Source organism: Odocoileus virginianus, chromosome 12, assembly GCF_023699985.2.
Source record: "Odocoileus virginianus isolate 20LAN1187 ecotype Illinois chromosome 12, Ovbor_1.2, whole genome shotgun sequence".
Classification (NCBI taxonomy): domain Eukaryota; kingdom Metazoa; phylum Chordata; class Mammalia; order Artiodactyla; family Cervidae; genus Odocoileus; species Odocoileus virginianus.
In genome coordinates this window covers 43,245,968-43,534,325 of record NC_069685.1, presented here as the reverse complement: position 1 = coordinate 43,534,325, position 288,358 = coordinate 43,245,968, and the positions used below count along the sequence as shown (strand labels likewise).

Here is a 288,358-nt window from a genome sequence, read left to right as displayed (position 1 = left end):
TGCCCCTGAAGAATTGGGGTGGTTAACACTCCATCCTGTCTCCTGCCCTTGAGTGCCCCCTCTCTCCTATTTCCATTAACACTCCTCACCTTTGTAGAGAGTTCCTTTGTTACAACATCCTCCAAAGAGCCATCTGAACCAAAGAAATTCTTTTTCTTGCTGGGACCCTAACTGATACAGAGATTATATTTAATATTTTTTCCCCCAGCCCAAGCCATAAAGATGGTCCTTACAAAATAGAGAAATGTCAGTGCTTTGGGTTAAGCTCACCACTCTAGCAATACTGCTAAATCAGAATGAGCTCTATCAAAGGGGAACTTGGCTAAGACAGTGTCTGTGTGAGCCGCAGCCAGCTCCCTTTCTAGTCATGCTTCTGGCCTGGCTACGGGCAGATGTGGGAGGCCACACCTAGGAAATCAGCACGAGTAGGGGGCTGGCAAACCCCAGCCATAGTGCCAGCTACCCCTGGCAAGGCACAGTGTCCCAGCACAGAAGGTGAGAGCTTAACAGTTGCCCATAAATATACAGTATTTGTAAACCCAGGCGCTAGTGGTAAAGAACCCACCTGCCAATGCCGCAGACATATTAGATCCTTGGGTGGGGAAGATCCCCTGGAGAAGGGAATGGCATCTCACCCTAGTATTTTTGCCTGGAAAATCCCATGAACAGAAGAGCCTGGCTGGCTACAGTCCACGGGGTTGCAAAGTGTTGGACACAACTGAAGCAACTTAATAGGCACGCATGCATTAAGGCACTGGATGAGTAATTACATTGTTGAGAAGGAGGGAGGAAGCGGCCATCTCCTTGCAAAGTGTGGCTGACAGAGTGGCAGTAGAGAACCGAGGATTTGGTTCTAAAGGGTCCTGCTAGGAGACTGACACAGGCCAGGGTCGCAGCATCCACCCCAAGACAAAAAGCTTCCTCGGCATGGCGTTGACCCAGACGGTTCAAGGCGACGGGCTTCATAGCTCAGGTGATATGGCGTGTGTGTGTGTTTGTATGAGGGAGGAGGGATACGCATTTAGCAAAGACCTCTAGTATTCAGGAAAGGACAGAATTGGTTTGCAGGCCAGTCCTGGGTGGTGGCTCAACCCAGGCCCCTCTGGATCGGCAGCCCAGCCCCTCTCCCTTTCCCCCCATCACACGCTTGTTCTCCTCTTCACTAGTTTTTATTACTACCTAGGCCTTCCTGTCGGAGAAGGCAATGGCACCCCACTCCGGTACTCTTGCCTGGAAAATCCCATGGACGGAGGAGCCTGGTGGGCTGCAGTCCGTGATGTTGCTAAGAGTCGGACAGGACTGAGCAACTTCACTTTCACTTTTCACTTTCATGCATTGGAGGAGGAAATGGCAACCCACTCCAGTGTTCCTGCCTGGAGAATCCCAGGGACAGGGGAGCCTGGTGGACTGCCGTCTATGGGATCGCACAGAGTCGGACACGACTGAAGCGACAGCAGCAGCAGCAGTAGGCCTCCCTGTCCCCAATCCCTCCCAGCATCAGGGTCTTTCCGACTTGATGGACATGAGTTTGAGTAATCTCCAGGAGTTGGTGATGGACAGGGAGGCCTGGCATGCTGCGATTCATGGGGTCGCAGAGTCAGACACGACTGAGCGACTGAACTGAACTGAACTGAGGTCTCCCTGTTTTCCTCTCTTTTGGTGTCCTGAGCTCTTTGCAACACAATGCGGGTACAGATCACCATCTGCCCCACGCCCCCCCCTCCCCAAATCAGGAGTTCCCCAAGAAGGGATGCCCTTTGGTTTTCAGAATCTGCCTGTGGGTTCCAATGTGTTGTGTTATGATATCAACAATTTTTTATTGTTTTTCTTCTTGTGTTTTTATATTATAAATTTAAAAGGCAGTATATCTTTTACACTGGGAATTTGCAGTGTAAGAGGCATAATGCACTTTTATTTTTTACTTCTGTTGGCTTGTACTGTATATAGTCTGCGTGCTTCTTGTGATGAAAATAAACTCTTTATAAATTTTTTGTGTGTTGGGGTACAGTTGAATAACAATGCTGTGTTAGTTTCCGGTGCACAGCAAAGTAATTCAGCTATACATATACATGGAATTCAGAAAAAATTTTTCCATTTAGGTTAACACAGAATATTGAGTAGAGTTCCCTGTGCTATACAGTAGGTCCTTGATGGTTATCCATTTGAAATATAGCAGTGTGTTCATGTCATTCCCTATCTATCCCTCCTCCCACTCATCCCCTCTGACAACCAGAATTTCATTCTTTAAGTCTGTGAGTCTGTTTCTGCTTTGTAAATAAATTCATTTGTATCATTTTCTTTAGATTCCACATATAAGTGATATCGTATAACATTTGTCTTTCTCTGTCTGAGTTACTTCACTTAGTATGATAATCTCCATGTCTACCCATACTGCTGCAATTGACATTATTTCATTCTTTTCTGTGGCTGAGTAATATTCCATTGTATCTATGTACCACATCTTCTTTATCCAGTTATCCGTCGATGGACATTTAGGTTGCTTCCATTTCTTGGCTATTGCAAGCAGTGCTGCAATGAATATTGGGGTACATGTGTGCTTTCAAATAATGTTTTCTTCTGGATATACGCCCAGAAGTGGAATGCTGGATCCTTTAGTAGCTCTATATGTAGTTTTTTCAGGAACCCCCATACTGTTTTCTATAGTGGCTGTACCAATTTACATTCCCCACATAACATAGAAGAGTTCTAAAAAAGGGGGAGTCTTAAAGGAGAGATATTTTAGTTAAGTCAGCTAGCATTTTCACTCTCTTTCCAAGCTGTTTTAGTTCTTTGCTGTCTCTCCCAGCCTGGACACTATCTTCCCCACCACTCCTTGTGGTTTGTTTGCCTAGCTGGTGTCCTGTCTGAGAGACCAACCCCACAAACTGTCCCTGGATCGTCACTTTCTGCCATGCTCCATGGGACTGGAGAAGAGGTAGAGTCACATGACCCTAGTTGTGAGGCTTGGCTGTCAGGGATAGGAATACACCCATCTGGGAGAGATGGATTCATTTCTGGAGAAAGAGGGTCTTGTATTTATATTCTTCCCCATGGAAGTTAGGCAAGGAAATAACCTGGGCCAAACCAACAGACTGACGGATACTACCTCTCCCAGAAAAGACATTTCAAAAATACGCAGATGAGTATGAGAACCTCTAGAAAGAGGGCTTTTTTACGTGATGATAGTTTGATACTAGCCAGATAGTTTTTTAAAATGGTAGATAAATAATTCATATGTAAGCAGTTTGCTCCTTTTTTAATTGAAACGTATTTATTTATTTTAATTGGAGGCTAATTAAATGTTATTATGGCACTGAATCATATACATTACCACATGTAAAATAGATAGCCAGTTTGCTCTAATATGTCACTTTTTCCATTTAAAATGTACTGTGACAGTCTCACATGCCATTAAGAATTCTTTTGTGACTTACAGATAATTATTGCACAGCATATTATTCAATGTCTGTTATTGTAACAAAAAGCGAGGTCTGGCTCTCATTGTTCAAAAGTCAATAAAGAGACAAGACGGAGAGAAAGTAAAGTTTGCTTAATTTTGAATGTTGACAATCGGCTGAGAGGGCGGATGTCTGTCCAAAGACTGACACTCCCCACGACAATCAGTGGGCAAGAGCTTTTATAGGCAGAGTGAGGGGGCTACATGCAGAAACAGCACAGTCAGCTCTGACAGTCATCTTGAAATTGGTCATCAGTGGTCTGACCAGAGTCATCTTGATTGTCTTAAGTACAGTTAGTCTTCAGTTCCAGGGTCAGCTTGTTCCCATTTCCTTGAGGCCAGTTCTTGGAACTGCAGCAGCTAATGTCATGGCTACAGTCTGGTCATCACACAATTAACTTCTTCCACCTGGTGAGCGTTCTAGTATCTGTAAGACCACTTACAGGACATGGCTCAGAAAATTATCTATAGCCCTAGACAAGGAACATCAAACCTGGGTCTCCCGCCTTGCAGGTAGACTACCACCTGAATCACCAAGGAAACCCTAAATGTTCTTGACTTTGCTTAATGACTTAATTATTATTCCGTCTCCTTCGACTGTTTTCCTTTGTTTTTGCATGTTCTCACTTTTCTGATTAAGCTTATTTGGGGCTAAAGTTTTTCCACAGATAAAAGGCAGGTGGAGAATATGGGCAGCAGGAATCATGAAGCATAGTGTCCTGCTTCATTATCATTATTCAGCCAATCACCTATTATTGGACATCTGATGTGTTTGCAGCTTTTCAATATTATGAGTAGTGCTGTAATGAATATCCTTGCCTAAATGTCTTTGGGCTTACCTTTGACTATTTCCCAAAGCCAGGTTCCTCATGGTGGGATTTATATGTTAAAGGTTTACATATTTTAAATTTTGATATACTTTGTTAAAATACCCTCTTGAAAGATTGCTAATGTAGATCTCACTAATAGGCTATTATCTTTCTAGATTTTGCAATGTGATGAGTGGGTTTGCCCAGTGGCTAAGTGGTAAATAATCGGCCTGCAATGTAGGAGACACAGGAGATTCAAGTTCAGTCCCCTGGAGGAGGGCATGGCAACCCACTTCAGTGTTCTTGCCTGGAGAATCCCATGGACAGAGGAGCCTGGTGGGCTACAGTCCATGGGGTCACAAAGTGTTGGACACGACTGAAGTGATAAGGGAATGTGAGGAGTATAAATTGAAATGTCTATGTTTTTGCCTTTGATTACTAGTGAAATTTGCTGTGTTTTAAATTATTAGGCATTTGAGTGAATATCTATTCTTTACCCAGCTTTTCCATTGGACACATCAGCCATACTTTATTGATTAATAAAGAAGTCTCTATATTTTCAAAATTTTAAACCTTAATCAGAAATAATTTCCCCTGTTTGTCAACTGCATTTTCAGTTTGCTCTCAAAATTCTTTAATTTTATGGAAAGATTTAAGTGTTTCTGTGAACATGTATATCTGTTTTTTTCTTGATGTCCTTTGAGGGGTTTGCCTTTTTTATCCTTAGAAAATTATTCTTCCCTATGGAAACACAGACATATCCATGTAATATTTTGTCTTATTGTTTCCTTGGTTTCATTTTTTACATTTAAATAGTGAGATCATCTAAAGTATATTCAGAGACAGTTACAAATTAAGAATTTCAATGAATTAATTTTGTTCTAAATGGTTATCTAATTGTACCAAAATAAACCACTAAATAATTCACTCCTTACCTCTGATTTGAAATGCTACCTTCATTCTTGTTTGGTCTTGATCTTGCCCTTGACTTTGTATCCTGTTCTAATAACTGTTCATAACCTTGTCAGTCCCCTTCTATCTTAGCTACTAAAATATTAAAATAAATAAATAAACAAACATTCTGTATCCCTATCTATCTATATAATCAATAACATAAGCCCTTCCTTGTCATTCTTTTGCAAAGTACACTTAACACAGTATTGGTCTGGGTACAATCAGGAGACAGAAACTGCACCGTGATTTAAACATGGAAAGTTTAATATGAACAATCAGGTAATTATGATAAAAGAGTGACTGCAAAATACAGAACACCTTAGCACGGCAAGAGAAAGGATGAGGAAGGTCACATCAGCGGGCTCCTCCCTCGCTTGGGCTCACACCTCACTGGAGAGGGTGGAGATGGGGATCTTTGGATGACAAAGAGGTTGTCTGGTTCACAGAAATTGCCAGGCCGGAGGCAGAGATGAGTCCCAGCTGATGCCAGGTGCGTGACAGAGAGATGCCGGTCCAGGCAGGAGCCTGGAGCCCACAGCGTCCATGCCAAGGGCCTGAGGGAGTTGATTGTCAGGTTGATGAGGAACCCTGTGCTCTGGGTGCATGGCTAAAGCAGAATGTGAATATCTCTAGTACATATTTTTTTTTTCCATTTATTTTTATTAGTTGGAGGCTAATTACATCATTGCAGTGGTTTTTGTCATACATTGAAATGAATCAGCCATGGATTTACATGTATTCCCCGTCCCAGTCCCCCTCCCACCTCTCTCTCCACCCTATCCCTCTGGGTCTTCCCAGTGCACCAAGTCCGAGCACTTGTCTCATGCATCCAACCTGGGCTGGTGATCTGTTTCACCCTAGATAATATACATGTTTCAATGCTGTTCTCTTGAAACATCCCACCCTCGCCTCCTCCCAGAGTCCACAAGTCTGTTCTATACATCTGAGTCTCTTTTTCTGTTTTGCATATAGGGTTATCGTTACCATCTTTCTAAATTCCATATATATGTGTTAGTATACTGTAATGGTCTTTATCTTTCTGGCTTACTTCACTCTGTATAATGGGCTCCAGTTTCATCCATCTCAGAACTGATTCAAATGAATTCTTTTTAATGGCTGAGTAATATTCCATGGTGTATATGTACCACAGCTTCCTCATCCATTCGTCTGCTGATGGGCATCTAGGTTGCTTCCATGTCCTGGCTATTATAAACAGTGCTGTGATGAACATTGGGGTGCACGTGTCTCTTTCAGATCTGGTTTCCTAGGTGTGTACGCCCAGAAGTGGGATTGCTGGGTCATATGGCAGTTCTATTTCCAGCTTTTTAAGAAATCTCCACACTGTTTTCCATAGCGGCTGTACTAGTTTGCATTCCCACCAACAGTGTAAGAGGGTTCCCTTTTCTCCACACCCTCTCCAGCATTTATTGCTTGTAGACTTTTGGATAGCAGCCATCTTGTAATATGTTATTCTTTCATATGGAGGTTAGACTCATTTTTATATAGTCCCTAAATGTATCCCATTGGAATTATATTAAATATTTTCATTATTTTAGAGAAATTGATGTCCTTATAATCCTCAATATTCTTGTCCAGGAATATATGTTTCTTTCTGTTATTTTTATAGCCATCAGCAATAATGTAGGATTTCTTCTTATATATTGTTAATTCCTTTAGTCTCTTCCTTTTTGCTATTTATATCTCATTTCTATTTCTTGTCTTCTTGCATTAACTAAAACACTATCAAACATGAATGTGTGTTTAGTTGCTCTGTTGTGTCCAACTCTTTGTGACCCTTTGGACTATAGCCCACCACGCTCCTCTGTCCATGGAATTCTCAAGGCAAGAGTACTGTTGTGGGTTTCCATTTTCTTCTCCAGGGGATCTTCCTGACCCAGGGATCAAACCTGTATCTCTTATATCTCCTAAATTGGCAAGTGGATTCTCTCCAACTAAGCCACTGTGAAGCTCTTATCAAATATGAATGTTAAAATCGCTCAGTCATGTCCGATTCTCGGTGACCCCATGGACTACACAGTCTATGGAATTCTCCAGGCCAGAATACTGGTGTGGGTAGCCTTTCCCTTCTCCAGGAGATCTTCCCAACCCAGGGATCAAACCCAGGTCTCCTGCATTGCAGGCGGATTCTTTACCAGCTGAACCACAAGGAAAGCTCCAAATATATTTAAAATCTTTGATTTTTGTCCTCATGGGAATGTCTTCACTTAAGTTTAAGGCGAATATTCATTATCATGTCAAGGCTGTATCTTGCTGTTTCTAGTTTTCTTTGTGTTCTAGAAAGTGCCTCTCTAGCATTTATCAAACTTCTTCACACATTTCATGTGATGAATTACATTAATAAGCTTCTAAATAGTAGGCTATCCTCATAATATCAAAATAAGCCATAATTGGCCACGGTGCATTATCTTTCAGCCTAATACTGAATTTGATTGTCTAGTATTTTGTTTGGGATTTAGAGATCTACTGTAAAGGGGAATAATGTCTATTTTCTTTCTTGAACTGCTAGGTTTGAGAATCGGGTTTAGCCTGGTTAGTTATAAACACACACACACACACACACACAACTAGGAAGGATTCCATCTTTTCAGGGGTGTATAAATAAATGAATTTTCAAGTTTTAGAAAGTTGAACTCTATAGTCTTTCTTTTTATTCCTTCTTCCCAATCTCTCTGCCTGCCATGCTTCTGGCCCCTATCACTATGGATTCCTAATCGGTATCCCTCAGCCTCCAGCCTCCACTCCTGCAAAACTCATGGTAGGTGTTATGATTCAAAACCTGACCCCAGACCCAAAGTGCACAAGGATTCTGTGTCCAATAGCAAGTTTCAGCTGCCTGACCACAAACCCTGGCCCTATCACTTGCTGTGTGACCAACAGCAAGTTACATAACCTCTCTATGCCTGTCTGTGCCTATTTCCTGATTTGTAAAAGAGAATAGTAGCAACTCCCTGTGTTCATTTCCTGGGGGTTTCTAGGAGAGAGATGAGCATGGAAGTCTTGAGTAAGCACTACTGCTATTGGACAGTGTTGCTTGTTGACTCTAGATTTTAAAATTGAGCTTGTATTTTGTATATCTTTGTTTTTCCCATTTCACTTTTCTGGGAATTTATTTTTATCCTATTTTACAAAAGTGGCAGTCTGTTACACATTGGAAGGAAATGCCACCACGCAATGGTTCTCCCCTACTAAGAGTGTGGGAACACTGCTCTAAAAAGCCCTGGCATTTCATCTCTCCAGAAACTCCAGAGTCTTGTTTGATCACACTTGACCAGCAGGGCAGTGCTCACAACAGGTGTGAAGCAGGTCACCTGGAAAGGATCATTTTAGGTATCCTAACATCCCCAGCACCCAACTGGGGCTTAGAAAGTTGCATAAACTCCATGAGGTCTCAGATCTGCTAAGCAGCAAAGGCAATTCAAACGTGGAGCTCTCAATCCTGAAACACACATTCCTCCCATGTGACTGGTAAACTTGGCGGGGGTGGTGGGGGAGTGGCAGGAAATGGGGTGGGGATGGAGATGATCGGGTCTTGATGACTGATGAGCAGACTCCTCTCTCTCCATTGTCAGCCTTCTCTTCCGGGTGCAATTAGATTCTCTGAACTCACAAGTGTCTTTTTTTTTTTTTTTAAGCAAAACCAGGGCACCGTCTATCTCAAATATTAAGTAAAGAATCAAGAGACATTGAGCTGTTCTAACAGCTCATAGCCAAAGTACCAGAATATAGGTAGTTAGAAATAGCAACCTTTCAAACTTAATCCAGGATGCCAGTCATCTTTTCATTTGGGGGGGTGGGGGGGAGACAATATGTAGCTCCAAGATGCAGTGTTTCAGATGCTCTGAAGGATCCTGAACTGAAGACAATATTTTCTCCAACACGAGCCTGTCTGTGGATTAAAGGCAAGCATTTCAAAAATTATTCTGTAGCTTAAGAAAACATACTTCAACAATTACTGTTTCCTTTTCCATGTAACCAAATTCACTGTACATTACAACTTTAAAGCTGAGATCTAAGGTTTTGATCAGCCCTTTAATCCTGCCTGTGGCTTCGGGTCCTTCCTGCTCTTTATGAGAAGGGCTCCAGGCCAGCAGCTGCCTGTGAACTTAAAAAAAAAAAAAAAGGAAAAAAGGGAAAGAACTTAGCTGACTGGGAACAAAGTTCTAAGGCATTAAAAAGGTTAAGCCATGGCGTTTAAAAATCTGACACTTGAAGAAGATGTAACTTAATGACACGGCTCCACCTTTGTGCTCTTTAGAGAGCTTTAGGTCAAATAAAATTACTAAAGGGAGAAGTGACATTGAATCTTTCTTGTCTAGTAAGTTGAAAACTTACCAGGAGCCCCTAACTTCATGTTTTCGAAATTGAACCTGCTTTTGTCTTTATTGGGTGTGCCGCGTTCTGGATTTACCCAACTTTCTTTCTTTTTTTTTTTCATTCATTGGTCTTCCTCTGAGTCAGCTTAGTTTCACTGTCCTGTACATTAAGACGATGTCATCAGCAGGATAAGGGGGTGACAGGGAAGGTCCAACAAGGTTGCTGAAATTGTGGTTCATGATTCAATGCAGATTCTTCAGAAAACATGGATTCATGGGCAAGCATTTGGATTATGACTCAAAACTTACTAGTACGTGACCTCGAGAAGTTGCTTCATCTCTCTGGTCTCTCCACGCTACTGTCCGTAAACTGGTCCAGGAACATTCACCTTACAGGATGACTAGGAGAATGAAGTGAGAAGAGAAAAGCTCAGTGCCTTTTAACACATAGCCATCAGATTATGCTTATTACACGTATTGTACAGACCATGCTTCCACGCTTCAATGTGCTGTTGCCAACTTTACTGTCACTCAAGCAAAAGGTCACCTTAGAAGTTCCATAGAAAAGAAGACTTACAGAGTTAGACCCTCTTAGAACAAAGAAAATCCTCTGGTTCTACACTTGCCCTTCAAAATTTCCATTAGGGAGCAAGGAGGCTTCAGTTTCTATTGTATCTGCTGAAAGAGGAAGTTCAGGGTCAAGGGTGTCCTGAGAAGTCTCCCCCTTCCTTTTTCCTTATTCCCCTTCCATTTTCACGCCATTTGCATTCATCAGAAATGCTTGTTTCTTGTTCAAGATCTTTGAGAACAGATTTAACACAACATCTGAGACGCTGCCGTCTCCCAATGAAAAGCAAGTGAGTAATAGGATTATGGTTCTGAAACATAACTCCTGACATCCTCATGCCAGGCTGGCCCTGTTATATGTTCCAGCTTTTCTTAAATAGGTCCAGGCTGTGTCAAACCCCAGCAGCATGTGAAGATCCCCAAATGAAGGTCAACCCCACCCTGAGCAGCTCGGGAAGGTCTTCCGTTCCCGTGCCTTCAGCTCCAGCGAGCAGAAAGCCATCACACCCTACAAATCGCACGAAGAGGAGGAGTTCAGACTCTTTCAAAAGTCTGTTTCTATTTATTTGAGCCAACGCCTCCTGGTAAAGCTGAATAAGCCAGATACTCGCTGCATTCTGCTAGGACAGATGTAACTTAAAATAGAAAAAAAGAAAAGGCAGACTTTTCCTCTCACCCTCTCCTGCCCTGTAAGTTCTTCCTCTGCAAATCCACCGACGGCCCATCTCCCCAGAGCTCCCAACTACACGCGTTAACAGCTGTCTACCCGAGCAATTCCGGTCTCCCCAGGCATCTCTTTTCCTGTTTATACTTGTACATCAAATGTGCCTCTGGAAAATTCCCTGATTTCTTTTGTCCTGTTTTCTTTGTTCTGTTTCCATTTGGAAATGACATGTAAGGGAAATGGCTTATTTCAACAACTGGAGATGATGGGAAAAGGCATCAAATAGGCAAGAGAAAACACACACACACACACACACACACACACACGCTCTGAGAAAGCAAATCTCCAAGCTGTGTGGACATCTTTGGGAGAAATTTGGTACAAAATGGGATAGCAGAAGCTTCTCTGGAAATTTCAACTTCAAAACTACGTTGCTTCTTCAGACAAACAAGGTCCAACTGTAGAGCCCAGGGAACTATATTCAATAACCTATAATGGAAAAGAATATGAAAAAGAATATATACTGGGGGATTGGGATTGACATATATCCACCACTACGTACAGATAACTAATGAGAACCTACTGCATAGCACAGGGGACAGAAAAGAAGGTACAATCTGTTTATAGGACACGGAACAAGTAAACTTTAAAAATGCATTCCAGTATACAGTAGATGCAGACAAATACTCCACTTATACGAGGTACCTAGGACAGTCAGAAAGTACTTTGGTAGATGCCAGGGGCTGTGGGTGGGGTGGGCTAGGGTGGGGGGATGGAGACTTAATGTTTAGCGTGGATAGAGTTTCAGTTCAGGAAAGTGAGAAATTCCGGAAATGGATGATGGTGAGAGTTGCACAAGAGTGTGAATGGACTTAGTACCACTGAACTGTACACTTACATATGGTTAAAAGAGTATGTTTTATATTAGGTGACTTTTACCACAATAAAAAAAACATAAAAAGGAAGAATATTTATGTATTAAATGGCAACCCACTCCAGTATTCTTGCCTGGAGAATCCCATGGACAGAGGAGCCTGACAGGCTACAGTCCACAGGATCACAAGAGTTGCACATGACTTAGCGACTAAACCACCTCCATATGCATATAACTGAATCACTTTGCTGTACATTGTAAATCAACTATACTTCAATAAATAATAATAACCATCAGTATTTAACCTTTAAGATCTTAATGTAACAATGTTTTATCCTTATAAAAAGGTACCATTTACACTAACTACTTGTTTCTGATTATTGCCGTGTGTGCATTCTCAGTCGCTCGGTTGTATCTGACTCTTTGTGATCCCCGAAGCTGGCCTGAGTCCTCTATCCACGGGATTTCCCATGCAAGAATACTGGAGTGGGTTGCCATTTCCTACTCCAGTGATTATCATCAGGTGCAGTTAAAAACCAGCCTGGTGGTTGCATCCAAACATTCCCTTGACGTCTGGTCTCTCTTTGGAAGCAGCCAGTTCCCACAAGAAGACCCATGGTCCCATCATGCAGACAGCAGTGATGCTAGATGAATAGCTTGGTGAATTGAGGTAGTAGTTTGTCCTCATCAGTCACCCCAAGTGAGCACAACACTAAAACAGGAAGGGCTTGCTTTCTATGCATGGAGGCAGCCCCACTGCGTCTGAACACATGGTCATCCCTAATCCCAAGGAAAGTGGGGAGCCATCACCATTTGTCCCAGCATTGTGACAAATGAAATCCCTAAGAAGACCATTTGCAGACATTTATTTTAACTGGTAACATTTAACGGATTATGGAGAAGCCAGGAGAAGATGACCTCAAACAATTCCAAACTAAACATAATCCATATTGTGAATGGAACTTTGAGGTGTGGGGAGGGGCGTTTAAAATCCTTAATATTTCATGAAAGTGATACTGGTGTTTACAGGTTTGGTTTTGATTAAACTCCCAAGCCCTGCACATCTCTCCTCCTTCTCCCATGGCAGGCCATTTAAATAATACTGTAAAAAAGGCTTTGATAATCTTTTTGTTTATCTTTGCGACAAAACTGAGCTCAGATGATTCACAAATCATATTTCTGTAGCTTTAACCCCCTGACCCCCAGGAGAGCTCGGCAGGCTACTATATAATAAAATTCCCCACTGTGGGGGAAGAGCCCAGGGCAAGCTCAGTGCTAATCATGAGAGAGCATGCCTTGCATAACTATGCTCTGTTTTGATGAAATATTCATCTATATTGATATTGAAGTTATAAAAATTAGGGTTGAAAAGTTCCATAACCCCTTTGCAAGCTCAGTCCTGACATGTTAAATGTCATGCTTTCAAAGGGTCGCCGAGATCATGATTTGCTGGGATCTGTTTCTGACCTTGATAATGAAAACTAAATCACGGTTGAAATGTTTTGATCCTCTAGGGTAACGTCAATTGTAGATGTTGTCTGATTTTTTTTTTAACAGAAATAAACTGTTGGGTTTTTTTTTTTATCACTTTGAAAGCAATGTATGTCCACACAAACTCAAATAGTTCAAAAATATGTACAGTAGAAAATAGAAATAGTGCATATTACCAGTATCCAGAGCATCTATCCGTCCAGATCTGTAGAATCATCTGTGGACTCAAACACACACACACACACACACACACACACACACACACACTCACAGGATATAGCTCTAAGTATATGGAGAGAAAGAGATAGAATGAGATTCAGGAGAGTAAAGGAGAGGAAGAAAGAGATACTAGAGAAGGATTGTCTTATACAGAAGTAGCTTTTACCAGTAAGTGAATTGTATACCTTTTTTTGGATGCCAATAAACATAGGCCTGCACATAAATTTTAACAGCTCTGTAAATTACTACCATCCATGGCTTAATTCATTCAAACATCCTCCACCAACGGACATTTCTGTTGTTTCTACAGAGCCAGTATTTCAACAACATTTGTTCTTTGTGGTTTTTAGGTAGAAGTTGACTCACACTGAGTTCTTCTTGGAGGTAATGAAAAGAAGTCAGATTTGAGTAGAATGATCAATTATTTCATGCTTAGCTCTTATCAGCTTAGGGTGTAAGAATCATTCCCTTAATTTATTATATCAAATCTCCTCAAGGAACAAAAGGGATTGGCATGGAAAAGAAATGAACCTGATCTAAAAGAGAAGAGTAATGAGGTCAGATTTGGAAAGCCCTCTAAGATCCTAACAGAAGTTGAATATATAAGTATGGTAAATACAGAATGTACATCTATGAAATTGGTATATTTTGCTTGTGTTCATAATGTTGTCAACCACCTTCTTCATTATGGTCTCATATCCCTCAAAAGTGTTTCATTTTTTTTAATAGCTCAGTTGGTAAAGAATCCGCCTGCAATGAAGGAGACCTGGGTTTGATCCCTGGTTGAAAAGATCCCCTGGAGAAGGGAAAGGCTACCCACTCCAGTATTATGGCCTGGAGAATTCCATGGACTGTATAGTCCATGGGGTCACAGAGTCAGACAGGACTGAGTGACTTTCACTTTCACTTCTTTCAAACCCACATCAAGTAACAGTCAAGGAACACACAAGTAACATTAATTACTTTATGTGAATTTACACATTGTCATTTCTGTGTATTAATAGACTCATACAGAACATAACACTCATCAACTATTACATTGAGATTTGTGTCAGCATGGTTGCAATGTCTTGATGCTCTGTGCACTGAAATATGTGTATTTATTTAAGCAGAGAAATACAAACACATGTACAGGCTTTTTTGCTTAAAAGGATGGATCACTTAGCAATTAAGAGCATGCGCTTTAGGCTCAAAGGGACCTGGACTCAAAAATCTCCTATGGACAAACTGTTTTTTCATCTGAAAAGTAGAGATAATAACAGGGCTTAGCTGGCCAGGGGTGTGGTGAGAAGTAAACAAATCCTATTCCTAAGCCACTTAGCAAGTGCCTGATACAAAACAAATGTTCAATAAAAAATTCTACATTATCAGAACAGTGATGATGCAAACAATGAAGGCATAGTTTAAGTGGAAGTTAATGATATATGTTGGACACGCTGAAGAATTTTCAGGTGAGCAATGACATAGTCCATCTTGTATGACCTAAATGAACTAAATACTGGAATGACACATCATCATTCTTTTAGATGGAAAAACTAAATTTTATAAAGATGTCAGTTTCCTCTAAATAAATACATCAGTTTCATACATCACCAATCACAACAGGACTTTTCCTAGAGCTTAATGCTGGTAATGGCATCTTCACTAGTTATGACTGTCTTTTAATGGGAATTTTGGATCTACCAGATACGGTGCCAAACATTTGTCTACATTATCTCATTTTATCTCCATAATAGCTTAGTTGGGGTCCCCTATCATTTGCACATTTAAAGTGTAAAATCCAGTGGCTTTTAGTATCTTCAGAGCTCTGAGGTCACCACAGTTTTAGAACATTTTCATTACCCACCCCCAAAGGGAACCCTGCGTACATTAACAGTCACTTCTAATTTTACCTCAATTTATTTTCCTACACAATAAATAATCTAATTTCTATCACTATAGATTCACATATTCTGGACATTCCCATACATCTGCTAAGTCACGTCGGTCATGTCCGACTCTGTGCTACCCCATAGACGGCAGCCCACCAGGCTCCCCCGTCCCTGGGATTCTCCAGGCAAGAATATTGGAGTGGGTTGCTATTTCCTTCTCCAATGCATAAAAGTGAAAAGTGAAAGTGAAGTCGCTCAGTTGTATCCGACTGTTAGCGACCCCATGGACTGCAGCCCACCAGGCTCCTCTGTCCCTGGGATTTTCCAGGCAAGACTACTGGAGTGGGGTTTCCTATACATAGAGTCCTATAATTTTTTGGTCCTTTGTCTTCCTTCATTTAGCATCATGTTTTTGAGGTACACCCAACGAAGTAGCATGTGTCAGCACTTCAACCCTTATATTTCCAGTTAATATTCCATCGTATAGAGAGACCACATTTTGTTTATCCATGCATTGATTGATAAATATTTGAGTTGTTTCCATGTTTTTAGCTTTGTAAATAATGTTGTTATAAGTATTCCCATACATGTTTTTGTGTGGGTATGTTCTAATTTCTCTTGGGTGTAAATCTAAGTGTAGAATTGCGAGGTCATGGGTACCTCCATGTTTAACCCATTGAAGAAATTTTAGACTATTTTCCAAATCAGCTGCACCATTTACATTCCTGTCAGCAGTGTGTGAGGGGGCCTATTTCTTCACATCCTTCTGAACACTTGTCTTTTCATTATAATTCCCCAGTGAGTGTGAAGTGGTATCCGCAGTGAGTGTGAAATGGTATCTATCTCCTGTGGATGTGATTTGAATTTTCTTGATGTCTAATAATATTTAGTATCTTTTCATATGCTTTTTGGATCTTTCTAAATTTTATTTCTCTATGTCTTCTTTGTCCATTTCTAATAAGGCTATTTGACTTTTTATTATTGGGTTATCAGAGCTCTTTATATATTCTAGATACCATTCCCTAATCAAAAATATGATTTATGCATATTTTACCTTGCTCTGTGATTTGTCTTTTCACTTTCTTGATAGTTTCCTTTGAAGCTCATTTTTAAAAAAATTGATGAAGTTCAATTTACCTCTTTTAAATTGTGTTTGTATTTTGGGTGTCATAGTTAAGAAACCATGGCTTACTCGAAAGTAAGGAAGATTTACTTCTATGTTTTTTTTCTGAGATTTTTATAGTTTTAGATCTTACATTTAGATCTTTAATCCATTTTGAGTTAATTTTTGTAAGCTATGTAAGATACGGGTTTAATTTCATTTGTTTGCATGTGGATGTTCATTTATCCTAACACCATTTGTCAAAGAGATATTCTTTCCTTATTGAATTATTGTGCCAAACTTCTGAAAAATTAGTTGACTATATAGGTAAGGGTTTATTACTGCATTTTCAGTTCTATTTCACTGATCAATGTCTATCATAACACCAGTACCACAATATCTTGATTACTATAGCTTTGTTCAGTTCAGTTCAGTTCAGTTGCTCAGTCATGTCCTACTCTTTGTGACCCCATGAACTGCAGCATCCCAGGCCTCCCTGTCCATCACCAACTCCCAGAATCCACCCAAGCTCATGTCCATTGAGTCGGTGATGCCATCCAACCATCTCATCCTCTGTCGTCCCCTTCTCCTCCTACCCTCCATCTTTCGCAGCATCAGGCTCTTTCCAAATGAGTCAGCTCTTCACATCAGGTGGCCAAAGTATTGGAGTTTCAGCTCAACATCAGTCCTTCCAATGAACACCCAGGACTGAGCTCCTTTAGGATGGACTGGTTGGATCTCCTTGCAGTCCAAGGGACTCTCAAGAGTCTTCTCCAACACCACAGTTTAAAAGCATCAATTCTTCGGCACTCAACTTTCTTTATAACTCTCACATCCATACATGACCACTGGAAAAACCATATCTTTGACTAGACAGATCTTTGTTGGCAAAGTAATGTCTCTGCTTTTTAATAGGCTGTCTAGGTTGGTCATAACTTTCCTTCCAAGGAGTAAGTGTCTTTTAATTTCATGGCTGCAATCATCATCTGCAGTGATTTTGGAGCCCCCCAAAATAGTCTCTCACTGTTTCCCCTTCTATTTGCCATGAAGTGATGGGACCAGATGCCATGATCTTAGTTTTCTGAATGTTGAGCTTTAAGCCAACTTTTTCACTCTCCTCTTTCACTTTCATCAAGAGGCTCTTTAGTTCTTCTTCACTTTCTGCCATAAGGGTGGTGTCATCTGAATATCTGAGGTTATTGATATTTCTCCCGGCAATCTTGATTCCAGCTTGTGCTTCCTCCAGCCCAGCATTTCTCATAATGTACTCTGCATGTAAGTTAAATAAGTAGGGTGACAATACGTATTGTCAGCCTTGATGTATTCCTTTTCCTATTTGGAACCAGTCTGTTGTTTCATGTCCAGTTCTAACTGTTGCTTCCTGACCTGCAGGATTTCTCAAGGGGCAGGTCACGTGGTAGTAAAATTCAAAATCAAGAATTATAAGTCCATCAACTTTTTTCCTCATTTTCAAAATTGTTCTGCCTATTTGGGAGTCTCTTGTTTTTTCATGTATGTTTAAGAACTATCTGGTCAACTTTTGCAAAGAAGCTAGTTGGAATTTTAATAGGGATAGTATTAAATGTCTAAATCAGTCAGGGGGTATTTTCATCTTAACAATATAAGTTTTCTGAACCATGAACATTGCATACAATTCCTTTTTCTTAGTTCTTCTTTCAAATATGAAAATATTTAATATTTTTAAGTAGTCAAAGTGAAGTGAAAGAAAATAGTGAAAGTGTTACTTGGTGAGTTGTGTCCAACTCTTTGTGACCCCATTGACTGTAGCCCACCAACCTCCTCTGTCCATGGGATTTCCCAGGCAAGAATATTGGAGGAGGAACCATTCCCTTCTCCAGGGAATCTTCCCCACCAAGGGGTCGAACCTGGATTTCCTGCATTGCAGGCAGATTCTTTACCATCTGAGCCGCTAGGGAAGCCCCAAAGTATGTATTTTATACTTCTTCTGTTAGGTAATTCCTAATTATTTTATTCTTTTTGATGCTATATAGACAGAATTGCTTTTTAATTTTATTTATGGTTATTCATTGCTGGTATATAGCAATACAACTAATTTTTGTATATTGATATTGTATCCCATTTATCCCTATAGTGAACTTTTTTATTAATTCTAATAGTTTTTGCTGGATTCCTTAGGATTTTCTATATACAAGATTGCAGCATCTGCAAATAGAGGAAGTCTGATTACTTTCTTTCCAATTTGAATGCCTTTCCCCGCCATTTTCTTGCCTAATTATCCTGACTAGAACTTCTAATACAATGTTGAATAGAAGTGGTGAGAGCAGACATTCCTATCTTATTCCTGATCCTAGGAGGAAAGTAGCCTTTTACTTTATATATATTAACTGTGGTTTTTTCTTGGAATCCCTTTATCAGATTGAAGAAGGTCCTTTCCATTGCTAGTCTATCAAATGTTCTATCATGAAAGAATGCTGAATTCTGTCAAATCCTTTTTCTGCATATATTAAAATAACCATGTGGTTTTGGTCCTTTAATCTATGGATATGGTATGTTACATTAATTGATTTGTGGATGTTAAATCTACCTTGCATCCCTGGGATAAATCCCACTTGGTCATGGTGTATAATCTTTTTTATATGCCCTGGATTCAGTTTGCTAGTATTAGGGATTTTTGTACCTATTTCATAAAGTATATTGGTCTGTATTTTTCTTGTGATAGCTTTGACTGATTTTGCTAGCTTTGTAAAAAACAAAACAAAACAGAATCCCCAAAACTTTGGCAAATGTGCTTTCCTATTTTTTTCAACTTTGTGAATAATTTATATTAATTCTTTAAATATGTGGTTAAACTCACCAGTAAGGAAAATAAAGCAAGAGAGCAAAATGCTTCATCAGATATCAAAATACACTAAAAAAAGATCAATAAAAATTAAAACAGTTTAGCACTGACACAGTTTTATATATAGCTTATTAGAAGAGATTCAGTGATCTGGAATACACACATACACGTATATATTCATATATGATTATAGTGTTGGAATAGATATTGTTCTTGGCTTAACCAGCATCCAATACTCTCTTCTTACTGCCAAATAGAACCTGACTTTGTTCAACACTGTATGCACCTCCACACCTCCCCCATTCAGCTAGGGACGTCAGGCTGGCCTGATCTTAGGGATACATCACATTCTAGCTAACAATCAGTTCATTAAAGGGCATGTCACACATTTCTGGCCAATGAGAGGTGAAGGAAGCTGCCACTACCTCTGAACCAGTGGGTCTTCAAGGCTGAACAACCACAGCTGTCTCAAGACCTCCTCCAATTATCATCTTGGAATTTCCCTTAACTACTATTCTGTAATCGTTAAAGCACTTTCTCAGTTTATTCCTTTATTGATTTAGTGAAACACATTCTGCAGTCGCTTCCTGAGAAAAGGGAGTAAATGATTCATTCTCTATATTGCTCAAATATCTTCCTTTCACCCTTTGACTTGATCAATGGAGAGAGTAAGCAGAACATTTTCGGTTGGAAACCACCTTCCTTTAAGATGTTGAAGATACTCTTCCCTGACTTCTAGCTTTCAGTGTTGAGGTTGAATCGTCTGATGTTGCTTTGATAAGCAGTCCTGGAGACATGACTCTTTTTCTGCCTTGTAGTTACTTTCCTTTTTGTCCCTGATGTTATTGACTTTTGCATCTTACTACTTGGGAGATTTAACATCTTACTGGCCATTTTAATGCTCATTTCTGATGTGTTTATTCATATTCTTTTCTTGCTCATCTATGGACCAGGTTGTTGCTCCAAAACATCATTTGTTCTTGTATTTTATTCATGATACATTTTGCTGAACAAAAATCTTAGATTTTTAAATATCTTTTTATATATATACGCACATATATATACTGTGTATATATATATATATAGTGCTGTGCTTAGTCGCTCAGTGGTGTCTCTTTGCAGCCCCATGGACTATAGCCTGTCAAGCTCCTCTGTCCATTGGGATTCTCCAGGCAAGAACACTGGAGTGTGTTGCCTTGTTCTTCTCCTGGGGAATCTTCCCAACCCAGGGATCAAACCCAGGTCTCCTGTTTTCAGGCAAATTCTTTACCGTCTGAGCCACCAGGGAAGCCCATATATATGGCCCTTTATATATATATATATAAATATGTATATACCTACATATATATATATTTACTATATATATATGGTAAGTATATATACATTAGGTAGGTAGAAAAGTAATTTTGATTTTACATATACATATATATACACTTTTATATATATATATACTTTTATATATGGTAAGTATATATATATTAGGTAGGTAGAAAAGTAATTTTGATTTTGCATGGTTGAATGTTGGTGTTTGATAATGGAATACAGTCTTAGATAAATGTGTTTAGTTATACATCATTTTAATGTTCATTTCTTGCTTTATTTTTTTTACTAATGACTTCTTACTTGCTGTTCATTTTATATTTATTTTAGACTAGGAAAATGATGTTAGACAAAAGGAAAATACAAGTGATTTTCTTATTTGAGTTGAAAATGGGTCATAAAGCACTGGAGACAACTCGCAATATCAACAACGCATTTGGTTCAGGAACTGCTAACAAATACACAGTGCATTGGTGGTTCGAGAAGTTTTGCAAAGGAGACGAGAACCTTGAAGATGGGGAGTCTAGGGAGTGGCCATTGGAACTAGGCCACGACCAGTTGGGAGGATCATCAAAGCTGATCCTTTTATAACTACACTAAAAGTTGCCAAAGAATTCAACATGGACCATTCTTTGGTCATCTGGCATTGGAAGCAAATTGGAAAAGTGAAAAAGCTTGATAAGTAGGTGCCTCCTGAGCTGACTACAAACCAAAAATATCATCATTTTAAAGTGTTGTCTTTTCTTATTCTATGCAACAACAACGAACTATTTCTTGACTGAACTGTGACATGCGACGAAAAGTGGATTTTATGCGACAACCGTTGACAACCAGCTCACTGATTGAACCGAGAGGCTCTAAAGCACTTCCCAAAGCCAAACCTGCACCAAAAAATGTCATGGTCACTGTTTGGTGATCTGCTGTCAGCCTGATCCACTACACCCTTCTGGATCCTGTTCTTCTTATCTGAGAAGAACACTCGGCAAATTGATGAGATGCACCAAAAACTGCAATGCCTGCAGCCAGCATTGGTCAACAGAATGGGCCCAATTCTCCATGGCAAAGCCTGACCACAAGTCACACAACCAACACTTCAAAAGTTGAGCGAATTAGGCTATGAAGCTTTGCCTTACCTGACTCCTACCAACTGACTCCCACGTCTTCAAGCATCTTGACAATTTTTTGCAGAGAAAATGCTTCCATAACCAGCGAGAGGCAGAAAATGCTTTCCAAGCATTTGTCAAATCCTCAAGCACGGATTTTTAACCTACATGAATAAACCAACTTATTTTTCATTGACAAAAATGTGTTGAATGTAATGGTTCCTTTTGATTAATAAAGATATGTTTGGAGCCTAGTTATAATAATTTAAAATTCATGGTCCTAAACCACAATTATGTTTGCACCAACCTAATATTTCCTGGGTTTTCTAAGTTATAAAGACCTCCTCAACCCTTAGGCTGCAACTTAGAGTCTCCCAAATTTTCTTCAAATATTTGTGTCTATTTTTTGCATGTAAATCTTTAATTCATCAGGAATTTGAATATGTGTACATTGTAAGTTAAATATGCAATGAGATATTACATTGATTGTGCCACTCATTTATTTAAAAATCTTTTTTCTTATTCAACTGAAAAATCACCTTTGCTCTATCAGATTTCATTTACACTGAGATCTATTTCTTATTGAACATTCTTCCCCAACGGTCTATTTGTCAATTCCAACGTCAATACCATTTTGTTTGGAATCAAGTTTTCATACTTGGTAAGAAAAGCCTGTCTTGTTATTATTTTCCTTTAAGACGGCTGTTGTAATTTATCCTCTGATATAAATAATATGATCATTTAAAAAATCTCCCCAATAAAAGATTTAATTGGAATACTTTCAATTTATGAATTAATTTAGAAGAAATGACATTTAAAATTGTTTTTGGGATTTCCCTGCTGGTCCAGTGGTTAAGAATCCACCTTCTGATGCAGGGGACATGGGTTCTGACCCTAGTCCGGGAAGATCCCACATATCACAGGGCAACGAAGCTCATGTGCCAAAACTAGAGAAGTCTGCACTGCAACTAATGAACTTGTACAATCTAGACCCCGTGCTCTGCAACAAGAGAAACCTATGCTGCAACTAGAGAGAAGCCCCCACATGCCACAGCTAGAGAAAAAGCCCATGTGCTGCAAAGGAGGAGCCCACACGTCACAACGAAGACCCAGTGCAGCCAGAATAGTCTTTCCATCCTAGAATGTGGTATGGCCTCCCATTTATTTAGGTCTTATTTTATGTCCTTCAATGTGATTTTACAGTTTCTGCGTGTAAGTCCTATGTGCCCAGTCCCCAGTTAGTAACTCAGTCATGTCAGATTCTTTATGACCCCATGAACTGCAACCTGTCAGTTCCTTTGTTCATGAAATTCTCCAGGCAGGAAAACTGGAGTGCATAGCCATTCTCTTCTCTAGGGGATCTTCCTGACCCAGGAATTGAACCTGCATCTCCTACATCACAGGCAGATTCTTTATCATCTGAGCCACCAGGGAAGGCCCTACACTTTTTGCTAAATGATAATACCCAGTGGTAGAGAGGATGCAGTGTGGAGAAGGCAATAGTACCCCACTCCAGTACTCTTGCCTGGAAAATCCCATGGACAGAGGAGCCTGGTAGGCTGCAGTCCATGTGGTTGCTAAGAGTCAGACATGACTGAGAGACTTCACTTTCACTTTTCCCTTTTATTCATTAGAGTAGGAAATGGCAACCCACTCCAGTGTTCTTGCCTGGAGAATCCCAGGGACGGCAGAGCCTGGTGGGCTGCCATCTCTGGGGTCGCACAGAGTCAGACACGACTGAAGCGACTTAGCAGCAGCAGCAGAGAGGAACAGTGAAACTTTTATCTACTTGGCTGGCAGCAACAGAAAGTAGCCCAATCAACACTTTATAAAGAGCAAGTTTACAATATACAAAGGGTCCCCAAAAGTGAACATTTCCCTGGGAGAGAATACATGCATTACAGAATTTATCCTCAATACATTTCCAGGAGAAAGAAAAAGCTATAGGTGAGGTGTGGCATTGTTTACAATGTCGAAAACTTAGAAACAGTATAAAAATGAATTCAAAAGGAGACAGTTTTTCAATTTATGCAAACTCACTTAATAGCATAAGTCCTTAAAGTGGCATATGAAATGTATATAACACGATTGCTACATAATAAGAGGGAAAATGGGATAGAAAATTGAATGCATAGGGACTTCCCTGGTGGTCTAGTGATTAAGACTTTGTCTTCCAACGCAGGGGGTGGGGGTTTGATCCCTGGTTGGGGAGCTAAGATGCCACATGCCGTGCAGACAAGGGACCAAAACATAAAACAGAAGCAACATAGTGACAAATTCAATAAAGACTTTGAAAATGGTCCACATCAAAAAAAAAAATCTTTAAAAAATTGAATGTATATATGAATGTACAGGCTACAACTGAAAGAATATGCTTAGTCACTTCAGTCGTATCTGACTCTGCAACACTATGGATCGTAGCCCGCCAGGCTCTTCTGTCCATGAGAGTCTCCAGGCAAAAATACTGAAGTGGGTTACCATTCACTTCTCCAGGGCATCTTCCTGACCCAGAGATCGATATGTATATAAATATAGGGGAAAGAACAGATGACAATAAACCAAAATGTTACAAAGCAATATCGGTTTCTTGAGATGATAGACGAGCTTTTTCTTCTGTTTCCCACACTTTGTAAAATTTCATTATTTATTTTGACAAAGAGTTGGACATGACTGAGCAACTAACACAGCTATTAAAAAAAAAACATTAAATGTTACTAATAAGGATTAGGGCTTCCCAGATAGCTCTGTGGTAAAGAACCCACCTTCCTTACCAGTGAAGGGAATATGGGTTCAATCCCTGAGTCAGGAAGATCCCCTGGAGAAGAAAATGGCAACCCACTCCAATATTCTTGCCTGGAGAATTCCATGGACAGAAGAGTCTGGCAGGCTACAGTCCATGGGGTTGCAGAAGAGTCAGATACGACTTAGTGACTAAACAACAACAATAATCAGGATTAAATGGAAGAGCAATAGGCTTGATTTCGCAGGGATGAAAGAATTTTGGAATATTTTCTTTAAAAAGCGATTTGACTAACTTTAAATATATGTAGCAACAAGGATAAACTGCTAATGATGAGTTTACAAACAGAGGCTCACCTTAAACAGATAAAAGTAATGTACTATTAACAGTTTATATGCAATATATTATGCACTTTGAGAACAGCTTTCTCTCTTAAGTAGGTTAAATCTGTCTCTGCAATCTTGCTTGCACCATTGTTTTACATCTGACCCCCTCCTTAAAGTACAAAGATAAACTTAAACCCAATTAAGACTGCATTATCCCTGGTTCTTGTTAACAAAATTTAACATAGCAAAAATTTCTCATGCATCATCACTTATCAAATGATTAAAGTTTTGTGTTCATTAAAACAAAACCAAAGTAACTGTAACTTTGTCTACCTTCAACACAGGTTCACAGACCCCCATTCTCAGTCCTAAACTAAGATTTATTGTGCACCTACTCTATATGAGGAATAGTTTTAGGTATTTTATGTATTTCATTTAATTTTCTTGACAATCCTATGAGGCTGGAATTTTGGGTTCCTATATAATAATGAGACACTGGGTATTAGAGAGCTGTGACTTGCTCAAGGTCACATACCCATAGATGTGTATTCCATCATTTACTCATTCAACAAATGTTAACTGAGCCACTGTTTTTTTTTGTTTTTTTTTTTTTGAGTATAGTTGATTTACAATGTGTTAATTTCAGCAAAGTTAGTTTCACACAGCAAAGTGATTCAGTTATGAGTGAATGTTAGTCACTCAGTCGTGTCTTTTGTGACCTCCATGGACTGTAGCCCGCTAGGCTCCTCTGCCCACGGAATTCTCCAGGCAAGAATATTGGAGTGAGCAGGCATTCCCTTCTCCAGGGGATCTTTCCAACCCAGGGATCAAACCTACATCCCCTGCATGTGTGTGTGTGAGTGTGTGTGTGTATACACGTTCTTTTTCAGATTAATCTCCATTATAGATTATTACAAATATTCAATATTTCCCCACACTATACAGTAGGTCCTTGTTTATCTATTTTATGTATACTAGTCTACATCTGTTAATCCCAAACTCTTATTAATTTATCCCTCTCCCCTTTCCCTGTAGTAACCATGACTTTTTCAAGGCTATGGTTTCTCCAGTGGTCATGTATGGATGTGAGAGTTGGACTGTAAAGAAAGCTGAGCACCAAAGAATTGATGCTTTTGAACTGTGGTGTTGGAGAAGACTCTTGAGAGTCCCTTGGATTGCAAGGAGATATCCAACCAGTCCATTCTAAAGGAGCTCAGTCCTGGGTGTTCATTGGAAGGACTGATGTTGAAGCTGAAACTCCAATACTTTGGCCACCTGATGCGAAGAGCTGACTCGTTGGAAAAGACCCTGATGCTGGGAAAGATTGAAGGCTGGAGGAGAAGGGGACAACGGAGGATGAGATGGTTGGATGGCATCATCGACTCGATGGACATGGGTTTGGGTGGACTCTGGGAGTTAGTGATGGATAGGGAGGCCTGGCATGCTGCGGTTCATGTGGTCGCAAAGAGTCGGACACGACTGAGCGACTGAACTGAACTGTGATTCTACTTCTGTCTTGTAAATAAGTTAATTTGTATTGTTGGCTTAGATTCCATATAAAAGTACTAATCATGATATTTGTCTTTCTCTGTCTAATGTATTTCACTTAGTCTGATAACCTCTAAGTCGATCCATGTTCCTGCAAATGACATTATTTCATTCTTTTTTATTGAGCAATTGTTAATATTTTTGTGAGGTTCTAACAGTGGCAGCAAGAAGTGGGCGCATATGAGGGCTTAGCTACTCCCATAATCTATCAGCTATGACTAGGTCAATCCAAGTACGTATAAGACTTAGTCACAGCAGTGTGCTTGCCATGCCAACAGGCTTCCAGACATGGACCCCAGGCCCCTTCCCCTCCATGAGTTCCACCACCTCTTCTAAACAGAAATTCTATCGACATCACTGGTATAGATAAGTGCTTAGGCTGCAAAAATACCTAGTGTGGTCAGCCTAGTCCATAGCCAGAGTCTAGAATTCACTAGAGTCCAAAACATTCTGATAATATATAGGAAATTGCATGCACATTCATGTATATATACATATGTGTTTCTAAAACTGAGTTCACAACTTCTAGATTTCCAAAGGTTGTGAACTCCTGATCTCACACACTTACTCCTTGGTCTGTCTAATGCTAAAGTCCAAGCTCTGCTCACCAAATTGTACAAACTGTCTCAAAGTTACATTTTCAGAGTAATACTCTATGATTCTTCTGACTAATTTAGGAAGAAAATCCTCATCACGTACAGTTCTTTACAATAGACCAGTGAAACCTCATGTCATGTAGCTCAATCTAATTGATCCTGATTTTTGTAGCAAACAAAACAGCAAGTGTTTGGCTTTTGCTCTTTGAATTAAAGAACTGAAGTGAAGATGGATGAAATTTCAAAGGTGCCAATACATAAATAATTAATAGTACAGGTGGGGTTGGCCCATTCATGACCTAACTCATTTCTGCCTCTGCTATGGGTCAATTCATATGCTTGACTAGTATTTATACTGGTTAAAATCCCAGAGTAACTATATTGAAGTTTCTAAAACTGAAGTTTCTACCAACCAATTTAATTCTGTATATGTGATTTTATTACTGTCATTCAAAACAATCTGAACTGTTTCTTGAATATTTTTTCAACGTACAATTCTCTATAATATGTAGCCTCCATGTACTACAGACGCTGGAATGTTGTGACAATTTGTACCAATGTACAAAATAACCTGGATATCAGTAGAGATGGAGGTTCATTTCTGTTCAGAATAGAGGCTAATAAATGATGAGTAAATAGAACAAGAACATATATTTTAGGGTATTTCTTTACATCAAAATAGTTACCCTTGTAGTTTACCAAGGTAGTAGCATATTTGTCAAAACAGGAGTTTCCCCAAGTAAATTGTGAATTTTATTTCTGCTTCAAAACTCATTCAAAATCATAACTTGGATCCTCAAACTCGATCTTTTCTACTAACATCAGAATCAGTTAGAAAGCCTCCTAAAATTTGAGATCACTATAATCTCCAGGCAAAGTTCAATTCTGTGGAATCTTTGTTCAGGTTTGGAGCCAGGAGTCTGTACATGTAAGCTTCTCAGGAGGTTCCGATTCACACCTTGGGGTGGAAACATCTTGATGTAAGGTGTCTTGGGCTGTAAGAACAACCTGAACTTCCTGATTCAACTGGCTTAAGGCCCGAAGAAGAGTTCCCCCCGGGTTACCTTGCTTAGAGTCACAGCAGGTCTGGACATCACCTACTTCAATGTCCCAAGGCAGGATAGATCAACTCTTCATTTTTTTTTCTTTATTTTAGTGACCCCAGCCAACAGCCTCTCGTGGGTATTTGGCCAGAACTGACTCACATGCCAACATCTAGAAGCATCCACTGGCAAAGATTTTGGGACCATCACAAATAGTTAAGACTAATTTAAAGTGAACCCTAAGTTCCTGGGGGAGGGTTTATGGGTTATGAGGGTAACAATGTGGGCCCCTGGGGTCCCTGAAGTGAAGTCACTCAGTCGTGTCTGACTCTTTGCAACCTCATGGACTGTAGCCTACCAGGCTCCTCCATCCATGGAATTTTCCAGGGAAGAGTGCTAGAATCGGTTGCCATTTCCTTCTCCAGGGGATCTTCCCAGCCCGGGGATAGAACCCAGGTCTCCTGCATTGCAGGCAGACGCTTTACTGTCTGAGCCACCAATTGCATTTCATCTAAGTCAGGAGCAACACAGCCAGTGGTTACTGCCACTTCCCAGCAAAACAGCACAGTACAAAACAAAAATGCACAGCTATTAGCAAAAGATAGAAGAAAAAAAAAGTTCAGAGAGTAGGATCCACTATTTGAAGGAGAATTAAACACACACGTGAGAGAATGAAAAAGCCGATCATAAGTGACTTAACACTCTTTGCCTGATTTCTGAAAGGCACACAAGCATGGAAATGAGTGAACTGTTGTTTTTAATTTAAAAAGCTATTTATTTATTTGGCTATGTTGGGTCTTAGCTGTGGCAGGAACCGATCTTTGTGCTGTGCATAAGTGCAAGGGCTCTGTAGTTGCCCAGCAGCATGTGGGATCTTAGTTTCCCCACCAGAGATCAAAGCCGCATCCCCCACATTGCAGAGCAGATTCTTAACCACTGGGCCACCAGGAAAGCCCCTGAGTAAAGTGTTTGCGCTGCATACCAAGTTGTTTCAGTCATGTTCAGCTCTTTGTGACCTCATGGACTATAGCCCACCAGGCTCCTCTGTCCAGGATTTTCCCAGCAAAAATACTGGAGTGGGTTGCCATGCCCTTCTCCAAGGGATCTTCCTGACCCAGGGATCGAACCCACATCTCGTGTCTCCTGCACTGGCAGGCAGGTTCTTTACCACTAGCACTGTCATAAGCTGAAGACTGTCAGCTGGTTTATTTATTCAAGAAACATTTCCTGAGTTCCTACTCACATGAGAACAGTGCCATGTGAAGCTGAGTGAGATGGAGATTTTGTTCTTCATGAGCTTTCAAAATAACGAAGGAAACTAACATCCATGCATTTCACTGATGGTAGTGAGTGTCATCCTGCATACACCACAGAGAGGAAGGGTTTCGAAAGGAGGATGCTAATCCACAGGGAGAAAAATTAAGGAAATAAAACGTGGGGGGCTGCCTGAGAGCTGTTTTGAAGCTCATTGCTACGGGAACTCAGAGCTGGGTTGTGAGAAACAAGTAGGGAGAGACAGGGCTGCACAAGTTGTAGAGGGTAGGCACTCCAGGTTGCAGACATGGACCTCAACTTACCACCCAGCAGGCTCCAAGCAGTTTTGATCATGCACCCATAACAGCAAAACTTGGAACATGTATGTTCAATACTTGTGTATTTATTTATAATATGCCACTATACATACAGTAAGTCTCCTACAGATGAACGAGTTCTGTTCCAAGAGCACATCCATAAATCTACTTTGTAAGTCCAACAAAGTTAGCCTAGGTATCCAACTCACACAATTGGCTATATAATGCTGTACTGTAATAGGTCTATAATACTTTTCACACAAATAATGCATAAAAACAAACACAAAAAATAAACAGAACATTTTTTAGTCTTACTGTATAGGACCTTGAAAAGTACATTAGGACAGTAGGACAGCTGGCATCCAGAGGCTGGCATCCAGTGAACAAGTAAGAAGAGTTACTGACCAGAGGAGGGAGAGGGGGTGGGAGATACTATAGCTGAAGGATTGTCAGCAACCACAGATGGAGGGTGAGCTTCAATCTCACTCACTCATATCCTGGACTTGAAATAAAGATACTGCACTACTGTACTCTATATGGAACTTGTACAGTAAAGTATACAAAAGCATAACCACTTATAGAGGATGCACGCATGTGACAATGTACGCCAGACACATGAATTGACTTAAATGATTGGACCTGTGAATGCACGTGAGCATCTTTGAAAGCTCAAAACTCCAAAGTTTGTGTACACGGGACTTGCTGTATTTACCATGTGCTGTGCTGTGCTTTTCTCATGATGTCCTCTGCATATAAGTTATACAAGCAGGGTGACAATATACAGCCTTGACGTACTCCTTTTCCTATTTGGAAATAGTCTGTTGTTTCATGTCCTGTTCTAACTGTTGCTTCCTGATCTGCTTACAGATTTCTCGAGAGGCAGGTAAGGTGGTCTGGTATTCCCATTTCTTTGAGAATTTTCCACAGTTGTTGTGATCCACACAGTCAAAGGCTTTGGCATAGTCAATAAAGCAGAAATCGATGTTTTTCTGGAACTCTCTTGTTTTTTCAATGATCCAGTGGATGTTGGCAATTTGATCTCTGGTTCCTCTGCCTTTTCTAAAACCAGCTTGAACTTCTGGAAGTTGACAGTTCACGAACTGTTGAAACCTGGCTTGGAGAATTTTGAGCATTACTTTACTAGCATGTGAGACGAGTGCAAGTGTGCAGTAGTTTGAGCATTCTTTGGCACTGCCTTTCTTTGGGATTGGAATGAAAACTGCAGAGTACATCATGCATTATATTGCAGAGTACATCATGAGAAATGCTGGGTTGGATGAATCACAAGCTGGAATCAAGATTGCTAGGAGAAATATCAATAACCTTAGACACCACCTTAATGGAAGAAAGTGAAGAAGAACTAAAGAGCCTCTTGATGAAAGTGGAAGAGGAGAGTGAAAAAGTTGGCTTAAAGCTCAACATTCAGAAAACTAAGATCATGGCATCTTGTCCCATCACTTCATGGCAAATAGATGGGGAAACAGTGAAAATTTTAATTTGAGGGGCTCCAAAATCACTGCACATGGTGACTATAGCCATGAAATTAAAAGGTACTTGCTCCTTGGAAGGAAACTTATGGCCAACCTAGACAGCATAGTGAAAAGCAGAGACATTACTTTGCCAACAAAAGTCCATCTAGTCAAGGCTATGGTTTTTCCAGTAGTCATGTCTGGATGTGAGAGTTGGACTATAAAGAAAGTTGACTGCCGAAGAATTGATGCTTTTGAACTGTGGTGTTGGAGAAGACTCTTGAGAGTCTCTTGGACTGCAAGGTGATCCGACCAGTCCATCCTAAAAGAAATCAGTCCTGAATATTCATTGGAAGGACTGATGTTGAAGCTGAAACTCCAACACTTTGGCCACCTGATTTGAAGCACTCTCATTTGAAAAGACCCTGATGCTGGGAAAGATTGAAGGCGAGAGGAGAAGGGGACAACAGAGGATGAGATGGTTGGATGGCATCACCGCCTCAATGGATGTGAGTTTGAGTAAACTCCAGGAGTTGGTGATGGACAGGGAGGCCTGGCGTGCTGCGTTCCATGGGGTCATGAAGAGTCAGACACGACTGAGCGACTGAACTGAACTGAACTGTGCTGTGCTTAGTCGCTCAGTCATGCCCGACTCTTTGTGACCCCATGGGGTGTAGCCCGCCAGGCTCCTCTGTCCATGGGAATTCTCCAAGCAAGAATACTGGAGTGGGTTGCCATGCCCTCTTCCAGGGGATCTTCCCAACCTAGGCATCGAACCCCGGTCTCCCACATTGCAGGCAGATTCTTTACCATCTGAGCCACCAGGGACACCCAGGAATACTAGAGTAGGTAGCCTATCCCTTCTCCAGGGGATCTTCCCGACCCAGGAATCGAACCAGAATTTCCTGCATTGCAGGTGGATTCTTTACCAGCTGAGCTACCAGGGAAACCTGGTATTTACCATATACCACTGCACATGATAAAACACACTACAAAATGAAAATTAAAAATAAAAATTTGGGTGCAGAATACTCCAAAACGAAGATCTTTCATTTTAAACATGAAGTGTTTATCTACTAAAAGCGCTTTATCCCTGAAATAATTATTAATAATAATAATATTTCTTAGGAGAGCAATGTGACTGTCAGATCTAAACAATTCAGCGTTTAGGAGTGCAAAGAGCCTGCACCATGAATACAGATGTCAGCTCTATGACACTTGTTGTTTGCTTATGTTTGCATTTTTCGTTGTTTTTTTTTCTCTCCCACCCATAGTTTCTATAATCTTTTCAAGCTGCTTTTGTATTTCATGAGGTTTGGTCCGGAGAGAGTTAGATCTTGTTACATGGATCACTGTGCACCGGGCCACATGCAAGCTGCAGCCCATCACAACAGTCTGACAACAGGTGGGAGGTAGGACGTCCCTTACCCTCTGTACATGGGCATCTCATATAGACACAGACACCCGGAAGGCACCCAGTGTCATCTACATCTTTAATATTATTAAAGGCTAATTTCTCTTATTTAAAAAAGAAACTAATTATGAGTAGAAGCTCTTTCCTTACCTCCTACAACTGTCCTATACAGCTTGCTTACAAGACCACTGCCAAAGCAATTGAAGACAGGATTTGTTTAGGGAGAGTACTGCTTTGAGAAGCTACCAATATAAAGCTTGGGAGCCAAACATAAGCTCAACACAAACTTAAGGCCCTTTAAGCTGAAAAGACCATTTAACATCATGGTACCGCAAAAGACAGAGGAAGGTGGTAAGCTTAACATCTTAGCCCAGTGGTTAGTACAATGTTTCTTACACTATCTGGTGAATTTGAATCAACTGGCATTATGGTTAAACATAAATTTCTAGCCCCACTCCCAGAGTTCCTGATTCAATGGATCTAGAGTGAGATCCAAGAAGTTGCATTTCCAATGGTTTTACAGTGAAGTTGATGCTGTTGACCTGGAGACCACACTTTGAGAACCTTGATCCATTGACCTTTAGGAGATGGGCAGAAGAAACTCTCCTGAATCATATGTAGAAGGGCCAACCAGCATAGAGGAAGTAAACCCAGATCACAGGAAGCAAGACGGGATGTTGTTGGGGTTGATGGAACCAGCATCACTCTAAATAGGTACCAAGAAGACAGGTAGGTCTAACAGGTGTCCACTGGATTTGGAGACAAGGAAGGTTCTAGGCTCATGGAGGTCTCTTAGAGCAGCCATTGCTAACCTTTTTGGCACCTGGGAATGGTTTTGTGGAAGACAATATTTCCATGGACTGGCATGGTGCTGGGGGGTGGGATGATTTCTGGATGGTTCAAGGCCATTACATTTATTCTGCACTTTAGCCCATCTATTATTATTAATACATTGTGATAATATGGTAATGGGAGTGATGGGGAGAAGCTGTAAACACAGATGAAGCTTCACTCGCTTGCCCACTGCTCACCTCCTGCTATGCAACCCAGTTTCTAACAGGCCACAGACCAGTATTGGTCTATGGTCAGTGGTTGGGGACCATTGTTTTAGAGAATTAAAATCCCACTGTGGGAGGGTAAGAAGTGGACGGGAGGTGAGGGGGCAAAAACGAACAGTAACCCATTCTTTCAAAGAGATGCACTTGGAAGGGGAAAGACAAAAGAGCAGTGATAGTGATTTCTTTTGTTTTGCTTTGCTTTATAAGATGAAGAAGATTAGACACCGTGGACATGCCACATGGCGAGGACAAAGCCCTGGTAGAGAGGAGAGTGGAGGATAAAAGCAAGGACTTGTGATAGAAATCTTTGAGGAAGTGGGAAGAGGGGTCCAAAGCACTGGTGAAGGGGTTCAGCTGAATGAAGCTGATGGAAGTGTGGCCTGCAGACGTTCATGGATATGACCTCACCTTCCTAGGGGCAGCAGAAAGGCCAGTGGGGTAAGGACTACACAGGGGGTTGGTGGAAACTGTGGAGATTCAAGATGGCCTGGAGAGGTGAGGCAGGTGCAATTAACCAAGAGGAGGAGTACGTGATGGGCAGAAATGGTGCCCAGCTGAAATCCCTGCTGTTGGTAGAAGGACCACAGAGCAGAGAAGCTGGAGACACGGAGGTAATGGGGGAGAAGTGATTGCCCCAGAGGCTGGCAAAAGTTGGAGCAAAGGGAGGGATTGTAGACTGAATCCATTAATTTGTTATTTAGTCAACGAAGTTTCTTACAAAGCTTGTTGAGGGCTAAGCGCCATTGTGTAAAGTGGGAATACCCACGTGAATGTTGGACTTCCCTGGTGGCTCAGATGGTAAAGACTGCCTGCAATTTAAGATACCCAAGTTCTATCCCTGGGCCGGGAAGATCCCCTGGAGAAGGAAGTGGCAACTCACTCCAATATTCTTGCCTGGAGAATCCCATGAACAGAGGAGACTGGTGGGCTACAGTCCATGGGGTTGCGAAGAGTCAGACATGATTAAGCAACTAATACTTTCGCTTATTTTCACATGTGGATGCAACACATTCCCTGACCTCATGGAGATTATATTCTATCAGGCTGGATGATAATAAATAAGCTTGTAATGCCAGGTAACGGAAATGACCTTGATAACTGATAGAACGGGTGTGAGGTGTAAAATGTGTTCATGCGTGCTAAGTTACTTCAGTCGTGTCTGACTCTGTGCGACCCTATGGACAGTAGCCCAACAGGCTCTTCTGTCCATGGGATTCTCCAAGGAGGAATAGTTCAGTGGGTTGCTATGTCCTCTTCAAGAGGATCTTCCCAACCCAGGGATCAAACCAGTGTCTCTTACATCTCTGCACTGGCAGGCAGACTTTTTACCAGTAGTGCCACCTGGAAAGGCCCATAGGAAGTAGAATACTGTGCCCTAAAAATGCATGGCCACCAGGAACCTCAGATTGTGACTCTACTTGCAAATAAGATCTCTAATTAATTCATTAAGCACCCCGAGATGAAATCATCCTGAATTTAGGGTGAGCTCTAAATCCAGTGACCTGTGTCCTCATAACAAGAGAAGAGGACACAGGGAGACACCCATGGAAGTCAAATGAAGATGGGGGCAGAGATTGAAGCAAGGCAGCCAGAAGCCAGGGGACACCTGGAGCCACCAGAGGCTGGCAGAGGCAAAGATGGATTTTCCCCTATGAGCCTTTGGAGAGCATGCCCCTTCTGACCGTGATTTCAGACTTAAGGCCTCCAGAACTGTGAACCAATAAATTTCTGTGGTTTTAAGCTACCAAGTCTGTGATAATTTGTTACGAAGCCCTAGCATCTATATAGCAGGGTAAAGATTGAGTGATAGGCGGCAGGTAGAAGGCTCTTTTAGATGGACTCCCAGGGAAAGGGCCCTGGGAAGAGGCTACATTTGTATGGAAAGCAGTGATGGTCTAGTGGAAGAAGCTTCCAAATTGAGAAACAGGATGTGCAAAGGCCCTGTGGTAGCAGATGATGGGCTAGTCTGGAGAGTGACCATGTGGGGAGGGGAATTCTGTGAATAGGAGCTTAGGGAAGGGCCTTCTGAAGATGGGACATGTAAACAAGATCTGGATGGGAGAAGAAACCTGGAGGCAGGTGCCCTCATAGAGGGAAGAGCCAGGTTAGAGCCTCAAGCAGGACTGAGCTTGGCATGTGTATGACCCCAAAGACCAATGCGGTGGGGTGCCATTGACTGCAGAGATGGATGGGGGGTGGCGCTACTGGTACTGATTCTGACGGAGAAACTTGCTGGAGTTCAAAGCTTTTTTTTTTTTTTTTTTAACTATTCAAAGGAACTGAAAACAAAGATGAGACCACCAAAGGGGACAGTTTCAGCACCAACACTTCTCAGCTTTAAGTGGCACCAGAATCATATGGACAGAGCGTTAATGTAGAACCTTGTGCACTGCCCCAAGAGATCCGGGGTTTGGCGGGTCTGTGCAGGGCCTGAAAATGTGTGTTTTGTACAAACTCGCAGGTGGGGCTGCTGCTGCAGGGCCATCGGCGGCACTGTGAGAAGTGCTGGTCCAGATCAATGCCTCCTTTTCTGGAGAAGAGAAAACTCCAGAGAGCACAAGTGGTGACCACAGCCGCTCCTTGGAACAGAATTGGACCAGTTTTGTAGACCCAGGTCAGTGCTCTCTTTCCCTTGCCCTCAAACATCCTGCCTGTGGCCAGACTGTGATATTTGGAGCTCAATGAAAAATTTGTACTTAGGGGACTTCCCTGGTGGTCCAGTGGTTAAGAATTCACCTTGCGATGCAGGTGACGCAGGTTTGATCCCAGGTTGGAGAGCCAAGATCCCACATGCCTCCGAGCAACTAAGCCCATACGCCGCAACTACTGAAGCCCGCGTGCCACAACTACAGAATTCGTGCACTGCTTTGTGATTTGAATCAGTTCTAATGAGGTGGATGAAATGGGAGCCTATTATACAGAATGAAGTAAGTCAGAAAGAAAAACACCAATATACTATATTAACACATATATATGGAATTTAGAAAGATGGTAATGATGACCCTGTATGTAAGACAGCAAAAGAGACACAGATGTAAAGAACAGACTTTTGGACTCTGTGGGAGAAGGTGAGGGTGGGATGATTTGAGAGAAAAGCATTGAAACATGTATATTACCACATATGAAATAGATGATCAGTCCAAGTTCAACATATGAAACAGGGCACTCAAAGTTGGTACACTGGAACAACCTAGAGGGATGGGATGGGGAAGGAGGTGGGGAGGTTCAGGATGGGGGACATAGGTACACCCATGGCTGGTTCATGTCAATGTTTGGCAAAAACCACTACAATATTGAAAAGTAATCAGCCTCCAATTAAAATAAATAAATAATTTTTAAAAAGAGCCTGTATGTTGCAACTAAGACCCAACATGGATAAATAAATAATTTTTCAAAGTTGTGCTTAGATAAACTCGATCCTCACCCATTGCTCTTCCCTTTCAATAAACATTCCCAGGTATTCAGTGTGTGTGTGTGTGTGTGTGTGTGTGTGTGTGTGTGTGTGTCTGTGGGTATCTTGGGACACACATCCACCTTTCCATTCTGCACCTCTGGTTAGATCAGGTATTTAAGAAGATGAGGAGAAACTGGATAGCTCTGTAGTAAAACAGAAATAGAAAGCCAAGGTAAATATGAAGCATGTGATAACTGATTTAGGAAATTTCAGTTAAGGAATACATGGTAACTTACTCTGCATTTTTTTTCTTTTTCAAAGGCTTCATCCATCGCTTTACCTACAAAACCTGGATTTAAAAAAGATTTTAAAGAGGTTTTGTAATCTTGGAATGAAAGGAACTAGGTCAAAATGTGCTCTGATTATTTGGTTTTCAGCTTTAAAATTTTCAGAAGCTGATGGGTTACACAGTGTGATCAAAACTCCTCCACGAGGGATTCCAAACTCTCGATGATTGGGCAATGATTGGGCAATGAAATCTTGATGATTTCCTTTCCAGCCAGCAGCTCCTGCCACCACCTACTAAGACTATGTTACCTAAACTAGTTTTAGGTTAGTTTTGTACCTAAACTAACTTGAGATTTTTTTTTCTTCATTGTGTTTCCTTTCACTGGAAAGCTCTTCAGAGCAACTGTCATGAACTCAATGGCCATGGACTGAACAGAAATCCACAAACGTTCCTGTTTCTCTGTAAAAACATTAAACCCATCCTTTGGTGGATGAACGGATAAAAAAAAAAAAAAGGTAGTCTGTCTGTACCATAGAATACTATTCAACCATTAAAAGGAAGTAAGCTCTGACACATGCTTGCTTGAAAACATGATGCTGAGTGAAAGAAGCCAGACACAAAAGACCACATATGATTCCAGTTACATGGAATGAATGAACTAGATAAATCCATTGAGACAGAAAATAGATTTGTGCCGGTCAGGGGGTGGGAAGGTGGAGAGGAAGAATAGGGACTAATTGCTTAATAGGAACAGGGCATAATTTTGGGGTGATGAAAATGTTCCAGAACTAGTTAGAGGAGGCAGTTTCCCAGTATTGTGAATGTACATAATGCCACTCAATTCTTTGCTGTGAAATGGTTAACTTTATGTTATGCGTATTTCCTTTCAGTGAAACAAAACAAGCAACCACGGTGAATCTGGGACCTCATTCTGCTTGGTAAGGACAGCCTGGGACCCAGAAGTCACTGACCTTTTCAGGTATGGTGTTTATGCTCCTGTTTGCCAAAGCATCGGCGTCTCTTCCTATTTGGTTATCGGCCCACTTCTGCAGCCTAGCAGGCCTGGGCTTAGTATCAGCAATAAGAGGACAGAGTATATTGTATTGGTAGCAGTTAGCAGGGTGCATTGAGCAGTGAGGATGTTCGGTTTTTATTGTCACTCAACGTCTAGATGGTCTGTCCCTTCAGCGTTATCACCTGTCACTCCTCTACGTGTCCCATCACTCCCGCTGGACCAACTGCAATTCCCTGCCCAGGCCCTGTCCATGTTTTGCCTATGGTTCCCTGCAAACTCCTTTCAAGGCTGTTTAACAGCATAATTTCCCTGAGGCATCTCCCAAACCACCCTCCTTCCAACACTCAGATCACTTTCCCCACTCTCTTCACTTTCAGTGTTGGTTTGCCCCCCCTTGACCCAGTTCCTGGAAGGAGAATGTACATCCACTTGGTTTCCAGTTTCTGGAGTCAGGTGCATATATCATTGCTCCCCAAAACTGATGCCAGTTGGGCCCTGATCCTTTGGTCAATTCAGGAATTTAAAACACTGTTTCCCCGACCTCTCTCTCTTAGTAGCTTTTCTTTCCAAATTTTAGGTACGATTTGTGAGATGTGATGTTTGAGACATCAGAAGAAAAACGGGCTTTGCCCCCATCCCACTGTATCACAACTTTTTTAGAAACTAATTACATTGCACATGCCAAGACTCTTGGTGATATTTCAGGCAAGCACTGTATCTTCAGAAGTTCTAAGAAGGGACTTCCCTGGTGGCACAGTGGTTTAAAAAAACCCACCTTCCAATGCAGGGAATGTGAGTTCAATCCCTGGTCAGGGAACTAAGATTCCACATGCTGTGGAGCAACTAAGTCCACAGGTTGCAACTACTTAAGTGGGTACCCTCTTGAATCCATGCTACACAACCAGGGAGTCCCTGCACCACCACAAAGATCCCATGTGCTGCAACTATGACCCAATGCAGCCAAGTAAATATAAACAAATAAGAATAGTTTAAAAGCTGTTAAAAAAAAAAAAAGAAGTTTCAAGGCATGCCAGGCATATAGAGACTTACACACTCTAATGTTAGTTTGTGGTATTTTTCTACCCTACCTTGAGTTGATGCTCTAAAGATAGATTTCTTGTTCTATTGCCCCATCTGCTGGCAAAACTTCACAGAACAGCTTTCTACTAACATTTTAAGTCTTTCCTAGGAAAGTTCAAGTTCATATTGTATCCAAATTGAGCCATAAAAAAATAAAAGTGAAAACCTTTAAAGGCTTCCCCCCCACAAACTACTTCTCGCTTCAAGTGCATTTCTCATGAATTCGTTAACTGTGGGAGATGTCAATATCACAGATTTTGTTTCAAATTTTTCAAACTTCCCTGAGCATAAGAATCACCTGGTGTCACTTGTTGAAAGAAAAATTCCTTGCTTCCAGCCCAGGAAGCAAGATTTCTGGGCTCTTGACTCTACAGAATCAAGATTACCTGGGAATGTGTGTTTTCAGAACCACCACCACCACCACCACCCCCCACTGAATTTCTACAATTAAGCTACCATGAGAAACACTGAAAGCCTGTTCCTTTTAGCTCACAGATGAAGCTGTGGGGCTGTGGACTTGGGGAGGTGGCCTGGGGAGACTGCAGCTCTCTCCAACCCCCACCCCGACTCTGAATGAAGTATACACTCCTAAAAAGGAATAAGAAAATGTTTGTTGTACAAACGTCCCATTAAAGCCAGCCCCTAGAAGCACTTGCTTTTGCTGTTGTTCAGTCGCTAAGTCATGTCCACCTCTTTGCGACCCCTTGGACTGCAGCACGCCAGGCTTCCCTGTCCTTCACTATCTCCCAGAGTTTGCTCAAACTCCTGTCCATTGACTCAGTGATGCCATCCAACCATCTAATCCTCTGTTGCCTCCTTCTCCTCCTGCCCTCAATCTTTCAAGGGTCTTTTCCAATGAGTCGGGTCTTCGAATCAGGTAGCCAAAGTATTGGAACTTCAGCATCAGTCCTTCCACTGAATATTCAGGGTTGATTTCCTTAAAGATGGACTGGTTTGATCTTGCTGTCCAAGGGACTCTCATGAGTCCACCTACACCCCACTGTAAAGAAGTTACTGAATTGTTACTGGACTTAATTAGTCACATGGTCACCATCCGTCCCACTTTCCAGCCTGACAAATAATTCCGTTCTATTTTACAATATTCAGTTTTAACTGTTTTGGTTTTGTTCAGTGAGGAAATGGAACTTCTATTGAGGGCATGGAGCTCACTGCCTCTGCTATCAATGCAGACGCTGGACCAGTTATATGAACATGTTCTGCAATTTGTCAGACATGTAAATTAGTGGGTCCCACCTATGAACCTATAGATCCGGAAGCTCTAGTGGTGGGAGCCGTGCGATCTGTGGTTTAACCAGACGTCCAGGTGACCCTGATGCAGGATAAATTTGAGAACCACTCTCCTCCATGGGAACACGCATGCACTCAGCACCTAGTCTGTTTATCTGGAAAGTTATATGTGTAGGTACACAGCCAGCCACCTGGCGTTCCAGCTTGAGAATGCAGTTTTATCTCTTCGGAGGCAAAATTCAAATTTCATTTGTTTATTTGATAAATGAAATAGCTTATTTTAAGAGACCAGCCCAAGAGTAAATTTCTTTTTTTTTTAACAGCAGGGAGCTCAAAACACACCTGGTCACAATTTCAGTTTCTCAATGGTATGTTGAGTGCACAGCCTGGCTCCACGAGCAGGAACAAATCAAGACCACTGCAATCTTTGCCAACTGCTCATCACAGGTGTTCCAGGTACAACTCAGGCAAGGTGTGGGCGGGGTCTGATGAGGCATGGGCGGGGTCTGGGTGGGGCTTGTCTGGCCCAGCCTCCCTCTGCACCCCTCCAAAACTGCCATTCCCCAGCAGCCAATCAGCACCTAGCACGGGCCACTGCCCGCCACGGCCGTTAGCTGGGTGCCACGTGCAGAGCAGTTTACTCCTTGAAGTCAGTGTCCATCCGCCCTGAAAAAAAGAGGACCCTTCTATTTCCACTGGCCCCCCCAGGCCCTTCAATCGCCCAGAGTGGACAGCTAGGTAAGAGCGAACCCAGCGGCTCTGCGGGGTCGAGAGGCACAAGAATCCATTTGGGCCGGCATCGTGGCTCAAAGTCCCAAGTCCCGGCGCGGAGGAATCTGGTGTGAGAAAACCGTTGGCTGCGCCGCGTAACTGTTAGTGTGGTCCGGACGTCCGCTAGCTTGGGGACGTTGTGGGTGCGTAGGTGTGGACCAGCGCCGGCACGGTTGTTATCCTCGGGCTCCGGCCTGCGGGCCTGGTGAGGCTGCGGCCCTGCGGCGGGGCGTCCTCCACCGCGGTCGTTTAGCCTGTGCTGAGTGCTGTGTCGCTCTGCAGTCAGTGGGCACGGGTGGGGGCGGGGAAGCGAGCGGGATCGGGAGGACTGGGGACCGCGGCGGGCAGCCTTGGGGCGTGAGAGGATACGCTGCATGTTTGGGGTGGACACTGGTGTCTTTGCCCTTGGGGTGGATGTCCACTTGACCTGGATGTCCTCTGTAGCTGGTGTGGTGCCTTTGAGCCCCAGCTGGGTTTCTCACCTCCAGGTTATGGATGGGAGTGGCTTGTGGTCCAGCCTGGGGGATGTTGAAGTGGGGAGTACACAGCTGAGTCCAGCTCGTATGCATTGCACCCGGGTATGGGGTCGACCCGCGGGGTCTGTCTTTGACGCTGTGGGTAGCGCGCTCCAGGGCCCTCGGGCTCAGTGATCATCAGAACCACTTGCAGCCTGGTGAACAGGGCTTCTCTCTTGGGGCTGGGAGTGGGACCCCCATTCCACTTTGCATTTCAATCGGCTGCTAGGTGTTGCAAGTCCAGGAGCACGCTCTGAGAACTACTGCAGTAATTTTTTAAAAAATCACTTATTGGGGTGGTAGTTCAGCTAATTACTAGGTTTTTACAACATATGCACACAGACACTGCTAGGTTGCCAAGTGTTGGGCTTCAGTACAAAGGACTAGACTGTCTAGCCTTGTCTAGAGGAGCTCTTGAAATGTGTGTGTGAGAGGGAGGAGGAACTGCTTACCCATGAGATGTGGTAGTTGCTGTAATATACATGCAAATAGCTTGGTACAGGAGGGTGGACGAGATGGCCTTTGGGCTGATCCTTAAAGGATAAGCTGAATTCTTCCATTTCAGAGAGGAGAGTAAGGTGCTTTAGCTAAGGATGTGTGTGCCCTGGGACAGAGTGCATCAAGGAATTTAAAAAAGCTGGTGCGTGGAGGAAAGTAGTGTTTGCTGGAGTCTAAAGCAGAGATCTCCAGATTTGATTCAGTTGACCATCAGTAAGAGACTTGGGCATATACGCCTGTGTGTTCTGTGCATGAGTTATGTATGTATGTGTACATGCTTAGCTGCTCAATCATGTCAGACTCTGAGACCCCATGGACTGTAGCCCACCAGGTTCTTTTGCCCTAGGAATTATCCTGGTAGAATACTGAAGTAGGTTGCCATTTCCTCCTCCAGGGGATTTTCCTGACTCAGGGATCAAACCCACGTCTCCTGGGGCTCTTGCATTGGCAGGTGAATTCTTCACCACTGAGCCACCTGGGAAGGCCCAAGTTATGTATGTATAGCAATTGTTATAAGATACATATTGTAAATTCAGAATACTTTATAATGGCATTAAAAATTAGTTCTAATATGCTTTTTTCTCAGCAGATTATATTGTGTAACCTGCTTTGGAAATTGCTGATTAGATCATTAAAGTTTTTACAGGTAGGTGAGCTAATGTATTTTTAGTCCTTTAGTGTATGATAAAGTCTTTAAAAGTGTAGTGTCATTAGGTTTGTCTTTCTAGGAAGATTGCTATGGAACAAAAATGTTTAGAGGCTGAGAAAACTCAGAAAAGGCTTATCCTCACTTAAAGCAGAATGATTTAATTGTAAATAATCTGCCCTTCTTTAGAACCTTAGGTAGTCTCTCTGAATTGAATGTCAAATCCAAGCTCATTACCCTTCAGTCACAATGGGCGTCTTTTAGTCCTGCAGATGAGCCAAGCTCTCAACACATAGTCACGAGCTGTTCACTCTTGTCTGAAGAGTGGTCCCACCTAACCTTCCAATTCCTAGTCCTCCTGCATCTCACTTTAAATGTTAGCTTTGTCGCTGACAGACCTCTTCAGTATGTAAATTAGTTCCTTTCCTCTTTGTAAGAACATTCTTCTTTGTTCCTCGTTAAACTTAAATATTTGTAGTTATGAGTCTGCTGATTCCACAAGGGCTCACATGTGTTGAATGCTCATGGTATGCCAGCACTTTGTGCTCTGTGTGTATTCGCATTGAGTTGTTCTCAGTTGATCTGTGTGGTATAGGTTGTTATTGACTATTTTACAAGTAAAGACGTGAGGCACAGGTTATGTGATTTGCTCAAGGTCACTTATGTGAAGAAGAGCCAGTCTGGCTCTGATAATAACCTGATGATACTGCTTTCTCCCCTATAGTTGGGGGTGACTGGGTGGAGAACCTTTTATACATGATAATATATTTGATGCCTGACAGATCCTGGCTTACATTTGGTGCTCATTTACAGGGTGCCATTGAGAAAAACGTGGGGAATTGTTGATCATGTGTGGTAGGAGCAGTAGAGGAGTAGTTTGGAGATGAATGACTGTTTCCTTAGAGACAGAGTGGACGCCACTCATCAAGAATGAAACTATGGGACATAAATGATGTGGTTTAAAAAAAAAAGATTAAGCTGCATAAAACTGTGGGATGATCCAGGAAGATACAGTAGTGTATGGATAAGATTTACTTAAAGGGCCTGGCATAACGCTTACCGTAAGAGCCCTCTTTCGTAGGTTACATATCTAGATGTGAAAGAACTATTCACCAATATCTTAAGTCTTTTTATAATTAATTCAGTTGAAAGATGACATACTGCATGAAAATAAGTCTACTTCAGTGCTGCCGCCTAGCACAGGAGCCCTTAAGTTCACTGAAGATGGGGATATTGCCTTAAGAGGATAGGAAACTATGTGATTACCCAGGAGCTTATTTTAGAATCTTAACCAAATCAGTTTAAAGATAGCGTTGTAGAAACACTCAAATATAATTGCAAACATTGAGTATTGTCTTCATGATTATTTCCTCTTAAGAAAAAGGAAAATGACTGGGCGAGCCAGAGCGAGAGCAAGAGGAAGGGCTCGTGGTCAGGAGATGGTGCAGCATGTGGGCGCCTCTACGGTGAGTATGGCACTCTTGTCTCACTGCAGGGAGAGTCCTTGAGAAACAAACTGGCTAAGCCTTCATCAGCTTAGGCTGTCAAATTAAATTTAAAAACTGTGTCTTGTGAAGGAGGTAGGAACTGAACAAGGAAAATCGTGTTCTATGTCGTGTTCTAGGGTATTGGAAGCTGGTTCTTAACTTCACTTGGTAACCCTTCTTGAAGAAATTTCTTCATAAGAATAAGATATTTGATTACTAAATTTAGATCAGTTTGGTTGAATGCCTTAGATTTGTTTGACTAGTTATTTCCTCTGATGTCTTTGACCTCTTGACACAAAAAGAATGCTTTATTTGCATGTAACTGCAGAGTCAGCAGCCTGGTTACCTTCAGCCTCGACCTCAGCAGCCGCCTGCAGAGGGGGAATTAGTTGGCCGTGGACGACTAAGAGGAACAGTAGGAGCAACAGCGAAGTCACAAGGTGAAGGGAGAGGGAGAGGGCTTCTGGTGTGTGTGTCCCTGCGCTTAGCAGTAGATGTGGAGCAGTTACCAAAACTCTGCTTAAAGGAAAAGGAGTCCCAGCCTCTCCCTCAGACTGTGCAGCCTGCCACTGATTGCAGTGTTTCAGGATTGCTCATCTTGGAAACAAAAAGAGCAAACACTAGAGCCCCACACGAGCTTTCACAAAGCAGCTAAATTCTAAACTGATTATAAATGTGCTTATTATGCATTAATCAATTTAGAACTTTCTCTTGGCTTCTTTAGTGGTTTTATCAAAGCTGTACCTACTTTAGTGTTTGTAACTTTGACTTATAAAATATATTTTCACATGTGTGGTATTGGTTCATCCTGTTTCTCAGATGGAGAAACTGAGGTCAAAGTTGTGACAGCCAGTAGAGTCAGAACGCCTGTTCTGATTCCAAAATTGTGCTTTTTCCCTGCATTGTTGCAAAAACTAATTTTTTGGATGCTTGGTATAAGATTCTAATACAGTTACTAAGTTTGGTTTTAGAATTGGAAAAAAAACAGACTCATATATATATGTAGAGAGTTAATGTAGTAACAATGGCTTTTAAAACCCTGGAATTGGCACGGGAAATGGGCAATAAAAGTGTTGATGCAAATGGAAAACTTGAGAACAAAGCTGGTTCCTTGCTTTATGCCTTGTACCACAATATGACCAAATATTTAGTCATCACAGATGAAATCCATGAAATTTAGAAAACATGAATAAATCTAAGATGAACTTGAAGTACGAATTGAACTATGACAGATACTGTCAGTGTCAAGAGACAACTTGGAAACTTACTGAAATTAGAGAACAGCTCATCTTTCTGATACACAGAGCAGTCTTAGGAATCTGTGATGGGAAAGTGGACAAAGGAAAGGGCAAATCATTGAAAAGTGCAAAGGGCAGTGAAAATGCTAAGCCTTACCATTAAGTTTAAATTAAACTGGAGCATTTTTTAATCTAGTTATCCTCTATTTTATTTTTTGCCAGTTTTGGCAATTTTAAAACTGGAACTGTGTTCCATGTAGGATTGTATTCACTTTTAGATGGCGTTTGTAATGTGTAGCAGCGTGACACTTTTAGTAGCAGTTATGTTTGTGGTAATTTATCCAGACACTGAATAAGTACATGATGGTATAAGACTGTTAACTATATATAAGACCCCAAAACTGGAAAAACCTATTCGGTAAGGGTAAAACCTGCTGTACTTTAATAACAATGGAGTACCATTTAGCCATTTTCAAGAATGTAAAAACTTGACCGAAATGAAAAATGAAAACAAGTTGTAAAACAACTTTGTATTTTTAGTAAATATGTGGTCAGTTGCTAAGTCGTGCCTGACTCTTTCTGACCCCATGGACTAAAGCCCACAGGCTCTTCTGTCGACAGGATTTTTCAGGCAAGAATACTGGAGTGGGTTGCTGTTCCAGGGACTGAACCCGCTTTTCCTGCATTTCCTGCATTCCAGGCAGATTCTTTATCACTGAGCCATTGGGGAAACCTCAGTGGGCTACATGATGTTTTAATTTTTAAGGTCCTTGATTACAATTCATTCATGGGAATTAATCTCCGACTCAATGGACATGGGTTTGGGTGGACTCCAGGAGTTGGTGGTGGACAGGGAGGACTGGCGTGCTGCGGTTCATGGGGTCGCAAAGAGTCGGACACGACTGAGCGACTGAACTGAACTGATTGAATCACTTTCCCTGAATGTCTCAATCTTTTTTTAAAAAATTACCCATTTAATCCAAAAAGTGAACAGAGATATATTCAGTTCTATTAGAATAAATATATCACATTATAAATGTTTCTGATAATAGAAACATAAGGTTGCATGAGTTTCAAATATATAAGCCGAGTAAGAATTCTGTATCCAGCATCATAGCAGGATATATATCCTCCAACTAAATACCTTTAATGTGCTATATTTTTAAAATACCTTTTAAAATTGTCTGATCTGGCAAGATAATTGGAAAATCTTCAGAGGCCAGAAATGACAAGAATAAATCCAGAGTGGGAATCAAGTGCTGAAACCAGTGACTCCATAAGAAACCTCCAGGTCACTTGCTTTTATTATATTTTCCCTAAACATTCATTCTCTGTATTGATTTTCACTAATATATTTTTTTTAACAATGACTCATGAATTCCATGAAACTCAGTTCCCTACCTATATAAAGGTATATACTTTTAAAGATAAGGGCCATTGTGAGGATTCAGTGATACTCAGGGTAATGCAAAGCCCTGTTTTACCATCTTTCCCTGCTCTTGTAAGTATTACATCTGAAAAATGCTTCTCACAGTAAGCGTTCAAGTCGCCACTGTGTTTTAGAAATTAAAATGACAGCCTTAACAGATTTATCACTAATGAGACATTAAGACCTTGAGTTTTCACTCTGTAAAGTAGGATATGGTGACATGGGAGGACTCTTAAATAGACCAATAGCATGTCCTGATTTGTGTTTTTAATAAATCATTCTAGCAGCTGCATGGAAGGGAAGCAAAGTTTCCAGTTGTATCCCTTTTAAAAAATATTTATTTATGTAATTAGAGGCTAATTACAATATTGTGGTGGTTTTTACCATACACTGACATGAATCAGCCACAGGTGTGCATGTGTCCCCCTGTCCAAAACCCCTTCCCACCCTCTTCACATCCCATCATGGTGCACCAACTTGGAGTGCCCTGATGCGTGCCAACTTTGCATGCATCGAACTTGGACTGGTCATCTGTTTCATATATGGTAATATACATGTTTCAATATTATTTTCTCAAATCATCCTACCTCACCTTCTCCCACAGAGTCCAAAAGTCTGTTCTTTACATCTCTCTCTTTTGCTGTCTTGCATATAGGGTTGTTGTTACCATCTTCCTAAATTCCATATATGTGTGTTAATATACTGTGTTGGTGTTTTTCTTTCTGACTTACTTCACTGTGTAATAGGCTCCAGTTTCATCCACCTCGTTAGAACTTACTCAGATATATTCTTTTTTTATGGCTGAGTAATATTCCATTGTGTATATGTACCACAGCTTTCTTATCTATTCATCTGCTGATGGACATCTAGGTTGCTTCCATGTCCTAGCTATTGTAAACAGTGCTGCAATGAACATTAAAGTACACATGTCTCTTTCAGTTCTGGTTTCCTTGGTGTGTATGCCCAGCAGTGGGATTGCTGGGTTGTATGGCAGTTCTATTTCCAGTTTTTTAAGGAATCTCCACACTGTTCTCCATAGTGACTGTACTAGTTTGCATTCCTACCAACAGTGTAAGAGGGTTCCCTTTTCGCCACCCTCTCCAGCATTTATTGTTTGTAGACTTTTTGATAGCAGCCATTCTGACTGGCGTGAGATGGTACCTCATTGTGGTTTTGATTTGCATTTCTCTGATAATGAGTGATGTTGAGCATCTTTTCATGTGTTTGTTAGCCATCTGTCTTGTTTGGAGAAATGTCTATTTGGTTCTTTGGCCCATTTTATGATTGGCTCATTTGTTTTTCTGGTATTTTGCTACATAAACTGCTTGTATATTTTGGAGATTAATTCTTTGTCAGTTGTTTCGTTTCCTATTATTTTCTTCCATTCTGAAGGCTGCCTTTTCACCTTGCTTGTAGTTTCTTTCATTGTGAAAAAGCTTTTAATTTACTTAGTTCCCACTTGTTTATTTTTGCTTTTATTTCCATTACTCTGGGAGGTGGGTCATAGAGGATCCTGCTGTGGTTTATGTCAGAGAGTGTTCTGCCTCTGTTTTCCTCTAGTCTTATAGTTTCTGGTCTTACATTTAGATCTTTAATCCATTTTGAGTTTATTTTTTGTCTATGGTGTTAGAAAGTGTTCCAGTTTCATTCTTTTACAGGTGGTTGACCAGTTTTCCCAGCACCAGTTGTTGAAGAGATAGTCTTTTTTCCATAGTGTATTTTTGCCTCCTTTGTCAAAGATAAGATGTCATAGGTGTGTGGGTTCACCTCTGGACTTTGTTTTGTTCCACTGATCTGTGTTTCTGTCTTTGTGCCAGTACCACACTGTCTCGGTGGCTGCAGCTGTGCAGTGTGCTCCGAAGGCAGGCAGGTTGATTCCTCCGTTCATTCTTCTTTGTCCAGTTGTATCCCTTTTAACACATCTTTTAGATTGACAGTTAATCAGAGTTTGACTAAAGTATTAATGGTGGCAGTACTATATGTGCAGAGGGGAGCAGACTTCATTATTGTTTATTTTCAGAAACTTGCAGTTAGGCTTTCATTTCCATAACTAACATTTTTCAAGAGAAACTGAAAATTTTCAGAGAAGAATTCAAATTAAGCATTTATGACCAGTTGTTGCTATCAGATTAGATTCAGTATACCTGATCTTTGTTAGTGTGGACACCTTAAGCTGAAAGTCTTTAGTATAAAAAGTTCACCAGGGGTTTATTCAGTGGCTGAGTCATGTCTGACTTCTGCAACCCCAGGAAGTGTAGCCTGCCAGCTTCCTCTGTCCGTATACTCTCCCAGGCAAGAATATTGGAGTGGGTTGCCATTTCCTTCTCCAGCGGATCTTGCCGATGTGTCTCCTGCATTGGCGGGTGGATTCTTTACCACTGAACCACCAGGGAAGCCGCCAGATACTGAAAGATTTTAAAATGTAGAGACACAGACAGACACTAGGGGGGGGTACGGGGGGTGGGGCTGGGGGTGGGATAAGCTGTGAGATTGAGGTTGGTATGTATGTCCTACTGTGTACAGAGTAGGTAATGGGAAATGAGAACATGCCATAGAGCACGGGGGACTCAGTGCTCCGTGGGGACAAGGTGGGGATGTGTGTGCACGCAGAGCTGATTCACTTTTCTCTACGGCAGAAACTAGCTCAGCGTTGTAAAGCAACTCAATTCCAATTAAAAAAAACTAAGATAAAAAAGGCTTAAAAGTAGAGCCCCTGAAAATCTTGAGGCACAAGAACCAGCATATTTAGCAGTACTTTTAAAGTGCTTTATAAATGAAGTTCTTACTTAAAACTTAACCACATTCCAGTAAAAATTTGTTATAATCAATTTTTCAGGTGTGGAAATTGAAGCTCATATTAAAATAACTTGTTTACAAGATATATCAGGAGCCAATATATTTTGTGTAAGCTACATTACTTCTCTTTGAGAAGCTGACAATTCTAAGCTGATTTTAGCATTTGTGATTAGAAGAGAACTGGTCTCTCTTATCTTTTTATTCTCCCAAGTCCGTGACTTCTGTCACTAAGACTTATGTTTTGCTCAGAATGTCTGCTTGGGCTCCCTCTTGCCATCACATCCAGATTTCAGGCAAGACTGGCAGCTAGGGGCGTGGAGAATATAAAAGCCAGCTATTAATACCCTTAAGGTGCTTTACCAGAAGTTTCATTCACTAATTTCTGCAAAAGTGTCTTAGGCCATCCTTACATGCAAGGAAGGTAGAAATTTTAGTCTATTAGGTATGTGTGTGCACTCAGTCACTCAATTGTGTCCAACTCTTTGTGACCACATGTACTGTAGCCTACCAGGCTCCTCTGTCCACAGAGTTTCCCAGGCAAGAGTACTGGAGAGGTTGCCATTTCCTACTTCAGGGAATCTTTGCAACTTAGGGATCAAACCCTTGCCTCCTGCATTGGCAGGCAGATTCTTCACCACTCTGCCACCTGGGAATCCCTATTAGGTGTGTTACTTCCTAAATAAGCTTTTAAAATAAGAATGAAATCTTGTTTATTGTGTAGTCAGTAGTCTCTGCTACACAAGGTAGCATGCATGTTAACTGAAAGCTAGAATTTAACACTTGTCTGTATAGCTTTTATTTGTTCTTTGGTCCACATCATACTAGTTATATGAGGTGTACTTCATTATATATTTTATATAAATTAAAAGACTTAATAATTTGGATATTTTAACCACAGTTTTTGCAAGTAACTATGTACTGATAGTTAACCTACCCCAGTAGATGTATATCATGGTCACAGGATATGCACAGGCTTATCCCATCCACTCTGCTGGTTTTTAAGGGAATTGGTGAGGAAATCGCATTTTAAACTTCAACATTTTCTAATTCAGGTAGCACATTTAAATTTTATAAACTGCTAATTCTTACAGCTATAATTACATCATAAAAGTTGTGAAAAATACTGATACTAAGGCCCTTAGGTGGTATTATACCTACAGACAGAAAAGTAATTACCCAATCAGCAAATGTATTTTCCTAAGTTCTTGGATCAGTGCAGTCATCTTGATCTTGTAAAGGTATATATGTCCTGTGAGGGAGCTGAGTTTGCCTTGGGTGGTGACAAGAATGGCTTCATGGAAGAGGTTCTAGCTGAGAAGTTACTCTTTGGTTGGCAGACACCTAAAACATCCTGACAGGATTGTTACACACTATCTTTAGCACCACAGGGGCCTTTGGGTTTCATGCCTTAGTGTACTTTGGGAATTGCATTTGTCCTGCTGCGTATTACTTAGATGTATTTTTTTCTTTGTTATTCTTTTTTTTCTTTTTTAAAAAAAGAACTCCAGATATCTGCTGGATTCCAGGAGTTATCATTAGCAGAGAGAGGAGGTCGTCGTAGAGACTTTCATGATCTTGGTGTGAATACAAGACAGAACCTAGATCATGTGAAAGAATCAAAAACAGGTAGGTTAATCATTAAGAATAAGTTTCATGAGATTACTTTTCAAGTACACAGGACAGTAAATTGAAGCACTTTCACTTAAGTGTTTATTTGTAGGATGAATTACTCTGCTGATTCAGCATGTTTGTTCAAAGACTTTGCATGGGTGCTTTTTCCATTTTCCTCTCCTTTTTGGTTTTGAAATAGGTCATAGATGTTTTCAGCTGCACTGCAATGTTTTGATACATATCACATAGATCACTTTTCTCTTTTAAAGCTTTTTGCTATAAAGATTTCATTGGTTCAGTTGTCAATTACTTTAGGGACAATTCTTTTCTGAATGGGTGCTTCTAGTAATTTATGTAATTAGAATAGTAATCCCCAAAGTCAGATGTCTGAGAACTTGTGTTGTCTGCTGCTCTTAGCCCTTTTCTTACAGAACTGCATTTCCTTGGCATGACAGTGAAGATTTCAAGGAAGCATAAACTTGATATATCATTAATTGAATGTGACTTGACTTTTACAGGTTCTTCAGGTATTATCGTAAGGCTGAGCACTAACCATTTCCGATTGACATCCCGTCCCCAGTGGGCCTTGTATCAGTATCACATTGACTATAACCCGTTGATGGAAGCCCGAAGACTCCGCTCAGCTCTTCTTTTTCAACATGAGGATTTAATTGGAAGGTGTCATGCTTTTGATGGAACGATACTATTTTTACCTAAAAGACTACAGCACAAGGTTATTTCAGTTGTTGGAATGGGGAGAGGGAAATGGGGATTTCCACCTCAAAGCCAAACTGCAACATTCTAGGGCAGCTTTAGAGAAACCCCAGTGGCTCCTGTCTGTTAGGATTTATAATGCCCCCAAAGGGTGTTTTGGCATTATTGTATCATTCTCAGATCTACCTGAGTGACTTAATCATTATAATCAAGCAGTAATAAGGCACTTAAAATCATTTTCTCATACCTGTCATTTCTCATTAGGTCATTTCTCATAGCCATTCTTTTTTTTTTTTTTTAACTTTTCTAAATTTTCATGAGCTTGATCTTGATGGCTCAGATTGTTGCCTTATTCAACAGGCTTATGTGATTGGGCTTATTTTAACAAAAGTTTGGTTTTCCACCACTCTGGCTTCAGGTTACTGAAGTTTTTAGTCAGACTCGAAATGGAGAGCATGTGAGGATAACAATCACCCTGACAAATGAACTCCCACCTACGTCACCAACTTGTTTGCAGTTCTATAATATTATTTTCAGGAGGTATGTTAGTGTTTTTAACATTTTAATAAGAAATTTTAAACATAGAAGTTGAAAGGCATGTACAGTAAGTACTTGTATACTCAGTACCTAGATTTGACAGTGATCGGTTAAGATCATTGGGTTACTCTTGAGTTTTAATCATTTTTAGGTGTGATATACTGATATAAATCTCATTTATTTGCTTTAAGCAAGTGTCATGTCTTTCACTTCCTTATTTGTGTTGAGATTAGATCTCTTAAATAATATTTGAGCTTATATTAAGAACACACAGTCTCTCAGAGGTCTGTCACTAACCTTACATTCCTTCTCTCCCACAGTGGGTACCAGTTCAGAAAACAGGGCAGGATTTAGGTCTATTCAGATTTACTTCTTCCATCATAGGACATATACTGCACACTCTATAATTTGCTTTCGGTGTGGATACTCTTTTTTTTTTTTCCAAATCCAAAATTAGGACACATGTTTTATGAAGACTGACCTCTATCCCCCTGCTGAGTGGGAAGCAATCTGGATGAGACTGAAATTGGTATGAGAATAGTGAGACATAATACTGGGGTTTGTAATTTACCCTTTTAAAGTGGTCATAAGAAAAAAAAAGTGGTCATAAGAAATCTGCTACTGATTGATTCATCTTGGTAGATGTTTACTTGAGTTAAGGTAATAGAAGATTGACTTTTTTTGTAAATGATGGGTTGGCAAACTTTTTTTTTTTTTCCCGCAAAGGGCCAGATAGTAAACATTTTAGGTTTTGCAGGCCATATTATCTGTATCTCAACCATTCTACTTTGCTGTTGAAGCAGAAAAGCAGTCACTGAGCATATATTATCGTGGCTGTGTTCAGTGATGGACACTTTACTGATGGACACTGAAACCTGAATTTCGTATAATTCATGCATCTTTATGCATTATTATAGTTTTGATTTTTTTCTAGACCTTTAAAAGCTGTTTAAAAAAAATAGCTCTTAGGCCATACAAAAACCAGCAGGTAGGCTGGATTTAGCCCACCTACAAGCCATAGTTTGCCAACCTCTGTTGTAAGCAGTATGCCATTCGAATTGTAGTATGGGATATTTATCAGTAGTCATTATTCTGACTTTTCAAATTCTAGGCTTTTGAAGATCATGAATTTGCAACAAATTGGACGGAATTACTATAACCCAAGTGATCCAATTGATATCCCAAATCATAGGTTTGTATAAATTGGGAAGTTTCTATTTCGTAGGTTTAATCACAGGCTTTGAAAGTGATGCTCTATTTTGAAATGATCAGATTTCCTATGGCTGTTAGTGGTACCCATCATATTAAATGAACATTTATCTTGGTTTGAACAATAAAGGAGACATCCCAGAATACCTGGAGCTTTAAAGATCATATGATATTTACTTGTCACAGGGAAAAAGCATAGAGTTTTCCAACACAAAGTTTATATTTGCTCTTCAGTTGCTCAGTCATGTCTGACTCTTTGCAACCCCATAGACTGCAGCATGCCAGGCTTCCTTGTCCATCACCAGCTCCTGGAGCTTACTCAAACTCATGTCCATTGAGTTGGTGATGCCATCCAACCATCTCATTCTCTGTTGTCCCCTTCTCCTCCTGCCTTCAATCTTTCCCAGCATCATGGTCTTTTCCAGTGAATCAGCTCTTCACATCAGGTGGCCAAAGTTTTGGAGCTTCAGTTTCAGCATCAGTCCTTACAATGAATATTCAGGGCTGATTTCATTTAGGGTTGACTGGTTTGATCTCCTTGCTGTCCAAGGGACTCTCAAGAGTCTTCTCCAACACCATAGTTCAAAAGCATCAGTTTTTCAGCGCTCAGCTTTCTTTATGGTCCATCTGTCACATCTCTACATGCTTACACATCCATGCATATACATATTGGCTCTTGGGCAACAAAAGCTCATCACCTAATGATTGCTTCAAAAGTCACTGCAGTGTATCAGGATATACACTCAAATGGTTTAGGTTTATTTATAATAACTGTAGATATTTTCAATTAGATTTTTCAAGTTTTTAGACCAATATAAAAATTTAGTAAAGTTAGTGTATTAATTTAAAATGGAAATTATAATGTTATTATGAAATAACATTCATTGTTGGAGATCTTAAAAAAGATCAGTATTTATCTGGAAAAGATAAACTATAAAGGATAAAAATAAGTAAATTTGCTGAAAGACTTGTCCTCTTGGCCTAGCTAGCACAGGTGAAAGCAGCTGGTTACGCCCAGCACACTGGGCCGGTCGTGGGCGTTGCTCCGTGGCCTTCGCTCTCTTTGACAGGTTGGTGATTTGGCCTGGCTTCACCACTTCCATTCTTCAGTATGAAAACAACATCATGCTCTGCACTGATGTCAGTCACAAAGTCCTCCGAAGTGAAACCGTTTTAGATTTCATGTTCAACTTGTTTCATCAAACCGAAGAGCACAAATTTCAAGAACAAGTGTCTAAGGAACTGATTGGTTTAATTGTTCTCACCAAGTAAGACTTTTAAGAATGCAAAATAATTTTACAAGTCTTAAGATGTTTCGGCTTTCTAGTCCTAAAATGTTAGTTGGAAAGTAGGGTTTAAGATTGAGAGGTGAGGGTAGCACAGAAATGGGAGGGAAACTTAACAACCTCTCTTAAGACTTAAAAGTTTTGGGGGAATATACTCATATGAAAAGGAGAAATACCAATTCTTTCTGTCCTTTTTGGTTATAATTTTATTTTCTAATATTAATCCCCATCCTTCTAGCATCAGTTCAGCTCAGTTTCTCAGTCGTGTCCAACTCTGTAACCCCATGGACAGCAGCACACCAGGCTTCACAGAAATTTTTTTCCCTGTTTCTGTACTATCGCACATTACCAAATGATTGAAATTTTATTTTTTAGAAAGTGTATGTTGTCTAGTTTTTTTCTTTTTAATAACATTTCTACGTGTTTTAATCAAATATTGACAAATCTCAACTGGTCATAGGTATAACAACAAAACATACAGAGTAGATGATATTGACTGGGACCAGAATCCAAAGAGTACGTTTAAGAAAGCAGATGGCTCTGAAGTCAGCTTCTTAGAGTACTACAGGAAGGTAAGACATTAATATTGATTTTTATCTTTTTAATGTGAATTGCTTAGACCTTAGGAGAAATCTGAAATACCGTCAGTAAAATTTTCTAATAGCTAATGAATTCTCTAATACATATGGAACAAGTGGCTCTTAAAGCTGTATAGAAATACATTTATCAAGCCAGTCACAGCATAGTTAGCTCATTAGCAAGTGAGATGTGCTCTTTCCTGGTTCTTTTTCTGAAGTGGATTCAAGATTACATTTGAACTTAATCATGTAGAGGACAAATAAGATAATAGATGATAAAAAATACAGCTTACCATACTGTCTCATTCTGTAACCAGCACTTTTTCAAAAACTTCATCTGGCAATGGCAGCTCAAGATCTTTGAACCCTTATTATCAGTTGTGATAAATCTGCAAATGGGTTAACTCTTAACCTTTGTCTAACATGTTGACAGAATTCAGACAGACTTGTTTCATGGAGGTTAGATAGTAAGTTCAGTGGTTGATCTTCCATCATCAGTTTGTAAAAGATGATTCTAGCTTTTGGCACAGTGATCACTAAATTGAAAAAGACACCAGAGACAAATAATATTAAGTTTGTACAAAAGTAATTGTGGTTTAGGACCATGAATTTCAAGTCATCATCAGTTCAGTTCAGTTGTGTCCAACTCTCTGTGACCCAGTTGACTGCCGCACGCCAGGCTTTCCTGTCCATCACCAACTCCTGGAGCTTGCTGAAACTCATGTCCATCAAGTCAGTGATGCCATTCAACCATCTCATCCTCTGTTGTCCCCTTTTCATCATGCCTTCAATCTTTCCCAGCAACAGGGTCTTTTCCAGTGAGTCAGTTCTTTGCATCAGGTGGCCAGAGTACTGGAACTTCAACATTAGTCCTTCCAATGAATGTTCAGGGCTGATTTCTTTTAGGATTGACTGGTTTGATCTCCTTGTTGTCCAAGGGACTCTCAAGAGACTTTTCCGATAGCACAGTTCAAAAGCATCAATTATTTGGCACTCAACTTTGTTTATGGTCCATCTCTCACATCCATACATGACTATTGGAAAAACCATAGCTTTGACTGAACAGACCTGTGTCAGTAAAGTAATGTCTCTGCTTTTTAATATGCTGTCTAAATTTGTTATAGCTTTTCTTCCAAGGAGCAAGTGCCTTTTAATTTCATGGCTGCAGTCACCATCTGCAGTGATTTTGGAGCCCAAGAAAATAAAGTCTGTCAGTGTTTCCATTGTTTCCCCATCTCTTTGCAATGAAGTGATGGAACTGGATGCCATGATCTTAGTTTTCTGAATGTTGAGTTTTAAGCCAACTTTTTCACTCTCCTCTTTCACTTTCATCAAGAGGCTCTTTAGTTTCCTCTTTGCTTTCTGACATAAGGGTGGTGCCATCTGCATATCTGAGCTTATTGGTACTTCTTGTGGCAATCTTGATTCCAGCTTATGCTTCATCTAGCCCAGCATTTTACATGATGTACTCTGCATATAAGTTAAATAAGCATGGTGAGAAGATACAGCCTTGACATACTTCTTTCCCAATTTGGAACCAGTCTGTTGTTCTATGTCCAGTTCTAACCGTTGCTTCTTGACCTGCATACAGATTTCTCAGGAGGCAGGTCAGGTGGTCTGGTATTCCCATCTCTTGAAGAATTTTCTAGTTTGTGAGCCACACAAAGGCTTTAGTGCCAGTGAAGTGGAAGTAGATGTTTTTCTGGAATTCTCTTGCTTTTTCTATGATCCAGTGGATGCTGTCAGTTTGATCTCTGGTTCCTCTACCTTTTCTAAATCCAACTTGTACATCTGAAAGTTCTTGGTTCACATACTGTTGAAACCTGACTTGTAGAATTTTGAGCATTACTTTGCTAGTGTGGAAGATGAGTGCAATTTTGTGGTAGTTTGAACATTCTTTGGCGTAGCCTTTCTTTGGGATTGAAATGAAAACCGACCTTCTCCAGTCCTGTGGCCACTGCTGAATTTTCCAAATTTGCTGGCATTTTGAGTGCAGCATTTCAACAGTATCATCTTTTAGGATTTGAAATAGCTCAGCTGGAATTCCATCACCTCCACTAGCTTTGTTCAAAGTGATGCTTCCTCAGGCCCATTTGACTTTGGACTCCAGGATATCTTGCTCTCAGTGAGTGATCACACCATCGTGGTTATCTGAGTCATTAAGATCTTTTTTGTATAGTTCTCTGTGTATTCTTGCCACCTCTTCTTAATATCTTCTGCTTCTGTTAGGTCCATACCGTTTTTGTCCTTTATTTTGCTCATCTTTGTATGAAATGTTCCCTTGGTATCTCTAAGTTTCTTGAAGAGATCTCTAGTCTTTAATAACTAGGCTCCAACACATCTGTATTAACCAAAATAGGGAGCATTCCAATCAGCACATTTTTGCCAATGAGAAATAAGTTTGTTTATTCCTATAGTGTAAAAATCTGTGCTTCAGGATTAGATGAACTCTTGGAAAGTATTTTCTGCCTTCTGCTTGTTGTGGAAGCATTTTGCCTATAGAAAGTTGTCAAGATGCTTGAAAAAGTGGTAGTCAGTTGGCACGAGGTCAGGTGAATATAGAGGATGAGGCAAAACCTTGTAGCCCAGTTGTTTCACCTTTTGAAGCATGGATTATATGATGTGAGGTTAGGCATTGTCGTGGAGAAGCGGGCCCGTTCTGTTGACTAACACTGGCTGCAGACTTGCAGTTTTCGGTGCATCTCAGCAATTTGCTGAGCGTACCTTTCATATGTAATGTTTCCACTGGGATTCAGAAAGCTGTAGTGGATCAAACGAGCATCAGATGACCAGAAAAAAGGTGTTTTTTGGCGCAAGTTTGTCTTTGGGAGGTGCTTTGGAGCTGCCTCTCGGTCTCAGCACTGAGCTGGTTGTCGCCAGTTGTATAAAATCCACTTTCGATATTGTTGCATAGAATGATAGAAGACAATTCAAAACTACTCTTTTGTTTGCAGCCAGCTTGTGAGGCACCTGTTTATGGAGCTTTTCCACCTTTCCAGTTTGCTTCCAATGTAGAATACCATAGAATGGTCGACGTTGAGTTCTTCAGCAGCGTCTGGTATGACTGTGAGAGGATCAGGTTCAGTGATGCTCTCAGTTGGTCATTGTCAGTTTCCGATGCCGGCCACTACTCTCATCTTCAAGTCTCTTGTGTCTTTTGTACAGCTTCTGCAGTGTACACTTATCAACAGTTCCTGGGCCAAATGTATTGTTAATGTTGTAACTTGTCTCTGCTGCTTTATGATCCATTTTGAACTAAAAAAATTTTACTTGAATTTGCTTTTTGTTTAACATTTCTATAGTCTAAATATAAGCAGCAAGTGATAAGTCATTATCAAAAAAACATAAAGCAAGAAATGTACATTAAAATGATGTATAACTGCATTTATTTAAGAACGTATTCCAATATCAAATGGCAAAGTTCAACAGTGTAAAACTGCAACTACTTTTGCACCAACCTAATAGTAAGAGAGAACAGCCACTGACTAGAAGAAAATAAAATGTTTCTATAGGAAGGCATCAGACATTGTTGTAGTGGTCAGAGATGAGCAGATCTGCCTCCTAAATCCTTAGAAGTCACTTCCCATTTGATGTGCTGTCAGAAGTGCAGGAAAACACATCAATTAAAATTTAAAGCTTGTCTTTGAAGTGCTAAAATTTATATAACTTTTTTTCTACTTTCTGTAGATTATTTCTTTTTTCTAAAAAGTAGAATAAATGAACTATTATGTATATATATGTATATTTTATGTCAAAAGTATTCATCTGACTGGTGATCTTTGAAATGTCTTTTTGCTGAAAAATCTGTTGCTGCGTGATCTTCAGCTGCTCTCCTGTGAATGAGAAGATCAGATGCCACTTCTGGAGGGAAATGATGCCCTAAGAAGTTGCATTAAGAACTGGTCTTACTCTGACAAAATGAAAACAGGCCAAGGGTCATCTCAGCTTGGTTTCCCTGCTGCTGTATTTAACCTCTGAAAATCCCCTGTGGACTCGAACCATGTTTGACTTAGATTTCTTCTGAGTGTCAGAGGTTACTGTGACAAACGAGTGCTGGCATTTTTCTGTAGTTCATTTGAATAATCACGATCAGGGATGGGAAGAGTTGGTATACATCAGCAGCAAATACAGAGAGGACACAGTTGAAAGTTGATTTAAACCTGAAGCAAGATCAAGGAAAATTCTCCCCTTCTCTGACTAGTACTGAATCTTACATGCCTGCTTGTTCTTCCACAAGTGACCTTTTAATGTTGACATACTTCAGGGTTCTGCGTCAGGTCCCCAGTTGCTATATAGTTACTCTTCAGGTGATCTCCAGTCTGTGCAAAGACTTCAGATATAATAAGTTAACAGTTGGGTGGACTTGAAATATGTGAAAGAAATACGGCATTCTTAAAACGTCTTAGTGGAAATTCAGTTTTAGTAATAAGTGATGGCTTAAATATTATATGTTGAAGAGATTATCTAGGAAATACTCAGGGTGGGAGAAAAGGGCCTTTGAAAGGGAAGATCATGGTCAGTAACTTCAAAAATCTAATATTAAACAGAAATGAAAGTGCTAGTTCTTCAGATGTAGGGGAAAGTGTTAAAAGAACTGACAGGCTTTCTCTTATGCACTAAGAATATAGAAGAGGGAAATCCCACAGCTCTGTAATTAAGAATTATGCATTTTAAGGCCCTTTGGTGAAACAGAGAAATAGGAATACTTCTGAAATCACTACCACCTTTCTACCTGTATGTATACCCAAGTGAATGATGTGTAAGCAGGGTGACTGTTAATAGACCCCTAATAAAAATAGTATGATATAATAAGTAGTACAGATAAGTGAAGCAGAGCATGTTCCACTTAGAATTTCTTTTTTCTCGGATGATTGGTAAAGAGTTGAGTGTAGGACAGAGTCAGTGGAAGCTAAAATTCCTGGTCTCTTACTTCATGATGGTAGGTGGCCAGTACCTTGATTGTATGACAGGAAGAAGGAGTGGGCAGGTGCAGTAGTCTTCTGCAGAGAGCAATACTCCTGAAGTGGCTCTGATGGTACTGCTGTCTTGTATGCTTAATGCAGATGTGATGTTGAGAATAAAGTTAGAGCTAAATTATCCAGGACAGCGATGCTAGGAGAGGATACAGGAAATGATAGAGAGGTCTTCAGGAGACAGGGACAGAAGTGCTCTCTAGTGAAGGGAACGCAGGAGGTCTGCTGTGGTCTAGAATTGTAGGGCTGACCTGCCTCACACCTGTTAGATCCTAGACATCAACATATTTGCTCTCTTTACGTATTATAAATCTGATCTTAGCGATTATATATGGGCAATCTGAAGATGGGGAACCTTAATACTGCTCAGTTGAAATTCAACTGCAAAGTAAACTTTCAACTTTGCCTAATTAACACTGTTCCACAGAGTGCACACATTTTCCCTCCCCCCTTAATTCTTAAAGTGAGAGTTCTTTCATGAGCTCATCCTTACTATGAGTAGTTTTAGAGGAATTATGCTGTGGTGAAGATCTGGAGTTACACAGACTACTGTTTCTGAACCAAGAAGTCAAAAAATGAAGTAAATAAAAATGTGACAAAAAGTCAAAACTTCGAGCCTTACCATCCTTGACCATTTACGTTTTTAGGAGAAAAGATGAGTCTATAGATCACAACCTATTTTAGTAGGACCAGAAAAACAGTATGTTTTCTTGGAAACAAATACCCGCCTTGCTATTAGCATATATGTTAGTTTTAAAAAATGAAACTTTTTTGTCCATTAACATGTTACTAAAGGCATTTACTGTGAACAGCGATATCTTTCTTCCCTTAAATAGCAATATAACCAGGAAATCACTGACCTGAAGCAGCCGGTTTTGGTCAGTCAGCCTAAGAGGAGGAGAGGCCCTGGCGGCATCCTGCCAGGCCCGGCCATGCTCATCCCAGAGCTCTGCTACCTCACAGGTACGCTGCGCTGTCTGCGGCGGGGAGGCCGCCGCGCAGTCCCCTTCTGTTCCGGAAGCCTCGAACGTTCCTGACCGCACCCACCCCCCCCCCACCCCGCCCTTGAAACTGGTTTGGCTCCTGGGAATTCTTTGACTCACCGCCACCCTACATTCCATATAGTTAGACACGACTCTTGTTTCTTTAACTGCATAGTTTTATTCTGTTTAAAGGTTTAACTGATAAAATGCGTAATGATTTTAATGTGATGAAAGACCTGGCTGTTCATACAAGACTAACTCCAGAGCAAAGGCAGCGTGAAGTCGGAAGACTAATTGATTATATTCATAAGTAAGTCATCTATGTTTTACTGGGGTATGTTTTCAGTTCTTTATTTTATGTGGGTTTGGAGGAGTGACTTTCTGGGGGGAATGACAGAAAGTAATTTTGTTTTTATTTGTATTCGCAGTATTCAGGGTGGGTTCTTTGTGTTTCTAAGTGAGGCTACTATTTGTCAGGGAATAATTAGCTCAGTTAGTGAAGAATCACCTACGGTGCAGGGGATCTGGGTTCGATTTCCGGGTCGGAAAGATCTGCTGGAGAAGGGATAGGCTACCCACTCCAGTATTCTTGGGCTTCCCTTGCGGCTCAGCTGGTAAAGAATCTGCCTGCAATGCGAGAGACCTGGGTTCAGTCCGTGGTTTGGGAAGAGCCCTTGGAGAAGGGAAAGGCTATGCACCCCAGTATTCTGGCCTGGAGAATTCCATGGACTGTACATGGGGTTGCAAAGAGTTGGACATGACTGAGTGACTTTCACGTTAAGTTAAACCTTGTAGCCCATGGTATTTATAATTTTAAGTAGAAAGTGAAATGGTTACAGCACTGTGTTTACTTTGAGGAGGAGATAGTTTGGGCATCAGAATTTTAAATTGAAGGATGTTGTGAAGGGAAGCATAGAAAACATTAAAAAAGAAAAACATTATATTTCTGTGTTTCCTAGCATTCTCACCAGCATTTCAACCCTGAAAGAAACATTGACATGTGTTACAGGTTGCAGTGGGTCTCTTATTTGCTTGTGTATATTAGTTTTTGCTGTTTCCTTACATTTAGTGATAAGCAAATATGTTAAATTTGCAGAGATGATAATGTGCAGAGGGAGCTTCGAGACTGGGGTTTGAGCTTTGACTCCAACTTACTGTCCTTCTCAGGAAGAATTTTGCAAGCAGAAAAGATTCATCAAGGAGGAAAAACAGTAAGGCAGTTCTTAAAAGTTGTCAGTGAAATCAGGTTTGGTTCAGAGTCACAATAAAGCAAGCACGAATAACCTAATTCCATGCCAGTGTAGTCCTTTCCTCTTTTCCCTGACCCACATCCTCTCTTTGTCGACTGATGTGAATACAGGAGGAGGAAATGTGGGAACACTCAAGAAGGCGAAGCCTGTAGCTTGTCTTCAAAACCATCTGTGAGACTGAGGTAAAAGGTGGCTTAATTTTTTAAATAACCTGAATTTTTTAAATTGAGGTATAGTAGAAGTCTCTTAAGTATCTAATTGGATTGATATTTTGTCTGCCACTACAGTGAACTTTTACATGGAAAACTCCCAGTTTATTTAGCTTCATTTTTGCCTGGACCATTTGTTCGCTAGGGATATATGTATTTGTGCACACACACACATATATGGATGTATGTATTTTTATATATATATATATGAAATATTGTGATAGCTTTTATCTCTTATCTCCAGAAAAGGAAAGCAAGTATTCTAAAATATGTTTTTGTGTAATTGAAACACTACAAGTACCAAAATTTTAAAAATCCTTTTATAGAAAGCTGTGCTCTTCTGTTTTTGAAATGTTCTAATCATGTAGCTTAATATTTTAATTACTATTGCTTTGTTATCCTTTTTAGTAAATATATATTCTTGTATAAGAGTTGCTTGGGAGGGAGGTAGGACATGTAAAAAGCAGGCTTTTTCCTCTGTGATAGATATAGGGCACTGTACTTTGAGTTATGTGTTAGCTTTCTGCCCTACTGTTAGATGTTTTCATAGCTTGCCTTCAGTATCTGACACCTCAGTCATAAAGTCACTTAACTTTCAAGGCCTGGTTTTTTTATATCTATATCACAAGGTAAATAGCACCTATCCTTGTAAGATTTTATAAAAGACTTAAAAAAGAGCTACAGCTTAAGATACTGTTACAGGCAGGTGAGCACTTGAGTGGCAGCTGTTAATATGAATATATTTTAAATAAAATTGCTGTAATCCTTTGAATACATTTTTCTTTTTCCTCACTTAGAGCATTTTGTCTATGACTGCAGTTCAAATTTAAAAGCAGTACTTTGAGATTTAGACTGTGCCGTAGAAGAATTATTGAAGAATTTTTGGCTTTATCCCTGAGAACTTACAATGGAATTTACAATGTCTCTGAACTTTCTTCTAGTTTGATTACAATCCACAGTTTGCAGATTGGTCAAAAGAAACAAGAGGTGCACCGTTAATTAGCGTTAAGCCACTAGATAACTGGTTGTTGATCTATACTCGAAGAAATTATGAAGCAGCCAATTCGTTGATACAAAATCTATTTAAAGTTACACCAGCCATGGGCATACAAATGAAAAAAGCAATAATGTAAGTTTATCAAGTCATTTCTACTCTGAAAATTGACTCATAGTCATTTGGAAGGTGGGAACTCAAACTGTTAAAAACTATTAAAAACATTAGATTATCTTAATTTAAAGATCTGATAAAGTTCCTTGTAGGGTGGATACAGAAATGTGTTCGAATCAGTAAGAATTGAGTGGGACAAAAAATGGACTATTTCTCAAACAATTGCTGTTGGGTGTGTTAGAAATCCTTTTGACTGCATGGCTACTCCTGGTGTTATATTTCATATTTTACCCAGAAGTGTTGCTTGTGTTATAATCTGTGGGAACCTTTTAACACGTAGTACATTTTTGTGGTTAACTTTTTCTGAATGTTGAATTACGTATTTCCATTCTAGGATTGAAGTGGATGATAGAACTGAAGCCTATTTAAGAGTCTTACAGCAAAAGGTTACATCCGATACCCAAATAGTAAGTAGCTAGTTGATATGTAGGCAGTGGACCTGGAATCAGTTGTTGTAAATGGAGCATTGGTAAACCTTTGAACTTGAATTCAGTGTTAAAAATGTTATACTTAGGTTCCCAAACCAGTCACAAAATACATATTTTACCTTCCTAAGATAGCTCAGTCAATGCTGCCTTTAGTTGTGTGCCTAGGAGCTTATGCACTGCAAATGGTAAGGAAGGGATGGAAGAAAACAAAGCCATCTTAAATTTACCCAGACTCGATGCTCTAATTCTGGAAAATTTCAGGGAGGAAGTGGGGAGGAGAAAAGGCACAAGAGCAGGAGTGAGTATTTGTTCAGCACATGTGGTACAATTAGTATATTTGTAGTTACACTACGTATAATCAATAAGGCAGCAAAGACACATTTAATGAAAAACAATATACCTGTATTGCGTTAGGCCTAAGAAATGAGTTTGTTTCTTCTAATGGATTCCTTTTAGTCCTTTGTCTCATACTTAAATGCCACAGGCAGAGTGCTATTAGGTTATCTTGAAATATAGAGACACCAAGAGTAGGGAAATTATTTTCTTGGGGGCTATGGCAAGAAAAATAAGAATCTGGGAATATAAATTGGGGAATACAGCAGTAAGTTAGAGTTGGATTCAGCTCCAGAACTTAAATCCTCAGAATTTGGGCAAATGTAGGGGGCTTAGTTGGTTGGTTAATTTTGTAGCTTTTTAATAATGTAATTGACATTTAACATTGTGTGAGTTTAAAGTGCACAGTGTGATGATTTGATATATTGTGAATTGATGACCACAGCAGCGTAAGTTAATATCGCCGTCATCTCACGTAATTGCAATTCTTCTTTGTATATGTGGTGATAACCTTTAAGATCCACTCTGTTAGCAGCTTTCAAGTATATAATGTATGTATAACTGTAATCACCATGCTACACACTAGATTCTCAAAACCTTTTAACTGGAAATGTGTATCCTTTGACTAACCCCCATTTGGGACAGGAGTCTATTTAGATCAGTCGCTTCAGTTTCCCCAGAATTGCCCATGAACTTCTAGGAAATTTCATAGCTTGATCATATTCCCAAGGCAGAGCCTTGAGAGTTTAAAAGCCATGATTCTAGGTAGGGCATGAGTAAATGAAAATTGTAAGCATTTTAGAAAAGCTTTTTTTTTTGTCCACCTGTAAGTTATCACTAACTTATTTTGCCCTATTCCCTACTTGTAAATTATTCCAAGCTGGTAATAGACCGTATTTAACTAACTTCTCAAGTTTTAATGATCCTCAGTTTTGAACTGTTTGCTTAACTTGGTTTCATTCTTAGTATATATTACTTAGTTGAACGTAGTGAGCATTATGGGCATCCCTGATGGCTCAGCGGTAAGGAACCTCCCGCAGTGCAGGAGACACAAGAGGCACGGGAAGATGCCCTGGAGGAGGAAATGGCAACCCACTCCAGTGTATCCTTGCCTGAAAAGTTCCATGGACGGAGGATCCTGACAGGCTCCAATCCAAAGGGTTGCAAAGAGTTGGACACGACTGAGCACACAGTTACTCTCAATGAGCATTGTATAAATGTTAATGTCATACTTACTAGCTCCGTGGCGGAGATGGATAGTAAAGTATTAATATCAGTAAAAAACGATTATGTGTCTATGAATCACAGGTGGGTTTAGTTTCCGCTCTTCTTCTTTGAATTATCAGTTTCCTAATTCTTTATAAGGAAGACATTTTGTTTGCTTTTAGGTTGTTTGTCTGTTATCAAGTAATCGGAAAGACAAGTATGATGCTATTAAAAAATACTTATGTACAGATTGCCCTACTCCAAGTCAGTGTGTGGTGGCCCGGACCTTAGGCAAACAACAGACTGTCATGGCTATTGCTACAAAGATTGCGCTGCAGATGAACTGCAAGATGGGAGGAGAGCTTTGGCGGATTGATATGCCTGTACGTTTGATTTAATTGGTAGATGTAAGTTTTGTTATTTTAAAAAATGTATTTCTATTATATTGGCGTTCCATTGTATCTAAAATTACGATGTTCTTGTTAAAGCTGAAGCTGGCGATGATAGTTGGCATTGATTGTTACCATGATACCACAGCTGGACGGAGGTCAATTGCAGGATTTGTGGCAAGCATCAATGAAGGGATGACTCGGTAAGTGGGCTTTGATAGCGGTAGATTAAGTGCTGAACATAGGCAAGCAGGACATGAGTGTAGGGGCCAGAGTGTGGGGAGTACTGGAATTGTGTTAATTCTTTAACTTGGTTTCTTTTACGTTAGATCCAATAAAATCGTTAGGAAAGAAACCAGTTATTAGCTACTCTAACCATTTTTAATGTCCTTCACTGGTCCTTAATCTGTAGTGGTCAGGCTACATTCTAGGTTACTTCATTATTTGTATTTGGTGAGAGAATGCATCTCTTTAAATGTGACAGTCTCTAAAAGCTTCTTTAATAAATTTATTCCTTTGAATGTAATTTCAAGTTTCCATGTTAACTTTATTTCGGAAAACCCACTCAAGTTTACCCAGTCACTTGTATATCAACATAGTGAAATTATTTTTCAGTGCTTTTCTTAGAACTAATAGAATTGCCAAGAATAGGAAGAATGAAAATTGAAGCATTGATGTGTTGGCATTACTGATACTTGGGCGTATTTCAAGGTATTTTATCTTTAAGAAGAGTGTCTTTTACCAGGAGTATAGTAGTAATAGTATGCTTCTGTGTATTTTGAGGTATAAACCTAGGAGGCATATCTGGCTATTACAACTTAAATTTTATTTCCGCCTCAGTGATGGAATTATGGGATTGATTTATAATGAAAAAAGAAAAACTTTGTCTATGAGGGATTTCCTGTATCTTGTTAACCTCTGTTTAAGATTTCACCAAGGAAGTTAAAGATAATAAATTGCATAGATAGAGAAAAATTCAAAAGTGAAAAAGTTCTGTATGGTTGTATTCTCACCTCAGTCATTTTTTCTCTGAATAGCTGGTTCTCTCGCTGTGTGTTTCAAGATAGAGGACAAGAACTAGTAGATGGGCTTAAGGTCTGCTTGCAAGGTAAGTCACCTGTTATGTTTCAGTCTGGCCTCCAAACTCCAGTCTTCAAGAAGTTATCTTAAAGCTGTGCTTCTGGGAAAACAAAGACCAAAAAAAAAAAACCTGTGCCTGGAGTTTGGTAGAAGCACATATTTTTTATTCTGTGTTAATGTATTTAAAACTTTTCTGGTTTTCTTTCAGCTGCTCTAAGGGCTTGGAATAGCTGCAATGAATACATGCCTAGTCGAATTATTGTGTATCGGGATGGTGTAGGAGATGGTCAGCTTAAAACATTGGTGAACTATGAAGTTCCACAGTTTTTGGATTGCCTGAAATCTGTTGGTAGAGGTTACAAGTAAGCATATGACATGTAAAGCGTTTCCTTTTTATATAATTGCATTTTGTATCTTTGAAAATAATGTCACAAGGTGGAAAAGAAAGTGAGAACCTAAGCTTATAGGTGCAGTAGGACTTGAGATAATGGAAGGGATTGGGGGGTGGGTGTCTCATGGAGACTTGTTTTGTAGAGGAGAGGCTAGAAATGTAGAGTGGACGTTGTTTCAAGGAATGACACATGGAAACACCTTCACTGACCAGTCGCTGCCACTTTTCTCTCCTACAGCCTTGAAGTGTGAGGGTCTGATTATCCCAATACAGCCATAGGCGTCCACAGCATTGGTTGAAATAAATCTTCCAGATAGTCTTAATGTATTTTTTCTCTACCTCCTTGTACAACAAACACTTGTTTAATTTCTTTGAACTCAGCTGGACTGGTTTTTGGTGGGTAGATGATTGGCATGTGTTTGGTGTCCTAGGAGGACACCGCTACCCTCTGTCTTTTGAGGCGGTCTGCACAGCTGAGGGGAGCTGTACTCACAACTGAATGCTACTCTGGCTCTCCTTTGAGAGACCTATATTGGTTTTTGCTTTGCTCTCCTACCAAGGTCTTCTGTTGGTTCTCTCTGGCAGTAAATTGCATGCCATCTCAAGACAGCTGTTCTAATAAGTTACATTGTTTAATTTTTTGCTGTTTTCTTTCTCCTATTGTAAGCAAGTTGAGATCAGGGACTGTTGTATTAAGGACTTAGTGCATAATATATTTTGTGGAGTTTATTTTTAAAGATGCTTATAATATCCAGGAGGTATGTTTGTATGTCCTTGCACAGGCATATTTTTTCAGTTGCTAGATCATGTCCAATGCTTCGTGACCCCATGGACTGCAGCACACCAGGCTTCCCTGTCTTTGACTATATCCTAGAGTTTACTCAAACTCATGTCGGTTGAGTTGATGATGCCATCCAACCATCTCATTCTCTGTCACCCCATTCTTTTCTTGCCCTCAGTCTTTCCCAGCATCAGGGTTATTTCTAATAAGTTGGCTCTTCGAATCAGATGGGTGGAGTATTGGAGCTTCAACTTCAGCACCAGTCCTTCCAGTGAATATTCAGGGTTGATTTCCTTGGATTGACTGATTTGATCTCCTTGCTGTCCACGGGACTCTCAAGAATCTTCTCCAGCACCACTGTTTGAAAGCATCAATTCTTTGGCACTCAGCCTTTATGATCCAACTCTCACATCCGAACATGACTACTGGAAAAACCATAGCTTTGAATATATGGACCTTTGTCAGCAAAGAAATGTCTCTGCTTTTTAATATGCTTTCTAGGTTTGTCATAGCTTTTCTTCCAAGGAGCAAGCGACTTAGTTTTGTGACTGCAGTCACCATCCACAGTGATTTTGGAGCCCAAGAAAACAAAATCTGACACTATTTCCACTTTCTCCCCATCTTTTTGCCATGAAGTGATGGGAGTAGATTCTATGATCTTTATTTTTTGAATGTTGATTTTTAAACCAGATTTTTCACTCTCCTCTTTCACCTTCATCTAAAGGCTTTTCAGTTCCTCTTCACTTTCTACCTCAAAGTGGTATCATCTGCATATCTGAGGTTCTTTGTATTTCTCCTGGCAATCTAAATTCCAGCTCAGGAGTCATCCAGCCCAGTATTTCTCATGATATACTCTGCATATAAGTTAAATAAGCAGGGTGAACAACATACAGCCTTAATGTACTCTTTCTCAATTTGGAACCAGTCTGTTTTTCCATGTCCAGTTCTAACTGTTGCTTTTTGACCTGCATACAGGTTTCTCAGGAGGTAGGTAAGGTGGTCTGGTATTCCCATATCTTTAAGACTATTCCACAGTTTGTTTTTATCCACACAGTCAAAGGTTTTAGTGTAGTCAGTGAAGCAGAAGTAGATTTTTTTTTTTTAATTCCCTTGCTTTTTCTTTGAGCCAGAGGATCTCTGGATCCAGTTTGATCTCTGGTTCCTCTACCTTTTCTAAATCCAGCTTGTACATCTTAAAGTTCTCAGTTCATGTAGTTGAAGCCTAGCTTGAAGGATTTTGAGCATAATCTTGCTAATGTGAAATGACTTCAGTTGTATAGTAATTTGAATATTCTTTGTCATTGCCTTTCTTTGGGATTGGAATGAAAACTGACCTTTTCCAGTCCCGTGGTCACTGCTGAGTTTTTCAAATTTGCTGGCATATTGAGTGGAGCACTTTCACAGCATCATCTTGTAGGACTGCAGTAGGTCTGGAATTCCATCACCTCCATGAGCTTTGTTCACAGTAATGCTTCCTAAGGCCCACTTTACTTCACACTCCAAGATGTCTGGCTCTAGGTGAGTGGCTCCACCTTCGTGGTTATCAGGGTCATTAAGAGCTTTTTGTACAGCTCTTCTGTGTATTCTTGTCACCTCTTCTTAATATCTGCTTCTGCTTCATGCATATTTAAAGACTGATTATTTTTGCAAACCTTTTCAGCAGCATTTGTTATCATTGTAGAAAATGAGGATCTTGAAAGTCATTTGACAGTATCTGGGCTCCATGTGATTTATGTGGCCCATGGGATGAGCATTAAGGACTTATTTCTAGCTAAATTGAGGGGTACTTCCAAGTCTTTTTTGGCCAAGTTCTGAAAGAACCCCTCTGAGTGTTAAACGTTTCTTAAAATATGATCATTATGCCAGTAAGTTCTCAGAGCAAGTCAGGGATGTTTTTATCTCTTTTGAAGTAATTGAGTTTCAGATTAAAATGCCAGTAGCATTTTAAAATATTTTGTAAATGAACATTAATATTCTTTCCTATCCTCTTAAAATTCTTAATGCTTATATTTTTATTGGTATTTTGTTCTGCTTTGTAAAGTTTTGTAAGTCTTAATTTGTTTTTTTCCTTAGAGAAAGGAAAGTTGCAGGGAAGGAGGATTTAAATTGATTGCTTGTGCTGGTGCATAACAGACCATTGCATGCAGTAGATTTCACATCGTGAATTGTGCTGTTATTTGGGGGTTGCAGAAATTAGTGATCAAGGCAATATGTCCTCAAATCAGTTAGGTTGATCCCAGCTTCGCCTTCATCTGTGAAACGGGATGCAGCTCGCCAAGGCTGCTGAAGGAGATGTCCGAATGCTCAGTGTACCTCGTACAGTACCCAGTAGGCTCTCGATGTATAGTAGGCGCTTCATCTAAAAAAGTTTAGAGTTGCATATGGAGTAAAATAATATCCGAGAATTACCCCTTACTTTTAAGAAACACAATTTGGACTTTAATATTTGCTGTTATCTTTACAACCTCAATATATGTTTTTGAGTTGAAATGTTGATAATTAGCTTTTTATAAAGGTGTGTCATGGATTAGCTGATTTCGGATGTTTGGTTAAGAACAAATCAAAAAGTCATTTCGACATTCTTGTGACTTTCTATCACCACATTTGCTAAATCATTTCTTGAGATGTCCCAGGACTAAAATCTTTGTCCTTTCGTTCCTGAGACTGTGGCTTTGTAATATGCAGATCTCTTGTTGCTGGGCAGCAGTGGCTCTACATGGGGAAATAGTGATATTTCTAAAAATGTCCTCCATTTACTGAAATAAAATCATCTTCCTATCCCTTGTATATTTGCTTACTGCTACCATGAAGCAGCTGGTTAGGTTTAGCAATGAGTGGAAGTTCCCAACTGGAATCTTGTGGACCATCAGTCTAGACAGTATACTGTGAACTACCTACCTGAGTCAAACATTACCAGGCAGGTCCATACTGTATGTGAGGTCCTCTGCTTTTGTTTTTAGAATAAAGTATATTTGTGCTCTTAAGGAACTAATGTTGTAGCTAGAAAAAGAGCAGAGGAAAGTTGAGGTATTGAAAATCATAATTTGTCAAATGCTTATTATAGCACTAAGTGCTTAATATGTTCTAGTGCATTTATTCCCAAGTGCACATGTGTATACAGTGTGATTATATCAGACAGTGAATTTGAAATGAACCTTTAAGAGATGGTTGGAAAGGGTGTTCAAGCTCAATACAACCTGCCAGTTAAAGGGCTGTCCTCAGGAGAGCCAAGAAGCTTGTTAGAGGCAGTGAATCTAATGTGACACAAAGCTGAAACCTCACTAGGGGAGAGGAGTATTTAGTCTCGACATAGGAAAGAAGCCACCTGAATGGGGTTGGGAAGGGAGAGAGTGACAGAGAATGTTCTTGTATTGCTAAGGATAAGCTGAGGAGTGATTGAGTGTGACAGACAGACACAGAGATTCCCTGATACATTGTCAACTAGTCATTTTGAAAAGCAGATTAGATTTTGAGACTACTCAAATTAGCTTACTTGTCAAAGATTTTACTTTCCACGGGCTTCCCAGGTGGTGCTTGCTAGTGGTAAAGAATCTCCCTGCCACTGCAGGAGACACAAGAAACATGGGTTTGATCCCTGGGTGGGGAGGGTCCCCTGGAGTAGGAAATGGCAACCCACTCCAGCATTCTTACCTGGAGAATCCCATGGACAGAGGAGCCTGGCAGACTGCAGTCCATGGGCCTCAGAGTCAGACACGATGGAGCACACTTAGTTTCCATGTAGTATGAAGTGTCCGCTGAAAAGGGTCTCAGACTGTGAACTTTAAAGACGTGCTGGGTTTTAACATCTTGGTGTGCTCAGTATGTTATATGCTCAGTTTAATGATTAAAAAGCTACATAACCTTGCCATTTTATTTTCTACTCACAGTTTATTCCTGGTCCTAACTCCAGGTCCTTACAAGTTGTGGAATCTTCCTTCACAACTTGGACAAATAATATACCCAAGAGGGAGATGCATTTCTTTTTTAATGGAGTGTATGAATGTATGAATGATTCAATGCCCTGAAAATATGACTGACTAAATGTAGTTACGTTCATCACCATCTTAAGCCCAAGACTAACGGTAATTGTGGTGAAGAAACGTGTCAATGCCAGATTTTTTGCTCAGTCTGGAGGAAGACTTCAGAATCCACTTCCTGGAACAGTTATTGATGTAGAGGTTACCAGACCAGAATGGTAAGTTCGGTATTAGATGAAGATTGGTTTCTGCTTTGTCTTTTAGCGTAACCTCTATGCTTTATTACCTTTTACCATATTTACTTTTTCGTTCTTATACTTTATTTCTTATAAATACTAATACTTTTCATTAGTTTGACCTAATGCCTATGATGTATGAACTTAGTGTCTGACATGGTGAGCAGAGGTTTCTCTGCAGTTTCTCTCTGAGGAAAGAGGGTTATCATTTATGGCCTTAGTCATACATACAGAGTTTAAGAAGTGCTGCTGTAGATTGCTGTGGCTTTTTTTTTTTTTTAACATATGTAACCTCATCCATAGATTCTTGTTTTCCAATCAGAATTTTTAGATCCATAATGTACTTGGTTATCCACAGGTTAGAAAATTCCATCTAAAGTCACAGTTGCAGATGAGAAAGTGACTTCTGAGTAAACACTAGGGACTCGCAGGTGGCACAGTGGTAAAAATCCACCTGCCAATGCAGGATATGCAAGAGAGATGGGTTCGCTCTCTGGGTCAGGGAGATCCCCTGAAGTGGAAAATGGCAACCCACTCCAGTATTCTTGCCTGGAAAACTGTGTGGGCCTGGCAGGCCACAGTCCATGGGGTCACAAAGAGTCAGACATGACTGAGCAACTAAGAATGCATGAGTAAACACTGTGGAACTGTGAGCTGCACTCTGCCATAAGAAAGCCAGCTAGAACATTCGGAGCCACGTGGTCATGTTCTCAGCACACAGCCGTTCAACTACAAAGTCATGAACCTTGGTTCCTCAAGTTTCATTTTGTGGGGGATGGAATACAGTGCACCAAGTCATGTTCCTGATGGCAAAGCATTGGTCAGTCCATGGTAACACCCTCCTCATGAGAGTGAATAGGACAGTTTCTGTTTTTATACATAAATTTGTGGAGCCTTTAAAAAAGGGCAGCTTTAATCAAGGTAAAGTGTCAGCCTAAGGGGCAAAGTTTAAATGTGTAGCACTTCTCCTGTATGAAACTCAGGTAAATGAGGCATTACTATACTTAAATTTATGTAGACAAACGATAGTCCAGATTTTAGATCTGGACTGTCACGTGACAGCATATCTAAGTATTTATTTCAAGATTTATTATCTTAGATGTGTCTTTCTCTCAGGCAGATAATAGTTGTCAGAAGGATTCTAACCTATTGGGGAAAATCACTGAGGGAGGACAAAATGGCTAAGATAATTGACAGTTTCATTTACTGTAGGACTCTCTTTAATCATTCAGAATGACCTCATGATACTTCCTAACATTACTGCTACTCTGACAACCAAACCTTAGGTATAATATTAACCTGAAGACAACTTTTTAAAACAATTTGAGTAAAATCCAAGTTGGATTTTGAAGCATCAAAAACTTGACTACCTTTTACTCAATGTTCTTTAAAACTTAATAGCTACTAGTCTACTCAAATACTTGGAGAAGTCTACTTTGAATGATAAGGTGCTGAAGTTGGGAACTAAGGTTTTGATTCTAGCTCTGTTATGATTTCTCTGTTCTTTTGGGCACATCATTTAATGTTTCTGAAAGCCTCATTTTCCCAGACGACTATAATCTGTTGTAGATCAATTCTGATTTTATAATTTATCTCATTTTAAGGGACATAATAAATTTCTTAATAACTTTATCAGGCTGGATTATAGCATCTCTGCATTGATACTTAATTGGTACCCAAAAAATGAAAACAAAACAAAACTGACATTTATTCCTTTATGTTTGCACTACTTGGTTCTTGATTCTAGAGCCTGTTCCCGCTCAGCTGTCTGCCTTAGATGTGGAGTCGAAACAGTAGCCTGTTACAGCGTGCACTGTCATAATTAGCAGCCGGGTCAAACATTTGTTAATGCCCTTAGACATCAATGATAGATATTTAAAATATTAAAAAAAGTAGCATCTTAAACCTCTTTCACACATAAGCATTCCAAAACAGTTCATGAATAATAGCAAGTTCTGAATTCAAGGAAGCATATGTTTTGAGGAGATTAGGTTACGTTAGTATACAAGATCTTTCCTCTGTAAGAAACTTGAATCATCTGAACTTTAGCTTTGAAAAAGATAAGCCTCATACCCATGTGGTTTTTTTCTTATATAATTCCAGGTATGATTTTTTTATCGTGAGCCAGGCAGTGAGAAGTGGAAGTGTTTCTCCCACACATTATAATGTCATCTATGACAGCAGTGGCCTGAAGCCAGACCACATACAGAGGTTAACTTACAAGCTATGTCACATCTATTATAACTGGCCAGTAAGTATTTTTTATTAATTATATTTATCCACGTCAGTGAGATTCACTTTTCAAAATGGAATTGCTGTGTTTTCAAAGGCTTTTACTGTTAATACTGAGATTTATCATTTAGAGAAGTTACTTTTAAAGTAATAGAACCTTTTTTTTTTTCTTCCACTAAAGGGTGTCATTCGTGTTCCTGCTCCTTGCCAGTATGCCCACAAACTGGCTTTCCTTGTTGGCCAGAGTATTCATAAAGAACCAAATCTGTCACTGTCAAATCGTCTTTACTACCTCTAACCTACAGAAGACGACAAGATGTGGCTGCGTTTTTCTTTTTGAAATTATATCTTCAGGATTTTTTTTTAAGCTCTTATTTTAACTGTTATCTTTCTAGATGAAGCTTGGGAAGGAAACTAGAAAATCTAGAGTCATTTCTAGCTTTGCTATTAATTGACTTATTTCATAGGTAAAAATTAGGATTTACTCTTTTATCTTGTTCTCATAAATGTGAGGATTTTTTGTTTTGAAAAAGTGTGGAGAAGATGCTTTGTACTATAAGCAGAATCTCTTAGTAAAACTATTTGAAAAGTAGGGATTTACTTGAAAATGTTCTCAGGAGTAAGCAAGTCCTACTTGTAAAGCTACAGTGGCCTTGTTTTTGAAATACTTAGTTTGAATTTAAAGGAGAGAAAAAGAATAAAGTGGAGGGCTCACTACAATCATAAGGTAGGATTTTACTTGAGTATCTGATGATCTCATTTTATAGGAAAAGCTGCCATTAAATAACCTATACAAGGTATAGGAAAAGTGTGCAGCTATGGAGAAGTATGCTTATTTTTTCATTTTGGGGGCTAGGTATTATAGGGGTTAAAAAAGATAGTTGAAAATTTTAAATTTCTGTCCAAAGAAATATTTTAATACTGTTTAATAAAAGAGACCAGTAGTCTATATTAACATTACTATTTTTTTTTTTTTGCAACTGGGGCATCGTTCCATTTGTTATAAAATAAAATTACAATGATTGTCATCTTATTTGAATAACTGGAGTTTTTATTTTTACTGAAAGCATATGCATTTTCTTTCTGTGTATTATATTTTTTAAACTGCTGAAGAGTATACTCAAAGGGTATGATTCCAGTTATTAAAGCTCAATTAGTGTCACAATGAATCTGAAACTGAAACCTCAGTTTCAGAGTAAAACTCTGTCAGGAAATGCTGCAACCTCAAACTTAACAGTGTAAGACCAGAAATCCATAACTTGAAAGAAAATGTAGACTAAGAAGTCTGTGTATTGTGAAGCTGATAATTGTAATTATTCACATCTATATATATGTAGGAATTTTCAGGGAATTTTGCAAAGAGCAGGCTTGAAGTTAATGAGTTAATTTGCCATGAGAACACCTTTAAACATTGGTTAAAAGTGTAATGAGTGTAAACGTTAGTGGTCGTACACAGGCCGTAGGAACTATGATTTAAACTAATGCCATTCAGTAAAGTTGCTTGTCTTAGCATTTTTGTACTTGTTATTAAATAACTACGTTTTGGATTTAGCCTTACATATTGTGAATGAAAACCATTTTATTTTCCTTTTAGTTCTTTGAGCTAATAAGTGTTGTTAACATTGTTCTTGGCTACTAGCAAAGGTTCCTTAACCTATTTGGTTTCTAAACATTAGAAGAAACACAGGAGACTGTGAAGTTTCAGAAGAATGCTAAAGACAATAAAATCAATGAAAGTTGCTAAACGTTGTCACAGTATTAAGGAATATAAGGAAGTCTAGTTATACAACTGTAAAAGACTTAATTTGAGGCATTTTTTTACATATGGATTTTTATAACTAATCAGTAACTTAAGCCATTAAAGTCTCATACTTTGGCAGGTTTTAAACCGTCCTTTAAAGTTAAAAGGCTTTTTAATATCTTTAAGAACCATGAAAAATCAGTAAATGTGTTATTTCCAGAAAAGTTGCAGTATTCAGAAGACCTTCACTTTATCATAAAGACTGATTTCTGCAAGAGACCAAAAAAGCCTCAGTTTAATCCAGAAAGGGTATTGATTGGCTTTCCTAGTCATCCTACACAGCGGTTCCCAAATGGAATGTTAAACATTACCTCATTCCTTTTGTAATAACACAGACTGCTGGGCTCCAGACCAACCTAGGAGTCAGAACTTGTAGCAGGGAGACAGGGTGAACTTTTAGATGCATCTCAGATTGTTTGGGGATTTTGGCAAATGCCAGTCAAGAAGGTATGTATAGAACCTAATCAATGAAATTATATTAGGGATCTGTCTCTTGCTCTGCTTTTTCTGGGTTCTAATCAGATGGGGTTACAAAGATGGTCACAAAGTCTGGATCTATGTCTCAGCCTCACTGCAATGAAAGGAACATCTCTTCCACAATAGTTGTAGCAAAACTCCGGCTGTTTACACACCCTTGAGTCCCTTGAACACACTACCTTGATAGACTTGGAGTTGTTATGTAAGATGAGGTTCATACAGACGTGGGTAAGAGGAATGGTTCCTTGGAGGAAAATTCGGGTGCTACAACCAGGAGGCAGTGAACATGGTGGATGCCTAATGGGGGTCTACTCTGCCTTTTCAGCTGCAGGTTGGCTTGGGATGGAAGTAGCAGTTGCTCTGGTCCCTTGAGGGACAAGTGCAACCAAGCACCTATGAGGGAATTCACTGCAGCACTTCCAGAGAATAAAACCAAAAACTCTGAAATCCAGGTGTTTTCCTTAAAAGAGAAACTTCTCTGAGTTCTACTAAAGGCTTTAGCATTAAAGACACTTTAGTCAGTCAGTTCGGTTTAGTCGCTCAGTCGTGTCCGACTCTTTGCGACCCCATGAATCAGCACGCCAGATCTCCCTGTCCATCACAAACTCCCAGAGTTTACTCAAACTCATGTCCATTGAGTCGGTGATGCCATCCAGCCATCTTATCTTCTGTCATCTCCTCCTGCCCCCAATCCTTCCCAGCATCGGTCTTTTCCAATGAGTCAACTCTTCGCATGATGGCCAAAGTATTGGAGTTTCAGCTTCAGCGTCAGTCCTTCCAATGAACACCCAGGACTGAGCTCCTTTAGGATGACTGGTTGGATCTCCTTGCAGTCCAAGGGACTCTCAAGAGTCTTCTCCAACACCACAATTCAAAAGCAATTTTTCGGCACTCAGCTTTCTTCACAGTCCAACTCTCACATCCGTACATGACCACTGCAAAAACCAAAACCTTGACTATACAGACCTTTGCTGGCAAAGTAATATCTCTGCTTTTTAATATGCAATCTAGGTAGGTTATAACTTTCCTTCCAAGGAGTAAGCGTCTTTTAATTTCATGGCTGCAGTCACCATCTGCAGTGATTTTGGAGCCCAAAAAAATAAAGTCTGACACTGTTTCCACTATTTCCCCATCTATTTCCCATGAGGTGATGGGACCAGATGCCATGATCTTAGTTTTCTGAATGTTGAGCTTTAAGCCAACTTTTTCACTCTCCTCTTTCACTTTCATCAAGAGGCTTTTTAGTTCCTCTTCACTTTCTGCCATAAGGGTGGTGTCATCTGCATATCTGAGGTTATTGATATTTCTCCCTGCAATCTTGATTACAGCTTGAGCTTCTTCCAGCGCAGCATTTCTCATGATGTCCTCTGCATATAAGTTAAACAAGCAGGGTGACAATATACAGCCTTGATGTACTCCTTTTCCTATTTGGAACCAGTTTGTTGTTCCATGTCCAGTTCTAACTGTTGCTTCCTGACTTGCATATAGGTTTCTCAAGAGGCAGGTAAGGTGGTCTGGTATTCCCACCTCTTGAAGAATTTTCCACAGTTTATTGTGATCCACACAGTCGAAGGCTTTGGCATAGTCAATAAAGCAGTAATAGATGTTTTTCTGGAACTCTCTTGCTTTTTCGATGATCCAGCGGATGTTGGCAATTTGATCTCTGGTTCCTCTGCCTTTTCTCAAACCAGCTTGAACATCTGGAAGTTCACGGTTCACGTATTGCTGAAGCATGGCTTGGAGAATTATGAGCATTTACTAGAGTGTGAGATAAGTGCAATTGTGCAGTAGTTTGAGCATTCTTTGGCATTGCCTTTCTTAGGGATTGGAATGAAAACTGACCTTTTCCAGTCCTGTGGCCACTGCTGAGTTTTCCAAATTTGCTGGCATATTGAGTGCAGCACTGTCACAGCATCATCTTTCAGGATTTGAAATAGCTCAACTGGAATTCCATCACCTTCACTAGCTTTGTTCATAGTGATGCTTTCTAAGGCCCACTTGACTTCATATTCCAGGATGTCTGGCTCTAGGTGAGTGATCACACCATCGTGATTATCTGGGTCATGAAGATCTTTTTTGTACAGTTCTTCTGTGTATTCTTGCCACCTCTTCTTAATATTTTCTGCTTGTTAGGTCCATACCATTTCTGTCCTTTATCGAACCCATCTTTGCATGAAATGTTCCCTTGGTATCTCTAATTTTCTTGAAGAGATCTCTAGTCTTTCCCATTCTGTTGTTTTCCTCTATTTCTTTGCATTGATCGCTGAGGAAGGCTTTCTTATCCCTCCTTGCTATTCTTTGGAACTCTGCATTCAAATGGGAATATCTTTCCTTTTTTCCTTTGCTTTTCGCTTCTCTTATTTTCACAAGCTATTTGTAAGGCCTCCTTCAGACAGCCATTTTGCCTTTTTGCATTTCTTTTCCATGGGGATGGTCTTGATACCTGTCTCCTGTACAATGTCATGAACCTCCATCCATCAGGCACTCTGTCTATCAGATCTAGTCCCTTAAATCTATTTCTCACTTCCACTGTGTAATCATAAGGGATTTGATTTAGGTCATACCTGAATGGTCTAGTGGTTTTCTCTACTTTCTTCAACTGAAACCATAATCACAGAAAACTAGCCAATCTGATCACATGGACCACAGCCTTGTCTAACTCAGTGAAACTAAGCCATGCCGTGTGGGGCCACCCAAGACGGACAGGTCATGGTGGAGAGGTCTGACAGAACGTGGTCCACTGGAGAAGGGAATGGCAAACCACTTCAGTATTCTTGCCTTGAGAACCCCATGAAGAGTATGAAAGGACACTTTAGGCATTACCTTTTCAGTGTCTTGTCTGACCCATCAAACACGGTAGTTCCTTTGGTTACCAGGCATTTTGGGGGGTGCTTCAGAAGTGCATTATAACAGGTAATCTGCCTGTTTTTTTCTGAGTGCGTGGGTTTTTTCCCTCAAAACCAAAAATTTGCTCCTGATTGAAGCTCTCTTTTACATCGTATTTCCTAGAGCTCATAGAAATCTTGTCTGTATTCTGAAATTTCTGTTGGTAAATACTGTCTCTGTTCTCTATGGGTCAAATAGTCTGTTTCCAACATCAGTTTCAGCCTGATGCTATGATACAAATCTTCAGAAATTTGTATGTTTTTAAGGTCTAATTCATGTATGTAGCTGTGATACTGTCATTCAGATACAATATTTCAAGGGCTGGATTTAGTCCTGTTTGCATTCATCATTCCAACCCAGTTAAATCATTTAAAAGGTCAGGTGAGAAATAGAGAAATTGCGAATTCTTCTAATTATCAAGTCAGTGGTAAGTCCACGTGCTCTGTAGCAAGATGGCTCTCGGCTGCATTGCTTCTGCTGTGGTTTACATTTCCCTGCCCAGCACCCTGTCCTGCCATCAGAAGTCCAGTGGGAACTCCAGACCTTTGCCTCTGAGACCTCCCATCCTGCCCCCGACTCCGCAGTCAGGGCCTCCCCGCGTACCTGACTGAGAACCATTAGGATGAATGGCGTACACCTCATCCCTGAGGTTTTACCAGTCTTAAAGGAGCTCCTTAAGTTGGATTTTCTGACACCCAGGCACACTCAGAGCTTTTCATTATGTCCTCTGGGACTGATGGTCATGTCTCAGCAGTCCCTCACTTGAGAAATTCCTCTGCTTTCACACACACAGCCCTTCCCCAGGACAGATGCTACTGCCTTTGAGTAACAGTGTCTCACACCTCTTGAGTCTAGAGGTGGGGTTGGTGTTTCCTAGCCCTTAGTCTTAGATTTCAGATCCCTCCCCATTGCAAACACACTCAGCTTTGAATGTCTTTTCACCAGGTGTATCCACTCCCCCCTCTCGCTTGTCCTGTAATATCCCCTGGGCTCAGACAACTCTGTTTTAGTCCCTGGCTTGCCCACATTGTCCAATGGTACTTTCTTCTGAATCCTGCTTAAAACACCAGTTAAATCTAACCATTTGTCTACTTGCCCATTCTCATACAGATGGACATGGCTGGGGACAGACACCATTATTTTAGTGCCGCTCCATAGCCTGTGAGTCTAGCTCATTTTGTTCCTGGATCTCAGCTGTCTTTCATACTTTCTCCCCTTCGTGTCAACCTCCAGCACCACGTGGACCCTCACCCTAAAGATAACCCTGGTTTTTAGTGCACTGAAAATTCGAACGGTCGTGAGAGCTTCACACACCCTCACATCCCCAGCAGCCCGTAGCCAGCTGCATCTCAGTACTTGGGCCACCCATTGTGCACAATATACCTATTCAAGGACACTGCGCTCGAGTCACAGCTCCTTGTTCTGCTCAGTTTTTCTTCTTTCCCTTATTCACGCCTAGAAGCCTGAAAAACTGGTAGTTTTTTTCATCCTCCTCCCCCCAAAGAAGCCTTCTTGGGCCCTCTGTTCCGAGTAGCTAATTTCTCTCTTCCCCTTTAAAGCAAAAGTCTGCTTTAGCCTTCAATGCCTTTCCTCCCCATCCTCTCTCAACCCAGTAATCTTGTCAAGATCCTCCATGATTTCTATGTTGCTTATTGGTTAATTCCTGGCCCTCATCAGCAAACCTGCTGGCATATCTGACCCTGATGTCCCTTCTTGAAACACTGTCTGCCTGGCTTCTGGGATCCCAAACTGTTGGTTCCTTGCAGCTGACTGTTCCTTCTCAGTCTCTGCTGGTTCTTCCTGGTCTCCCTGACTTTAAAGTATTGCAGTGCCTCCAGGCTTCAAAGTAGGATCTCTGAGAACTAAAAAAGGAGTTTGTTTCTACTCCTCCTTCACGTGGTAATCCCATTCAGTTTGCTAACTCATTTCTGTGAAAATGCTTCCGATTTACATCTCCAGCCTGGTCTCCTACAATCAACTGTCTCCAAGCGAGTGATAGAGTGGTTCTCAGATTCTTTGGTCTTGGAACTGTCTTACCCTCTTAAATTGCCAAGGACCTGGAGGGTTTTTATGTGGATTATATTTATTGATAATAGTGCATTAAAAACTGTATTTTGAAAACAGTGTGGAAACCCACATTCCATTAACTGTTAGAATGATGGTGTCATCATGTCATGAAATTATGGGAAATACTTTATGAGAGAATAAGAATGAAAAAGGCAAATAAACTCTTAGTGTTACCAAAATTAGGTTCTGTTGACCCCAACTCTAGTGCTAGTCCAGCCGAGACACTGCTTTGTCAGGGAAGTTCTTTTGCATTAGGGTTCACACAGCTAGAAATGAAATTGACACTGAGATCAGTGCAGCACAAGCTTTATTTAATGGCCAAAGCATTGAGAAAGGGGAACTTTAGTTCACAGATAAATTTTCACCCACTGGCAAGAGAGATTTGATGTTAAAGAATTAAGGACAATGCAGAGAGGGGCGAGGCTGATGGTAGGGAGGCATTTGCATGCTTCTTCTGGGGAAAGGGATGGGGTTTCCCCCAAGTAGGTCACCACCTTTTTCTGTCGTTTTTTGGTCTGCAACTTCCAGTCATGGCTGCTGTCATGTAGTAGCTGATGAGTAAAACCATCATAGATGAGACTCTGGGGGTCAGTTGAAGGACATCTTGGTTCCAGCTGGTTCTATCTGTTTTTTTGTTTTTCTCTCTATATCACTTCTTTCCTTTGTCTCTGGATCCTGTGACTTAAAGAGAGATGTTAGTTCCTGTTCAAGGGAGGGGTTGATGGGTTTTGAGCAAGGATCTGTTTCAGCTCTGGTAACAGTGGTAGTAAAATAGTTTTGACCAAAGAACCCTGAGAGAGACTTAGGGAACCACAGGGGTGGGTCCCCAGACTACACTTTGTGAACCTCTGGTTGAATAATTTAATATACCTGGAACTGAACTGTGATTTCCTTCAGACCTGCTCCAGTTCAGTTAATTGGAATTCCATTTTTCCAGATGGTTCACAACAAAACCACTGGCCTCCTCCTTGAGTCCTCTCATGTCACAATTTGGGTTCCTCAGTAAATTCTATAAGCTCTGCCTTCAAAATATGAAGATCGAAGCCACTGTTCCTATCTTCTGTTTCAAGCACCATCTCTGAATTACTCGAGTAGCTTCCTAAACTGGTCTTCGTGCAAGAGAGTGATCAAGTCAAACATTTGTTCAAATCTTGCAAACAACTATCTCAGGGCATGGCACTGTGTTACCTTGCTCTTCATAGACTGCCCAGGTGCCCTTATCCTGCCTGAGGACCTTCGCTGGTGCTCCAAACCCAGATTTCCACATGCTTCTTCAGGTCAGCTAAGATGTCACCAGCAGAGGGACCACCTTCTAAATTTTTAGCATCTCACAAGCCTAGAGACATACCCTTCTTGTTCTCTCCAGCTTTGCTGGTATCAATAGCATATTATTGTTGTGCTTTTTATATTCTGTTCCCCCACTAGAGTGCAATCCCGGAGGGCAGTCATCACTATCTTGTCCACTGTGGTGTCTCCAGTGTCTTTATCAGTGTCTGACATATAGCAGGTTCTCAAATATTTATTCAAGGGGTAAATCACTAATAAAAACTTTAACTCGGGCTTCTGTGGTGCCTCAGTGGTAAAGAACCCGCCCACCAATACAGGAGACGGGTTCATTCCCTAAGTCCAGAAGATCCCCTGGAGAAGGAAATGGCAGCCCACTCTAGTATTCTTGCCTGGGAAATCCTACAGACAGAGGAGCCTGGCAGGCTACAGTCCATAGGGTCACAAAAGAGTTGGACACGACTTAGTGACTAAACATCTCAACTCAGTCAACCAGTCCCTGTATTTATGCATGTGAATGTCAAAGGACCCCTCTCTACAGTCGTTCTCGGCCCAGGCTGTATGTTCTGGTCATCAGAGGGCTTTGAAAACTTCTAATGGCAGTCCCCCATCCAGTTATGTTGGCTTGGGACCTGGACAAAGGGACACTCAGAAATCTTAGCAACAGCTGGAATAAAATTGTACAAGGCAGAAAAGCGAAATCATCCATGTGGGCAACAATGAACCAGGCTCCCAAGAAACCTAGATCCTAAGTCTGAGCCTCTAGCCACACCTCAGCACCAGATGTTCTGCCATTCTTCATGGGTACCTAGAAAAGAAAGCCCTGCCCTGTTCATCCTTGCCCATGCTTCCCACCCACCTGACCTAAGTCCAGTGCAAGGGTTGATTGGGTGTGACTTGAAGGAACCCTTTAGAGGGGGGCCATATGACCATAGCTGTGGTGTGGCAGGGCTGCCTTAGCACAGGCAAGCACTTGGCTCCTGGCCCCAGTGATCAGAGATTGCACCGCCCAGGAAGCAGCCAGGCCATAAAGGGTTGTTGTTTGCCACAAGGCACCTAATATAGGAATTTGCATGCTTTCACCCTATTAGAGGCCAACCTCTTCCCATCTGACCTCAGGGGCCTGTGAGGTTGGGGAATGGGGCAGGATATATACCTCTGTTCTAGACAACACAAGAATCTTTGGGCACTCTAATCCTGTTCCCTCTTATCTCATTTATATGCCATTGTTTTAAATCAACTTTGTTGTAATTTACATGTAAGTGAGTGCAACTTGATGAGTTTTTGGCAAATTTTTACTCTCCAGTATCTCTGCCACCATCAAGATTTAGAAAACTGTCTGTTCCCTCCCACAGAAGATTCCTTCTTGCTTCTTTGCAGTCTTTCCCACCTTGACCCCAAGCAACACTGATCTGCCTTTGACCTACTGTAGAATTTCATGTAAGTGGAATCATATAATATATACTCCTTTGTATCTGTCTTCTTTTGCTCAGAGTGCTTCAAAAATTAATCCATTTAATTGTCTAATTGATTTGTTTGTTAAGCAGTATTCCGTTGTATGGGTTATATTTCACATTGTCTATTCACCATTGACAGATGGATATTTTAGATGTTTCTTATTTGGGGCTATTTTAAGTTCTAAAAAAAAAAATTCTGTTCAAGCCTCTGTGTGGAAATAGTTTTTACTTATTTTGGGTAAATACATGGGAGTAGAATTGCTGGATTTATATGCCAAGTGTCTCTGATTTTATAATAAGTTGGCAAGTGATTTTACCCTATTTTGTTCTCTCCAGTGCATAAGAATTCCAGTTGCTCCACATCCTCACCAACTTTTAATGATGTCAGTCTTTTCATTCTAGTGGATGTGTAATGTTATCTCATTTGTATTATTGATTGCATTTCCCTCCTGGCTAATGATATTGAGCATTTTTGTGTGTGCATGTTAGCCATTCTTACAGCTTCTATGAAGTATCTGTTCAAATCATTGGCATATATCTTTTAAATTGGTTGGCCTTACTGAATTGTAAATTTTCTTTGGGTATTCTGGATAAAAATCTTTTATCATATTCATATGTGCACTATGAATGTTTCCCCTCAGTTTCTAGCTTTCTGTTTTGCTTTCTTAAGTATCACAGAGAAGATGTCTTTAAATTTGATGAAATCCAATTATCAGGGGTTTTATTCTCTTATAATTTGTGCTTTTTGTGTCTTATACATCTTCCCAACCAAATTTCTATTTTGTTTTCTTCTAGAAGTTTTATAGCTTTAACTTTTTCATTTAATTCTATATTTTATTTTGAGTTCAATTTTTTGTATCATGTAAATGAGGGTCACTTTTCTCCCCTATTAATCCCCCTTCTTTCTGCAGAATTTTCTGGAAGAAACCATATTTTCCCCATTAAATTGCCCTGGCACCTTTGTTGAAAATGAACTTACTATATATAATGCATTTATTTGTTCCATTTATTTATATGTCTATATTTTACACAAAACAACACTGTCTTGATTACTGTAGCATTGTAAAGTCTCAAAATTAGGCAGTGTTACCCTTTCAACTTTGTCCATCTTTTTCAAAATGGTTTTGACTGTCCTTGGTCATTTGCATTTCTGTGTAACTTTTTAATCAGTGTATCAGTTTCTAGAATAAGCCTGCTGGAACCTTGACCAGTATTTCACAGAATCAGTAGATCTACTTGGAGAGAAATTGGCAGTTTAACAATACCGAGTCTTCCAAACCATAAACATCTTATATATCTGCGTTAGGAGTTTTTTCACAGTCTCTAGGCAGTGTTTTACAGTTTTAGTAAAGAAGACTTATTTATGTGCTGCGCTGTTGCTTCAGTCGTGTCTGACTCTTTGCCATTCTGCGGACTGGGGCCCCCCAGGCTCCTCTGTCCAGGGGATTCTCCAGGCTAGAATACTGGAGTGGGTTGCCATGCCCTCCTCCAGGAGATCTTTCCAACCCAGGGATTGAACCCATGTCTCTTATGTCTCCTGTGTTGGCAGGCAGGTTCTTTACCACTAGCATCACCTGGGAAGCCAAGTCTTTTCTGTATTTTGTTAAATTTGTCCCTAAAAATTTCATGTTGTGGTGCTACACAACTAATTATATTTATTTTATTTCACATATCTATATTTTAATTTCTGTCTAATTGGTCCCTGTTGGGGAAATTTATAGGAAATATGCAGCTTATTGTTGTTCAGTTGCTAAGTTGTGTCCAATTCTTTGCAACACCATGGACTGCAGCATGCCAGGCTTCCCTGTCCACTGTCTCCTGGTGTTTGCTCAAGGTCATGTCCATTGAGTTGATGATGCTAACCATCTCATCCTCTGCTGCCCTTCTCTTATAAAAATACAATTGATTTTTGTTATGTTGACCTTGTACCCTGTCACCTTGCCAGATTAACTTTATTAGTATTAATGGCCTTTTGTAGGTCCCTTAACATTTTCTGCATGAACAATCATGTCATCTGCAAATAAAGACTGTTTTACCTCTTTCTTTTAAAAGCATATAACTTTCTTTTCCTTTTCTTTCCTTATTGTTCTGGCTAGAAGCTCCAATGCAGTGTTGAATACAAGTAGTCAAACAGACATCCTTGTGTTGTTTTTGACAGAAAGGGGGAGTGGTCAGTCTTTCATCATTACATATGTTGGCTGTTAACTTGATCAAGCTAAGGTAAATTCCTTTCTTTCCCTAGTTTCCTGAATGGGTGTTCATCTCTTCCAGCGCTTTCCTCACACCTATTGAAATGACTAAGTAGCTTTTCTCTTTTGTTCTGTTAATACAGTGAAACACATAGATTTTTCTTCAGCATGTGCAGCCAACCTTCATTCCTGTAATGAACCACAGTTAAGTATATCATCTTTTTATATATTGTTGGATTCAATCTGCTACTATTTTGTTAAGGATTTTTTAAAATCTATATTCATGATGCTATTGGTCTGTAGTTTTATTACAGTGTCTTTGTCTGATTTTGGTAACAGGATAATGCTGGCCTTGTGAGTGTGGGCATTTTTCTTTCTTCTCTGGAAGAAGTTGTATATACATTTGCCTTGCGTATTCCTTAAGTGTTTGGTAGTATTCATCAAAGCTGAGTCCAGCTCAGGATCACTTTACATTTTCATATTTTAGGAAATTTGTAAATGTGTTCAAAAGATTTAATCCTGGCTCTACTTTTACTTTTTTTTTTTAGAAATTGTTATTGATTTCTTTTTTATTGTGGTAAAATATTTATAACAAAGTTTACCATTTCAACCGTTTTTAAGTGCATTAAAGACACTCACACTGTTGTATAGACTTTAATTTCTTATACTCGTATTTCTCAGACTGGAAAATTTTTTAAGACATTCCATTTAATCTAGCAATTTAGCTTGTTGTGAAACATTAGATCTCCAGAAACTTCATACCCTTTGACCAACATCTTCCCATTTCCCCCACTCTCAGCCCCTGACAGCCACCATCCTACCCTCTGCTTCTAAGTGTTTAACTGTTTTATGTTCCACATGTGAGCGAGATCATTCAATATTTCTCTGTCATCAGCTAGTCCAACATAACCTTTTCTGTGAATGCAGTAGGTGAAAACATAATTTGATGTGAATGGCATTATGATAACAGTTGTAATTTTACATATTTATACATAGTTTCATAAAGTTATGAATTTGAATTATATTTTCATCTTGCATGTTTTTAGTGAGAATAAACCCTATTATTTGGAGGATTTTAAAATAAGGTTTTTAGAAAAATGCTTTGAAAAGTAGTATTTTATTGTATTTAGTTGGTGTAGCTCTTTATTCAGATCATTTGAATTCTAGCGTTGCCAAAGGGAGATGTTATGAATATGGTTTGAACTCACTCTCCACATCTTTGCTGCTCGTGAGTATTTCACGAGAAATACTGTCTCAGCACTAATTATATTTTGTTTGCCACTGAGTGAACTGTCACCAATAATGCGAGGATGACAGCATGTTGTAAATGACTCCCCAAACATAGGTCAGAATTCCTTTAGGAAAAAAGTAGTGCCCAAAAGGTAATGTTATAGAGTTTTTCTTGTACCTACAGGAGAAAAGAATTCAGTTATGCTGCTATGATTTTAAAAAGTGTTTAAAACAAACATACAGAATAACTGGCATTGTATAAAATAACAAATTTTATTTTTATAAAATATTTTACACGAACTGTACACATGCACACGCCCACGCAGAACTTAACCACACGTAGAGTAATCTCCTTTTAATAAAGCTACCACATACTGTTATAGTACAATTTACAGTATCATTTTTGAAGACACAATGGGGAAAGCTTTGTCATTCATTTATAAACCTTCCATCAGTTACAAAAGAAAGGCAGTCTGAAAAGTATGTATAAAGAGTAAAAACAATTTACAAGTGGACAAGAATTACAAAATAGTAACCATCAAATACATCTGCCAGCAACTTTGTAAATCTTTTTTTGTTCAGGTGCCAATGGTGAAGATTGGTATGGAGTAATTTTGAAGAGACTTGAATTTAGGATGTTTCTGGTGTGGCTTATGCATCATGTAGATTGCTTTACGTGTGTGCTGTTCACTGTTGGCTGTGTATGGCATTTTGACAAATAATGAAAGTAACGTAAATCCATATGCCACAAAATGTAACACTGAAAGCAATGAATATTACCAGGTGTCTGGCAGGTTGGAGAAGTGGTACTTTACCAAAGCTACTTCCTCTCCGCTTTTTTGAATGATGTGAATAAGTAAACATTTTCTGTGTGTTGCCTGGCTTGCTTTAAAAGCTGAAAAGCCAGCATCTTAAATTGCACAGCCTGCACAACTTGGTTTCAAACCACTGTGTCTGTGAGGATGAGAGCACTGAATGCACGACACATACAAAGTGTACACTGTAGTTTTTATTAGACAGTACAAATCACTGTGCATTTATAAGGCAGGACATCAAGGCGAGTAAACTAGGAATTTCAAGACCAGAGTTAAAGTGAGAGTTATGCATTATGAGGCAAGCATTTTGAAAAGGGAGAGAGGTTGAAATCATTCCTTTAAGGGCAGATGACAAATGCACAAAGACTGGAATCCCAGGTAGGGAGTGAGCCACAAAGAGCTACTGGCCCCCTGCATGTTCTCGAGACAGCCCAGCTGCCGCCAGAGCCCGGGCACTAATAAGAGCGATGGGCCGAGGCGGGTGGGAGCACCAGCAGCTCTTTGTCCTGGCGCTGGGCTTAAAGTGGATGGTAGTGCAAAGAGCATTTCTCTACTGGTGTCAGGGGAGAAGATTGTTTTTTTAGGAAGTACTTGAGTCATGAAAGCCCTAGTTTGGAATTAAAGAAAATTACATAGATTTGGAGGTTGTCCGGAAGCACATGAATCATTTCACTGCACCCAGCTTTTTCAGCAGTTTCTTGCCTTTGGAAAGCAGCCCCTTTTTCTTTTTCGAGGACATGTCCCTGCCTCTCCCAGGACTACCAGTACCCTTAGGTGACGGAGGCGACCCCGAATGGAGATGCACTGTGGGGGATGGCGCTCTCCTTGCTGTACCTGACCCCTCAGCAGGAACCTAGTAGGTACATTGTTACAGTTCATTGAGTGCGCGAGCGCCAACAACATCCATCCGCTCACTCGGTAACATCAGAAGCCCCGCACTGCCCCGTTTCCCACCAGGAAAGGTAAGGGTGGATCATGCCTTCTTTCAAGGGTTAAAGTATGCCATGAGAGGCTCACACCCCTCCCAGGGCATATCTCTGACAGGGGGGTCTAGCCATCAATGTTGGGTTTTCAGTTTCTTTGTCTCCGGGGAGGGGGTGGCCATTGCTTTGGCAAAACAAAGCTAGGTAGTAATTTACTTTGTAAACTAAGACAAAGAGCAGGGGAAAAAAAAGTTACTTTGAATTATGTTGAGAGTAGTATTGGCCAAGTACCCATCTTAAACACAAAAGTAACCTTAAACACAAAAGTTCTTAAAGAAAAAAGTTCTTAAAGTTTTTTTGTATATGAAAACTACTTGGGTATATAAAACCCTGACATTGCTGAGTGCATTCCTGGGTTGGTTAGTATACTGTAGAAACACTGGAGATGGCACACCGGTTGAAAGAAAAAAAAAAACTAAAATGAACCTTAATTACAATCAAAGAAAGCTTAAAGGCCCTTATTGTATGCTTTTGTTATTTCCAAGATATTAAAGATGTCTTTTTGTCAATATAGAGCACATGGTAGGACTTTTGTACACTTCAGTGCTTAATGCTGCTTTACAAGAGCAGAACTATATGGGAGGCATGACAGCTGGCCTCATTCATGTTTCTGGTCCTGGGCATGCCTGAATTCCTCTTACTCCCTTACCTCACCAGAGCAAACCTCTCTCTAATATGAGTGTTCATTATTCAACAGGCAAATGATATGAGCCAAAGGGCTTCAAGCTTACTTGGATTTAAAATCAAGGTCTAATTCTAATGGAAAACACCTAGTAAAGCATCCCAAAGTACACCTGAAGATACCATCTATTCCATCTAATGCAATCGTTTGAGCTGCATGTTTCATTAAACTTAGTATTGCATTGGTATACCAACAGAGCAGTCTTCCACCAAACGCCTTTGTGTTCAGGACACTCACTTGTGCTTTGAGGAGAAGCACCAGCTCTCCTGTAAGGTAGAGGGGTGGTCACTTAAGAAAAAGCTGTCTGCTGCTCAAGCCAGCATGGGAAGTGTTCAGTGCCAACTCTAGATCACCTCTTGTTCACTACTCATCTGCTCGATCTCGAGTTGCATTTTTTTTAAGTAAAATTTCCATAGTAAACATTTATTAGGTTGTGCTTTTTCCAAGAGTGGCTAACAATGCAATATGCAGCTTTAATTATGAGTAGACATTGGAACACTCTGTGTAAACGAACAATTAGCCTGTTAAGAAATATGTTCCCAATGTTGGCCTTTCAAATATTCTTAATGTAAATCGTAGGAAATAATTATTAAAGATGATTTATTTCACTGCAAATTCAGTTGCTTTACAACTGAGACCAAGTAATACTTTAGGTCCAATGGATTTTTGAGACATATTTCTTTTTTTTTTTTTAACCCCACAGTGAAGCCTTAAGTCTACCACATTGGTCCAGTTAAGGTAGCTTAAGTTGGTATCTTTATAGGTATCTTCAGTTGCTCACTTACGTGAAGGCTACATTGCCTGATTAAGGTGTGAAATGAACACTCTTCTTCTGTTTCCAAGCAGATGAGCAAAGAAATAAAAATATATATATATAAAAATATAATATATAAAAACTCGCAGTGATGAAATAAAATAAAAATGAGACACTAAACATGAATGTAATCTAATAGTTATATATGGTTGAGAAGTTCTCTGACCTTTGTTCAGAGGATCTGTTAAAGTCCTAACAGGGCAAACAATCATTATTGCCCACTGAATCTATGGACTAGCCATCCCCTCTCACTCTTGATCAAACTGGAATGTGCACCTAGGATGTAGGATGGGAAGTTCCTTTGTGAGTAAAGCAGGCTGATTAGATTGAAAGGGTCATTTTTGTGGAACAAATAAACATGGTTAGAATTTTTAGGCACAGTCCCCATGGAAGGGCAGAGAAAAAACTCAGGGTCTATGCTTTTCGGCCTAAGATATAAAAAGAGCAATGCAGAGGCTGTATTAGACCATCTACGGCAGAGCGGGAGGGGGTTAAACATGCTGAGTGCGCGTGCTTACCCTTTTCGTCTTGGAGCGCATTGGCATGTCCTGTGAGTAGTGGGACGGTGCGTCGGAAAGGTAGACTTCTACATCATCAGGCACTTCTTCTAGGAAGTTGGAAGGTACAAGCCCTTTCTGCCCATTAAGCTCCCCCTAGAAACACAGAGATGAGAAAGAAGAATGACTGACCCTTGTTCCCAGAAACCCACTTCTTGCTTTCGCTAAAGGAATATAGCTCAGAGTAGTGAGTTTATCATGGTTCAAAAGTGGTAGAGCTCGGGACGCCAGTGTTTCCTAACTCCCCTGGTCACAAGAATGACCTTGGCCATGTGCTTGAAGTGCAGGGTCACGCCCATCACCCTCCTTCCCCCTCCCCACCCCAAGTCTTGATTCGGTCTACGGTGGAGCCAGAGTCTGTTCCAGCCAAAGGGCCTGGGTGAGTCTTAGGATCAGGCACGCTTAGAAACACTCCTTGAGAGCGTCTCACTTCATAGTTGTCAGCCCTGGCTGACCTCTGAGTCCCGAGGGAACTTGTAAAAATACCTTTGCTCCGGCACGGTGAGAGAGGGGAGCTGGGGGTGTGGGGGCAGGGGCAGGACTGAACGGACAGAGCAGTTGCCCCTGGAATGGTTCATCCGAGGCTTTACTACAGTCTCACTGTAAAGATCCACGAAATAGAGGAAGATGAAAGTGTCGATGCCTCCTTAGTGGTGACCGCTTCAGGTGGTGTATATTCTTCCAGACCTTTCTACTCAGGCACATGCCTATGCATGTGTGGGGAGAGAGCAAATTAGCCAAGATGGGGGGCTCAGGCTCTCTCGCTCCACATAGTGTAAACAGTGAGGATGTAACAGCTGAGATCATTTGTAGCACTGCGCACGGGCGTCAGGAGGTCCTCGCTTGGTCGGGCTACTTTGTGTAGGACGCCTGTATGAGCGCCACCTAAAGAAAGCAGGGGCGTTTCTGCCGCATCACGGCTGTGTCAGCCTTGAGAGGAGAGAATACCGCGTGTCTACTGCTGCGGCCGCTGTGTCAGCCAGGAGAGAATACTGTTGTGGCTGCGGCGTCAGCCAGCACAGAGGGTGTGCTGTGTTAGGTTAGGCTGTGGCTGCTGGGTCAGCCAGGAGAGAATAATCTGTCTGCAGATCCTAGGGCTCCTCAGGTCTCCTTCTAGCTTTCCCACTCACACCTTGTCTACCACGGGTTCATCGAACAACGCAGACAGTGTGAACAGCAAGACAACTGGCGCTGTCAGCAGGATCAGCAATACAGCATGCAACCTAGACCAGCTGCTCACCGGATGTATCAAGAGGTTCAGAGCCCACATGTCAACCCCACCCCACCCCCAGTGCCAACCTGCCCCACAGAACCCGAAACCAAGTTCAAAACTGGCCCCAGATAACATGGGAGTCTGTTTCTTTGTTCAATAGGTCTAGGAAATGACAATTGGAAAGTGACAGCTCACACATCAAAATTATAAACTATGCATCCAAGGACATGACCAACAGAGTGTAAAAGAAACCTACACGATGGGAGAAAATATGTGCAAGTCATTATCTAATAAGAGGATATATATAATAAAGGATATATAAAGAAATTCTACAGCTTTACAAAATAATTCACCCAGTTAAAAAGGGGGCAAAGAACCTGAATAGATATTTCTCACAAGAAAAAAAAAACATACAAAAAGTTAACAAGCACATAAAAGATGCTCAGTATCACTGTTTATTAGGGAAATAAAAATCAAAACCACATTAGGATGGCAATACTGGTGTAGATATGGAGAAATTGGAACACTTGCATGCTATTGGTGGGCCTGTAAAACAGTACAGCCACTATGGAAAAAACAGTATGCCGGTTCCTCAAAAAATTAAAAATAAAATTACTATATGATCCAACAATTCCACTTCTGGGCATTTACTTAATTAAAAGCAGAGTCTTGAAGAGAGTCTGGTATGCCTATATTCACAGCACTCTTCAGAATAGCCAGAAGATGGAGTTACCCTGACTGTGCATCAGTGGATGAATGGATAAACAATGTGTGGCTCAATGCTTTATTATTCAGCCTGGAGAAAGGAAGGAAAGTCTGAGCTATGCTACCACGGTGATGAACCTCGAGGATGCCATGCTAGGTGAATGGTCCAAAGAAGACTTCCCCTGAGTCATGCCACTTACACGAGGCTCCTAGAGCGGCCAGAGGCACAGAGACAGGAGAGTGGTGGCTGCTGGGGATGGTGGAGACTTGGTATTTAAAGGGGACACTGCTAACTTTGCAAGATGAAAAGAGTTCTAGAGGTGGATGGTTGTGATGGTTGTGCAAGAATCTGAGTGTACTTAACACCAGTGAACTATACACTAACGAGTGATTAAGGTTAAACCGTGTTTTATGTATTTTATCACCATGAAAAATTAAAATGATTTGTTTAAAAAGAGGCAGGTCCAGGTACCTCCCATGTTTTCCTGTGCAGTAATCCCTCCTGAGCTCCAGATCCACCTGCCCAGTTCAGCCATCACCTGCCTTCTGCTTTGACCTTGAAGATTCCACTCTCCTGTTCACCCGTGACAGCGTCAACCCTTCTCCCTCAAGCTCTCCTATTAGCTCATTTTTCTCTGTTGGTGTTACTTAGAGACTTTCTAGGACACCTTTATCTTTTACTGTGCACGTGTCCCTGGTGATTTCTTCCACATCAAGGGTTGCAGACAACATCAATACACAGACACTGGAATCTCTATACAGTCCAGGCCTCCTAGTAACTCTTTAACAGCTTTTTTTCCCTCCAGCATCAGAAAAACAACTTTCTTTGGGTGGGCACCAGATGGAGTAGTTGGCTTATGTTTGGGGACTACATTCCGTGAAAACACAGCTTTACACACAAACCCCCATCAGTACCACGCTCACATCACAAGAGGAACCTGTGTGACCAGAGACCTGTACCCTCCTGCCTGTTCAGGCTTCCGAGCTGAACCCTGCCCTGGGCTCACTGAACAGTGTGTGGGGGTACTGTCTAGACAGTGTTTCATCTCTTTTCTCCTGAGCCTCCCTCATACAGTTCTGTTAAATCACGTGTCAGAAGTGCACATGACACCACTGTCGGATGTGATCACTAGAATATTCCAGGGGCGTGAGTACTCCTCCTCCTCGGAGAGGCTCTGTAGCCTCAAGCTCAGTATTTCGTGTTTTCCTCTCAACCATGTCCTTATTCCTGTTTTACCCAGGGCAGCCATCAGCTAAGGCACAGCCTTGAGATCTTCATGGAAGATGTCCCAACTAAGCATCTGAGCCCTCGATGTCTGTCTGCCTCCGTTACCATCTCAGTTCAAGCCCTTGTTTCTCACCTGGGTCATTTCATAGCTTGTACCCTGGACTCTTGGTGACATGTCACCAAGCCCCCTGGGACTCCCACCTCCCTTCAACAGTCCATTTGCAAAACCTTTGACTACAACTTTCTCTAGGAGACATTTCTCCCTCTTGCAGACCCTTCACACTCAGATCTCTGGTCCTCTTTGAGCCTCATTTCTACCACTTCTCTATGTTTGAGGCCAAATACAAACCGTGTCAAGACCTTACATTCAAACAGAATTGGGTTATGTTAGGCTAAATGGCAGTAAACATTACAACTGCCCCATTTTCTTCATGCACAGTCAGCACGAAGCCCAGTCATGCCTGCATAGTTCTTTGCTGGCTTTAATGCTTTTTAGACTGCTACTATGCAGCCAATTTCCTTCTGACCTATCAAAGTACATGACTTAAGAGTCTGGCTATAGAAACACTGTGAGTGCAAGTATCTGGTTAACACAGCCTAAGGGCTGAAGCATTATGGGGTGCTGGAAATCTCAAATGATTGGAGACAATCTCAAATGATTGACTTCACTGTGGATGCTATGGATTGTGGAGGGGAAGGCCCGGGTGGACAACAGAGGTCCCTCCATCTAGTCTCTGTTTGTTATGGGATATTTGGAACTGAGGAGAGACTGGGAAGAGATCACAGGAGTTATCCCAGAACAAGTTAGCTCTTATGAGAGCTTTCAAGATTGCATGCAATGTCAGACAACACAAGTTTGGTGAAGCTTGAGATGTTTGGTATCAAGTTAGATATCCCCAGTTCTCGTTTATCAAATAAGAAATAATTAAAAATAAGTGGACTGGGCAGTCTACTCAGCAAATCAGACCAACAAAATAACAGTAAAGCCATTTGGTGGATATATACATAAAAAGTGTACATTTCATATTAATTTAGATCTGATTCCTACTGTCATGCAAAATTTAGGTAGGCTAGCCAAGAAAACAAAGAGATAAAACATAACATAGCAATGGAAACATGCAGCTCATAGTAGAAAAATATTTTTAAATTACCAGATAATACTATGTACAGTTTTGTCTAGGTGTTTGAAAATCTAAATGAAAGGTGTGGCATTCCAAGTATACATAGAGTCTAAAAATATTGACTCAGTAAGAAGGATAATCATTTAAGCAAATGAAAGCTGTTATACAACCGTATCCTAAAAAGACAATGAACCTAAAAGATCTTATAGACATATTTTAATAATCTTCACATAATTATAAGACCTAACTATGTCATTTTAGCTGTCCAGATCATGAAAAATACTGGAAGCTTACCAGCATTCACAATTCTAGCATAATCCTGATACCAAAAGCTATATAAAAGATATTCCAGACATTATATTCCAATATAATGTCTGGAATATAAATATAATTCTGAATAAAATGTTAGCAAATCAAATCCAGCTCTTCAAAAATAATTGTAAAAAATAGTGGTATACCATGGTCAATAACTTACTGAGAGAAAAATAAGCTTAGGAAATGAAAACAGGATACTTAACACTATAAAGACCATCTCTCTATTGATAGTCTAGCCTAACACATAACAGTGTAAAGATTAGTGACATTCTACTAAAATACATAATGTCAAGGATCCCCTGTCCTCACTATTCATAATTGTTCTAAATGATGCAGTAAAACAGTAAGAAGAGATGACTGATAAATATTGAAGAAAAGACAAAATATCTTGACTCAGGGAACTCAAGAGAGCCACTGATGACAGTGGATATAAATGCATCCAGAAGAAAGATTTGTAGGGGAACATAAACATGCATGCAGATAAACAGGCACAGAGAGTGCACACATACATACACATAAAATGCACACATATACACACATGCAAATACATACACATGCCCATATACATACATAAACACATCCATACATGTTTGTATGCATATATGCACACATACATGTGTGTTGCATACATACAAAACAGATACATACACGCATGCATATGTATACACATTTCCAACATATTTTCTAAGTAACCAGTAAAATATATACCAGAAAAATCATAATAGCATGAACATAAGAATGAACTTTAAAAGATATATAAGGATGTGTAAGAATAATTTCATGAACAGATGAAAGGAAAAGCTTAGAAAAAGTCAGACACACTCATCTTAGAGTTGAAAGACAATGTCATGTCATCTAAAAACTCCCCAGTTTCATCTAAAAACTAAATGCACCTCTAAATAAAATACTGTGGGTTTGTTGTGGGGTAGGATCCTAGTGAAGAGATCCCTTCCAAATGTGAAAATGAATTATAAAAACAATAATTGAGAGAATCAAGTAGCATGAGATATGGATACAATCTCGATAGGAGTGTAGTACGCAGAAGAAGGGTGGGATTTTTAAACAGTGGGGAAAGGATGGATTATTTAATAAGCGGCATGGGACATTAGTTTCTCTAGAAATTAAGTTAGACACTTGAGATTTACATGTGAAAATGAAGCTATCAAAGTGAAGAACCAAGATAAAATGATTATTTCTATCACCTTGAAGGACTTTTAAGCATGCCTCCCAAGGGCTGAAAAACTGACTACATAAAAATTTAAAACTTCTGCTTCATAAAAGAAAAGAAGACAAAACCACACACAAAAAAGAAAAGTTAAAAATCAGATAATTACCTAGAAAAAGAAATATTTGCAACATAGGGACAAAGTATCAAGACAGGCTTGGACCTGGAACCTGGGACCTTTTGCTGCAGTGCTTGCACCTGGTGAAACATCTCCAGCATCAAAATACAAAGGAACTAGAAAGAACTAAAACTAAGTGCAACAAAGGGGGGTAGTTAGGGCAAATTACAGACAACAAGGTACAAAAAGACCAAAAAAACCCAACTGCCACTTCTGAAGAGCCCAGAGTAAAACCAGAGGTTTGAGAGCAAAAGCAGGGTACTTTGCATGCCCGCTGCACACATCACCACCTAAGGGGTGTGCAAACCACCTAAGCTACCTTCTGGCCTGACCCCTGGACACACCCCTACCCTCACCCCATGTACCTTGTCCCCCTCATCTGAGAGCAAGCAAGCGAACCTGTTGTTTGTTCTGGCTCCCCACTGTGCACCAGGGGCCCCAGTAAAGCCTTACCTGAATTTTTTGTCTGACCTCTGATCAATTTCTATTGATTGGGGAAGGCCAAGAACCCTGGTTGGTAACAGTATGAACAGTCTCACTAAAAACTATTCTCTTAAAAATCAGAAACGGCAGCAGAGGTGCTTTGACATACCATGTGTGCCTAATGCTGTAAAATCCACTTGACCCCAAGAGAAACCTGCCGTCAGGACTTGAGAGTTTCTTGATTATTTTTATTATTAAAAAAAAAGAAACAGAAAGAGGAGGAAAGTGGGATGCAAGATGATGACCCCATCCATAAGGCAAGAGACAGCAGTAGGTGTCTGGCTGGGGAGGTGCCACCAAGATGACCACCCAACATGCCTGCCTTCTCTTCTTTAGGAATATCAGGAGATCCGCTCCGCTGGCCCAGGTCAGAGCCAGGACTCCCTCATCCCTGCCCCAGAGGCTGGGTCCTCAGGGCTGTAAGAGGGAGGAGCTTGAGATTCTGTTGGTTTTAATGAATTAATTTTGCTTCTTTGTATTTCTTCCTCTCACCATTTGAAAATGTATTATCTATGTGCTAAACGGGGCTTCCAAGGTGGCACTAGTGGTAAAGAACCCTCCTGCCAATGCAGGAGACATAAGAGACTTGGGCTCCGTCCTTGGATTGGGGAGGATCCCCTGGAGGAGGAAATGGCAACTCACTCCAGTATTCTTGCCTGGAGAATCCATGGACAGAGGAGCCTGGCAGGCTACAGTCCGTAGGGCTGCAAAGAGTCAGACACGACTGAAGCAACTTAGCATGCATGCAGGCACTATAATCCACAAAATTAAACGGCTTGGTAAATGTTTGGATGAAAGAAATAGTTCATGTAAGCACGTGAACACTCTTACTTTGTCAACAGCTCGTATCCATTGAAAATGTCCCTTTTAAAGAGAAGTAACAGTGAAGATCACAGAACTGCCTTCCCATAGTCTATGTGAAGAGCAAGGAGGACAAGCACATTAGCCATCCTTTCAGCAAGCCAGGTAAAGTTCATGCACAATTTTAGAGGACAGAATAGACAAGCAAAAATATTTATATATTTGATGCTTCAAAAACTTACATAATAAAATCCATCTTCATCAATTTCACCAAAAACAGTAATAATATCTCCTGTGCAAAATGTAAGTTCAGCCTGTAGAGACAGAACATAAAGTTAATAGTGTTTTCCTAGATATAGAAGTTGCCTTAAAAAAAAAATCTTCGTGATTTCTGGTATGATTTTTTTTCTTATTGTTTTGGTATGAACCTACCCTTTCAGTCAGATAAGGAAGAAAGGTACATATCAGATGAATGAATGCCTGTGTTCCCAGTCTCTTGGAAAGTAAGGACAACTCAAAATAAGGCCAAGTCTCCAACAGAAGGGCTGCTGTGCTCCGATTCTCAGCCAGAATTAAGCTCATCCCCAGGTTCTGCTGGCGGTGTGTCTTTACAGCTAGTTAAATAGTTAACTTAAACACCATAGAGCCTTCAGATGTGCTCTGCAGTGTAGGGAGCATTGCACAAATATCCTTTCACTCAATGTAAGAAAAAAATTTGTATTTAAATGTCATTTAGTAAATATCTACTATGTGCCATGCTCCAGGTTAGAGGTGGGTGCACTGACTCCAGCAGAGGATACCAGAAAAAATTGCATTTTCATCTCTAGATATGAAAACAGGGGGCTCAAGTTCATTTCTAAGAGCCTTTAGGCATCATATACACATTAAGCCAGGCTTCCCAGGTGGCACTAGTGGTAAAGAACCTGCCTGCCACTGCAAGAGACACAAGAAACACGAGTTCAGTCTCTGGGTCTGGAAGATCTCCTGCAGGAGGGCATGGCAACCCACTTCAGTATACTTGCCTGGAGAATCCCACAGACAGAGGCGCCTGGTGGGCTACAGTTCATAGGGTCGCAAAGAGTCGGACATGACTGAAGTGACTCAGCATGCATGCACACATTCATCAAGCCAACACAGAAATTTGAATCCACCTAAGCTCTGAATCTGAACCCCAAGCTGGTCACCCATTGGGCACAACAGAAATACCAAGGACCAGGGATTTGTATACATCTTGTCTACAAAACAGCTCCAAAGAGTGGAAATCTAATCCCTCTGAAGGCAAATGCTTTTCAGTTTTTACAGTGTTCCTAGGATACCCAGCCTATGTGCACAGAGAACATCCATCTTTTCTGCTCTATCTCCCTTGCGTGTGTGTGTGTGTGTGTGTGTGTGTGTGGTGGCGGGGGGGTCACTGGCCACATGTCAGAGGTTTTGCTCTCTCTCTCCAGGACGACCCATCACAGTAGGTGTGGGTCACAGGGTGCGGGTCCAGGGAAGCCCTAAGTCAGTGGCTGCCTGAGTGTGTCGCCAGGCTTGCGACCTGCCTCCTGCCCCGCTGGCTCTCAATCCTGGTGGAGTAGCCCTTCCCGTGTAGGTTCCAGGGAAGGGAGGGAGGGAGGGGGTTGCGGGCAGAGGTACCTCGACGTCGATGTTGGGCGAGCTCTCCCTCGGGTCATAGTCATACAGGGCCACCACCCTTCGCGTGGACACCGCGTGCTGCCTGCCGCCTCTTCTGTTCCTCTCTGTTCACATGGCAAGGAGAAGAAGAACGCCATCATGAAGTGATCGCAAAGCCTGCGGCGGCCCCTATCCCTTGACTTAGTCAGTGGAGCCAGGTTGCATGCAGCCAGTGTGGCTGAGATGACTGCTGGGCAGTGGTGCTGGCCAAGCCGGGGAAGTCCCCAGGCTCCCTACGCTCACACTGAAGTCCAGTCAAGCCCCACTCCTCTCTCTCTGTGTACAGAAACAGGGGAGACTTGGAGCAGGGGATTCGCTCCACAAGTCAATCTAAAGGGCTTGGAGTGGCACGAGCTGCGTGTGACATGGGGGGGCCACACAGGCCACTTGCAGGTTGTGACCCAGCTCAGAGGAACCCCATGAACACCAGGTCAAAAATGCTGCCCATGGAGCTGCTATGAAGATTATTCTCGCTCAGACCAGAGGCTGTCGTCAGGAGAAACAAGAGTCACCAGAAGGGGGTACCCTCTCTGCCCACCTCAGGTTCCTTTCCCTCCGCTTCCTCTAGTGCCCTCGCTGTATTTTTAACATCTGTCCCTGAAAGGATGCCACTTGTGGAGAAGGCTCTGGGGGAGGTCCCCTCCTGCTGCCCGGCTGTGATCTGCCCTAGACGGAGCCCTGGGCTCTGTAGCAGCGTAAGAGGGGAGGAAAGAGGAAAACCTACACAGAGCATTTGCAAAAACTCCAAAATAGCCATTTATAAGAAGGGCCGATGGAGAACCATGAGATATGGCCCAAATCGTCGAACTCCTTGGCAAACCTCCGTTTGTTGGGTTCCTAAATGATGTTTCTCCTGGAGAAAGTTGGCATTGAGGCCTTTCTCCCAAACCCAGCCACCTTTTGCCTAAGACTGATTTTTGGAATTCAATGCACAGAAATGAAAACTCCTAAAGACACGTGTTTTGAAAGCATCTAAAGTGAGTTAAGCAGCTTTTCAGGGGTCTGCGGCAGGCACAGGGCTCGTTGTGTGCCTGTGCAAAATTCAACCCTCATCTCCTGGTCAAGAATCACTGCTTTTATTTGAAATAAGCAAGCACACCTTTGCAAGACCTGCATGTATGTTTCCTGGATTAAATTACAGTGGTAACCAGAGGTTAACTACTGTGTTGCTAAACTGCTAATTTCACAGGGGAACCCTATGTCAGTGGCATTAAGGCTACATGTGTACTATATTGAGGTGTAATTTACATACAGTATGATTCAGTCTACTGTTCATTCACTTTAGTAAGTTTTGATAAACTCTATGGTCACATAACCACTACAACCATCAAGACATTGAACACTTATGTCACCATCCCCCGAATTCCTTCATGCCCATTTGTCACCTCCAACCTAGGTAACCACTGATCTGTTTTCTGTCCCAATAGTTCTGCCTGTTTTAGAATATTGTTTAAATGGCATCTTACATGTGTAGCTTTTGGGGACTGACTTCTTTCCTTTGGACAGTGCATCTGAGATTCAGTCATGTTACTGCATGTATCAATTTGTTTTACTCTTCTTGGTGAGTAGTATCCCATTGTATTGCTGCACCATAGTTATTTTATCCATTTACCAGCCAGAAAACATTTGAGTTCTTTCCGGCTATTAGTGATTTTTTAAAATTTATTTTTGGTTGTGCTGGGACTTTGTTGCTGCATGCAGGCTTTCCCTAGTTAAGGCGAGTGGGGGCTACTCTTTTTGCAGTGCGATGGCTTCGCATTGTGGTGGCTTTTTTTGTTTTGGAGCATGGGCTCTAGGGTGCACGGGCAGTTCTGGTGCACAGGCTTAGGCGCCCTGTGACACGTGGGATCTTAGTTCCCGGACCAGAGATCAAATCCATGTCCCCTGCACCGGCAGGCAGATTCTTAACCACTGGATCACTGGGGAAGTCCCACTCAGAAATACTTACTTTTGATGATATCTAACACAATTTTTAAAGTATATCATATCAAAAACAATTGTTGCCTGGTCATTACAAAGTTTTTCTCCTTTGTTTTCTGTAAGTTTTATAGTCTTCATTTTTATATTAAAGACAGTGTCCATCTTGAGTTAAGTTTTTCACTATAGTGAGAAGATGGCTTGAGATTCATTTCTGGCCTGTGAATGTCCAGTAATTCCAGCACCTGTTATTGAAAAGACTACCTTTTCTCAACTGAATTACGTTTTTACCTCTGTCAAAAATCAGTTGATCGTGTATATGTTGGTCAGTCTGGGGGGGGTCCGTTCTATCCTGTTCATCTATGTGCCTGTCCTTTCTCCAATACCACATGGTCTTGATCAGTTTGCTTTATAGTGAGTCTTAAAATCAAGTTACATGAGTCCTGCACATTTTTCTTTTAAAAACTGTTTCAGTGATTTTTACTTTCTCTGACTTTTCATGTGCATGAATGATTTAGCTTATTGATTCTATCTAGTGTTTTGCACAGACCTTGACTGCTATTTTGATGAATGTATAGGTCGGTTTGGAGATATCTGACATCTTAATGTCTTAGCAATATTAAGTCTATGAACATTCCATCTCTATTTACTTAGGGATTCTTTGACTTCTTTCATCAATGTTTTATCATTTTCAACATACAGATACTACATGTTATTTTTTTAGACTTAACTGTATTTCACATCTTCATTGTGTTATTGTACACAGTATTACTTTTTCAATTTAAATCTCAAGTTTTTCATTGCTAACCTATGGAAATGCAATTGCTCGTGAATCCATTGGCCTTACTAGTCTCACTTGTATTCTAGGAACTGTATTTATAGATTCCCTGAGATTTTCAAAGTAGGTTTCCACGTGATCTGTCCATTCTGTGTACTATCACTCCCTGGCTGTCCTTATACTGCACATTCCAGCATGCAGCTGGAAAGGAGAGATGAGCGTGGACATTGTGGCCTTACTCCCAGTCTCAGGATGAAAGCGTCCAGTCTTTCACCATGAGAATATTGCCTCCACATAAAAGGGCAAGCAGGTATCTCAGCTTGATTCCCTCAACTAGTCTAGGGACCACTGAATAAAAAGACATTTAATCCAGCAGTCATGTAAATCAAGTTTCTTTACTTTAGCAGATTGCTCCTAGACTCTCTAGGTCTGTGGTGCATGAGCCCATCCTCTCTTTGAAGAGGCATTGTCGACTTCAGGAAAGGGGGCAGCGACACAAGGGAATGGATGGCATGAGGGCTCAGAGAGCTGTGGTCTCAGGGATTTAATCTGGGCAGTTTATTCATATGAAACCTCAACTATTAGACATGGATCTTGACTTGAGACAATGAACTGATTAATACCAAAAAGGTTGAGATATTTGATTTTTGTGTTTGTCCTTAAAATCATGCATATTACTTGAACCACTGAACTTTGTCTGGAGTGTGATTTAGAAGTGAATCTAGGGGAGGCAGTGGAGTGGACTGGGAGTTTGGCATTGGCAGATGCAAACTATTACATGTGGGCTGCCCTGGGGGCTTGTGGTAAAGGATCCACCTGCCAATCCAGGAGACACAGGTTTGATCCCTGGGTTGAGAAGATGTCTTGGAGGAAGAAATGGCAACCCACTCCAGTATTCTTGGCTGGAAAGTCCCATGGACAGAGGAGAGCCTGGCGGGCTACAGTCCATGGGGTCACAAAAGAGTCAGACATGACTGGGCATGCACACAATGTACAACAAACTGTTACATATAGGACAGATAAATAACAAGGTCCTACTGTATAGCACAGGGAACTACAGTCAATATCCTGTAATAAACCATAATGGAAGAGAATATTAAAAAGAATGTACATATGTGTATAATTGATTCACTTTGCTATACAGAAGAGATTGGCACAGCATTGTAAATCAACTATAAGCCAATAAAAATAAATTTAGAAAAAGGTTAAACAATAAAAAAGAAGCAAATGTAATGTTTTGAAGTATTAAAACTTTAAATGTGAATGCTATGAGTCTTTCTGTCTACAGTTATTTAGAAAAAAGAGAGGCCTTTTGAATGAGTAGATTTTCCTTGCACATGGAAAAATTAAAGACCATAAGTGTAATGTTGCTGAAAACAGTTTTACTGTTTGCTCAGTGGTTCTAGATAAATAAAAGAATTTAGTATCCAAATTAAAGGGTAAAAACCTTTTATGTCTTTGGATAAGCAGAATTCACCTGAAGAATGGAAAGCATACCACTACCCAGTCATCCTTTGAAATTTATCATAGATAGTCAACGTGCAAAGTAGTACCAGTGTCCTGGTGGTTCAGTGGCTAAGACTGCACTCCCAAAGCATGGGGCCCAGGTTCAGTCCCTGGCGGGCAAAGTAGATCCCACAGGCTGCAACTAAAGATCCTGCATGCCACAATTAAGACACGGAGCAGCCAAATAAATAAATATTAAAACAAACAAAAACCAAGTATATTAGCAATATGAGTTCATTCATGCTGAGATGACAAAGTGCCATGGACTGGGGGCTGAGACAACAAACATTCATTTCTCACAGTCCGAGATCAAGGTGCTGGCTGACTTGGTGTCTGGTGAAGACCTGCTTCCTTCCTTCCTGGTCCACAGATGACTTTCTTCTTGTGACCTCACGTGATGGAAAGGGGGAGGGGCTCTCTGGGGTCTCTTTTATAAGGGCACTAACCCCATCCAGAAGGGCTCCACCCTCATGACCAGATCACTCCCAAAGACCCTACCTCCTAATAAACCATCACATTGCAGATTAGAGTTTCAACAAATGAATTTTAGGGGGACACAAACATTCCATCCAAAACAACCCCAAAATGTTTACCTTCTAAATGTGATAGACTTTTAGTAAGCAAGGCCATACTTCATCTTTCATGAGAAGATCATCTGTGTTTTCATAAATATTTAGATGCCTATATGTCTGTATCTCAGGACTGTTAAAACCTTGGTTTACAGAGTGGGTTTTGCCCAAGAAAATCTGTTGGTTGACAGTCAGATTTGGGGGACTTCCCTGGTGGTTCAGTGTTTAGGACTCTGTGCTTCCAATACATGGGGTCCAGGTTCAGTCCCTGGTCTGGGAACTAAGATCCCACATGCCTAGTGTGGCCAAAAAATAAAATGGTTAGGTGACAAGGATTTACCGTGTAGCACAGGGAACTATATGAAATATCTTTAGAAAAAAAAAAAACACAAAGCATTCATTCCTCTGCTCAGCGCTGCCTCCTGCCCTGAGTTGGTGGGTGTTTTTTTCTTTTTTCCGTAGTTTTAAAAAAATATTTTTTTAGTTGTTGGCTGTGCTGGATCTTTGTTGTTGCACCCGGGTTTTCTCTGGTCGCAGTGATCCGGGGCTACTCTCTAGTTGCAGTACTCAGGGTCCTCATTGCGGTGGCTTCTCTCGTTGTGGAGCACGGGCTCTAGGGTGCACGGGCTTCAGTAGCTGTGGCTTCCGGACTCCAGGGCACAGGCTCAATAGTTGTGGCACACGAGCTCAGTTGCTCTAAGGCATGTGGGATCTTCCCGGTAGAGGGATGGAACCTGTGTCCCCTGAATGGGCAGGTGGACATTCCACCATTGAGCCACCAGGGAAGCCCTGGGCTGGTATTTTGTGCTAAAAAACCCTCGAGAAGGCAGGTGCCACCTGGCCCGCAGGTTCACAGGTGAGCCGGGCATGGCCTCTTACCTATTTTCTCCACAGGTGTGTTCAGAGGGAGGAAGCCTTGTCTGAGAAGCTGGTCCATCATCTCCTCATCGTCTGCCTGGATTTCAGAGACCATGTTACAGGGAATAAGGCCAAGCCGAGCACAGGTTTCCCCGCGGTAGAATCCATCTGCGTCTTTATCACCATACACCTAGAGTCATGGGAAGAAGGCAAGGCACTGGAGTGGCTGGTTCAGAAATAGATCAGCTCTGTTCATGCTAGTCACAGCTAGTCAGACACTGACTTGAAGAACATGGAATATCGCTGCTTGTGGGCATAAGTGTGTACACATGGCCCTCACCCTAAAAATCTGTATGTCTAAGAACCTGATTCTCCACCAGGGTTTGGACAGCCTCTGGAGCTCCCACTGAGCAAGGGGCTGCCAGGTGAGGCCAGGGCTTTGCTAGCTGAGTGCATGTGTGTGAACACACACAAGTTAAGCCCCCCGCCCCCCCAAGCCCACATGCAAGTGTAGTGTAACAAATGATTCCTCCACAAGAAGACAGAGCCACTGTCTGGCATTCTAGAAGTGAAAAACCTCAACTCACAGAGGGATTCTGTGTGTACTATTCTGTGGGGTAAGCATCACCATCCTTTACAGCCCCTGTTTTACTTAGCAAACATTAGGACCTCTTTCAAAGGTTATTGTCATTGCCCTTTCAGAAATTTGCAAACTTAGGGTTCAAGGCCCTTTCCCCTCTCCTAGGGAGCACCCCATGTCTTCCTTCTGACTCCAGACTCAGGCTCCTCCTCCACTACTGATAGGAGGCTGAATGTCAAATACAAGAGAAAGTAGCCTGTCCTTTTGAGGTATTAAGGCAGCTGTCCCCAAATTCTCTGGCATCAGGAACTAGTTTTGTGGAAGACAATTTTTCTGTAGATTGGGGGTGGCGGTGGTTTCCCTGTGATTCAAGCACTGTAGGGTTTGTACTCTTATGAGAATCTAATGCTGCCACTGGTCTGACAGGAGACAGAACTCAGGTGGTAATGTGAGTGATGGGGAGAGGATGTAAATACAGATGAAGCTTTGCTTGCTCATCCGCCACTCACCTCCTGCTGTGCAATCCGGTTCCCAACAGGCCACAGACCCATACTGGTCCATGGCCTGAGGGATGGGGACCCCTGTGCTAAGGCGCTGGGGTCTGGTGATCACCCCCTGCCCGCCCTCCCCCGCCACCTGTGCCCCCCGGGCCATGCCCCACCTTGATGATCTGCCCTTCTTTAAAGGGAAGCTCCTCTTCTGCAGCGTCTGGGTTCGGGGACATGGTAAGGGGGTCATAGTCAAAAAGGGCCACAAAGATGCGGGCTGGGAGCTCTTCTGCCCCAGGGTCTGTCTCTGACTCTTCGTAGAAGTCCGGAGAAAGCCGGTCCCGCCCGTACTCATCTGGGAGCGCATGGGATAAAGCACAGGGTCTAAGTGATTCCCGCCAGCCATCCTCCCTGCTTTACCCAGAAAGGTGAGCTGTTATACAAAGTGTGGTTTTGGAAAACGAAGAGGGAGGCACTTTAAGTATTTTTTTTAATGTGTAGCTGGGCTTCCCTAGTTGGTTCAGTGGTAAAAAATCCACCTGCCAATGCAGGAGATGCGGGTTCGATCCCTGATGTGGGAAGATCCAACGTGCCTCGGAGCAACTCAGCCCGTGTAACACAGCTGTTCAGCCTGTGTTCTGGAGTCCAGGAGCCGCAACTACTGAGGCCACATGTTGCAACTACTGAAGCCTGCAGCCTAGAACCTGTGCTCTGCGAGGAGAGAAGCCACCACAATGAGCAGCCTGTGCATCACAACTAGAGAGCAGCCCCCACCGGCCACAAGACAGAAAAGCCCATGCGGTAGCAAAGACCCAACACAGCCAAAACCAACACAATCCATGAAGTCATGAAAATGAACTCTTAAAAAAATGTGTAGCTCAGCATGCAGGCAGAAATGGATCACCTCTACAGAGATGGGTTTGAAAAGCTAAGAACTAGTATGAAACGTAGGCAGCAGGGTGGGTGTAGGCGTGCTGCTTGTGAAGACAGCGAGAGTGTGAAGACAGCGAGAGATAAAGGACTGTGTTTCAATGACCTCCTGGCAGGACTGGTCTGAGCACCGGCTGGGGGGGGCGGGTGACGGGTAGCCAAATCCCGGGATTAGGAAGGACCTGTTTAGGAGTCAAGCACAGAGACCCAGAGACCCTCTAGGTTTCCATTAACAGATAGGCCAGGGCAAAAGGATGCTGAAAGATGTGTTTGCCTATTAGTCAAAGTTTGATACAGGTGACTGAGCTGCTCACTTGGCTCCAAATAGGTAAGTGGCAATGAATGCATTACAGTAAATTAATGACTTCCTGGAAGAATTGAGTTTCAAGTCTGCCTACCACTGAGCGTCTAAAGACTATTTTTTTTGAAACCCTAGTATATATGCATATGTATTACAAGGCTGAACACCAAAGAATTGGTGCTTTTGGACTGTGGTGCTGGAGAAGACTCTTGAGAGTCCCTTGGACAGCAAACCAGTCAATACTAAAGGACATCAACCCTCAATATTCACTGGAAGGACTGATGCTAAAGCTCTTTGGCCACCTGATGCAAAAGAACTGACTCATTGGGAAAGACTCTGATGCTGGGAAAGATTGAGGGCAAAAGGAGAAGGGGGCAGCAGGGGATGAGATGGTTGGATAGCATCACCATCTCAGTGGACATGAATTTGAGCAAACTCCAGGAGATAGTGAAGGACAGGGATGCCTGGCATGCTGCAGTCATGGGGTAACAAAGAGACCAGCATTACTGAGCAACTGAACATCAACAACATTATTAAATATCATTATAGATATGCATATATCTCACTATGTATGTATACATTTATTAATATGCATATAGAGAGAACAAACATCTCCTAGTGAGTTATACTGTTTTGACTACATGAGAAGGACTCAGAACATCAGTGGGGAAGCAAATGAGAAAAACTCCAATCATCAGAAAGGAGGGTAGAGGTGGGACAGACGGCCGGTCAAAATTTGTGTCTCCAGTACAAGGAGCACAGGAGGCGGGACAAGAGGATGTCAAAGCTGTGTGGGTGACACGGAGGCTGTGGGGGGAGCCAGAGTCTTGGCTTCTTTCACCAGCACGAGCATGCAGTTGAAAAATAATAAAGCACTTTAACTGCAGGAAAGGTTGGTCTTTAAAATGCAGTGAACTGTTAACATTATTTGAATTCAGGATCCTCTTAGGATACCAAGATAATCTAAACATTCAGTAACTTTGCTTCTGCTAGGGAACAAAACTGAACAGCACAGCCTTACTAATTTCTTCACACCAGTTTTGATTTTGTTTATAGTCAACGCAGATTCTTTACCAGCTGAGACACCAGGGAAGCCCATGAATACTGGAGTGAGTTCAGTTCAGTCGCTCAGTCGTGTCCGACTCTTTGCGACCTCATGGACTGCAGCACACCAGGCCTCCCGGTCCATCACCAACTCCCAACTCCTGGAGTGGGTAGCCTATCCTTTCTCCAGCAGATCTTCCCAACCCAGGAATCGACCAGAGTCTCCTGCATTGCAGGCTGATTCTTTACCAACTGGGCTATCAGGAAAGCTCAAAGGGAACAAAACTGAACAGCCCGGCCTTACTTTCTTCACACTAGTTTTGATTTTGTTTATAGTCAATGAGAGGGCTTCCCAGGTGGTGCTAGTGGTAAAGAACCCACCTGCCAAAGCAGGTAGACGTAAGAGACACAGGTTGGACCCCTGGACCGGGAAGATCCCCTGGGGGAGGGCACAGCAACCCACTCCAGTATTCTTGCCTGGAGAATCCCATGGACAGAGGAGCCTGGCAGCCTGCAGTCCATAGCGTTGCACAGAGTTGGACACGACTGAAGCAACTTAGCACATATGCACACATAGCCAATGAGAAGATCTCATACTTTGTCCCCCTAGTTATTAAATGTTCTCTAAATTAAACAGCATGAAGATCATGGTACACCATCTCGTGACCTGTGAATATCTCTGTATGTGTAGTGATGCAGTGGTTTTTTCATGCCGTGGCTGATGGTAGAGAAAACCATTAGCAGCATAAGGATGCCTGTTTTCAATTCAGCTGGATAACCTTGGGAGTTTTGCAGAAGGAGCTTAATACAACAGCAGTGTGACCCAGTGGGTGCCATTTCAGCTGAGGGAAATGTCAATGAAGGAGCATTGTGGCTACAACTTTGGCTGCACCCACCCAGAGGGCTCCCAGGGCTTCCTTGACCAAGTTGACGTGATGATCGTGGAGTTGGAATGTATAGGCAAGCTCACAAGGGGAGTGTTGGGTAGGTCAATATCACTCTGGAAGACCTTTGGGTTACTCCTACAGTTCGCGTGCTCTCAGGAGTTGGCTCAAGTTTAGGCACTGTGATATGCGGAAAACTGTGCCTCTGTGTCTTTAAGTCCCAAATCACACCAAGCCCAAGCGGGAGGCATTAGGCATGGAGACCAGCAAGAGGATCTCAGGCTAGCACCATGCTCAGTGAGAACAGCAGGCAGTCACCCACACCGTTACAGGATCTCTCTCTGGTTTGCGGGGAGGAGCCGGGATGGGGCAGAAGTGGTTGGAGCACTTGGAGTTGGTGTATATAAGTGGAAGTGTGGGTATGATGTCACTGTGTTTCCTCCAGAGAAGGCGCATGAGATACTTTATGGAATCAGACCTCACGGGAAGAGAACAGTGGCCTCCATGGAATGTGTCCACACAAATCTGGCTTCACAGTGTTTGGAGTGGGTGGCTGGGAGGCCCTGATGCGGAATATCCTGAGCTGGGGTAGGAGGGGGTCTTTGTCAGGAAGCAGGAAGGGTCTGCACACCACATGCAAAGCTGAAGACCCGGACTTGCCCCTGGTGGCTCCCGAATCCACCTGTGCTGCCAGAATAAGCACTGTCTTCTATAATTGAACTGCTTCCCTCACGACCTGACCGAGGCTACCTGCCTCCTCTGTTCCTCTCCATTGTAATTTCTACAGGGAAACAGTGGGTCACCTGTGAAACCCACTTTAGAGCTGCTCCTCTTCTCCTTATAGGGAAACCCAGGGAGACGAGTCTCCTTTCTAGAGAGTCGAGTTTTGTTTAGTGAAGTCATTTTAACTTTTCCCATCTGGATATAGGGAAAATGTGCTGCATTTCCTTGCTTTGTAAGCTCAGTGGCCAAAATAACCCAGAAAATGGGAGGAAATGGAGATTTTCACAGTCAACTAGTAAGAGCAGAATGCTCTAGGATGCGGTATTTCTTTTTCAGATGGGTACACCCTTGGGCCTTTTCATCTGCCAGGTGAATAACTAGATAAATGCAAAGACCAAAAATTACACAGGAAGAAACCAAACCCAATGAAATCCTCATTTGGGGTCATTGATTAAGCTCATTTGGGGTCATTGATTAAGGTTATGAGGCTTTTGTTATGCTAATTATGACTTAAAATTTACTCGATATGGAACTACATAACTTTTATCTTTTTAAATCAGGAGGGGCATTGTTTTGTTAATTAAGGAAATCCAGAGTACATTTAAAAGTATAATATATTTTAGCTGTGAAGGCATTGCTTATTAAAAAATATATGTAGGAAGTATACGGTCTATAGACTTGAGTTTCTCCATAAAAGAAAAGGATATTTTTGGAGTTGGCAGATTTCTAAAGTATTAATTACTGATACTGGCACAAGAAAAATATAACTAAATAAACAGAGACTGGAGGAAAATAGCCTATTCACATGTCACTGACCATTCACTTCCTAGAGTTTTGGGCATGATTCTCCTCTTCTTTGAGTCACTTTTGTCTTTTGAAAATATAATAGGTTCTTTGGTCTGTGAATACATGTATATGAATATATAAAGCGATTGATACGAATTATGCTTTATAATTATGCTTTCTTGCCTTGCTCCATGCTAAGAGAACAGGTACAATAAAAGAAATTCTATCATGGATTTATTTAACACTTTTTTGGGTTCTATTATTGAGGATTTTTTTTCTTTGTGAAGGTGTTACCACAGCATTACTCTCTTTCTACTAACTTGAAGTGAAAGTCAATCAGTCATGTCCAACTCTTTGAGACCCCATGGACTATACAGTCCATGGAATTCTCCAGGCCAGAACACTGGAGTGGGTAGCTGTTCCCTTCTCCAGGGGATCTTCCCAACCCAGGGATGGAACCCAGGTCTCCTGCATTGCAGGCACATTCTTTACATCTGAGCCACCAGGGAAGCCCTCTACTAACTTAACTAGTGTCTTTCACTAAAATTAAGACATGTGCAGCCTTCTGCATTCTTTCCCTTAAGACAGATCCACCTGAAGGATTGTCCAAGACTCTGATGGGGAGACTGTGGGTCCACTTATGTGTTTCCTTTACTTCCTTGCCCAGTTGGCAATTTTCAACCCTGTAGACTTTTCTTCTCTGTCCTAGGAGACTGGAGTGGGAGACCCATGAGGCTTCCTCCAGAGGACACCCCTTCTCAGTACCATAACATTAAACTTCAACCACAGAAACAGTGGCAGTTCACGTAATGAGCATTCACTCATTAAAGTCACAACTGAATGAGCACTTAGGAACCAAACTCAACAGGAAGAACGGTCTTGAACTGGTCCTCACCTCGTTCCTCAAGACTCTACAAGTCATTTATTTTACAAGCCAGGAGATCCTACTTAACCTCAGTAATTGTTACAGGGGCAATTATACATAAATTAAAGATCTGAGTGATGTGGCACTAGTTTACAACACTCAAAAATAATGTAGGCTTAGTATACACAAGGGCTTCCCTAGTGCCTCAGATAGTAAAGAATCTGACTGCAATGTGGGAGACCTGGGTTCAATCCCTGGGTTGGGAAGATCCCCTAGAGGAGGGCGTGGCAACCCACTCCGGTATTCTTGCCTGGAGAATCCCCATGGACAGAGGAGCCTGGTGGGCTACAGTCTATGGGGTCGCAAAGAGTCGGACACGACTGAGCGACTACGCACCACACAGTATATATACAGAATTCTGCTAGTGGGTCTGTAATATGTGAAGTCAGTGTTTTCCAACTGATTTTATTTTTCAGCTTATTTTATTACTTTTTCGCTTAACTGAAAATAGTCTGTTAAAAGGTCCTTTAACGTTCTATGCAATTTTTCACTGATAAAAATAAAAACATTCTAAAAACTGTAACGATGGAAAAATAAACTTTTTTACCCTATTGTTTGGGTTCTACAGGAAAGAAACATCTAGAAGGAGGAGAAAACTTCAGGGGATCTGTATTGGTTCATAAAGTTTTTCATTATTTTTGGCCGATGTGAACAAAGCCCAGTTGTCTTTTAAACCTTAGCTATTTAAATGTGATTGAGGCTGTGTTTCCAGGTGTCTGGACTGTCCAAGGATTGCTTTCCTTGAGCCTTGTCCCACCAGATCAGTGTTTCTCTCTCATCTACTTCTGATCCATGAATGGGTCTCTTGCTTTATTTCCCTTGTGTGTGTGTGTGTGTGTGTGTGTGTGTGTGTGTGTGTGTGTGTGTGTGTTTTCACAAAAAGCTAGTTTATTTGTGCTGATTACCAGATTCCATTATCTTGCACATAATACTTTTTGGAACTGTTATGCCGGGGTTCATTCCAGTAATAGAAAGGTTCCCATCTGACCTTCGGCCACGCTCCCCCTCTTAGTGGACTGATGAGAATGACTACAATGACAGCTTTCAGCACGGCTGGCTGAATTCCAAAAAGTAATTAAGAGAATGGAATTGGATGCCGGAGGATGACTCATGCACAAGGAGGTGGCCAGATGGACAGACAGGGTCAACACACAGTTCAGGGCACACATTCAGGCCTCCTGCTGTTTTTCATAACTTTCAACCCCAGTTGCCCAAGTGTTTCATGCATACAGATAACTCTCCACTGGCTGGGGGCTCATTTAGGTATTTGGAGTTCAGCCACCCATCCCTGTCTCTGCTGCTCTGACCATGAGCATTTCAGGAGAGCATGAACTTAGGTGGGGAGATGGCCCATTATCATCTCTTCCATGCTTGGATGACAGCCTCTGCAGTTCAAAAAAATAAAAATAAAAATTGGTAGGGAGAAGATTGACGTCCAAAGTCAATATATTTTAAGAATACTTAAATTTAGGTTTCATTTATTTGGTTCTGTTTCTGCCTTCTTTTGCCATAAATAACCAAGAATCTTCTGTATTTAGTTGAAAATGCTATTCCTAATAATTTTTTTAAAAAAAATGTTTAGATTGAGCCATGTGCTCTGTGGTTAAAAGAAAGACGGAGGCCTCCATCCGGCTCACTAACCCGCAGAATGGACCATCATTGGCCGGGACCTGTGGGAAGCTGCACTGCCGTGGGAAAACCTCCGGCCCACGTGATCCGCCCGATCAGCCCGTCCTGCGGTCACCGGGTTTCCTAAAATCTAAAGACAAAACAATGACACGGTCATCAGTCTTGCCAGCCGTGGGAAGAAAAGAATTAACTCAGCCAAATCAAGTCAACTTAGAAGCAGAAGCTCTAAAGGCAACTAAACTTAGCTTTTAACTGAAAGGTTAGCTGAATAACCTGGAAGAGAAAAAGAGTGCTCACCCCAGGCACCCCGTCTTCTACAGCACAGTTGCTTTTCCGGGCGGGGCGAGAGAACCCCTCGGGAGGCATCTTTTTGTTGCTGGTACTGCCGCTGAAGCCAAATATTTTGAGCCATAAGTGAGAGTGGCTTAGATAAGCCTCGTCACGCCTTTGGTACCTCTTTTCTACAGTCTGCCCTCCTCCAGTGACCACAAAGGTGGGAAAAACACTGCATTTCCCACATGTCCCGCTTGGGCAAAGCTGTGTGCGAGGTTACCGAAAACTCAAAGACAGAAGTTTCTGTGCATGATCAGCTCTGAGCCTCATGGCGCTGTCTTGACGCTAATCCAAAGACTTCCAAACCAATCACATTTCAGGGCTAACCCGAACTATTCTCCTTTAAGGATAAGTTTTGCCTCTGATTCGTACTAAAGGTTCGCATCCTATGCGAGAATCAAAGCAAAACCTCCAGCTCACTGGTGACTTAATTGAGGAACTTTTCAGGGACACGTAATGAATCAGGGCTGGGAGCTTCAGAAATGAGTTTGAACAGGAAGTGGGCTGCAGTTTGCGGGTGCGTCGGTAAACTGTGGGGTCGGCGCCCTCTAGTGGACATGTCGCAAACTGCACCGGCTCAAGCCCAAGGCCTGGCGCCCTGGGATGTCTCACCTGTGTTTTCATGGAAAAGTTCAGCATGACAGGAGCAAATGTTCTGAAAAGAGGACACAATATAGAGATGAATGAAGCCTTGAAGGAATCCCTACTCTTGAAAACCACTCACAAGCCTGGAAGACAAGGCCCGGGGATGTGTCTAGAGCTGATGATGGAAAATTCATTCAGAAAACTGCTCTCAGGAAAGAAACGTGAAAAAAAAAAAAAACTTTGGAAACAAATGCAAAAGTGGATCTCTTCAATAATTGTTCTCAATTTTTTTTCCAGTTATGGATGAACTAGAAAACCAACCACAACCCAAAACCAAAACAACCACCAGGAAAAAACCCTCAGTAAGTAATACCAGTCTGTCATAAATACATCCCCACGGTTCATTTTGAAAAGGACGTGTTGCCAAACTTTGGGAAAATCAGAGTTCAGCTAACCCTTAATTAAAATTTAGATTCAGTTGTCCTTTAATTAAAGCAGCCATAATCATCATTGATTTGGAGGTGGGAAGGGGATCATTATTCTAAAGCAAAGTAAAGAAATCATCAGCATGGTGAAAAGATTGGGAAGCTTCATAAATCAAAAATGCATGGAAAATGAGAGAGAGCCAGCAGAGAGAGTGCCCGGGACGGGCACCAAAACAAAGAAAGAAGGTGAAAGAATGAAAACGGATTGGTTTGGCAAGCGGATGTGAGCGGGAGGTTTACTTCACACACCAAAGGGCCATCTGCAACCCGGGGAGGAGGCTGGGCCTGTCGGGCAATGGCCCTACTGTCGGGCATTTTTATGCTTTTCTTCCAGGCATCTCGGAAATCCTCGCGGCCCGTGGGCTCATCCCAGCGGTACTTGCTGGGGGTGGACCTCTCTGGGCTCGGGTGGGGCTCATCGCTCCTGACGACGTCACCAGGCTCCACTGGCTCCCCAAAATCCTCTTCGATGCTGCTCTGCCGGGTCAGCGTCCGGCGCCGGGCCAGCAGGGGCCTCAGGCTCCTCCTACAAGGACAGTGCCCGGGCCCGGGGCTGCACTGGGCATTAGGGCTTCGGAAACTAAATCGCATCTCCTCCTCTTCACTGCCGCAGTCCAGGCCGCTGTCCGGGCTCCTGGTGGCCGAGCGGCTGAACCGACAGCCTCTGTCTTCGAATACGAGGTCGTCGGCCTGGGGGCCCCTGGGTTTCACGGGGTACCAGGAGCCTTGGAGGGCCTCGTGCCCCCGGCAGGGCCTGGCGGGCCTGGGCTCTCTGGCCAGCCCCGTCCTGACCCTGGAGGAGGACCCTAAGGCCTGCTTATGCAGGAACTCACAAGACTCTCCGTCCTCCTCTGCTACTTCGGGGATACTGAAAAGTCTCTTAGTGTGATGGGTCTGTTGAGGATACTCGGGTAACTCCGAGAAAGCACGTTCAGTGGTCCTATTCTTAGAGCACTCCTTAAGGGCGGGGGGGGGGGGGGGGTGTTAGCACAGGTGCCGGGAGTCAGTGTATGATCGCATATGAAGGGGGGCAGAGGGAAGGAAAGAAAATACAGAGAGATTAGTCTCCGAGGCCATGAGGGACAGAGAGCATGCTTGTACTTGTGGTGGGGCGGGGGCAGATGGCATGCTCTGGCTGGGGCTCTGGAATGAAAACAGAATGGGTTACATGGATGGGGCCGGAGCCAGGGGGCCGAGCGCACGCAGAGCGTCCCGACGCCGTCAGGACTAGCCATGCAGCCAAACCAAGGAATGAGAGGCCGCTGGGCCGCGGGTGTGGGGAGGATGGAGGTAGGAGGCTTCACACTGACCGAGGCGCTAGGGTCTGTGACATGGCTGTGCCCAGAGGCCGGGGATGTCCGAGTTCACTGGCCGCTGGCTGCAGCCTGTGAAACTCCCAAGGCAGCTGCCCCGGGATGCCGGTGAGTGGAGACCATTCGCAACACAGAGGCCCCAACCCGGCCACGCTGCTCCACTCTGCTTGTCCCTGTAAGCACTCAGCATCCTGTGAAACCCACCTATGCCTCTCTCCCGGCTCAAGTGGAAGGGTGTGAACCCGGGGGACCTTGGCACTCAGCGACCCAAAGTCATTTGCTTGGCCCATGTCTGCAAAGGCTTGGGGCCCATCAGTCTCTCCTCCAGACCCCAGGCCCCAGGGCCGGGAGAGAGGAGCCGCATCCCCAGCAGTGTGGGCAGCAGGGGCTCAGGGCTGGCCCACCCAGATGGAGGCTGAGGGTGGACACCCCACACTCCCTGTCCTGGCGTGTGGTTCTCTCTCCAGGAATGGCTGGCACGCCCATCCCCGTCTCCTGCTGGCCATACCTCCTGGGACACCTCGCTGACTCCAGGAAGCCTGACCCCCACTTTTCCGCCCATAGGCCTCCGGGCATGTGCATTAGAGATGAGTTATGGAGGAATATCAGGATTTGCTGTCCTGTCCTCACCCCCACGCCGCCTTGCAGATCCCAGGCACATGATGGGTTTACCCAGTGCAGCGTCTATAGCAGGCCTAGAGCCCACAAGAAAGCCAAATGAGGAGCATGGCGCACGCTTCGTTCGTTTGCTATTGAGACCCTGAGGTTTGGGAACCCTGGGGTGAAGGGCAGTAAGGAAGCAGGAGCGGGGCGGGAGCTGGGTGGGGATGCACGGGGTTCCGTGGGGCTCCCGCAAGGGGAGGTGAGCCCGGGCGGCCCAGATCTGGGCCCCACGGAACCCCATGCATCCTGACTTTTAAAAAAATGTCAGAACCCTGTGGACGAAGTGAAGTGAGCTCAGCCCCACTGCCTGGTGGCCCGATTGTCCCAGCGGCTGCTCTAAGGGCGGCCAGTCTGGTGGGGGGAGGACGTGGGTGATTTTACGAACTAGCCCCTTTCCCTGGGAAAGACAAGGTGACCTTTGGTTTCTTTGCTAACAGTTGGCAGGAAGGAGCATCCCAGAAGCTTCCTCCATAAGGAGAAGTGGGGAGGCTGCCGGCGGCACTGGGGGGACGGGGGCAGACACTGCCTCATCAGAGCACCCAGCGGCAGAGAAGTGTGGGGAGGCAGGGGCAGTTAGGCTGGACCACGGGCAGCTTGGGGCCTTCCTCCGCCATGAGGTCACTGTGAATCCTGCTGGACAGTGGTTCAGGGAAGGAGGGACAGGGTCAGCCAGTGGGGGTAGCAGGGGCTGCAACCATGCGGGGTTTGCATAGGGATCTGGCATGTTCTTTGGTGACAGTGTCTCCAAGGCCCTGCCGGGCGCCTTTGCTGGGAGAACATAAGTCAGTCTGCTCTATGCAAGTGGGCACTGAGTTGGCAGCCAGATTTGGATGTTGCTTTCTGTCCACCATTCAAACTGCGTGGTTCCGTCTTCCTAGAGAAAGGCCGGGCTCTGGCACTGTATCCCCCAGCAGGACTTTCCTCTCCAAGGCCTTTTTCATTTGAAAACCCCCACAAAGGCCCAACCCGTCTATCTCCCCCGCTAGGCCTGCAGCTGCTGGAGCTCGGGGGCCACGTCTGTCCTCACCCCCCAGCCTGGCGGAGGGTCTGGTGCACAGGGTAACCCGCTTGTGCCGAGTGGACAGAAGCCCAGCTGGAGCAGGCGGTAGCAGCAGCGGCAACACAGCTTCTCAGACAAGGAAGGGGGGCGCACCCCAGGGGTGGGGTCCATGGGGACCTCGAGCTCAATCTCCATCAAGGTGACCCTCATCAAACCCCTCGCCAAAAGCCACATCAGAGGCAGAGCCAGAGGATCCCACGATCCCTGGTGGGAGGTGTCTGAGAAGGGGCCTGTGTGTGGACCCCAGGAGGTCGACTGACCCTCCTCTGACCTCCTCTGAGGTCCCCTCCCCCTGGCCCTCCAGCCGTCCAGCAGGGTCCACCTCGGTCAATTTCACTAAAGAATCTCTTCCCAACTCCCCAGCTGCCCATCTCCAGACTCAGAGACAGGCTCCCGCCCTCCTAGCGCCTGCTGCTCTGCAGACGGACATCGGCCAGGGGTTTGGGGCTGGGGGTGGAAGCTTCTCCATTCTATTCTTTCTGATTGGGTTCTAAGTACAGAGCTGGGCGACCCAGGGATGCCTAGTGGATTCTCCCAGACTCCTTCACCCAGACTTTTGGCCAAGAGGAGGGACGGGAGACCCCGAGCGCAGATTCAATAGCGAGAGAAGCCCATCCAAATCTGGGGACTGTGCCTGCCGGGCAAGGCCCCTCTGGAGCCAGCTGCACAGCCCCCCAAAGGAACAGGAATGGGGGACGGCGGGGACGGCGGTGGGGGGGGGCAGCGCCCCCGCACTGACCTTGAGGGCATTGTGGGACGTGCCGCTCGGCCGCCTCCTGCCCCCGTCCTCCAGCTGCATTTCAGAGTACAGCTCCTCCTCATCCTCCTCCATGATGTCCGAGAGGTCAGACCCCCGACTGCTCTCCGTGTGGTACTCGTCTCCATGGCAACAGTGTGGCTGGGGCAGGAGAAGAGGATGTGGATGGAGGGGCGACTCCAACACACGGAGTCCCGCACCCTCCCCTGCTCTGCTCACTCTCGAGCTCAGGGATGTGTCTGTGTGTCTGGGTGAGAACTGCTCACTCTGGAGGGGAGGGAATCACAGTCCCCGAGCTCATGGGGAGCCGGGATGGCAGAGAGAGGACCAGATCAGGCGTTCCCACTCCCAAGTCTGGACGGGGGCAGGCAGAGGCCCCTCCTGGGCTCCGGGCAGGACAGAATACACACGGGAAAACATCACTTTCCTAGGTACCGGCAGCCTCTCCAACTTCGTGGCTGGACAAAGATGCAAGTGAGAGGTTGTAAACACAGGTGGCAGCAGGCTCAGAGACATGCATGTATGTTGCATCTAGGGTCGTGCAGCAGACAGTGGCGGGTGGTGGGCAAGTAGGGGCATGTGCACTAATAAAGGCATCTAAGAGTTTTAAGAAAAACATGGAGTCAAATTCACGCATATGCACACTGGGTTATTGGTGAACAGCCTGGTCTGGGTGGGGTGGGACCCCCCGAGTGGTGTGCCCACTCGTGGCCAGTCTGGCCACCCACACTAGAGAAGACCTGCAACTGAGACTGCTTGGCAAAAAGCCTGGGGACAGAGGAAAGGGTCAACCGAAGAGCAAGTAGGAGAAGGAAATGGCAATCCACTCCAGTGTTCTTGCCTGGAGAATCCCAGGGACGGGGGAGCCTGGTGGGCTGCCGTCCATGGGGTCGCTAAGAGTTGGACACAACTGAGCAACTTCACTTTCACTTTTCCCTTTCATGCATTGGAGAAGGAAATGGCAACCCACTCCAGTGTTCTTGCCTGGAGAATCCCAGGGACGGGGGAGCCTGGTGGGCTGCCGTCCATGGGGTTGCACAGAGTTGGATACAACTGAAGCGACTTAGCAGCAGCAGAGGCAATCTTGAGAAGGTTGATTTTTACAAACTTCTTCCTCCTCATCTCTTTTCTATTTTCCTTCACATTTTGGTATATTTTCATCTTCTCTCCTACTTTGTACATCCTGCGCTCATATTCTATAAACACGTGTGTTTTTCTGCATCTTTTATTTAACACAAGCACTTTCCACATTGTTCAAATTTTCTCCCTGAACAACCACAACATGAACGATCATCCTAATGACAAAACCAAATTTTAATCAGAAATTGTTTGCCCATTAAAAAAAAAAAAAGAGCAAGTAAAAGTAAGCTTGCTAAGTGATGCGTAAACCGAACCACCAGCCACCCTGATGGGGTTTGGGATGAGGGGCGGGTCCAACTCAGCAGCCCCTTCCCATCCACAAAGCAAGCGCCTCCCTCAGCAGCTCAGAGCGTTTCCAGCAGCTCATACAGCACACCTTATGAGCTCCAATTTATGAGCCCCAAACACGCATAGGGGGCTTCCGCAGTGGCTCAGGCAGTAGAGAATCCGCCCGCAATGTGGGAGACTGGGATTCGATTCCTGGGCTGGGAAGATCCCCTGGAGGAGGGAATGGCAACCCACTCCAGTATTCCTGCCTGGAGAATCCCACAGACAGAGGAGCCTGGTGGGCTACAGTCCATGGGGTCTCAAAGAGTCGGACCCGACTCCACAACCAACACTTTGACTTTTGACTTTGGAACACACACAAAGCTATTCTGCTTCTGCTGAACAGTGTTGATGAAGATCGATTTCTTTATTCTCCTGGTGGGCGACAAGACGAGTGTATTTAATAGCATCTTGTGACATGTTTATTAAGAACATCCAGCTTAGGGACTGCCCTGGCAGTTCAGTGGTTAAGATGCTGCACTTCCATTGCAGGGGACATGGGTTTGTACCCTGGCTGGGGAACTAAGATTCCCACATGCCGTGTGGCACAGCCAAAAAAAATAGGGGGAGGAAAAACTGCTCATTTGTGAAACAAATAAAACTTTAAAAAATGGTTTCAATTGCTCCTCTATATAAAGACATGGGAGGCAGTGTGAGCGCCCAGTGAGGGGGGGGTCCCACCAGGGGTCCCACCGCAGCTGAGCCCTCAGATTGGTGGCCTGGATGTTCTCAGTCGGAGAAGTCTGTGCAGCATCATTTGACCTGCTCCAGCCCTATTTCTTTCAATCAAGTGCCTTGGAGAAGACATAAAAGTGAATTGGTTTTAGATGAATAAACAAGCATCAGGTTGATTTGAATGAGGGCTTCCCCAAGCAAATGGGAAGGAACTCCCCTAGAGAACACAGTCTCATTTGATCCAAACCCAATGATGAGTTAGTAATAAACTCATGGGATGGAAGTAAGTGTCTATTGTTTGCCAAATTTATCATGGATAAGACATTCATAGGAATCTCTTGGTGGTGGGCACATGACCCTGGTCTACTCAGTGAGATGAGAAGTCTGATGGAACTTCTGGAAAATGTTTTCCCAGAGCATGTTGAGGTTTGACAGAAAACAACAAAATTCTGTAAAGCAATTATCCTTCAATTAACAAAAAAAAAACACAGAGTTGGAACACAATTGAACAACTGAATCAACTTTGCAGCCTCCTCCTTGAGGCTTCCTGTGATGCGGAGAATGTAATGTCTTTGTTATCTTAGTCATTATTAGTTGAGCATTCTGTTTCTTGTGTTTACAAGAATACAAGTAGAATGATCTTAATCTTTTAGATAAAGAACCTGATGATTGGAGAAGCTGAGTCACTTGCCTGCCAGCAGTGGCAGAGCCAGGAAGTGACCCCAAGTACATGAGATTCCAAGGCCCTCTTCTCATGGAGGTACAGACACTGCCTTGCTGGAGAGCTATGTGTTGAGGGGACCGAAGGATCTAACTGAGAGGACTTCGTTCTCTGATATCTCAAGATCAGAGGACTCTTGTGGCCCCACCCTTCCCTGCTGCCCAGGACTGGGGCTTGACACCATTCAAGGACATTTTCATTAGAATGTGCATGATCAGAAATTGGAGACAGAACCTATCTTGGATGGATTTGTCACTTGTGAACCTTGTATGAGAGGAGAAGCCCTGACATTTCATCTCTCCAAGGGTGGGATATGGACCTTTCAATTTCTGAATCTCCCGTGATGCATAGCACTTAGCTGATGCACATCACACACCCGGATGAACAAAAGTAAAGAAACCAATGGTAGGTTTTGCCTACATTGAGACCAGGTGGTCACCTGGAGACTCACGTGATGCAAAAATCAGCCCATGAACGGATCCTCGGACAGGGCAGTTGGGAGGGCAAAAGGTTCACATACAGACTTATGACATTGTCCCCCAGTGAGGTCACAAATGCACAGGCACCGTTCAGTCTAAACTCTCCAAACTGACTGTGATTGTTGTCACCCACAAGATAAAGGTCTGTATCCCTTTATCTTTCTCACAGACCCAGGGCGTGCAGGGACCTGAACCCCTCCCACAGGGAGCCACCATGGTGGGAGGGGAGTGGGCAGAACTCACCGGTTTGCCCAACTCCGAGCCTTTCAGGAACTCATCCACAGATGCGCCCCTCCTCTTGACGTCCGGGGACTCGTAGCCATCCTCCTCGTCTGAATTTGCATACTGTCCGCTGCTCCTCTCCAGGAAGACGCTCCTTTTCTCTAACTTGGGAGAGGAGAGGGGAGGTGTCAGGGCAGAGGCCACCTTGGGGCCCTGACCTCCCGCTTGGAGCAGATGAACTGGGCACCCTGGTAGATGGATTCACCCAAGGAAGAGAGACCAGTCCTGGGTGTTCATTGGAAGGACTGATGCTGAAGCTGAAACTCCAGTACTTTGGCCACCTGATGCAAAGAGTTGACTCATTGGAAAAGACCCTGATGCTGGGAGGGATTGGGGGCAGGAGGAGAAGGGGCCGACAGAGGATGAGATGGCTGGATGGCATCACCGACTTGATGGACATGAGTTTGGGTAAACCCCTGGGGTTGGTGATGGACAGGGAGGCCGGGTGTGCTGCGATTCATGGGGTCACAAAGAGTCGGACACGACTGAGCGACTGAACTGAACTGAAGAAAGAGAGGGGCAGGAGCAGGGCGTGGCCTAGCTCAGCTCCACCTCAGCTCTCCTGTATTCCTTCACGGGTGTTTCCTACAACTTCCCATCTCATTGCACATTTCACTTGGGACGTGGTCCCACTGTCATCCAAATACTCCCCCTCCCCAGGACCCAGGCAATTTTGAGTGACAGGCAGACAAATATATGTATGTGCCTGCACTTCTCCATGTAAGTGTGTGTGTATACCTGTATTAGTCACTCAGTCGTGTCCGACTCTTTGCTCGGTCCCCCTCAGGGACTCAGTCCCCAGGGACTGTAGCCTCTGTCCATGGAATTCTCCAGGCAAGATTACTGGAATGGGTTGCTACTCCCTTCTCCAGGGGAATCTCCCAACCCAGGGATTGAATCCGAGTCTCCCACGTTGCAGGCAGATTCTTCACTATCTGAGCCATCAGGGAAACACGTCTGTATGTATACATATGTGTATATAAGTGTCTCTCTGTGTATATGCATGTATACATACACCTGTATGTATGTCTGTGTATGTACACACACACACATACACACACACAGCTAGAAGTCTGGTGAGTGAGCCAGAAGGTGACCCTTGTTTAGGAAGATGGGTCCCCAAGCCGACTCCCAGGAGGCACCTCAGATCCCTGGACGGAGACCACCCGGACAGTGGGTTGTTAGCCCCTTTGCTGAGCCAGGCTGGTAGATAACCATTTCCTCTGGTTTTCTAGGTCCATATCTATGAAATGGATCTTGATTCCATCAGGATAAGACCTAAGACTGATCAGATAAACAGGGCATCCTTCTTCCCAAGTCAAGGCAGCCATTCTCGGGGGCTGGGTGTTTGGGGCGCTTCTCCCCGCAGACTCGGGGTGCAGATGGGAGATTCCATCACAGCTGGGCTGCAGGGATGAACTGCATTCCATGGGGAGCTGAACCAGTGAGGAAAACACCTGGCCTTACCCTGCTGCTCTCAGCCACCCTCTGTGCGGCTTCCCGGGCCATGGCCTTGGCGACTGAGGTGGAGACCGGGGTGCCCTGCGGCTGCGGAAGGATGCGGCTAGGCGAGGGCGACCGCCGCCCAGGGCCCGAGCCCTGCAGGCCGGGTGGCTCCAGCAGGTGCCCGTGGGCTGGGGCGGGTGCCCGGCCGTGTTCCCAGGCCTCGTCCATCGCAGCGTGGGGACCCGGGTGCTCATCTTTGGTTTCGGGGGCTCCGGCACTTGCTAATGGCTTCGGTGTGGGAGCAGTTCTCGGGTGGGGGGTTGGAGGCACCAGGAGGTCAGGGGGAATGGCAGCAACAGCAGAGTCCACGGACTCGCCCTGGGCAGAGAGGGTCCGCACGGTCACGCCCTTGGCTTCCAGGCTGCGCAGGCGTACCAGCTCCACGGCCGTGCAGTCCGCTGCGGGCGAGATGATCTCAGCGACCTGTGCACAGAGACAGCCGGCTCGGCTTGGGGATTGCCTGCGCCCTAGGTCCCCCAGACGCCTCCCGGGCTTCCCATGGACATCCAACTCAGACCACGCTGCACAGCCTGCAAATCAGATCCGTCTGGAGCCCCAGTTCCCGCCCATATGTTGGCGGGTTGGAGGGACAGCTGAGCACAAGCTTTTCTTCCACATCTAGAACCAATCTAGAAACAGATGCGGGGGCCACAGAGGAATCAGAACACTAGGCTCTTATTACTGCCAAAGCTCGGCTCGAGGAAGATGCCACGGGGAGGCCACAACAGACGGGCTTCCGGCTGTGGTGGAGGCATGTCTGTGGACCCCTCCGGGGAGGGGAGCAGGGATCAGAGAGGGGCCTTTCGGCCTACAGCAGTCACTCTCACAGAGAGAGCATCTGATACACCACCTCCTGGCTGTATGGGGAAATGGGGTGGGGAGGGTGGGGAACAGACAGAAGCTTGCTCAGGCCCCGCCCCCCTAAAGCAGCCCTGTCTATTTCATGTACCAGGACAGGGATGGGGGCTGAGATTAGGGGCTGCCCGATCGTGCGCATTAAGGATTCTGCAGTTTCCGAGGTGTTTGGACAAGACTACATCTCCCCAAGAATAGATATGGTGGAATCCACAAGCCCATCATCTATTGAGGGGGCCCTGATGTCATGGGACTCAAGAGAGGGGAATTTTTGGTAGCCAGAGGGGAACAAGAAAAGGGACTACCATCAGACTGGGGCAGGTAACCAGCGTGGGATGGGGGCAGAGAACATTCTGCAAAGAGGATGAAGCAGAAAAGGATGGAGGTTCTCCGTGTTCTGCAGCTTGGCCTGGGGTGGCAGTGTAGGGGATGCTTAGTAACTGCTAGTGGGTCTTGGGGATTGAGGAGAGAGGGAGGATCACCCTCTGCTGAGTGGTGAGCGGTGGCCGGGGGGCCTGGATGTGAGCACTGCCCCAATAAAAACTCACCCTCTGCCCTTTTGCATACACGCCGTAAAACTCACCCTCTGCCCTTTTGCGTACACGCCATAGCCGGTAACATTGGCTCCATTGGATAGCCCAGTGGCCGTCAGAGTGGGCGGCCTCCAGGAGACCTGGACGGTGGCTGGGGTGGTCCCAGCTTGGACAGCAACATCTTGTGGGGGTGCTGGAGGACCTGGGGGGACAGAGGCAGAGACACTTTCATGACATGACTCCTTGGCAGGCAAGCTGCTGCCACGCCTGAACAGCCAGTGGCACCTCGGAACGAGATCTTTCATTACAGCCTCCAGGGGACGAGGGGAGAGTCCGAAGTGTGATGGTAGATCAGGAGGGCCAGGAAGTAGCAGCTCCCGGATGCACGCCAGGCCCTCCTGGAACCCGCTCCCGGTGCTCGGTCCCCAGGCCAACCTGCAACTCTGGCTTGGCCAGTCAGCCACCAGGTCCCAGCGTTTGCAGAGGAAAGAGATCCCCACTGCCTCTCTCTCTGTGCCCCGTCCTCCCTCCAGTTGCCTCCATCCCTCCTTCTCTCTCTCCATTGGACTTGAGGGCAGTAAACTGGACCACACAACACCCATCTTGCCACCTCGAGAGAGAAGATGGAACCAGAAGCTGGAGAGAGGTGGCTCTGATGAAGCCACCAGGATGCCAACTCCACACACACACATTGCCCGGCGGACCAGCTGAGACACTTGCTTTGAAAGTCCTGAGCAGCTACTTCAAGCAACAAGGAGACAGATGTCACATCACTGGTCCTTCCCAGTGGCTCCTGGTGACAGCAGGACTGCCCGTCTGCCCTACAACCCTCGGGCAGCTCCCTTGCCTTCGGGTCTGGTGCAAAAGTCCTATGTTGTCATTGTTGTTGAGTTGCTAAGTCGTGTCTGACTCTTTGTGACCCCATGGACTGTAGCCCACCAGGCTCCTTGTCCATGGGATTTCCCAGGTAAGAATACTGGGGTGGGTTGCCATTTTCTTTTCCAGGGGATCTTTCCCACCCAGGGATCGAACTTGAGTCTCCTTTGTCTCCTGCATTGGCAGGCGCGGATTCTTTACCACTGAGCCATGCTAGAAGCCCCAAAGGTCCTATAACTATAGCGTTATATTTTGAAAGAAATGTGCAACTTCCAGGAAGGAGGCTATGAGCCTCCTCTTCCAAGACCTTGCTGTGGCCCTGTGGATTTCTACATAAGCGAGGAAGGGCTCTTTGCTGAAGCTTTTCTACTTGCTGCTCATTCTGCTACTCACTTTGGACACCTGACATCACTTGATTCGCACAATAGTCCTGTGAGTTTAGCACATCCTCATTTGCAAATGAGGAAATTAAGGTTCGAGAGAAGCGGCTCAGCTGTCATGTGTTGGAAGCTGGGCTGGCTTTGTAGTTTATGATGCGACTCCACCCTCAACGCGCTGTGATGCGAGGCTTCCAAACTGCTGAGCAACTGGGATCAGAAGTTAGATTTAACCTGGATGGTTCGGCTCTGATGACGGCTCATTATCCTTAAGGGTGTAGGTCAAGAACTGAAACTGGCCTGGGGGTTTGCTGGACGCCTGCTTCTACTAGCACGGCCGTAACAGTGGAGGGCCAGGGTTCTGAGAGTGGGGAAGACCTGAGTAGCTGTGACCTGCCAGCTCTGGCCCAGCCCTCCACGGGCCCAGAGGTGGCTCTTTGTCACGGGGGGGGTGGGGGTGTTTGGTCCAACCACACACCTCATGCGTGTCACCTGTGTCATTTCCACGATTGAAACTCCCCTCCTTCTGGGCAGACAAAGGAGCTAGTCTGCTATGGACTGACTGGACATTTGTGCCCCCCCAGATTCATACGGCATTCACAGAAGGCAGCTGTGGGAGGTGATCAGGTCTCAAGGCTGGAGGTCCCATGAACAGGATTCATGTCCTTATTAACAAGGTGCCGTCTACCAGGTGAGGATGCAGAGGAGACACCGTCTATAAACCAGTAAGTGGGTTCACCAGACACTGAGTCTGTCCAGGCCTTGATCTTGGACTTCCATCCTCCAGGACTGTGACAAATAAGTGTCTGTTGTTGATAATCTACTCAGTTTACGGTACCTTGTTATATATCAGCCCGAGCTAACTAGGACACCCAGGAACTGGGTGTGGACCTGTAGGATCCTGCCCTGGGCTCAGCATTTCCTTTTGGTTCTCATATCTCTCCATCTCAGTGAGCTTCTTCACGAAGCCTTTCCTGGCTGTCCTAATGGATGCGCTTCTCACCTCTCCTTGGAGCCCCTGGGGTCCCCAGATTTGGTGTTTCTCACTTCTTCACCCCCAGCAAGGACAAGACTTCATGGCAGGAATCAATGAATAGCTCCGGTCTGCACAATAAGTCCCCTACATACAAACAAGTTCTGTTCTGAGAGTGCGTTCACAAGTCCAGTGTGTTGGTAAGTCCAACAAAGTTAGCCTAGGTGCCCAACTAACACAGTCAGCTATGTAGTACTGTACTAAGGTTATAATACTTTTCTTACAAATAATACATAAAAATAACAAACACACACAAAAAAGAAAGCATTTTAATCTTACAGTACAGTACTTTGAATAGTACAGTAGTACTATATAGCAGCTGGCATCGGGTGGACAGACAAGAAGAGTTCCTGACTGGAGGAGGGAGAGGAGGCGGGAGATAGTAGAACTGAAGGATTATCTGCAATAGGAGATGGAGGGCAAGCTATCTTTTCACCTCAATTCACACTTTCAACTTTTCTCACTTTTGTTTCCATTGTTATCACTTAGCACTTCTTAGCAGTACCAGCTATGTCACCGCTGCTTTTAAGCTTGGTTCCAGACATCCTGGACTTGAAATAAAGATACTGTACTACTGTCCTCTATGTAGTACTTGTAAAGTACACAAAAGTACAGCTACTTGTAGAGGATGCACGCACTTGACAATGTATGCCAGACACAGGGCTAACTTCCATGACTGGACATTTGAACGCACGTTCACATCTTTGAATGTGCACAACTTGAAGGCTCAAATGTAGGGGACTTACTGTATCTGCAATTAACATCCCCATAGGCAGGAAATCTAACATCACCTTATAAGATGAATGAATGGACCCTTCATAAATCAGTTACTGCTCAGACCCACTTTCTCCTTGAAACAGTGTCTGTCCCAACTGCCCCTGACCTTGCTTCTTTGTAGGTTACATTACTCTAGGCTTGCCAGGTGGTGCAGTGGTCAAGAATCTACCTGCCAGTGCAGGAGACACAAGAGATATTGGTTTGATCCCTGGGTTGGGAAGATCCCCTGGAGGAGGGCATGGCAACCCACTGCAGTATTCTTACCTGCAAAATTCCATGGACAGAGGAGCCTGGTGGGCTACAGTCTATGGTGTTACAAAAGAAGTGGACACGACTGAATGACTGAGCATATAAGCACAGGTCAGACTCTAGTTGATGATGGATTTCATAAAGAGTGGAGAGCAACATGCAATAAAAAGTAAATCCATTGCAAAATGGAGGGCCCATCTTGCATTAGATATTAGGCTTTCTGCAGCTGGTAGAAATGATCCTGGAGAACCACTGAGTTGTTTGTAAAACCAGCCTGACAACTGAGGTTGGGCAGAACTGGATTAATTTAATCACAGAAGATAAATCCAAGGAAAGTATCCAGACATACGTTTCAAGGGAATTCTGTGAACATCACAGGACTAAGAAAGGCCACTGAAAAATCAAAATAGGCCCTCGAATGCTTTTGCAGACACGATCTTCTTTGCTCCAGGAAGGCTGCTCCTCGCAAGTGTTCAGGCTCACACTCTGGGCCTAGCTGTCTTGTTCAGAAGGGCTGTCTGTTTTTGGGTATGCCAGAATGTTCATTAAGATTTTATGGAAAACCCCAAGTGAACTTTTTGGCCAACCTAATATGTGTGCCCCAGCCAAGATGAGCGTGATGGAACTTTATGGAGATGACCCTTAACAGCTATAGGATCCGAATAAATCACAGGATGGGAAGACTCCCACAGGCTCGTCCATTTCATCCTATCTCTTTATGGTTTCCCCGGAGGGAGTAGGTGGGGGACTGGGAGAGGGATCACCCCTCCTCCTGTTACAGCTTGGAAGTCAGGGAGGAAGGTGGGGTTCCCCTAGCAGACAGAGGTGTCCAGAACCCCAAATCGTATCCACAAAGGAACTTCATGTCTTCTATAGCCATATATATACCAGGAGAAAACATGAGGGACTTCCCTGGTGATCCAGTGATTCCCAATGCAAGGGGCCCGGTTCCACACCTAGCCCAGGAACTAGATCCCACATGCTGCAACTAAGACGTGGCACAGCCAAATAAATAATGTGTGTGTGTGTGTGTGTGTGTCCATGCTATCATGTCTGACTCTGCGACACGTAGCCTGTAGCCTGCCAGGCTCCTCTGTACATGGGATATTTCCAGGCTAGAATACTGGAGCAGGTTGCCATTTCCTTGTCCAGGGGGTCTTCCTGACCTAGGGATTGAACCCCCATTTCTTACATCTCCTGCACTGGCAGGCAGATTCTTTAACACTAGTGCCACCTGGGAAGCCCATAAATACATACATACATAAATAAATATTTTTTAAAAAAGAAGACAAAAAGAAAAAATGAGAGCGAGAGAACAATTGTGAGAGCGCTACAGGCACCCTTTCTCTGTTCCTCTCAGTGAGCACGTGTCCAGGAGTCGGTGGCCCCAGGAAGACAGAGCTTCCCGCCCTCTAGGATTCTCCCATTGTTTCCTGTCTGTAGGATGAGTGTCTTACAGATGCAAGCATTAAATATGTCCAAAAACACGGCCCCAAACAGAATTGGAGTTCTCTCTCCCGCTCCCTCCATCTCTCTCTGTCTCACACACACATTCGCGGCTCATGCGTCCCAGCTGATTCAAGGATGCTCCAGGACAGTACTGGCTGTCTGCAGCTCCCCTCCCGGGGCCCCCTCCTGCCCCGCCACGTGCACAGGGTGACATCCTGGTGTCCCCTCCCTTAAGGGGACCCCTCCCGGAAAGACGGCTCACCTGCAGGCAGCGTGGAGAACTCCACGAAGGCCTCCTTCCTCTCCCTCTGTTCCAGGGGGAGCTGCCAGGGCATCTGATGGGGCTTGGCCAGGACCTTCACCTTGTAAGCCATGTTGGGCCTGAGGTTGCAGAACTGGTACTTGTACCTGGCAGCCCTGACGACATCCAACTCCTGCTCGTTGAGGAAGATGACGTGGCTGTAGTTGCTGTTGGTGGGCAGCCAGGACAGCTGGGCAGAGATCTGGGTGATGTTGTCCACACGCAGGTGGGAGGGAGCCACCACCACGTCCTTGCCCACCAGCAGTGTGCACCGCAGCTCGTCCGAGCTGCCCCGGCTGGTGACACTCTGCACGGAGATGCGGTAGGTGCAGGCTGCCATGTTGAGCTTCTCCACCAGGGCCTTGGTCCTGCCGCCCAGAGCCAGGCTCAGGCGCGTCTCCGCGTCCACCAGCACGTTGTAGCTGTTCACGGTCCCCCAGCCTGGGGGCACTGCCGGGGGCTCCCAGCCCACAATGACACTTTTGGCGAGTTGTTTGATGAGGGTGATTTTCCGAGGGTAAGGCACGATGTCTTCTCCGATGTCGTCAATGTTCACGTCCAGTGTCCCTGCCCCGTGGTCAGCGAGGCCGGAGTCCGTGAGCGTTGGAGAGTGGAGGTCCAGAATGTTCTCCCCCTCCGAGCCGACGCCCGCATGGTTGATGAAGTTCTGATCCTGGTCGTTCCCCAGCGTGCTGGCCAGTCGAGACTCGTTGTCCTGGATGAAATCCACAAAGTTGGAGGGCACCAGGCCCCGCTGCCCATCCAGAAGCTCGCCTGTGGGGCCAGGGACAGGTTTAACACCTGACCGCTCCGTGGGGGCCCCCAAGGTCCTGCGGTGGAGTCTGCACCTCCCCCCGAGGGGACCATACGGAAAGCAACGGGGTGATGTTGGATTCCTCAGTTCTTACCAGGAAGCACTTCAACGTCACCTCCTCAGGAACCCCCTACCCTGAGTCTGTACCCCACCACCTGCCCTCTGCCGCCCCCATCAGTCATGCTGATGTGCATCAGTGCCGCCCCTGCATCAGTCATGCAGTCTTCCTCCCATAGTGCCTGTCACACCATGATCATCCCCTGCGTACGGTGTCAACCACCTCTCCTAATCCGGATGAAGGTCTGGGAGGGCAGGGACCTGTTCTTCTTTTAATTGAAGTATCATTGCTGTACAATGTTGTATTAGTGTCTGCTGAACAACAACGTAAATCAACAATATGTATACCTATATCCCCTCCCCCCCATTCACTGCCCCCCCACCCCTCTAGATCATCACAGAGCATCTAATTGAGGTCCGTGTGCTATACAACGACTTCTAATGAATGGGTAAAGAATATGTGGTACAAATGTAAAATGGAATATCACTCGGCCATAAAAAGGAACAAAGTTGGGTCATTTGTAGTGATGTGGATGGACCCAGAGTCTGTCATTCAGAGTGAAATAAGTCAGACATAGAAAAACAAATCATACCGTAGTGCGTGTATGTAGGGAAGTGGTACTGATGAAGCTCTCTGCGGGGCAGGAATAGAGAGATGCATACATAGAAAACAGACTTGTGGACACAGTTGGGGAAGGAGAGGATGGGATGAACTGTGGGAAGACAGGGACCTTTGTTCCCCACTGGCCCTAGAGCAACACCTGGCACACAGAAGGTGTTCAGTAAGTGTTTATCAGAAGAATGAACATGTAAAATATGTGGGTTCGGAGGCTAAAATAGTTAACACATCTTACTCTGATTTTTGATTGAATGATGACACAAATGGCAATTAAAAGGTGACTCTCCCCCTCCTTGCAAAGCAGTATGTCCATCTTAGCAAAATTCCCCAAATGTGTCCATTTGGTGGGAAACAGAGATGATCTCCCTGGTGCCAGAGCCTCCCATAGGCTGAGTGGCCAAAAAATGCCACAAACTAGCTCTTGCGGCCATAGGCGATCCCAGCGGGGATCGCTTTTTGTTTCAGGAAATGGTCTCATTTCTGTGTGTTCCCTTTATTCGTGGGGCATGAGAGCCCGCTGAGCAGAGCCCTGGAAAACCGTGAAGTGTTTTGAAGAACTTCAAAGATGACACAGTTTGGATAATCTCACAATACCAGCAGTCAAGGGCTGTTTGTTTTCCTGATTTGTGGCAGAAAAGGCTTGACTAGGGGTCCAGGGGTCTGGCAGGCTGGGAGTATATGAAATGAACAGTGGGTGCTGCTCCTAACAGACCCTCCCCCACTACAGGGGATATGTGATGGGCCCAGGAGAGGGAGGCTGACCACTGAACTGGTCCTGATTCTCCCAGAATCAATGAGAGTCTGAATCTGCTCCTGTCCCCAGTTGGTCAGTCTTTGCCTTGAGGATGCTCTGAAAACAGCCTCATTTGACATGAGGGAAGAAGGAGGAGGGGGATGGGAGTGATGGCAAGTGCTATGTACCAGGCCCCCACTTCAGACCCCACACCTTCTTCCTTATTTATCCTTACAGCCACCCCTCAAGTTGGGAACTGTGACCCTCTATCTTCACAGTGATGGGAGGTACTTCTCCCTTGTCACATGGACAGAGCACTGAACCTTGTTGCCTGCCTTTAACCCAGCCTCCAGAAAGTCTACACGGGCACAGTGCTGATGCAAATATTCTAGAGAATATTTCTAGAATATATTTCTGGCAGCCACCCTGGGCACACAGTTCTCCTCCGGTGTGCACGTTGGTGATGGCAACGTGAATCTGTGTTAAGAGCTCAAACTGTCTTGCCACTAGTCCTGGTGAAATTTCTCGGGTGGTCCACTCACAGCCATGCCTCTGTTCCCCCGGTAGCAAACGGAAAGCAAAAATTTAAAGGAGCTCAGATTCTAGCATCTTGCCAGACAGAAAACCAGCTAAGGCTGGGCTGCTGTCCTCCATGGAGGCCACCAGACCTCAGGCCAAGACATCAACACCCAGAGCCAGGAGTGTGGCCGAAAGCTCCAAGAAAACTCCATGAGGTCACGAAAGAGAAATCAGCTTGTTTAGTAAGAAGTAGTTTTTTTCTGCTCAGAGGAAACCAAGACTCTTCTATTAGGGCAACAGAAAAGTTGAGGGAACCGAGAAATCTGGACTTATGAAGCTGCTGGGGATGTTACATGCTCCTCCTCTAGCTAGAAAAGTGACCAAGAGTATGAGTTTTGGGTGGAGGAATTCGAGATTTCTGATTTCACACCGTGGCAGGTGCCCACGAAGGAAGTGGTCAGGCAGGAGGTGAGGTCAGACCGCCCAAGGTTAACAGTAGAGCCTGAAGGTCAATGGCAGCGCTGTTAACCAGGTGAGGTCACCTGAAAGGAGCCTTGACCCTGCTGGGGAGAAGATGCTGTGCAGTAAGACGGGGACGGTGTGGAGACACACTTGTGTGTCAGCTCCCCGTGTCTGCAGTAGCTCCTGGGAAGCTCGGTGGACGTGAACGTGAGATGGTGTCCACTCCATGCCACAGGGTTGTTTGGGGTTAAAAATAGGAAACCCCACTCAGTCAACCAAAAGGGGAACAGACACCTCGTGATTCTGGAGGGCAGGAGGGTCAGAGAGGAGACTGGGGTGGCCAGAAGTGATGGGGGCCCGGCCCTGACCTGGCTTGCATGTGCCCACTGCCCACCAAGCTCTCACTGACCTTCATAGAAGCCGTCCTCATCCATGTCTCCATAGACGTAGAGATACTTCCCTGCCGTGAGGGGCAGCTCAGCCTCTGGGTTTTCATTGGGCCCATCAAAGGGGTTATAACTAGAGGGAGAGACAAACCCACCAGATAAGGCTCTGGGTGGAGACGGACATCAGCCCATCCCGTCCAGAGCGCGGAGACCTCCTGTCTGCTCCTCCTGTCTGCTGTCACCTGGATATTTTCTTTTTCTTTCTTTTCTTTAAAAAATTTTTTTCTTTTGCCTGTATATTTTAGATTCATGCAATTGGTTTGGTATCTGTGAGTTGTCTGTGCTCTGAAAACTCGGACCACTAATGTCTCAGCTCACACAGATTTAAAGCTAAATGGTGATTCTGCAACCAAGCTGTATACTCAGAGTCCTTCGTATCAGATGTCATTTGTGTGTGTGTACACATGTACTCAGTGTGGAATCATATAATTCCAAATTATATTGTGGCTCCCTGGACTGCAGCCCACCAGGTTCTTCTGTCCATGGAATTTTCCAGGCAAGAATACTGGAATGAGTTGCCATTTTCCTTCTCCAGGGTATCTTCCCAATTCAGGGATCAAACCCATGACCCTTGTGTCTCCTGAACTGGCAGATGAATTCCTTACCACTAGCGCCACATGGGAAGCCCAGAAGATGTTTAAATGATTCCAAATTATAGGTTTTAATAAGCTTCTAAATTGGCAAGCAAAGTTAAAAGCTACTAAGGACTTCCCTCGGAGAAGGCAATGGCAGCCCACTCCGGTACTCTTGCCTGGAAAATCCCATGGATAGAGGAGCCTGGTAGGCTGCAGTCCATGGGGTTGCTAAGAGTTGGACACGACTGAGCTACTTCACTTTCGCTTTTCCCTTCCATGCATTGGAGAAGGAAATGGCAACCCACTCCAGTGTTCTTGCCTGGAGAATCCCAGGGACGGGGGAGCCTGGTGGGCTGCCGTCTATGGGGTCGCACAGAGTCGGACACGACTGAAGCGACTTAGCAGCAGCAGCAGCAAGGACTTCCCTGGTGGTCCAGTGGCTAAGACTCCAGGCTCCCAGTGCAGGGGGCCTGAGTTCAATCCCTGGTCAGGAAACCAGGTCCTACATGCTGCAACTAACACTGGCAGAGGAAAATTAAAAAAAAAAAAAAGCAATTATAATGTTTCAATACATTTTATTGAGGGATGGTAGAATTGTATGACATATACTATTTAGTTATCTGTTTACCTTTTACACTTTGTAATATGACATGATTATCTTTTCCCTCATGAAAGACTCTATCATATCCATTTTAATGGTTATATAATATTCCACTGGATAGACTAACATTCTTTAATTGATCCCATGTTGGGCATGGATATTTCTTCAAATATTTGGCTGATATAATTAGTGCTATATCCAATGTCCTTATCAACATATCTTTGCTCACTTGCCCCCTTTCTTCCTAAAGATGAGTCCCTAGGAAGTATACTTGTTTGGCCAAAGTCATGCACATTTTAAAGGTCTCGGGTATGTTCAGCCAAAATATACTGAAAATGATGCACATTTTATCTTCCCCTCTCTACCAGGACTATAAAAATGCCCATCTTTTCAAGTCCTCAAGATATTGGAATTAACATTTTAAAAAATCACCTCCAACTTGCAAAAAGAACTTGTGAGATGAATTTTTAATTTTCTAATTAAAAGATTGATTAATTAAAATAACAGGAAAGGCCTCATCAAGAAAAAGAAAATGTGACATGACTGATCATGGCAGATGATTGGATAACAAAAGAACAGAGTTTCACTCATTGTCCTGTCACACAAGGGGTGAAGCCACAGCCCCTGGGGCCACCCAGGGACAGTGTGCCCTTGAAGGATTCGGGATGGAGAAAATAGAATAAGGCTTCTGTGGTTTCGGTAAGATGGGCATCTTAAGAAAGAATTTCAGTGACTCCAGATTCTGGCACCTTCCCAGACATACAAAAGCACTAAAATCATTAACTTGAGAACCGTGTTCTTTGTGATCAGTAGGGCTTCCCTGGTGGCTCAGAGAGTAAAGCGTCTGCCTGCAATGCGGGAGACCTGGGTTCGATCCCTGGGTTGGGAAGACCCCCAGAGAAGGAAATGGCAACCCACTCTGGTACTCTTGCCTGGAAAATCCCATGGACGGAGAAGCCTGGTGGGCTACAGTCCATGGGGTCGCAAAGAGTCAGACACGACTGAGCAACTTCATTTTCACTTTCAGTACTATTTTAATGCTTGACTACATGAATTTTCCAGCCAAAAAAATTCATATATATCCTGGTTCCTCCCCTAACTCTTCAGAGTAGTTCCTCAGAGCTACCAAGGGCTGTCTCCTAAGCCATAGTCCTTGTGATGCCCTGAATAAAATGTAACTCACAGCTTTCACGTCATGCATTTTTTTCTTCAGTCAGCAGTAGTCTTTCTCTGTAACTAATCATGGTGATGTGAGGATGGTTACACACCAGCAGCCCCGTGAGTTACCAGCACTTTTCTCTCCATGTTTTATTTGATCCTTGTTAATGCCCAGTGAGGCATGCAGAGATGATATTAATATCATTATTTCCAATGTTCATGGCCAATTGTGATGACTTATCCAAAGTCATAAGCTCATGAAGAGGTGGGTGTGGAACCAGAGGGCTTCCCAGGCGGCTAGTGGGTTAAGAACCCCCCTGCCAGTGCAGGAGACATAAGAGACACGTGTTTGACCCCTGGGTCAGGAAGATCCCTTGGAGGAGGGCATGGCAATCCACTCCAGTATTCTTGCCTGGAGAATCCCATGGACAGTGTAGTCCATAGGGTCACAAAGAGTCAGACATGACCGAAGTGACTGGGGCGGCAGGCAGCTGGAACCAGAATGAAGGCCTCCTGATCTTTATCCTGTGAGGTTTTAACTATACCAAGCCACCCTTTCCCTCAGAGCCCAGAGGTCCAGGAACATCGTCCAGAGCTCTGAGGGTTTTTCCTGTGTCAGTAACTTCCCTGGGGCATTTGCATCAGGAAGATAGCGCAGTTTACAAATGTGGCCCATCTGGTTGGGGGTAGGGTGGGGTGGTAAATACACCACCAGGAAAACACAGAAGATGGAAACGGAGCTTGCCGAGCACCCTGCCTCTGGCTGGTGACTTCGTGTTGGAAGCACACTGGTTGACCACGTGTGCTTTCTCTTTGCCTGGTTTCATGCTGGCTGTGAATCCTGACTCTGGGGGCCTTGGCTCTTGGGCACCTTCCCTGGAATGAGGTCTCGTCTCCCCAGGAAAGTGGAGGGAGAGTGAGTCTGGCGGGCAGGTAGCCCCTGCATCCTTGAGGGACCAGGCTCATTGCTGGGAAGGGCCCAGCTGGTGAGGAAAACAAACCCGGAAGCCAGCTCAGCATCCTGGCCACGACTCCAGCTCACTGGCCTGGAGGGTGTGCTGCGCTGAGCAGCTGTGCTCAGCCCGGCTCCACACACACACACAGGAAGAACCATCCTCCAATCAGACATGGGGTAGGGATGAGCCCTCCATCCCAGGTCCCCAGACTGGTGTCTCAAAGGTCTCCTCAGCACTGTAGCAATGTCCCCACAGACCATGTGAAGGACGCTCGTGGGTGCAGTCGGCATTCAGATGGGGGACCCTCCTCAGAGGCTGTCTGGCATCCTCACCCAGGACTCTCCAGCCCAGGGCGGCTTCTCCATAGGTTTCCACCATCTGAATGTCAGAAGTGGGTGTGCACTGGTAAATTTAGTGTATCAGCAGAAAATAATTCACTGATCAGCAGATCAGTTATTAGAGATAATTTTCACTGAAGGAAGCAAAAGGCTCTGAAGGTATATGGATAGCTCACCCTCCACCACCTCTGCAAGAACAAAGTGTAAGCGTCTCATGAGGGAAGCATCCACACCATTGGTGATAGCTCCTGAAGTCTTATTTCTAACCAGTTCTGTGCCCAGCCCTGCGGTAGGACTCTGGTGCTTGATGGCAGAGGTGTCTGCCCTGCCTGCGCTGGCCAGCCCGGCCTGCAGAGGGTCGCTGGACTGTCTAGGGAGACAAAAGCCTGGGTCTGTACTGAGCATAAAGTACTGGAGGTCTGACTGTTCTGTATCTGCTTTCTGTGACTATTTGATTCATTCGTGCCTGGAAACATGGCTGGCTTTGGGTGGAGGCTTGTTGCATTATAAGCAGGCAGGAAAGTTGTGGCCAAGTGGCTAACTCTCACCCATCACAAAGTTTTCAGTGTGATCACCAGGAATCTGAGAGTCATGCATGACCAGACTGGCTCATCTTAACAGACATGGACACACAGGTCCTCCAATGAGAGGTCAGCTTCCGGGCTGTGATGGCTGCGTGATGCAGCCCAGGCACTGGGCAGATGGGGAAGATGCTGGAAAGGCACTCAGTAGGTTGTTCTGGGCAAGGGTGACGCTTATTGAGTTTCAGCTTGCTGCCTGTTATGGGGTGAATTGCATCCCCCCCAAAAAGATGTTTGGATCCTAAATCCTGGCTCCTGTGGAGGTGAGGGTATTTGGAAATAGGGTCTTTGCAGGTGTGATCAAGCTGGGATGGGGTCGTACTGGAGTAGGGAGGGCCCTAAGCCAGTGGCAGGGGTCCCTGTAAAAGGAGGAGGGAACACATAGAGGCAGAGGGAAAGAGTGCACAAGAGGATGGAGGCAGAGTGGAGTGGGGCATCTGAGTGGAGGAACCTCAAGGATGCTGACAGCCAGCTGGGAGAGGCAGGACAGTCCTCCTCTGGGGGCTTCAGAGAGTACAGTTCCACTCACACTTCGACTTCCCACCTCTGGCTTCCAGAACTGGGAGCGAATGGATATCTGTGGTTTTAAGCCACCCGATTGGTGATAGTTTTGAATGGCAGTCCTGGGAAACTAACACACTATCCAAACTCTTTCTATCAGAATGGAAAAACTCTTCATTTTGTTCAGTCACTAAGTCATGTCCAACTCTTTGTGACCCCGTGGACTGCAGCACTCCAGGCTTCTCTGTCTTTCACTATCTCTTGGAATTTGCTCAAACTCATGTCCATTGAGTCTATGATGCTATCCACCCATCTCATCCTCTGTCGCCCCTTTCTCCTCTTGCTCTCAATCTTTCCTGGCATCAAGATCTTTTCCAGTGAGTTGGCTCTTCTCATCAGGTGGCCAAAGTATTGGAGCTTCAGTTTCAGCATCAGCCCTTCCAATAAATATTCAGGGTGATTTCCTTTAGGATTGACTGGTTGGGTCTCCCTGCTATCCAAGGGACTCTCAAGAGTCTTCTCCAGCACCACAATTTGAAAGTATCAATTCTTTGGTGCTCAGCCTTCTTTGTGGACCAACTCATAGCCATACATGACTACTGGAAAAACCATAGCTTTGACTATGTGGACCTTTGTCGGCCAAGTGATGTCTCTGCTTTTTAATACCCTGTTGAGGTTTGTCATAACTTTTCTCCCAAGGACAATCTCTTGGCATTCTCCAAAGCCTGGCTGAACTGCCAGCCTCTTCTCAGTGCTGGGGAAGGGACCTATCAGCTCATGGAGTGTCCTACCCATCACCCCACCTGCCCCGAGGCTGCCCATCCTCACAGATGCTCAGAGGATGCAGAGAGGAACGCTGCTCTTACCTGTAGCGGGCGACACACAAGTGGACCTTCCCCGAGTACCTCTGCTTGGCGGTATTGGAATTCTGATCATTATCCATCTATTAAAGACAATGGATATACGGGTTATTGATGCCAAAGGCTTCACATTTCATGCTGGAAACACACAGGAAATCTCTTCCATGGTCCCCCCAGGGTTTTCGGCTTCACATGGTGGGGATTCTGCCCACCATGAGATGCTGCCACACCCGGGTTCTCAGTTTTGGGCATGACCCAGAGACAGGGCAGGCTCCTGGGTCACACAGAGGACATTTATAAAGGACTCATCTCCCCCAGTACTGTGAGATGTCACTTCTATGTGGAATCTAAGAAATAACACAAATGAAGGTATACGCAGAAAAGACAGACTCACAAACTTAGGTTACCAAAACAGGGGAGGGATAAATTAGGGGTGTAGGATTAACAGATACACCCTACTGTATAGAAAATAGATGAGCAGTAAGGATACACCGTATAGCACAGGGAATTAGAATCATTATCTTGAAATAATCTATACTGGAGTATAATCTACAACAATACTGTATCACCATGTTGTACACCTGAAACTAACTATGTGTGGTATATGCACACTAAGTCTTTACAACCCTATGGACTGTAGCCCGCCAGGCTCCTCTGTCCATGGGAATTCTCCAGGCAAGAATACTAGAGTGGTTGCCATGCCCTCCTTCAGGGGATCTTCCCGACCCAGGGATCGAACCCCTGTCTCTTACGTCTCCTGCATCTGCAAGTGGGGTCTTTACCACTATTACCACCAATATAATATTGTAAATCAAATATATGTCAATATAAACAAACACACACACACAAAAAACAAAGAGCCACTTAAAAAAAGACCTCGTATCCTCTCACCGAGTGGTGAGCACTGTGATTTAAGGCCTGAGACAGTCACTGCTCCAGAGCCTGCCAGGCTCCTTGGAGGACAAAGCTAGCCCAAGCCCTGTGTCCTCAGCCCTTGAGGACTCCATACAGGGAGGGGAGTGCTCACACGTGGATGGCGCCTGGTGCCCCCAGGAATCCTGCATGGAGGAGGCGACATGGCGCTCCTTTCTCCCGGTCCCCCTCCTCCTGCCCTGCTCTTCTCTGCCTAAGGGGGCTAAAACCATCTTGGGGTTGGGGGAGGGTAGGACAGGGCCCCAGGCTGGAGGAGGGGGTGGTTTTTCCCCCAGGGGAGGGTGGGAGTGACTGTGACTTGCCAGGTGTAGCCCCCTCCCCTCCCCCCCGCCCCAGGAGAAAAAGGACCGGGACTCCTGCCTGCTCCCCACAACACACTCCCACCCTTCCCCCTCTGCAGTGGGCTCCCCAGTAGTTAGGCCACATCACTCCAGTCTCAGGGCCTTTCAGTGGCTTCCCCCTGGACTGAGCCAAAATTTGAGACCTTGCTTGAGGTTTTCAACTCGCCTCCCACACCACCCCAGCCCCACAGCTCCTCTCTGGCCCAGTGAGCTTCACCTGGATTCCTGCTCATAGATGGACAGACCACAGATGGCCCATGGCCAGCCTGAGAAGGGCTGCCCTGTCCTCTGCATCGTCCCTGCTTGTTGGGGTTCAGGACATTCACTGTTAGCCGACTTTTGGATGTTGACTCGTTTATGGTCATTCTGCCCATGAGAGCAGGGGCTCCCTTGTCTGCAAATTGGGCCCTCACATCCTGGCATAGAATAGGTGGTCAGTGAAGATGGCTTAATGGGGGTGAAGGCAGGAGGAAGAGGAGAAGGAGGGAACTAGGGAGAGAGGGTGGGAGGGCCACCAACAGCCACAGCCCACATCATGGGTAGCAGGGCAGCGGGCCGAGGCCAGGACAGGACTCACGTCTGATTCAAATCTGCATCTTGGGCCACTGGATCTTGACAGGAAGGTGGGCTTGACGGACAGAGGTTCCGGCTTGTCACCCGGGAGCGGGAGGGGCCGGATATATTCACCGACCACAGTGCGGCTTCCAAGGGCGCTCTCCTGACCTGGACACCAACATTGGAATGATTTGAAAGAAGGCCCAAAGGAAATAACCAAAGCACGCTGGACATTTGCCTTCCCCGTGGGTCTTTCCTGTCTTTCACATCAGCCTTTGAGTTTCATTTCAGAACCCACCCATCTCCCACTCTTCATCTACACCCTCTGCTCTAGGCCTTCCATCTGGCAGAGTCCATTCCTGGCTACACTGATTGTTTGGTGGAGATGGTGTGGCACGCAAGATGGGAAGGTCCCATCAGAGAGACCTTCGTGGGAGTCATGGGCAAAGAGGCTCTCCTTTTCCCCAGCTTAAAACAGAAAGGAAGTGAGATTTCATAGGACGGCAGCCACATTGTCCCCAGGACGAGGAAACTCCATTTGAGAATGGAGCCTGCTCATAGAAGGAGGAGCTGGAAGATGGAGAGGCAGGAATCAGGTCCAGACGGCACAGTTGGAGCCCTTGAATCCAGCTGTGTGTTCATACGCTAAGTTGTGTCCGACTATTTGCAACCCCAAGGATTGCACCACGCCAGGCTTCCCGGTCCTTCAGTATCTCTGGGAGTTTGCTCAAATTCATCTCCATTGGGTCGGTGATGCTGTCTAACCATTGCAGCTGTACCTGAAGCTAAGCCATCTGCATCTACTCTACATGATAAATAAATTCCTTTTTGCTCACACTAGTGTATGTCAGCTTTCCTGTCACTTATTATTAATAATACAACCTGAACACTCCTGACATATACAAAGTGGCCAAATGGTCAGGTTTATGGCTAAAAAATACTTTTGACGAAAGAGATTCACTAGGACCAAGCAGATCTCTGCCCATCCTGTCCTCGTGGGGTTGCTGGGCCCTGACCTAGGCACAGTGCGGGGAGGTGGGGCAGGCAGGGGAGAATCGAGTCCCTTGACCAGTGCTGGCCCAAACTGTCAGATTAAAGTCAGGCGTGTATTTTTAGGATCAGACATGAATTACAAAAGTACCTTTTATCCCCTCCCTGAGTTCTCGTGGCCCAGTGGACTGCAGACACCCTTCCCTGGCTTTGTCTAGCCTCTGGCTGTGGCTCTCCCATTATGGGGACTGCCTCACAGAGGAAGATGACTCACTGAGCCCAAATCAGGAGAAACAAACACTGTTAGAAGTGTTCCCACAAAGGCTGCATGGAAGTCACCCCCTCAGTCCCAGTCTGATTAACAAAAAGTTTGATGATTGCAGCAGAGACTTGATGCTGAAATAGACCCCAGGCCCTGCAAGGAGGCCACATCCCAGGGAGCAGCAGCCTGGCCCTGGTCACTGCCCAGGATCCCTACTGCCCACAGCAGCGCTCGGCATTCAGCAGGTTCAATGAATCGGTTCTCAAATCCTACAGCCTCAGGAAGTCAGCTGAGGACGGGCCTGGTGCTTCAGTGCCACAGTGGAAGGGTGTCACTCTGACATGGGACTCATCCAAGTCAACGACCTGTGAGTGGAAGTGACGTGTCCTACTTTGGGGTGGAAGCCTTTTTGAGCCAGTGTCTAATTTGTTACGCTTCTTTTCCCCTGAGATGGAACATTCCAGACAGAGGAGGCTCAGCATTCCTGAGTGAAGACAGTATGGAACCCATTCCCTGATCCAATCTGAGGTGGATGTGGAGCAGGATCAAAAGAAAGAGAGAAACTTGTGCTGTTTTAAGCCCCTGAGATTTGAGGATGTTTGTTACTGCAGCTGAACCTAGCCTGTACTGACTGATACACTGCAGCCAGGAGTAGCAGGGGGTGACACCACCAGAAAAGGTGAAATGACTAGAGTCGCCTCCTGTTTACATTTTACTTAAACAAATCCAGTTCTCTAGAGAAAAATCATCTGATGCCTGTGGCATGTTTTACCTTCCCTTCTGCTCTTTGAGTGAATGTGAGATTAGACACAAAATCATGTCATGCCCTCAGCTGCACATTCCTTTGTGATCTGCATGCCTCAGGATACCTTTTTTTATTTTGGAAAATATGGCCACTGAGCCCAAAACAATGACTTTTATCTGGTGTTTCACCAAAACTCAGCTCCAATACTGGAAGGAAACTGGCGATGGAGGGGTAGCCCTGGGAGATGACATGCCCGCTTCCTAGTAGATGTCCAGGGATAATTCTATTCCTATGTGGTTCCCGCCCTTACTGGTGGCAGGCGTGACTCTACCACACAGAAGGTGAGCCCTGACCCCACCAGGGGCTCACAATCAAGTGGTCCTTGTCCTCCTCAACCTCAGGCTGACCCCGCCTCAGGCAGGAGGCCCCCGACAGGATGTGCAGCACACCTGCCTGGTCCTGCTCTGATTCTCCACTGGCCCTGCCCATTCCTTCCATCTCCCGCCCTCCCCTCCGGCATAAGGACAGGCCAGCCCAGCAGGGAGTTTCCTCATTTAGTGGCCTCTGCCATCTGCCAACAAAGAATGACCTTGAGGAGGACTTCAGGGTTGCACGAGGAAGTCCCCTTGCAGGCATTCTGCCCATGGCCAGTGATGCCAGCTTAGCAAGGATGCTCTAAGGATGCTGCCAAGTATGCCCAGCTAAGGAGCTCTTCCAAATGGCTAAACAGAAGCCTTGATGCAAACCTACTCTTGTACCAGGATCTAGAACTCCCTTAATAACACAGCCCTGTTTTGGTTTTGCTTGTTTTGTTCTTAGTCAGCATCCATTTTCCTCCATCACAAATCAGATTGGTTTTTCCAGATCAATCTGGACACCGAATGACTCAGGTCAATCACTGCTCCACCTCCAGTGACCCATGAGCTTGCCCTGGATCTTGCCCTGGACTAACATGTTCTCATGCTGTGCAGAAAGGAATTCACATGGAGGGAAGCCTGGGGCTGCTACTTTAAGAAGGGTCTGCTGACAAGTCAGGCTGCGCCATGACCAGGAACACAGCTTCTAAACCTTTCCCTACATCAGTGGGACAGGCTCCCTAGGTGACAGGGGCATTTCCCTGTAACTAGACTGTGGGCCCAACCTGGTTTGTGCTGAGCGCCTGCCTAGCTCAGGCAGTCTGGAATTCTGGTGTGTGCTGGGCAGAGGTGCCCACATCACCAGTGCCCAACAGATCCTGTATGCTGTATCTATTCGGTGTCCTTGGACATCATCACTGCATGCATATAGCTGCATTTGGTTTTTTTTTGGCTGCATAGTGGGCACTCCAGGTGGTCTTCCTGGAGGAGGAGGGCATAGGATGCCTGCACATGGATTCTTCAGACGCCCCATCTCTTTCCCTCAGGACCCACTCTGTGCTTGTCCTGTGTTTCTGTAACAGGTCTGAGCCAGGAGGACAACTCTGTGCTGAGTCCTGGACTCATTGACCATGCTGGGGACCTGGGGACCCTGAAAATTGCGTGTGTGAGCCCTGAGCCACAAACCTTCCCACCCAGTGGGGATTGGAGAAGTTTCATGCTCAGGGCTCGTGGCTCAAACTTCATTTCCAGGAGGCAGTCTTCTCTGATCATCCCAAATGGCCCTGGGTCACTTGCTCTCTTGTCACCTGACCGCTCGTGTCTGTGTCTGTCTGAGCGAGCAGCTCCCCACTCACTCATCTGTCCCCCTGTGTCTTGTCTGTGTCCCCCTGCCTAGAGGGGCTCCACATAGGGCCTGCCATCTGCCCAGCATCGCAGCCTCGGTACCTGAACACGGCCGGGGAAGTACCCTGTGCTCAGAACTTGGTGGTGGTGGTGGGGGGTGTCCAGACCTCCCTCTCCCCGTCTTGGGTTTCATGGCCTCTCTGCATTCTCCCAACACATGCGCGGGACGGAAAGGGAGCGGGAAGGAGGGATAAGCCAAGAAACATTGTTCATCAAGATAAATGCTGCAGCACCTCATTTTAATAAGAAAAAGCACCCAGAAGAACTCATCCTATGTTCTGACAAAAACTGGGAGAAATCTGGAAATTCCCTCCCTTTTGTGGAATTCTAAAGTGGGGTTCTGGCACTCATGTCCCCTAAAATAAAAAAAAAAATCAACTGCTTTACAGAAGACAACTGGGCCTGTGACCTGTTTAACCTTCAGTGGAGAGAAAGTTCCCTGACCGAGCAGGGTACTTCATTGTCTACCCTGGGAACTTCCCCTGAGGTTACATTAAATGCTTCCGCGATCAAGAAGTGATCCCTCAGAACCACACAGAGTGAAGTCTCCCCGCTCTCCACTCTGCTTCCTGAACACAAAAGTGACGGGAATGCATTAACATTCACCGCGGTACTACTGTTGCCGTTGTTGGAACAGAAGTTCCAAGTACATCACAATGTCATCAAGAGGTCGCTGGATGAGAAGGGAAACGGGCGAAGTTGAGAAGCCCGCCTGGCAGATCCCAGTGCAGAGCCCAGAGCCAGATCCCCGGGTCCAAGGCCCAGCTTGCTGCTTGGCTGGGTGATCCTCCAGGCACCTTGGCCAGTGTCAGATGCAGAACAGGGCTCAGAGCAGGTGGGAGGGAGGTTACGCTGATTCACACCCATTAAGGGTGGTGCATCGAGTACACATGGGAAACGGTGGCCGCCCTTGTACCATCCCAAGTCCTGCTATGCTGGCCGCGCCCTCGGTGTTGTGAGAGGCTCTGTCACACACCCCTGGCTGTGCCCAGCTGTTCCCAGCTTGCTGGCTGCACCTTCTTCTCCATCAGGGAGGGAGGGAGGAAGTGAGGGAGGCACTTACCTTTTCCAATGGAGGGAGCCAGTCCGTTCATGAATCTTGGGAAAGACTTGCTGGGGGATGAGGGAACATCCAGGGAGGCCACGGGGCTGCTGCCCAGCAGGTCGATCTTGCCGGCGTGCTGGCGAAATTGCTCCAGATCCCGGGACAGCAGGCTGAACTGCTCACTCTGTGTCCGGCATTTCTCCTCCAGCTCCCGCACCTTGCACTGCGCGCAGAGACCCAGACACACAGTTAGCAGGTGGCCTGGGCTCCTGGGGCCTCATGTGTCTGCACCCAAGTGTGTGTCTGTGTGTGTCTGCGCGTTGCATGTGTGTGCACAAGACTGAGTGTTGTGTGTGCATGTGTGGATGACAGTGTGTGTGTGTGCACGTGAAAGTGTATGGCCTGAGTGTGTTTGCACACATGTGTGCATGTGTGTGGTGGTGGGGGGGTGGCCTGCCTCCTGCCTCCACGTGAGAACAGTGGCTGAGCAGATCAAGCTTCCTGTCGATTGGAAGGTTGGCCGTCGGCCAGGTTCTCTCGCAGGGCAAACGTGGGAAAGCACAGGTGCCAAGAAACCCTGCAAACACTCAGATCCCAGCCAACTGCGGATTGTTCTGGGCTCTGTGTGCAGCCCGGGCACTTTGTGGTTGGCACGCCTCACTGTAGCTGCTTGAAATTTGGAGCAGGAGATGGTGAGAGCCCAGCTTTGGGGACGGCTCAGTTGCTAACTCCACTGATGCAGTTTTCTGGTGGAGGCCTCTGCCCCTAAACTGCAGAACCCCAGGGCACCCTGTTTTAGCATTAAAAGGAATTGCTACCTGCTGGCTTGGGTTAGCAACATCACTGCCATCTGCAGACACCAGGGACATTTAGGGAGGTGGGAGCGTCCCTGGGTACACATGGCAGGGAGGGTACCACAGGCAGCACCCCCATGCACTCCCATCTTTGCCTGCTCTTGGTTCTCAGTTGGGTGGGCGTGAGCCCGCCATACTCCCCTTCCTGGGGAACAGAGATCCACACTCCCTACACTTCCTTTCCTGCTGCTCCCTTCGTGGCACCCTCCCTCCACCATTCTAGTAGCTCCCTGATTATTCTTATTTCTCCTCTCTCTCTTAGATCATTTAATTGCCAAGCTTGTGCTTTATGGTCCCCTGACACATTCTCAATGCTTTGCATAATATTGGCACATCCTAGGTGCTCAATAAACATTTGCTGAAGTGATGAAGAGAGAGGACCCTCTGATTTGGAGGCATCACACTCCTCGTGGCAGTGGCCTGTTCCATCTGTGTGGTGGTCCTGCCTCGTCTCCCTTCCTTTGTGATAAATGGACAATGCCATCTGCTGTATTATTAACTAAGTGCATCGTCTGACTTTCTCCACTAAAATGTCAGCTCCGTGTGGGCAGGAATTTCTGTCTCCTTTCCCACTGTGTCCCCAGCACTCAGACTAGAGCTTGGTACCAAGTTGGGGCTTGAGAGATGTCTGGATTCATGTAGGTGAACAGACAAGGATGTGGACGGTGGTAGAATAATGCTGTCTTCCTCCTCCTCCTCCCTACCCCCCCTTCTCCCTCTCCCCCTCCACCTGTATTAAGCTTTCAGCTCCTTAGGCCAGAGTGAAGTGCTATTTATGTCTGAGATCATGGAATTCTGAAAATAGATCTAACAAATCCCAAACCTATAATTAATTTCTTTGATTCATTAAAATAATTGGCAAGATGCTTTTAAAAGGCTGAATGAGCCTGGGTGTGATGGCTGTCTCCACCGAGGACGGCACAGAAGAGACACTGGGCTCCCCTGGGCACAGGTGTGGACTTGAAGCAATCTGCCCCCTGCCTGGGTCCCCCATCACAAAGATGCAGGACCTGCCAGGAAGCAGCTCTGACTCCAGGATAGCAATTTCAGAAGCCTCAAGGCCAAGAGCTCTGGTTCTTCTGGGCTCAGTCCTGAAGAAGAGACTTTTGCTCCAAGGCTGAGCTTTTGCTCCAAGGTCCTCAGGTGGGGGAAAGCAGCTGCCAACAGCCTCGAATTAAAAGGGCACTAGAAGAGCCCTGAGATCACCTGTCCATCCAGGTGTGCCACCAGCTGCCATGGTAGTGTATGTGTGGGGGGTGGGGGTTGGGGCTGTGTGAAGTGATGGTAGAAGGATACAACACTATTTAAGTGGCCACATTCTCATTTTAATGTGCATGAGAAAAATGCAACTGGCCATAAAATCCTTCATGTGTATGTCCTCTGTGTGTATGTAAAAATGACCTAACTCAAAAAACAGATTTTTCATTGATGCAACTTTTATGAAATAATAAAATTAAAGTGATGGAGAGCTGATCAGTGGTTGTCAGGGTCTGGAGTTGGGGGAAGGGTCTGACTTTTAAGAAGTAACATTTCCCTGGTTATCCAGTGGATAAGAATCCACTGGCCAATACAGAGGACACGGGTTCAACCCCTAGTCCAGGAGGATTCCACATGCTGTGGAGCAACTAAGCCTGTGAGCCACAATCTTTGAGCCTGTGCTCTAGAGTCCAGGATCTACAATAAAAGAAATCACCATAATGAGAGGCCTGTGCACAACAACAAAGAGTAGCCCCCACTCACCACAACCAGAGAAAGCCTGCACACAGGGCAACCACACACACACACAAAAAAAAAAGGAACATGAGGGTGTGACTTTGGGGGGGGGGTGGAGCCATCTGTACTCCTGATGGTGGTATGTGACTCTATATGCACCATCAAATCCCATGGAATTTATCACCAGAGGAAGAACAAAGAGTGACTATTTGTAGTTCGGCTACTGACACTGTGCCCACATCTACTGCCCAGTCTCAACTGCTCCAGTCACCTACGATGCTATCCATGGGGAGCTGGGTGAAGTTATGCAGCAACCATCTGTGCTATCTTTGTAGCTTCTTGTGACTCTCAAATTATTTCAAAATAGAATTTTAGAAAGTGCACAGATTTAAAGAAAATATGAAATAACTGTGTAGGTGGCAAGCAGATACAGAGAAAATCTTGAAGGCGGTGGATGAGTAGCTGGTGTGTGGGGACATCAGATTAGGGGCCTGGAGGGTTAAGAGCAGCCAAGGTCTCAGGAGCCCACACAGGGGTCAGGCATTGGAGGCACCTGGAAACAGAGCCCAGGGCAGGAGCTGATACCGAGCAGGGCCCTGTGGGGCTCCTGGACACAAAGGAGCCGTGTCCCCTGTTTCTTTGATTTATAGGAAATAATCTTCATTCAGCCTCCATGACCTTCCCTGAGTTCCAAGAGGCAGATTCCAATAGTTGTTAATTAGGGAAGGGAGGGAGAAACAGTCAAGAGAAACAATAGTGCAGCCTTGGGGCAGGGTCCTGGTTCCCCATCAATGGATACACACAATATCTTTGAGCTTTTTTGCAGATAATGAACTCCCACTCTTCTCAGTTTCCATGGGCGCTGGTGGAGGAGGTTCCCAAGAGGGCAGAGAAGGACGAAGTGCTGCTTCTGCCTGCCCGTCAACAAGCGCTTTGTAACACACATCTGCACAGGTATGACAGTGTGGTCTGAGACTTGCTTCCATGGTGACCTGGTGGTAAAGTTGTAAGGCTAACCCCCTCTCACCTCACATTTCTACCCCAAAGATTCTAAGAGTCCTGTGTGATCACACCTAAGTGTTTATCCCTCTTTTCAGTTCCTCGCTTTGTTTCTCCTCTAGGTATCTGAGGACATGGCTTCAAGGCAACAAGGATGCTGGTTCCTAGAAGTCAGGCAGCTGCCAGATGCCTTTTCTCACTAATTTCAGGGGGAGAAGGTCCTAATGGCTAGTAGATGAGACATAGGGACCCAGGAAACCCAAAGAACGTCTCATAAGTGAGTGCTCCCTCTGGAGACTTCCCCAGGCTTTCGTGCTGTTTCCCTCCTCCAGGAAGGAGGCAGGTTTTCCTCCAGAACCTCCTCTGTGGACACACTCTCAGGGTCTGGCTGCAGCTGGAAGAGGCTGGGTCTCTGATGCTGAGTCCGGCATCTGGGGCAGAGTCCCTCCCATGACACCTGAGCTGCTACTGGAAGGAACCACTTCCAAGTGATGCAGAAAGAAAACAGCAACCCCACTGATGCCCTGGCTGGCTTATTGGGATGTCAATATTGACCTCAGGATGCAGGGCACCATCCTTCCAGCCTGGGTGGCAAGGCTGGAGGGGCAGAACCACGCCCACATGTGTTAACCCGGCTGCTTGCGTGTCCCCATCCCAGCTCCGCTTCTCCCACCCCAGAGACCCACCACCTGCAGCATCAGGAGCGGAGGGCGGCTGTGTTTCTGACCGCAGGAGGAACAGATGGCATAGTCATCGGGCAAGTAAACTCTAATTGGGATAAATAGCAGAGACTTCGAATTTGGCTGTGGGTATTTATAAAGATGAAGGAAAATACATCTAAAGATGTGCCTGCTAGCACTCCCAAGGTCCTCCCCCCTGGGTTTTTCATCTGAAAAACTTCTGGGCTTTGTAAAAAACAGCGAATGAGTAGGGGGTTGTGCCCTCTAATGTGTCCAAACCAGGACCGTTTTGAGAATCCAGGGACACGGTCAACTCTCAATACTTAACACAGCAAAGCTGGGGGTCAGGGGCGTCTCAGCAGGGCTGGGTCGCTGCATAGCAGTGATTCGGGAGTAAGCTGTTCCGTGCAGTATCTTTATGTGTAAACAAGTTTTGTGACGCTATTTATTATTTACTGAAAACCTGCTATGTGCTGGGCCCTGTCGGGGGCTTTCTATGCATGATTGTTGATGGCCAGAGAGACTTCAGGGGTAAGTTGGTGGAGCCCGTTGTATGAATGAGAAAACAAGGCCAGATGGACTAAAGACCAAGGTCACAAACCCAGGAAGTGGCAGGACAGATGTAAGCCTGTCTGACTCCAGGCTCTGGCCTGTGTCTGGATTGCCGACCTCCCTCTCATTCACTCAGGGGACCTGGAGGCAAGTCACAGAAGCACATTGGGCCTCAGTCTCTTCATCTGTAAAATGGGGGAGAAACTTGCCTTCCAGGAAAATAACCAACTATTAAGTCCAGACTCTCACAGGCACGGTCGGGGCTCCATAAGCAGAAGCTAAGATCTTTTGTCCTCTATGGGCAAAGGATACTACCAGAAGTCAGTGACTAGTGACTCAATCACCCTTGCTTCTCAGATGGCATCATGGTGGGCTAAGAAATCTCTTCAATTGTATCTGATTCTTTGAGGCCCTCTGGACTGTAGTCCACCAGGCTCCTCTGTCCATGGGAATTCTCCAGGCAAGAATACTGGAGCGGGTAGCTATGCCCTCCTCCAGGGGATTTTCCTGACCCAGAGATCAAATCCATGTCTCTTCTGTCTTCTGCATTGGCAGACGAGTTCTTTACCACTAGCGCCACCTGGGAAGCCCTCTTTCATGGTGATGTCCAGTTAAGAAATACCCTATACTGCCAGTTTCATATCTACACCTGCACCAGATCTTGCATGTAGCTACATATACACAGACAAACCCCATCAATTCATCTAAACTGGCTCTGGATTCCAGGACAAGTAACTGCTCTGAACTCTAGAATCTTTACAGGATGATGTCATCTTGATACTAAAATGTAACAAAGTAATAACCAAAGGGAGACTCTGGTGAAGACAACTCTCTAATGTTTTGCATCCTATAATGTGTATTGATTCAGCATTATTAAAACACAAGTGTCTTAAACATTTGTTTTAGTTCACATGATGAATGCCTTTATCAAATCCAACTAAAAGGGAGTGAATTCTGCACCAGTGGGTCTGGATCATTAGAGTCTTTTGCTTCTGTACAGACATGCATTCGGCACAGAGGTGCCCTGTGTGCAGATAAATACATTTCACAAGTGGGACATCAGAACCCAGGGCTGCCTGTTGACTGTGGCTTTTGCCCTCAAGGCACCAACTGCAGTGAGATGGGGAGCATTAGGGAGATGAAGTTGGAGTCAGGTGAGCCCCCAAACACCTGAGGATCCCAGTTTCTTTGTTCCTAACAACCTTGTCCTCCAGCTAAGACTCATGGGTACAGGGTTGCCAAGGTTATTCCCAGGAGGCAGAGAACCCATGCCCACCACAATTACTGGGGGAAAGAGAATTCTTAAGGGATAGAAATGCAAAACATTAAGCTTCTTTATCTGAGCACTTCTCAGATTCTCAACTTGGTTAATATTGTCACACTTTAGTAGCAAAATTGCACTGCCTTGTATGGACTCCAGAATTCAGATGTGGCAGAGCCACGCCACAGTGCCCCCACTCAGGGTGACTGCTCTTCTTAGCCTCTCCTGCAGGCCACTAGCTCTGGCTGGTGACCCAGAAACAGAGGTGACATCTGTTGCCTCTATAGCTGAGACATAGAAGAGCTCTCCCTGCCACCACGGTGATCAGGAAGCCATATGCTCTGGCTGGCACAGCCTCAAGATACAGGGATCCTGGATCCCTGAGTTACCACGTGGAGAGGAGCTTCATGGAGGATTCCTATATCTGCAGTGCCAAGAAATTAACGGTTGTGCTGAGTGCAATATTTTGCACCTGCACCTAACCTGACTTACACCAAGAGATCAAGAGATCAGAGACTAAGGTCATCTGTTTGATGGGACAAAAACAGATTTATTTAACCACAAGAACACTTCCTTGCCAGATGATCACTGAGTATCTTAACATAAGGCATAAGACAGGCCTTGTTTACATAAGGCAGGCCTTGTTTACGGACCTGTGGCAAAGTTTTCATTTTAATTTCCTTTAAAATCAGGGGAAAAATGAATATAATAATAATGAATCCAAGCTGGATTACATTCATCTTTGTACCCAAGCAGATGTAAAATATAATTTTTAATATCTTAAGGGAGGAAGGATCCCATGAAAGCCAAAGGAGCCCAGGACCCATAAAAGTCATGGGCAACCCAGATGCTGACCCCCTACCTTGAGATTCAGGGCCCTAACTGCTCTTGGATGAGACTTGGGGACGAATGGAACCTGTTCAGGTTCTTTCTGGCATCACCTGAAGGTGGACGCCTTGGTCCAGGAAGTGGCCAACAAACCCTGGGAGCCCTGAATAATTAGCCACAAACCACACGAGGCGCACACACAAAGCCTCAGTACTGAGACACACAGGTGGGTACCAGCTCATCACGGGCAAAGATGCCCCCTGCAATGGATTCCGGAGCTCACTGCCTCCCAGCCCAGCAGGTGTTATGATTTATCAGCCCTACAGTCATGGACCATTTCTTCTTTGCACTTGACTTTCTCAGCGACTTGATGTGGTGTTACCTGTGGACTCTCAGGGCCCTTGCTCTGCTCTTAGGAGCTGTGTGTCCTTGGCAGGTGGGTCAGCATTTCTGTGCCTTTGTTGTCTCCTTAGTGAAATGAGGAGGAAGCTATCAACCTCCCTGGGCGGTATTAAAAGGATTAAATTCCATCACACTTGTCACTCGTGACCACAGGATGTGCACTCCTGTCTCTGCTGATGCCCAGAGCTCAGGGTGAGCTGTTTGCCCAGTGTTTCTGAGTCTGGCTGCTGCGGGAGCCAATCCACCTTTTGGTGGCAGGAGAGCTAACCCTGACTTGCAGGGAGGTCAGGATTCCGAGGTCAGAGGATGCTGCCACACAGTAGTGGAGATTTTGGATTCTGGCGCCAAACTCCTGGGGTTGGCATCCAGATTCTGCCCCTGGCCATCTGCCCCTAAGGCTTTGGAAAGTCATTTCACCTGACCATGCCTCAGTTCCCCTGGTTGTCATGGAAATGAGAGGGACAGTATGACTGCCATCTCCTAGGTAACCCACAGATGCATCCTGAACAATGCCCAGCTGAGAAGGATTCAATAGACACTGCTGTTGGCACTGTTGTTGTTGTGGCTATTTTCTTTTGCTTCTTTGTCCTGAACTTTATAAAGCATCAAGGAAGCTACGTAACTACCACCTGCTCTTAGGTTGTTGGGTTTGCAAGCAGAGCTCTCCATCCCAATTCTGGAAAGGTGTTTTCAGTTGACTCTTGATCCTTGTCTTTGCTCAGCCCGCCAAGCCAGCCCGGATCGGTCCTCAGGTGTCCTGACCAGGAATAAAGACCCCTCCTCTCATCCGCAAACATCCTGGCTGCTCACTCATCAGAAAACAGGACAGAGACATCCACAGAACCAGATGTGTGCATGTGAGTGTTCCGAGGGGTTTTAACCTAACACTACTTCCAGGGCAGCCCTTCTCTATCACTCTGTTATCCCTAGCTGTGCCAGGAAGTGGGTCTTTCTGCTCAGTAGAGGGGCTCACTGAAGTCAGGCATGGAGAACATGAATTTCCTGCTGAAGATGCTCCTGAGGACCCGGTGGTGGGGACTCGCTCAGGCTGTTCTTGGTCAACACTTCCAGTTACAAAGGCGCCGAGCCAGGATTGGCCAAGATTCCCAGCACCCTCCTCCTTCAGCTACTTCTCCTTCCTGTAACCAGCCTAGCAGACTCTCTAAACAACGCTTCTTAAACTGCGCAGGAGGGTTGGTTAAAAGACATCTGTGCCCCACCCCGGATTTCTGCTCCAGCAGGTTGCAGGCAGACGCTGAGGATCTGTGCTCTAACGAGCTCCCGGGTGATACCTATACTGAGGGTCCGGAAAGCCCACACTGGTTCCGGGAAGCCCACGTTGAGAACAACCCAAGAGTGAGTAAAGTCATCACCAGTTCTACAAATTCACGGCCAAACTCAGAGTTTTGGAAAAGGCTCAAAACCCTGTTTGGAGAGACAGTTCATCTCCCTTCTTCCCCAGGTGGCTGCCTGTGAGAAGAACAAGGAAGGGCCCCTCCGCTGCTGGAGAAGCCACTGCTTGCCCATAACACAGGATAGCAAGGGGACCACTCAGGTGCAAGGCGTGAATACTGATGACCCACCGAATTCTGGGCTCTCGGCCGTGCAAGCATGCGGCTGGCCCGAGGCCAGAATCATCCTGACAGTTCTGCTCCCCGCGGTCATCTGAATTCACAGAACATCCTTCCAGCCTGAGGATGGAAGCCGGCTTCACTGGGCTCGCTCATCACTCACAGTGGACAGAACCCTGGGCCCCAACGCCTGGATTAAAGCGTCTCCCTGGGGCAGAACTCCCAAGAGGAGTTCCTCGACTCCCCCCACGCGAGGGAGAGCCAGGCACCCACGACTGCATCAGAAGCTGCACATGTTCAGAAGAAGAGGGAGATGGAGCTGGCCCAGGGGCACACGGCCGGTCCACTCATGGGACAAAACTTCACAAAGCACATGGGAGGGGAGGACATCACTCGCTAAAATACCTGCATGCTGTCCAGCGTGTTCTGGGTAAAGAGCAAAGCAAAACACAATGACAGGAAGATGTTGTGAATAAAAGAAAACCCAGGTTCTCAGCCCATCTGTGTGGCCTTCTCCGTTTTCCCAACCAAAGCACGTTACACCCGCCCCCCACGTGTTGGGGCCTGCACCCTGCACCAGCCCCGGGTGACGTGACCTCGGCGGGCCTGTCACAGAGCGGCAGCTCAGAAGGCAGATTAAAACAACACAGACCATCAAATCGATGGGCTTGGGGTGAGGGGAAGAAGAGAAACTGGACCTCCAGCCAGAAGACTATGCAAATCAAACTGCGGTGGGTGATCCTGCGAGGGGAATGAAATGCTGTTTCAGGGAGATGTATGGCCATCGGGAGGTCTGTTTCCACTCTCCCGGGTTATATATTTTCCCACCTGCTATTTATCACTCCCAGCCCTCCAGATATTCATTAGCTAATGGACGCTTTCAAAAAAATCAATTTTAATATATATGATGATAATGATGGAACCATTTCCTGGGGGAGGAATAGATTTTAAAAGGCAATATAAGAGATGCACATATTCTGTTTTAAGTGGTCGTGCAGCTGCCCAGGGGACAAGAGACAAGGTCATCTTAAAGAGGACAGGCGTTTCCCATATGCAGAGACGCAGGCCCAGGGGAGAGGCCCTCCTGGCCTTTCTGGATGGAATAGAACTAGGGGAGGAGGGCTTGTGGGGCCACCCCATGCTGTGCAGCCACCTCCTCCTGCTGTTGTGTCTTGAGTGTGGGGTCAGTAATTGGGGGACCTCTGTCTTCAACAGGGAGATTCCTTATGTCCATTTATTATGCATGAGGCATGCAGACTGCAAAGGCCCCCCAGGGGGCCCCAGGAGTTTCCTCCACTCCCGAGAATATGGGAGGCCACCAACTGGGGACAGAAGAGTGATTCTGACACGTCACCCGTCTCCTGCCAAGCCGCCACCATCAGAGCCGGTGAGAAAGGCCTCCGGGTGGCTGGGGAGGGTGACTCCTGCTGTGCTCATGAGGACAGTGCCCGTGGCCACTCCTTGACTGAGTTCACTTCTGCGATTCCCTTCGCCATCCTTTCTCTAAATCTGCAAACGCCTCCCCAGATGCCAGGTACTTCCTCAGGCTTAGCGCTGTTCCTTAAAATACCCTCATTCACCTGACACTGGTAGGAATGATCCACTTCCCTTTCTCCTGCAAAGAAGCAGGCTCACCCTCCCTGCTTCCCATGTAATCAGAGGAGAGCAGACCACCTCTGAGATCCGCAGTTCTGATGCTGGCTGTGTGGCCACAGGAAAATTGCTTAACCTCTCTGGGCCCCACTTCCTCACATGTACAAATGGGACTCATAATGATACCAATCTGATAGTCTGCTTGCAAGGACGACATGGGAGGATATCTAAACAGCAGGAGTAATGGGTGCCCAGTGGGCACTCAGTAAAGGTCGGTTACTACTTTACAAAGCATTAACACAGCATGCCCTGAGCTCACTCACCCCCGGGAAGAAAGCCAGCAGGGCTGGCTCACTTACCTCTAGCAGCTGCACTGCACCTTCATGTTCTTTCTTAGCTTCAACCTGAGCCTTTTGGGTGATGAAAAAAGACATAAGAGCGAATGTTTACAGCGGGAAAAAGACAGCAGAATTAATATCTAAGTTATCAGGGATTGTGGGTCATTGATATTCATTCTTTTAACAAGCCCCAACATTCTCAGGGTCTAAATCAGTTCTCATTTTTTTTCCTTCCTTTGGGCAAGATGGAATGGATTTGGGTTGGGTTTGATGCTCTTTGTAAAAAGTGAAAAGCACCCCTCATCTGGCAGAGAATGGAGAGGCTGGTGAGATTGGACTGCTGCATAAGGGTAGCACTAGTGGTAAAGAGCCCGGCTGCCAATGCAGGAGATGTAAGAAAAGTGGGTTCGATCCCTGGATTGGGAAGATCCCCTGGAGGAGGGTATGGCAACCCACTCCAGTATTCTTGCCTGGAGAATCCCATGGACAGAGGAGCCTGGCAGGTTACAGTCCATGGGGTCGAAAAAGTCAGACACAACTAAGCACATGACAGACAAGAAAGAGCCCATCTGTTAAACTGAGATTTACATTTAGGATTCTCAGTTCTGGAGGAATAGTTTCTCCAGGTGGCTGGAGAATAATAAAGAGAAGAGTTGGATATCATAAATAAGCCAGTGAGAGCTGTCTCAACAGCTTCTATTTCTCACTTGAAAACTTCCATTAGTTGGAAAGAGGGAAAGGCTTGGCGTCCCCAGCACGGACTAAAAGCGAGAAGTAGCCTGATATTTCCATAGTGTTCATTCATATGCATTTCATTCGCACATATTTCCAATGAGGTTTTTCAGAGCTGGGGAAGTGAATAGATCCCAGCAAATTAACTCGACCATTCTTGAATCCAGCTCAGTCTTCAAAGGCTCAAAATTGTTCCTTTCAAAGCAAAAACAAGAGCGACAATAAATCATGAAATGGGGTTGTGGCGGGGGGTGGGGGGAGACAAAACAGCTAGAGAACATACAGGGATTATATAAATAACACCACCATTGAACCACTTGAGTCAAAGATAGTTTTCAACTGGCAGAATGAAAAACAACCAAAAACTCCATCGCAGGCTGTTAAAACACAGCCAAGCTGGCAGTAACAACTTCGTTTCTGGCTTCAAGCGCAAATCAGGAGTTCGTTTCCGTAGGCTACTTGCAAGCTGGGCCATTTGGGCAATCAGAATAGATAGCTAAAATTAACAGTTAAAATTGGCAGTGCTGAATTCTTGCAGAATCTAGGCGACAGCTTCAGCGAGGCTCATTTTGGGGGCCACCGCCAGCACATGGGGAGGCTGAGACCTTCACGGTTTCCTACAGAACACATTAGACTCGAGAGGGACTCTGACTCCTAGGGAGACCCACAGTCCTACTGTCAGAAGAAGGGGCCTGTCATCCAGGGATGAAATGTCCAGGGGGAGAGTTAACATGGCAGCAAACACACCTATTTCAGGGGACGGGGTAACTGTTCAAGAGGGACATAGGTTTCCTGCTGCCAAAGCTTTGGTCGTTTGGCTGGGACAGACGGGCATGTAACACTCAGAGTAATAAGCTCCCAGGCACCTTGGTGATGGGGTTGGGAGTATGGATGCGGGGTGGGATGAGATGAGAGTGGGTGGGGGTCATTTGCAGGTGCTGTTAATATCAACTCCACAGAAAAAAACAGTGAGATTCATGGAACTAAACTATGGCATGTATAGATCCTCAAATCAGGTCCCTGGGTTCCACAGAGCTGAGAAAGCCGTGAGTGTCAATCAATATCCCAGGCATGCATCGTAGGAGAAATCAAGACACTGAATGAATTCAGGTCAGCTTGAGATGTCCCTGCTATCCACATACAACAACTAAATCCAAAACATGCAAGGGAAGCATTTGACATGGAGACAAAGCAGTTTTATGAGCTGCAGGGTAAGTTTGGTTTCTATCAGCAGTGTGCATGTCAATAATGGCCTTAAGCCTAGAAGCCTTTGTTTCCCGCACAGGAGGAATTTAAAACAACAGTAGCATTTGCAGATGAATTTTAAATGTGGACAATTTTGCTCATGCACTGAGATTATAACTGCTACTTGTAATAAGATGAGGATGTAATCCACACAGGAAAAGGAAGCAGTTAGAGCGACTGGACTCTGCTCACCGGTTTCCTAGAGAAACACTAGGGTTCTGGAGTCAGGCCTCCAGGGAACCCGGACCATGCTGTCTAACCTCAGGTCCTGCATCTGTGAGGGGACTTGCACCCCACAGGTTACAGTGAGAGCTGATTGCTGTCACCACTCACACATTCAATAGACACTCACCAAGAATGGCCGGAACTTACCATCAGTTATCCTGGTAATGTTACAGGACCAATTAGTGGAGTCTTACTAGGTCTTTCCTGCATTTATTCATTCATTCATCCATATTCATTCATTCAAAGTTCCTGAGTATCTCTGTTCACTCATTCATTCATTCAAAGTTCCCAAGCATCACTTGTTGAGTACCTGCTCTGTGTCAGGCAATGTCCTGGGAGTGCAGACATTCCACTTAGGATGCAGACAACAATGAGCAAGTGGCATCACTAAAGGGGGTGAGTGGCAGAGAATGCCAGAGCAGGGTGATGAAGTCCATTCAGGCAGGGCAGCCAGGAGAGACTCCCATGACAACAATAAGCCAGCTCTGTCATTATCTGGGGGCCAGGCATTCTCAGGGAAGAGCAGAGAGGGTGTTTGGGTGACAGAGAGGAGGTCAGTGTGGCTGCAGGAAGGGCGATAGGGCAGGAGGAGTCAGAGGTGGGAAGGAGCTTAAATAAGATGACAGATGCCTGCCAGGTACCGAGCCCAGAATATGCTACACTGAGAACAAATGTTCATGGTGTAGCTTTTACTATCATTGTCATTGTCCATAGACTATATTCACAGCCTGGCTCACTGCTGTGTTCTTAGCCGTCACACAGCCAACATGTGATGCTCAAGGACTGTTTGCCGAATGAATGAAAGTGATGACTCTCAGCCAAGCTCCTGGTTCAGTGATCTCCATGAAGCAGGTGTCCCATGGAAAAGTCCTCGTAGACAGGACTCTATCTGCTTGGATTTCCATGTTTTTTTTTTTTAAGCTTACATCTCCACCAGCTACCAGAAATAAGGGTTGGCCAATGGTCTTATTTCACCTTGACTCCCACTAGAATAGCCTTGGGCAGCTTGATCATTCATCCATTCTTCAATTCAACAGGTGTTCTCACTTGCCCACTATTTCCCTTGCTTCTCCCAATCACCAGATTGAGCAGAGAGAAGAGCTGAACTTCCAGGGAGGAGGGAGAGGTTCCCTGGAGAAAGTTCTGGGTCCCTGAAAGCCTGGACCTTCCTTAGGGTGGCCGAGTCCAGAGGTGAAGCTGAAACCACACAGCGATCTCCAAGGACTACACAGGGTCAGAAAGTCCACTTGCATTTCATGGGAAGATATATCCCTGGCTTCCTTACACACATGCTGTACATCAAGAAAAAGAATATTTCAGGGTCTGGAAAGAAGCAAATCCCACTAAGTACAGAGTGGTGTCAAGGGGATTCCTAAGATGATGGTAAAGGGCATTTCTAGACCCAGTTTAGCATCCGGCCTCTGGGGCAACCAGCCTGGACTGGAAGATGACGCTGGGCTCCAGGCAGGATGTCTCAGAGGAAAATGGAATGAAAACATCCTCCGAGGAGTCTGATGGTCTTGAGAGAAATTTTAATGCTCTGGCAGAAAGTTTGGGAATAAGAGAGTGATGAGCACCCAGGAGACTGAGCAAACATACAGAAAGAGGCAATTCCCTCCAGGGAAAAAGGAAAGGCTGTACCAAAAAGGAAACACTGCCCTTTGCAGAGCCTGGCAAGATGTGCAGAGCCTGGCAAGATGTGCAGAGCATGCCTTGCTGAGGACGGAATGGACTTCAGCTTGGGACAGGACGTTTGAGATCATGCAAGCTGGACATCCAGTTGGACCAAAGAAGTGGGGTTCGGTGGAATCCAACTTGGAGATCCACATGTGGGAGTTGGCACACAGATGGCAATCACACCCATGGAACCAGACCAGGTCACGGAGGGAGCAGTGGAGATCAAGAAGAGATGTGAGGGATTCCTGGGTGGCTCAGTGGTAAAGAATCTGCCTGCCAATGCGGGAGACACGAACTCCATCCGTGATCCAGGAGGATCCCACATTGCTGCCGAGCAGCTAAGTCTGAGCACCACAATTATTGAGCCCATGCTCTAGAGTCTGGGAGCCACAACTTTTGAAGCCCATGCACCCTAGAGCTCATGCTCCACAATAAGAGAAGCCAACGCAATGAGAAGTCCAAGCACCACAACCAGAGTAGCCTCCGCTCACTGCAACTAGAGAAAGCCCTTGTGCAGCAAGGAAGACCTGGCACAACCAAATAAATAAATTAAAAATGTAAAAAAAGAGACGTGGATTGCAGGCTGAGTCTTGAGGATGCTTACAGGGCTTCTGTGAGGAAGGAGAAAACTGGAAGAGGGTAGGATCCTGGAAGCCTAGGGGTTGGGAAGATAGACCCTCTCAAAGTGTGCCTCTGGGTCAAAGAGGAGGAGGGCAGGACACTAACCACTGAGCAGGACATCCGCACACAGGAGATTTAGCAAAAGCCATGGCATTGCTGAGATGAAGCTGGGTCCCACAGGACAGCGTCCAAGAAATCCTGTAATGGGATTTGCAGCAACACGGATGCAACTCAGGGATGATCATACTAAGTGAAATAAGTCAGACAGAGAAAGACAAACACCATATGATATCGCTCACAAGTGAAATCTAGAATATGACACAAATGAACCTACCTATGAAACAAAAACAGACTCAAGGACATAGAGAACAGAAGGTGGTTGCCAAGAGAGAGGAGGATTAGGGGAGGGACGGATTGGGAGTTTGGGATGAGCAGATGCAATGGGAGTTTGGGATGAGCAGATGCAAACTACTATGTATAGAATGGATAAACAACAAGGTCCTACTGAAGTGCACAGGGAACTATAACAATCTCCTGGGATAAACCAAAATGGGAAAGAATATTATAAAAAGAATATATGTGTATATATATATATGTATATACATATATATATATGTGTATATATATATATATGTGTGTGTGTATATATATATATATATAGGGGTGTAACTGAATCACTTTTCTGCACAGCAGAAATTAACACATTATAAATCAACTATGTGTGTGTGCACTAAGTCACTTCAGTTGTGTGTCTTTGTGACCCCATGGACTGTAGCCCACCAGGCTCCTCTGTCCAAGGGATTTTCCAGACATGAGTACTGGAGTGGGTTGCCATGCCCTTCTCCAGGGGATCTTCCTGATCCAGGGGTCATATGTGCATCTCCTAAGTCTCCTGCGTTGGCAAGCAGGTTCTTTACCACAACGCCACCTGGGAAGCCACAAATCAACTATACTCCAATAAAAATAAATAATGGGACTTGTAGTCAATGGGACTGTAGACAGCTTCTAGGAACTATCTCACGTTGCTATCTCATGATGATCAAACTGGAACTCAGAGCACTCCGGTGACTCTTATTATGGTAGAGGGACAAGGGCTAGGATTTGGCCTTCCATAGGATATGAGCATTTCTATAATAGGTGTCTGCCACTCATTTCAACTGCACCCCATATAAAGTCATTGTTCTCATCAGTCTTCATTCCGTGTGTCTCCTTTATGGCATTCCCCTGGCATCTGAACTTTTTAGTTCTTCATGACTTATTCGCTTACTCTCATTCTTGTAAGCCAGAGTTCTTGTCCAACTCTGCACTGCATTCCTGGTTTCCAGAACAACGGCTGAGCAGCCGACACATAGGTGGCAGCCAGCAAGCATGTGCTGATGAGTGAATGAATGACTGAGTGATCCGGACAGCAAATGGACAGGGCTGTCCGTGCTGGAAATCGAACAGAGACGTGAACTCTGGAAAGAACTCACCAATCTCCTTCCATATAAGTCTCAACCTTTCTCTTCGAATACATTTTTTTATTTTAAAAATCAGAGCTCTATGAAAACACAAGGTTTGTACATTCATCCTTCATTAGATTTTCTTCCTCTGCTCCCCCCGACCCACCTCCCAAGGAAGCATCAGTGTGTCCAAAATAGAGGCAAGGATGAATTCAGGAGGGAAAAAAAAAGCAAAAGCAAAGGAAGCTGGATGATGCTCAAGAGAGACACTGGGAGCTGAATATGGACTTGGCTCTAGTGCACTTTCCTTGGCATCAAGTGCTTTATAGATAAAACTCCAGGCTAGAAGAGAAGGACGCTCTGGTAAGAAGAGCCAACCTGTCACCCTTGCTGGACAATATTTGTATTTCTGTCCTGGATGCTCCCAGCCTGGGGACGTGATTCCCAGGGATGCAGTGAAGGAGTGCAGGTACCAGGCACCGGAAGGTCCCTCACGCACAGAAAGAGGGAGAAGAGTAATATCGCTGTCTGCATCCCAGCAATATCCTTTCTGGATAGCATCTAATGAAATCTTGCTTCTCAGCGTGCCAGCCAACTTACTATGACAGGTAATAAGGACTGTGACAGTCTCTATCGCCCCAGCCTAATGAAATCTATCCTGAGCACGAGGTCTCCATAAATGATTAGGAAAACAGCATCAGAGGTTATCTGCTTGATGTTACACGCTCTGCTAATAAACTTGGGAGGAGAAAAATACTCCAACAGATAGGGATCTCCAGCCAGATAAGGCGAGCCACTGGGTCCTTTATTTGAGATCAAAGATCTGGAGGGGCTGGCTGGGGGTGGGGGCACCACCCGATGGGGAAGGAGGAGGTGTCGGCTGCTCATCCCAGTTGTGGCAGGGGTGGGCGGTGGTGTCTGGGACCACCACCTGCATCAGTGGTCAAGCTGAGTCCTGCCTGGAAGGGCTGGGCTGCTCTCCCATGGATGGGGGACCCAGGGCTTCGGGAATAAAATGCAATGAGAAATATACACAGGGATGCCAAGTCCCACGGTTCTGAAGGAGGGGTCCCCAGATTCATCTGGACAGAGACAGGAAGACTAAGGCTGCCTATTAAGGATGCTAACTTTCTTGGTCCCCAAACCACCCCAGGTGCCATGGGGATACACCTTCTGAACTGCTTGGTCCCCTCCTCCTGTCCCCTTCTCCCTCCCTCTGGTTTCTGTCCTTTGTTCTTCCTACATCTTTTCTGTTCTTACTCCTCTCCTTCGCTTTCTTCTTTTCGTGTTCCCTGTCTCTCTCTTTCTCCCTCTCTTGTCCTTGGTTCATGAGATCATGCTACATATATTGCCCCAAAATTTGATTTGCTCACTTAATAACACATCATGTAAATCTGATGTGATGGCATCTATAAGCCGAATTTCTTCCTCCCAATGTGGTCATGGTGCTCTGTGGTATGGATGCCCCACAGTTCACACAGCCTCACCCTCAGATGGGCATTCAGTTTAATCCTATTACCTACGCCCACACAGCAGGACGACAATTCAAGTCGAACCAAACCAAACCATTCTTCAGAACTGGTTCTTGTGTTTCTTACAGGCATATTCCCAGAACAGAAGGTTGCAGGGTCAAAAGAGACCTGTGTTTTTAGTTTTCAAGGATGCTGTCAGGTCACTTGCCCCCAGAGATAAAGCAACTCACACCCCATTTTAATAACCCACAGGCGTGTCGTTTTCCCTACAATCTCGCCAGCATCAACTGTTAGAGCTTTTCCTTTGATTTTTGCAGCTTAGAACATAATTACAAGTTAACTGAGGAGAAACTAGAGAACACGGGGAATCTTTCCACACCAAGAAGAAGTCATTCCCGAACGCGTGAGAAAAGGCTCAGGAGAGCAGCCAGTCACCCACGCTCCAGGCTCCTAGTGCATTGCCTGCCTCCTCCCAGGCCCCCAGCCCCAGCCCAGCTCACCTTCTGCAGGAGGTCAATTTCCTGCTGCTTGGCGTTGAGGATGGCCAGGGCTTGTTCATGCTCCAACTCCAGCTGCTGCCGCCGTTCTGCGGCCTCTCGCATGTGCTGGGGAGGCAGGAGGAGACACACAGGTCAGGTCAACCCAGCGCCCTGCAGGGAGCCGCATCCTGGGTCCCCCCACAGCCAGCCAGCTCCCTGGTCTGACTCACCGCGTGCATCCCCGGCTTCTCCCCAGGGCGGCAGGATCAGCCCAGGAAACCCTCACACCCACAAGCCTTCCTCCCCTGTGTGCACGTTTTCTGTTTAACGTGCCAGGAGCACGTGAGCGGAGCTGCAGGTTCCTGTGCGGAGGTGAATCTCTCTTCTCCCTCTTTGGAAAAATCCTCTCTCTGTCCCCCCCGCCACCCCCAGGTCTTCTGCAAATACCAGCCAAGATGTATGGCTCTTACCCTAGATAGGGCTACTGCTTCAAGCTTCTTACTGCCATATAACTAATGTCACCCACAATAACCATAGGAGTGAGGTAATGCAACTGGCCCCATTCTACAGATGGGAAAACCGACATGCAGTTTTCCTTGTTTGACACACATGGTAAGTGGCCGTCAGGCATTCAAATCTGACACTTCTATGGAGCCTCCGAATCTCAGGGTTTGGTCCTGTCTGATCACTCTTGTGAAGTGGGATGCTCAGCCCCCCATGAGTCCAAATGTCCTTCCATTGGTCCCTCTGCAAACGCCCTGCCGAGGCAGGGGATCCCAGGGCTGGACCCTTCCTCTAACCAGAGCGTCTTTTCTCCACTCTGATGATCTCTTGTCACCCAAGGTCATCCCCCAGAAGAACCCATCAGTGGGCATCAGAGGACACAGGACCTCCTTGCCCCTAACAGTGACCACCTGTGTACCCTGGTGGGGAGGAACCATGAGAAATGACAGCATACAGAAAAAAGGCACCGGTGGGACCAACTTTCACACAGGCAGAATCTCGTGGAAGAGTTCATGGCAAACCATTTGAATTGAGCTTCTTTCTTCCCCTTCCTTCCCTCTCCCCCCTCCTCCCCTCTGCTTCATTTCTCCCGCCTTTCCTTCCTTCTTTACTCTTTCTCTTTTTATAATGAGATCTATGTGGCTCAGCAGTAAAGAATCTGCCTGCTAAGGCAGGAGACACGGGTTAGATCCCTGGGTCGGGAAGATTTCCTGGGGGAGGGCACGGCCACCCACTCCTGTATTCTTGCCTGGAGGATCCCATGGACAGAAGAGCCTGGGGGCCTAGAGTCCATGGAGTTGTAAAAGAGTCAGACACGACTTAGCGACTATACAACAATAACAACAACAAATGCCAACGGTGATTTAGCGGTCAACATTTTAAAAATTGGGATCCTTCACATAAAAGTCCAGATTCCTTCAGAAAAGGGAACATTTAGCTACATGTCTCACCTGGAGGAGCTGGCAGAGGCTGGTCCCTTCCTGGGCATGGGCCGCCTGCTTGTCTGCTGTCCCTGCAGACCCAGCCTGTCCTTCCAGTGACCTGACAGCTGAGGGTGTGTTCATGTTATACGGATGGGAGACGTCTTGATATAATGGAGCTGTGCTGTGCTTAGTCATTCAGTCGTGTCCAACTCTGTGACCCCATGGGGTGTAGCCCGCCAGGTTCCTCTGTCCATGGGGATTCTCCAGGCAAGAATACTACAGTGGGTTGCCACGCCCTCCTCCAGGGGATCTTCCCAACCCAGGGATGGAACCCAGGTCTCCCGCATTGCAGGCAGATTCCTTACCATCTGAGCCACCAGGAAAGCCTGATACAATGGGGCGGGGACCCTAATGTACTTTCCTCCTTGGCTTGATTTGTTGGTGACTGTTATAATTTATTACTTTAAAATTTTACCATTTTAATTCTTTTACTTATTTTTATCCCCTAGGCTGGGGAAGGAGGCACAGAGATATAAGGGCAGAGAGGCAAATTCTATGCTTTTCACCAACTTTCCCAAGTCCATTCCATGTGCTACCACCAAAAACTCTTTTCTTCCGGGAACAATCTTGTCACTTAGCCAGTTTAAACTGTGAATGGGGACGTTTTGGGGGTTCATGTCCCAAAGTTTTTTGGTTCATTTGTATTAAAAAGTGAAGTCTTCCTGCCTTCCGTGTTGCATGCATTACACGTGTGGTGACATCACATGCTGGCTTTGTCTCCCATTTTGGGCTAAACAAGCTTACGGCCCCTCTGATGTCTTAGTTTGGTGGAAAGCTGCAATTACAGTAAGCCCCCTGAAATTTCAAAGATGCGAACGTGACCCTGTGTGCCGGCTGTTATACTGGACGAATGTACTTTTCAAGGTATTGTACTGTAAGATTAAAAATGTTTTCTTTAATTTTTGTTCACTTTTTAAATGTATTACTGTATGTTAAGTATTATAAACCTATTACAGTACAGTACTACATAGCTGATGGTGTTAGTTGGGTACCTAGGCTAGCTTTATTGGACTTATGAACAAATTGGACTTACAAACATGCTCTCAGAACAGAATTTGTTCGTATATATAAGGGAGTTACTATAGTTAACCCCAGTGGAGGAGTGGTAGTTTCACTGTTGCTATGGAAACTCAGGATCCTAGGAAGATAGAACCCCCCCAAATATGAACAAAATCCCCTGAAATGTGGAAATGGGCATGTCTGTCAATGACTATAACCTGCCTGAGTTGGGGCTGGAATGCATCATTCATGTCTATTTGTGGACAGGAGGAGAATCAGCACACATCCATCTTCTTGCATCCACTCCAGTCTCCAGCCTTCCTGGTATGACCAAGTCTCACCTTCCTGAGCAGGAGAGGGGTTATTTGTCTTGTACACCCCCCAGAGCCAATCTTGATCATGGCTCTCCTGGCCTTGCAGAGTTCTCTGATTACCAATTTGGGTCCAGAAATTTCTATTGATCTCTAATGACATGCTTGAACCCCACTGTCCACTATCAAGCCACTAATTCCCAAACCAGCAGTACAAGGCACCAGGCATTTTCAGAACACTGAGGAAGACGACCCACCAGAGCCTCTTAAGACATCAGGAATTCTCTGAGCTTCCAAGAAGCTTTGGAAATTCTTCCATAAACACTGCTCACTGACTCAGAGGGATATTACTTTTGTCTGGTATTGGAATTCTTCTTAAAAGCATCAGAGTTCATTAACATTTATTCTCTACCAATATTCATGGGATTGTCAAGAGGGTCAATGGGACTGTGTGTGTCAGGCTTTTCATTCTAGAGAGGAACATTGCTTTCCATTCCTTCATTCACTCTCTTCTTCTATATATTTGTTCATTCAACCAACATTTATCGGGCAACTATCATGTGCCAAGAAGCTAGGACTACAGAACAACAGGATTCTGCCTTCATGAATGGACATTTGAATTGGGAGAGTGGATAAGAAAGGGCTTATGCAAGCCAATAAACAAAGACATGTCAATTGTAACAAGAAGTGTTAGGCTGAACCACTTAAGTTGACATTGAAGCATCTTTGACTTATAAGACTGTCTATTCACATAGCCTAATCCTATGATGAAATGTCAGCCCAATACTGTAAAGAAAATTCACTCACTCATTCATTCACTCAACAGTCACCAAGTATCTGTCACGAGCCAGTTGCCACTCTAAGTTCTGAAGGTGATAACAATGAAAATAAACACAAAACCAACTCTCTGGGAGCTTACACTCTGGAGGGACAGACAGACTCTATTCTGTGGGTATGGAGTTGCAGGCATTGCAGAGACTGGTAGCATTCAGTGAATTGGCTGGAGCCTCACGGAGAAGCAGTAGGGACCGGAGGCAGGTGATGGAGCTCCGCCCTCATGGGGGCTGTGGTGGGCAGTGCTCAGGTGCAGGAACATCAGGGCACCAGGACATTGCCACTCACCACCCATTCCCACTGAGAGGAGGCACTGAACCAAGCTGCTAACAGGACTGTGGGGCCGTGAGGGCTGCACTGAGCCCCCGGAAGCTTCCAGAATGTTCCCTGCTCCATCACTGCTCACTGGTTTGGACAACGTCCCACAGGAAGGAACGGGAGACTTTCTTCTCCACCACTTCAAGGAGGAATGACTTTCCAGAGAGTGACTGATGACTTCCTATTTGGTCTTGTCAGCCTAAACTGAGCAGGTGCCCACAAGGAGGCCAACCCCTGGCAGCCCACAGCCTGAGGGGTCTCTGCACCCAGGAGGTGGGTCATGTTCCTTTTCTGCTCGGAACTCCTCAGTGGTCCTCATCGCCCAGAGTAAAACTGTGGTGCTGCCATGGTGGGGAGACTGCAAGACCTGCTCCTTCTTCTCTGATGTCACTGTTGTCTGTCTCTCCTGCTCTGCTCCACATGCCTTGATTTTCTTACTCTTTCCAAGGACCAGGCACCTCAGGGCCTTTGCACATGCTGTTTTCTCTGCCAGTCATTTGCTTCCTCCACCTCTGATATTGGAACAGCTTGTTCTCTCAAAGTCCAAAGTCTCTCAAAATCTTTGCCCAAATGCCACCTTCTCAAAGAAGCCATATTTAAAATGGTAACCCCCCCCGCCCAGAGCATCCTTATTCTCCTCCCTGCTTTATTTCACTCCAGAGCACTTATCACCATCCAATATATTTCACACTTTATGAGCCCACTGTCTGCTTCTCCTCCTAGGACGTCTCAGGCTGTGGTCCTTGCCCCCGGACGGGCACTCAATAAACAAGCCGTCCTGTGTGATCTGCCCCTGTGTCTCCTCAGAGCGCAACTCTGCCCACTCATCCATCCTGCTCCTGTCACACTGGCCTCCACCAAGTTCCTGGGACTTTTCAAACATTCCCCAGCATGTGCTTGCAGAGACAGTGAAGATGGAGGTGTGCTTCCGGCACTTCAGGTCAGAAGAAGGGCAGGGAGCAGTGATCAAGAAGCAGACTGCCTGGGTGCAAATCCCAGCTCTGTGGCCTTCAGCTACTGACTTAACCTCCCTGAGCTTCATTTCCTTTTTCTGGATTAACTATTTATTAGCATTTGGATCAATTTTTAGATGGTTCTACTGTGCTTAGCCCCTCAGTTGTGTCCAAAGCTTTGTGACTGACCCCACGGACTGTAGCCCGCCAGGCTCCTCTGTCCATGGGGATTCTTCAGGCAAGAACACTGGAGTGGGTTGCCATGCCCTCCTCCAGGGGATCTTCCCAACCCAGGGATCAAATCCAGGTCTCTCACACTGCAGGCAGATTCTTTACCATCTGAGCCATGAGGTAAGCCCAAGAATACTAGAGTGGGTAGCCTATCCCTTCTCCAGGGGAAATTCCTGACCCAGGAATCAAATCAGGGTCTCCTGCATGAGGCAGATTCTTTACCGCTGAGCTACCAGGGAAGCCCTTTTAGACAGTTAATTAACAATTAAATAACTAATGTTGATTAGTTAATTATGAATGACCACCTGCTTCAAAGAGAGGTTTTGAATATTACATGAGTTAGGATAGTACCTGGAATCTATTAAGCCTATTAACTTTTACTCTGAATATAAGAAAACCCCTTCCCATCGACTTTGGTGGTTATCATGACAGAGGATACTGCAATACAGTATTATGTAACAAAGTGTCATGTAAAGCATCATGTGTGATAAGAGTATTGTGTGATAGAGCATCATATAATGTGGTATGCTATAATACATCATTACATATTACAGTATCATGTAATTTAACATCATGTCATTAACCATAAAGTGATGCTGCTTTAATGTAAAACTCAAAGTGCAATGGCGAATGGGATTGTTAAATTTCTCTTTCTGATGTTTCATTGTTAGCGTATAGGAATGCAAGGGATTTCTGTGTATTAATTTGGTATCGTGCAACTTTACTACATTCACTGATTAGCTCTGATAACTTTCCGGTGGCATCTTCAGGGTTTTCTATGTACAGTATCATGTCATCTGCAAATAGTGAGAGTTTTACTTCTTCTTTTCCAATCTGGATTCCTTTTATTTCTTTTTCGTCTCTGACTGCTGTGGCTAGGACTTCCAAAAGCTATGTTGAATAAATAGTAGCGAGAGTGGGCACCCTTGTCTAAAAATGGTACTGATGAAACTATTTGCAGGGCAGGAATAGAGATGCAGACATAGAGAACAGACTTGTGGACACAGTGGGGGAAGAAGAGGGTGGGACAGACAGAGTAGCCTCGAAACATCTATGCTGCCACGTGTAAAATAGAGAGCTAATGGGAAGTTGCTATATAACCCAGGGAGCTCAGTGGGGTTCTCTGTGCAACCTAGAGGGGTGGGATGGGGTGAGAATGGGGGGGGGAGGTTCAACAGGGAGGGGACATATGTACACTTATGGCTGATTCACGTTGTTGTATGGCAAAAGCCAATACAATACTGTAAAGCAATTATCCTCCAATTAAAAAAAAACTCAAGGTGGGGGGGGTGGGTAGACTATATTCTATGACCAAGGACTCTACCAGCAAGGCAGTGAGTGGTAAAGATGATGGTATTGGTAAGATGATGGTGTTAAAGAAAATGCATACCATTTAGTAAGCACTTACTAATACTGTGTACCAGGCACTATCTCAACTAATGCTGAGAGCTGGGCGTTGTGATTATGTTTACAACAGGCCACAGACTCATGATGTTACCGGTAAAGAATCTGCCTGCCATTGGAGGCAATACAAGGGACACGGGTTCGATCCCTGGATAGGGAAGATCACCTGGAGGAGGAAATGGCAACCCACTCCAGTATTCTTGCCCAGAAAATCCCATGGAGAGAGGAGCCTAGTGGGCTGCCTATGGGGCCTGCAGTTCGTGGGGCCACAAAGAATCTGACACGTCTGAGCCACTGAGCACGCACACAACACAGGCTCGTGGAAGCTGAGTATCTTGCTGAAGGCCACACCAGAGCCTGGAAGCCATCCCCAAAACGACAAACCTCAGAGCCAGAGTCTGCCTAACCACTGACCGTTTGCTGGCCTGAGGCCACTTCTCCATGGCCATCTTGAGTGTGAGACTCTACCAGGGGCCGATCTGCATTTTAAGACTCCAGAACAGGCCGATCTGGTTCGGATGAACAATTATGCAGCTGTTTAATGATACTATTGTTCCAGCTAATTTTTGCGCTTCTGTTTATTTTGGAAGTGGGCACTGCCAAATACAGCCTGCATCATCTTTATTTAGCTTCGGGAAGGAAGTTATTAGTGGAAGGAGGAAACCATTTTCCTTAAAGGATTCATTAGAAACATTAACTGAATACAAAATTCTCCCAGGCGTGCTGCTGCAGGCGTGGGGGTCACTGGAGGATACAGAGTGTTACTTGGCCTTCCTTAATCAATAGAAATTGACAAGAGGCCAGACAGGAAATTCAGGCAGGGCTTTATTGGGGCCCCTGCTGCAGCAAGCAGGGAGTGAAAACAAGTAACAGGTTCCCTGTCTTTCTTGCTTCCTGAGGGCATGAGAGCTGGTTCTTTATGTGAGGGTAGGGATGTGTCCAGGGGTCAGGCTCGGGGGGGTGGTGACAGGTGGTCCGCCCATCCCTCTAGTGGTGTTGAGGGCAGGGGGCATGCGCAGTACCCTGCTTTTGTTCCCAACACCCTGTTTTTGCTCCCAGCTCTTCAGCAGTGGCAACTGGAGTTTTGGGCTTTTTGTATCTTTTTGTCCATAATTTGCCCCAACTGTGCATGCAATTATTTTTAGTCCCTTACAATTTCTTTGTATTTTATTGCCCGAGGAAATATTGTCCAGGTGCAAGCACTGCAGCAAACGGTCCCAGGTCCCAGCCTGTCTCAGGGGACATTGTGTTTGAGGTTAACTATAATAAGCATCACAGCTGGGGGAATGAAGAGTAGCTGGGAACTTTTTTAGCTTTGTGCGCATCTTCCCACATCCCACCTGTCCCTTCAAAGCCATGTTCCCCTCCAGCTGCTGCCCACGTACCTGTTTCCTTTCCCAGAAAACTGCTTAGTATTGTCTGCACTCACTGTCTCCACGACCTCACTCCCCACTCACCCTTCAAGCTTCTTTACCCCGGCTCACCTCCTACAACTCAGCTAGCAGTCTCCTGCCAAGCTGACCAAGGAGATCCCTGCTGTCCAAGCCAGAGGTCACTTCTCTGCCTGATGGACTCATCTCTCAGCAGCACGTGACACCAGGGGCCACCTCCTCATGAAACATCCCCTCTGCTCCTGGCCCAGGAACCCCCACATTGGCCCAGTGTCCCCTCTTCTCTGCTCTTCCTCTCCGATTCTCTCTGATCTCTGAAAACTGGAGCGGCCACTGCTCTATGGATGTTCTATCTTTATGGGGTCTTATCTCACATTATGATTTTAACTTCCAATTATAAACTCACCTTCCCAGATGAAATCTTTCTTTCTACACTCATATCCGACTGCCTACTTCTCATCTCCATGTGGATGTACAGGAGGAAGCTCAAATTCAACCTGTCCAAAAACAGTTCTTGACTTTCTTTCTCCAACCACTTCTATCCCCCACTTGCCCCATCTCAGCAATGATCCCACCAGCCACTCAGATCCTACAGTCAAAAATCTGGGAGTCATTTTTGTTCCCCTATCCTCCTTGCTCCACACCCAAGTCTTTAGAAAATCTTCCATTTGCACCAAAACTTCCTGGATTGGCTCTTCTCTCCATCTCCACTTCCATCACCACCGGGCTGGACACTATCATGACTCCGCCAGACAACAGCCCGACTTTGGAGTTGGTCTTCCTGCCATCAGTCCTGCTCCCTGAAAGGTCCCCCAGAGCAGCCAGGGTGCTCCCTCCAAAACACAGGCTCCTGTGATGGCTAATTTTGTGTTAACTTACCTGAGCTAAGGGATTCCCAGAGAGCTGGGAAAGCATGACTTCTGGGTGAGTCTGGGAGGGTGTTTCTGGAAGAGATTAGCATTGGAACTGGGAAACAATGGTCCCCAGTATAGCAGATGGTCCTCCCTGGTGTGAGAGGGTGCCATCCCTTCTGCTGAGGACCAGATAGAACGAGAAGGCAGAGGAAGGAGGAATCACTCTCCATCTGCTTGAGCTAGGACGTCTATCTTCTGCCCTTGGACATCAGCTTCCTGCTTCTTGGGCTTTGGGGCTCAGATCAGGACTTACATCATCAGCCCCCGAACACTCAGGCCTTTGGACTTGGACTGAATGACACCACTGCCTTTCCCGGTTCTCCAGCTTGCAGGTGGCAGGGAGATCTTGGGATTTCTTGGCCTCCACAATTGCCAATTCCTATGATAAATCTCCTCTTGTATCTACATCTCTCTCTCTCTCCATCTGTATATCCTACTGCTTTTGCTTTTCTGGAGAACCCTGAATAATATCCTGTCTTCTGCTTGCAATTGCGCTTGGAGCAAAATTCAAACTCTCTGCCACTGCTGAACGGTTCCTCTGTGACGGGGTCCACTTGTCTCCTAATCTCTTACTTCCCTCCTTCACTATTTAGCTATGCTGGCCTCTGATCAGCTCCACTCTTATGTCAAGATCATCCCCACCTCCACATGGGGAACATATGTCCTCCCACTGCCTGGAATGCTAGTCCTTGCAATCTTCACATGGCTGACCCGTCACAGCATGTATATCCACCAGAGGTTATCTTGCCTATTTTTATGTTTATTTCTTCTACGTCTTCCCTCCTCCCTGCTTATCTGTGAGATCCACATGATTAGAGAACTCATCTCCCTCTGCTGATACACCCCAGAGTCTAGAACAGTCTCTGGCACATAGTGGGATGGAATAAATGAAGCCCTTCATCCAGAACATCTTCCCCATGGCTCCAACCCAATCTCAACTCTCTCTTCGCTGTCATTTATGGTTGCTGCTGTTTAGTCTCGAAGTTGTGTCTGACTCTTTGCAACTGTATGGACTGTAGTCCACCAGACTCCTCTATCCACGGGATTTCCCAGACAAGAATACTGGAGCCAGTTGCCATTTCCTTCTCCAAGGGATCTTCCCAACCCAGGGACAGAACACATGTCTCCTGCATTGGCAGGTGGATTCTTTACCACTGAGTCACCTGGGAAGCTCTTCACTTATGGTATCTAACATTATTCTGCATATAGCAGATGCATTGCCATTATCATTATTCTGCATATAATATATGCATTATTATTATTCCTATTCTGCATATAGATCACAGATGTTGTACTGTTCTGATTAATTTTGTGCAATTCTCACTTTCTCAGTTGGACTCTAAATGTCTCTTCCATACCCATACTACACAGGCAATAGAAGCTTAATTCACATTTGCCAAATGGGATTCAATCAATGCTTATGGATGGAAGATTTGCCCTTTGGCTGTCAAGAAACTAAATTTCTGCCTTTAGGGAGACCAGAGGAGAGAGAATTCTCACCACTAGGGATCCCACCTTTTAACCAAACTGTGAACCAGACATATCAACTAATTCTCCCAGAGGAAAGTCATGCTGGTGGGGTTAGTGTCTTCCATTTATCAAATGTTCTCTAGGAGATGAGCTTTGAAGATTGATAAAGAGTAGAGATAAATGGATAAACCAACAATAGGAGAGTGATTGGTTTTGAAGTCTGAAATCTGTGGAGTTAAGTGAATGATGGGAGAAAAAATTAACTCAGACGATGGATGGGGTTTGGAACTGTGAGTTGAACATTAGTAATATCTATGAACCAGTCAAAGCAAAGAAACAGACAAGACTCAAGACCATACAAACATATTAAACATACTCATATGTCTTGGCATAAGGATATACTATTGATTCATCCCATACAGCATTGATTTTCCAAATAGAGCCAGAAGATACGTCTATATTGAAACACACACAGAAAACCACAGTGTTGCGAGGTTAATATTTTTGAGCTATTGATCAATATTTCTTTCTGTTACTCTCTTCTGTTTCTCCTCCACTCCTCCTCCACCTCCCATCCAGATGGCAGGTCCATTCTGTGCTTGCTGTCTCAGAGAGGATCGACAGGGTTAGGGGCAGATAAAGGACTCTCCTGGGCTTTGGGGCAGGATGAAAGGAAATCACACCGACCAACTATGTGTGGCAGCTACCTAAGACTACAGCTTCCCTCCTCATCAGCAAAAACATTGCTTCATCAGAGGTCAAGAGATAAACTCACATGTGTATAGACACCAGTGCATTCTGGAGAGAAGGGCTTTGGTTCTTCTTTCTGGAGTGTTCCAGAGATGTGAGACCCAAGAGACTTACAGCTAGCAAGTGATTCCAGAAAATGAAGCTTTGAATGCCTACCAGAGATCTCTGCACTACACTGGGCTAATCCAGAGTTCATATGAATTCATACAACTCAACTATAAAATTCTTTAGTCCTCTAGTTAATTATACTGTCACATATATTTGAAAGGTACTAAGAGAGTAGATCTTAAAAGTCTGTACCACACACACAAAAAATTGTAATTATGTACAGTGACAGATGTTAACTAGACTTATGGTGGTGAACATTTTGCAACTTAGACAAATATCAAGTCATAATGTTGTACATCTGAAACTGACATACTGTTATATGTCAATTATGCTTCAAAAAATTCTTTGGTCTTATATTTTGCAATGATGTCATGTAACTGAGAATAGCATTGAAACATGTATATTACCATATGCGAAAAAAATCACCAGTCCAGATTTGGTGCATGAGACAGGGTGCTCAGGGCTGGTGCACTGGGATGACCCCGAGGAATGGGATGGGGAGGGAGGTGGGAGGGGTTCAGGATGGGGAACACATGTACACTCATGGCTTATTCATGTCAATGTATGGCTAAAACCACTACAATATTGTAAAGTAATTAGCCTCTAATTAAAATACACTAATTAAGTTTAAAAAATTATAATGTTGTACATCTGAAATTGACATACTGTTATATATCAATTATACTTCAAAAAATTCTTTGATCTTATATTTTACAATGCTGTCATGTAACTTTAAGCCTTGTCTCCAATATAATGGAAACAACTGTTAGACTGTGGCTTGTGGATTTTTAAAGCCTAAATGTAAATAATAAGAATTGGACAGAGGGTGGGAATCTCAGCATATGCGTGCATGGGTGGGGGCAAGATGGAATCCTCCAACCGTTGATATTATGTAATCCCCAACCACAACTTAGGTGTAACCCTGGCGTGCTGGTCAACTGTCTCATTGCTGTCAGATCTATTTCTCCCCCTTCCCTGCTTAGCACACAGAGAACTACATTTCCCAGACTGCTTTGCTCAGGCTTCTCAGGAACTGGCCATTCAGAGGCACCAGAGGGTGGGAAGAAGAGAAAGACCCTCTCTCTGCTTCCTGTGTGTCTCTGCAGCTGATTCTTTCTCCTCTAGGGGTCTAGCTCCTGCTGGGCGGCCCTCACCCATGGTCGTTGGGAACACCATCACCCCTACTTCTCTGGAGCCTTAGAGGTGGCCTCCAAGTGCATGTTTGACTTCTCACCTGTTCTGAAAGTAAGTGTCAGTCGCTCAGTCGTCTCCAACTTTTTGCGACCCCATGTACTGTAGTCTCCAGGCTCTTCTGCCCATGGAGTTCTCCAAGCAAGAATACTGGAGTGGGTAACCATTCCCTTCTCCAAGAGATCTTCCCAACAAAGGGATTGAACCTAGGTCTCCTGCATTGCAGGCAGATTTTATAACACTGAGCCACCAGGGAAGCTCTTCTGCCTCTGTAACCAATTTCCTGAATTAAAGTCCCTCCACCTAAAGACACCTAGATTGAGACTTCCCTGGTGGTCCAGTGATTAAAAATCCACCCTGCAATGCAGAAGACGCAGTTTTGATCCCTGGTTGGGGAACAAAGGTCCCACATGCCATGCAGCAACTAAGCCCATGAGTTACAACTACTGAATCCATGTGCTCTGGAGCTGATGTGCTGCAACTAGAGAGTCGGGTGAGCCTCATCAAAAGATTCCACCTGATACAACAGAGACCCCACATGCTGCAACTAAGATCTGATGCAGCCAAATAAATAAATAAATATCAAAATACATTCATATTTTTTTAAAAAGACACCTACATTGGTGTCTGCCTTTCAACTGAAATCTGGCTGAGAGACTGAAGGAAAAGGATGAAGCCAACTCCAAACTGACATCACAAATGTCTAACCTTCTTTCAAAATGAGCATCTTAAGGGAATTAAGTAACTTTGGAAGGGAAATGCTCTATTTTTTTCTCTTGAGCTTTAACAATTAGATTAAAATCAGTTTTATGGATATCCTGTGACAACTGGAATGAAAAAAAAAAACCCACTGAAATCTGAACTTTGCTGACACCCTACTAAGCAGCAATGAATCTGTCCAGGAACATTTACAGCCTGAGAATGGCTTCATTTACTTTACCCACAATTTCACTGGTTTTAATATGGTTTAGTTAGTTTGCTTGAAACATTTCTACTGGAAAAAAAATGGTTTTGATGCTTCTCCCCAACTAAGAAAATTGCTTTTTTCAATCTCAGTGTAGCTGACCTTGGATTGAGTGCTTTAATGAGTCTGTGTTGTCTCCTCTCCCGGAGGGTGGGGCACAGACATGCAATGCAGGGAGCTCTGAAGCCTGTGGCTTATGCATAGTGGGTTGAGAAGTTCAAGGGTGACACTCCCTGGGCCCAGACCCCAGTCTTCTGTCTAGGAAATCTTGCCAAAACACCAAAAGCTGAGAATCCAGTGGGTTGAGAAATTACTAGAAACAAGACAAGACACAAACACCTTTCCATTTTGTTTCTGGCATACACCCATCAGCTAAATACTCAAAACTTCAGAAATAATGTAAAATGAGAGCAAATGCATCCTTCTATCCCATTATTGACCCTCCCTTCTTGGTAACTGTAAAGGTGCCCACTGGATGGATGGACGGATGGAAGGAAGAGGGGATGGATGGATAGATGGATGGATGGATGACTTAGACAACCATAGTCTTGCCCTTTCCTCTCATTGTCCAGGCCTGCCACCCAGGGCCTTGGCAAGTCACCGCGTGCCCTGGTGTTAGACTAACTTTCATGTCCCAAGCAATGTTTTAGGTCTTTTCTGCCTTCCACATGCCTTCCAAATAGATTATGAGGTTCTGTCTTCACTTAATGGTCTGATTTCCTTCTAAATGTTCACTAATCCCCTTGTGCCCCAAACCCAACTCAAACTTCACTTTCTCTAATTTGTCCCCAATTACTCTCATTCTTGGGGCTTCCCCCATAGCTCAGTCAGTAAAGAATCTGCCAGCAATGCAGAAGTCCACCTGCAATCCAGGAGACCTGAGTTCAATTTCTGGGTCAGGAAGATCGCCTGGAGAAGGAAATGGCAACCACTCCAGTATTCTTACCTGGGAAATCCATGGACAGAAGAAACTGGCAGGCTACAGTCCCTGGGGTCACAAGGGTCGACGACTTAGCAACTAAACCACCAACCACCACCACTCTCATCTTACTGAGTTCATTTTCTGCAATGGACTTCTGATAATCTTCTCTGCCCAGATTGTATTACCTGTTCAAATGACAGCAGCATCCTGAATTACCCCAAGGACATCATCTTTTTCCTACTCTCAGTCTCATATTTTGTGGGGAGCAAACTCAACCCCTGACTCCAAGGTTTGCATGTTATTTACATTCTCTATGTACATAAGCCCAAAGTTTGACCAATGAACAAATTCTGAGACATTTACTGAAAATATTGGGAAAGATGGAAATATTCCCTTATGTGGGGGGTTAAACTGGTAGAATGCAAGTCAGGAGATGTTGGATACCATCTATGACTTAACTTGGTGAGAGCCTGTCTGTGCCTGATTGACACAGAAAAAAATCAGTTACAAAAGATGAAGAGAGGCTCTTCTCAATGAAATCACACTCATACCTTGATTCAACCTTGTCTGAAGCCTAACCTCTCTCTCATATTTCCCACTTTATAAACCAATGATTTTTCTCTCCTAAAACCATTTGACATAGGTTTTCATGAACCTTACCCCAAATTATCTTCACTAAGACATTTTCAACAGCACTTATGAGTACCACAAAGCTTACTTAATTCTGTAACATCTCGTGCACTGAACCTTCATGACTTTTTAGTCCTGCTTCTCAAAATAAAGAGACAGCTGGTGAATCATGACAGTTTTGGAGTTCTTTCAATTCCCTGTTTTGGGAAGAAGCAGCCAGAGAGTTAAAGGAGCTTTCCAGAATTAAAATGACACCTTCTCAGCAACAGAGAGAGTATACACCGGGGTGGAGGGACATGGGGGTGGAGAGGGGTGGAGTGAGGTGGGGTGGGGGCAGGGTGCTTGATGCCACCTCTCTCCCAGGGCCAGGAAACAAAGTCCTAAGATCAAGGTCACTGGCAGCAAATTTTGTTATTCAAGGAAATTAATCTTATTTTAATAAGGTTGAGACCCATGAGTCCAGCATCGGAACCAGCCAAGGTGGTTTCTGTGAAATTCTGGGCCAGATGACAAGTTCAGAGGAAACAGGGGCCACTTTTAAACACACATTGGAACTCAGCCACCCTGGGAAAAGGTTCCTGTGGAGGGAGGGAGAGAACTGAGCAACCGAGAGTTTTCATGGGAACTCCTGATCCTGCACATGAGGCCACTGCAATTAAACCGTGTTAGGCTTTCTTGGGGAGAAGGCAATGGCACCCCACTTCAGTACTCTTGCCTGGAAAATTCCATGGACGGAGGAGCCTGGTAGGCTGCAGTCCATGGGGTCGCTAAGGGTCGGACACGACTGCGCAACTTCACTTCCGCTTTTCCTTTCGTGTACTGGAGAAGGCAATGGCAACCCACTCCAGTGTTCTTGCCTGGAGAATCCCAGGGACGGGGCAGCTTGGTGGGCCTCCGTCTACAGGGTTGCACAGAGTCGGACACAACTGAAGCAACTTAGCAGCAGCAGCAGGTTTCCTCGGGGCTTCCCTGACAGCTCAGTTGGTAAAGAATCCACTTGCAATGCAGGAGACCCCGGTTCGATTCCTGGGTCAGGAAGATCCCCTGGAGAAGGGATAGGCTACCCACTCCAGTATTCTTGGCTTCCCTGGTGGCTCAGAAGGTAGAGAATCCACCTGCAATGCGACCTGGGTTCCATCCCTGGTTTAGGAAGGCCCCTGGAGAAGGGAATCGCAACCCACTCCAGTATTCTTGCCTGGAGAATCCCCATGGACAGAGGAGCCTGGTGGGCTACAATCTATGAGGTCACAAAGAGTTGGACACAACTGAATGACTAACACTTAACACTGGTGTTTACTGGTGGACATCTATGTCCTTCTTGTTCCTATAAGCAGATTCCTGGCACACTTTCCCCAGAGAGCCCTACCCTAGGTACCTGATCCCAGGCATCAGTGTCCTCATCCTCATCTAAGGACAAAACATTTACTAATTTCTAGACGTGCTAAGTACTGAGCTACTGAGCACAAGTACTTAACACACAGGATCCATCGAATCTTCACAACAACCTTGGAAGCAGGAAATACTTTATTCTCATTTACAAAGAAAGAAACTGAGGCCCAGAGAGGTTAAGTAACTTGCCCAAGGTGGCCCACCTAGTAAATGATGCAGCTCTGTTGGAACACGCCTTGCTCCCATTCTCTCCACTCATCTGTCTGCTCTATAGATTTTCTGTGGTCTCTGCCCATATCTGTGCGATGGGCTGACATCCAGAGGACTGTGAGAGAAAGTCAATGCAAGAACCTCTCCTGCAGTGCCCTGGAGTTATTGTTGGTTCCTCTGGAATTCTCAGGCCACTGAACACACACAGCGCTTGGACACATCACCAGTGCAAAGAGTATTTGTCCCTGAATTTCTCCAGGGAGGCAACTGATATTAATACCATCATCACCTGTATAAATTCTCTAAGTCTTCATGATCCTGAGTGTTCCTGGGAGCATAAGGGGTCCCTGGGTCCTCACGGAGAGTCCGAAAATCTCTGGTTTTCACACCAAGACAAACCCACACCAAATTCCTAATATTTGGCTTCCATTTCCTTTTACAAATGTTTTCCCAATTCCAAGGGCACATGCCATGTTCCATGAGAATATTTCACATCTGAAAAGTCTGAAGATCATGCACCCCAGCAAGAAGTGCCTGTTTGAAATGCTCTGCCTGTGGCAGGATTTATTTTTAAAGCAGTGATATTTATAGCCTGATGTCGGCATTAACACGAGTGCTTAAGTAGCCTACAAATGTCAAGATGCCGCTTTCCCAGGAAAGCTCGGATGTGACATGGAGTGAACGAGCGTGGAGCAAATTGAATCATCTCCTCCACATTAGATCAAAGGGGTATCTGTCTTCTGCTTTGGCTCCTGCCCTGCCTGGGCAAAGAAATTAAGGAAAAAGTCATTTCCCTTAACAGGAGTTAACAGCGATGCTTTTAATGTCACGTTCATGGGATCCGGTGTGCCTGGTGGAAATAATGAAGCATTTCTGTGCCCACAATTTCCTTTTACAAGACACCTGGTGAGAAGAACACAGCGTTTACTGAGTTCATGTCTTCAAAAACAAGAGGCTTTTAAAGCTGTTTGTTTGCCATGCCATATGACTTCCTGTCCTGTCTGTGGAAAGCAGAGTCATTCATAATGAGAATTAGCATGAAAAAGAGCCATGGAAACAGACATATATTTTAGCCAAAGTATCTTTGTTTCTTAATGGTTATTTTAAAATTTTACTTAGTTTTGGCTGAGCTGGGTCTTCGTAGAGGCGAGCCTGGACTACTCCTTACTTGCGGCGGATGGGCTTTTTCTAGTGGTGGTCTCTCTTGCTGCGGCTTGCGGGCTCTAGCGCACAGGCTTAGTAGTTGTTCATGGGCTCAGTTGCCCTGAGGCATGTGGGAGCTTAGATCCTGGGCCAGGATCGAACCCATGTCCCCTGCCTTGGCAGGCAGATTCTTAACCACTGAGCCACGAAGCAAGTACCTCTTCGTTTTTTAAACTGGAAAAATTTAGGAAGTCAGAAGCCCCTTTAACAATGGAGCTCTCCTGATTCCTGATTTGTCCTTAAGCCACCGGACAAGCTTCTCTCTTGCTCATCTGATCCCTGATGGGTTCTGAAAACACGGGGACAGTACTCTCAGAGCTATTAAGATCATCTTTCTGAAACACGATCCTCATCACGCTGCAGTGGTCCCAGACTGCCCAGCCTGGGGATTAAGACCAGTCAGGTACAGGATATATGGTCACCCAGACCTGCATTCAAATGTCATTTTACCACTTACAAGCTGTGTGCTCTGGGGCGAGGGGTGTACCTCTCTGAGCCTCTGTTGCCTTATTTATCGAGTGAAGGAAAACAACTTCAACCTTCCCAAGGTCATTGCAAGGATCAGATGAAATATGAGATTCAAAGTGAACTGCACAGTACTTACCTTTAATGCAATTGTGGGTATTTACCATTTTATTTGTTTTCTATTTGTTCCCTCTCCTATCTCATCACTCTATTTCATGTTTCTGCCTTCTTTTCAATGATTTGAATGTATGTTAGTATTCCATGTTATATATTTCTCAGGTGTTTGACTATATATTTTTATATGCCTTTTAGTGGTTGTTCCAGGTGTCTCAATATATGTATTTAAATTAAAATAATCTATCCAGAATCAAATTTTGCCACATCAAGCACAATGTAGAAACATTAGCACCATCTTAGTATCTCCTTTCAGTGTCATGGTTGTCCTATGGATTATTATATCTACAAACATTGAAAACCTTCAGGATTATTGGTATAATCCTTATTGAACTGTCATACATATTTTAAAGAACCTAAGAGGAGAAAAACAGCCTATTCTATTTATCTAGCTACTTACCATTTCTGTTTCTCTCATCTACTCAGTATTTATTAAACACCAACTACGTGACAATTGCTAGCAATACAATTTAGACAACAAAAGTGTGGAGCTCACCTTCTAGTGGGAATGATTAGTGTTTATCAAATAAGGATATAAAAATGCAAACTTGTGACAAGTGCCATGAAGGAGACATGCTGAACACTGAGATTTTTCCAACAGATGAGCCCTGGGGATGTCAGCTTCCTTGGGGAGGGAAAAGATGAGTGGATTTTTTGAGGATGCATAGGAGTTGGTTAGAACACAGAAAGGGAAAGCATTCTATGCAGAGGGAGTGGTACGTGCAAAGGCCCTATATCAGAAGGGATCAAAGTGAGGTCAAGGGTGAAGGAGGGCTGGTGTGACTGGCCTGGGGAGAGTGAGATGCAGAATATTGAAGGGGAACCAAGGGGGTCAGCAAGGACCAGACCACCTTGAAGGAATGCCATCCTCATTTTCAGAGCCATGGGCAGCCATGCAAGGATACAAAGATCTGCATCAGAGAATAGCATGGCTGGATTTTGTTTGCAAAGACTGGTGTGGAGAAAAGATCAGAGGGAAGCCAGAATAGGCAGGAGGAGGCAGGAAGTTAGGCCATGCATGTTATAACCTGAGCAAGAGAGTGGCTGTGTGGTCTCAGGCAGTGGTACTAGAAATGAGGAGAGGTAAGTTGACTTGGGTGGGGCGGGGGGAGGTGGGTGTTTGTATGACTTGCTTGAAATCAATAGGATTTCTCATGAATTGCATGACCAGGATGAAGGAGAAGGAACTGCACACCTCCAGATGGAGCAGCTGGATCGATGGTGAAACCAGGAAACAGAATCTGATTGGGCTTCTTATTTCAGGATCTGTGGATTTGTGCTGAAATGGAGTTTACGCCGGGACACGTGCTTTCATTCATTCCCAAACAGTTACTGGACACTTACTCTGTGCATGTGTACATGCTAAGTCACTTCAGTCATGTCCAACTCTTTGTGACCCTATGGACTATAGCCCACCAGGCTCCTCTGTCCATGGGGTTCTGTAGGCAAAATACTGGAGTGGGTTGCTGTGCCCTTCTCCAGGGGATCTTCCTGACGCAAGGATCGAACCACGTCTCTTATGTCCCCTGCATTGGCAGGCAGGTTCTTTACCACTAGTGCCACCTGGGAAGTCCCTGCTTACTCTGTGTCTGATGCTTAATGCTTGGAATAGAATAACAAACAAGTCAAAGATCATCTCTGTTCTTAAGAAGCTCACATTCCACTGGGGAGGGGTATGCAGAAAGTAAACAGGGACTCTGGCAAATAAATAAGAATTTCAGAGAAGGATAGAAGAGGATGAGAAAGCAAGGTGGTGTGTAGGGGAGACAGGCAACAGTGGAAACTCTATTCGAGTCAGACAGGGAGATGACATTTTAGCTGAGATCTGTATGATGACCAGAAGCCGGTCAAGCAGCGTTTTGGGGAACGCTCATGGAAGCAGGAACCAGCTCGGTATGTGTTCACTGGCTGCACCAACCCCTGGGGCAGGGTTGGTGAGACGTGAGGGAAAGGGCAGCTTTGCAACAAATGAGGTGGTGGCCCTGTTGTGGGTTCAGTTCTGCCCCCCAAATGGACGTATTGAAGCTCTCACTTGACTACATGTCTTGGTCACTAGATACAGATGTGACTCATTTTTAAATGATTGCATGAATGATCCACTTCTGGTGAACATCATGGTTGCTTATCCCAGTATGGCTAACACTACAATAAAGATCGTGGGGCACATTCTGGGGGCTTTATGTCTTATGTGGACTCCCAGAAGGGAGATTGTAAGAGAAGATGATGCACAAGCTAGGACTTCCCTGGTGGTCCAGTGGTTAAGAATCCACCTGCCAATGCAAGGAACACAGGTTCGATCCCTGCTCTGGAAAGAGTCCACATTCTAGTGAGGCAGTTAAGCCTAAGTGCCACAACTACTGAGCCCACAAGTTGCAACTACTGAAACCTGCACACCAAGACCCCGTGCTCTGCAACAAGAAAAGCCAGTGCAATGAGAAGCCCACACGCTACAACTAAGAGTAGCCCCCGCTTGCCACAATTAGAGAAAGCCTGCATGCAGAAAAGAAGACCCAGTGCAGAAAAAAAAAAAAAGCATGCATAAGCTAAAAGAGTATGCATAAACTGCCCACAGACTTCCCTGGTTGCTCAGATGGTAAAAAATCTGCCTGCAATGCAGGAGACCCAGGTTCAATCCCTGGGTCGCGAAGATCCCCTGGAGAAGGGAATGGCAACCCACTCCAGTATTCTTGCCTAGAGAATTTCATGGACAGGCCATGGGGTCACAAAGAGTCAGACACCACTGAGCGACTAACACTTTCAACAACTTTCATAAGCTAAATGTGCTTCCCCGGTGGCTCAGATGGTAAAGAATCTGCCTGCAATGCGGGAGACCTGGTTCCATCCCTGGGTTGGGAAGGTCCCCTGGAGAAGAGAATGGCAACCCACTCCAGTATTCTTGCCTGGAGAATCCCTATGGACAGAGGAGCCTGGCAGGCTATGGTCCATGGGGTCAAAAAGAGTTGGACACAACTGGGAGACTAACTACAACCCAGAAAGGCTGCAGAATTCCCCTCCGGCCGGCATCCTGCATGTGCACTTGCTCCCTGCTCCATGTGGGCCCTGGGCACCATCTCTCCTAAAAGTTTATTAATCTGGTGGAGGTATCAGCATCTCACTGCCATTTTAATTTGCATTTTCCTGATGATCAGTGACACTGAACACCTTACACGTTCAGCAGCTCAGAATTCTGATGGTCTGGCTAGGGCTCCCAGCAGAGAACAAAGAACTAGGCTGCCTGCTACACAGAGAAAGTCATCAGCTCCATGGTGGGGACAGAGAAGGTCCAAGTCTCATAATGAGACCAGGTCCCATCCTTTTGCTGGATGCAAAGAAGACATGCATGTGTGTGTGTGTGTGTGTGTGTGTGCGCGCGCCCCACAGCACCAGCCAATGATCTGATAGTGCCTCTTACCCAAACCATCCCCAAGGAGATAGGAACGAGCATGAAGCTCTGAAAGCAATATATTTCCTGTTTCTTGCCTGTCTCTGAACACCTAGATAAAGCTATCAGCTATTCGGATCAAGGGTTTTGCTGGAGATGGAGCCCTAAACATTATTATCATGTTCAGAGAACCCTGGAGGGTTTTATTGGCGTTGAATATCAGCACACAGAAAATGAACTCCAAAACCTTAATTAAACCTGACAATGACTGTAGGCAGGTTTGTATTCCTAGGTATAAGGAGAAATATTTCCTCACAGATACGAGGTAAGGGGAGGGGCAGAAAGGAGGGAGCTGGAGATAAGGGAAGATTAATCGTCACTGCTAGAGTTACTTATGCATCCCAGATAATCGGGTGTTCATTAACACACAATAAGCCTCCAATTATCTGCATTGAAATTGACTAATCTGTTGATTATGAGAACAAATCCTGGTCCAGGATACTTTTTCCTTTGTCTTTGAAGCATAAACTCTAATGGGTTAAGTCAATGAAAAACGTTTTTACAGACTTGGGTCAGATTTCTAGAATTCGCACTGTGTCCTGGTCATTTGACAGGAAGAGGGGCTGCAAAGTTTCCCTTATGAACCTGCTGCCAGCACTGCAGAGTCGACAAAGTGCTCAGGGATCCTTGAAGTCAAGGAAAAGAATAGTCCTGATGAAGTCACGGTTTTTTAAAATTAAATCAAAGTCAATGTTGAAATGTCTCTCTCCATGGTCTTAGCAGGAGATGTCTGAATACTTAAAGGATTCGGGGCTTCCCAGTGCCACAAGTGGTAAAGGATCTCCCTGCCAATGCAGGAGATGCAAGAGATGCAGGTTAGTTCCCAGGGTCTGGAAGATCCCCTGGAGGAGGGCATGGCTACCCACTCCAGTATTCTTGCCTGGGAAATCCCATGGACGGAGGAGCCTGGTGGCCATGGAGTCGCCAAGAGCTGGACACAACTGAGCATGCAAATTTTGAGTTTTGAGGTTTTGAGTGTGTTAGTGGGAGTGGGAGGGAAAAACACCCTGGCAGAGTCTCTCTCTCTCTCCAGGAACCTTTTTCCAAAAGATGTGACACAGCTTCTGGATGGAGGTGAATTTAGAGGATGCTGTTCACCCTCCCATCACAGCTGTCCAACATCTTCTCCTAGGCTGTGGTTCCCACTGGGCTCCAGGACCTGCTCTCAGGCCCTGGGGGTAGACAGCTGCCTGCTCTGCTGGTCTCCTGTCTCACCAGGCCCGGTACTCCCTACTGTCTCCTGGCCCATGCCTCTTGAAATGATCTCAGTGTTGAGGTCTCTTAGCTGAAACACTTGGAGCGTGCCATCTTCCCTGCCAGGATGCTAACGCCGTCCTAAAACAGAGACACATCTCTGCTCCATCTAACAAATGGAGCCATCTTTCGGGTCCTGAGAAAGAAGACACAGGGCAGAGGCAGGATATGCTCTGGTCACATGGAAACTGAACAAGTTCTTTTTCTGTTTCACTGGAGCTGCTAAGATGCTAAGGACCTAGACAATCCTACACATCCAGCAACAAGAAATTTACATGAAAAACACTAGGCTTTTTTTTTCCCCCCAGAATCCTTGAGTCAGGGAAGTTGAAGAAAAAAAACTGTTTGGTATACTCCCTTTTATCACAAGGTTAGACACTTGTGCCAAGACCTAACCAGAGGACTGTTGAACTTAGAGATGGCGAGCTCCATGGTGGGGGACATCCTTGTTTGACAGTTACCCAGCTTGGGCAAAGCAGAGGTTGGAAATCATAAACTCTCCAGCAGTTTGTCCTCTTGGGGAATCTCAGTCTTTGCCAGAAAGAGACTGCACTTGATCTGTGGCTGAAGTTTTACAAAAGCGCTTGTAAGCCCCAAAGAAGCAATCTTTCTAGACAAGCTTCCTCGACCACAAACCTTCATCTGCTCCATTATTCTTCACAATGACAGAAGGGGTCTATGGTAACAGACCATGTCAGTATCACATCATCTCTCACTCACGCATTCACTTATGTACTCATTAATTCTGCGGTAAATGTATGCTTGTATTCATTAATTCATTTGTGCATTCATTACTTCATGCATTCAATCATTTGTTCATTCACTAATTTACTCAATCAACATTTACTGACTGCCTTCTAGATGCCACATCTTGGCCTACAAGCTGAAAGTCCCTCTCAAGGAGGTTACATTTTGGTAGGAGAAAACAAACAATATACAAGTAAACAATTAAAAGAAGCAAGATAAGTTTTCTCAGAAGAAACTAAAATCAGAGGATGAACATTCACTAATTTAGTCAATCAACATTTACTGAGTGCCTTCTAGATGCCAGATTTTGTCCTACAAGACATAAAAAAGTCCCTCTCACGGAGGTTATATTTTGGTAGGAGAAAGCAAACTATATACAAGTAAACAATTAAAACAAGCGAGGTAAGTTTTCTCAGAAGAAACTTATATCAGAGGATGTGATAGCAACCTCTTATCACAGGTAAGATGGCCAAGAGAGGCATCAACAAGTAAGTGACATGAAACCAAGACCTGATTAACTGACCCGGAGTCAGAAATGCAAAGTGCGGAGAGAAACAGCACCAGAAGGTGGAAGAAGCAGTAAGTGCAAAGGCCCTGGGGCAGAGATGAGTGCAGTAAGTTCCAGAAAGACAGGAATAGCCAGTGTATCCGGTTCCAGGCTGTAAATGGGTTGTGGTAGGATGAGGTCATGAGGGCTGAACGATTACCTGGGGGCCAAAGAGCACAGGGTCCTGCAGGAAAAAGTTTAGACTTTCATCTCTGTGTAGTAAGAGGAAATGGGTGGGGGTAAGAAGTGGGGATGTGACTCAATTTCTGTTTTATCAAGGTGACTGTGTCTCCACTTGAGGGGATAATCCATCTTAGGAAGGACATATATGCCTGAAGGCTTTGCAAAGCTGAGGATATACCTCTTGGCTGCTATACACAGGGCAGACTTGAGTATATCCTGCCTCCATCTCTCATTCATTCAGCCCACGAGCATTTATTGTGTGGTTTCTCTATGCCAGACTGGGCAGTGGTGATACATTGATAGGGAAAAAAGATACGGAGCCAGCCCACATTGCACTTTCTGGGAGGGTAACAAGACCAAGAAATGATCCAGAAAGCAGAACACAGCAACTGTAAAGGCTCTGGGGTGGCTGGAGCATGCCCACCAGAAGAACCAAAAGGAAGCGGTGTGTCTGATTGTGAGGAGGAGGCTTGGCCTTCCAGACCTCAAGTTATCTGACTCCTCAGGGTCTCCTTGGCCTTGTTGTCTTTCTATTCCCCTTTCCATTCTATTTCTGCAATTCTGGCCTCTGCTCTGTCCCTCAAACATGTCAGGCACCTAGACTTCTGTCTCAAGCCTTTATACTTGCTGTTCCCTCTGCTGGAACATTCTTTCCCCAGATTTCTGCACAACTCTCTTTCTCCCTTCATCCAGCTCTCCATTCACATGTCACACTATCAGTGAGACCTTCCCAACCACTGAATATAAAGTAGTACTTTTATCTTTATCATGCTTTGTCATCCCCTGACATATACATCAATCTGTTTATTAATTCACTGCCAGAATCAAGGGCAGCACCCAGGAAGTATTTGGCACACATTAGGTGCTCAATAAATATCAGTTGAGTGCATGCGTGTGTTCGCAGGTGTGAGTTTTCATCAGGGTCATTACACTGGAATATCTGCAGGAAACTAGGGTCCAAGGCATCTGGGGTCCATTTTCTCTGAAAAGCAGCATATGCTGTCTTACTTTTCCAGCTATTCAAGTGCAGAGCTACTTGGCAGCCCCCTGATAGAGCCAAAGAGGCCTCTGAAACACACTATCACCAACTCAGTGGGCTGGTGGACTCCTGATTTGCATAACATCACACACCACTGGCTCCCCTGGTAGCTCAGTTGTTAAAGAATCCGCTTGCAATGCAGGAGATCCCGGTTTGATTCCTGGGTTGGAAGATCCACTGGAGAAGGGCTAGGCTACCCACTCCAGTATTCTTGGGTTTCCCTTGTGGCTCAGCTGGTAAAGAATCCGCCTGCAAAGCAGAAGACCTGGGTTCAATCCCTGGGTTGGGAAGATCCCCTGGAGCAGGGAAAGTCTACCCACTCCAGTACTCTGTCCTAGAAAATTCCATGGACTGTATAGCCCATAGGGTCGAAAAGAATCAGACACAACTGAGCAACTTTCACTTCACTTCACTTCATACACCTCAAGGAGGAAGCACACATTGTCTGTTGCAGCAAAGATATTACTTTACCGACAAAGGTCTGTCTAGTCAAAGCCATGGTTTTTTCAGTAGTCATGTATGGGTGTAAGAGCTGAACCATAAAGAAAGCTGAGTGCCAAGGGATTGATGCTTTTGAACTATGGTGTTGGAGAAGACTCTTGAGAATCCCTTGGACAGTAAGGAGATCCAACCAGCCAATCCTAAAGGAAATCAATCCTGAATATTCATTGGAAGGACTGATGCTGAAGCTGAAGTTCTAATACTTTGGTCACCTGAGGCGAAGAACTGACTCATTGGAAAAGATTCTGATGCTGGGAAAAATTGAAGGCAGGAGGAGAAAGAGATGACAGAGGATGAGATGGGTGGATGGCATCACCGACTCGATGGACATGAGTTTAAGCAAGCTCCGGGAGTTGATGATGGACAGGGAAGCCTGGTGTGCCACAGTCCGTGGGGTCACAAAGAGTCGGATACGACTGGGCGACTTAATTTAACTGAACTGAAACTGAATTATCCATATGAAGACACGTGGCCCATCAGCATATTTGGAAACAAAAGAGCCAACACATGAATGTGACCAATGGAGTAATTATCAGTTCAGACAGATGCTGAATGCATGTTGGCCCAACTCCAGAGCTGTAATCACACCACATTAACATAAAATGAGCTTTTTTCATTTACCGACCATGTGTCCCCACTGCAGCCATCCCCCAGAACTCTGAAAACGGTGTCAGGTACGAGATAATACAATTTAGTTGACGACTGTGATCACCAGATGTTCAAATGACAGGACACCTCGATCACCTTGGGACCAACACACTTTAACCCCTATGAATTGCTCCTGCCTTTCGTATCATCTGATCACTGAATGAAGCCACTTCTTGAGGATTAGCGGGTTGGTCCCCAGAGTGAGGGCAGAGGGTCTCCTGCACCAAGGATCCCATGGTCACAGTGTACTTCATCTCCAACACAAGGTGGTTCCCTGACCACCAACCCACACCCCAGTGATCCACATCACAGCCAATGACTCCATCTCTCATCCAAACACACTTCTGAACCCTTGGCATCATCCTTGACCCCTCCCTGTCTGTCATATTCCATGGCAAATTCTTCAACAAATCTTGCTGATTTCACCTTGAAAATACATCTAGACCTGATCACTCCTCGCTCCCCTCTACTCCCACCTTGGGAAAGCACCCACATCTGGTGTCTCAAGCATCACTCCTGACCTACCACCTTCCTTCCACCCCTGCTCCTCATCCCTCATTGCGGCCACTGCAATGACCCTTGACAAATGAAAAGCAGAAGCAATTCATCACATCAGCTATCTACCACTCCCTGAGGAGCATCGATCCCTCCCTAGATCCACAGACTTGGTAAGGGGACATCAGAGCGCCTGCAAGCTAATGGGAGGGAGGGTGGTGGGAGGGACATGCACTATTCTGGCCTGGTCCTCACAGTCTTCCAGGGGGTCACTCTCTTTCATGGCCGTTATACCCTGATTAGAAGCTTTAATTAGCCTGCTGGAACATTAGGGAACAAAGCCAGTCAACCCGACCCAAACCACCTGACATCAACCAATAGCCGGCCAACTTCATGTCCAGCCAAGTCCAGCTAAGATGACAGCACCGTTGAGCCAAGCCACAGACTCTCAGCAGTATGAGATATTCTTGTTTTGAGCCGTGGGTTTGGGGGAGGCTTGTTATGCCGCGGTATTATGACAAAGGTGTGTCTCATGACACTTAGAACAGAAACCCTTGGAATTCTACTTGGGCCCATAAGATGCTACCAGACCGACCTCGCCCCAATCTAAGCTTCGTTTCCAACTCCCACCCTTCCCTCCCTGTTCCCCAGCCATCTGGCTGATCCTTGGACCTGTCTGGAATCCTCCCATCTCCCACCTGCCTGGTGCTCCACCCTGAATGTTGACAAGCCTTTCCCCCCACTTCATTGAGAAGCTCTGCTCAGTGGAGGTGTCTGAGACAGGATGCCTCCCAGGCACTCATTCTTGTGCCGTTGATTTACAAAGCTGTGTTAATTTCTGTTCTACAGCAAAGTGCTTCAGTTATACATATATTTACATTCTTTTTCATATTCTTTTCCATGATGGTTTATCATAGGATGTTGAATATATGTGCTGTACACTATAACATTGTCATTTCCAGCTACATTTTTGAAGGGTCACTACGTCACTTCCTACTGCCTGGCTCTAATTTATTTTTCTTCTCAGCATTTATTGCTGCCTGACATCATGTTACAAATGCTTGTCTTTTTCTGCATGAACTGTTCCCAATGACTCGGTTTTGTAACTACAGCAATCCCTGCTGTGGGGAACTGGGCCTGGAACACAAGCAGTGCTCAAGTGACAAGTGTGATTGAACGAACAAATGAATGATTGAATGGGCATGCAATAAACACCCACAGGCCGGGGATACCACGCTTTGTTCCAACTGTGTAGACCTCTGTTGAGATGTTCAGGTACATCTTTCTCCCCTGATAAGGAGGCTGAGGGTGCAGCAATTCCCAACCAAACAAGATGAATAGACACAGGGGAGCCTTCTCATCTCAACTTTGTTCAGACTCTGATGTTTTCCATCTCATGGTATTGTTTTAAAATATTTTTATTTATTTATTTGACTGTGTCGGGTCCTAGTTGTGGCACATGTGGGATCTTTAGTTGCAGTATGCGGGATCTGGCTTCCTAACCAAGCACTGAACCCAGGCCCCCAACTTTGGAACTTGGCGTCTTAGCCACTGGACTACCACAGAAGTCTCATCTCTTGGTATTTTTAATTCCATAGACCAGAAATGGGTCCAGGAATATTAAATTTCCTCTTCTTCAATTCCCACCACAAAGAACACTTCTTGGGTTCCTCCTAAGTGTAGGAAATCTGGCTTCAAAGATTCTCCCCAATTTTCCTTGCTAACAGCTGAAGACAATGGCCTGAGGAATCCACATGTCTTTAGAAATAATAAGGACTTGCCCGGCTGGTCAGTGGCTAAGACTGTGCTCCCAGGGCAGGGGCCCAGGTTACTTCCTGGTTGGGGAACTAGATCCCACATGCCGCAACTAAGAGTTCACATACTTCAAACCCAACACAGTCAAATAAATCAATAAAAGTTTTAAAATAAAAAGTAAAAATAATAATTGATGAATTCACTGTATACATACATATTGTTTAATCATGCTTATTTCCGAAACCCCAAAAGAAAGGCACGTGGGAAAATTGCCCCTCAGTTGCTATGAAGATGCTTCAGAAGGTATTTTCTACTATATTGTTCTGCATCCTCCTCTAACATAACATTCTAAGTAAGACCATCACGTTTCGTTTTCCATGCTTTGTTTTTCTGGGGAAACAGTAGGTTCCTTTTTCTAAGGAATGCCAATTACATAATTGTTTCTATTTCCCTGTATATCCAGGCTGCATGGAGACGCAGGCCAAATTAGATTTTAAAGTAACTATGTCTAACTTCCAAGCTGGTGAATTTGAATTCTCCTTTCTCTTTATCTGAATTTTCTCCTTCCATTCATATTATCTGTGCAAGTTCTATTACACGTGACGGTTTTTTGTGATTTGACGATATTCTGGGAAATAAGCATGATAAAAATATATATATGCAGACAGTGAATTCATCAATTATTTTTACTTTTTATCTTAAAAATTTTATTGATTTATTTGACTGTGTTAGGTTTGCAGTATGTGAACTCTTAGTTGCGGCATGTGGGATCTAGTTCCTCAACCAGGGATTGAATCTGGGCCCCCTGCATTGGGAGCACAGTGTCTTAGCCACTGCACTACCCAGGCAAGTCTCTATTATTTTTAAAAGTATAAAAATCAGAACAAATTCAAATCTGGTAAAATATTATCCATTTGGTTAGGGCAGGGGGTTCTAGACAGTTTCAGCATTATTCTAATTGGATTGTCTTAGAAAACAGTCACATATTCAATCTTATCTTAGTTTCACAAATAGCTTTTGTATTTTGAAGGAAAAGATAGGTTCCATTCACAATTAGGAGAAGGAAATGGCAACCCACTCCAGTATTCTTGCCTGCAGAATCCCATGGACAGGGGAACCTGACAGGCTATAGTCCACGGGGTCGCAAAGAGTTGGACATGACTTAGCAGCTACATATTCCCAGTTTCGTAAAAAAACAGGGATGAGGCAATTCTGTGAGCTGGTCACCAGTTCCTATCCCAAATCAGCGGCACAGCATCTTTGCTTCTCCCAGATGAGGGTCAGGGGTCAGCCATGTGGTCCAGGTTCTGCTGCAGGTATGCTGAGGCTGGAATCCTGCACCACCCAAATTCCCCCTCACTGGGCAAGTTCTCTTTGCGTGTGCATGTTAAATCACCTCAGTCATTTCTGACAAGGGCATGCCAACCCATGCCGGTATTCTTGCCTGGAGAAGCCCATGGACAGAGATCTCTCTGTTTCTCAGCAAATTAGGTTGACCAACACCAGTCTGGGGATTCAATTTAATAATCAAATCAATGACAACCTCAGACCATACATCACACTCCAGGAGTTGTGAGGATGTCCAGGAACTTCTGGAAATGCAAGGTCATCATTTTACCTGAGTTAACAGAAATGATAGCGTTTCCTAAGTCAAGTCAGCTGCATCTCAGCTCAGCATGGCAATCACCTCCTCCTTTCTCCATCGCCCACTGATGGGCTTTGCTGCTGAAGGAGGAAAAAAGGCTAAAGGTTGGGGTAGGGTGTGTGGAATGGATTGAGAGTCTGAGGTTAGCAGATGCAAACTAGTATATAGAGAAGGAATAAACAACAGTGTCCTACTGTATAGCACAGGGCACGCTATTCAATATCCTGTAATAAACCATAATGGAAAAGAATACCTATGTATAACTGAATCACTTTAATGTACAGCAGAATTTAGCACAATATTGTAAATCAACTATACATCAATTAAATAAATTCTTAAAAAATAAAATGGGCTTCTCTGGTAGCTCAGATGGTAAAGAATCTGCTTGCAATGCAGGAGGCCCAGGTTCAATCCCTGGGTCGGGAAGATCCCCTGGAGAAGGACTGGCTACCCCTTCCAGTATTCTTGCCTTGGAAATTCCACAGACAGAGGAGCCGGGCAGAGGCTACAGTCCATGGGGTCGCAAAGAGTCATACACTACTGAGCCTTAACACTTTCCCTTTCACCAAATTGGAAAAAAAGGCTAATTTTGAATAGCCCTTTTATTACCATGACCAAATTATCAGAAGAACATGGTGTATTCAACTGGTCCAAGTTGAAGCAATGCTGACAAAACATGGAGTTTCCTGGCTTGAGAGTGGTTCTTTGAAAGCAGCCAAGTTTAGCAGGTTCTGTCCAAGAGTCCAGGGGTTTCAGCAACTCTATCAGGATTGTCACCTCCCTGATCTTTTCCCTCCTGCTCTCAGGCCAAAAGGCTCTCAGTGCCCAGTGTAAGAAAAGGGCAGGTCCCACAGGGTTTTGCAAATTCACAAGATGCACTTTCCTTCAACTGCCATGGAATCAGTTCAGTTCAGTTCAGTTCAGTTCAGTTGCTCAGTTGTGTCCAACTCTTTGCGACCCCATGAATAGCAGCACGCCAGGCTTCTCTGTCTATCACCAACTCCCAGAGTTTACTCAAACTCATGTCCATTGAGTTGGTGATGCCATCCAGCCATCTCATCCTCTGTCGTCCTCTTCTCCTCCTGCCTCCAATCCCTCCTAGCATTAGGGTCTTTTCCAATGAGTCAACTCTTTGCATGAGGTGGCCAAAGTATTGGAGTTTCAGCTTCAGCATCAGTCCTTCCAAGGAACACCCAGGACTGATCTCCTTTAGGATGGACTGGTTGGATCTCCTTGCAGTCCAAGGGACTCTCAAGAGTCTTCTCCAACACCACAGTTCAAAAGCATCAATTTTTCGGTGCTCAACTTTCTTCACAGTCCAACTCTCACATCCGTACATGACCACTGGAAAAACCATAGCCTTGACTAGAAGGACATTTGTTGGCAAAGTAATGTCTCTGCTTTTTAATATGCTGTCTAGATTGGTCATAACTTTCCTTCCAAGGAGTAAGCGTTTTTTAATTTCATGGCTGCAGTCACCATCTGCAGTGATTTTTGGAGCCCCCCAAAATAAAGTCTGACACTGTTTCCACTGTTTCCCCATCTATTTGCCATGAAGTGTTGGGACCAGATGCCATGATCTTAGTTTTCTGAATGTTGAGCTTTAAGACAACTTTTTCACTCTCCTCTTTCACTTTCATCAAGAGGCTTTCCAGTTCCTCTTCACTCTCTGCCATAAGGGTGGTGTCATCTGCATATCTGACGTTATTGATATTTCTCCCAGCAATCTTGATTCCAACTTGTGCTTCTTCCAGCCCAGCGTTTCTCATGATGTACTCTGCATAGAAGTTAAATAAGCAGGGTGACAATATACAGCCTTGACGTACTCCTTTTCCTATTTGGAACCAGTCTGTTGTTCCATGTCCAGTTCTAACTGTTGCTTCCTGACCTGCATATAGGTTTCTCAAGAGGCAGGTCAGGTGGTCTGGTATGCCCATCTCTTTAAGAATTTTCCACAGTTTATTGTGATCCACACAGTCAAAGGCTTTGGCATAGTCAATAAAGCAGAAATAGATGTTTTTCTGGAACTCTCTTGCTTTTTCGATGATCCAGCAGATGTTGGCAATTTGATCTCTGGTTCCTCTGCCTTTTCTAAAACCAGCTTGCCATGGAATCAACTCCTTTACGAAGGACATGCCTCTTCTAATCTCCAGATCTTTTGATCCCTCTTTTTGCATGGAGCACAAATCTTTTGAGAAAGAGCCCCGTTTGCCTCCACTAAGGCCCCTGTCCCAGGCCAGCCTGGTTGGGCTTGTCCTGCAATTCAGCCCTCTGCGGGGGTCCCATGGCTCATCCACTCATTAAAGGGTACTGAGGAGAAGAATTTTATGAAGGGGTTTGGGATCAACATGTACACACTGCTATATTTTAAATGGATAACCAACAAGGATCTCCTGTATAGCACCAGAAACTCTGCTCAATGTTATGTGGCAGCCTGAATGGGAGGAGAGTTGAGGGGAGAAAGGATACATGTGTATGATGACTGAGTACCTTTGCTGTCCACCTGAAGCTATCACAACACTGATAATTGGCTATACTCCAATATAAAATAAAGTTAAAAAAAAAACCTTTTGAAGGTACTCAGTGCCTGGCTTTGTTCCAGAAATAAAGCTAGGAGTGGATGGCATCAGGGCAGAGAGTGGAAGACAGAGGTCTGAAGAGGTGAGGGTGACCGCACGGCCTGGGCTGAGGCCAGTAAGGGCTCCAGGCTTTGGGTAAGTGACTGGGGTGGGAGGAAGGGTCACATTGATGGTTTGAGGATGGTGCTGGGATCTGATTTCTAGTTTTACAGTACTGCTCTGGCTGCCAAGTGAAGAACAGGACAAAACAGTAGTGGGAGCTGGTGACCAAGGGGAGGTGGTGACCAGAATCCCAGGCCCATAACACTGTCACTTGTCCCCATGGACCCCTCACAGCCTCTAACCTCTCCTGCTCTTTCTGCCTTCCTGGTGACAAAGATGACAGTGTCCACTGATGGCTGTCCATGCCCTGCTCATCAGCTAAAGTTTCATCACCCAATTCCACTCTTAGAAATGGAGCCAAAGGGAGGAGCCCACCCAGACCCCACATTCTCTCTTTACGGACCACAGTCCAGCTCTCCAGACCCTGGGATTCCACACCCCAAAGTCCCCAAGTTCACACTCAGCTCCTGCACAGTCCCCCTCCCTAGTCTACACCCCCACCAAAGGCCGATGACAGGCCTGGTGTGTACCCCCTGGACCAGAGGGCAGCCAAGGAGAGGCTGTTTGCAGGGCACCACAGACAGAACCTGGATGTGAACTCAGGTGTCTCCATGGACATGCTGGGTCAGGAAGATCTCCTGGAGGAGGAAATGGCAACCAACTCTAGTATTCTTGCCTGAGAAATCTCATGGACAGAGGAGCCTGGCGGGCTACAGTCCAAAGTGTTGAAAAGAGTTGGACACGACTACCCATGAGCATGCACATGCACTCTTAAATTGAGATGTAATTCACATACCATAGAATTCACTCCTTAAAGTGTACAATTCAGAGGTGTTGGTACATTCACAATGTTTGGTAATCATCACACTAATTCCAGAACATTTTCATCACACCCAAAAGAAACCCTGTATCTATTTTGTACCTCACCCTAGTCCTTACCAATCATGGATCTGAGTCCCCTCAGGGTTCTAACAGTTCCCCCAAATAAGCTAAGGGTGGATTTAAAGTCACTTCCTCGTGCAGGACGGTGGGTGGGTATACCATAACTCTGTTCTGAGCTTGTGCAATACAAATGCTTAATCTATGTACTAGATTGTAGAACTGCAGGTGATTATTTTATTCTTTTATGTTAAAACTTTTTCCCTACTATGAGAATCCAATAAAATTTTAACACTTAAAAAAAGAGGCAACAAATTCATTCAGCTTAACTCAGTAATATCAAAAGCAAATCAACCCACCCATTAAATATTGAAGGAGATCCCAGCTCATCAGGAATGCATGAGGCTATCCAATTACCTGCAGCTTGATAAAGCAATTTTCTGACTTAGCTATTCTCTTTATAACAAAGGTCGTTAACCATCTGAAGAACAGCTTAAAATTCATGAAATCTGAAAAACCAACGCAGACACCTCTGGTCTTCAACTTAAGCCCAATTTCCATTCCGGAGCGCTGCCTAGATCTCTTGCTCAGCTGTGTTTAACATTCTAAGAAATGGAAATGCATAATTGGTTTTACGGGATCGCTTCCAGAAACATTCAAATTTTGTTATTTATTGCTTTGTATACCACAGAAAGGGTAAAAACAGCCCCATAGAGCCCTGAATTTTTATGATTTTGAAACTCAAAAGGAGTTTCAACCACTCTCTGCTTTGGAATTCTGCAGCCCCTCGTTCCTCACGTTGATCCCCGAGGAAAGCGGAAGTGGAAGCGTGTCCTACCTTTAGGACCTGTTCTAGGTTCTCCAGCTTGGCTTGGAGCTGGTGTTTCTCCTTCACGGCCAAATCACGTTCTCTGGTCACTATGGTGAGCGTGTGTTTAAGCCGAGCATACTCTGCTTTCACCTAAAGTAGCAAGGATGGAGAGAAGGGGCGTTTACAATATGCACATGAGCTGCAGTGGGTACTTGTCCCCAGCTGTCATCTGTCACTTCCCCTTTAAGTTCTTTTTGGAGACTTCCCCTCCCTCATCCTCAGTCCTGGTCTTCGTATTAGGTCCACTCCTGCTGGGGTGAATATGTGTGACCAAGGGCTGGCCAATCAGTACACAGCCTCCCTCTTCATCCCACCCATCCTCGCCACAGCCACAGTGATTGGATCAGGTCTGGGGATGTGACCCAGGCCTGGCCAATCGGCATAATCCCATGCCCTGAATGTGAGGATTGGGAGAGGAGGGGCATAGAAGCCAGGAGCATACACGGAGAATGAGATATTAGACTGTGCAGGAATCTGGGAAGAGATTCACCCACTGTACTTGGAAAGTTAAAGACAAAGGTTGGAGCTACACTGTCATTTGCATTCATGAGGGAAGAACTCATCTGAGAATAGACTCTGGAGATGGAGAAGCAGGGTCCTGTGTGAGCAACTAGATCAAGCTGTGCCTGAAGCTAATGCTTTCCTTTCTAGTTACTTGGGCCAATAGATTCCTTTGGTTAACTTGTGTCAATTTGAATTGTCTTCTGTCCCTTTGAACTGAAAATCCTAACAGACACAAAATGTTACTCAAATTGTGTAGCCATACTAAATTCTTTTGCCTTAAATTTCACCTCTGTCCTAAAAGTGGACAAAAATGGCAACAAAGCACCACGTGGATTTGGAGGATGGATGCTCCAATAACCTCAGAAACCATGTCCATTTTCAGCCCAGAAGCCCCAGGACTCCCATGTTTAAAACTCATCTGGAAGCTCTACTAATCCTCAATCTCTCCTCTAGCTTCTTTGAAACAGACAAGGGCATGCCCTTGATGAGAAAAGTTACCTGATTTCTTCTCCGCTATTTTTTCATTGTGCAGCATGCTTTATTCCAACCACAGAATTTTAATTTCTTCCCCTCCTCCCCAAACATTACAACATGAATTATGACTTCAATAACAGACTGTCACAAAGTCATGGGGTTTTTTGCTTTTTTTTTTTTTTTGTAGCTACATAAGCCCTCTCTGTTTCAAATGCTTTATGTACGATCTTCGTGTAACCTGACAGTTTCTGTGGCACAGGAAGAAAAAAGGCGCCCACTTGGCATTCCTAAACGGAGCAGGGTTACAGGGAAGCTGTTATTAAGAGGTCATGGAGAGGTCTGATTCACAGAAGTACTTTCCTGCCATTTTGCTACAGTGTGATGCATCAAGCAATGAACTCAGGGGAAAATGCAAATGCTACCTGGTGAAAATGTCATGACCTACTGGAATGAAGCAGAACTCGCATTTGAACCTCAACTCCAGGTTTGTTGAAAGCCTTCGCTTCTCATGTCCTGGCTAATCAAGGAAATTAGACTTGGGAACAGTATTCGAAAGCCCTGAGTCCAGTCTTTCACCGTAGCCAGCAGAAGCCTTCTAGAATAGAAGTCAGATCTTGCTGCTCCCTGATTAAAAATTCCCAGGACTGCCATGGAAATTGGAATCAAGTCCAAATTCCTGATGTGGCCTCAAAGTCCTGAGGCATCTGGCCTACCCACCTCTCTGATCTGACCTGTTACCATCCACCATGCTCAGTCACTTTGGCCTGTTTTAATCCCTTGAACAAGCCAAGCTTATTCCTGCCCCAGGGCCTTTGAACATGCTGTTCCCACACCTCCCACTCCACCCCCACTCTCTGCTCATCAATTATGTCGCTCCTCAGACAAGCCCTTGGAGCACCGATATCCTCCCTACTTGTCTGTCTTTGTCGCCCTCGCCATTTCCCCTGCTTTATTTTCCATGGGCATTTATCACTATCTGAAATTAACATATGAGCAGTTTACATTGTTTCTCAGGATTGCGCCTCATTAGAGTGTAAGCTCCGATGGGACCAGGATTTTCTTTAGTGATCCAATTCCCTGTTGTCAGAATAGAGAAGTAGAATGGATAGCCAAAGTCCATGTAAGTCAGGTATTGCCAAGAAACTCAAACTCATACTTTGTAGGGAAGCTGACTTGGGTTTCAGGCTCCATTTGCCAGCCTCATTTATTTCTGTATATTTAGTTATTATCCAGCCCCTTATAAGAGCACAGGGCAGTCAGGAATCATCCTGCCAGGGGCACTGCCCAGGGCTTTGGTCAAGAATATCCAATCCCCTTTATGTTTTATCATAGGATATACATATATATATTTTTTTAATTGGAGGATAATTGCTTTACAGTGTTGTGTTAGTTTCTACTGAACAACAACTGTGAATCAGCTAGCTATAGGTAAACATATACCCCCTCCCTTTTGAGCCTCCCTCCCATCTGCCCATCCCACCCCTTTAGGTCATCATAGAACAGCTGAGCTCCCTATGATACACCATGATGGAAAAGGCTATTAAAAACAGAATACATACATATATATATATAGAAAACCTAATCACTTTGCTGTATAACAGGAATTAAAAACATTGCAAATTAACTATACTTCAATAAAAATAAATAAAAAGATTTTTAAAAACATTAAAATAATAATAGTCGATCCCCAACCTGCAGACAGACCGCAACCCAGAAGTGAATCTGGAAACTGACTGGCAGCCGCCAGACCTGTGCTTCCACAGGGACGTTGCCAACGGTGGACAGAACAGATGGATGTTAGAGGGTCAGGCCCACCCATAAATCCCACTTACCCCCCATGGAGCTAAAATGGTGTGCTTTTGTTGTACCTTATACTGTGTTCATTGAAGTAACAACAAAAAGCAATTGTTGGTGGGGAAAAAAAGCCAAGTTTTATTTGTCTTGAAGACAATGCTTTACAGGATAGCTGAGGATGAGCAAGAATCTGCAGAGGACTTCTGGGCCACTAGAAGGCTCTGCAAGTTCTTGGTGCTTGTGCTTTAAAACATCAAATATACTTCATCTAATGCCACAATTGTGGTTTTGCATTTCTTTGACTTAAAGTTTCTCCATCATGTCCCCTTTATGGTCACAATTATGGAGTGAGAGCCCCTTGGACTGCAAGGAGATCCAACCAGTCCATCCTAAAGGAGATCAGTCCTGGGTGTTCATTGGAAGAACTGATGCTGAAGCTGAAACTCCAATACTTTGGCCACCTCATGCGAAGAGTTGACTCATTGGAAAAGACCCTGATGCTGGGAGGGATTGGGGGCAGGAGGAGAAGGGAACGACAGAGGATGAGATGGCTGGATGGCATCACCGACTCGATGGACATGAGTTTGAGTAAACTCCAGGAGTTGGTGATGGACAGGGAGGCCTGGCGTGCTGCGATTCCTGGGGTCGCAAAGAGTCGGACACGACTGAGCAACTGAACTAAACTGAAGGTCACTTCCCTGGTTTGCAACAATAGAAAGAAAGTTTGTTGGTTAGGAGGGATGGGGTAGACAAAGGGATTGATGGGGGGGGGCGGGTGGACTGAGATAGGCTAAATTAAGACCCATAAAGAAGTCCAGATCCTAATTCTGGAGCCTGTGAATATTGCCTCATATGCAAAAAAGACTTGGAAGGAGTGATTAAGGATCTTGAGATTGTCCTGGATTATCTTCGTGGCTCCAGTGTAGTAATGACAAGGGTCCTGATGAGAGGAATGCAATATGAAGATGCTACCCTGCTGGCTTTGGAGATGGAGGAAGGGCCCAGGGGCCAAGGAATGAGGGTGCATCTAGAAGCTGGAGATGTGAGAACATGATTCTCTCCTGGAACCTGCAGAAGGAGTGCAGCCCTGCTGACACCTTGATTCTAGGACTTCTGACACTAACCAGTCTGGTTCCATTGTTTCCACAATATAGAAAGGAGATGAAAAAGAAAGTGTTGAAAACATGAGCTTAAATTGGTCTTGGAAATCTCAAAGACTAACCTCTCCCATGAAAAAATGCTGTGTGTGGTAATCTCCACTCTTTCCCAGACTTCCCTGGTGGCTCAGATGGTAAAGAATCTGCCTGTAGTGCAGGAGACCTGGGTCCCATTCCTGGGTCAGGAAGATCCCCTGGAGGAGGGCGTAACAACCCACTTCAGTATCCTTTCCTGGAGAATCTCATAGGCAGAGGAGCCTGGTGGGCTACAGTCCAGAGGGTCACAAAGAGTTGGACACTACTGAAGCAACTTAGCACACATGCCCGCACACACTCAATGAGAAAGTAGCCTGAACCTCCAACTGGCTATAAGAACGGCTACCCAGTTTGGGGAGAATTTAATGGGCTCCTTTGAACCCAGGTGAGTAAAAAATTTGGAATCAATTTTTTTTTTTTTTAAGTTGTGTTTGCAGGCATCAGGGGCACTGACCCATCCTTTGCTCTGTGTCCTGGAATCCTGGTTCATTTGTTTCATTCCACAGGGAGGCCTGCCCAGCAGAATTCAACTCAATATTCTAAATAGTTCAATAACCAATTTTGCACCTAAGAGGCAATCCCTTCTGGGCAGGCTTCCGGGGAGACACTGACCCTGCATCCCCATACATTAATAATTAAGAGCTCTGATCATTAATTTTGCATACTTAATCAAGGCTACTAAAAAGCAGATTGCAAATCCAGTCCGAGTAAGCTGTGGGAATTGGGAATTCCCAGACTTCTTCCAGAGAACCAGATGAAACACTTCCTTGTGTTTCTATAGGTCTCGGGGGTGCCCCCCACCAATGGATCTGGTGCTGTGGTTGAATTCTTTCACCATCAGCATGAACCAACCCGCCCCTTGTACCTCCCCAAGTTACCCTGGGACACAGACACTGGTCTCCCAAGGCAGCCTTTCAGGACCTGCTGTTTCCCACGGAGATTCCCCTGAAGACACTCTGCTCAGACATCCCGAGGGAATGCCCAGCCCTGTAAGCCTGGGAAGGGGCAGGACAAATATGATGTCTATGGCACCACCAGGCTCCCCACCTCCTCTCGGCAAGCTCTGTATTCCAGTCTGTGCCTGTGAGTCACTCCATGCCTTCACACCCCCCTGCAATGCTGAAGGGAGCTCCTTTTCTGGGCCTTGAAGCTTTGCTTAAAAGGTCAAGATGTGAAAGCAGCAGGGGAAGGAGTTTCAAACCTTAATGAAAAAAATTATGTTGGTTTTGGTGAGAGTTTACGGGAGCAGGGGTGCCCATCAGGGCGCCAGGAGAGCCAGGTTTGGGAATGAGATGCTGGTGATACTTGACCCTGGGACTCCACCCGCCACCACTGACCAGCATAGTCGACATTGCCACTGGGCTCCTCTGGCTCTGCCCTCATCAAGGAGGACTCCCACTCTGGGTGCAGGAGCCCAGCTGAGGAGCAGACAGATGCCCACATGGAGTGAACTTAGTGAAAGCGAGGAAGTCATTCTAGGATCAACCCTCCCTCCAGCCAACTCCCCCCAACCCTGTGGTTAGCTTGCTTCTGATGCCCAAAACATCACCATCATTTTTCATTTCTGTTTTTGTTTAAGTAAAAAGATGCCGGGGCTGAGAAGGTCACCAAGCCTCATGATGGATTCACACCTCACGGTGTGTGAGTTTATCAGAGCCTTTCCTGAGAGCAGGTTAGGCAAGGAAAGAGGAGAGAAGGCACAGGGGTTGGCAGGAATATGGGGGAATGGATTTAAAGGGAGAGTTGGAGGCATACTAAAAGCACATCTTTTTGATAAAATTGCAGTAAAATACACATAATGTGGGACTTTCTAGTGGCTCAGATGGTAAAGAATCCGCCTGCAATGCAGGAGACCTGGGTTCGATTCCTGGGTCAGGAAGATCCCCTGTAGAAGGAAATGGCAACCCATTCCAGTATTCTTGCCTGGAGAATCCCATGGACAGAGGAGCCTGGCGGGCTACAGTCTGTGGGGTCACAAAGAGTCGGACATGACTGAGCGACTAACACACACCTGTCATCAAATTTACTGTCTTTATGTTTTCGAGTACACAGCTCAGTGGCATGAAGTACGCTCACACTGTTGTGGAACCATCACTAATACCCATCTCCAAAACTTTTCATCTTCCCAAACTGAAACTCTGTCCCCCTTAGACATTAACTCCCCCTCCCCCTCCCCTAAGCTCCTGCCTCCCACTACACTACTTTGCTGTCTCTATAAATCTGACTCCTCTAGAGATTTTATATGAGTGGAATTACAAAGTATTTGTCCTTCTGTGACTGGCTTATTTCACTGAACACAATGTCTTCAAGGTTCATCCATATTGCAGCAGGTGTCAGAACATCCTTCGTTTTAAGGCTGAGTAATAATAGCCCATTGTGTTTATATATAATTAATTCCCAGGTGGCACTGTTGGTAAAGAACCTGCCTGCCATTGCAGGAGACTTAAGAGATGCAGGTTTAGTCCCTGGGTTGAGAGGATCCCCTGGAGGAGGGCATGGTCTCCCACTCCAATAGGGTTGGCTAGAAAGTTCGTTAGGGTTTTTTGGTAAGATGTTATAAAAAAAAAATCTACCCGATATATGTATACACACACACACACACACACACACACACACACACACACACATATGCTGCATCTTATATAACATTTGATAATATTCATTCGTAGATGGTCACTTGGGTTGCTTCCATCTTTTGGCTATTGTGAGTAAAAGCTGCTATAAACATGAATGGACAAATATCTCTTCTTAATCCTATTTTTAATCCTTTGGGGTGTATCTCCAGAAGTGAAATTGCTGAATCATGGAGTAATTCTATTCTTAATTTGTTAAGGATATGCCATCCTGTTTTCCATAGTCACTGCCCCATTTTATATTCCCACCAACAGGGCACAAGGCTCCAATTTCTTCATATCCTCTCTAACACTTCTTATTTCCTGAAAAGCAGATCTTTTTCTTTTTTTTAAGGGAAAACAAGAAGGCAGGAAAAGAAGTGCAAAATCAAAAAAGCTCTACTTTTTTACAATAAATTGTTAGGACACAGTTATTCTTTGAAATAAACACTCTATAATTATGGAAAGTTAGCGGCTTCAAACCAACAACTGATCATTAACTAATATTCACCAAGCACCTACGATGTGTCCTGAGATAGGTACTAGGGATACGGTGATGAATAAGAGCTCAAAGACCTCTGCTACCTAGCAGCTGACATTATTGCAGGGTGGACAGACAGACACATAAGTCAAGATGTGATCAACCAACAAAGTGATGAGACTCACAAGAAGATAAAAGCTGAGTGAAGCCACATAATTAAAGGAAGGGGATGGGTAGCTGGAGGCAGTGAAGGTTTAGCTGAGGAGGCAACTCACCATGAAGAGCAAGAGGCTGGTGGCTATTTGAAAAAGAGGGAGCAGAGTTCTAAGCAGAGAAAGTCATGGCACACAGACCAGCTTGGTGGTCTGAGGAGCAAAAAGGTCAGCGTCAACAGAACTTCAGGAATCAAAGATGGAGAGGCAGATGACAAGGCTGAGCAAGACGGCAGCCACAGGGAGGAGTTTTGTTGTTATTTTGGGAGAAGGTTTTTACTCTGAGGAGCAACATAGTCCGGTTTGAGTCACAAGATCACTCTAGATCATGCTGGAAACTGATTGTAGGACATTAAGAAGGGAGGTAGGCAGGCCAGTTAGGAGATTGTTTCACCATTCAGGCAGAAGAAGACGGTAGCCTGTGTTTGTGAGACACAGTGGGATTGGAAATGGGAGGGCTGGGGGCTGTCAGAGAGTGAGGGGTAAAGGAGGCATAAAGGACCCCTCAGAGCATCTTGGCCTGAGCAATTGGAGGGATGTCATTTACTGGGATGAGAAAAACTAGGAGAGGCAATGGTTTGGTGGAGAAGACATGGGAAGTTTTGTTCTGGCCCCTTATGTGACTGAATAGATCTCTACGTGGGGATGCCTAGCAGACAGCAAATGAGACATTTCTCTAGGGCTGTGTGCAGTGGCCACATGATGAAATAGAAGAGGTGTGACCAGGGTCCCAGACATTGTCGTCTGGGTGGAGTTCAGTGAGTCATCCCCTTCCACCTTCCCTGGGCTCCTCCCTGACACCCCAGCTCCCAGTTACCTTGTCGAGCTGGCGGGCCCTTGCGGGAAGGCCTGCATAATGGGGCCTCAGGCGATGGTCTCCTTGGGCAGCTTCCTTAAGTGCATTTTCCTAGAACAAAAGGAAAGGGCATCATGAGATGACATCCTAACATGCGGATGGGGGTGAAGGGTTCTGATTTGAAATCAGATTGGGGTTGGGTGTGATTCTGTGATTCACAAGCCTTGTGCTGTGGGAGGCGTGTCTTTTCCTCTTTCCGAGCCACGAGTTTCCTACTCTATAAAACGGGAGGAGGGATACTTTACGATGATGTTACGAGGAGATAATAAAATAATATCTATAAAGCCTGTAGTGAAGTGTCCAGAAGATAAATCACATCTGATACATTGTGTGCTGACCTGCAATGCACCCTTGTGTCCTAAAGAGGCAACAGAACTGCTCTTCATCTGGACTTTATGTCAGGCTCTGACCTGCCCCCTTTCCTCACAAGCACTACTCCAAACATATTGCCATAATAAAAAATACAGAAAACACTTAGAGGTTTGTCTTGCTCAAAAAGAAGGCAAAAAAATCTATGAGGGCTATGGAAGGCTGGAGCACATATCATGAGTGGAACTCCTGGGACTCACCAGATTCTGAGTCCAGAAATAGGCAGACAAAATTAGGAGTCCAATTATTTTAGGCTATAAAGAACTGAAAGTGTTCCACCTGAGGCTAGAGACCAAGGTACTGCCTGAACCAAGGCTGAGGTCAAGTCCCCCACTCCCAAAGACTGCTGCCCAGAGCTCCGGCACAGACAAGGTAGTGTGGTGGAGAGGCAGGGAGACCAGACCCACTGGCTCAGTGGTATCACCTGTGCAGGAACTCTGAGCTACCAATAATAGAACCCAATTCAAGACCAGGAGCATCCATGGGATGGTACAGAGTGACAAAGAAGTAAGACCAGAGCAGAGGGTGAGCCCAGACAGGAAAGAGAGTTAGGGCGTAAAAATCTCCTGTAAAAGATGAGTCTGAAAACAGAAATAACAAAACACAGAAAGAAAACTCACACTGCTAAAGAGATTTAACAAAATTGGTCATCAGGATGAACTGACTCCAGAAGAAATAAAAATAGTGAAGTGACCTGAAAAGGACACCTCAGGAGCAAGTGGAGGGCTCTCACAAAGATGAAGAATGGCACCCATTAAAAAGCATCAGGAAGAAGCCACAGGGACAGTGAGTGTCCCACGGTGGAAGGTGACAGCAATAGCCACCTGCGGTCAGGTCTGCCGGTTTCTTTGCTTGATTCTTCAAGTGTGTTCTCTGCTCGTCTCCTAAGTGAGTTCCTATCTGGGGATCACCCACATCTGAATTGACTTGGGAATCTCCTCTGTAACACTTCAAGTGGTCTGAACTTGGTCGCATTCACACTCATGATAAGAAAGGAACAGGAATCATAGGGTTACAGACACCTCCCACAAGGAGAAAGGGTCCTCCTGCTGTTTTCAGGTCCTATATTTCAGTCAAGCCCCTTACCCTAGGCCACAGTCATTACAGTCTCCTCCCCTCTATAGCATCTTCTGTGTTTGGTTCTGAAGAACAATGATCCCCAGCCTATGAGAAACTGCTTCCCTCCTCTAAGATGTTCCCAAAGGCTTAAATTCATTTCCCCCTTTCTTATGTAAAGCAACCACAGTGTAATCCCCTGCCGGCTCCTTGGGGGACCTGGAGACATTCTGGGATATCCCACATGAGAACCACTGGCAATCACAAGGGATGGGTACACGCACCCAAACCCCTCACTCTTGACCTTGGAAATCTTGCCTACCCCAAGGTGAAATAAAGGCAGCCATGTCTCAGAGAATTACAGAAGAAACTTTTTTTTTAAAGCAGGAATTGATATTACTATATTGTTTTAAAGTTTTTTTTAATGTGGGCCATTTAAAAAGTCTTTATTGAATTTGTTACAATATTGCTTCTATTTTATGTCTTGGGTTTTGGGCCATGAGTCATGTGGGATCTTAACTCCAGGCCAGGGGATTGAACCCATACCCCCTGCATTGGTAGGTGAGGTCTTGACCACTGGACAGCCAGGGAAGACCCCAGGAAAAACTTCAAGGAGGGGTTAGAACGTCAGTCCTGAGGCCATTCTGTCTAAATACAAACTCGAGCTGGTTCACGGGTAAGCCCTATGACCTCAGGCAGGATGCCTGGTATCTCTACACTCTCTAAGATGGAGGGATGTAAAAGCACCTACTCAGCAGCCAGTGGGAGGATAAAATGAGATGGTTCTCCTAGAGTACCAAGCATTTCCCTACACGCAATGGCGGCTCAGGCAGGGGTCACCTTCCCTACTGGAGGCAACGGTCTCAGTATGCGCACCTTCCACGATCTGCCATAACCACCCACTCAATTCCCGCCATCACCTTCCTCTGCCCCTCCCCTAGGAGAGTGGACTGCAAGAAGGCAATATCGGGAAGAGAAGCAGAGCTGGCTCTTTCATCCAGTTTTCTGGTGGTTGTAGGATAGTTGCATTCATCAATTTCATCTCTACTCCATCTCAGTGATTCAAGGTCAGCTGTTAACCTGATGAAATCAATCTTCAAGAGAAAAAAGCCCAGGATCTAAATCCAGTCCAGGAAGCACTGATCCACAATATCACCAGGTAAAAGGGGAATGAGGGGTACACACGGCCATCGCTTCCCCAAATCGGTCCAAGCATGAATCTGCACTCGGGGTACCACTTACTGTACCGGTTCTCCCAACTCAAGGAACTAGGAACAGAAAGAGCAGCTGAGAAGAAAACTCAGCCCCAAACAATTCTCTGCTCCACCGAAAACAGTTTAGCAGAGGCCAAACCCCCTCACACAGTGATGCTGAAAAAACCTATTCAGTACCCAAGATGTCCAGGTAAAAGCCCAGAGAGAGTGAAGATGCCACTTGAGCTACACAGACTATGTGATTTACTTGCCAAATTATAGCATTTCATTTATCCAGACTTGTCATTTAGCCCTGAAAAAGCCCAGAGGTGGGAATGGGTCAGGGGGACACATGTGGCCTCGCCCTCAATGCCGCAGTGACAGCAGACATTGGTCTTCCCCGCCCCTCGAAGTAACAGGGCACGGAGGCTCCTCAGACATGCATGTATATTGGATTGCTTAGGGGAAAATCCAGAAAATGCCTACTGCTCAGGCTTCCAGTCCCATGAAGATGCTGAGAAGCAGGAAGACTTACCCTGGAAGCTTTCATCATTGACACCGTGCAGGACCAGAGCTGCCCACCCGGGGAAGCTGTCACCGCTCCAATGAAATCTAGCCCTTCTGGATTAATCAGCGCCACCAAGGAAGGGCCGCTAAGCAAGAGATAGAACACCTTACGTACTGGTCGCATGCTTGAGACCAGAAGGCCCCCCAAAGATGTGGGCTTTTAGTTGCAACACGACAAAATGAGACTCGCCAACAGGCGCGGGTGCACGAGCTATGACAATTCACAGGAGAAGGAGGAGGAGGAGGAGGAGGATGGGGTGGACTTAATATAATCTGACATTCCTGCTGAGTAACGAGGCTTTTCACAGCCTGGGGTAAAGGCGGCCAGTCACACCAGCGCCCAGATCACAGGTGCGCACACACCTCCCTGCCACAGAGTGATCGGTGCCCCTCCGGCGTCTCCTGTGCTGGGGGTTTGACACTGTTGAGTAGTGGGCACATCCGAGGACCCAGGAATTGAATCTGACAGCACACGCCCACTGCCTGGAGATGCAAAGCCAGTGACTCATGCATCGCCAGGACTGTGATAACAAAGAACTTTCCGAGCACCAGCTGTATGAAATCACCCTCTAAGCTCCGTCTTCTTGACCTGAAATAATGATTGTGAAGAGAGGAAAACCAGCCTCTGTGTAACTGTTCGCTTCCTGGGAAATGGTCCAGCTTCCTTGGGAAGAGTCTCAGCATCGTGATGGGAGCAGACCGGGTCTTGGATACTTTACATTTAAAGCCATCCAGGTAAGAGGGCTTAGGATTCACCAAACAGTGGATGCATGAGACAGGGTCTACCCTGTAGGAATCAAAACGCACAGTTTGTTGAATCTAGTTATCCATAACTACAGATAGAAAAGGGCACAGTCCTTATTTCCACTTTGCAGATAAACATTTGGAGGTTAGGACGAACTCTCAGCAGGCTGATAAGAGAGCTCTGGCATCTGAGCTGAAGACTTCTGGGGCCAGTGACCCCTGAAGCCTGAGTCAGGGGATTAAGTGCAAACTGCCAGTGAGACTAAAGGGAGGACCCAGGACAGAGAGAGAAACAGAGATGTTTAAAAGGGCAGAAGAAGAGGCTCCCGCAAAGGGATGGTCAGGAGTGATGAGAAACAAGTGTGTGATGTCCTAGAAGCTAAGGAAGCACAGACTTGACAAGGACGGTCCCGAGCATCAATTGTTGCCCGAGCCAGGTGAGGACCAAAGATGTTCAGCGGTTGAAGCACTGAAAGTGTTTCCCATGACTTCCAAGAGAGGTGCTGAGAGAGAACCCTCCTACACTGTTGGTGGGCAGGTAAATTGGTGCAGCCACTATGGAAGGCAGTGTGGATGGCCTTAAAAAACTAAAAATAGAGTCGCCATATGATCCATCAATCCCACTCCTGGACATATATCTGGAGAAAACTGTAATTCAGAAAGATATATGCACCACAATGTTCAAAGCAGCACTGTTTACAATAATCAAACCATGGAAGCAACCTAAATGTCCATTGACAGATGAGTGGATAAAGATGTGATACATATGTACAGTGGAATATTACTGAACCATAAAAAGAATGCAGTAATGCCATTTGCAGTGATATGGATGGACCTAGAGACTATTATACTAAATATTATATACTATTATACTAAATACTATTATACTATTATAAGTAAGTCAGAAAGTCAAATATCATATGATATCACTTATATGTGGAATCTAGAAAAATGATATGAATTAACTTCTTTACAAAAGAGAAGCAGACTCACAGACACAGGAAACAAACTTAGGGTTAACAAAGGGGAACGACAGAGAGGGGTAAATTTGGGATTGACATTTACACCCCAGCAGCTCAGTGGTAAAGATCCGCCTAATAATGCCGGAGACACAGGAGACATGAGTTTGATCCCTGGGTCAGGAAGATGCCCTGAAGAAGGAAATAGAAACCCACTCCAGTGTTCTTGCTTGGAAGAACCCCATGGACAGAGGAACTTGGTGGGCTATAGTCCATAAGGTCTCAAAGAGTCAGACAGGACTGAGCTACTGAACAACAATAAATGTATGAAATAGAAAACAACACAGATCTACCGTACAGCACAGGGACCTATATTCAATATCTTACAATAACTATAATGGAAAAGCATCTGAAAAAGCATATATATATGTATTTAACTGTATCACTTTGCTGCACACCTGAAACACTGTAAATCAATTATATTCAATTTTTTAAAGTCTTAAAAAAATTTTAAATAAAAAAAAAAATAAAAGGAGAGGTGCTGAGGATGGACTAGCAGAGGTCACCTTGTGACTGATGGGAGAGAAAGAGGTCCAGAAGCTGAGAGGTGATAGTTCTTGGAAGAACAGCGGGTTGAAAAGGAGGAGTGAGACAAAGATGAGCCTCCTAGGGACACGGGCGACCACGGGAAAGTGAAGATACCGGCTTTGGAAGTAGCAGTGTGGGAGGTAACAAAAACCGGCGACTCCATCTTTTTACTGCAAGTAAGTGGATGTTGGAGGGGATAGACCCTCCGGGGAACTCCAGTTACAGCTGCAGGCAGTCACGCTCACGCAGGCGGCAGGAGATGAAAACAGGCACAATGGGAAATAGCAAGGGGCAGGAGAGGCGCGCAACGGACTTTGGGGATGAGAGCACTTGAGGAGAGATGAATGAACGTTCAATTTCGCTGCAGCTGCAATTCATGGAGCTTCTCCTGTGAACCAGGAGCTGATCTAAGCCCTTTGCTTTCTTCTTCTTCTTTCTAAAAGCTCATCCAATTCTCATAGCATCCCTATGAGGTGGGCATTGCTCTCCCCACTTGATGTACAAGGGAACTAAGGCACCAAGAGTTAAGTAACCTAAATAAGTAGCCTCCACGTAGCAGGTGGAGGAGAGAGATTTGAGCCCAGGTGGGGCTGCTCATGAGCACTGGACCACACTGATCCCTGCACCCCCAACACCCTGCATTCTTTTTCTGAAGAACAAGATCCTGCAGCTTTCCTGGTCCTGAGAGCTGTCAATGGGCTCAGAAATGCCTCCAGCTGGGAGGAGTGGGGATTCTGAGAGACCTGGAACAGTGTTCCTTGGGCTGCAGGGCTGCAGATACAGTATTGGGGGTGGTCTATGAAAAAAAATGGTATTTTGCTTATTTCTGTGAAATCTGAAAAGAATACATATGAGCATATTCTGTGCCTCCTTACCACTCAGTACTGAGTTTTTTAAAAATATTTATTATTTATTTATTTGGCTGTGTTGGGTCTTAGCTGTGGCAGGTAGACTCAGTTGCAGCATGTGGATCTAGTTCCCTGACCAGGGATTGAACCCAAGCACCCTGCACTGGGAGCCTGGAGTCTTAGCCACTGGGCCACCAGGGAAATCCCCATACTAAATTTTAATGTCTGCATTTGTGTGAGTGTGTGAGTGAGTGTGTGTGTGTGTGTGAGTGTGTCTGCACTGACTTGAAGAATTAGCATCTTGACTGCCCCAAGATAATGAAAAGATAACAAAGTCTAATGTAAATGGTGTTTTCATGCACAGTGAAAGCCACACACCTTCATGTGTGCTTAAGAATCAAAGATTTTGTAGGAGTTTGAAAGGGATCAGCAGTAGGAACATTGAATCAACTTTCAGGCAACTGTCAAAGGGCATTATACTTACAAAAAAAATTCAGTTTAAGTAAAATAGTATCATCTGACACATTAAGTTACAATAAGTTTGGATCTTGAAATTTGTGGCTTCACTCGTTTCTTTCTAATCTGTTCATTCATGTTGCCTTTATTGTTTAGAAAAGCTGTAAACATTTATGAACCAGTTTTATCACTGGGCACATGTAATTACATTATGAATTATAAATATATAATCATATTGTATTCAAATATACTAAAGACTATGTTGTGTAATGTGCAAGTCTAATAAAATCATATTATGTAAGAATGATATAATCATCAATTATAATAATATATAGTAAAAACAATTAAAATCAACACTAGGATACCCTTGATAATATTTTTCTTTCTGAAAAGTCTTCTTGAGTGGTTCTAGGCTAAAGGCATGGGCAGGGAAGATGAAGCGATTGGAAAAGAGGAAGAAAAGAAAGGGAACAGGGTATGACCTGAGCCCAGGGTGGGAGCCGTAGGAAAGGGGGAGGAGATAAATGTAGAACGGAAGGAGCAGCCTCTGCTCCTGTCCAGGGTCCTGACCACTGCTGAGCCCCACTCCTGCTCCTTGTGGTCAAGGCCCAGGACAGCTCTCTAAGTCATCACAGGCTTTGGAGAAAACATTGGAACTCAGAGGACCTGGGTTTGCCACCGAATTCTAACATTTACCAAGTGTGGTTCTGGGCAAATTCTTTAATGTTCTATGCATTCCTGGCAATTTAAATGAGATACAAAATAGATAACTAATAAGAAACTTCTGTATAGAACAGGGAATTCTACTCAAGACCTTGTATCGGCCTACATATGGGGAAAGAATCTAAAAACGAGTGGATATATGTATATTTATAACTGATCCACTTTGCTATACACCTGAAACTCACACAACATTGTAAATCAACTATACTCCAATGTAATATTTTTTTAAAAAAAGAGATAGTGCACATAAGCACACTTCGCAATCTGTAAAGGGCAATTTGAATGTGAATGATTGTTTTGCCAATAAAGAGACTGCCTCTGTTTTCCTATAATGCTCTGGGATTCAGGGCCGGGAGAGACAAATCTACATCTCCAAGTCCCCTTCTGCAATCAGAAAAATCCATAAATGTGCATTTGCTTTCACTATGATACATGCAATTCCTTGACCTGTTTGATATTCAGGCATTGTCCATATGCCAGTAATGCAATTACAGAGAAGCATACTGTGCCATTTAAAAGCTATTTTTCTAACACAGGTTACAGACCAGCTGAAATGGAAAAATATAACACACTAAGCAGGTTCCAATATAAGTTCATGACCCAGAGAAACATTTGCATTTGAAAAAAGGCTTCTCTCAGTAATTGTATTTCATTAATGTGCAAGTACCTACAATGTGCTACGGCTCCCCTGGTAGCTCAGCTGGTAAAGAGTCTGCCTGCAATGCAGGAGACCTGGGTTCAATCCCTGGGTCAGGAAGATTCCCTGGAGAAGGAAATGGCAACCCACTCCAGTATTCTAGCCTGGAAAATCCTATGGACAGAGGAGCCTGGCTGGCTTTAGTCCATGGGGTCACAAGAGTTAGACACAACTTAGCAACTAAACCACCACAACAATGTGGACTTGGTCCTACTGATGTTTGTTAAAGATAATTTTAGTGAAATTGATGCTTGGTTCCCATTGGTCACTATCATCAGAACCCAGGCTGCCTCCAAAGATAGCTCTTCTCTACCAAAAACGGTGGGATTGTGTTACAGAGAAGAGCCAATTTTGACTCCATGTTGAATCTGTTTTTTTTACTTTAACTTTTGCTTCCCACTGTTTCTGTTCACTAAAAGGATACTGTTCATACATAATGGCCTGCCTCAGGGAACCCTGCCCCTCTGCCTGAATGTTAAACCAAAATGATTTTGTGCATGACCCTGTCCACCTATGGATGACCTATGGAAGGAAGTTTAAAGAGAACTACCATATAACCCCGTAATTCTGCAGGAGGAGAAGGGGACGAGAGAGGATGAGATGGTTGGATGGCATCACCGACTCAATGGACATGAATTTGGGTGAACTCTGGGAGTTGGTGACGGACAGGGAGGCCTGGCGTGCTGTGGTTCATGGGGTCGCAAAGAGTCAGACATGACTGAGTGACTGAACTGAAAGCTGTGGTTTTTCTAGTGGTCATGTACGGATGGGAGAGTTGGACCATAAAGAAGGCTGAGAGCCAAAGAATTGAAGCTTTCAAATTGTGGTGCTGGAGCAGACTCTTGAGCGTCCCTTGGACACCAAGGCGATCAAACCAGTCACTCCTAAAGGAAATCAACCCTGAATATTAATTGGAAGGACTGATGCTGAACCTGAAGCTCTAATACTTTGGCCACCTGATGCAAAGAGCCAACTCATTGGAAAAGACCCTGATGATGGGAAAGACTGAAGGCAGTAGGAGAAGGTGGCGACAGAGGATGAGATGGTTGGATGGAATCACTGACTCAATGGACATGAGTTTGAGCAACCTCTGGGAGATAGTGAAGGACAGGGAAGTCTGGTGTGCTGCAGTTCATAGAGTCACAAAGAGTTGGACATGACTTAGCAACTGAACAACAACAACAAAAATATGTACCCAAAAGAATTGAAAACAGATGTTCAAAAAAATCCTTGTACATATATGTTCACAGCAGTGCTATTCACAATGCTCAAAAGGTGAAAACAACCCAGAGAGATGTCCATCGACTGATGGACACATAGACGAAATGCAGTGTCTCCAATGAATGGCATATCATTCAGCCATAAAAAGGAATGAAGCACTGACATACACTACAAGGTGAATGAACCTCAAAAACATCATGTTAAGTGAAAGAAGCCAGACACAAAAGGTCACATACTATATATGTTAGATAGGAAATATAAAAAATAGGTAAATCCTCAACTTTAAAAAATTTGTCACCAGTCCCTCCAGCAACAGAACCTGAAGTGCTATGAGAGAAAAAGGTTATTCCCCAATCATTTCTCCATGAGGTTCTCCTGTTGAAAGAGTATTTCCCTCATAGAGAGTCACTTCAGACAACTGGTCTCCTAGATGCAAACAATGCTGCATTTGGTCCCCAACCAATAAGCAGCAGACTCCACCAGTGCTAGAGGGAAAAGCTGAGATCTGCTCCTGCCGAAGGGAGTTTTGTAGACACTTTTTCTGTACATGACTTTGGGATAACCTGCTGAATTTAGAACCAAATCTTCTCCATCTATTAATCTATTGATGGAAACTTCATTAACTTTTTAGACTGAAGAATGTGTGCTTTACTTCAATCTAAAAAGTTAATGAAGTACCCATCAACAGATGGATGGATAAAGAAGATGTGGAGGGAGGGAGAGGCGGGGAGGGGAGAGAGGGAAAATGGTTTCTGGGACCAGAGTGGGGTTCTCACCCACAGACATTATTTTTTATTTAAAAAAAAGTCACCCCATGGTTACTGCCTTCAGAAATGAAGGTGTTCCCAGAATAGGTTGACACTTTTAGTCCCTATACTTAATACTGATTGACTCAATTTATCTCAAAATAGAAGCTCAAGAAGGAAAAGCAAACTCTTGCTTGATTTTATGAATCCTCCTCTGGGAGTGGTTCCCAGAAGGGCTTGAGAATTCTATTTAAGCATCAAAAAATTCACAATCAAGGGAACCCTCCTACACCATTTATGGGAATGTAAATTGGTACAGCCACTATGAAAAATAATATGAATGTTCCTCAAAAACTAAAAATAGAACTACCATATGACCCAGCAATCCCACTCCTGGGCATATATTTGAATAAAACTATAATTCAAACAGATACATGCACCCCAAATGTTCATAGCAGCACTATTCACAATAGCCAAGACAAGGAAGCAAACTAAATATCCATGGACAGATGACTGGATAAAGAAAGTTGTGGTATACTTAAGACACCATCTTAACCAAGAGATCAAGGTCACATCATAATCACATTATGAGAACATCATCATATTGACATCATAAGCCCCTTGATGTGATGAAATAAGAAAGGAAATTTATCTCTGTTGCACTTTCTCCAAAAACCTATAATGTCAGTCTAATCATGAGAAAATCCCAATGGCATATATGTGGTATACAATGGAATAAGAAAGATTTGAAATAAAGCCATCTGTAGCAACGTGGATGGACCTAGAAAATATCATACTAAGTGAAGTAAGTCAGAAAGAGAAAGAAAAATACCACATGATACCACATACATGGGAATCTAAAATACAACACAAATCAACATATCTACAGAAAAAAAACAGACTCACAGACTTATGGCTGCCAAGAGGAATGGGGAGGGAGAGAGATGGATTGGGAATTTGGGATTAGCAGAGGCAAACCAGCATATAGAGGATGGATAAACAACAAGGTCCTCCTATATAACACAGGGAACTCTATTCAATATCCCATGAGAAACCATAATGAAAAAGAATATATATGTATATTTTTGTTGTACAGAAGAAATTAATACAACATTGTAACTTAACTATACTTGAATTAAATTAAAAAAAATTCACAAGCACACTCCAATTACATGATTGTATCTGGACTTTCATTTATTTGAGCTATTTATGAATTGGCTGACTTTGGCAATAATCTATCCCCCAGTCCATCTCCATTACTGGAGTCCAATATGGTATCCACCAGCCACATTTGGCTGTTTAATTTTGAAGTTTACTAAAATCAAATAAAATCCCAGGATAGAGCTCAACTACCCTTCTCTTGAGTATGGACTGGGCTTAGAGACTTGCTTCCAGAGAATGCATTCCAGAATATGCTTAGAGAAGAACAGCAACTTTGCAGTGGAAGAACCTGGAAGACACCATCTTAACCAAGAGATCAAGGTCACATCACAATCACATTGTGAGAACATCATCATATTGACATCATAAGCCCCTTGATGTGATGAAATAAGAAAGGAACTTCATCTCTGTTGCACTTTCTCCAAAAACCTATAATGTCAGTCTAATCATGAGAAAATCCCAAACTGGGGATATTCTAAGATTCTGAGAAACTGTCAGAAATTTGAGTAGACTAAGAAAGCAGGATGACTAGATGCAGTTGTGGAATCCTGAGTGGGATCCTGGAACAGAGCAGTGGGACACCACCAAGGCAATCTGTGCCCAGTTGTAGCTACAAATGATGTCAGCTGTAGTTGTATATTTACAAATGTTGGAATTGGTCCATGGAATACTCCAGGGCAGATAAGAGAGTATGGTTTACCGTGACTTTGCTCCTAAAAGTTTTGCCGTCTGCCTCTGTAACTGACATTCCTAGGGGTAGACTTATCTTCCATGAATCCCATTCAACACTGGTGATGCAGGTTGTAGGATGCTGTACTAGGAAGAAGGAATCACATCCAAAGTATGAAGTTAGTGGAGATACAGAAAAAGCAGATTGAGACTTGATCTCGGAGCCCCCCAGCTCCCCCACCAGCCAGCTGAATTGCTGTCAGCAAATTACTTAACCTCTCTGTTCCCCTGCCTCATCTGTAGAAGTGAGCATCATGACCCATATACCCTTGCAAGGTTATTGGGAAGATTGAAATAAACAGCTCATGTGAAAGATCCCAGTAGACATGAGAAAGAAAACAAGGGTTAGTTTCTGATGTCCTGTGCAGAATTCTCAATCCAGGCTTTATAACACATATGGTGTACCTCAAATTTTCAAAAGAAAATCTTTTCCTATCACAAATTCCCCAGCCTCAGGGAACAGAGGAAGCATCCTTATTTCTTTGGATGGAGGAAATGAGATCACCTCCCTGCCTGGCATGGAGAAATCATTAGAGCGTCCATGTCTGTGCTCCAAGTTAAGCCCAGATCATTTTTTAAACTTCCCCTTTAGCTCAGGCTGGACTCAAGGTGAGAGTCTTGTTAGTTTCAAGCATATTTGCTCTTACTGTTTCTCTCCAGATAAGATATCAACAAATCCATTTTCACTCATGCAGGATCACCTGCAAGCCTCCAAGAGCTGACAAAAGAAAAAACGCATGCCTGTAGAATCCTTCCATGTGGAGGGGAAAGCCTCAGGATTTCTTGGGATTATACGAGGGAGATTATTCAAAACGGCATCATGCGAGTGAAATTGCCCCAAAATGTTTTATGTGACCCAAGTTATCTAAATAGTCATCTGCATTTAAAACTGGGAAATTAAACACTTAAAAATGAAGATTTACAGTTTCTGGTGAAAAAAAATTAGAGACTTTGACAATCCTGGGTCTACATTTCCATATGGCCACACTTAGTCATTAACATCCACGCTTCTTTTTATCTTTAGTCCTAAGTGTCCTTATTCATCCCTGAGCTCCTCAGGAAGCTGCAGCTCAGAGAGATCAGATGACTTAGGGGAGCTCACACTGCTGGTCCGTGTCAGAGCCTGAACCCCATCCATGCGTTCAGAGCCCGTCCTCTGCACCTGCCACCCCCTCCCCTCCCAAGCAGGAGACTAAGGCCGCATGCACATTAGTACACACTGCTGGGAAAGCATCCTCTCTGTGCCATCCTGCAAGCTGGAGTCTACACACTTGAGCTTTTGAATGTCTTAGCTATAGTAAGAAAGCACGTTTTTCAAAGTGGAAAAATAGATTTTACAGGATTTGCATCAATAGCGTGAGTCACGAGCATTATAGACAGCTGAGAACCCAACTGATTTTACATGCTCTCAAGTCAAGGGCAGCGACAAACTTGGCTTCTCCCTCCCATTCTTCTTCTATCTTGTTGACAAGAGATCGTGTGGGAGCCACCAGGCTGCAGTACCAAGTAAGTAGGCGGCCGTGCAGGGTGAGCCTGAGGGGTGATAAAAGGGGAGGACATGCCCACCCTGCAGACTCTCTGGAGCTGGTTGTCATTTACCTTCTGTGACTTTCTAGACCAGGCGTCAGCAAACCATGACCCATGAGCCAAATCCAGCCTGCCTCCTGTTTTTGTGAATAAAGTTTCATTGGAACACAGTCATGCTAACTCATTTACAAAATGATTTTTTTTTTCAGAAGCAGTTCAATTGGGCATGGCAGTGCGTGGTGTCTGTGACTCAGAGATGCTGTCATGTCCAGTGGAGTGAGACCTAGGATACCAGAGATTCATGAACAGTGAGCAGAATGTGTGTTATTCTCCCCAAAGATCTATGACAGAGATTTCTGTAAATACATACACATCTATAGTTGTATGTTTTGTTTGTTTCCTTCTTATTTCCCTTTACCATTAACCCTTGAACAATTCAGGGTCGGGACACTGACCCTCCATGCCGTGGAAAATCCACATGGAAATTATAGTTGTCCTTCCTTACACACGTTCCCTCCATATTCACATGGTTCAGACTCCTGTTGCTCAAGAAGCTATACAGTATTCGCTGAATGCTACATAGAGAAATAAAGAAGGAAATAGAGATTTCTAGAAAATGTGGTCAGGGAAAGTGGCTCTGAGAAGAGGTGTCTAAACAGAGACCTAAACGCAGTGAGGGAGCAGGGTGGACATCTTGGGGAAGGACATCCAAGCAGAGGTGATGAAATTGAGCAGGACCCTGTGGGACTCCTGGACATGGAAGCCTTCCAAATAGCTGCTAATCAGGGAAGGGAGAGGATGCAGAGACAAGGGAGGAGCAATTAAGAAAAAACAGTGCAGTCAATCCTCAAGGAAATCAATGCTGAGTATTCATCAGAAGGACTGATGTTGAACCTGAAGCTCCACTATTTTGGTCACCTGATGCGAAGAACTGACTCATTGGAAAAGACCCTGATGCTGAGAAAAACTGGAGACAGGAGAAGAAGGGGATGACAAAGGATGAGATTGTTGGATGGCATCACTGACTCAATGGACATGAATTTGAGCAAGCTCCTGGAGATGGTGAAGGACAGGGAAGCCTGGTGTGCCGTGGTCCATGAGGTCACAGTCAGACACGACCGAGTGATGGAATGATGAGTGCAGCCTTGGGGCAAGGTCCTGGTTCCCCTGCAAGGGATCAGTTCAGTTCAGTCACTCAGTTGCTTGCTTCTGGGAAGAAGAGCTATGACCAACCTAGACAGCATATTAAAAAGCAGAGACATTACTTTGTCAACAAAGGTCTCTCTAGTCAAAGCTATGGATTTTCAAGTAGTCATATATGGATGTGAGAGCTGGACTATAAAGAAAGCTGAGCACTGAAGAATCGATGCTTTTGAACTTTGGTGTTAGAGAAGACTCGAGAGTTCCTTGGACTACATGGAGATCAAACCAGTCAATCCTAAAGGAAATCAGTCCTGACTATTCATTGGAATATCCTTCAAGGGATACACATAATACCTCTGAATTCTTTCACAGATACTGAAACCTCAAGTGGAAGATGTTAGCATTCTTCATTCCAGAGAAGATCACAATTTGATAACCTCAAGAAGCTCATCAAGAGACCACCTGAGGCCAGATTAAAGAAGTGCTGGCCCTGCACACATCCTGATCCTCATCAGCAAAAGTGAAAGTGAAAATGAAGTTGCTCAGTCGTGTCTGACTCTTTGTGACCCCATGGACTGTAGCCTACCAGGCTCCTCCATCCAAGGGATTTTCCAGGCAAGAATTCTGGAGTGGGTTGCCATTTCCTTCTCCAGGAGATTTTCCTGGCCCAGGGATTGAACTCAGGTCTCCTGCATTGTAGGCAGACATTTTACCATCTGAGCCACCAGGGAAGTCCTCCTTATCAGCAAGCCTGCCCTTAAATCATTGTTATAAAATTCCCTACCAAATCCCTCTGGGTTGGGATACAGTTTTGAGCCATTAGTCCTACTGTGGCCCTCTGTGCCTGACCAAACAATAAAAGTATTCTTTTCTACTTCACCCAAAACTCTGTCTCCAAGATCCAATTTGGCACCCGTGCACAGAGGCTGAGCTTTCAGCAACAGTGCCAGCAAGTGAAGAATCCCCAAGAGCAGCACCAGGAATGACAATAGGGAAAGTATTGACAGCCAGGCAGCCAGGTGTAGAATATGGCAGGAGCTGGGGTTTTACTCAAAGGTTGATGGAAACCTTTAAAGGGTTGACAGCCAGGGAGTGGAACATCTATCACAAGTTTAGAAGGATCACCTAGAAGAGGATGAACAGGGAAGAATGGGAAGCGGGTTTAAGCGAGGGACCAGGTAGACCCACTGGAGGTTAGTGCATTTGGTCAGGGATGAGAGGGTGGGTTGATTTAGGGATGAAGAGAGAGGAAGTGACCAGGGGCTGGAGGATGGTCAGGCACAGCAGCACAGGCACATTTCCCGTGAAGCCAAGTCTCTAAACTTCAAATTACGCCCATCAGCTCTTTACCCAAACCTGACAACAATTCTCATCATAGGGTATCTGCTTAATCTCTTGCTTTTGAAAACACACACAATCCTGCTGCTGAAAAAGAAAATAGCAAATTGAATTTGAGAACAGAGGGTGGTGGATGAAGAAGAGTTCTTGAACTTCATGTTCTCAAAGAATTATTAAAGGAATAATCCTGTTGTCAGAAGGGATTCACTCTGCATGACAATCACATTCTAAAACTCCAATCACCAGGCCCAAATAGATGTCGGCTCTCCATAGCTTCCTTGTGACTCCAGAGCATAATCTGACTCCACTAATGCTATCTGATCTCGAAGACAATGAATTTCATCCACTGGGACCCCAGGGTTTCCAATGGGATTTTTTTTTTTATTGCAAAAGGGAAAACAGCCTTTCTGTTTTAAGTAGGAACAAAACTGATTTATAAAGATGCTTCAAAAGAAGGGGAAATCATGGTCTGCTGTGTCATTATTCTTTATTAATCTGTTAAAACACCCCCTAGGAAGCTGGGTACTTGGTGTCTGGACCTTGAGCCATCACAGATCTGTGGGAGGGCGTGGACTAGTGAACATATCATTTCTTCACATATAGAATGGAGTTGATGCCATTTCCCTTTTTCATCTCGCAGGGTGTTGATGATGAAATGAGGATATGTCTGATTGTCTTTCTACAGTGCCTGGACCCTTTCTACAGACCCTAAAGGCCCTGGGTTTAGTCTTCAGTACTCTGTGTAAGTCTGTAAGGCTCAGGCTGAAAGATGGAAAACTACATTTCCCAGCCTCCCCAGTAGAGGAGGCACTGGAAGGAAGTGACAAGTGAAAGTAGGTGTGAAAGTTGCTCAGTCCTGTCTGACTCTTTGCGACCCCATGGACTATACAGTCCATGGAATTCTCCAGGCCAGAATACCAGAGTGTGTAACCTATCTCTTCTCCAGGGGCTCTTCCCAACCCAGGAACTGGGGTCTCCTGCATTGCAGGCGGACTCTTGACCAGCTGAGCTACCAGGGAAGCCGGATAAACATGAAGGCAAAATATAATTGCAAAAATGAGTTATTTTCTTTGAAGACCTGTAGACATAAAGCTAGAGAGCAGAGGCATTAAATACACATCTTAACATATATAAATGCATACATCATATATTAATAGGGCATCACTGGTGTTTCAGCACTAAAGAATCTGCCTGCAAAAGCCTCAAGAAATGCAGGTTCGGTCCCTGGGTCAGGAAGATCCCCTGCAAAAGACAATGTCAACCCTTTCCAGTATTCTTGCCTGGAGAATCCCATGAACAGAGGAGTCTGAGGGCTACAGTCCATGGGGTCACAAAGAGTCAGACACGACTGAAGTGACTTAGCACATACATCGTATATTAATATACTTCTGTATATTCTATATAATTTTTATATTTATTTTTATTTTGAAAATAATAAACTTCATTACAAAGGATTTAAGAGATCTTGAAACTATAGAAAAGAAAAATCAGCTGTATTGTCCCCACTCAGAGATACCACTCTTAACTTTACGTTGTACTTACTGCCAGCAATTTTTTCTCTCAGTTATTACTAAATACTCATATCTTTTTATTTTTGCAAAATTAAGACTATGTCGCACAGTGTTTCAAAACTTACAATGTTGCAACGATTTCTGTAAGCCACAAACTATTCTCCTAAAATATAACTTGTAATATCTGCAGCCTGCATCAGGGTCACTGCCTGCTGGCTCCATGGTCTGGAAGGGTAACAGCAGAGAGAACAAAGGTGGCCATATAGGGCCCCTGAGGACTTCCCCAGTGGTCCAGGGCTAAGACTCCAAGCTCCCAATGCAGGGAGCCTGGGTGGAATCTCTGGACAGGGAACTAGATCCCACATCGTGCAACAAGACCTGACACAGCCAAACAAACAAAGATTTTAAAAGTCTTGAAAATTTTTAAAAAGGACAGGCCGGATCTCAGAGCCATGACATCTCTAATGATAATGACTTGGGGACATATTTTGGGGAAAAATGTGTTTGGCAGAACAGAATTCTAGGGACTAAATTTTATCTATTAAACATTATTTTCCAACTGTTTCATTTGTAAATTTAAATAAATAAACAAAGAAGAATAGGTTCCTTAAAGGCAAAACTTCTCTTAAAGATGCTCTGATACCTAGAAGAGTGGTGAGCACAGGATTCACCAGCGCGTATCCACATCAATCGGATCTTTGCTGTCCAGGGAGGTGGCCTCTCGTGGCCCATGGCTATTGAGCATTGGAATGAGGTGAGCCCATCTGAGATGTGCTCTGAGCGTAAAGTCCTTCCAGACTTTCAAGACTTAACACAGAACAAAATGTATGATAAAATGTTAAGTGTTTTATATTGATTTCATATAGTAGTGATACTATTAAACTATATTGGGTTGAAGAAAAATACATTATTCAAATTCATTTCACTTGTTTCTTTTTATTTTCCATCATGTGGCTACTAGAAAATTTAAAATTATATTTGTGGCTCACATCTAAGGCTCCTGCTGTATTGTTATTACACAGGCTAGGAAAGTGTCAGAGGAACAAACCTGATTCAGAACAACCATCAGGGACTTACCTGATGGTCCAGTGGCTAAGAATCTATCTTCCAATGCAGGGGACACAGGTCAAATCCCTGGTGGGGGAACTAAGATCCCACACACCGCAGGGCAACTAAGCCCATACATCTCAACTACCAAGCCTGCTCGCCACAACTAGAGAGAAGCCCTATGCAATAACAAAGATCCAGCATGCTGAAACTGAAGATGCAGCCAAAATAAATAAACAAATACATTTTTTAAAAAGATTTCAAGCAATTCCGAACTTTAAAAAACAAAGCAAGAAAACCAGAATAACCATCAAATATTGCATCAATAGCAGAAAATGGACATATTATTTTAAAAGCCCTATGAAAAAGCCTTCTTTTAAGCTAAAGACCCCTATCTCTGTATTAGCAATAGATGTCACTTTATCACCAGCACAGGCATGTGAGAGCATGGCTGTTTTAATTCTTTTATACAGGTGTTAAAATGCTATATTCTATGTCATCATTCTTCTCTAGTTTGTGATATTGTAGCAAAACAAAAAGCCACAGGATTTGAGGTTCATCAGAAAGGACTTAGTTCTGTTCTCAACACAGTGGCTTGGTGGGAAGAAGAAAATTCCACAAAGCTTGTATAAAGAAATAAATAAGCAGCACAAACACAGAATAGCTTTAGTATGACACCTTCCCCTGGAACAGAGTCTGGTCCCCTCCCAGGACACACCTGAGTCACTCCTTGTTTCTTTCTGTTGACTTTCTTTCTTCAGCCAAAGATTAAGAAACCATGAGCACCCCCCTCCCTTTTTTTTTTTTGCCCCAAAAGCAGTCTTCTTTAGGGCAAAACTAAGTTGACTATGTCCATAAGAATGATGGTTAGTTAGAGTCTACTGGTGAATAAGATCTGTGGATCTCTTAGTCCACCGCATTTTTTACTTGCTTCTTTGTTTTTTGGGTTTTTTAAAAATTATTTTTATTTTTGGCTGCACTGGGTCTTCATTGCAATGCAGGCTTTCTCTAGTTCTGGGGAACAGGGACTGCTTTTCCTTGCAGTGAATAGTGGCTTCTTTTGTTAAGGAGCATGGGTTCAGCAGTTGTGGTTCATGGGCTTAGTTGTTCTGCAGCATGTGAGATCTTCCCGGGCCAAGGATCTCACTCTTAACCACTGGACCGCCGGGGAAGAATATGTTGGTTCTTTTGAGCTATTTGCCACTCCTTCACAAATCAAAACAATTCACATAAAAATCTGAATTTCTGTCTTCTCCTGAAAAATTGGAAGTACTGGCACCTGTGGTGGGTTGAAGGAGTAAGGAGGCCAGCCCTGTGAAATGTGATACCCATCCTCAGACTTACTCCAACTTCCACTAATCCGTATTGTCTCCCCAACGCTGAGGATGAAGAGAGGACCAGTGGTTATTTATCATCACACTTGTGCTGTTATCTTTCTCATGTTATGGAAACATTTCCCTACATCTATACTTTCACAGAGATGATGAAAATGAAATGCAGACTGGAGATTATTTCTTGTGTCTGCATATCTTCTATTATATTCTTTCTGTGTCTTCTCTATTATTTTTTCTGGATGAAGATGTTTCTGTTTTTCTTTTATAGAGCAAAACTCTCAGGATGGTTAAGGCTCTTTATATTGAAGACAATAAAAAATATTTTTTAAAGTATATGTACATTCCTATGTGGGGCTTCCCTGGTGGCTCAGTGGTAAAGAATCTGCCTATGAATGCAGGAGACTTGGGTTCAATCCCTGGGTCAGGAAGATGCCCTGCAGAAGGAAATGGCAACCCACTCCAGGGTTCTTGCCTGGGAAATCTCATGGACAGAGGAGCCTGGCTGGCTACAGTCTGTGGGGTCGCAAAAGAGTCAGATATGACTTAGCAGCTAAACAACAATAATATTTCCTATGTAAAGACTGTTCCAAACCTCGAGTTTCTTTCTTATTACTTAGTTTTCCAGCGAAATAATGGGAGGAAAAATCTCTTGGCCACAGTTGTGTGGACTATTTAGATACACCACCCATGATTTATTAGTATAAACTTCAGTTGTAACATGGAGACCAAAGGCAGATGGTTTTCTCACCATATTTTATCACCTTGTTAGCAGACTTAGTATAATATTAATCAAAGGTCTACATTTCATGTTAACACCGGCTGCAGAAATTGCTTTCCAAAAGCTTTCCATGGGGAGGCTTTGGGACTTAATAAAACCCAACAGAAGCAATCGTGGCCTGCCAACAAGGTGTGGGAGATCACATCATTCCCTGCTGCAGGAGGGAAATGAAAAGCCTGATTTACTCTCTCAAGTCAACGGGGAGGATTCAAGACGTGGCCACATTGTTAGCTGTTCCTAGCTGGCTCTCACCAACTCTCTCCCAATGCCGGAGGATCTCTGAGAAAACATGATCACGGAAAACTGCTCAAGCTGCTTCCTCCTCTCAAGCATCCTCTTGATTTTCTTCCCAGTGAAGACAGACAAAAGAAACTCAATATATTTCAGAAATACTCATTTCAGTTGCAGGAGGTTTCCACTGAGAAAGACCCAATGCCTCTCTTAGAGCTCCTTCTTTCTGCTAAATAACTGTTTATTCTGCTGTTGATGGTGCCCAGATCTTTCTTCTTGGGGATCAGGATAATCATACCTTTTAAAATATTTATTTTATTTATTTGGCTGTACCAGGCCTTAGTTGTGATATACAGGATCCTTAGTTGCAGCATTCAAACTCTGAGTTGTGGCATGTAGGATCTAGTTCCCTGACCAGGAATTGAACCTGGGCCCTTATATTGGAAACAAGTCTTAGCCACTGGACCACCAGGGAAGTCCCAGGATGATCATATCTTAGTTAGTAGCCACCATGAGCAGAATCACTTGCTCTGGTCACCCTTCGATAATTGGCCAGTACCTAAAAACCATCAAAGACTAAAAACAACTCTTCTTCAAAGACTGAATGGAAGTAACAGAAGAAGAAAAGTCCATGACTGGTTTCATTTGTGTCATGAAATGAAGGATTTGAACTTGAGTCATAGACGTGATTCTCAACGTGAAAGATACAAAGAACAAAGTGGACAGAGGCAGGGTGCTGAGATCCATTCTGGATCTCTATAATGTCTGGTTTCCTTTTCTGCCACCTCTTCCTGGCTTTTCTCCTATTTCAATTCCACAGATGAAGCAAAGAATTTGATCTCTCATCAACTAGACTACAGAATGCTTTCAAATGCTCTTTTTTTTTTATCACTTCCATGAAACTTCCCTTAAGATTCTGTTCACATCCATCTCACCTTTAGGACTTTGAATCAGGTAAGAATCCTCTTGGGAGACCAACTCTTGGTTGGCAGCTGTGTGGTTAGACATCTCTTGGAGGACTTTTGCAAAATTGACTGGATGCTGATGATTCTACAAAAGTATTTCTGGGAAAATTTATACATCTGTGCTAATAATTTCATTTCCCCTTTAATTAATTAGTTGACCAATCCTAGGAAACTTGTAAGAAGTGCTGGCTGGGTACATTTTATTCAGTGTGATTTCCATTGTGGGACGGACTGGCTGTTGGTGACTTTGTCACTTACTGTAAAACTAAACCACGAGTCAGCATCTTCAAATCCAAATAAACATCCCCTCCAATAGACGGTCCAAGCAGACACCTGATGCCCAGTCTGGCGGGAAGCATATAAAAACTTGGCCTTATTTATCTGTTGCTACAATGAAGAGATGAAACAGGACACATGGCCAAAGTAATTCAAATGCTTCACAAAACCAATCACAGCTATAATTTAGATGTGGGCTAGAGGAAGAGAAGGGGGCTATAAGTATGCATGTTTATCCTGTGCCAGGGAAGGTGTCTTCTGCCTCAATTGCCACTTTACATCATGCCCACGTATGTTTTGCTTCTCTAGCTGAGATTTCTAAGGACCCCCAACTCAATCCCCTGAAAAAGTTTCAATGTAAAAGACATGCAAAGATAAAAGTGAAGATGTTCAGAAATCTTTCTTCCCCCAACAAAAATGAAAAGAGGAATCCAAGAGCACTGTATAATAGAGATGTCAATTTTCTGGTTTTGATAATTGTTGGTGGATATAAATGGTATAATCTATTGGGGTAAGCTGTGTAAAGACACAGGATGCAGAAGAAATTAACATAGAAACTGTGGGTAAAGTGTACACAGGAACTCTCTGTAATATTTTTGCAATGTCTATGTGAGTCTAAACTTACTGCAAAATAAAAAGGTTTTGAAAATTAAACCATAAAATGCCAGACAGAACATGGGCTGTTCTCTGCCAATTCATCTGTGGTTCAACAAATAAGCATCTAAGGCAGGGTATCAAGTTCCGTAGGAGATTCTAAAAGATGTGAAAGAGTTAGCCTCTGCGCATGAGGACTTCATGGTCTATCTGGAAAAAGAGAGTTCAGAAATACAGGAGATGTTTAAAACTGGTACTTCACACGTGCTAAGTCACTTCAGTCACGTCCGACTCTTTGCGACCCTATGGACTGTAGCCCGCCAGGCTCCTCTGTCCATGGGATTCTCCAGGCTAGAATACGGGAGTGGGTTGCCATGCCCTCCTCCAGGGGATCTTCCCAACCCAGGGACTGAATCCACATCTCTTTATACTTAAAATACATAACTAATGAGAATATAATGTCTACCAGGGGTAATTCTACTTAATGCACTGTGGTGACTTGAATGGGAAAGAATCCAAAAGGGAGGGGATATATGTATATGTATGACTGATTCATTCTGCTATACAGTAGAAACTAACACGACATTGTAAAGCAAATATACTCCTAGCAATTAAAACAAACAAAAAACGGGGCTTTCCTGGTGGTCCAGTGGTTAAGAATCCGCCTTGCAATGCAAGGGATACTGGTTCAATTCCTGGTCTGGGGAGATCCCACATTCCTCAGAGCAACTAAGCCCATGAGCCACAACTACTGAAGCCCAAGCACCTAGACCCCATGCTCCACAACAAGAGAAGCCACTGCAATGAGAAGCCCACACACTGCAACAGAGAGTAGGCCCCACTCACTGTAACTAGAGAAAGCCTGTGTGTAGCAAAAAAGACCCAGCACAACCAAAAAATAAAGTTATAAAAATAAATAAGTCTTAACAAAATAAAAACGATGACTTGCTGTACTGTGCCCTCAGAGAAGGTGGTGTTTAGCTATCTTTCACTTCTGATCCCCAGATTACCTGACACACAGTGATCACTGGGTCAGTTTTTATTGAGTGAGGGATTAGATATGAATGAATGAAGATGCTAAGGGTTTACACGGAATCAAATGGATCAGAAATTACAAAAAGGAGATGACCAGAGTGGGACCTCCAGGTATGGAATTCTACCTAGGAAATAGAGACTGCCAGTCAGCCAAGCAAGTCAAGTTTGTAGAGGTAGTTTGGAACAGGTTGGGATCAGACAAAAGAGAGGCTTCAGTTTCAGAAAGAGAATTTATATAACTTTGTCATTTTCCTAGGACCCCACAAAATGATTCCCGTGATTTAATTAATGCATAATTTTTTTCACTTCATCTCTCCTGTCTGTGTTCATGTATACACGTCCATAGGCACTCAGATGTTATACAATAAGGACTGTTAATTTAAAAAATAAACAAGTTTTGCTTAGTTATTTTTAAAATAATAAAATGCAAAAAATGATAATTTTGTTCTTTCTTGCCAACTGTATTTCTTAATTACTTTTCTTATTTTATTGCTTTGGCAAAGGCTGCTAGTCTAATGAATGGTGAATTATAGGGGGGATGTCGGCCCTGGTGACTATAGTTGTCTACTTCCAATTCAAGGAGATATGTATTCTTGATCCCCAAAATTCATAAATATAGTCAGGGGAGAAAGACACCAGAGGAAACTGAGCAAGGACTCCAATATGTGAGCATTCCAATGGATTCCCCCAGTGTTGCAAAGACCTAGAGCATGCTTTAAGTAAGATTTCCAGTTAAAGGTAATTCTTTTCTGCAGAAGGACCTTATAGTTATCTTATAGGATTTTATTCATACATGAACCACCTCCCCGAAAAGATAGAAAATGGTCTAGCAGTTTCATTTAATGTTAGCAGTAAATTATGAAACAAAAGCTTAAAAGAAATAGCTTCGACTGACAGGAGTGCATCCAGTAATTTCAGGTCCCATATTAATTACATGAATCATTAAATCCTTGTTAAAGGAGTTTCCAAGGCATGAGTTGAACTGGATAATGGGCTGTTTATGCTAATAACTGCTTCAACACCTGTAAGATGTGTTCACTGATATGATGCTAATGCATGGTAGTGACATAAAAATCAATAGCACAGCCTCTCGTAAATAAAAACATAATAGCTTAATGAAAACCCATGAAATTCACATCCTCTGAAATAAGTTTGGTTAGTGGGGATGGGAAGAGTGGGCAGTGTGCAAAGTCTCAATTTAAAAAAATTATTTAATGTGACAATCACATAAGCAGAATTAGCTTTGACACAAATTATCTCTTCTTTCCAAAAGTGATTTGATAAGTAAATAAATTCATGAAATAAAATTAGCATATTAATCTATTTTCCATGACAACTGTACAACAGCAGTAAATTAGGATAAGATTTGTGTCTAAAATGTAAGGGGAAATAATAATGGCAATAAAGATAATGAGAGTATTTTTTTCCAAAATAGTACTCTACTAAAACATGACATCTTAAAAGCTGTTGGTGAGCTGATAAGGAAATGGGCAACGTTAATCTTGACATAGGAATTAATATGGCAAGGTTGTATTTTCATAACAAATCAGATTGTTGATTCTGCTTGTTTCATATAAAAGTTAGTGTTAGTCACTCAGTCATGTCCAACTCTTGGCGACCGCATGGACTGTAGCCTGCCAGGCTCCTCTGTCCATGGAATTCTCCAGGCAAGAACACTGGAGTGGGTTGCCATTTCCTTCTCCAGAGGATTTTCCCCCCAGGGATCAAACCCAGGTCTCCTGCATTGCAGGCAGATTCTTTACCATCTGAGCCACCAGGGAAGCCCCTGGTTCATATAAAAGTCAGGAGACAATTCACTGAAAAGTATCGTTTGTCTTTTGTCTGCACTGGTCTTTGAAACTGGTTAGAAAAATGCACCCCATGGGACTTCCCTGGTGATCCAGTGGTTATAAATCCACCTTCCATCGTGAGAGACTCAGGTTTGATCCCTAGTTGGGGAACTAAGATACCACATGCACTGGAGCAAATAAGGTCGTGCAGAGCAAATACTGCGGCTTCAGGCTCTGGAGCCCGTGCACCCCAGTGAAAGATCCCACATGCAGCAACGAAGATCTCATATGTTGGAACTAAGACACGATGCAGCCAAATGAATAAATAAATATTTTTAAAAAGAAGAAGAAGGAAGAAAAGTGCACCCTACACTTGATGGAATCTTCTGCACTGCCCAAAGTGTTGATTAGAAGATGGCCAAAGCCATTCCATTCTGTAGCAGTAGTTAATCCCTGAGTAGCTTTGCAGAAGGGCTTCCCAGGTGGCACTAGGGGTAAAGAACATGCCTGCCAACGCAGGAGACATAAGAGATGCAATTTTGATCCCTGAGTCAGGGAGATCCCCTGGAGCAGGGCATGGCAATCCACTCTAGTATTCTTGCCTGGAGAATTCCATGAATAGAGAAGCCTGATGGGCTACAGTCCATACGGTCGCAAAGAGTCAGACACAACTGAATCAACTTAACACACACACAGATTTGAAGAAAACACAGGAAAAAAAGAACAACATACGTTTGGCTAGCTCCACACTGCAAGCATTTGATAAAATCTAACCAGCATTAATATTACACTAATTACCACATATTAAATGCCTCTGTGTGCCAGCTTCTGTGCTGAATATTTTCCCAGTGTTTTCTCTTTAATATCGACAACAATTATTATCCCAATTTTAATATGTAGAATTTAAACGTTAGGGGTTAAATAATTTGACCAAGTTATTTAAACTTTCCAACGTTGTAGTTCTGGGACCTTAACTGAAGCTGTCTCTTCCCCAAGATCTACATCAAAATGGGGAGGCTGAGAAAAATACACCTAAATGCACTTGATTGGTGCTGGGATATAGGAACATTGACAATGTCTGGAATTTTAGGACTCTGGGTTTATGACACCATAGTAAAAGTTCCAAGGAGGAAAGCGACCCATCATCATCACCCCCATGGCCAGCAAACAGCTACTGTGGGCCAGCTCTGTTCCAAGTTGAGTGTACGAACAGGTGACAGTCTGTTAACCCATTAATCTTGGGGAACACAGAGTTATACATGGACAAAAAGAGAAAATACATGTAATTACAAAGGACAGCAAGTATAGCAATTCTGCTTTCAAATCCCCACTCCACCTCCTACTGGCTGTGCAATCTTGGATAAGTCACCACCGCTGTGAGCTTAATTTCCTCAATTCATACCCAACTCTTAGGCCTTTTCCAGGCCCTAAAAATCATAATTCAGATTAAACACTTCGACGATGCCTAGCACATAGCAAGTGGTCAGAGAAAAATATCAGAAGTTACTATCATCTTGTCCCATTGTTCAAGTGTCTTAAGTGACTCTCTTGAGTTAAAAAAAAAAAAAAAACTGGCAGAGGGACTTCCCTGATGGTCTAGTGGTTGAGAGTCTGCCTTCCAATGCTGGAGACACAGGTTCGATCCCTGGTGGGGGAACTAGGATCCCACATGCTGTGGGGCAATTAAGCCTGGGCACTGCAGCTACTGAGCCCTCATGCTTCAACTAGAGAGCCTTGTGCCTCAACCTCAGAGCCCATGTGCTTGGAGCCCTCAACACAATTAGAGGGAAGCCTGCATGCTGCAATAAACATTCCACATGCTGCCTGAAAAGATAAACGCACCCCAGTGTTCACTGCAGCACCATCTACAATAGCCAAAACATGGAAACAAACTGAATGTTCATCAACAGAGGAATGGATAAAGAAGATGTGGTACGTATATACGGTGGAATATTACTCGGCCATGAAAAAGAATGAAACAAGGCCATCTGTCGCAATGGATGGACCTAGAGAGTGTCATACTGAGTGAAGCAAGTCAGACAAAGAAGGAGAAATATCACATGACATCCCTTACATGATGGATCTAAAAAAATGATACAAGTGAACTTACTTACAAAACTGAAAGAGATTCACACACTTAGAAAATGAACTCATGGTTGCCAGTGGAGGGGGGAGGGATAATTAAGGATATAGGGAACATCATGTATACACTGCTATATTTAAAATGGATAACCAGCAAAAACCTATTGTACAGCACATGGAACTCTGCTTAGTGTTGTGGCAGCCTGGATGGGAAGGGGGTGTGGGGGAGAATGGATACATGTATATGGCTGAGTCCCTTCACTGTTCATCTAAAACTATCACAACATTGTTACCTGGCTGTCCCCCAATACAAAATGTTTTTGGTGTTAACAATAAAAGATTCCACATGCTGCAACTAAGATCTGCTGCTGCTAAGTTGCTTCCATGTCCTGTCTGACTCTGTGTGACCCCATAGACTGCAGCCCACCAGGCTCCTCTGTCCCTGGGATTCTCCAGGGAAGAATACTGGAGTGGGTTGCCATTTCTTTCTCTGCAACTAAGATCTGATGCAGCCACAAAGAAATAAATAAAAGTTTTTAAAAACAGGTAGAGAAAGGATATAAACTAGATATGAAACTTCATGCTTGTGATTATGGAAAATGTATATAACACACAGTCCTCCTAACCTGACCATATTATCATCACTCTCATGGTCCAACAGTAGTTCCTGGGCCTAAGAATGAAACTGGAAGTAAAAGTTGTTAGTGAAAGTACTGTTGAACAGCATGCTTAAGTGTTTATTTTATCCATTGGGTAAACACTTAAATTCATTTATCATGGGGTGTTCTGACCATTTTATAAACATTAATTTATTCAAGGCTCAGAATGACTCTATGAAGTAGGTGACATCATCATGCCCATTTTGTAGAGAAAAGACAGCAGTGAGATGGGTTGCCAATGTCAAGAGAGGCAAAGGTTCAAGCAAGGACTTGAACCCAGGTAGGCTTGTTCCGGGGGTCTTCCATGTGGTGCCAGGGGTAAAGAACTTGCCTGCCAATACAGGAGATGTAAGAGACACGTGTTCGATCCCTGGGTCAGGAAGATCCCCTGGAGGAGGGCATGGCAACCCACTCCAGTATGCTTGCCTAGAGAATCCCCATGGCCAGAGGAGCCTGACAGGCTACAGTCCACAGGGTCACAGAGTCGGACACGACTGAAACGACTTAACACCTACCCGTGCCCAGGCTTGTTCCAGAACTTGGACACTTAACCACTATACTGCATTGGCCTGGTGAACCAGTTGTATTGGTGAACTCTTGCCTCTGTTAAGATACAACAGGAGCGTGCTTCTGTTGAACTCAGATTCAGCAGAAAGGACTAGCAGGGAAAAAAATTCCAAAAAGCTTATTTCAGCCTCTGCTTATGGCAGCCATTAGACAAAATCAGGAACTGTAAGGGTTTCACATTATGCATCCCCTCACTATCGTGGACACAAATGACCTGTAATATTTATACTTGAGCCTCTGAAGTTTACTCCATTTAATGAACTCAAGGATCATAAATGCAGTTCTGAGCACACACCAACACATTTCATTTGAGGGCAGAGACATGATTTTATTACAGAAAAATACATCATGTGGCAACTAACAAAAGTATAAATATATCTGTTTCCCCAGAAAAAAAAACTGAATGCCTTAAAACTTAACAAGGGATCTATCTTAGGGGTGTGGGGGTGGGGCAGCGCAGCTATTCAATTAATAGCCTCACCGCTGATTTACAGTTGGAGTTTTATGATGCTATTATGACTTTGACCTTGGAAGGGTTTCTATATAAAACATCCAAGACACAAAGCTGCTCATGCAAAAGCCAGCCACATAAACCAGAGGAGGGAGATTGTTTGAGATCTTGAAAATAATGTTCCATGTCTGGCAAAACTTAATAATCATCTGGTTCCTTTGTGAGCGATAATCATAAAAGGCCACTGTGCAGGCCAGCTCACAGAAATACATTTCAACAAGCCAGCCTCATTGCCACGCACAAAGAGGAAGCAGCACCCAGAGGCACATCAGTGGTTGCCATGGCAACCACAAGGCACCGCAGGTGAGTTTCGCTGCCCCCTTGTACTTTGGAAAGGAGCAGAGAAAATGGACAGAATTAACAGCATTGCATTCTACCCTGACCAGGGTTCAGGACCTGCTGTACTTTGGTTCCTGGCTTCAAGAGAGTCTATTTTTAAAAAGCAGGGTCCTTTGATGCGTGTGTGTGTGTGTGTTTTAATCACACCACAGCAGGACGGCCCTGATGGTACATATATATGCACTATCTCTGGCTGGATCTTCATTAAGAATAAGAAGCAATGTGACTGAGACAGCCTCTTTTTTTTATTGGAGTACAGTTGCTTCACAGTGTTGAGTTAGTTTCTGTTGTACAACAACATGAATCAGCCAAATGTGTACATATATGCCCTCCCTCTTGGAACTCCCTCCCACCCCACCTCCCCCATCTAGGTCATCACAGGGTACCAAGCTACACAGCAGCTTCCCACTAGCTATCTGTTTTACACATGGAAGTGTATATATGTAAACCCTAATCTCCCAATTTGTCCCACCCTCCCCTTCTTCCCTGTGTCCAAATGTCCATTCTCTACATCTGCATCTCTATCCCTGCCCTGCAGTAGGTTCATCTGTACCATTTTTCTATATTCTATATATATGCGCTGATATATGATATTTGTTTTTCTCTTTCTGACCTACTTCACTCTGTAGGACAGTCTCTAGGTCCATCCACATCGAACTACCATATGACCCAGCAATCCCACTACTGGGCATATACTGCGAGAAGCCGTAAGTCAAAAGGACGCATGTACCCCAATGTTCATTGCAGCACTATTTACAATAGCCAGGACATGGAAGCAACCTACATGTCCATTGGCAGATGAATGGATAAACAAGACTGCTTCTTTTCAATGCTTGCATAGTTTAAATGCACAGCCAATGGATCAGGGAATTTCCAAGCAGCTCTGAAGACCTGGAATCCATTCTAGCTTTTTGCAGCATTTTTCTCTTACCATGTGTCAAAAACAAATGATGGGAACTTAGGAAGTCGAATCAATCAGGGTGCTGTCTGCAAACAGATGGTTCCTCCAGCTGGGATTCTGAAGAGTTAAGGAAGGAGCTGTTTAGAGGGTGTGGGTAGGGTGAGTGTCCAATAAGGGAGGCTCAGAGACCCTGCGCTCAGGCACCACCGTGGGAGGGCATTACTACCCCTCTGCCTGAAGGGACAAAGGAACAAGCTGGAGCCAGGTGGAGAGGGTGCGGGCCACTCAGACAGCAAAGATCTTTGTTTTCATTACTGATCTTTTAACAGAAAACTTTCCATCTTCATTAGCAGCTGGTCCTCCAGCGTGGTCCTGAGTAGGGTGAGTGCTGCTGGGGTGCTGGAGTCCCCTTGAGGTCACACACCCAGGCCCCAAGAGCACCAGTGGTCAGCGCTGGAAGACCCACTCTCTTCCAACCAGAGCTGAAGAGATGGTGTCCTCCACCTAAGCCAGCCCACTGCAGATTAAAGATCCTTTATAAAAATGCTCACGGAGAAGGCAAAGGCAATCCACTCCAGTAGTCGTGCCTGGAAAATCCCATGGACGGAGGAGCCTAGTGGGCTGCGGTCCATGGGATCTCGAAGAGTTGGACACCACTGAGTGACTTCACTTTCACTTTCCCCTTTCATGCATTGGAGAAGGAAATGGCAACCCACTCCAGTGTTCGTGCCTGGAGAATCCCAGGGATGGGAGATCCTGGTGGGCTGCTGTCTATGGGGTTGCACAGAGTCGGACACGACTGAAGTGACTTAGCAGCAGCATAAAAGTGCTCAGAAAGAGGAGGTCCTCTCTGTGGTGATTTAGACAGATGGGATGGGGAGGAAGTCCAAGAAGGGCATATATGTGTACATATAGCTGGTTTATTTCGTCATACAGCAGAAACTAACACCACACTCTAAAGCATATGTTGTTCAGTCATCACACCGTGTCTGACTCTTTACCAGCTCATGCCAGGCTTCCCTGTCTTTCACCATCACCCAGAGTTTACCCAAGATTCATATCATTGAATCGGTGATGCCATTCAACCATCTCATTCTGTGTCACCCTCTTCCTCCTTCTGCCTTCTGCAAGTATACCCCATTAAAAAAAAAAAGTCAGATCCTGAGTATGTGTGCTGTGAGGCCAGATCTAGGTGAACAACTCAAAAGTTTGGTTTCAAGTTCAAGTGTCAGAAAGTCGTGGTTCCTGCGAAATCTGATTCCCATCCTCCCAGCCCCTACTCACATCCGTCTTGCTGCTGATGCGGCAGCATCCACACCAAATCCCCATCACCCTGAACTCTGTCAGCAGACCCCTTCCTTCTCGAATGATCACATCTCTCCGCTGGCTGGGGGGCTTCAAAGTGGGAGGATGTAACTCATGAACCGTCTCTGGGTTTTTTGTCCAAAACCTCATCAATATTCCCAATTTATATACTACTTCCATTACCCATGGCATGCCACTTCCAAGATTAGGTCATTAAACATCTGTGGGGTCTCTCTGTTCCTCTCTCTCACACTTGGGTCCCTCCCTCTGGGGAAAATCAGCTGTCACGAGGTGGATGGCTTTGTGGAGAGGGCCGCGGGGGTGTCTGTGTCCAAGAGCCAGCAGCAGCCAGGAAAGGGAGCTGGGGGTGAGTTCCTGACCTGCCCACGCCCAAGTTTCGTGAGCCTAGAAGCAGATCCCCCTGGGGATCTCACCCCAGGGGATACCTTGACTTCAAACTCACGATAGACCCTGAATCAGACACTCAGCTAAGCTGCACCAGGCGCTCAGAAACTGTGAGACAGTGAGTGTGTGCTGTCCAAAGACACTGAATTTGGGATGATTTATTACACGGCAATAGGTGACTAACACAGCTACCTTGAGGGACTGATAAAAAGCTGAAATTCTCCTTATGTTCTGCCCCTGGAGCTGTGTGTGTTCATTACCGTGACCTTGCTCCACACTGGCCCTCATCTCTGCCCACGTGGTGGTGGCTTTGAGCAAACCCTTCAGGCCCCGTGACTGCATTTCCTCATCTGAAAAGTGAGGGTGACAATGTCACTGACGTCATTAGGTGCCTGTGATAGATCACTAAGCAAACAGGTAAGTGTGTCCCAAAGACGCCAGAGCTCAGAAGAGGGGCTGGACAGAGTAAATGCTCAATGGCTATTCGCCTTTATTATTACTCTCATTATGATGATGGTGATTTGCTCCTGTTTACCCAGGAATGAAACGCACAAAACTGACAACGCAGTCTGAATTTTCCTGGGGCCATTCTTGAGTGTTTTTTTTCAGCTGACCAAACCCACCCGAATCCTCTCTCATTGTCTCACGGAGAATAGCTCACTAATGACATGGGAGCCATTAGCATCCCGGATAAGTCTGAAAATAAACATTTCCACAGTTGTGATCAGTTTGGACATATGGGATCATAATATTTTGTGATCACCGACAAACACACCTCTCTCTGCAAACAAACACAGCTGCCTGCTGGGTGGGGCTGTGCTTTCCCTCTTCCTGAGAGGCAGCGTGTGCATTCTCTTCCTTCCTTCCTCCCAGCGATGGTGACAGAGGGCAATAGGCCAATGGCCACCTGCTGTCAATGGCGGCCCAGTGCTCATCAAGCAGGTTTGTAGAAAGGAAGCTCAGAGCTGGCCCAGAGACCTAGGTTGAAGTGCATCCTATCAACCCAGGACAGAAAGTCTGAGAGAAGAGGGAAGGGACAGAGGTGAAGTCAGCCCTGGTTGAACTCACTTCTCTGGGTCCATGTGCAAGGGGCAGCTGGCTTGATAGGAGCTCTTCCCAAATCCCAAAGGGCCATGATTTGCTTCGTGAAGAGGAGACTCTGATCTTCTGGGTGTAAGAAGGAGCCTGTGATGCCACATTTCTAGCCACCTCCCAGGTCAACACTCCCCCTTGCTGAAATGTTGATATATTTTATCATTAACATTAAATTTTTTTTCAAATAACTTGTCTACTTGTTCACGACACTGAAACTGTCAAGTAAACCTGGCGTTCTCTTAACAACTACAGCTCCCATTCGCTGAGGTGGGGCTTCTGTGGTGACTCAGGAGTAAAGAATCTGCCTGCCAGTGCAGGAGACACCGGAGATGTGGGTTCGATCCCTGGGTCAGGAAGATCCCCTGGAGAAGGAAATGGAAAACCATTCCAGTGTTCTTGCCTGGAGAATTCCAGGGACAGAGGAGTTTAGTTCATGGGGTTGCAAAGAGTCAGACATGACTGAGCACACATGCTTCAGAGTAGACCATTTGCTCCACACAACTGCTGGAGCCTGATTTACACAGCACTCGGCAGGGTTTGGGATCAAGGATTCAGGCTCGGAAGTCTCACTACCCTGATATTAACAAGGGCTTACATGTCAACTCCACTTGTTTTGTTTCCCCGCCCCTACCCCAGGTTTAGTGAGATTATAATTAACATATAACACTGTGTAAGTTAACACTGTGTAAGTTTCAGGTGTAAAATGATCATTTGATCCATGTATAGATATAATGAAGTGACTACTAAATAAGGTTAGTTTACACTTCCATCAGTTCATTTCACTTCAGTTCAGTCACTCAGGTGTGTCCAACTTTTTGCAACCCCATGGACTGCAGCACACCAGGCCTCCCTATCTATCACCAACTCCCGGAGCTTACTCAAACTCATGTCCATTGAGTTGGTGATGCCATCCAACAATTTCATCCTCTGTCGGTCCCCTTCTCTTCCCGCCTTCAATATTTCCCAGCATCAGGGTCTTTTCAAATGAATCAGCTCTTTGCATCAGGTGGCCAAAGTATTGCAGTTTCAGCTTCAACATCAGTCCTTCCAATGAATATTCAGGACTGATTTCCCCTAGGAGGGACTGGTTGGATCTTCTTGCAGTCCAAGGGACTCTCAAAAGTCTTCTCCATCACCTGATATGATTACCATTTGTGTTGTGTGATTAGAACATTTAGGATCTACCTTCTAAGCAACTTTAAGTCTATGTAACACAGTGTAGTTAACTGATTACCATGCTGTACATTAGATCCTCTGGACTGACTCATCTCACAGTTGGAAGTTGGTTCCTTTGACCACTTTCACCCATCCCCTCCTCCAGCCCCTGATGACCACCTTTCTTCTCTGTTTCTATGAATCTTACTTTGTTAGATTCCACGTATAAGCAATATCATACAGTATTTGTCTTTCTCTGGCTATTGCACTTCTAACATGACTTTCCCAAGGTCCGTTATGTTGTTGCAAATGACAGGATTTCCTTCCTTCTCAGTGATTAAATGCTATTCCACAGTACAAATACATCTTCTCTATCCATTTATCCATCATAGATAATCACTAATTCTACCACTTTCCAACTACATGACCTTGAGTGAACTACCTACCTGCTCTATACCTCAGATGTTTCAATTATAAAGTAAAAAAGGATATTTGCTTTGGAGACTTGTCCACAGATGGTCCACGTATAGAAATCTATGCAGAGCACGTACACAGCATGGCAAACATAAAGGAAACATTAGCTCTTAATATGGTCATTGTACCCACTTTATGGAAAGAGAAACTGAGGCTTGGAGAGGGATAATTTGCTTAAGGGCAAAGAGCTGGTACCCAGCATCACAGGAACATGGACACAACACAGTGCAATGTCTGAGGCTTTGTTAATGCAGGATGTGAAAATTATCCCTCTCATAGGCAGGCTAGTACGCTGTCCTACAAGGAGAACATGATTGCGATTGAGGAAGAATTTCCATGCTCCATATTAAGTTCAGTGAACATGTAAAAAGAACTTGCATGTTCCAGATTTAATCTCTCATTTTTATCAGATCTCTCCCTTACCTTCATCTCCATTTTTAACTTCACTGCAGATTTATTTTGAGGGTGGAATCATCTAACCCAGGGTTTCTCAGCCTCAGCAGGACTGACACTTGGGACTGGAGAATTCTTTGTTGTGAGGGACTATCAGGTGCCATGCAGGTACAGAGCTTTCACCAGCATCCCTGGATTTGGTCCATTAAATGCCAATAGCACGCCACCACCACCACCCAGAGGGGACAAACAACACCATCTCCAGACACACAGCCAAATGTCCTCCAGAGACAGAACCAGCTCGCCCGTGGCTCCACTTTGAGAAGCAGGATCTAATCTACAGCAATAGCCGTTCCTTTCATCACCAAACTTGTCCTGTCCCGGATCCATCACAATGAGTCATGAGAGCAACTCATAAGCTACACTGGTCTACACCAAATGTAAACCTGTTTCCAAAAGAAGTGTGCTCAACTGGTATAAATCAACCTTTTAGACTCTGCCAGAAATATCTCATCACTTTTCCTGCACTGGCTCTAAAAGCCCACACTGAAATTTTCTTCTTAGGGACTGAATTTTGTCTACCCGCTTCTGCCCCCACTGCCAATATTCATAAGTTGAAACCCTTCCTAACCTTCAGAACTTCAGAATGTGACTGAATGAGGAAATAGGGTCATTGCAAGTATAATTAGTTGATGGGGTGATGGGGTCATTCTGGAGTAGGTTTCTCCCTCCTCCAACCTGAGTGCTGCCCTTATAAAAGAGGGGAAATTGGACATGGACATGGAGAGAATGCCATGTGAAGATGGAGGCAGAGAGAGGACAGCGGACGACCAGCAGACCATCGGCTGCTAGAAGAGAGGGTGGACCGGATTCGCCTCCTCAGCCTTCAGAAGGAACCAAACGTGCCAGGGCTTGATTTTGGACTGCTAGCCCCTGGAACTGAGGGAGAGAAAGTTTCTGTTATTAGAGCTACCAAGTTACAGTTTTCTGTGTCATGGCAGCCTTGGCAAATGAATATACAAAGGCACTATTTTCCCAGAGTCTGATAGATTTTAGGTCTTCATTAATTTCTCTGAGGTTTCGACCCAAGAGTTCACTGAACATATTTAGAGAGGCCAGAGCTAGTTCAATGTGGTCAAAAGAGAAGTATGGAATCAATAGTTATTTGCAGGTCTTGGGACTTTCCTGGTGGTCCAGTAGTAAAGAATTCGCCTTCGAATGCAGGGGACACAGTTCAGTCCCTGGTTGGGGAACTGAGATCCCACAAATTGCAGGACAATTAAGCCCTCATGCCACAACTACAGAAGTCCGAGCACCACAGTGCAGATCCCACATGCCACAACTAAGACCCAGTGCAGACAAATAAATAAATGTTTTAAAAATCCAAGTAGGCTTTAAAAAACTTAAAAAAAAAAAATAGCCATTTGGCAGCCTGACCAACAGAAAAGAGGTGTCCCAACCCTAATCATCATTTTCTTCTTTATCACAGACGTTTCGAAGCTTTTACTTCCTGGGATACAGAGATCCCTGGGGTTGGTCCTTCTTGAGTCATCAGTTGCAATTTTTCCAGCAAACTGAATGCAGAAAACAGATTTATATAATTCCCAACTGACCATTAAATAGAAGTGGATATATCGGGTAGCTCCAAACTACATCTCAAATCTCATTTTTCAGTTAAGGGAGGAACATTCACCAAATATAATTCAAAGTTTCAGAAAACAGAAGCAAGACTAGTAAGACTTTTCTATCCTGTATTCATTTTAAATCTGACTTCTCCACACAACCTCTTAACATGCTTGTTAAATAGACTTTAGAATACAATCTTCGGGGATATCCCTGGAGGTCCAATGGTAGACTTTCAATGCAAGGGGTCCCCACCTATCCCTTGTAGGGGAGCCAAGATCCCACATGCCTTGCAGCCAAAAAACCAAAACAAAACAGAAGCAATGTTGTAACAAAAGTTCAATAAAGACTTTAAAAATAGTCCACGTTTTAAAAAAATCTAAAAAAGAAAGAATATGATCTTATCTTCTCCAGAATTGGAAAGTATTTTACATTTGTCTGAATTTATCTTTTACTAATAACTTTTTTTGCTGTAACATGTGTAATTATTACAGTATACATGCTCACTGTAGGAAATGTTGTAAGTTACATATGGAAAAGTACAAAATAAGACAGCTGAAAACTACCAAACTATATGAAAGTGGTGATACCTCTATCTGTTAAATGAAGCAACAAAGAAAACACAGGTGAGCACAAACATCCTGTTTGTAAACCTCATTAAATTTTACTCCTCCTCTTTGAACCCAGTATAACCCTGTGTGAATGCATGGTAAATTGCTTCAGTCATGTCCAGCTCCTTGCAATCCCATGGACTGTAGCCCATCAGGTTCCTCTGTCCATTGGATTCTCCAGGCAAGAATAGTGTAGTGGGTTGCCGTGCCCTCCTCCAGGGGGTCTTCCTGACCCAGGATCAAACCCATGTTTCTTATAGAACTCAGGCCTCTTGCATTGCAGGCAGATTCTTTACCATCTGAGCCACGAGGGAACATCCAATATATCCCTAATACTCTGTAAATGAAACATCTGTGCCCATCCAAACATGGAATTTTATTCAATTACTTCAAAGCTACCCTCCAAGAAACAGAAAGTGCTTTAGCCACAAGGAACAGTAATTCTACAAAATCCTTGAGAGAGCAGGGTTTAGTTTATAAGAAACAGAAAACCAACTGAAACCAGCTTAATCGAAAAGGAAGATCATAAGCTTATGTAATGGGAATTCGGAGACGGAGCAGCCTTCAGGGCTGACTTGATCCAGGACCCCACCCTGTGACAGCCTGCTTCTCCTTGCTCCCTCGTATCCAACCCACCCTCCCCCCCAATCAAGAACGGTCAGCAAAACATCTTTGTGCAACAGCTTCCAAAGGAACCAAGAGGAAGAGTACCTCTTGAAGCCCACTCAGAAGAGAGGAAAACATTTTCTAGAAGCCCCCCCACAAGTCTCTCCTCACCTCTGATTGGCCACAGTTGGATCACATCCCCTGTCGGACCACCGCCTCAGGAGAGCTCGGGGCATCTCTAAAACCAGGGAAGCTAGACCCTGGCTGCAGGGTGGGTCCGCAGACTCAAGAGCATGTGAGCCGCCTGGGAAAGCAGCTCGGCAGGAATCAGCAGGGCGGTGGGGGTGGACATGGATGTTAATAAGCAACCAGGTGTCGTGTCAATTCCTCAGGAGTTGTCTGGGTCTGACAGCCTGTCAGAATTCCACTGGGCACCTTCAAGAGTGAAGGGAATTTGAAAGGCAGAGGAAAATCACTGGGCCAGGAGTAAACTCGCAGTGCATTTAATAAAATCTAAACAGAAATCTCTGACAGTGTGACTTGCTGTGACTGATGGCTGATGCAGACAGCTTTGGACTCCGCTGATCTAATCTTTCTGTCTCACCCTGGACTAAACTAGAAGCTGTAAACCCATTCACACTGCATAAGAGGCATCCATTGAAAAAATGTTATCTTGTATTTCATTCTAAATGAAGAGGGCTTTTCAAAAACCATTTAAAAGTCTTCAGTGCAAGTGACACGAAAGGACGCACCCAGTGGATTTTGTATTTCCAGCTCCCTTTAAACCAAGGTACGTTTTTGCTCCATGAAGAAGTGAATCGTCAGGCACTTGAAACACTTTCAGAGGCCCTCACTGTGGCTTCTCCTCAACAAGATATCTGGGTGGCATCTCGGGCTGCCAGTCCAATAATTAGCTTATACATGGGGAAGCTAAATTGGTTCAAATACAGAATGCAAGCAAAGATCAAATGTGTGTCTGAATGTCAACGGGGTTGAATTTCCAGATCAAAAGTTAACAGGAGAAGGTTTGGGATTCATCTCCAATTATTAATGAAGTTGTTCAAAGGGATGAACCGTGGAGCTACCCGGGGAATAAAATGTGAAAATAGTAACTCATAATTGAGACTGTGTTGTGAGCTTTCATATTTAATGCTAATCTTCTTGGAAAGGGTAAACAAGTATACCTATTGCAGCCAGGGCTTTTTGGAGAGCAATTATTTTTTCCCCCTGGTGTTACTTAAAGCAGGTCAGTTGTTTCAAACCCATGGTTAAATCATCCCATGTACAAACTAGTTTTGGGGGTGTCGGTACAACTAGCATCCTGCCTGTATTATTGTAATACTATCTCTCCCTTCACCAACACAGCAGGTAGGGCTCCTTTGAAATTGTAAGTTGGCTTACATCATTTTTCCATTCAAAACCCTGCAGTGGTTTTCCATTTCAGTTCTATAAAAAAGCCAAACTCCTACAAGGCCAACAAATCTCTGTATGATCTGAGTCCTTGGACCTCATTTCCTGCTACATCTTCCTCCTCCTCCCAGCTCACTCTGCTTCAGATGCACCTACTGTTCCTAAAACATGCTATGCAGTCTCTGCCTCAGGGCCTTTGCACTGACTGTCCTTCCTACTTGGGAAACTCTTCTTCCAGACATCCATTTGGCTAACTCCTTTACCCTTCAAGTCTTTGCTCGTATTTCATCTCTTCACTGAGGCCACCCTGCCACCTTTTTTTTTTTCCAAACACGTTATTGACCAGAGACATACCAATACATTTTTAGAGAGTGATTGGGCTTCCCTGGTAGCTCAGTGGGAAAGAATCTGCCTTCCCATGCAGGAGACAGGGGTTCAATCCCTGGGAGATCTGGAAAAGGAAACGGCAGTCTACTCCAGTATTCTTTCCTGGGAAATCTCATGATCAGAGGAGGCTGGTGGGGTATAGTCAATGGGGTCACAAAAGAGTCGGATATAACTGAGTAACTAAACAATACCAATTAACATCACCCAGCAAGTTCACTCTTGTGCTTTTTAATTATGTATTATTTTTTCTGTCTGTTCCCCGCAGAACGTGAGTTCTGTGAGAGAGGCACATTGTTCTGCTTTGTTTTCTACTGCACCTACAAGTAGAGCCTGGAAAAAAATCAAGACTCCTGCTAGGCAACATAAAGAAATAAACAGATCCTTGCCCCTACACCCAGAATTACTCGAGTGCTACTACTACTAGTACCAAATGGTATTGGTGTATTTTTCTGGTGACTCAAATATCATTAGCAGTGTTGGCCTCAGTTACCTGAGTTCCAAATAGTGACCCATTTTTTGGTAAAGTCCCAAGCCAAAAGTTAACTTTCCCTTGGTTTTCTCTGTGCCTTTCTGAAAAATTCAGTATAAATTAAAACTGTGAAAAAAAATTAAAAAGAATCAAAGCCCAATAAATTGTTGCAAATTAAATAAATAAACATGGAGATGGCCTGCCAGTCTCATCTTAGAAAAGCACCAAGCCATGTCCCACTCTCTTGATATCTGTAGGATAACCTGCATTTCCTTTCACACAGTGTTTCTGCTAATGCCTGAACACGTATTTCCTCCTCTCTCTGTGTATTTTTTGGCTTCAAAACGTCTATGGGGCCTTATTCTGTGTATCTTTTTATTTATTGGAGACACATTTGTTCACACAGCAGCACAGAAGTTAATACAAGAATTATAGTTAATGAAATAAATGGAAACCATATATTTCTGGGTTGTAAACACACAACACTCCAACTTGGCTGGAAAAATGGGAAGAGGAAACAGATTCACTATCATATTTGATGAACTTGTAAATAATATTGCTTTTACTCTCAATGAGGAGGAAGAAACATCTGAAAACTCTTACTGGAGACAATGCACTTTCTGTCCAGCTGTCTGTCAAATACCAGCTCCTATGAGAACCTTGTGGTGGAATCTGTCAACATTCAAATGTTAAATCAGTGAACTGCCCACTCCTATAGCTACACCTACAACTTGGGTAGTTAGAGTGGGGTTCACTGTATAGAACAAGAGAGAAGAGAAAATATTCTTAGTGCAGAAAGAATTTGGGGGGAATATAAAAAGACTAAAAGGAGTGAGTAAAGTTGGTAGAAAGATTTGTGACCACAGACAACAGAAGCAATCTTATGGTTACCAAATGGAAAAGGAGGTGGGGGATAAATTAAGAGTTTGGGATTAACAGATACAAACGACTATGTATGAAAGAGATAAACAATCAGAATCTGCTGTAGAGCCCAGGAAACTATACACAATATCTTGTAATAACCTATAAATGCAAAGAAACTGAATTATACATATTGTTTTTTAGGATCACTTTGCTATAGACCTGAAACTAACACAACTTTGTAAATCAACTCTACTTCAAAAACACGTTTCTAGACCTGGAGTTTTCAGACAGGGGCTCTGGCACACAGGTGCATAAGTGTAAGCCAGGGTCAGCTGTCCTGCAACAAGTCTGTTCCTAGTAGTAAAGTATGTGGGCATTTCTTACTTTGTTTCTTTTCTTAAAAATTGGGGTTTATAACGTCACTATATTCTGATTACCAGTCACGTGCATTCTGATATCCTGGGACGAGGATGTTGTTGGGCACTCAAGCCCATCCTCTCTCCTCAGCTCTCTGTTTGAGTCTCCAGTCGGGGGCGCTAGTGAGGCAAGAAGGATGGAGGAGGGTTTTCTGTCACTGCTGCTCCTGCCCTGGCACTTAACTGGAAAGGCGCAGGTTGTTCTGAGAGCAGCAGTTGGTGCCTACTTTAAGTTCTGCCATCATTACACCTCCTGGGGTTCCAACAAGAGCCAGCCAGCTTCCTCCACCCCCCGCCCACCTTAAGCTCTGGGTCCTGGCTGCCATGCCTCTGAATTTTACTATTAGCCACTCAGCACCTGCCTTTCTGCCTTTGTCATCCTCTAATACTTGGTTAACAGTTCTGCTTGTGTATCTGTATATATGTATAATTCTCTCTGCTAAAGTAACTGGTGTGTCTCCATCTCCTTACTTGAACCTGAATAATATACTTATGCCTTTCAAACAAGCCTCCGTCTCTCTGATCTGTGCCTTGGAGCCATCTTGTCAAGATCACCTGCCATATGTCAAGGAAGGGAAACAAGAACGGTTGTCACAGAAATGTCGTCCTATGCCATGTAGCCTCCAAAAGATTTCCCAATAATATGAAATCTCACATCTCGCTCCTTTGCATGTTAGTCAAGTTTCTTTCCTTTGCAAGCAACAGAAGTAGCCGTGGGCTACCCTAAGCTAGAAAGTAAATTTATTAGAAGGATGGTGGGGTCTCAAAGCACCCAGAGCCAAGTTCGACAGCCAACCCAGCCAGAGGGGAAATCTGGGATGTATCAGAGGACCCAGAAATAGGAGCTCAGGAACCTTTCCCCAGAGGGCTGCTAATCCCTGCTTCAGCATCCCAAAACCTTCCACTCTGGACTGTAAATTCCCAGAAGCCCAAATCTGATGGCTTGGAACAAATCAGTGGTATCTCTGATTAGAGCAGCTCCCTCAAGTGGACAGGCCTCGTGGTCCCCATACCAGCCCAGGGTCAGTCCCAGAACGCACGGGGAACTGGTGTGCGAGCCTGATCCCTCTGCCCTGATCCTAATTTCTCATTCCAGGTGATGGTGACAGGCTGCCCTGAGGGAAATTCAGAAGCAACCGAGAGACAGGCTCCTGAGACCCTGTTATATTCAGAGCAGCTGTCACGCTAATAGACCCTCTTGTGAACTTGATATGCATGTTTCTTGCCAGGTGCTTAGAGCTAAACGCTTTGCTTTGAAACATTTGTTGAAAAGCCTTTCAGTTCCCCAACTCCACCTGTTTTATACAAGTGACTTAATAGGAACGATTTTGTAAGCTCTCTCTTCCAGTCGGATCCTCTCCTGTATGCAGAGTTACCTGCATGTTAAGCAGACATTTGCACAGGTATAAAACTATTTCTGGACAGGGGGGTGTTATCCAATGAGCAAAATCTGAGACAGTCCTGGAGCTGATTTCTAAAATGCCATGCACCCTCCTTACACAGCCAGTCCAAACGCTTGGTCCTCATGATGCCCTCAAAGGCTCACTGAATCCCACTGATGCTCTTGCACAGGTCAGGGCTAAGCCACAGACCCTGCAGCAGGTAGTCCCAACGTGGACACAAATCCAGTGTATAGAGTCTAAGCATGACTAGGCTGATGCTTGGAGTTCAAACGGTATCTATTAAAGGATAGATAGAAATGATGAACTCATTGAAAACCAACCTTGCTACACATAAATTCATTTCACACAACTTTACAGAAGAGCACCACCAGGTTGGCCTCATAATGACACATCTCGGTAGTTTCCAAAACACGACGCTAAGGAAAAAGGATGCATAGGTTTGCTGGACAGAAAGATTCACCTTATTCTTTCCCCTCTATGTGATTCATGAAAACCTGAACTTGTAAATCTCTTATTGGAATAAACACGGGAAAGGAAAAAAAAATGTTATGTCAACACCTGAAGAAACATCAAACAAGGAGCGCTATCATGTGATAATTAAAAGAGATGAGACCCTGGAATTTGAGAGAGGTTTGAACAAAAGTGCCAGGTCCTACAGGAAAGGAGCAACCTGACAATTAGAAAGGTATATAACCATCCGCATCTTACCTTCTCCCTGTCCTGATTCCTACTCTTAACACATACAGTTCCAAGAAGTCAATGACATGCCTCTAGTCCCATCTGAGCACTCAGCACACTTTCACTATGATGCTGATTACCAGAAAAATCAACCAAAGGCCTACAATAAAAATCACAGCAGCAATTATACGGATACAGTCATGGTTAAGAGCAGCCAGTTTTTTTAAAGAAATCAGTAGAAAACTTAATATTTCATTTAGCACATACTTATTGTTAGCACTGTTGTAGGTGCTGGGAACACAAAAAGTGGGGGGAAATTGGTCAATGCACCTGCCCTCCTGGAGCTCAGAGTTGATTAAGCAGCAGAGACGGAGAGAAAAATGCCTTTGGAAATAGAATGGAAGATGGTCATTTTACACGTGCTGCATAAGTGGCCAAAGGAGTTTATCTACCTATCTAAGAACAATCAGAAGTGAGGTGGGAGCTCGTGGTGGGACTGGGGGAGGGACGGAAGGGGAAAGCAAGTGGTGAGAAATCCAAAATTCCACTGAAGAAACATCCTGTCCCCTCCAGAGCATAGGAGTTGTCCACAGCAGCTGCAGCATGCTTAGATGCTCACCTTTCTCGTCGGCAAACACAGCCAGGAGAGGAATCCAGGGCCTCCTCCAGCAAGCACAAAGCAGTAAGAGGTCAACACCAAGGACATCAGCAAGGTAAAACCACCAGAGCTGTACAGTGACAGCTTTGTCAGGGAAAAAATATATATATTTGTCATATGTATATGAAAAAACTCATAGAGCACAGAGGAGATGAGAAAGCAAAACTGATCAATTATTGATCAGGGTAGAATCAGAGGTAAATACTGTATTTAAAAATGTTCTTTAGTATCATTATTATGAATTCTTTTCCATGCATCCCAATGTTCATTGCAGCACTATTTACAACAGCCAGGACATGGAAGCAGCCCGAGATGTCCATCAGTAGAAGAATGGATAAAGAAGATCTGGAATATATATACAATGGAATATTATTCATCCATACGAAAGAATGAAATAATGCCCTTTGCAGCAACATGTATGGATCTAGAGCTCATCATACTGGGTGAAGTCAGACAGGGAAAGACTGATACCATGTGATATCGCTTATATGTGGAATCTTAAAAAAGGCTACAAATGAACTGATCTAAAATTCAGAAATAGAGTTACAGATGTGGAAGACAAATGTATGGTTACCAAGGGAGAAAGGAATGGGGAGGGGTGAATTGGGAATGGCATATACGCACCACTCTATATAAAATAGATAACTAATAAGGTTCTATGTATAGCACAGGTAGCTCTGCTCAATATTCTGGAATGACCTATATGGGAAAAGAGTCTAAAGAAGAGTGGTTATATGTATATATATTAATATAACTGATTCACTTCGTTGTACACCTGAAACTAACACAACATTGTAAATCAACTCTACTACAATAAAGTTTTTTCAAATAAATGAATTAATGAAAATGCTCTTTAATAGACTTACAGACTTAGAAAACAAACCAAAGGGGAAAGGGAGGTGGGGGAAGGATAAATTGGGAGTTTGGGATTAACAGATGCACGCCATGTGCGTGCTGAGTCCACTCAGTCCAGGCGATTCTCCAGGCGAGTATACTGGAGTGGGTTGCAATGCACCCCCTCCGGGGATCTCTCCTACCCAGGGATCGAACCCGTGTCTCTCATCTCCTGCATTAGCAAGCAGGTTGTTTACCACTAGCGCCACCCAAGCCCAAGCTCTACTTTGTATAAAACAGATAAACAACAAGGACCTACTGTAGAGCACAGGGAACTATGTTCAATATCTTATAATAGATAGACTATAGTGGAAAAGAACTTGAAAAAGTACATATATATACATATATGTATATATTAGAGACAAATCTGTGTGTGTTTATTGAAGATGTAGATGAGTTAATAACATGGGCCCTACAAATAATCTTGTGATTCTCAGGATCTAAGTCTGATCAGACAGCAGCAATGGGTCTTAATTTTTTCACCTTTTGCTCCGTTGCTCTTCTCCTTGAAATCTGGCTCTAGGGTAGGGCAGGGTAGAGCCGGGACTGGGGGTGTTTGCTGGGGGCAGATGTCTGTTTCTGGCCCCTGATGATGGGGAGCAGCTGAGGACGGGAACATAGCACAGCCCTGGGGGTGGCGCATGCTGAGAAACACAGGAAACGCGATGCACGCAGCTCAGAGACGCTCAACTTGAGATGTGGGTAATTCTGAAACCTCTCTGGGGCTGTTCTTCAACTCAGAGCCAACTGTTCGGTGTAGAAATGCCCCTGCATCTCAAGTCACCCCCACGCACGCCTCCCTCCCGACTCTCTTTCCAACCTCTGCCCACGACTCTGCAGGCAAGGGATGGAATTCAGAAGGAACGGAGACAAGAAAGCTTGCCATTTCTGAAGGGAACGAAAAGGCAAGCGGAGATCTAAGCGATCAGCTCTGCTGTCTCCTTGTTGAGTTTCCGTTTAAACGGATTACCACCACGCACAGGTGACACTCCTGTAATAAGGTCAAGCTGAATTTGTCTCCCTTCAAATGAATTTCGAGTTAAACATAACTAACAAACAAAGGAACCTCCAAAATGAGGGGGGAAATCCATCAGTTGAGTGAAGATTAAATCCCGTCCCATATACCACATTGTTTCGGGTTGGAGATGTGTGTGTTCAGCTACTCAGTCAGTTCTGATTCTTTGTGACCCCGTGGACTGTAGCCCACCAGGCTCCTCTGTCCTTGGGATTCTCCAGGCAAGAATACTGGAGTGGGTTGCCATTTCCTCCTCCAGGGGATCTTCCCAACACAGGGATGGAATCCGCATCCCTTTTGTCTCCTGCATTGGCAGGCAGATTCTTTACCGCTGAGCTGAGCTACGGATATCTCTTCAGGTTGGAGATATATAAATTCAAGGGGCAGCATCTATAAAACAGGAGCGAGCCTCCCTGAAGGAGGAAACAGGCAAGTAGTGAGCGACCACCTCCCAGAAACAGGGACACAAAGGGAAGAACACCCCTTCCCCCACCAACTGAAGAAAACGTCACACTACAGTGTCTAATTTTCATCTCATTCTGTTCCCAAAAGAGATAAGGGAATTCTGGGGCAAATTACTTCCTGCTAACGAATTTCTGTTATTGCCAACATACATCAATAAACTTCCCAGTGTGTCTGCACAATGCCCGGGGATGCATTCTTTCACATGCAATGTGCCTTTCCAGGGTGTCAGCATGCCCCTCTGAGTTCAGACTGAGGGTCTCTGAGCCCCAGTCCCAGGGGCAAATCTGCATTTCTGGGGTCCAGGTGAGAAAGTGGTTTTATAAGCTGCACCCTCATCAGCACATGGAGATTCCAACAGCTGGGGACCTAAGGAAGGTGTGACAGGCGGCCTGTGACTTTCCCCCTGGACACCAGAGGGGGATGCCTGGGAGCCGTGAGCAGCCCCATCTCACACCTGGTCTCCTTCCACTCACAGGGCAGACTAAACCTCCTGGATCCCTTTGTTGGGTGGAATCATGTGACTAGTTCCAACAAATGAGTTGTGAGCAGAAGTAACAGACGTCCCTTCCTGGACCAGAGGACCTAACAGTTGAAGTCGGATGCTCCAAGCTCATATGCCTCCACGGGGTAACCAGGGACATTCAGATGGCAGCCCCCAGAGCAGCCTGGGTCTCTGACTGGCCACAGTGAGCAGAGTCCTGTCATCTGAGGACAGCCATGCAGCTTGAGCAAGAAATAAGCATCCCAGGTTGGGGAACATTTGTTATTGCAGCATGATCAGAACTTTCCAGGCTAAATCAGGATTAGATGCCAACTATGCAAAACTCTGGAGAAGGCAATGGCAACCCACTCCAGTGTTCTTGCCTGGAGAGTCCCAGGGACGGGGGAGCCTGGAGGGCTGCTGTCTATGCGGCCGCACAGAGTCAGCCACAACTGAAGCGATTTAGCAGCAGCATGCAAAACTCTCCCCTTCATGGATCACTGCCTTGTCATGGTGAAGGGGCTTATTGTGGTGAACTCAATGAAGCTATGAGCCATGCCGTGTAGAAGCTCCAATACTTTGGCCACCTGATGCCAAGAGCTGACTCACTGGAAAAGACCCTGAAGCTGGGAAAGATTGAAGGCAAAAGAAGAGGGCGACAGAGGATGAGATGGCTGGATGGCATCACCGACTCAATGGACATGAGTTTGAGCAGATTCTGGGAGACAGTGAAGGACAGGGAAGCCTGGCATGCTGCAGCCCATGGGGTCACAAAGAGACGGACATGAATGAGTGACTGAACAATGACAACAAGTGCAAACTTGAGCAATACCTGTGGAATTTCAATCAAGATACAGCCAAGTCCTCTATCAATCAAAATACAAGATGTTTCCAGGGTTGTTTTTTTTTCCCTGTAGCACTGTTACAAACAATGTTACAATGTATGTATTTATGGTTATTAGTTCTTTCCTGTTCCTGGAATGCCTGCAATAATCAGGTACTGTGCTAGGCAGTGTGCATCCAGACACAAGGAAAACATACAAAGCGCCTGTTCTCACAGTGGGAAGGAACACACAGCAAATCAATGTAACAGGCAGGGTAGTGATGAGTACTACAAAAATTGAGCAGTGTAAAGAAGACACAGAATGAATTTGATAGAGAGGGTACAAGGAAGGCAAGCTGGAGCTGGGTCGCTCAGGCTCCTAAGAGCCAAGTCTGTGTACCCCTTCCCAGCTCTGTGTTCAGCGGGGTCACCTGGTAACTTGAAAACCATCCCAGTGGAAATATTGGCTTGGTCAAAAGCTCATTCAGATTCGTCTGTGGCAGCCTATGGGGAGACCCAAGCTAAATTTTCAGCCAGCCCAATATCTGCACCAGGGAAATGGGCAAACACTACAAATCAGAACCTGGGGGTGGGTGGGATTTCTTTCTGTCCCCACCCTGGAGATGGTTTGCCAGAATGCCCTTGGATGTTTGGATGGAGACGGAATTGGGAATGAGAGGGAGGAAGGGAGAGAGTGAAATGGCTAGGAAGGATATTTCAGGGAGAAGAGACGCTGATGTGAAGATGACTTTGACTGGGGTGGAATGGAGCTGGGAGGGTGGATAAAGTCCGGGAGGAAGGGTTGTAGGTCACATGGGGCCCTGCAGGCGGTGGGAGAGCTTTGAATTTTATCCTGAGCATGATGAGATGTCCCTTTGACATCTTTAAATGCACAGCTTAAAGCTATAGGACCAAAGCAAAGACAAAGAAGGGAAGGACAAAGGGAAGGAAGGGAGAGAGGGGGGAAGGAAGGGATGGAGAGAAAAAAAGGAAAGGAAAGGGAGGGAAGGGGAGGAAGGGGAGGAAGGGGAGGGGGAGGTGGTGAGGGAAGGAAGGAGAAAATGCAAAGTTTCACATCCAGGGCCATGGGTGGTTCACTGAGGAAAGAAGCAGCTTGCTACTGCGTGTGTGAGAGAGATGCTCTAGGCTGTGGCTTCCACGCCCCACGTGTCTAAGGTCTCAGCAGGCTGGCTGCAACTCTCAGAGCCTTAAGCAACCTGCCCACAGGAGCGGCTGAGCAGGCAGCATCCCGCCCTGAGTGGCCCCCAGGAGGCGCATTCCTCCAGGGGGTAGCAGATGGGTCCCCATGCGCACTCGCTCATAGCCAGGACCAAAGCAATCACCCAAAAAAGAGAATCAAACCAAACTGTTCCCGTCTCCCCGGCCAAGTGGTGGATAAACGTGTATATCTCTCTGGGTCTGGAAACCAGAGCGAGATAGGGATTAAGACGGAGCTGGCAGGGCAGGGATGACGGTCGGAGCTCTTTAGCACCAGCTGCTGCGAGCGCCCAGGAGCCCTGCCACGGAGCCAAGAGGCATATGCACACTCCACATGCCATCAATTGAAGCCCCAAGTCCTAAATGAATCACACCAGGAGAGAGATTGCAAAACAGCATGTCTCCATTGCAATTGGGCAGGTGTGGTGCCTGGCAGCAAAGATCTTCATGTCGAAAAAAGCCTGGATGTGTGGCTAGGGCTGGGTGGGCAGAGCTTTTGGACTGAGATGAGCACAGAAAGAAGGGCAGGAAGGCCTAGACCCTCGGACACGATCTCAGGAAAAGTTATGAGACCACGTGGCTGGCTCCAGCCCAGTGTTGGCCTCACTGAGTCCATCTGGTTGGGCTGGACTGGGCTGGACCTTTTCTCTCGCATGGCCTGGGAGGACCAACCATCCCATCTTCCAGTGTAGCTGTTACCCTGAGCATAGGCCACTGTCTTGGATTCAAAAAGGTACAGCAACACTGAGCCTGCAAGATTCCTTATGGAAGGCCTGCTGGAGTGGCCACGGTCCCCCCCATGCCCTGCTGTTTCCACCCTTGTGCCAGTTCTCATGTGTTTTGCCTGATTCATTCATTTCTCTTGATCCCGGCCCCCTGGGCTTTTGATCTTGCAACCCCAAGACAATAAAAAGTGTCAAAGAGAAGACCAAGGGAAAAAATGGACCAAGGTAGAGAGGGGGAGGGTGGCTAATTATTTTTCTGTTATCAATTTCTTCACTCTTTCTGAAATGTGTTTTAGCAGCTTAAAATTATTTTAGAAGTCATTATTAAAATGACCATAAGCGCTTTCAGTATCAGCCAGGAAATAGGCAATAGACCATCTCTTAAAAAATCATTGGGTTTCATAGCTTTGTCCAGCCCTGGGGGGAATTTGTAAATGGAGATGGAGAAGAGTGATGTCCTCCACTTTCTGTTTCTCCACACCCAGACGGGTGGCAGCTGCCCACTACACACTGGGAGTCACGAGTAATCTCTCCCCTCCTTCCCTCCCACACAAGCCTGCTGGTGCCTCCCAGGCAGACGCTCAGGCAGACGCTCAGGCCTCAGAACATTCCAGCACCATTCCTATCACTCAGCCTTTGCACCTGTTTTTCTCCCAGCCCCTGTCTGAAATGTCCCTCTTCCTTTCTAGTCCACTACTTCAACTCCTCTCCAGTCTTCACGAACGCGCTTCAGTCCCACCTCCTCCAAGAAGCCTTCCTTCCCCCACTTTCAGCCTCTAGCCATTTCTCATGGTCTGAGCTCCACACCAGTGTTTCCCAACCCACAGGCAGGCAGCTCCCGTTCTCTGTCTGTGCCATAACCCCACGCCATCTCTGCTGCTCATTTGGCAATGTTCTTATTTAGGTCAATTCACTCTCTATTAAGGCTTTCTCAAATACACTCACTTTCCAGGAGACTTGGTTTCACTACACTGAATGGAGAACTGGTAGCATTCACTCTAAATGGTAACCCTAAAAATAAATACAAGTTCTTCCCCGGTGGTGCAGTGGATAAGATTCTGCCTGCCAGTGCAGGGGACATGGGTTTGATTCCTGGTCCAGGAAGATCCCACATGCCTCAGAGCAACTCAGTCATGCGCCACAATTACTGAGCCCACGAGCCTAGAGCCTGGGCTCTGCAACAGAAGAAGCAACCACAATGAGAAGCCTGTGCACTGCAATGAGGAATAGCCCTCACTGGCCGCAACTAGGGAAACTCTCATTTTCGTTTTCCAGTTCCAGAAACAAAGACCCAGTGCAGTCAAAAATAAATAAATAAATAGAAATCTCCATAAAAAATAAATACAAGAAAAAAAAACTGGATATTGTTAGGTCTTTGCTAAGCCCATGGTTTGCCATAGTCACTGCACCCAACACCGGCCCTTCACACGAGAGCTGCAAGGAGACCGGCTCTCATGCAAGAGGCAGTAATGATGGCTGAGCACCAACCCACCCAAGATATTCTCATTTTCAAAATCAGAAAGATTGTAGGAGACTGGGAAAGGGAGTCATTGAAATACACGGGACTGACGCTACCTGTGGTGACTAAGCAGCTGGGACTGCATCACTCCATAGCATGGTCATTTCATCACCTGATTACATCATCATATTGTGCTATCACCTATTTATATAAGTATGGGCTTCCCAGGTGGTGCTAGTGGTAGAGAACCCACCTGCTAAGGCAGAAGACGTAACAGACAGAGTTCGATCCCTGGGTCAGGAACAACCCCTGGAGGAGGGCATGGCAACCCACTCCAGTATTCTTGCCTGGAGAATCCCATGGTGAGAGGAGGCTGGCAGTCTCCCTACAGTCCATTGGGTTGGACACGAATGAAGCGACTTGGCACATAAACACATATGAGTTCCTGGTTTCGTTTCTGAATGAAACAGTGAGATTCATGAAGTTTCCCCTAGGTGTCCACCAAGGCAACCACAGTTGAGTTCACAGAACATATGCAATGTATATTTTGATTAAACTGCTGTGTAAAATATTAATAGAATTCTCCTTTGGTACCTGCAAGTCCTAGGGTGATTGCAATGGGAGAATCAGGGATTCCTTCTGACATAAATCTGCTCCAGATTTTGTGTATAGCATCCTTGGTTAAACACTTGGGAGCTTGGTCTGTGTCCTAAACCTTCTCTGAGAAAGTTGGTGGCTGAATGTAGATCACACTTGCTAACCAGTAATTGAAACATCAATACTCTGATCTCCAGGGCTTTCCCTTAACTTTCCAGCTCCAGTCAGTAACAACAGGGAAGCAGGAAAGACCCTCACAGGGGCCACCAACCCTACCCTTCCCAGCGATGAACCACGATTTCCTTAAACAAAAGACTCTACACACACACACACATACACACACACACACACACACACACACACACACACACACACACTTCTTTGTTCTGTTTTTCTCCTGCTGAAATGAGTAGAAACAGACTCATTTTTAAAAAATAGCTCTCAGTGAGAAACACTCGTGTATGAACCCAAGGAATTACTTTCTTTTCTGCAAATCAAAGCTCCTCACACTTCCAATCAGGGTCCTCTGAAATCCTGGCCAAAGGAAGGGGTTGGTCCCCAGACCAGATGGAGCCCATTCTTTTCTGTCCCCTTAACATGGGCAGGTAATTCCTGGGGAGCTCAGGATGTGACCAACCCTGCCAGCCTTCCTTCCTTTCTGCCTTAGCCACACGGCTCCCCTAGACACTGTGCACTCCAGCCAGGCAGCCAACCCCTGCCCACACACCAGGCTGACCTACCCTCCAGGTTTGCCTGGGATTGCAAGGGGGGAGGCTGGATGCAGGGCTAAAGCTGCTAAGTTTGGGGGGGAACTGGGATGAGCTGGGCACCCTCAGGAACACTCCTGGCATTCTACCTGGGATGTCCTGTGCCCTCTGCATGAACCAGACCTCACCATCCCCACGCCCCCCCAACCAGGCATCCTTAAAGCCCCAGGGCACTAGCTCACCTTCCTCTGGACTCCTCTATCTTCGAGGACCACTCTTTCATTAACCTACAGTTCATCTCTCTGGAAGCTTTCTGGAGGCAGATCCTGTGTTCTCACCAGCTTTCCCCACAGGTGGCAGGATGTCGGTGGCATAGAATGCACCCAGCCCCTGATCCTCCTGTTATAAAAGATTCTACTGCTCTCCCTGGAGAAAAAAGCCCCTATCGATTCTTTCAGCATCTTTAAAGGTTTAGGGGTTTATTTTGTGCCATCAGATCTTTTAGTCCATCTGGAATTTATTTCAGCGTGAGTTCTAGAAAAGGAAACTAACCACATATGCTCTTCAATTCAGTTTGATGGGTGCTCAAGCCTAAATCCCTTTATGGAATGGTCTTTTCTTGCACTGCTGATTTGAAAAGAAAACAATTTCAAATATCAAATTCTCATGTGCAATAAAAATAAACCTTTCTTGAATACACACCATATGCCAGGCACTGTGGGGAGTACTTTGCACAAGGTTGATCCTGTCATTAATTCCGCTTTATCAACCAGGAGAGAGTTTCAAGCAGCGGTTTTCAAAGTAGGGTTCCCTGACCACCAGCATCAGCATCACCCAGAGCTTCTTCAAAAAAGGATTCCCTGCCCCACCCAGACCTGGGGAATCAGAGACTGAGTGGGGGTGGGGACAGCCACCCGGGGTTTAACCAGCCCCCCAGGTGATTCTATGCACCCTCCAGTTGGAGAACCCCTGGTGGAAGGAAGTTGTCAAGTGTCACTTGGCAGGTAGGTATAAAGAAGAACTGCACCCAGGCAGCCAGATTCCAGAACCCACAGTCACCCTCGCAGTCACTGCTCCCTCTTGATGCTTCCTGGATTTCCGAGTCGGGTGACTGATTGCCATGTTTTCTCTGACAAGAATGCTTCCCCTCTATATCCACTGATGCTTCAAAATCTCTAAAAACCTGGGGAACTCCCTGGTGGTCCAGTGGTGAAGGGGTTTCCCTGGTGGCTTAGATGGTAAAGAATCTGCCTGTAATGCGGGAGACCTGGATTTGATCCCTGGGTCACAAAGATCCCCTGGAGAAGGGAATCAGAACCCACTCCAGTATTCTAACCTGGAGAATCCCATGGACAGAGAAGCCTGGTGGGCTACTATCCATGGGGTTGCAAAGAGTCAGACACGACTGAGCAACTAACATTTTTCACCAGTGGTTAAGACTCTGTGCTTCCCCTGCAGGAGGCATGGGTTTGATCCCTAGTCAGGGGAAGTAAGAACTCACAAGCTGTGTGGCACAGCCAAAAATAGGGGGGGGAAAATCTCTAAAAACCCAGTAGCCTGCCCTCCATCTCATGACAAATATTTCTAAACATCATTATTTCCTCCACCTAACTATCAAAAAAGCTGAGAAGTTAGTAATAATAATAATTATAATAGGGCTTCCCTGGTGACTCAGTGATAAAGAACCTGCCTACCAATGGAGACAAGGGTTCAATCCATGGGTCAGGAAGATCCCCCAAAAAAGGAAATGGCAACCCAGTCCGGTATTCTGGCCTGGGAAATCCCATGAACAGGAAAGCCTGGCAGGCTAAAGCTAAGAAACAATCATGAGAAAATGATGGTAATAAAAAATAGCTACCACTTGCTGAGAGTTTTCGATGCCTGCAGAAAGTTTCCATGCTTCAGCTCATTTATTCCTGAGAACAACCCTACCAGGTAAATCCAATTGCTACTCCTCTTTTCAGAGGAGAAAACTGAAGAGCGGCAAATCCAAACAACCAGCCTCCAGCTAATAACGGACAGAGCCAGGATGCCAGGGCTGCTGGCCAGGGCACCCCGGTTACCAGGGGCTCCAGGACACCAAGAAAAATGCAAATGGTCCCACTGCCTGGCACCAGGAAACGTCTGGGAGAGAGCAACCTGGAGGATGAGGCTAGTCTGAGAGATCTGGGCACCTCCATTCATCCCCATGAAGAAGTTGACTCCCTGAGAAAAGCAGGCTGCCTTCAAGCCACGGTTCTTAGACTCAACTGCATGTCAGGATCACTGGAGAATGCTTTGAAACATCCAGAGCCCGAGCCACATCCTAGATCAACTAAACTACAGCCTCCAGGGAGGGATGCTGGCATCTGTGTGTGGATGCCCTCAGGCTGCAGATGTGTTTAGGGACTGCTGTTCTCAAGTCAGTTTCCAGGGAGGCTTGGCACGCTGGCACAGCGCTACCAGCCTACTAAGCAAAGACATAAATTTTTACAGGAAAACCATGAAAAGTGTTTTCCTGTAGAAGCTTCTGTACAGAAAGTCAATTCCTACACCAAGGGACAGAAAGAAACTCTCTGTTGAATAATCCAGTGAAAACTTTTTGTAATGAGAGTTCTCAGTGCATCACAGAATGCCCAGGAGACAGAAACCCACCCAAAGCACGTTATCCATACAACCTCGCTGAAGCTTAAGCCTGTCCCCAGCTGACAACATGCTTAATTGCTCCTAATTAGCCACCAGTTTCCCTGGAGACCCGGTGAGAGAGCATGGAGGCCAGACAGCTCCAAACCAGCAAGTGCCCTGAAGCTCTCTCCCTCTCTGCTTCACCACTGGAGGCCCCTGCAGGAGAAATAATTCCAGTACCACTAAGACTTCCAGTCTCCTGCAGAGCCTCCGGCAGCCCTCACTCATCAGGACAAAGCACGCAGATCGTGGCTGGAGACAAAGTTGAAAATCTTACAGATACAGAAGGATGGCAGGTGAAGTGAGAAGAATACAAGGTTCACACCTGAGCTTGCCGATGGACCTCCTTGCACGTCTCCTGAACTCAGACCTGGCGTGTGTCCCCTTTGGAGACAGCCACAGAATGTCACCTTCTGGTGTGTCTCTGATAACTTTTAAGCCAGGCAATTGTTAAAAATCAGCCAGAAAAGGCTCGAAGTATGAAGATTAGATCTCCCATTTTAGGAGCAAAACATGCTTCCCCTGCTGAGGACACACTCGATGTGAACCTCCAGTAGGGAAGCAGAGGGTCACCCACGGCGGTGGGTGGGGGTGGGGGGTGGGGAGGATGCAGTGCAGAAATTGGTGATCAGGATTCACAAAGACAGGCCATGCGCCCATCTCCAGCAGGGGGTCACCCCTTGGGGAACGCACCTTCAGCTCCACTTCATTGGGTCTGATTGTTTCCACTCCTAGAGAAACTGATTAAGCCTCTTCTCAAAGGAATTGACAGCTGTGGGGCATGCAATAATATTGTTTGATAAGCAATCAACATAAGGGCTAATTATTGTATCAGAGCCTTGTTAAAATGTTAGCTTCTCTGAGGCAAAATTTTATATAAGGTGCATTTATAGCAAAAGTTCTCCACCCCCCTAAAAAAAAAAAAAAAACTATTAAGTCTAATTTTCCTGGATCCCGAGTCCAGAACCAGAAACTAATTTGAAAAACTAGGAGGCGAAAAGAAAGACTACCACCATCCACAGACTGACTCCCTCAGGGTTTCACGTGGGCAGAGCACGTGTGAGCTAGAATCAGAGAAAGTCCATTCCCCAGAGACAGTGGGCTCAGCAAATCTTCCATAAAAAGCCAGAAAACACGTATATTTTTAGGTCTTGCAAGCTGGGCTGTCTCTGTCACGAGTCTTCAGCATTGTCACGATGAGCAAAAGCAGCTTTGGGCGACAGCAAAGAGTGGGTGTGGCTGTGTGTCAATAAAACTTTATTAACAGGCACAGGGGACTGGCTGGGTTGAGTCTACAGTCTGCCAGCCTTCTAGAGGGTTGGCAGAGAACCGAGGCCCCATAACCAAAGTGTTTTGGGGACACCTGAGAATAAAAATCCTGTGATAATCCAAGATTGCTGGTCACTTCTCTGAGAAGGCCTGACGTTGCCCTAAAAAAAAAAAAAATGATGCCTAACTTGGTGGCTTAAAAAAAAAAACCAGAAATGTATTCTCTTACAGCCCTGGAGGCCAGACAAATTAGCAGGGCCGTCCTCCCTCCAGAGGCTCCGGGGGAAGCTCCTTCCTCGATACTTCCAGCTCCTGTTCCTGTCTCTGCCTCTGTCTTCACATGATATCCTCTTTGTCTCTTAAAAGGACACCATCCGTGGATCTAGGGCCCGCCCAGATATTCTAATATGACCCCATCCAGAGCTCCATAACTTAGTTACACCTGCAAAGACCCCTTTTCCAAAGGTTACATTCACAGATTCGAAGGATCAGGGCAGGGACATGTATTTGGGGAAGCCACCATCCAACCCATTACAGATACATTAAAAATTACTTGCTGTTCTGAAATTCAAATTGAACTGCATCCTGTTGTTCATCTGGCAACCCTACGGAGGTGCTGAGTGTCGCCAGCCTTTCTTAGCTTCTCCGCCCCTGCTGGGCAGGTCCCCACGGGCCAGAGAAGCAGGGAGAAGGCAGTGCTTAGGGTGGAGGCTGGTGGCATCTCCATGAACTCTGCAGGGGAACCTGGCTGGACCGAGGATTTGCAGATGGGCGTCAACAGCATCTTAGGCATATGGTATATGGGAATGTAAAGCTATGGTGTGAATGTTTAGGACTGAGTGGCCAGCAAACGCTAGGAACTAGTTGGACTGGTGACCTCTCAGTCACATCTGAATCCCTCTGTGCATTTGAGTCAAAGCAAGCTTCGTCTCCCCCCATTATGACCACTGAGCTCTGTGTAAGCTATCTGGAAACCACATTCGCCCCTAAGTCACTGCACCAGGGAGGTTTGTTAAGCAAGGGCAGGGAAGGCAGCAGAATTCCCTCTGTTCCCACCCAAGCCCTGCCCGCTGGCATTGTTTCACCAGGCAGTCAGGGAGAGGGCACAGAAAGGGAACACCGTGGCTGGTGTTCAGATCCCTCGGGCTGCATCTGGAAGAAGGTTTTATGGGGCAGGAATTCAGTAACATGAGAGCCTGCACGCAGGTAAAAGATGCTGACTGCTGTGTTGCCCACAGCACAGGCAACAGCAGCTTCCACTGCTTTAAAATCTGCTTTATTGACGTTTAGCTGATGTCCAATGTCGTGTTAATTTCTGCTGTACAGTGATTCAGTTATACATACAAATACCTTCCTTTTCCTATTCTTTTCCACGATGGTTTATCACAGGATATTGAATCCAATTCCTTGGGCTATGCAGTAGGACCTTGTTGTCTATCCCACGGCTGTTAGACTCCAAATCCTTCAAATGCTCTCAGTTCCTTGAGGGTACTTGTTCATTCCTGTACTGTTTCCTCTTCCTGGAATATTCTTCCTGATTCCCGCCCAACCTTGATGCATTAACCCAAGGGTTACCTCCGGAGGAGGCTCTGTTCTTGTGTGTTTGTTTAGCCTTATCAAAGTATAATTGATGGGGGAGGAGGGATAAATTGGAGATTTGGGGTTAACAGACACACATTACTATATATAAAATGGGTAAACAACAAGGACCTACTGGTAGAGCAGAGGGAACTATACTTAGTATCTTGTAACTACTTGTAATGGGAAAGAATATGAAAAAGAACATATACATTAAATATATATATATGTGTGTGTGTATAGCAAACTGAACCACTTTGCTATGCATCTGAAACATTGTAAATCAACCATTCTTCAATTTTAAAAAAATGTTAAAGGTATAATTGACAATAAAATTGTATGTATTTAAGGTGTACAATTGATGCCTTTATTTGCATATACATCGTGAGATGATCACAGTCAAGCTAATGAACGTATCCATCACATATCACCATGTGTGTGTGTTGAAATCACTTAACATCTACCCTCCCTAAGAAGCTTACAGAGGTCTCTTTTCTGCACTAACTCTCACAGCAGTCTGCCCTCATCCCTCTGGCATCTTCCACATTTGTACATCATTGCTACATCATTACCTCTTTCCCCATTCAGGGGAAAGATTCAAGGGGATCATGCCTGTGTTCCCCTGGTCCCCCGCACAACATACCCGGTGGAAGGCAGAGTGCCAAGCACACTTGTTGTTCAGTTGCTAAGTCAAGTCCGACTCTTTGTGACCCCATGGACTGCAGCATGCCAGGCTTCCCTGTCCTCCACTATCTCCCAGAGTTTGCTCAGGTACATGTCCAATGAGTCTGTGATGCTATCTAACTATCTTATCCTCTCCCACCCCTTCTCCTTTTGCCCTCAGTCTTTCCCAGCATCAGGGTCTTTTCCACTGAGTCAGGTGTTCACATCAGGTGGCCAAAGTATTGGCGCTCTCAGCAGTAGTCCTTCCAAAGAATATTCAGGACTGATTTCCTTTAGGATGGACTGGTTGGATCTCCTTGCTGTCCAAGGCACTCTCATGAGTCTTCTCCAACTCCACAGTTCAAAAACATCAATTCTCCAGCACTCAGTCTTCTTTATGGTCCAGCTCTCACATCCACACGGGACTACTGGGAAAATCATAGCTTTGACTAGATGGACCTCTGTTGACAAAGTGATGTCTCCAAGCACATCGGGGATGCATAATAAACACACTTGAATCTCCAGAATAAGAGATAGGGCTTATTATACCCAGAACTGCCTAGAGCATGGACTATGCAGTAATCTGATTCTGCAGCTTCAGTAGAGAAAAACGAAAAGTTTTCTCAGCAGGAAGTGAAGCTTAGCCACTAAGAGGTCAGAAAGTGCACCCTCGGTGAGGATAAGAAGAGGAGAGGTTAGATATCCTGCAGGCTGGATGGCAGTGTGAGACGGACTCTGTGCTCCCAGGGACAATCTAAGTCATGCGGGGCACATCTGACTTTTCAAGAACAGCTGGAAATCCTGACTTTTATGTGAGTTCTCTCAACTTGAAAACATTAGCAATTATCTCACGCATGTGAAGTAGGCTGCCTCTGTCTGAGGGCAGGATTCAGCTGATGGGTCACTGGTCAGAAATCCCTGGTATGTATCATGGCTAATGGAAAAATAACTATGAAACTGTCAAGAATTGCTCCTCCTGAATCTCAAGAACACCATGTATCTTCATGTCCCAATCTCTACATTTTGGGTTTTCACTTAACTACACTTTTTAACTTTTATTTTATACTGGAGTATAGTTGATGAACAATGTTGCATTAGTTTCAGATGTACAGCAAAGTGATTCAGTTACACATATACATGTATCTAATTGTTTACAGATTATTCTCCCATTTAGATTGTTACAGAGCATTGAGCAGTTTCCTACAGTCGGTCCTTATTTATTTTATACATAGTGGTGTGTACATGTGAATCCCATACTCCCTAACTACCCCTACCCCACCCACCACCCTTCTCTACTGGTAAATGTAACTTCTCCAAGTCTGAGTCTGTTTCTGTTTTGTAAACAAGTTCATTTGTATTGTTTTAAAACTACTTTTAACATTATGAGAGTTCTCTCCCAGTAGCTTGCTCGAGAAATTTCTTCCAGCGCCAAACTTTATCTCCATGATACTGTTGCTAAGGTGATTTATACCACCAGAAGGCTGTTACCCTTGACACTCATCATTTCTTTTTATTCCTATAACGTTTTGGTGGGGGCAGTAAGGAAAGTATAAGTTGTCTGTTGTAGACACTCAAGCAGGAGTTGGTCTGATCTTCCTTTTTTCAATTTTCTGAGGCAGGCTGAGTCTCAGCTTAGGGGAGGGTCTTCCCCAAAGTGGCAGGTTATCTTCTGGCCAGGCTGTGGAGGGCGGGGAGTGGGTACCTGACCCCAAATCCGAATGTATCACCATTTGGCAGATCTCTCAGGCAGGTTTCTTTCTAGGGAGATGCCCTGTGCAATGTGGTTCACAGGTCATCAGGCTGTGACATCCGTTGAGAGGGTCATGACCAGTATTTTGTAAACAAAACAGAAGAGTATAACGCAGGATGGAATGGAATAGACCCCTGAAGAAGGAAACAGCAACCCACTCCAGTATTCTTGCCTTGAAAACTACATGGACAGAGGAGCCTGGCGGGCTACAGTCCATGGGGTCGCAAAGAGTCGGACATGACTGAGTGTCCATGGAATAGAAACCCGCAGACTGGGCTGCACATGAAAAGGCAGATGTGCTTTCATGAAACTTGTCTTTTAAGTGTGGTATGTGTGTACATCTCCTTGTATATTTCTTCCATGATTCATAGTTCAAAACCATTGTTTTTCTTTTTTTTTTATTAAATTTTGGCTGTTCTGTGAGACACGTAGGATCTTAGTTCCTTGACCAGGAATCAAATCTACACCCCCTACATTAGAAGTGTGGAGTCTTAACCACTGACCACCAGGGAAGTCCATGAAAACCGCTGTTCTAACATATCAAACTCTCAGAGATATTTTGGATTTGATTTTAACTGGAAATCATCTTATGTCTAGGTTTGGGATGTCCTGACAATGTCCTGAGCAAACTACTGTCCCCAGCAGAAACGCAATGACACACAGCGGCAAGTTACCATAATGATCACAGTGCATGCCTATTAAACTTTATACACTTCCAGGTACTATGTGAATGCTTCTCCAGTATTAGTAATGCCTTTATGCCTGTAACTACCCTAAAATAGGCACAAGCTGGTATCACCCATGATCAACTTAAAGCACAGCAAAGTTAAACAAAGCACCCAAAGACCCACAGCTCATTGGGGTCAAAGAGTGGACTAGACCGCCCGCCCTTAAGCCTAGCTCCAGAGTCTGTGCTCACAAACCATCACACACAGCCTCTCGCAGCAGACCTGCTCAGAGCTCCATCTATACCTTCAGCTAAACTCAGTCTATTAAAATCACATCTTTCAGCAAACACTTCCAATTGCCTTGAATAATTAACAGCAGCAGTTTCTTTGGAAATAGCAAGAGCCTTGTGTTATAGGCAGGCATACCTGTTCCTATACCAAAGGGAAGGAAGGGAAAATATCACCTCGAGATTTTGGCTACAAGACAGCACTCCCTCGTGCCAAGGAGGGCAAATACCTGGTGACCAGAGAGGAGAGGAGAGGAGACATCTCCAACAGGTTTGTGGCAAAGACTTTCATCCTAGAAATAAAGTGCATGAGTGGGTTTGGAACAGAAAGACTCAATGTGCACAGCACAGAAAATTGCTGACATTTACCAACTCAACAGGAATCTGATACTTATACCACGTGACCCCTCTTCTTCCTGAAAATCTGTTTCAGCACTACCTTGCCTATCTGAAAACATGCTGGCCAAGAGGTTGGTAAGAAAGACCTGAGTCACCAGAGCAGACGTGGCAAAACAGTGTCCCTGCCTTCATGCAGTTTGCTGCTGAGAAGCCCATGTCAGACCCTCACTCAGCACCTACTGACTCTTAGTTTGCACACAGTTCTAACTAGTCAGCAGGTTTGCTTTTTAAATTCACAACCACATGAAAGCAAGCAGGCAGGAGAACAGTAAACAGATATCTGCAAACCCACTCGTAAAGATGAGGGTCACATTTACTGAGCACTTACCGTATGCCAGTCATTCTATCAAGGTCATGACTTGCATTTTCTCATGTAATACTCACAAAGTCCAGTAGCAGGCATGATTAGCCCCCACTTCACAGGTGAGGAACCAGCTCAGAGAACCTTGCCCAGAGACACACAGTCCAGAAGCTGCAAGGCTGGGATCTGAACCCAAAGACAAGGCTCTTAAGCTGACACTCATGACCACCATTCAGTAGTACCTCCTCCCACTGAAGCAAAACTGTGAAGAGTAAACCCACTGTTACACAAAGTCCAGAAGCCTCGAACCATTGACTTTTATGCTTTATTTGCTGTCACAGTCCCAGTGCTTAAAGTAGGACCTGGGACATCGTAAGTGCTCAATAAACATTTGTGAAATGAAATATGGACACACATTTTAGGAACCACTGATATTCCTGTGCCATCAAGAAAATCACCATCATGTCCCCTGCACTTTGCAATCTGGTCTTTCACAGATATTCAAAGTATATAACCAAACCAAATATTTCAATACAAAATAAGTTAGACAAAATGATTCCTTGAAAGACCCAACTGATCAAGTGTTATCAAGAAGAAATCACTCAAATAGCTCCACATTTTTTAAAGAAATGTAATTTGTAGTAAAAGACTTCCCACAAAGAAAACCCCAGCCAGAGACAGCTTCACTGATGAATTCTCACAAATACTTAAGGACAAAATAAACCCAATTCTTTACAAATTCTTCCCCAAAAGTTGAAGGGGAGGAAACACTACCCAACTCATTCTTGAGCCCAGCATCACCCTGATACTAACCCAGAAAAAGCTATTACAAGAAAACTATAGGATATATGTTGCATAAACACAGAAGTTATAAATAAAGGTTTAGCAAATTGAATCCAACAAGATATCTACAAATGGTAACACAGAGTTTGTCTCAGGAGTGGAAAGTTAATTTAACATAGGAAAAGCCAGTCAATGTAATAAAATACAATAAAAAGAAGAATCACATGATCATCTCAAAAGACACCCAAAAAAGCATTTGAGAAATTGTAATATTCATTTCTGATAACAACTCCTAGTAAAGCAATGATAGAAGGGCATGATTGTGTCGTGGATGTCTACACACGGCAATGTTTCCCGTCCAAATATGGGCAGTTTATTGCCTCAGGATTATTTTTAAAAGTGAAGTAGTGAAATCAACCCTGATTTTAAGAAAGGAATTTAAAATTTTGTGAAATAAAAAATTACAGGAAGCTAATTTTTAAACGACCGAGACTTCCGTAGGTAACTGTTTGTAGTTCATCCAAATATTCATGTAACTGAAAGATGAGGAAGTATGTCTTTAAAACCCATAGAAGAAGAAAAAGAGTTTGTTTTTTCACTACAGGCTTCTTAATGATGTATGTTGTCATAGTGTATCATCATATTTTGATTATAAATATATATATTAAACAGGAACTACATATATCAATATTTTTATTTTTAATTAATTTTTTATTGGAGTACAGTTTCTTGATAATGTTGTTAGTTTCCACTGAACAGCAAGGTGAATCAACTATACATATACATATATCGCTTCTGTGTTGGATTTCCTCCCCATTTAGGTCGCCACAGAGCCCTGAATAGATTTCCCTGTGCTGCACAACAGGTTCTCATTAGTTACCTAGTTTATGCATAGTATCCTTAGTGTATATATGTCAACCCCAACCTCCCAATTCATCCCATCCCCTTATCCCCCCTTGGTGTCCATATATTTGTTCTCTACATCTGCATCTCTGTTTCTGTTTTGCAAATAAGATCACCTGTACCATTTTTCCAGATTTCACATATATGAGTTAATAAACGATATTTGTTTTTTCTATCTCTGACTGATTTCACTGTGTATGACAGTCTCTACGTCCATTCAGGTCAAAACAAATGAGCCAGGTACATTCCTTTTTATGGCTGAGTAATATTCCATTGTATATATGTACCACATCTTCCTTATCCATTCCTCCATGTTGATGGACATTTAGGCATATTTCGATTAAACTGTGTTTTTGTTCGGGCAAAAGCAAAGCCATCACACTGGTAAACACAAGGAGAAGATTCCTTAAAGAATGCTTCTCTCACATGTGCGCTTCATGCCCATCCCATCAGTTCCCTATGAGTAGTTTCTACCTTCTGTTGCTGTATCACAGAGAACTCCAAAGCTGACTCCCAAACCATCTCTTTTGCTTAGGATCATCCAGTCCAGGAGTTCAGGAAAGGCTCAGAGGGTGGTTCATCCCTGCTCCACATGGCATCAGGAAGACGGGGCAGGCGCGGAGGACGCTCCACTCCCGTGTCCATGCCTTGATGGGCCTCGATCTGTCTGCCTCTGACTCTCCTCCACTTGGCTTGCATCTCTCAGCACGGTGCACTCAGGGGAGCTGCGCTTTTTTACTCCCAGGAAATGGAAGCCAACAGGTCGGTTAAACACGCCACCCCAAAACAGCATGAAATCTCTATTCTATTAAAGCCATCACAGGATCCACTGGATTCCAGGGCTGGAAAAATGGGTCTCCAACTCTGGACATGGAGGGAGTGGTCACACTGCAGAAGAGCAGGTGAGACAGGAGATATTTTTACAGCCATTTTTGGAAAGAATCTGCTAACAATAGGATCCTGGTTCCACTCACATATTGATATATGACCTATTCCATGAATGATTCTCCTTTGACTCCCATTCCATCCTCCACTCTGCCCTATGCTTTGGGGTGGGGAGCTGACCTCGGGGGCTCCATCACTTGGCTGGCTTCCTTATCCTATGGCATCCATCTGGCTGGATTCAGCCACAGGAGGACTAGCAGGCCATCACTGGGTGGTCAGAGAGAAAGATCAGAGTTCTTATTCCTCTGAGCCTGCTCGCTTTTCATGGTCCTGGAGAAGGTTTCCCCTTCCATGGCCACAATTTCTGTCAGATGCCCCCCTCTTCGGCTACAGGAGTCAGCCAAGCTGTTCCATGGCTGCTTCTCCTGCTTGGAGTTTATGGATGATAACAGTTGCCAGATTTTGCCTGTATTATCGCCTTTTACTGGGTCTCCTAACCATGCCCACACACCTATAAATAGCCTCCATAGTCTCTCTAAAACCCTAGTCTCTCTAAAACCTTCATTTCCTGCCAGAATCTGACCCAGACATCTTCTGCAAAGCCAGACTCCACTCTGGATGGGCACTCATGCCTTTCACTGAATGATGAGTCTGTTTGGGAATTAAGCTTGTGTAACACTCTTAAAGATGCTTGCTCCTTGGAAGGAAAGTTATGACCAACCTAGATAGCATATAAAAAAGCAGAGACATTACTTTGCCAACAAAGGTCTCTCTAGTCAAGACTATGGTTTTTCCAGTGGTAATGAATGGATGTGAGAGTTGGACTATGAAGAAAGCTGAGTGCTGAAAAATTGATGCTTTTGAACTGTGGTGTTGGAGAAGACTATTGAGAGTCCCTTGGACTGCAAGGAGGTCCAACCAGTCCATCCTAAAGGAGATCAGTCCTGGGTGTTTATTGGAAGGGCTGATGCTGAAGCTGAAACTCCAATACTTTGGCCACGTCATGTGAAGAGTTGACTCATTGGAAAAGACCCTGATGCTGGGAGGGATTGAGGGCAGGAGGAGAAGGGAACGACAGAGGATGAGACGGCTGGATGGCATCACCGACTCAATGGACATGGGTTTGAGTAAGCTCCGGGAGTTGGTGATGGACAGGGAGGCCTGGCGTGCTGCGGTTCATGGGGTCGCAAAGAGTCGGACACGACTGAGCGACTTAACTAACACTCTTAATGAGGGCTTCCCTGGTGGCTCAGATGGTAAAGAATCTGCCTGCAATGCAAGAGACCGGAGCTCAATCCCTGGGTCGGGAAGATCCCCTGGAGTAAGAAAAGGCAACCCACTCCAGTATTCTTGCCTGGGAAATCCCATGGACAAAGGAGCCTGGTGAGCTACAGTTCATAGGGTTGCAAAAGAGATACATTTTAGTGACTAAACAATACAAACAAAACCTTCTTACTGTCAAAGCTAATTCACAATGTGGTTTAACTAACTAGGAGAACCACTAGCAATCATTAAGATCACTACCTGAACAGAGTGAGTTCTAGTCACCAGGATTCTTGACCTTGAGTGTGCTCAGACAAACGCTCCCAGCTGCCTGGAGCCCCAGGGCCACCACTCATGCTAAGGCTGGGGAGAGACAGACCCACTGTGGCGAATGTGATTATCTATTTTATTTCCTGTAGGATTGGCAGCCGCTGCGTTGTGGCACATCCATCATGCTGAAAAGTGCGTGATATCCATGGATTAAAAATTAATTTACTGTCCAGCCTGGCTTTCAGCTTGATGCCTTAATTGAGTTTTGTTATGACAGTGGTGCTGAGCTCCCAGGCATCGTTGAGCCCAGTCTAGAGGCCTCGGTGTTTGGGGAGAGGTTTATGAGCTCTGTAATACAATTATCTCCCAGCACGCACACAGTGCTTATCTTCAAAGTCACTCATGATTCATCCTGGGTTCTTTATGCCTGTGGAACCAGGGATACAGTTATTGATCTGCTTCCTCAAAAACATACTCCACAGTCCTGAGTCTCAAAGGGGAAGATCAGAGAACTGAATCCTGTTGTTGAGAAAGCCCCTCTTTGGAGAAGCATTAATTAATTCAGTTAAATATTTAACCAATAGCGGCTACTATGTGTTCAGTATGCAAATGAGTATAACATAATCCTTACAGAAGCTTGCTTGCATGAAGTCACCTCAGGCGTGTCCAACTCTGTGTGACCCTATGGACTGTAGCCCTGCCAGGCCGCCCTGTCCATGGGGTTCTCCAGGCAAGAATACTGGAGTGGGTTGCCAGGCCCTCCTCCAGGGGATCTTCCTAACCCAGGAATCGAACCCACATCTCTTATGTCTCCTGCATTGCAGGTAGATTCTTTACCACTGAGCCACTGGTGAAGCCCCTACAGAACCTTACAGAGATCCTTTTAGCCACACACAACATCAACAAATGGGTTAAAGAGGCAACACTTTATTATTGTAGCCTCTGGCCAAGAAAGGTCTCCAGAGTTTCCTGTCTTTGTTTCAGGCAGGGGTCCTCAACAACTGGGCTGCACAGAGGGAGGTGAGCGAAGCTTCATGTGTATTTACAGTCATTCTGCACCAGGCACGTCCCAAATACTAACTCTTACAGACATCATAGCTGTGTGAAGGGAGAAGCATAAGAATGTCCATCACAGAAAATGGAAAAACTCAACACTGAGATAAATAAGGACATGTCATCAACCCAAATACATCTCCCAAACATAAGGCAGGGTTAGAATAGCAGCATAAGGAATCACATCCCCAGTGTGATGTATCTATGAAAAACTCTACATTAAAAAACACCATATATTTTCTAAGGAGGTAGACGGTTCCAGAGATGTAGGTCCATAGATATATGTAAAACTATATCTTAAAATTGGGCCTCCCTTGTGGCTCAGCTGGTAAGGAATTTGCCTGCAATGCAGGAGACCTGGGTTCAATCTCTGGGTTGGGATGATCCCCTGGAGAAGGGAATGGCTATCCACTCCAGTATTCTGGCCTAGAGAATTCCATGGACTGTATAGTCCATGGGGTCACAAAGAGTCAGATATGACTGAGTGACTTTCACTTTCATTTTAAAATTTGGAAGGATATACAATATCCTAATAATATAGTGGATGCATCTGGGGTCTGGGGTGGATATTGAGGTGACTCTATAAATTAAAGAGGAATTTAGCTATTCATTATGCTTGATTTACTTTGAAAGGCAAAACGTACAATTGATCTGGTCTATTCAATAAATCAATGGCCTGGAGGAAAAACTATTTTCAATTAAAAGACTAAAAAGACATGGCAGTCAATATAACATGTAAAGTTGGATTGGATTCTGGTTTAATTTTTTTAAGGGATAAAAATATATGCTTGGAACAACTAAGAACTTTTGAATATGGGCTGGATATTAGGTAATATCAGAGAATGATGGAAGTTTTAGATAGGAGCATGATATTATGGTCATGTAGGAAATAATCTTACTTCAGGATGATACATAATAAAGTCAAGAAGTGGCACCATATCTGTATCTTTGAATTAGTTCATTCAAAATAGATGATAGATTGATTGATAGACAAGTGTATAAATAGACAAGCAGACTACCAAATGTGACAGTTTTTAAAATGATTGCGTTTACATGGTATGTCTGCTAGGGGTGATTGCACTATGCTTTCAATTTCTCAGTATGGTTGAAAATTTTCATAAGCAAAAGTTTAAGAAATTTGGGATCAATATATATTAATATATACATGCCACTATATATAATATCCATAACCAACAAGGACCTACTGTATAGTACAGGGAACTATACACAATATATTGTAATAACCTATAATGGGAAAGAATCTGAATATATATGTATATGAATCAATTTGCCATATATCTGAAAATAACACAACATTCTAAATCAACTGTACTTCACTTTAAAAAAAAAAAAGTTGATAAACAACAAGTTCCTACTGCATAGCACAGGTAACTATATTTTTTAGAAAAATGAAAAAAGTTTAAAAAGGCCAGGGCAATGTGTGACTTTTTAAAAGTATAGACAATAAAAATAACTGGAGACGGGAGTTTCCTGGTGGCCTAGTGGTTAGAATTTGGAGCTTTCACTGCCGTGGCCTGGGTTCAATCTCTAGTCTGGGAACTTGCAAGCTTCCAGTTGTAGCCAAAAAAAATTTAATTAAAAAACTAATAACTGGAAGCAAATACACTAAAATATAGTCTTTAGGAATCTCTGTGATGGGAATTCCACATGTGTTATTTTCTCCTCTGCACTTTTCTTTAAAACACAAAAAACAAAAAACAAATTAACAACAGTGATAAAGAAAAATAATCCTGAGAATGTTGGTTTCCTGAGATGGCCATGATTTCACAATTTTTCCACCACTAATTGCCCAGAAGAGGTCGCAGAAAGAAAGAGCTGTGTTTTCGGAGATGCCCAAGATGGCACGTAGGAAGGATCCATTCATTTGCACAGCTTCTCAGCTTCATCCACGAAAGCAGGCTTTCACAGCTGTGGCAGGTCTGGGGAGGAGTGTGGGTTGAAGAGGCAGAGGCTGAGAGAGTCATTTCCAAAAGGAATTTCGCTAAGTGTCTTCTATTTCATAGCAAGACTGTTTGTTGGTGGCTTTCAGCCAAACCTCATCTCAAAGTGTGCCTGTGAAAATGAACATCTTCACAGCAAGCTACAGACAATGAACTTGAGACAGTCTAGAACTTATCAATATTTCTCAGTTTCAAATCACGACCTGGACAGAACTTTGTCCCAATGCAGAAGGATGCCTTTTGCTCAAGCGAAAAATAAAACATGTAATGGCTACAGGAGAGAGTCCAAGTCGCCGTGACAAAGGACTCCTATTCCTAACTGGAAACCCAGCTTGTCCTCAGTTACCAGCCGCGGTTGCTGAGATGAGGCTTCTCAGCCAGGTTTAATGTCTCTACACCAACGCGGTTCACATCCTGTGACAAGCATGTGCAGAGCATTTGAGCACCTAAAAAATTCTCCTGAAGGGGCTGAGCATGCTCCTCCTAAAGGGAAAGAGCTCTCCAAATGATAGCATGGGCTCGGATCACAATGTACCACCCAGTCAGGATTATATCTGATAGACTGTATCACCCGTTTGATTGACCTCCTCACATTCGCCACACACAGCCCCAGCTAATCATCACCTCCCAAGCACTTGTAGATTTCTTTCACAGGATTTCTGCAACGTTTTCAGACCAAGACCATGTTTCCACACACTCGACATGAACACATTGCTTATTCATGATGCTTTGATCATCTCCTGTGAGTTTCTTTGCAAGAGGTACAAAAACACCTGCTCCTTAAGTCATCCTTATGGGTGACTGTTTCTCCAAGCTCAGCCTCAGAGTGAGTCAGACACAGGCAATTCCCCAGCAAGGAGGATGCCCTGGTCAGACAGCACAGGGCAGCCATGCAAGGGAGCCTGCCGAGGAACCCACCCAGCCAAGGCTGCATTCAGCTCCCTTCTGGCCTCTTGTCTCAACTCTGATCGAAATGAAGCATCACTATTCCAGCCGCTTAGGTTCTATACTGGGTGCAAGCAACAGAAAAGAAACCAAACTGTGGCTGACTTCATCAGCAAGGGGGTTTATGGGGAGGAAGTGGGAACACATGGGAGATCAAAGAAAACAAAAATGGAAGATAGCCTACAAGGATGTATTATGCAAAACAGGGAATATAGTCAATATTTTGTAATATAGTAAGTCCCCTACATATGAACAAATTCTGTTCTGAGAGTGCATTCATATGCCCAATTTGTTCTCAAGTCCAACAAAGTTAGCATAGGGATCCAACTAACACAGTAGGCTATATAGTACTGTGCTGTAATAGGTTTATAATACTTTTCAAACAAACAATACATACATAAAAAACAATAAAGAAAATTTTAAGTCTTACAGCACAGGACCTTGAAAAGTACAATAATACAGTCTGACAACTGGCATCCAGGGGCTGGCATCAAGTGAACAGACAAGAAGAATTACTGACTGGAGGAAGGAGAGGAGGTGGGAGGTGGTAGAGCTGAAGGATCGTCAGCAATAGGAGACAGAGGGCAACTGCAATGTTGCCTGACATTGATGCCTGACATTGATGGAACAGGCTCTGGTTCCTTGCTGGAACCTGATGCAAGTTTGCATCTTTGAAAGTTTGCAACGTGAAGGTTTGTATGTAGTGGACTTAGTATAACTGGAAATGGAGTGTAATCTTTAAAAATTGCATTTAAAAAAGAAAGAAAGTTTGGAGAATCAAACTCAGGATGCCGGGGGCTGCCCCTGCTTTTTTTTTTTTTGCAGTTTTGGAACTGCTAGAAAGTTCCTATCCCCCAACCCAGGAACTTGCTATTGAAATAAACATTCTCCAACTGTTGACTTTTCCTCTTATGCCGCCGTCCACAAAGATTCAGAGTTCCAAACAAAAGCACCCACTTGGTCAAGCTTACATATCAAGCCCCACCCCCTGCCCCAGTACCAGGGTGGGAAACAGAAAAATCTGGTAAGAAGAACCTCTGAAAAAAAAGAAGAAGAAGAATCCTCTAGAAAACTAGTTTCTCCAGTTGGTGGATGAGCTACCTGTACAACAATAACTAAAGCCATACACACAGGGGGAAGAGATGAGATACAGTGGGAACCAAGGCCTTTAGGAGGAGAGGTGGGATCCCAGGCAGGGATGCAGAGATGCAGCGATACATCTCAGGAGCATCATTTCTATGGTCCTGAGTGAACCAACCCCACCTGGAGTCACACAGTCACAATCCACCCGCTGTTTGCAAGCAGCCTTCTGGCTACACTGGTGTCTCTGGGTATTTCAGGGAAGTTTCGACCCTGCAGGTCAAAGAGACCTTCCAGGCCAGGCCACATGGTATGGTTGGGTCCCTCTGGGGTTCGAGAGGGCAGTCTAAAGCCTAGAAGCTTGTTGGGTGGGACCCCAGCTAAAGCTGGGGGAGTGCTTCTGGGAGGAGAGGGAAGTCAGACTCTGCAGAGGGAAAGAACTACCCCCTGGCTAGTCATGGTTGTTGGACACAAGGTCAGTGCTGCAGCTTGGGTGTGGGACTCACCTGGCTCTATCAGAGTGACCCCCACCCATCCAGGGAAGGAACGAGTCTACTTCGGCTGCCCTTCCAAGGCTGGATTGGGATCTGGCTCCCCGTCTTCTGTTGGGCGGAAAACATCAAATGCCCTGCTGATACCTTGCTCCTCTAGTGCTGGAGTCCCTAACCAGCTCCCCCTCCTCCTTCTGCAAGTCACATTTTAGAGCTCTGCTGTGGTTATCTCTTTGTGCTTGCAGATATTTAGATTTTTAAATCAGTGAACTCCTGTCTTTTTGATAAGTAAATCAAAAGGGTAACAACAAAGTAACATTTTCCCGCAATCTACTAGAGAGTATTAATACATATTTGTGACTCATTAAACAAAAAGTCTTGCCTCCTCTAAATTCAATGTCAATCACCCACCACCACTAGGATACCTATGATGCTTCAGAAATACACATCTGTTAGAAATCCTAGCTGACTGATGACTGTTTAGAGTTTGCTCACTTTGTTCTAAAGGCTCTTACCTGATTGATGCAGAAGGTTCAACAAAAAGCGCCTTAGGGGTCATGGATCCAAACACTTCACAAGCCAGGAAACCAAGGAGTGGAGCTTACACTCAGCTTCTAAAGCCCCAGCACCACCAGCCACACTGGCACTCTGCCAGCATCACTTCTCAGCACTGCGGGATCCAGGAAAGTCAGGGCTTCCAGGATCCAGCACCCCCCCTCCACCAAGTAATAAGCATCTATGCCAACCTCTCCCAGGATTCTCATGTCACCCCTTGACTTTCATGGAGTCACCGCCTCCTCTGGGGTTCACTGCTGTGTCCCTCCCTCAGTCTGGGTTACAGCCTGTGACACATGAGAAATCACAGGGCTGTCTTCCTGAACCATTAACCTTTCACTCCACCTGAAGACGGGACATCCAGGGTGCTTTATTTATCATCAATAGTCCTTCTGGTCTTAGGCCAGAAGATGCTACCTGTCAGATACAGGTTGCAGGTAGAAATTACGGACTTTAAGCGACCTGGCCCCGAAGGCACCCCCTACAGAATGGACTGAATGCAGTCGGAGGGCTGAGGGAAGTTCAGAAGGTTTACAGAGACTTGATTTAGGAGGTCCCTCATCTGCAGCTGCAATCTGATCCGTTTCTCCTCCAGCAGCTCTCTTCCAGCCCCGGTCACACATGATAGAAAGTCATGCATTCTTGTCTGAAATCCCGTTTATTGTGCACTTGACAAGGAGTGGTCGCCTGGCAAGCAGGACACAGAACCTGTCCAGCTGCTGCCTTGGCAGGAGACGCTCAAATGCTCAGATTGTCATGTTCTCTGTTGTGCAGGGAACTCCAGCAGACAACTCCAGATGGAAGGGAGGCTCCTTGAGTAGAAGGTTGGGGCAAACGAGGATTGGATGCTGTTTTGTACCAATACTTTGGCCACCTGATGCGAAGAGCCGACTCATTGGAAAAGACCCTGATACTGAGAAAGATTGAAGGCAGGAGGAGAAGGGTACGACAGAGGATGAGATGGTTGGATGGCATCACTGACTCAATGGACATGAGTTTGAGCAAGCTCCAGGAGATGGGGAAGGACAGGGAAGCCTGATGTGCTGCAGTCCATGGAGTCACAAAGAGTGGGACACGACTGAGGGACTGAACAACAAATTGTACCCACAGCCAGTCCAGTGCATCCTCTGAGAAGCCATTTCCAGTTAGTTCAGCTGTGGGACCTGCGGTGATCTGGATGTTCATGGGGACAGTTTGAGAGGGCGGTGACCAGGACACATCACGCTACCCGGCTGGCATGGTGCACTGGCACATCTCTGGGCCAGTGAAGAGGGCTGAAGACAGCGCACCTCCTGGGATGGCCTGCGGGTCTGCCTAGCATGGGGAACAAAGTCACTTATGGGCCTCACTGACCTCACCTTCCCCCAAACAGGAGAGAAGTGGCCGGAGAGGTCTGAGTGTGGCCCAAGGCATGTTCCCGTCAGCCAGGGAAAGTCTTCCTCTTTCATCTCCACTTAAAGGACTTTTTTCTCTCTCTTTTTAATTTACCGAAGTATACTTGTTTACAATGTTGTGCTAGGTTCTGCTGTACAGTGAAGTGAATCAGCTATATGTGTATGTGTAAATGACTTTTAAAACATTATTTTAGCTTTTTCATCAGGTGCCACCTTTTCCCTCCATTCTTTTCTATCTTCTTGGTTTGGACAAACCTTCAGGTAAGATGGGCAGGTCACAGTGAAGGATCTGCTCTGCTCTGTATTTATCCCTGATCCAAACTGTGTGATCAGCTCTCAGTGAATGAAAGCAGCTCTGGGTCAGGGTCCCCAAGACCACCCCCCGGGGAGGCAGATACTTAAGAGTGGCAATCGCAGAATTCAGGACATGGTCGTGCTCAGGATGATGATTTAAGACAGCAAAGGACACGAAGCAGAATCAGCAAAGGGAAAGCATGCTAGGGTGGGGTCTGGGGAACTAGGAGAAAGTGTCCGGAATCTTCTCCTGGGGAATCCTGCAGGACAAACTTAATTTCTGCAGCATCAAACTGTGACAGTGCATGGAGACCCAGCGCCCAGGGTTCACCGGGAACTGGTCACGTAGGCCCCTCTGTCTGGGATGGACCAGAATTCCAGACTCCCAGGGGAAAGCAGGTGTCTGCATCAGTGAGATAGCTTGTGCAAACAAGTCTGGACACAGCAAGCCACCCTGGGCAGCTGGGGAACAGTGAAAATCCTTTGGAAATCCAAGACACCAGATGCTAGCCAAAGGCCAGCTTGGCTAGCAGCCTTTTCAAAGATGGCAGCCTTGGGGCCAGGACAGGAGCCCTCCTCCTGCTCACACCACGGCTCCAAGACCACAGCAGGTTTCAGCCTCTGCTTCATGGCAGGCCAAGCCCATGTGCCAGGTGGGGTGAGGGGACACGGAAACACAGGCCTGATCGCTAGACAGCATCATCAGCTTGGCCCACCCAGAACCAGATTCAGCCAATCGGGGACCCTGTCCACGTCCCTCTTCCACGTAGTTGTTAATGGACGCACATTTTTATTTTATGCATCGATTGTCATCTTGTTTTCTACAAGACTAGATGGCAGGTGCCTCTGGGGAGAAGCCTCACTCTCCATCTTGCTGCAGGCCTCGCCTCGGCCAGTGAGCATGACCAGCCCCCCTCAGCTGTGACCTCTCTCCGTGGCATCGACAGACCCTGACCCCCAGCCTCACATCAGCTGCATGGAGATTTGCACGCTCAGAGGCGTTTCTCTTGATCTCTGTCTCTGTCTGTTTGTCTCTGTCTCTGTGTCTCTTTGTTTCTCTCTGCCTGTCTGTCTCTCTCTGTCTCTGTTCATCTTCTATGTCTCTCTTTCTGTCTGTTTGTCTATCTCTGTCTCTCTCCCTTTCTTTCCCTCCTAGAGTCATTCATTCTAGCCCAAAACCTAACTGCACTTTGGCAAAAGCAGGAGGAACAGTGGCTACTCCTGGGTACATTACGGGAAAAAAATGGTATTTTCAAAATAATTTTTAAGGCATCATTTAAACAAGACAACTAAGACCAAGGTGGAAAGCCTTTAAAGGAAGCAGTGTGAAGGCAGGACCTGATTCCTGAAGGCAGTTTTGCAAAGCTCTGCCTGTGGCCGAACCTGACCATTGTACCAGTCAAGTCTGCACTTGAACTTCTGAAACACTTTGTACTTGGCAACACAGCCCCACGGAGCTGCTCTGACTTAAAGTGAGAAAAACAAACGTTTTTGCCCACTCCATAAAGAAAGATGTAAGTGGGACTTCCCTGGTGGTCCAGTGACTGAGACTCCATGTTCCCAATGCAGGGGGCCTGGGTTCTATCCCTGGTCTGGGAACTAGATCCCACACGCCACAACTAAGACCCGGTACAGTCAAATGAATAAAAATAAATTTTTTAAAAAAAAAAGAAAGAGGTAAGTGAGTCACCCCTGGAAAGAAGAATGAAGGGGCAGTGTCAAAGGAATCTCCTGACCCCTCCTGACTTGTGGTCCCCCCCGCCCACTGCTCCTGCTGCCGCAAACCCACTACAGGACCACGGGACTCTGACACCAAGCACATCTCCTTCCTGCCGCTCAGGCTGCCAAGACAGTCTTTCCCGCAACTCAGGACCCCGAAGGTCAGAGTCTTACGATGTCCCAGAGCAGGAAAACTCAATGATTAATAAACACCTGTAGTCATGGGCTTCCCTGGTGGCTCAGAAGGTAAAGCGTCTGCCTGCAATGTGGGAGACCCAGGTTCGATCCCTGGGTTGGGAAGATCCCCTGGAGAAGGAAATGGCAACCCACTACAGTAGTCTTGCCTAGAAAATTTCATGGACTGAGGAGCCTCGTAGGCTATAGTCATGGGGTCGAAAAGAGTTGGACACAACTGAATGACTTCACTTTCATTTTTATAGTCAGGGAGCTATAAATGAAATGAACAATGGAAACAAACTGATGATGAAACACTCTACACACATGCTAAATAGCTGATGCTTCATTGAAGAGTGATAATACTCAGTGCTGGTGAGTGTAGAAGGAGTAGGACACACCACCTATAACTGGTAGGAAGGTCAAGTCCTACAGTCTTTTTGGAAAACCATCAGGCAGAGGTATAATTTAAAATAACATAGACATGTTCTGAACCACAAATTCCTAGAAATGGATTCCTTAAAATAAAAATCATAAGAATATATCCAGAGTATCTTATAATAGCCTGTGGAGGCAAAAAAAAAAAGTGAAGTGTCTTTTAATTTAACAGTTGAATAAAATTGTGGTATATCATATATTGACAATGTTATATTTCCGTGATATCCACATAAAGCAGAGGGAGGGTGCACATTTAATTGTGGTTTATCCATACCATGGATTGCCATAAAGCACATGCACATTCAAAATAATGAGCTAGAAATAATGTATACATTGGCACAAAAAATATTCAGGACACACTTTTGAGTAAAACAAGTTATAGAAAAAGTTACACACAGGGCAACTGACAAAACCCAGAAAGGCCTGAATGTGGGTGTATAGGGATTGGTGTTTGATTCTACAGTGGAGAGAAAGATGTGTAGGGAGCCACCTGATTATCTGGGCGTGAGGTGTGTGATGTGAGAAATCTGGGGGAGAGAGCTGAAAAAAAGAACTAATAAAAACAAGAAGCACTATTTTTCATGAACATTGGCAGGCATCTCCCTGTGGAGATGGGCAAAGGCTCCGAACCTCTGCCAGCAGGACTATAGAGCTGTTAGTCCATCCAGACAAGCTGGGTGCAGAGGTTTGCTACCTGTGTGAACACGCCTGACCACTAGATGCCTGTATCCTTCTGCTCCAAAGGTGATGGCTTTCTCAGTTTGGACAGGCAGGAATCTTCCTGCCCAGCAGGAAGGTGAAGCAGGAGCAGGCACACACTCCATAAACATCTTGAATTTTTAAAGGAACCTACAGATCTGGTGCTCTGTGTCCACGAGCAAAGGCTGTCTCCTGTTACAGACTACTCTGCACACTGCTCACTGGCCAGGAGAGGAGCTGTCCAAGGTATCTTGTTCCAGACTAGACATTGCAGAGGACACACACACACGCGCGCGCGCGCACACACACACACACACACACACCCCTCTGTCCCTGGCTGCTCCCTGTCTCCTTCCTCCACCTTGTTCCCCCTCTCTCCCTTCCTCACCTCTCCACATCCTCATCTGTTCCTTTCCCATCTCTCTACCTCCTTTCTCTCTTCCTCCCCTCTTCTTCTTCCTTCTTCTTTCTTTCTTTTTCTCTCCCTCTCCCTTTGGCCCCATTTATCTCCTTCCCCTCACTGCCTTCTCTTTGGTCTCACCATCTTCAGGAGGGTTCATGGCTCGGGGCTGGTGTAGAATCACCTGAATACCATTTACTGGGTGCCCACTCTTGTCCTCACACCTGTCTGCAAGATGGATATTATTGTTAAGCCCATTCGACATCCAAGGAAACTGAGGCACAGGAAAAGCCACTCAACCAATCAACAAACATCTACAAAGTTCCTACAATGCACCAGACACTCTTCCTGGAAGTAATGACCCAGACAGACAAAAGTCAAGGAACTGCCCATTCCAGTTCATACAGGGCAGAGCCTGTGGCTGGCAGGAAGCTGTGAATATCCCAAGACACAGCCAGTGCGGAGCTCCTGGGCCTTTTCCTAAGAACAGCGAAGCTCTCCTCTCTTGCATCTCTGTGAAGCAGCAAGCTTGACATGGAAGGAAGCAGAGCCAAAAGGAGAAGCAAAGGAAAGGCAGCTTTATTTTCCAGTGAAGAAGTCATGGAGAACATGGCCAAAGCCAAGTGAGGAAAATG

The 288,358-nt window shown here is 44.5% G+C and overlaps 2 protein-coding genes across 20 annotated transcripts; one reads left to right on the top strand and one right to left on the bottom strand.

Moving 5' to 3' along the window:
* The first annotated feature begins 41,195 nt into the window (after nucleotides 1–41,195).
* PIWIL1 (piwi like RNA-mediated gene silencing 1) lies at nucleotides 41,196–76,361 on the top strand. Of its 11 annotated transcripts, none has more exons than XM_070475062.1 (23): nucleotides 41,242–41,291; nucleotides 42,556–42,655; nucleotides 42,751–42,807; nucleotides 44,186–44,273; nucleotides 44,623–44,734; nucleotides 51,258–51,383; nucleotides 51,887–52,101; nucleotides 52,501–52,622; nucleotides 53,731–53,811; nucleotides 54,899–55,096; nucleotides 55,575–55,686; nucleotides 61,502–61,628; nucleotides 61,841–61,958; nucleotides 62,745–62,859; nucleotides 64,049–64,236; nucleotides 64,610–64,682; nucleotides 66,425–66,625; nucleotides 66,731–66,834; nucleotides 67,669–67,739; nucleotides 67,920–68,073; nucleotides 72,953–73,078; nucleotides 75,200–75,347; nucleotides 75,510–76,361. In XM_070475062.1, the coding sequence occupies exons 4-23, from the start codon at nucleotides 44,196–44,198 to the stop codon at nucleotides 75,624–75,626; spliced, it is 2,586 nt and encodes an 861-aa protein (XP_070331163.1). In that variant the 5' UTR covers nucleotides 41,242–41,291; nucleotides 42,556–42,655; nucleotides 42,751–42,807; nucleotides 44,186–44,195; the 3' UTR covers nucleotides 75,627–76,361. The 11 variants fall into 11 exon arrangements, with proteins under 11 accessions (XP_020747238.2, XP_020747221.2, XP_070331163.1 ...); XM_070475059.1 differs by having other exon boundaries at nucleotides 41,252–41,353; XM_070475060.1 differs by having other exon boundaries at nucleotides 41,252–41,353; nucleotides 42,748–42,807.
* Nucleotides 76,362–88,973: 12,612 nt separating this feature from the next.
* On the bottom strand, nucleotides 88,974–213,177 carry RIMBP2 (RIMS binding protein 2). 9 transcript variants are annotated; one of them, XM_070475052.1, is made up of 22 exons: nucleotides 212,970–213,177; nucleotides 209,778–209,867; nucleotides 201,658–201,780; nucleotides 166,707–166,811; nucleotides 158,814–158,864; nucleotides 148,020–148,224; nucleotides 143,222–143,367; nucleotides 141,377–141,453; nucleotides 135,764–135,873; nucleotides 132,112–132,924; nucleotides 127,139–127,290; nucleotides 125,662–126,123; nucleotides 124,156–124,299; nucleotides 120,553–120,711; nucleotides 117,027–117,734; nucleotides 115,387–115,504; nucleotides 108,326–108,507; nucleotides 107,106–107,274; nucleotides 101,418–101,521; nucleotides 100,022–100,093; nucleotides 92,532–92,666; nucleotides 88,974–90,141 (listed from the first exon to the last, which is right to left on the bottom strand). In XM_070475052.1, exons 1-22 carry the CDS (start codon nucleotides 213,123–213,125, stop codon nucleotides 90,115–90,117), a joined length of 4,308 nt encoding a protein of 1,435 aa, XP_070331153.1. In that variant the 5' UTR covers nucleotides 213,126–213,177; the 3' UTR covers nucleotides 88,974–90,114. The 9 variants fall into 9 exon arrangements, with proteins under 9 accessions (XP_070331153.1, XP_070331150.1, XP_070331158.1 ...); XM_070475049.1 differs by having other exon boundaries at nucleotides 88,974–90,387; nucleotides 212,970–213,176; XM_070475050.1 differs by lacking the exon at nucleotides 88,974–90,141 and adding an exon at nucleotides 91,653–92,031.
* Nucleotides 213,178–288,358: the final 75,181 nt, after the last annotated feature.

Excerpts from the sequence above, each read along its gene's own strand:
- PIWIL1 (XM_020891579.2), top strand. The coding sequence starts at position 44,196 with ATGACTGGGCGAGCCAGAGCGAGAGCAAGAGGAAGGGCTCGTGGTCAG. Across the intron at positions 51,384-51,886 it reads TGTGAAAGAATCAAAAACAG|GTTCTTCAGGTATTATCGTA; the intron begins GTAGGTTAATCA and ends TGACTTTTACAG. Across the intron at positions 64,683-66,424 it reads TTACATCCGATACCCAAATA|GTTGTTTGTCTGTTATCAAG; the intron begins GTAAGTAGCTAG and ends GTTTGCTTTTAG.
- RIMBP2 (XM_070475049.1), bottom strand. The coding sequence starts at position 213,125 with ATGCGACCAGTACGTAAGGTGTTCTATCTCTTGCTTAGCGGCCCTTCC. Across the intron at positions 117,735-120,552 it reads CGTCCCACAATGCCCTCAAG|GAGTGCTCTAAGAATAGGAC; the intron begins GTCAGTGCGGGG and ends CCCGCCCTTAAG. Across the intron at positions 107,275-108,325 it reads AAGAAGGGCAGATCATCAAG|GTGTATGGTGATAAAGACGC; the intron begins GTGGGGCATGGC and ends CCATGACTCTAG.